Source organism: Microplitis mediator, chromosome 5, assembly GCF_029852145.1.
Source record: "Microplitis mediator isolate UGA2020A chromosome 5, iyMicMedi2.1, whole genome shotgun sequence".
NCBI lineage: Eukaryota > Metazoa > Arthropoda > Insecta > Hymenoptera > Braconidae > Microplitis > Microplitis mediator.
In genome coordinates, this window is record NC_079973.1 from 1 (window position 1) to 264,535 (window position 264,535).

At 29.7% G+C, this 264,535-nt stretch overlaps 27 protein-coding genes, 1 long non-coding RNA gene and 2 other non-coding genes across 49 annotated transcripts; 16 read left to right on the forward strand and 14 right to left on the reverse strand.

Moving 5' to 3' along the window:
• Positions 1-23: 23 nt before the first annotated feature.
• LOC130669190 (beta-galactosidase) lies at positions 24-1,566 on the forward strand (the record flags this gene model as incomplete). The annotated part of the gene is given in 5 exon segments (XM_057471959.1): positions 24-110; positions 196-367; positions 448-566; positions 661-1,071; positions 1,132-1,566. Coding segments are annotated over 5 exon segments (1,224 nt in total), but the record flags the coding sequence as incomplete, so codon positions are not given.
• Positions 1,567-1,632: 66 nt separating this feature from the next.
• Positions 1,633-6,618, reverse strand: LOC130669189 (pseudouridylate synthase 7 homolog). 4 transcript variants are annotated; one of them, XR_008990130.1, is made up of 5 exons: positions 6,367-6,618; positions 5,682-6,290; positions 4,330-5,595; positions 2,121-4,157; positions 1,633-1,691 (listed from the first exon to the last, which is right to left on the reverse strand). XR_008990130.1 is itself a non-coding variant. In XM_057471958.1 (5 exons), exons 1-4 carry the CDS (start codon positions 6,416-6,418, stop codon positions 3,874-3,876), a joined length of 2,217 nt encoding a protein of 738 aa, XP_057327941.1. In that variant the 5' UTR covers positions 6,419-6,617; the 3' UTR covers positions 1,633-1,691; positions 3,870-3,873. The 4 variants fall into 4 exon arrangements, 1 of the variants encoding a protein (XP_057327941.1); XR_008990129.1 differs by having other exon boundaries at positions 6,364-6,618; XR_008990128.1 differs by having other exon boundaries at positions 6,361-6,617.
• On the forward strand, positions 1,897-3,316 carry LOC130669192 (uncharacterized protein DDB_G0292186-like). The gene is made up of 3 exons (XM_057471960.1): positions 1,897-2,061; positions 2,129-2,281; positions 2,341-3,316. Exons 1-3 carry the CDS (start codon positions 2,049-2,051, stop codon positions 3,312-3,314), a joined length of 1,140 nt encoding a protein of 379 aa, XP_057327943.1. The 5' UTR covers positions 1,897-2,048; the 3' UTR covers positions 3,315-3,316.
• A 746-nt stretch (positions 6,619-7,364) lies between the features above and the next one.
• LOC130669188 (protein PFC0760c-like) lies at positions 7,365-13,836 on the forward strand. 2 transcript variants are annotated; one of them, XM_057471957.1, is made up of 12 exons: positions 7,365-7,521; positions 9,355-9,480; positions 10,448-10,540; positions 10,791-10,853; positions 10,925-11,248; positions 11,392-11,544; positions 11,636-11,800; positions 11,887-12,008; positions 12,073-12,141; positions 12,214-13,273; positions 13,379-13,473; positions 13,544-13,836. In XM_057471957.1, exons 1-12 carry the CDS (start codon positions 7,491-7,493, stop codon positions 13,565-13,567), a joined length of 2,325 nt encoding a protein of 774 aa, XP_057327940.1. In that variant the 5' UTR covers positions 7,365-7,490; the 3' UTR covers positions 13,568-13,836. The 2 variants fall into 2 exon arrangements, with proteins under 2 accessions (XP_057327940.1, XP_057327939.1); XM_057471956.1 differs by having other exon boundaries at positions 12,073-12,153; positions 13,544-13,834.
• A 328-nt stretch (positions 13,837-14,164) lies between these two features.
• On the forward strand, positions 14,165-16,337 carry LOC130669193 (guanine nucleotide-binding protein subunit beta-like protein). Its single transcript, XM_057471961.1, has 4 exons — positions 14,165-14,372; positions 14,537-14,745; positions 15,075-15,392; positions 15,622-16,337. Exons 1-4 carry the CDS (start codon positions 14,264-14,266, stop codon positions 15,934-15,936), a joined length of 951 nt encoding a protein of 316 aa, XP_057327944.1. The 5' UTR covers positions 14,165-14,263; the 3' UTR covers positions 15,937-16,337.
• LOC130669194 (NFU1 iron-sulfur cluster scaffold homolog, mitochondrial-like) lies at positions 15,764-17,240 on the reverse strand. Its single transcript, XM_057471962.1, has 4 exons — positions 17,054-17,240; positions 16,578-16,987; positions 16,407-16,510; positions 15,764-16,336 (listed from the first exon to the last, which is right to left on the reverse strand). Exons 1-4 carry the CDS (start codon positions 17,134-17,136, stop codon positions 16,118-16,120), a joined length of 816 nt encoding a protein of 271 aa, XP_057327945.1. The 5' UTR covers positions 17,137-17,240; the 3' UTR covers positions 15,764-16,117.
• A 570-nt stretch (positions 17,241-17,810) lies between these two features.
• LOC130669086 (rho GTPase-activating protein 20-like) lies at positions 17,811-117,998 on the forward strand. 6 transcript variants are annotated; one of them, XM_057471769.1, is made up of 12 exons: positions 17,811-18,525; positions 19,323-19,541; positions 34,693-34,882; positions 35,021-35,205; positions 40,808-40,853; positions 41,167-41,339; positions 113,243-113,491; positions 114,299-114,678; positions 114,757-114,883; positions 115,032-115,693; positions 115,765-116,063; positions 116,148-117,998. In XM_057471769.1, exons 2-12 carry the CDS (start codon positions 19,338-19,340, stop codon positions 117,350-117,352), a joined length of 3,720 nt encoding a protein of 1,239 aa, XP_057327752.1. In that variant the 5' UTR covers positions 17,811-18,525; positions 19,323-19,337; the 3' UTR covers positions 117,353-117,998. The 6 variants fall into 6 exon arrangements, with proteins under 6 accessions (XP_057327752.1, XP_057327755.1, XP_057327753.1 ...); XM_057471772.1 differs by having other exon boundaries at positions 116,151-117,998; XM_057471770.1 differs by having other exon boundaries at positions 17,811-18,038.
• Positions 110,197-112,451, forward strand: LOC130669088 (uncharacterized). The gene is made up of 2 exons (XR_008990120.1): positions 110,197-110,675; positions 111,648-112,451. It is a non-coding gene; the product is annotated as an uncharacterized LOC130669088 (long non-coding RNA).
• Positions 117,999-118,083: 85 nt separating the features above from the next.
• LOC130669087 (uncharacterized) lies at positions 118,084-120,098 on the reverse strand. The gene is made up of 3 exons (XM_057471775.1): positions 119,445-120,098; positions 118,569-119,381; positions 118,084-118,496 (listed from the first exon to the last, which is right to left on the reverse strand). Exons 1-3 carry the CDS (start codon positions 120,021-120,023, stop codon positions 118,233-118,235), a joined length of 1,656 nt encoding a protein of 551 aa, XP_057327758.1. The 5' UTR covers positions 120,024-120,098; the 3' UTR covers positions 118,084-118,232.
• A 493-nt stretch (positions 120,099-120,591) lies between these two features.
• On the forward strand, positions 120,592-129,115 carry LOC130668101 (serine/threonine-protein phosphatase 4 regulatory subunit 4-like). Of its 4 annotated transcripts, none has more exons than XM_057470178.1 (13): positions 120,592-120,685; positions 120,757-120,836; positions 122,332-122,582; positions 122,659-122,732; positions 122,817-122,923; positions 122,997-123,699; positions 123,764-123,922; positions 123,987-124,169; positions 124,223-124,684; positions 124,743-124,969; positions 125,029-125,099; positions 125,187-125,220; positions 125,372-129,115. In XM_057470178.1, the coding sequence occupies exons 1-13, from the start codon at positions 120,623-120,625 to the stop codon at positions 127,011-127,013; spliced, it is 4,056 nt and encodes a 1,351-aa protein (XP_057326161.1). In that variant the 5' UTR covers positions 120,592-120,622; the 3' UTR covers positions 127,014-129,115. The 4 variants fall into 4 exon arrangements, with proteins under 4 accessions (XP_057326161.1, XP_057326162.1, XP_057326164.1 ...); XM_057470179.1 differs by having other exon boundaries at positions 120,594-120,685; positions 124,238-124,684; XM_057470181.1 differs by having other exon boundaries at positions 120,595-120,685; positions 125,984-129,115.
• A 2,501-nt stretch (positions 129,116-131,616) lies between these two features.
• LOC130668102 (serine-rich adhesin for platelets-like) lies at positions 131,617-139,852 on the reverse strand. The gene is made up of 6 exons (XM_057470182.1): positions 139,210-139,852; positions 138,025-138,070; positions 136,817-137,047; positions 133,355-136,631; positions 133,051-133,282; positions 131,617-132,634 (listed from the first exon to the last, which is right to left on the reverse strand). Exons 1-6 carry the CDS (start codon positions 139,264-139,266, stop codon positions 132,626-132,628), a joined length of 3,852 nt encoding a protein of 1,283 aa, XP_057326165.1. The 5' UTR covers positions 139,267-139,852; the 3' UTR covers positions 131,617-132,625.
• Positions 139,853-140,531: 679 nt separating this feature from the next.
• LOC130668103 (tyrosine-protein kinase Shark) lies at positions 140,532-144,046 on the forward strand. The gene is made up of 11 exons (XM_057470183.1): positions 140,532-140,870; positions 140,933-141,070; positions 141,135-141,493; positions 141,653-141,737; positions 141,795-141,953; positions 142,018-142,223; positions 142,290-142,454; positions 142,530-142,731; positions 142,794-143,041; positions 143,121-143,525; positions 143,603-144,046. Exons 1-11 carry the CDS (start codon positions 140,795-140,797, stop codon positions 143,801-143,803), a joined length of 2,244 nt encoding a protein of 747 aa, XP_057326166.1. The 5' UTR covers positions 140,532-140,794; the 3' UTR covers positions 143,804-144,046.
• Positions 144,047-145,662: 1,616 nt separating this feature from the next.
• LOC130668105 (uncharacterized) lies at positions 145,663-155,595 on the reverse strand. The gene is made up of 2 exons (XM_057470185.1): positions 154,959-155,595; positions 145,663-147,139 (listed from the first exon to the last, which is right to left on the reverse strand). The coding sequence occupies exons 1-2, from the start codon at positions 155,000-155,002 to the stop codon at positions 146,446-146,448; spliced, it is 738 nt and encodes a 245-aa protein (XP_057326168.1). The 5' UTR covers positions 155,003-155,595; the 3' UTR covers positions 145,663-146,445.
• A 4,662-nt stretch (positions 155,596-160,257) lies between these two features.
• LOC130668099 (uncharacterized) lies at positions 160,258-181,965 on the reverse strand. 3 transcript variants are annotated; one of them, XM_057470176.1, is made up of 11 exons: positions 181,833-181,965; positions 170,046-170,169; positions 167,816-167,989; positions 167,019-167,200; positions 166,087-166,928; positions 164,357-166,018; positions 164,019-164,286; positions 163,777-163,951; positions 162,359-163,705; positions 161,958-162,297; positions 160,258-161,886 (listed from the first exon to the last, which is right to left on the reverse strand). In XM_057470176.1, exons 2-11 carry the CDS (start codon positions 170,136-170,138, stop codon positions 161,783-161,785), a joined length of 5,187 nt encoding a protein of 1,728 aa, XP_057326159.1. In that variant the 5' UTR covers positions 170,139-170,169; positions 181,833-181,965; the 3' UTR covers positions 160,258-161,782. The 3 variants fall into 3 exon arrangements, with proteins under 3 accessions (XP_057326159.1, XP_057326160.1, XP_057326158.1); XM_057470177.1 differs by lacking the exon at positions 181,833-181,965 and adding an exon at positions 174,196-174,658; XM_057470175.1 differs by lacking the exon at positions 181,833-181,965 and adding an exon at positions 173,913-174,658.
• Positions 168,180-169,849, forward strand: LOC130668104 (tubulin polyglutamylase complex subunit 2). The gene is made up of 2 exons (XM_057470184.1): positions 168,180-168,586; positions 168,659-169,849. Exons 1-2 carry the CDS (start codon positions 168,343-168,345, stop codon positions 169,189-169,191), a joined length of 777 nt encoding a protein of 258 aa, XP_057326167.1. The 5' UTR covers positions 168,180-168,342; the 3' UTR covers positions 169,192-169,849.
• Positions 179,703-179,796, forward strand: Trnay-gua (transfer RNA tyrosine (anticodon GUA)). The gene is made up of 2 exons: positions 179,703-179,739; positions 179,761-179,796. It is a non-coding gene; the product is annotated as a tRNA-Tyr (tRNA).
• Positions 181,329-181,401, reverse strand: Trnar-ucg (transfer RNA arginine (anticodon UCG)). Its single transcript has one exon. It is a non-coding gene; the product is annotated as a tRNA-Arg (tRNA).
• Positions 181,966-183,440: 1,475 nt separating the features above from the next.
• On the forward strand, positions 183,441-197,826 carry LOC130667711 (nucleoredoxin-like). Of its 2 annotated transcripts, none has more exons than XM_057469509.1 (8): positions 183,441-183,524; positions 183,602-184,990; positions 193,579-193,848; positions 194,588-194,688; positions 196,699-196,894; positions 197,041-197,131; positions 197,201-197,343; positions 197,405-197,826. In XM_057469509.1, exons 2-8 carry the CDS (start codon positions 184,451-184,453, stop codon positions 197,636-197,638), a joined length of 1,575 nt encoding a protein of 524 aa, XP_057325492.1. In that variant the 5' UTR covers positions 183,441-183,524; positions 183,602-184,450; the 3' UTR covers positions 197,639-197,826. The 2 variants fall into 2 exon arrangements, with proteins under 2 accessions (XP_057325492.1, XP_057325491.1); XM_057469508.1 differs by having other exon boundaries at positions 183,451-183,528.
• Positions 197,827-197,876: 50 nt separating this feature from the next.
• On the reverse strand, positions 197,877-200,619 carry LOC130667710 (cell division control protein 45 homolog). The gene is made up of 5 exons (XM_057469507.1): positions 200,408-200,619; positions 200,031-200,183; positions 199,655-199,864; positions 198,365-199,577; positions 197,877-198,293 (listed from the first exon to the last, which is right to left on the reverse strand). Exons 1-5 carry the CDS (start codon positions 200,456-200,458, stop codon positions 198,229-198,231), a joined length of 1,692 nt encoding a protein of 563 aa, XP_057325490.1. The 5' UTR covers positions 200,459-200,619; the 3' UTR covers positions 197,877-198,228.
• A 292-nt stretch (positions 200,620-200,911) lies between these two features.
• LOC130667712 (probable 18S rRNA (guanine-N(7))-methyltransferase) lies at positions 200,912-202,065 on the forward strand. Its single transcript, XM_057469510.1, has 4 exons — positions 200,912-201,068; positions 201,145-201,182; positions 201,245-201,423; positions 201,491-202,065. The coding sequence occupies exons 1-4, from the start codon at positions 201,030-201,032 to the stop codon at positions 202,063-202,065; spliced, it is 831 nt and encodes a 276-aa protein (XP_057325493.1). The 5' UTR covers positions 200,912-201,029.
• A 21-nt stretch (positions 202,066-202,086) lies between these two features.
• Positions 202,087-203,208, reverse strand: LOC130667713 (39S ribosomal protein L46, mitochondrial). The gene is made up of 3 exons (XM_057469511.1): positions 203,053-203,208; positions 202,511-202,980; positions 202,087-202,453 (listed from the first exon to the last, which is right to left on the reverse strand). The coding sequence occupies exons 1-3, from the start codon at positions 203,099-203,101 to the stop codon at positions 202,172-202,174; spliced, it is 801 nt and encodes a 266-aa protein (XP_057325494.1). The 5' UTR covers positions 203,102-203,208; the 3' UTR covers positions 202,087-202,171.
• Positions 203,209-204,078: 870 nt separating this feature from the next.
• LOC130668348 (PEST proteolytic signal-containing nuclear protein-like) lies at positions 204,079-205,662 on the forward strand. 2 transcript variants are annotated; one of them, XM_057470593.1, is made up of 3 exons: positions 204,079-204,275; positions 204,653-204,897; positions 204,985-205,662. In XM_057470593.1, exons 1-3 carry the CDS (start codon positions 204,239-204,241, stop codon positions 205,228-205,230), a joined length of 528 nt encoding a protein of 175 aa, XP_057326576.1. In that variant the 5' UTR covers positions 204,079-204,238; the 3' UTR covers positions 205,231-205,662. The 2 variants fall into 2 exon arrangements, with proteins under 2 accessions (XP_057326576.1, XP_057326574.1); XM_057470591.1 differs by having other exon boundaries at positions 204,080-204,275; positions 204,632-204,897; positions 204,985-205,661.
• A 68-nt stretch (positions 205,663-205,730) lies between these two features.
• On the reverse strand, positions 205,731-206,826 carry LOC130668349 (40S ribosomal protein S26). Its single transcript, XM_057470594.1, has 3 exons — positions 206,671-206,826; positions 205,915-206,223; positions 205,731-205,832 (listed from the first exon to the last, which is right to left on the reverse strand). Exons 1-3 carry the CDS (start codon positions 206,671-206,673, stop codon positions 205,797-205,799), a joined length of 348 nt encoding a protein of 115 aa, XP_057326577.1. The 5' UTR covers positions 206,674-206,826; the 3' UTR covers positions 205,731-205,796.
• A 1,508-nt stretch (positions 206,827-208,334) lies between these two features.
• On the forward strand, positions 208,335-209,067 carry LOC130668381 (protein aveugle). Its single transcript, XM_057470647.1, has 3 exons — positions 208,335-208,530; positions 208,600-208,713; positions 208,783-209,067. Exons 1-3 carry the CDS (start codon positions 208,492-208,494, stop codon positions 208,954-208,956), a joined length of 327 nt encoding a protein of 108 aa, XP_057326630.1. The 5' UTR covers positions 208,335-208,491; the 3' UTR covers positions 208,957-209,067.
• Positions 209,068-209,127: 60 nt separating this feature from the next.
• LOC130668380 (RYamide receptor) lies at positions 209,128-217,511 on the reverse strand. 3 transcript variants are annotated; one of them, XM_057470645.1, is made up of 10 exons: positions 217,004-217,511; positions 213,614-213,740; positions 212,754-212,956; positions 212,166-212,314; positions 211,797-211,918; positions 211,114-211,328; positions 210,934-211,034; positions 210,528-210,618; positions 210,324-210,454; positions 209,128-209,939 (listed from the first exon to the last, which is right to left on the reverse strand). In XM_057470645.1, the coding sequence occupies exons 2-10, from the start codon at positions 213,723-213,725 to the stop codon at positions 209,618-209,620; spliced, it is 1,446 nt and encodes a 481-aa protein (XP_057326628.1). In that variant the 5' UTR covers positions 213,726-213,740; positions 217,004-217,511; the 3' UTR covers positions 209,128-209,617. The 3 variants fall into 3 exon arrangements, with proteins under 3 accessions (XP_057326628.1, XP_057326627.1, XP_057326629.1); XM_057470644.1 differs by lacking the exon at positions 217,004-217,511 and adding an exon at positions 216,270-216,338; XM_057470646.1 differs by lacking the exon at positions 217,004-217,511 and adding an exon at positions 215,485-215,507.
• Positions 217,512-223,201: 5,690 nt separating this feature from the next.
• On the forward strand, positions 223,202-226,724 carry LOC130667905 (keratin-associated protein 19-2-like). Of its 2 annotated transcripts, none has more exons than XM_057469831.1 (4): positions 223,202-223,361; positions 224,428-224,557; positions 226,022-226,181; positions 226,272-226,724. In XM_057469831.1, the coding sequence occupies exons 1-4, from the start codon at positions 223,347-223,349 to the stop codon at positions 226,609-226,611; spliced, it is 645 nt and encodes a 214-aa protein (XP_057325814.1). In that variant the 5' UTR covers positions 223,202-223,346; the 3' UTR covers positions 226,612-226,724. The 2 variants fall into 2 exon arrangements, with proteins under 2 accessions (XP_057325814.1, XP_057325815.1); XM_057469832.1 differs by having other exon boundaries at positions 226,275-226,724.
• LOC130667904 (collagen alpha-2(IV) chain-like) lies at positions 226,307-242,285 on the reverse strand. The gene is made up of 4 exons (XM_057469830.1): positions 242,076-242,285; positions 235,388-235,523; positions 234,915-235,307; positions 226,307-234,833 (listed from the first exon to the last, which is right to left on the reverse strand). The coding sequence occupies exons 1-4, from the start codon at positions 242,106-242,108 to the stop codon at positions 227,575-227,577; spliced, it is 7,821 nt and encodes a 2,606-aa protein (XP_057325813.1). The 5' UTR covers positions 242,109-242,285; the 3' UTR covers positions 226,307-227,574.
• An 11,089-nt stretch (positions 242,286-253,374) lies between these two features.
• LOC130668050 (juvenile hormone esterase-like) lies at positions 253,375-255,902 on the reverse strand. Its single transcript, XM_057470043.1, has 7 exons — positions 255,634-255,902; positions 255,404-255,548; positions 254,981-255,317; positions 254,536-254,895; positions 254,107-254,270; positions 253,717-254,030; positions 253,375-253,637 (listed from the first exon to the last, which is right to left on the reverse strand). The coding sequence occupies exons 1-7, from the start codon at positions 255,837-255,839 to the stop codon at positions 253,463-253,465; spliced, it is 1,701 nt and encodes a 566-aa protein (XP_057326026.1). The 5' UTR covers positions 255,840-255,902; the 3' UTR covers positions 253,375-253,462.
• A 1,281-nt stretch (positions 255,903-257,183) lies between these two features.
• LOC130668052 (DNA-directed RNA polymerase subunit beta-like) lies at positions 257,184-258,132 on the reverse strand. Its single transcript, XM_057470045.1, has 3 exons — positions 257,955-258,132; positions 257,792-257,886; positions 257,184-257,604 (listed from the first exon to the last, which is right to left on the reverse strand). Exons 1-3 carry the CDS (start codon positions 257,961-257,963, stop codon positions 257,457-257,459), a joined length of 252 nt encoding a protein of 83 aa, XP_057326028.1. The 5' UTR covers positions 257,964-258,132; the 3' UTR covers positions 257,184-257,456.
• A 229-nt stretch (positions 258,133-258,361) lies between these two features.
• LOC130668051 (popeye domain-containing protein 3-like) lies at positions 258,362-260,670 on the forward strand. Its single transcript, XM_057470044.1, has 7 exons — positions 258,362-258,788; positions 258,953-259,087; positions 259,150-259,331; positions 259,398-259,637; positions 259,702-259,854; positions 259,941-260,085; positions 260,248-260,670. The coding sequence occupies exons 1-7, from the start codon at positions 258,734-258,736 to the stop codon at positions 260,421-260,423; spliced, it is 1,086 nt and encodes a 361-aa protein (XP_057326027.1). The 5' UTR covers positions 258,362-258,733; the 3' UTR covers positions 260,424-260,670.
• The last annotated feature ends 3,865 nt before the right edge of the window (positions 260,671-264,535 follow it).

Genomic DNA, 264,535 nt, shown 5'->3' on the forward strand with positions numbered 1-264,535 from the left:
ATAAATTTCTACGATGTGGTGTGGTTTCTGGTGCTTATGCAACTATTGATTTTGGTACCTCAACTAATGTAACGAGTAATTTCGAATTAATGAGAAAATATCAACCAAGTGTAGTTATCATTATTTTTAATACGATATATAAACCTATACATCTATATACGTTATTTATTAATTCATATATATTTTTATCCATAGGGACCTCTTGTTAACTCGGAATTTTATTCTGGCTGGTTAACACATTGGGAAGAATCATTTCAAACAGTACAAACTGAAATTTTTATTAAAACGTTGAAACAGATGTTATTTTTAAATGCTTCTATTAATATTTATATGTTTTATGGTGGTACAAATTTCGGATTTACTGCAGGTATCAATAGATTATAATTATATCCAGAATAAAATTTAAACAATACTTTTTCAGTTATATTGTATTTTAATTTCAATTAGGTGCCAATGGAGGTGATAAATATTGGCCTCAAATAACATCATATGATTACAACGCACCTTTAACAGAAGCCGGTGATCCAACAGATAAATATTTTGCAATACGCGATACACTTGCTCAGGTATATATATATCTATATTTCTTTTGTATATATTAAATCAAACACACAAAATTTTGAATTTTATATTACAATATTAATATTTTATTTATTCAAGTTTTTTTTAATGCCAAATTTAACGTTGCCAACGGTATCGCCAAAAGGTAATTATGGGTCAATTTTTCTAGAACCAATATTACGGCTTTTTGATAATAAAGCAAGAAATTTATTTGCATCTACTACTATTATTAATTCAATATCGCCATTGACTTTTGAAAAATTACAATTATCTCATGGATTTATTATTTATGAAACTGAATATAATACTGAAAATAAAGATCCCTCAACACTTAAAGCTGATGTTGCTGATCGTGGACTCGTTTATGTTAATAATTATCTTTCTGGTTGCTTAAGCCGTACATTAAAAATAAATAATGTTGTTTTACAAAATCCGTATGGAAAATATTTAAAAATACTGGTTGAAAATCAAGGACATCTTAATTATGGAGATATTATACAAGATTGGAAGGTACAATAAATGTATAATATATATTGTACATATAAATTATAATAAAAATGTTTATTACAGGGTATTTTTAATGTCACAATAAATAATAATCAAGTTATTAATTGGAATATAACTGGATTTTCAATGGATACTATGCCATCATTTAAAAATTTAACAAATATTAAAGTTGATACCGGAAATTTAGTAAATGGCCCTATTTTTCTTCGTTCAATATTTACAATTAAAAATAATCCACCATTAGATACTTATTTAAATACTGCTGGTTGGGGCAAAGGTATTATTTTTATAAATGGACATAATCTTGGACGATATTGGCCAAAAACTGGCCCTCAAATTACCCTCTACGTACCTGGAGTATTTTTAAATACTGGCGAAAATGAATTAATTGTCTTGGAATTAGAATATTTAGCAGATAATATGAAAATGAAATTTCAAACGACTCCCGATTTTGGATTAACTCAAAATATTAAACTTGATAATAGTTATATTCATTAATAATTGTTCATTTCATATTATACCACATATTAATAAAATTAAAATTTTTTATATTCAATTTATGTAAAAAAAAAAAAAAATTTAATTTTTTTTTTATATTTATATATATATATAATGATGAAAGCCTGTAACAAAAAAAAAGAAGTTATAATCCATTTTTATTTCAAGCATTGTATTAACAACTAAATAAATCAATTTTAAATTTTAAAAATAAACATGCATAAATTTATTCATATGGAATACAGATAAAATTGCATGCTGGCCTATATTGATTGAGATATGTCTTTAATTATTATATGAATATTAATGTATCAAGTTGAAAAAATAAAAAATTGTTATCTTTTAAACATTATAGTAACAAGTAACGTCTGCAGTTGATTTTTAGCCAGGTATCTGATACCTGTTTAATAACTAGTATAATTTGTCTGAAAAATTTTAATAATTTTAAGCATTATTAATTAATTATAATATTGTTAATAAAAATGGCGATAAAAGGTAAGTTAATTAATTGTATTAAATTTATATAAATACATAATTAATTTTTTTTTATATACCATTAAAGGTTATTTAACGGCTATCACATTAGCAGTGGTTTCAATATTCCTTGCCAGTTTTATTGATTTTAATACTATCACCGAAAATTTTAATTTTATGAAAAAAAACCCAGAAGGACCCATTACTACAAATAATGATGTTAATCAGCAGTATGAAAATGGTAAAATATTATTATTTCTTCTTTTTTTTTTATATTTTTAAACAATTATATTGTTTCAGATAAACATGTTAAATTGAATAATGATAGAGTAATATCAGTGAATAAAGAATCACCCAGTATAAAAAAAAATGAAATTTTATATAACAACGAAAACTTAAAACATGATAAGAAGAATTCCGAATCAAGTAGCAGTTCTACAGTTATTACTGATAAACATATAATCAGCGACAGTTTATCATTATCAAAGCATGATACGGATACTAAGATTGATAAACCAATTAATGCTCACAGTGGTAGCAGTAACAGCGGGAGCAGTAACAGCAGCAGCAGCAGCAGCAGTTCATTTAATATTGATAACTTATCAAATACTAATGTCCCAAAAAATTCAGACACTAACAAAAACAACAACGACAAGATGAATAATAACAATAATAAAAATGAACATAACAACGAAAACAACCACAATATCAATAATAACAATAAAATCAACCATAATAGTAACAACATTAACAATAATAACAATCTTAACAATAATGACATTGTGAAAAAAAACAACAACATAAATATCGACAATAACAACATAAAAAAAAACAACATCAATATTAACAATAATGATAACAATAACAGAAACGATAATATTAATCAAAACAACAAAAATAATGAAAATGATAAAAATAACAACATTAACATCGAAAAGAGCAAATACAACAACAATGCTAACAGAATTATTAATGACAATAAAAATTCCGCTGATAAAAATTATGAAAATAATCAAAAAAATCCTGAAAAGATCAGCAGTAGTCATTCGAGTAAGAGTTTTGAAAATTCCGATATACACATGCATAGAACAAACGAGAATTCACGTCCTCAACAGCATGCAATAAATAATAAAGTTAGTGAACCAATAAATACTAGTGGAAGTAGTAGTAGCAGCAGCAGCAGTAGCTCATCAAATATCGACAGCTCATTAAATACTCGTAGTTCAACTAACAACAATAATAATAATAATAACAACAAAAATCCTAATAATTAATCTGATCTAAATAGATTAATATTAACTTACAGATTTTCTGAATACTAATGAAATAATGATGTTTAAATTGATAATAAACTCAAATAAAATAACAGCGTAAAAGTCATTATTCAAATCATGCGATGGATACATTTGTTAGATTATTTTATTTTTTATGATAAAATTATAATTTATAAAAATTATAAATTCTTTATTGTTCATATTCCACACATATCTAAATCTATACACACATTTGAAACATCGAAATAAATATTTTTCTTACACACATATATATATATATATGTATTCTATTGTGTTTCTCTTTTTCTATCTGTCACTTTTTTTATAATATATTACTTCAAAGCTGTTTTTATGTTTAATATTTTTGAGTCATATAAATTTTTATGAATAATTTTTAAATATTTATAATACATAAAAAAAAGATTTAATGCTAAATATAAATATATATATTTCACAAATATGATCAAGATAATGGTAAAAATTTTAAATAATTATGGAGAAAAAATGAATTGAATTTAATGATTAAAATTTAAAATAAAGATTAAACTTTATTACCTATTTATGCCTCAACAACAGACTCATCAGTTTCCATTAGCTGTTTTTTTTCCAACTCAATTACATTATATTTTTTAATATCTGGAACTTGAAACTGTTCATTTTCATCAATAAGATCATTTTTTTCATTAAATTCCTGCTGGTTAATTGAAGCATCATGATAAGCAGCTGTTTGAGCTGCTTGAGTTTCAGCTGACGTATCATGTTTTAAAATTTCTCGTAAAGCCATCGTTGCATAGGTCGATGATTTTAAGGACATCTCTAATATTAAAGCTTTATATTTACCCTCTATAATAAAAATAAAAAAAACATAATAATAATATAAATAATTTTTATAATTATATTCTTTAGTGAGCTTTAAATTTAGTACCGAATAAATTTATTTAAATAAAATGATTAATAATAGATCGAAATTAATAATCAATAAATACAGAAGAAAAGAATAAAAAAAAAAAAATACCTGAAATTTGTTTAATCTTTTCTTCATTACCTCGGATTTTATCAATATCGGAAAGAATTAAATCACTATTAATATCATTGTACTGTAAAATTTTCCATGATAAATTATCTGGTACTTGAATAATATTTCTATATGCTCCACTTAACGAATATTTTTTATTCTTATTTTTTAAATCAATATTTAAATTATCTTTGTCCATAAATTCTTCATACCAAACTTTAGCATATGATGGATATATAACCTTATGTCCGGGTAGTGGTATAATAATATCAGCAAATGTATAATTTGACAAATCATTTTCATTAAGAATTTTAACTGCTGGTAATGATTTTTCATCATTTTCTAAATCAATATCAATTTTATCATCATTATCATTATCATCATCATTATCTAGTATTTCATTTAATTCTTCTTCATTTGCTTGAAATTTTTGTTGTTTTTTATCTAAATTTGGTTGAGTAGCATAAACAAGATCACCAACAATTGGTTTGCGTCCAAATTTTTCGATTCTACGTGATACTATATGATTCCAAATAAAACTTTGATATGAATGAATATACATTAATCTTGTATTTCTTGGTATATAATCTAAAGCACCTTGTGGATTAGATACACCATTTAATTCAATACCTTTTAATAATTTAGCTTCTATTTTATCTAATCTGTTGATACATTTTAATGCTTTACCTGCATCTTTAGTTTTATAATAAATTTCACGTGCATCAGCCATGTCTTTATAATCACCAGCACGTGGTTTTAGTATTAAATCAATAGCTTCATTATAATTAGCTTTTAATAAAGCTTTACCTATTTCGTGAGTTGGTATAGCTGCTACACTACCAAATCTTTGTAATCCATAATAATTTATAAATCCATAATCACGTAAATTTACAATTGCTGATTCAATTTCTTCATCAGAAGCAGTAATATTACGTAAAGCTATTGTAAAATGATTGCCTTTTAACATTCCCAATTTAAGTGAGTTTTTAGTAAATTCAAAATTACCAACATATACACCACGAATACGTTTTCCAGCTTCTAAAATTAAAGATGGATGAATTTGTTTAGCAGTAACCCACTGAGTTGTACACCCACGACGATCTTTTGTTCCTGAGTAATTTAAAAAATTTGGACGTATACGTAAATTAACAGCTAATTGATTTAACGCATCCATTGTATCAAGATTAACTTTGTGTAAAATAAATTTGCAATAAGGACCCTCACGAAGAGACCAGTTAATACGAATGTCTCGATGGAATCCATATTCTATAAAAAAAAAAATTAAATAAATAATTATAAAAATAAAATACAATTTGTATGTATATCAATTTTTTAAATTTTTTCTTTCTTACTTTTGTATATAGTATTATTTTTTTTTTTATTATTGTCGTTATTAGTTTTAGTAAGAACTAATAGTTTCTTATTGTCTCTATCAATAGTTTGACTATTTACTTGTTTTATTTTTTTGGCAATAGTATGAATATTACGTCGGTGATCTTTATCAATGTTAGTTACATCAATTTCAATTGATGTAACTGGATTGTTGACATCATCAGTCTCACTATTGATAAAGTTATCAAGTTTTTCTAATATGTCTATAGGTAAACTTTTTTTTAGTTTGTCTACGTCAATATCATCTTCCGGTTCTGGTGGAATTTCTTGTGTTGTTAATGTTGATATTTTTCCATTACAATCTATTTCATGAACATTAAAGTCACTAAAACGTTCTTTAAAAATACCAGTAAAGTGTTTATGGGTACCCATAAATTCACTTACTCCAATGTCAATCTCTTTAAGACGATTTGTTGATGACTCATATTTTGTTCTTTTTACATTGTTAAATTCATTACTTGATCTTTTTTTGTTTTTATTGTCATTATTATATTGTTTAGTTTTATATCCACTATTACCACCACCAATACCACCACGGCGACGACGATTATGCTGATGATGATATTTACCTGTTGTTATAAGACAAGGATAATTAAATAATCATTATTGTTAATATTAATATATAGTTTTAATAATTACCACCACCTCCGCGACCACGTGGACAATCATCATTATTTTTTGTATCAAAAGTAGACATTATCTTTTTTACAATAAACAAATTTTAATTCGAAAAAAAAAGGAAAAACTTAATAAATGATATAACGTTGCTTAAATTATTTTTACTCTATTATTCTGTGTTAGTGTGGCATTCGAAAATGTTTTTCCAAGTTAACCTATAATTCAAGTACTCCCACTTTCACCACTAGGTGTAGTTTTAAGATTATTAGAATATATAATAAATATATTATAATCTAATTCTACCTTTACTTTGGATTTGGAACCTTTGGAAGATTTGAAACTGCTGCTGCTGCTGCTGCTAATGTAGGTTATTATGAGTGGGTAATACAGGTATTTAAATTGAGAAAAGAAAAGAGTTAACGCTATATTATTAATTTTTATCAAGAATCAGGTGGTGTAATTACTTCAAAAACCGAAACGTGATGATTCATAATTTTTTTTGTAATTCAATATAAAATTATTCATTAGCCTGCGATATTCAATAATTGTTATAGAAAAATAATTGTTAGTATTCATTTATTAAAAAATTTATTGACATCAATGCTCCGTTTTGAGACGTTACTTAATTTTTTTTTATTCATTTTTATTTAACTTATAATAATCTCTAATATATTTATAAATAAATAATTACACAGATTCATCGACTGCCTAATTTATGATTCGGTATCACATTATCATAATTTTCTTATAACGGTATTAAAAACTTTTTCATTTTCTTTACATAATACATAAAATACTTTTTCTACTAGAATAAATAATAATAATAAATATATAATTAAAATATCAATTAGTAGAACTAAAAATTTTCGTAAAAATATATATTCTTTGTTTTTGTGTTTATTAAATATACCTATTGTGACTAAATAATAGTGAACATTAATTGGTGCTAACAATTTTTCTATTTTTCTGGTATTACTACCGAGTAACTAAAATAAATATATATAGATATATATATATATTTATTGTAGAATTGATTATTTCTAGTTGCTTAGCAACATAAAAGTCCAAGCTCCCACCACGCTTTTACGCTGTGTTCTGTGTTAATAAAAGCCGGCAGTTAGTCTACTGATTGTACAACGCAAGGTGTAAACATGGGCCTTCCTGATATAGACAATATACCCGGTAAAAAAAAAAAAAAAGAAAAAGAAAAAAAAATATAAAATAATATAAATAAATTAAAAAGTAGCACCAAACAAATTATTTATGCTCGTAATATATCTAAGCACTTTTTTTATGTTCGAAAAGCACCGCTTTTAATTAATTGTACAGACACTTTATTATTTAATTAAGATTTCATAAACAATTACCAATTTATTATAATTAAGTACAGTTTAAAATAATTATTTCTTATTTAACATATTCTTTTTCACATCTTTTTATCACAATTATTTACAAAAGTTGCTTTACACATTTTATATATACATTAATAAAAAAACATTTACAATAAATTTTATTAGCGTTATAAGCTTAACTAGACATTTATACAAATTGTTTGATAATAAATCCAATTTTAAAAATTAATTTTTTATCTTTTTAATATTTTTTACATTATAATATATTTGCTCTTCAGATTTATAGATGTGTAAACTTTTATAACTTTTGCGAGCATCGAACTTAATTTCTAGATCGATGACCTACACAATATAAACTCTCATCTCGTTTTAATACGGTTATAAAAGTTCTGAAAATATAATTGATAGTAAACAAAAAATAAAAATTTATAAGTAAAGTATACATTTGATTTTTAAGTAATTAAATATAGACAACAACTTATGTATATTTAATAAAATATTTTTTATAAGTATAAGCTGATTTTGTTAGCTATTAATTGTCCGGGTGTTAACATGCCGTCAAATTTCCAAAATAAATGCCTGATAAATTGTAAACAATAAATAAATAATGATAATAATAATACTTAAAAAAAGTAATTGAACACGGATTTAATTTATTATCTAATGGATAAATATGCCATTAAATAGACTAATATTATGTATTGTATCAGTTAGAAAGTAATGAGATAATAGAGTTATATTGATGTAGGGTTTAATTTATTATTGGCTTTGATAAGTCGAATTGATTGTAATTTTCATACAATTTTTAATATTTATTTCAAAAGTTATAATTTATATAATAATACATTTAATACTTATATGAAAGTTTATAACAATAATTAATGTAAATCAGTATTCGACCGCCAGATTCACAATCAATAATATTGTTTCTTGATATATATTATGATATTAACAATTAATAATCTATGACAAAGAATAAAAACTAATAGGCAAATTTAAGTTCTAAATAGATTTTAAACTTTGTTGAAAGCTATATTTATCAACGTTTGTAATAAATTTTGCAAGATGATATCATTAAAGTAATAGATTTCTTGATTTTTGTCAAGGTCGCGTCTTATTATAAAAATAGAAAAAAATTAAGGTCTCATAAATATTAAAAAAGCAAGTAAGAAAAAGAACAATAAACCATGGGCATAATCTTAATTTGAAATCTCATTTATAACAAAAAAATAATGTATATATTAAATTAATAATTATAGTAACTTTTTTTTATGTTTAATAAATAATTCATCATGTCTTGACTATTAAAAAAATAAATAAATAAATAAAGTGTCAGATCATAAATAAAATATGTATTACGAGCATAATTCATATGAACAATTGTCACATTATATATACTGCACAAGTGTTGGATGTTAGTATACTTTATAATCAATACAAAAAAAAAAACTACAATAAAATAAAATAAATAAATAAAGTTCCTTAGGCCAATGACATTTTAATAGAGTTAAAATTACATACAAGCTTAAACATTATTGTTTTATATCATATATAATTATTGATTTGATAATTCTTAACATTTATGTTAAAAATTTTTATTATTTATTTAATAGTAAATTTAATAATTAGATATTACATCAAAAAATTTTATAATTTTAATTAGAAACTGGAGCTGTTTTTACATTGGGTCGTAGTCGATTTGCCGATAATATTGCATCACATTTTTTCATACGAAAAGATCCAGTTGTTAGTATTACGTGTGGTGATGAGCATTCCGCTATTGTTTGTCGTAAGTAATTAATACTCAACTTTTTTAAATTTTTATCAATTAATTCTTCAGTGACCACTTAGAGTCTTACATAACTTTAGTGACAATTTTTTTTCAATGTTGACCTAATAGGTAATATTAATATAACATTATCACATGTTGTATCTAATTTATAATTTTAATTTAATCAATTACATTTACTTAGATACATTTTATTTTCTAAAATTTTATTGTTGAAACAAAAGTTCAAAGCATTAACGATAAATATAATCATTCATTTATTATTATTTTATTCAATTTTGATATTAATTAAAATAAGAAAATAAATAAAATATAGTATGAAAATTGTATTATAGTGATATTTGGTGAATAAAATAATGTAAGGATCGAAGTTTAGTACACAATACACAATAACACATTAATAATGATGATGAATAGTAACTGCAGGATGCGATGTATATTTTGTATAGCACATATTTTCTATTATAGGTAAAATGTATATATGTGCATGTATATGATGTACTGTATCTAACAATATATGTAATATAATTCTGTTCACTCTTACTCTGTATCTGTGCATAACAGAAGATAGCCAACAGTATTGTCCACTAGATCGATATTTACACGCATTTGAACAAAATATACTATATATATATCTATACGACTGGCGCTACATATTCTCTCTACTCGTCTTACTTACCCTTATATAATATTGATACTGATTATTTTATTTCGCTTGATCAATCAAGTTATTAATTTTTATAATACTAAGTATTTACCCTAAACAATTATTATTTAAGTATTTGAATTAAAATAAAATAAATATATACCTAATGATTGTCAACGAGGAAGACCCGTCAGTAAAGCACCCCTAGCGCTTTCGCGCTTGAGGTGTGCAATAATTATTTTTGTTTTACTTGACTATTTTATTTATAGATTAATACTAATAATAATATATTTCATTTTTTTTTTTTATATTTTTATAAAGAAAGTGGAAGACTTTTTGTTTTTGGGAGCAACGATTGGGGTCAGTTAGGCCTCGGCCATAAGAATCACGTCAGCAAACCTTCGTGCGTGAAAAGTTAGTAATAATCATATATAAATCAAGCACGTAATTGGTTTTTTCTTTTTTCTTTTATTTTAATATTCATCATTTAATGAGACCTTTCCATATGTTTTAGACTTAAATATAATTATAAATTTTAAAAGTAATATTAAGCTGTGAATGTTGATGGATATTATATTATTATCAATTAATAATTTTAAAACATCATGTCTAAATATATGTATTTAATAAGCTATTTATTTTCATTTTTATGACTCATCATCAGTATTAAAACCAGAAAAAGTAACACACGTGGCATGTGGAAGGGCGCATACTTTAATATGTACCGGTAATAAATCAATAATTATTTCACTTAAAAAAAAAAAATCTTAGTATAATTTTTTTTTTTTTATAATATAGGAGATGAAAAACTGTTAGCATGTGGTAGCGATCAGGAATCACAACTAGGCCGTGGACAAATTTCGACAAGTGATAGTTCAACCTTACCAGTTGTTATTTATGATAGTAAAAAAGTAGGATCTAAAATTCTTCAAATTGCTGCAGGATCTCATCATTCTCTAGCACTTACTGTTGATGGAGATGTTTTAGCATGGGGTAGTAATTTAGAAGGACAGCTTGGATTACCTGGTACTTCCGGTTTAATTAATAAACCCACTAAAGTTAGTTTACCAGAGCCAGTTAAACAAATTAGTGCTGGATATTATCATTCTGCATTTCTTACTGGTATGTTGATAGAGTATATATATATAGATATATACTTAACAAAAAAGTTGTTATTTTTTTTCTTTTCAATTATTTGTTTGACGTACATAAATTTTTGTTAATTGAAATAAAAATAAAATATTATTTATTTATTTAATTTTCAGAGAGTGGAGTCATTTATATCTGTGGTGAAGCAGAAAGTGGAAAACTTGGGATTGCCTTAGACTTTAGAACTCAAATTGCTCCTAAACAAATGCAATTACCAGTATCAGTTATATCTGTTGCCTGCGGTGGTCACCATACACTTTTACTTGCTGGTAATTAAATATTAATAATAAAAATTTTAACTAACAATTTAATTTTATTATTTAAAATAAAATAATAATAATTATTATTATTATTTTATAGAAAATGGTGATATTTATTGCACTGGTAGTAATGCAAGTGGACAATTAGGAATGGGTACTAATATAACAGAAATACAAACTCCTAAGAAACTTCCACGTGATAATCTTAAAGAAGAAATTATTAAAAAAATTGTTTGTGGAGAAAGTCATGTTGCTATTATTACAGGTATAATTACAATTAAAAAAAATAAAGCAAATAATTAAAAGGAGAAGTAAAATCTCTAATATTGTATTTATATATTTAAATTTAAGAATCTGGCAAACTTTTCATGTGTGGTGATGGTAGACATGGTAAACTAGGTCTTGAAGAAAATGAAAATAATGTACATGAATTAACATATGTTGAAAAATATGAAGAACTTATTGTAATGAATGTAAGATATATTAATTACAATTATAATTAAAAAATATTAATTATTATAAAATTGAATATTAAAGGTTGCTTGCGGTGGATGTCATACAATCCTAGTTGGACGAAAAAAAAATTTTGAAACTAATAATGAAAATGTAAAACAGACGGTAATTATATAAAATTTATATTCTTTTTCGTAATATATACATTTATTTATTTGTTTATAGAAAATAAATTCATTGCCACCGTTAAAAGTTCCAATTAATCGTATCCAAAATGATGATACTATTATAAATTTGGAAGATGAATCTAAAAATGAAATTGAAAAAAGTGAAACTGAACTGACTGAAAAATTAAATGATTCAACACAAGTATCATTAATAAATTTAAATAAAACTGATGATAATATTGAAAAACCAGAGTCACCAAAAAAAACATACCAACGTGATTCACCAACATTATTGTCAAATAAAAATCAACACTTAAAACATGATGATGATGATGATGATGATGATGATGATAATAATAATTTTGATAATGATAACAATACTAATTGTAATTATGATATGAACATTGAAAATGATGATAGTAACAATAATCATAGTAACAAAAATAACCTGATAAAAGATGAATTAGACACAAAAGCTCAAGTAAACACATCGGCTACAGAAATAAGACCAAAGTCTCACAATGATGAATTTTGTGTAAATAAAGGTATTATAGAAAATAAAGAAAAAGATTGTGATAATAATAAAGAAAAAACACAAGATAATAACAGTGTAAATAAAATAAATGATGAAAAAATAAAAATTGAAAAATCATCGGTATTGTTAACATCACCGCCTCCTAAACCACCACGACAAAAAATTGATAGTGGTGATAAAACTAATACTCCTCCATTTATTTCAAGTTTACCATCATCAAGGGAAAGCAGTTGTTCTGGTAATAAAAATGAAAAAGAAATAAAATCAATAATAAGTAATGATGCAAATAAAAATGATAATGAAATGAATTATAACAATGATGATAATGATGATGTTTTATCAATAACGTCAGATAATAAAAAAACATCAAGTATAAAAAGTAAATCATCAGCACAATCTAAAGCTGATACTGATGAAACAATTGCTATTGGTGATACTAAAATATTACAACATACTGTTTTTCAACAAAATCTTGATGATAATTTAAAAGATAAAATAGCTGATAAAGTTGATGAAAAAATAAACATAATCGCCGGTAATATAGATGATAATAATATTATTCAATCACCGCTTCCACATACAGGTTTAATGTTTTATTTTAATTTTATTTTTTAGTATTAATTTATTAATTCAAATTTTATTGTATAATAATAAATTATTATTATTATTAATTTTTAAAACATTTTAGGTAAAATAATAAAATTATTTAAGAATAAAAAACAACAAGTCAGTGAAAATCTTACAAACTCTTCATCATCTGTTGAACCAATAGCAAAAGCTAAAGTATGTGTATATGTCTGTTTGTCTTTTTAATCATCTATGTAATTTAATGTATGTTAAATATTATTTTCAGTCAAAAACATGCAGTATCTTGTAATGATCATCACCAAAGCTAATTAACTAAAATAATAATAATAATTAATTATTGAGTTATATTGATATTTTTTATATAAAATAATAATAATCATATAATCAACGTGTTACTTGACATTTTATAATAGTATATAGTTATTGAGGGACCAAAAAAGGTTACAAAAAGTAAACAAAATATATTTTAATAAAATATATGCAATAAATCAGAATAAATAATTAAATTAAACCGACATTTAATTTTTATTCTGCATTTATTAATATATAATTATCGTATCAATAATTAAACTTGATATATATACATATATATTATTGCTGTAATTATTTAATAAAGTAAATGTATACAATAGAAAATTCAAACATAAATTATTTATTATTATACTTATTTTCAACATTATATACATTTAACGAATTAAAAAAATTAATTCTTTGATTTATATTTAAATTTTTCTAGTAAAAACCCTGTTAGTCGTTAGTAGGAATTTAAATTTAAACTGTCAATGGCGCGCGATATTTCCCGCCAGGGAAAATAAAGATGTCGTTACTGTCGTACAATATGCTACATGTATTTTTTTTTTTATAACCAGGGAAATTTTTATTTCCTGTCTGTACGGTCTTTTTCAATCACTCGTCATCGCGTATAGATCGTTGGATTCTAATCCAATTGAATCCACACGTTAAACATATTTTAACAAAACGAAAGATGAGTGAAACATTGCAATTAAAAGGCATCCTTTGGGGACACAGTGGATGGGTCACCCAAATTGCCACCAATCCTAAATATCCTGATATGATATTGTCTTCTTCACGAGGTAAGTTTTTAAGGCCGCCATCGGCATTTTTCATATACCACGTTGTGACAAATATTTTTCATAAACTTTAGCTTTATACTATTTTGTTAATTAAAAGAGAAAAAAAAAAAAATAAATTTATTTTTAATTAAATGTATATAAGTATATTTTTTTTCTTTGTCTAGACAAAACTTTGATCGTATGGAAACTCACTCGTGATGAAACAAACTACGGTATTCCACAAAAACGTCTCCACGGACATTCTCATTTCATCAGTGACGTAGTTTTATCATCAGACGGTAATTACGCTCTATCTGGTTCCTGGGACAAGACCCTCCGTCTCTGGGATCTTGCTGCTGGACGTACCACTCGTCGTTTCGAAGACCATACCAAGGTGTGATTTTTCAACTTGTTCTCAACTAGTTCTACCAACGGAATGTCATCCTTTATTTATCCATTTAATAATAATAAAATAAATAATAGCACTTATTTGCTATTATCAGTCGTTGACTCTCTTCGTTTGTTAGAGAATCAGAGCTACGGCACCCGATAACTGAAGCTTTTTTTTATATATTTTTTTTTTTAAATTATCTGAAGAGGTATAATAAGTCGCCGGTGCCGTAAGTATTGGGTGTTATTTGTCCTGGATTACTTATCTTATCGTACACTATTTAAAGTTTAACGACAATTTACTAAAAAATAATTATTAAATTTTTTTCCTAGGATGTCTTAAGTGTTGCATTTTCTGTAGACAACCGTCAAATCGTCTCAGGATCCCGAGACAAAACCATTAAATTGTGGAATACTCTCGCTGAGTGTAAATATACAATTCAAGATGAAGGACACAGCGACTGGGTCAGTTGTGTTCGTTTTTCACCAAACCACACTAATCCTATCATAGTCTCAGCTGGATGGGACAAGACTGTAAAGGTTTGGAATTTAACCAACTGCCGTCTAAAGATCAATCACTACGGTCACACTGGGTACCTCAATACCGTCACCGTTTCTCCAGATGGTTCTCTCTGTGCATCTGGTGGCAAGGTAATAAATTATTCATTTATAATTTAATAAAAAATAACTTTAAATATTTAAAAAAATTAAAAAAATGCTTATGATGTATAAATTATAAATCTAACGATGCCTATGAGTGTTTTGCGGATATGGGACTGATGTGTTATCAACTAACAAATAAATTAATTATCATTATTTTTAATCAACAATTTTACTAATTCAATATTTTTTTTTTTTTTTTCTATTTACTATATTTTAGGATTGTAAAGCAATGTTATGGGATTTGAATGACGGTAAACACTTGCACACTCTTGATCACAATGACATCATTACCGCATTGTGCTTCAGTCCAAATCGTTACTGGCTCTGTGCCGCTTTTGGACCTTGGATCAAGATCTGGGATCTTGAAAGCAAAGAAATGGTCGAAGAGCTTAAAGCTGAAGTTGTGTCATCAAACAGTAAAATTGAGCCCCAGTGTCTTTCCCTCGCCTGGTCTACTGACGGTCAAACTTTATTTGCTGGTTACTCAGATAATACAATCCGTGTATGGCAAGTCTCTGTTACTAGCCGTTAAGCTTTTTTTGTAAATGGCTTAAAAACATATTAAAATTAAAGAAAAAAATAAAATAAAAAAAAACAAAAATTCATGTGAGTGTAAATAATTAACGAGCTTTTTATATATTACAATTTATTTATAATTTAATAATTTTTACGTTAAGTTTTTTAAATTTTAGAGTATGAGTTGTTTTAATTATTTATTTGTCAGTTTTTTTATTATTTATCTTAGATTCTAATTTTTCAAATTCCGCTTTTGCTACTTTTTCCGCTTCATCTTCTATTTGTTCAACGCCAAGAACTTCTGGGATATAAAATTGCATCATATTCTGTACACCATTTTTCAAAGTAACAACTGAGCTAGGACAACTTGTACATGATCCCTGCATTTTTAATTTAACGATTCCATTCTCAAAACCCTATAAATTATTAATAAACAACAAAATTTAATTTATTATTGAATAAATAATAATAATAATAATAATTTACCACAAAAACAATATCACCACCATCTTCTTGAACTGTTGGTCGGATTCTTGTGTCAAGAAGTTCTTTTATCATCTGTACAATTTCACTATCATCTTGATTTATTTCTGTAATTAATAAGAATTAAAATTTTATTGTTTTAAATAAATAATAAAGTAAATTAACAAAACGAACGTGTATCGGAAGAAGGTTGTTCTTCTGTAAGTATCGGAAGACCTGCAGTAAAAAAATCCATGATGGTAGCAAAAATTTCGGGCTTTAAAACATTCCAGTCAACGTCTTCGTCTATTTTAGTGACAGTAATAAAATCAGGGCCATAAAAAACGGACTTTACTCCATTTATACGAAACAGCATTTTCGCTAACGGAGAACAGTAGCTCTCTGCAGCATTAGGAAAATCTTTAGTTTGTCCAGCTCCCAAAATATCAACACCTGGGATAAATTTCAAGCTGTTGGGATTCGGCGTGTCTTGAGTTTGTATAAACATCCACCTTTTATCAACATCTATATATTTATTTTTTTTAATCAGTAGATTTGATGAACGGTTGTAATAACTAAGTTTACGATAGTTATTATCTGTAGCTCTGTTAAATAAAATTTATGGTATAAATTAACTACGTAGTTACTGGATATAAAAATAATAAACTTACTTGATACTTTGGTAGCTATTTAATAATCTATATGACAACGCACGTCCAGTCACCAGCGTTTTCTTTAGAAAATTATTCATCATTACTTTTCAAACTAAACTAGTTAACATTAACAATAATAAGTAAATATTTTAAATCAATCATAACAATGACAATTTGGAATTTTTGGTTATGGTTATTAAAAACATAAACATTTTCAGTCTTACCAACATATTCAAAATTTATTATTTTATGTATGTTGCAATATTTTTAAATGAAAACTAATTATTTCATTTTAAGTTTAACAATTTTATTATAATGATTCGAATTTTGAGTTTTTACTGTTTTATTTTTAAAATACAATAATAATAATAATAATATATACATTTATAATATTATGTTTTCGAATTGGTGAAAAAAAAATTTAATTCAATTGAATAATAATAATTATTATTTATACAATCTGAAAAAAAAATTACAATTATAAATTACAAGTCGATAAATAAATGTAAAAAAAAAAAAAAGTTTTACAGTAGTGTCGAATATTATTATTATTTTAAAATATTTAAATTACATTATATGATAACAAAGTAAGCGTTTGATATTTTTTTTTTATTTTTTTCATTTTGAATATTGTTGATATCAATAAAGTAGTTTTAGTCATTTATCGAGAGAGTAATATTCTTCACTATACCCAGTATAGTCAGAGTATGCAATCCTAGTTTTTCACCACTAGAGGGCTCGAGGGCTCATAATTCAATTTCAGTGTACGCGCGTCAAGCAAACAGAGCGGCAGTTATTATGTGCAATGTGTTGATCGTGTTGATGTTGTGTCTAGTTGTGTCGGCTTAATCTTTCATTATTTTAGTACCATATTTATATTTATTCATTTCGTTGCAATTTAAACAATTACCCTAAAAACAACAATTAAAAATATCCCCCATCCATTTTTATTTTATTCAATCAAACATCAGAAAATCGTTAAAATTAAACATCGAAATCACAAGTGAGTAAATCTCGGCTTGAATACCGGCGTCAGTTTCCAAGTGCATCAGACGTAAATCTTTAAGTGACGATTACCATGTGACTCATAACCACTTACATTAATTTTTTGGCTTGAAAAGTTTTTTTTTCTTAAAACACTACCACCTAAATCTTTAATTTCTTTGTTTCTTTTTATTTAAAAAATATTTTAAAAGTGTGATCATAAATTTAAAAGAAAATTTAAAAATAGTGCAGGTGAAAAATATATATTTAAAATGTAAACTCGAGGTTAAATAAAATAAAATGATGTATTTGCTAGGTGCAGTTAAAAATATATTTTGAGTAAAAAGTTTAAACCATGTCATGTTTACATCATATATACGTAATTCCGTGTGTTGTCTAGCTCGTTTACTTGGTGATGCTGCTGATGGCATCACCTCTACTCAACTATCTCCGAATGTGATTATCGTGACAAGAAGTGAGAGTAAATTCTCCGATATTTCCGCAACGTAAACACAATTAAATAATTATTTATTTATTTTAAATCATTATGAGACATGTTTATCATTTCTATACTTATGTTCCTCCAAAGATTAGATTTTAAATGCTAGCACTTAATGCTAATTCTCATATATTTATAAATATACAGATAATAATTTATTCATGAGAAATTCACAAATTAAATGATACCCAGGTTTATGAGTTACTTTTCATTTTTTTTTTTTTTAAATTTAAGCTTTAACGAAGAATCAGTTGTAAAAAATTTACTTAAAAAAAAAAAACTTGGTGTTAGAAAAGAAATAGAAATACTCGATAAAACAACTTTTATCTATGGTCTTTCTAATTTATATATATATATGTTTTTTTTTTTATGGATGTGGTTATTTGTTATTATTGTGGGGGTTAACACATGTGAACAAGTTTCTCTTCGATCCATTATTGAGTGTAGTGGTTTTGATCAAAATCCCTAAGCCGGTCTTTGGTCTCTGGTCTACACACCAGTCTGCAGAAATAAAACGAGAAACTTGACGCGAGAAAACTTTTAAAAGTAGGCCACGATCGATTTAACGACATTTTATTATTTTCAACTTGTTTTAGTTTGATAACAAAAAACAATATTATTTTATTAGTCGTAATTACTTATTGCCAACTAATTATGCTTAAATAATTACTATAATATTAAGATAAACTTGATGTTTATGATAAATAAAATTATGAGAATTAGTGCATGTGTAGTGATATTAGGATTATATGCAAGTCATTAATAAATATGACCTTTTTTTTTTTTTTTTTTTTTTTTTTTCAGATTTTGTTACATATTATGTCACTAAGAATGGAATTGGCGAGCTATCGAAGTGCGGGTTCAAGAGCTCGTGTGAGGAAACGAGCTGAATTAGGAAGACGACTTACCAGAAGGTTGTCTATGGTGGCAAAGGCACCTGCAGCTTTTCTCCAACGAGCTAATCATCCGGATCCTAGGCCTATCGAGATCATTGCTATTGCACCTGATAAATCTCAGCTAACGGTAAGTTTGTTATTATAATATATTTATTTAAATATATATCTGTGTGTGTGTGGATATTCACTTGCTTTCATTCTTTTCATCACTACGTTGTCGGGGATGGGCAACAGGTAATAGTGTATGTTTAAGTGTTTAAGTTGAAAACATGAACATCTCTCGTTCACTTTAAAGAGAATAGATTAATGTACCTTTGGCTGAACATGGATATATCTGTCCAAGTGCGAGCATAGCCATTATCTATCTGCATAACACACGTCAACGTTGAAATATTTATATGATGTATTGCTAAAACTCGATACTTTATACATATACATTATATGTATATAAATACACATCGGACATTGAAGAGTTGCTACACCAATCGGGTTTTCTTTTCATTTTCTATATTCACTAGACGTCACAAATCATTGTTATTTCCTCCAGGATATTATTATAAAATTTATCCCTGATAAAAAAATTATTAAATTATTTTCTATCTGCTATTTTATAAGAAAAAGTTTTTATATTTTTACGATTTTATGTAAAATCATATGTAATACAAGTAACATTGAGACATATGTATACTTGGCATTGTTATTGTAAGACCAAAGAAAGTATGTGATATATGTAAAAAGGTACGCACGTGCGTGTGCTAAGTGTAGAGTAGGAGCTCAAACTTTCTATAAACCGCGTGGTCATTTGGTACTCTTTATGTGCAGGTGAAATGTTTTGACTGCGGCGAATATCAATCGCAAATTGATGACTAGCTTGTTAATTATCACCTGAAAAAAATTTCTATACTTGGCTGGTACAAACAATTCAAATAATTTTTTTTTTTACATTTAAAATGTACGATTTAATACTTTTCATTTCTTATTTTATTACAATAATTATTTAATTATAGAGTTTTTAAATATCTGTTTGCTTTCTCCGCAGTTAACTTTTTTTTTGTAAAAAACAATTTTTTTCATTATAGACCAGCGTGACGATTATTTAAAAGATTAAAATTATTTATAAATTACAATACTTAATATTTGTTTAGTTAGTTGATAAATCTATCGACCTTAACATGCTTTGAATTTATTCCCGCAATGGTTCATTTACTTGTTACGCTCGATGTTATTTTTTGTTATTCATTTAAACTCGATTAAGTTGAACAAGATCACGTACGCGATCATACCGGTCTTAGGATAAACTTTAATTCTACTATTTTAACCGTTATATTGGCCCTCTCTCTTAGAAAATGCCACCTTGCTTAACTTGTTTCTTTAGTTTTATACATTTATATATTAAATGTGTATATATGTTTGTAGATAATACCAACTATCAGATATGTATAACATATTATAAAGTTTATGTTTGTTATTTGATCTAAGACATAAATATTATTATTATAATTGCCGTGGAATTAGTAACTGCAGTGTATTAGCGGAAAACCAGGTGACATTCGTGAGCATTGTTGCAGAACGAATCATATATATAAACCTCAGTATACTTAGTTAATAAAAATTATTAATTATTTAAATCATAATTCAAGTACTCTGTTACTATTTTGATGTTATGTAAAATCAAATAAATTACTTATTTCAATCATAACATTTAAAAAACTTAAAAATTATAATTAATTATTAATTAAAAAAAGAGGGATTTTCGATTCTTTTAGTGAATAGTCGGAAGTCGTGAAACTTTCGCTAATAACGCGCCCAGATAGTGTAGGTCAATGATCGTATAGCAGAAAAGGTCGATGGGCGATGATTTCCTCAGTGAAATGAGACTCACTTTCGATTTATACTGAACCAATCTATATATACATATTATTAAGAATATTTAAAAAATGTTTATTGTATTTATTAGTGTCTGCAGTAGCCTCCTAATATACATATATTTATACCTATGATTAAATCGATTAATAAGAATCGAAGCGAGACGAGGAGGATTTAAAATGGTGAAAGTCTGAATTGAGTATCGGGATGGTGATGCCGCATATTTAAGTATAAGTAAAGGGTATACAATTATATAATGTTGTGTCTTGTTGTTTAGCTACTCGTTGTACTCGCTGATTGCTATTGATCAGCTATTGATCAACTATTGATCAGCAGTGGGTCATAGAGGTATCACACGATTGCCACGTTCGGGGACTCTTATTACGCACTACCCGTCAATTACTCCGTAGTTGGTAGTACCCTATAGGTTGTTACTTATCTTTAATACTTGGTCTAGCCTATTATACATCAGTGCTACCATAACATTTCATAAATTCCATTGAGTATATGGGGTTTATTACATGCTCCACAGTCATAAAAAGTTCTTTACTCCTTATACTTGGCTAAGCAAGGCTTGGCTCGGCTTAGCTTTTTTTTTTTTTTTTTTTATTCCTTACCTACTCCGTTTATTTATAATAGTGCACAAATAATTGTTTGTTTCACCAGTCACTTGTTATTTTAATCAACAGACACCGCAGCTATACTCATTATCATGACGATGAAGAAACATAGAATCATAAATTGTCACGTCGATTCATTCTAACGTTCGTTAATTATACCTTTATTGTTTTGTGGCATTAAAATTATGTTTAATTGACTCCACGGTTTTTATTAGTAATTTTTTTTTTCGTTTTGTTGTAGTCTTTACATTTTTTCGAAAGGAAAATCTAGAGAAATATTCAAAGTAACCATTTATGTAGAACAGATTATTTTTATTACTCAGCATTGCTTAAGGTCGTTTTTATGTCAGTATAATTAATTATTATTTGAATAACTATCTAATTGTCAAATTTTGACGTTAATTAGCGGAATGATTTATTATAATTTTCAATAAATTTTGAAACCCAGAAAATACTCTTTATTATAACAACTGATTATATACATAGTTACAGTAATTTTTAATAATCGAAGGTCGTAATATGATAAAAGCTTATGAGCACTTTTATTTTTTATTCATTATTATAAATTATCTCATAAATACTTTTATGCGTTTTATTTTTCTAAAAAAAAAAAAAAAAATTTTTAATGGTTTGTTTAAAAGTGTGGATTTATTGACGTAATTATATAATATATACATACGATTGAACCCAAAAAATGCTGGATTTCTTCCTTCTGGTCAGCATTTAACAATTAAATTTTTTTTTTTAATTATATTACGTCAAATCAATCGATTTTTTTATCCACCAGGGTCAAATTTGTTCCGTCTATTTGCTTCTACAATCACCATGCTTTCGCGTTTATTATGATTTTTATTTTATAAATCCATTAAATATTTTTCTTTCCTTTACACAAATTTAAATACTCAAATAAATTTAATGTTAATGATTCGTTATAATATTCCACGGTATCGACTGCATCGTTTTGCTTGTTTTGATAATTTAAAAAAATATATGTAGACTAATAATTGTCTGATATCACGTTTGTCATAATTATTCTGTTGGTTTTCAATTGTGCAATGGCCTTCAAGCTCTATATATATATTTGCCGTCTAATATGAAAATAAATCACGCAATAGTAGACATACAATATTTATATATTTGTATAGTATAGATATTGAACATAAAAACACAAGAGCAAAAGCAAAAGCAAGAAAAAAAAAAATAATGTGTGTACAATGTCTAGGCTTTTATTATTTAAATAATGCGTATAGATGTAAATATTATTCAACCATCAGCCTTAATGTGAAAGAGAGATTGTATGACCTATGTCATAAGCATAAGTAAATGCTTGGTAAAAATGTTTGTTTAAAAAATAAACAATGATGGTAACTATTCGGAATATGTTGTATAGATATACTATGTATTTGAACCTATCGACGCATCAATATTACGTAAAAACACTTATTGCGTTTATTGTAAATGAAATTTAATTTTCAGTTCTTGTCTTGTCTTGTGTGTGTGTGTTTTTTTTCTCTTTCTTTTTTATAAATTTAAAACTTAAATGACGACAGATATGCCTGTATGCTCAATTGCTCACTGCTCGGTGGGTACGAGTTTAGCTTATAATAGTAAAGTGTAGTGTCAAGTCTAATACCATTAGTTTCAATGCTAATTCGATTCTCGTGTCGTGCAATCACGTACGCGATTGGACAAGATATAAGATGCAACTCACGCAATGCATCCCTCTGTAAAACCACGACGACAACAAAACACTTTAATCAATTCTATCTAGATTCTCTGAGAACTAACTACCGATTGTTTTCACAAAGATTTTTTTTTTTTTTTTTTACTATAATTATAATAATAAAAATTTATTTTATTGACATAATTATTTAAAGTCTTGAAAATATTCATATGATTTAAGCTTTTTAATGCTGCTACGATAAAATCTTTAGTTTGCATTTTATTAAATTAAAATTCTGAAACCTGTTTTATTATTTGTAAAAAATGATTTGAACTCCTCAATCATGAGAGCTGTTAATTGTTTAATTGTCCTGTTAAAGAAATTATCCACTTAAAATTAAGAGTCATTTTAAACCCTCTGTATCTATGTTATTATTTTTATTAAGTTTATTTACGGTTCAAAAATACCACATGGTGATAATCTGTGTGTGCGTCGTCATTGCAACGTGTGGTATCTTTTTTGTCGTTATCTAATTTCGTCAAAGACCCATCTCGTTAAGCTTGAAAGTATATACTATTACTAAAATATATATATTACTAAAGATGGTCGTAAATTTATTGAAAGAAAAGCGAGGAAAGTCATCAATAAACTTGAACTTACGCAACCTAGATCGCTTTTCGATCCTTCAAGTGTCCAACGGCAGTATGTAGACAGTAAAAATATAGCGTTTAAAACTTGTACACCGATGGGTGTAAATTAAATGTATACAGTAATATACTCTGGCAAATAGGTTGATACGAGGTATTTAAAACTTTCGGCTCTCATTGTCTTGGTGAATTGTATTTAGCTGGATTTCATGATATGAGAGTATACTACTTAACAGGAGTTATCAGATATTTTCGGCTGGGTTTTTTTCGGAAAAAAAATCTCTAAATACAAACTACAGACTGTACATTGATGCACTACTGTATAATCTAGCGAAGTGTGTTTTAATTGTTTGATAATGTTAGTTTGTTTAAGAGAAAAACTCGGCCAAAGTTTCCATTTACTGCACAAATGCAACGAAGATCTATCTAAATAGTAAAATTTTTTAGGATAAGTCAGAATATTTAGTATGCAGTTGGTATAAATTTTATCTGTTGCTTTGTCAAAATTATAAGCACCTTGTAAATAAATATAAAATTCTGTTCGATGTATTTTAAAAATTTCTACAGTATCAGTAATTTGTACAATAATTCCACACTGTCCTCAAGTTATTATGACTACAGTAATTTTTCTATAAATTTTTGATGCAGAAAATACCATAAAATTCTCTGCGTGTAGTAAATTTTACTATAATATTGTAATTTTTACTTTATTTTTTTCTCCGTGTATTATTATATTAATCAACAATCTTAATGCTATTTTACGAGCAATAGATCCAAGCGCACTTAATATATTTATTATTGATTATCAATACCAAATAATTAGTGGTCGTCGGAGTGATTTAGAAAAACATTTTTTTAAAAAATATTTGTTGAAAAAAAAAAAAAAAAAAAATGAAAATAATTGAGTGTCAGAACTGAGAGATCTCAACGTCTATCTTATAAACAATTATTTCACGTTGGCAATCTGACATTGTGGTATTCGAATCTGCCCTGCCTACTATACGTTAGCAAACATCGCATGTGAAGGAAGCTCTCATATTTTTAAATCCAAAATTAAAAATTTTTTTATATTTTTTTATAACAATATGAAGACATGTGACCTTATCCCAACATCGTAGATATTCGGTTGTCATGGCAATGGGTTGTATAAATAAGAAAAAAAAAAAATTTGCATGGTCCTGATAATTTGACTTGTTCATCGTCCTAAAAAAAAGTAAGAAAGAGAGAGAGAGAGAGAGGGAAAGAATATAATAACCCGAGAAATATGCAGTTGATGTTTGTTCTTAAGAAACGCATATTAATCAAGGACACACTGTGCGGGCTCACAGAAGCACTGGGATCTGGTCACCCATACAATAAAAACATTCTCATGTTAAAATAAAATAAAAATATTTAATAAAAGGATAAATATTTAAGCGAATAAAATAAATCTCTCTCTCTCTCTTTCTATCTCTAGTCTAGTCGTTGCTTAGAACGGAACGCAGTTGACACGGTTGGTTCGTCCAATACAACTCGTCTTGTCAATCTCTCTCCATGTTCAGACAGATAAACATAACATCAACCAAACCCATCCTACAATACAAGGACGCATTCACACTTTGAGTTATATCTTTTTTTCACGTATACTATATTCCATTATTTTAGTTTTAAACAATTAAATAAACAAGATAATTAATATAATATAATTATTTGTATGCCGAGTAATTTCATCGCTGTACAGTAATAACCGATCCAGCTCCAAATTAACATTAAATTAGCAAATCTATTGATACTAAAGTATCGTAAACTTTTCTAACGATTGCCACTTTATTAATATAAGTATTATTTACATTATAACATCAAGGATCCTGTGCTATATAATGATAACAATAATAACAAATAAATATTCACATACGTGTGAGTAAGCCAGAATTGTGATTAGAGAATATTACGATGATACCAACAGCTTTATTTTATTGCATGTTTTTACAATAAAAAATGCATATTGAATTGGTTGTTATTGTCATTATTTAAAAAATAATATATATATACGACTCATCGAATATTTATAGAACTATGTATTTATTTATATAGATAGTTATAGTTATGTAGATGTTGTTTTTATACAGACATACACACGTGAGGTGAGGTCTCACCTGTTCAAGGTCTATTATCGAGTTATGGTAGAAGAGAGGCAAGGGATCTTTATGTATCGTGCGAGCAATACAAATTTAAATGCAGATATTTCACATCGCATTGTTTTATTGTTGTACGTATATAACTTATTGTCTCTTCCGTGATAAACCATTACATTCAACTATCTCCATCTTATGTTGACCGACAAATTTTATTATGACCCACCTCCTCAACGTATCTCTATTGCTGTACTCTCTGTCTGTACAGTGTCTCTTTGTCTGTGGGTTGTTTTTTTTTTTTTTTTTTTTTTTTTTTTTTTTTTATTAAAAATAACCAATAACTTATGGACACAAGTGTTTAGCTTACTAAGTTCAATCATACTTATCAAGGTGTTTTCACGATGACACTGACAACATTATGTGCGCTTTACGATCGATGTACTAATATATTAGTAAACTAGTTAGTTAACGTGGAAAATCAATCGAGCTGTATCATTATTATTATTATTATTATTATTGTTATGTTATTAGTATTAAATAAATCGGAATTGAGATGCAAAAAGTGCACCGCGAAATGCGTCATTGGATTAATTAACGATTCATTGAATTGATCAACGCATTAATAAATTCCACTGGACATTTTTGTGGCAACCTAGTGGTTAATTGTCCCATATATATATAAATATATACACTAGGGTGATGGTAACAATTACAATATATTATGGGAATGGTTCCCATAATGCATAATAAATTTCTCTCCGTGTACATTAGTATATAATCTGGATCGAATTAGAACTTAAATTCTTTATTAAAATTGATTTTTCTCAAAATCGCCTTTAAATCGTGATCAAGTTTTCAGGAAAAGCACGGGAACAGTATAGCGGTATTCCCATGACCTTGATGGACCAAAACTCCATCATCCATCTTACGGCATTAAAAAAAATTAATTTTTTTGTACATTTGGATATAATCTAACCATAATAGTATGGTAACCATTACCACAATATTATGGGAATCATTACCATAGTTACATAGTAGCAATTACCATAATTCCATAGGAACTATTCCGACTTCATATAGGAATTAGACCGATAATTATGGGAATGATTACCATAATATATATGGTTGCCATTCCTATAATCAACATTTCAAAAAATCTGGTTACCATGCATTATGGGAACCATTACCATAATATATTGTAATTGTTACCATAAATTTCTCTCCGTGTAAAGTATCATTGATCATTATTTCTTACTGGTAGTCCGTTTCCTGTTGATGAATAATCTAACTGGAATACTTGGTACTTATACTGTGAATAAAAATTAAAGAAATATTTAATAATATATATGTAAGCCTCGACAGTCAGAAGAATTTACCTAACCGACAAAGTATTAGCAGACTTGTGCCGATATATCTGCACCGATATTTTACCTCACGTGTTTTGACTTGAAGAAATTACCGGAAAAATTAACGCTTTATTTATATATATATATATATGTTATAACTTGAGAGATTTATTGCGTTTATATCGTCGTTCGTTCCACTTTGTTGAACTCAGGTGCGGTCCTATCCTTGTCATGCTTATTCAATCTTACGATTAAATTTAAGATTAAGCGTATGTATGATCGAATCTTTTACTTTTAAATCATATTTTTTTGAATTATGTTGTGTTCTTTCAACAGAAATATACTATTATGACTTTTTATGTTTCTATTGTGGTATGCAGATCTCAGAATAAATCAACTTTACACAAACTAAAAATAAAAATATAAACTTGATACTTTTTTTATAATTTAATTATCCCCGATTTTCCATAACTCAATTTTTTTTTTAATTGCTCAATTACTCAATAATGAAATTCTAAAGGCAATAACTGTCAATAAAATATATTTATAATTATTTATCATCTACTGAAATATAGACATAAATCTTTGGATTGTGACTCTGAGAAATATTATCGATGAAAAAAAAAAAAAAAACAGTCTTAGATGCTAGTGTCTCGGTAGATCGATCGTCTGGTAAATGGTTAAAGCTATTAAATATATCACGTAACTGTTATATTAGCTGTATGCATTATGTGTATGTGAATAAGGCGTCATTACTTATTATATTGAGATTCACGTGTAGATGTTTTGCAGTACAATCTATTCTATCCGACTCAATCTTCAATAACAACTTTAATCATATTGTCCACCATTCCAATCTAAATGCTACAAACTCTTCTAACTACATTTGTATATATAAGAGAACAACAACCACCTGTAATCATATTATATACTACATATACAATTAGAATGAAAAACTCGTGAGTTTTCTTTCGTAATTGTTAATTACTGATTACAATTGAACGTTTTTATGAGATATTCATCCATGCATTACATACATACATATATATATTTTATATATAGTAAGCTCTCGTGACAATTACGCGTGTCATCAGTTGCTCACTGATCCTTCTCTACATCACATTATAATATTCATCAAGTCATCATATCAGAGCCTCAACACACTATTATTTTTAATTTTTTAATTCACATCGCAATTATACCAAATTATTATTATTTATTTTTTTTTTTTTTATCATTTCTTACATTATTGTTGTCTACAAATTTACCAAGAAAAATTTAGACGCAAATAATTGAGTGTTTGTGATTAAAATTTTTCCTTGAGCTAAATTTATTTTTATATTTTTTTCTTTAAAAAAAGTTATGAAATATGTTTAGTTAATCGGTATAACGGACACTTAAATATTTCTTACTCTTAATAGTATATATCGTAAAGTTAAATAAAGATAAAGAGCTAACGATTTTTCTTATCGCCGGGAGATCGTCCATTCATCTTGTAATTCAATGTCCGATGAATCACAAGCAATTATAACAATATAATCTTACACTTTTCCAAGATGCTCCAATGCTGGTTAACCTAGAATTTTAATAGCGTGTCTTCACTCTATTACGTCATCCTTTAAACGTTAATTTCCCTAGTAGTCTTTGTTTTACTAAATAACTATACAATAGAATATATATATATTATTAATAGACAATTATTATTATACAAAAAATTAATAAGATACTATCGACAAGAAAAAATCTTGATAATTATTTTCCATAATGAATATAAAAGCCATAATTTAATACTCGTTAAAAAAAAAGAACGGGTTTTATTAGAAACTATATATAGCTATAAAAAATATTGGGTTAACTTAATATAAATTCACCAGAATGATGCACCAGTGATAAAATTTTTTCAAAGCAATACCTATGACGTTTAGGATTTATTGTACTATAAGTCAGCGGTGATACGTGACCGATCTTTTGCCACGAAGTTTATTCACAGTAATTCCCGGAAAACCTCTGCATGCCGAGTTAGTTTAAAGAGCTTCAACAATATACCTACTTGTCTGCTGTTAAAAACTACATATGTATATATTTATAATAATAAAAATAATAATAGTAAAAGTAGTTGTTGCCTTTAGTCTATCGCTACATTATATTCTACATTATATTATATTATTAAAAGAAAACCGTAAATCTTTAATTTTCGCGTTTAAAATACATATAATTGAAAATATTGGTAGTCTATAGGAGACTTATTTTATTAGTTATCACGCCTGAGTGAATGTCGAAAATCTTTTTGTCTGGTATGACGTATTCTTAATAAACAATTGAATTATTGATTATGAGAGTTAAAAAAATTGGAGATTAATAAAAAAAAATATTGAATCAAGATTGAATTTACTAATTCCGGGTTATAATTATCTGGAATTTATATTTAAATTCCATCATGGATTTCTTTGGTGTTTGCATGCTGACCATGCACTTTTGCAAGTGACCGTTACATATACATATATATAAGCTGCGCCTGAGTTTAAAAAAATAAAAGATAATTGTGATAAACGATGAATTTGATTGAACTACGAGTCGAGTACGTAATTGTTGATGTGCCCACCGGGCGAATCACCTTCTCCGCAATTCAATCTAAGGATCTGTCTCTACCTTAACCTTAACTTCTTATTTTTACTTTTATTCTTTGTCCGCTAATTCATTAGATACACTTTATTTTTACAAATTAGATTGATCAATCATTATTATCGTTTTTCATTAATCTAAAAATTAATCTGTTACTCAACAATAAAAAAATGAACATGTAATATGTAATCATTTTTTTTTTGTTTTTGTAAATTAATTTTTGCTTGACGACTACGCCTGTGAAAAATTTTTGTTCAAGAAAAATTTTAGGATTTGTCGTTGAAATTTAATAATTCATCAAATAAAAATTGTTCATTATTTCAAAGGTTATTTGTAAAAAAAATTAATGTTTTTTTTTTTTACAGTAACATAATCCACAAGTGGCGTAAATAATAAGCTTTGTATAACGGACTCTGTTATTTTCATGCACTCTCTCGTCCATAGAAATGGCTCCGTGTCTGTAACAACTTTCATTTCGCTTAAATATTTTGATTATTAATAATATGCATTTTTTTTCTCGATATTTTATTAATTTTTTCAATTCAACAATGGCCATAAAAATAATAATAAAAAACAAAAAAAATAAATAATAATAACATAGATTTATAGCGGCATAACCGCCTCCGTCTAATGCAAAGTGCTAAATCCTGAGTGTATTACTCATAAGCGATCTGAATAAGTAGGCGGACGAGAATAAAATTATTGAAGAAGGTAGAGCGGGGCCTTTTCTGGACACAAACTAATCCAATTCCCATTTAAAGATCTCTCTGTACATTAATATTTTTCTATAACGATTTGCTGTTAATGTCTTTTCAATTTTCTTTACTCACAAATATATCATTATAATTTTATAATTAAATAACATAATAAATACTAGAACAAACGATATTACAGTGTCATTAATAATTATATGCATATATTATTATTATTATTATAATTATAATACATATATTAACCATCATATGTCAACTAATATTACTTTCACCATTATCGTAACGGTAACCTTCCGTATTATATTATATATATGTCTAAAGTTAATACACAACTTTTAGCACGTTGTCTATTCACTTTAATTACTTATTATTATCGAAATACTTATATATAATTTTTTATTATTATTTATATTAATTCAACTATTATCACGCGATACGAGTTTCCGTTTTACGACAATTATTAAATAACTATTTTTCTGCTTATATATGTATGGGTATTTTGAACTTTGACATTTATTTTTAGCCATTGAATTATTTTTATGAGCCCAACACCCGAGAGTTTGATGCAAAGATATATTCAGTAATCGATACTTATCTTGAACATCTATTGAGTTCTAAATTCGGAAATGAATCTCCATTAATATAGGACACGTTTTTATTTTTATTTAATTTACTCAAATTAAAATTTATTATTTTTCATGTTATTATTTTTGTTTTTTCATTTCATTTGAATTTTTAGATTTATCAATAGATAACCATCAGTGTATCATATTTATTGCAAACGAAACTCGAGTTTTAAATTAGTTTTACAGTTACAAATTAAATTCCTCGTCGCGGTGAAATCCGTTTAATCTTTAATAAAAATATACATCAAAATATTTGTTGGACGTTGAATTTGAATATCGTTCATTCCATTATTTTCTAGTCGAAGAATATATATATATATATATGGAATATTGTATGCCGACTGTAGTTTAAAAGAGCACCGAGCGAAACGCGATAATAAAGTAGAGCAGCGGGTGCACATAATATATTAGCGGAATGTTTTCTTTTTTTTTTTATTTATTTCTTTTGTCAACTAAATATATATATGTATATTCTGTGCAAAAGTATAGAATTTCAGGATGATAACTCAAAAATTCATTATCATCAATCGTCGTAAAATTTCACAAGATTCTGGGGCAGATATGTAAACAAATATTCATTATTAACGTTAATTAGATACGTAATTTGATTTCTCTTGCTCTCCAATTTATTGCTGATTCATCTTTTATTCGGTGTATTAATCGGTTGCGTAAACAAAAGTCAAGGTTCTGATTTTGGTTCTGATGAAAATGGTGACAGTCTAATGCCTTGGATGACTTTATACATTACTCAATACTTGTTACTTTCAAAATATATATATATATATATATAACAATTAAAATAAATAGCACGTCTTTTATCATTCAATGAATGATTCAGTAATTTAACTGCGATATGTCTGATGTGACTTTATGAAATTCCATCAACTAAAAACGTTAATTCTTTATAAAGTTAACCTTCATAGGATTAAACTACCAAAAAGTATTTTTTGTTTCATTGCTTGTTTCTTCAAAGCGTGAATTATCTTTCAAGTTCATTCGCGAGTTATAAATTACAACTATTACAACTAAACTTATACATAAAACGTACAAATATTAAGACAAAAAAAAAAAAACAAATTAAAATAAAATATAATTTTTCAATGGAATAAATAGTAGGTACCATAATTTCATCACTGGTAATTAATATAATTCGAGATTGATCGATAACGTGAGGTTCTGTTGTAAGAGTTTATCGAAAATACGCCCACTTATCAGAGAGGCGTACTCATCATTTACAAATTGTCATAACCTATATCTTTATTGACTAATAAATAAGTATGCGCGTTGAATACGGTTGTAATAATTTAAACATTGACTTGCCAATCTTATAATGTCTGTAATAATTTCAATTGTATCTTCCTACCAGCGATAATTTATTTCTGTCATTACTGGTAGTGATTGATGCTATACATCAAGTAATAGTCTAACAAGACAACTATTGTTCTACAATTAGGTAAATGCAACTCTGGCCTATATGTATATAAACTCTCATCTATACTCCAACAACATTCCATTTGATTGTAACAATTTGTAGAGCATACTTGAGTAGTATTATTTAAATATATATATATATCGCGGATCACAGATAGCAAATTACCATATAAATTCATATTTCATTGGAAAAATAATATAAAATTTATTTGCTTGTTTTTATTATTTTAAATCACAAGATGCAGTCAGGCGTTAAATTTTTATTTTTTAAATATTTGCCTGAGTCATCGTCAATTGTAAATAAAATGATTATTCAAATTGATTATTTTAAAATATACAAAATGATATTTAAATTATTTATAATAACTACTATTGTATGTATTTTAATTGCCACTTTGTTTTTGATTCACGTAACTTTTTTTTTTTTTTTTTTTTTACTACCATGTAATTGATATTTTAATAGTATCTTACCAATTACATCAATTACAAAGATGAAAAATAGATTGTCTATTGTCTCGGGGCCTCAGTTTAGAAATAATTTGTCCGATTTTAAATCATCATTTAACCAGAATACTGATTGCGATATGTTAATAAATAAAATTGGTTGACTCTCATCTAGATTACACTCTCTTCCGCTTGGTTCTGATTATATTATATATACAATATATAACAGCAATGTAGTTGTGACCGATGTAATGACGCTCATTGTCTGATAATTAGTCTAGGAGGGGCAGGATGCTCAGTTATAAATATATATATATATATATATATATATTTAGAGATCTCTTGTTAGATACCGATGTGTCAATGCGTGAGAGCAAGAATTATTTTTGCTAATACGGTACCGTGTACACAACACATTAATACGCTTTGTGGTTTCGCTTCCGCAAATTATTTTGTTAAATTAGACTATTTTGTTTTTTTATTTTAAAATTATATTATTTTATTTTTGGCAGTTATTGCTAAGAGATTAATTTTATCATTCATATGACTATTTACTAAGTTTTTATAAAAAATTGTAAAATTATTATTAATTTATTATAATACAATTGCTTATTTTTAAATTTTATTTAGTTATGTTAAAAAATAAAAAAATTAATATACAACAAAGTGTACTAATGATAAATAATTGTGTTGACGAGTTCACTGAGCAATTTGCAAGTGTATTTCAATTAATGTCATTGACATAATTATACAAATTTCACTTCATATAGATTAATCTTTTTATTTATTGCTATTTAATTTTTTTAACCGTCCCCATTATCGTGATTGTTATTGCTACAATTTATTTACAAAAAAAAGAAATTAATTTATTGCAAGACCAAGTTCTCGATAAAAATATGTGTTTCGTGGTAGGAAAGAATTAAGCAGAGAACCTGGATGAGGTCGTAAGCCAAGGAGGACGAGCTGACGTTCACTCTATACTTGTTTAATTTTAAAATCCCATTTTTTTTTCAATTCCAGGGGTCGATTTCATTCATTTGTGAATTATAGGCTACAATTTTATTTGATTCAAATCAAATACTTTAGCATCACATCTCGCCTCCGATTATGCAGTTTATAATGATAATAATAATAAATATAAAATGTCCAGAGATGATTTAAGTAAAAAAATATATTTTTAAAACAGCTTCCAGCGATATCACCGGGACCAGTGTCTGCGCTCGTGGCCCCAGTGTTGCTTAAATATCGCGTATGTAGACCGCGATTGCTCTTGGCTGGATCAAGAGCCGAGGTCGATCTTGCTGCGGATGTTGCGCTTCTTCATGGTGAAGTTTTACTTATCGAGGACGCTGCCAGACAGTACAATCTCATCGGTGGTAAATAAAAATTTATTACTAATTTATTCATCTTCTCATTTCTCTTTCATCCTCATCCACTTTCATTTTTATTTTTTATTATTTTATTTTTGACTAAAAAATAACTCGATCCAATTATCTGATTATATTTAATTGCAGATACAGACAGAAGGTATCGAGCGACAGAAAAATTACTTCATGCAGAAGATGAATTCCATGAAATTTTATCGAGCGCTAAAGAATTGTATGCACGTCCATTGGCGCGAAATTATCCACATTATCATGATGTAATTTTTAAACCGCTTGCTGACCTTGCGCGCGTCAGCGGGGATCTTTCTGATAGGGTGAGTGGAATTTTTTATTTTGTTTGAGTAATTACCATTATATATACATCGAGATTACTCTACATTACCCTACATTACCAACAGTACAAAACCAATTTATAGTATTTCAATTTACCGACTAGACTTTATTTAGTTATTACTAGATGGTAAGCGATGTTTTATTTATTTAGTTTGTTGCGACTATTACTGGTGGCGTGAGCATGCTCAATTAAGAAACTGTTAAATTATTTTTTCTCCATAATTTTATATAATTTTAAATTATCATTTAATGATTTCATGTCTTAGGGAAGTCGAAGAAATGAATAATATAGTGAAATATCGATAGGATTTGTAAATAACAATTATATTTATTATGTTATCATATCATAAACACTTTCTCTTTGTAAGTTTGATTGCAGTATTGGGTATATTTTAAGAGATATTAATCGAGCAGAAGAGGTCATGTCGGTCTTTTTACAAGGTCAATGAAAGAGTTCAATTGCACTTGATGACTTTTTAAAAATGAATCCACTTTCTCTTTAATATGTTAATGCACATTTTATATATGGGCATCATGTTTTATAGATATCAATATGTGATTACATGAATATATCTTATTGCTAATTTACAACTTACCTGCACACATATAAATTTCTTAATAAAAAATATCATATATTTGGTATGTAAAATTACTCATAGATTTAAGATTCTTTAATTGCTACTCATTTACTATACAGTAGTATGTATACACATTTTTAAAGGCTCATAAATTAATTAACTAGTGCTTATAGACAATTATTAAATAATACTTTTATTCATTAATATTATCTGTCTGAGTATCTAATATAAAATCTATACTATTAAACGAATAAGCTATAGTTTAAATCTCAAATGTCACTTGCATATTTTTATCTTGTACTGAAAATCGATAAGAAACTCGATACACTGGAATGTCTACATGATATTACAGTAGTAACTATTGATTTTATTAGTTATTATTTTATTTTTAAATATATCCATTACATTTCAATGAAAAAAGAAAAAGAAAAAGAAAAAGAAAATGATAATCAATTTAAATTCTATAAATTTGACTCAAAATCCATAAAATAGATCAAATGAATAAAAATGTGTATATTAATAGTGATATAATAGGAGATGGTGAAACGCCTACCATTGGTCGATCCTTGTATTACATTCATTTTAATAACTTTGATATATGTGTGCCTACATACATGACGACCTTACAATACAATTGCAGTCGGACAAGTGACCTCTCTCTTTTTCTCTCACTCACGATTAACATCTGTAACAAGTGTAATAATTTCCTGGTCACTATTTTAAAATTTATACTCAACAAATTTTTAAAATCAATATTAAATTTTTTTAAATAAATAAAAAAGAAAATATATAATTTATATTAATTATTATTATTATATGTTCAATAATTTATTGCCAAAGCCGTCAATCGGAGAAAAAAAAAATATCTACTCGAAATAATAATTTCTTAGTATGATAATATTTTAAATAAATCTACAATATATTTAGCACATGAAATATAAAATAAGATTGATATAATTGATGATGTGTGATCATCGGGACAATTTTTTATTTTTAAATGTAAAAATTTCAACAATGATTCGGTGTTAGATGTGAATGGTGTTAACGAGACGCGATTAATAGTGTTATTCAGACATTCAATCATTTTATTCGCTCTTCACTTTCGCCAAGCTTCTTTTTATTTTTATTTTTTATCTTCTTATCTTCTTTTTATTCTCCTTCTCTTGGTCCATAAAAAATCTATTCCAAGAAATCTATCCTAAAAATTTATCTGTATAAATTAATAAGGATCCTGTGGCGGATCCTTATACGCTAACAACACATCGCAACTCATATCGTGTCCCAAAGTCAAATACCAACGTAGTCCTAATGTCCAAAATGAATGAATAGACGGCATTATTTATGAGTAAGTTTGTGAATGATTAATTCAGACAGTTATTATCATTTATCGGTTCGTGTCCTCAGTAAATCACATCAGACTCTTTCGTTATTTTTTTATTTTTTTATTTTATCTATATTTTTCACACGTGCAATAATTTATTATAACAATAGTCAAAAATTTATTTGTCTCAATGACAAACGACTATTGTGTGTATTTTATGTATGTATTTATTTATCTATTCACATTTATATTTAGTTCATTTTCTAAGTATTATTTGTCGACATTCTACGACATGTCCTTAAAATTTTCGCAGCAGTAGTTTGGTGCTCGCCACTAGAAAGCGCCTACCACTTGTAGTGTCCCAGGTAAGAAACTTATTTCAGAAGCTTTATATTAAAAATTTGAAAGCAGCTTTGGCATAAACATCCAAACTGTAATAATATTTTTGGGTTGGAAAATAAATAAATCCGGCGAGGATTGTTAAGATAATCACTGGACACGGAAGTGGGGTTACACCTGCCATGCCAAACTGTTTAATGCAGTAGATAATAGCTCGAATATTATTTATAAACATGTGTGTTAAGTTATGGTCTAAGCCGTGGAATGAAAATCATAATGTTTCATTTAGTGTAGTGTCTCAGTATGCTCAACAGCTTAGTGCTCACATACACTGAACCTTAAAGAGTAGAGTGTGCCCGTAAAATGCAATAGGATCTTTATTTACAACTAATTTCCGTTATCGTCAATTATGGTCGGGTTGTAGCTCCACTGGTAGCATTAGTACCATTATTAACATCAGCACAACTACTATATGCAGCAGCAACGCCTGCTTGATTACCTCGTTTCTCTCTTGATTCAATTGGTTATAAGATGAACCTTGATCCATTACCATCCATCAAATGTTTTAAATTAATTTTAAATTACAAAAATTTGTTAATTATTTTATCAAATTTTTAAATAAATTCGAAATAATTTATTTCAGAATTCCTGATTCACGCTATAATAAGATATTTAGTAGATAATGTAAACGATTTTTCTATTTTTGTTTCCGATAAAATTTATAGTTTTCTCTAAAATTTTAATTAAAACCTTAAAACATTTTTAATCTATTTAAAACAAATTGGCTGCATTAATAAATAATAAAAAATTAATTACTGTTTTTATTTTGTTAATGGTAAAAAAAATAAAATACAATATCCGGACTAAATATTCGAGCGTAAGAATAATAATTTGTTTGATCGCGATGTATAATGATTTAATAATAATAAAGAGGACAATTAGGTCTCACGCCCTCGGATAAGATTACGGTCACAATGACGACAACTTGCTCATCATATTCATATAAAATATATATATAAATGTTTTTTAATGTATAACACAAAGTTTAGGGTCTCACCTTGTATTTCTTTCATTCTCTCTTCTTATCTACACTCAAGTGAGCTTTAAAAAGGTGAGTTTGTGATGATGGGCATAATAAGATGCATAAATGCATGGAGACACAATACGTGATATGTATAAAAGTGTGGTAAAATACACACTGTGTATTTCAACTGAGGTCGTTCCACCCTTGTTGTCGTTGTACTCTTGATGTACTTAACATAGATATGCGTTGAGTGATAAGCTATGAGCTATACTATTCGGTTGAGACTCCTTGGTACGTGACAATGCGCAAATATAGACGCACCCATGTCATACATATTATATACTCTTTATTACCACTAAAACTTGAATCATCTTATAATATACATAACTCACTCCCTTATTTATTATAATTAAATTTTTCTAAAAACTAAATCAACTTCAGCTATTTTATATTTTTAAATAAATTAATTAGGCGATCCCAGGATCCCTTCTTTATCAATATCAATATCTCTACGTCCTTAATTAACATTTTTTCAATTATCTGATTAAACCCGATTAACATATTAATTAGTTTTAAATAAACTGTTATATTAATAATGGGATGGGGACCAGTCATATTTAATATAAAATTTAAATTAGTATAGGAATATTATCTATTGAGTTATATAATAAATAAAAATTCACTAATATTTTGTATTCAAATTAAGTTTGCTCGAATTGTTAATATTAAGAAAACATGAAAATTGTAAGTTTATATGAACAACTACAGTAAGTTCGTATTTTCAAAAATTTTGTATTTTTTTTTTTTGCCTGAACCGGAAGTCAAGAAAGTTTATAAGAGTTTCATGACAACTCGAATTTCACTTTTCACTTGGCGTTCGTATCAAGTTAAGAGTCCTCTCAACTCATAGAAGAGAAATCTTGGACTGTATACTGGATGATCATTACGATCAATCGATCATTACGAATCAGGCATTTGTTTAATTATTTTTTCTTTTTATTTGTTGTATTCACAAATAATATATTATTAAACATTTTCTGGATGGTTTTTTTTTTAATTGTGTAAAATCGCACTGTAATGACGGAAATTATCTATCAGGTTTAATCTCGTTTATTTTTTGTATTGTCAATAAATTAAACAAAAGTCGAAAAAAAAAAAAAATTACTCATTACTACAATTTTTTATAAACACTTTTTATATGATATCAGTGATGGTGCGTAATCTGAATAGTATTTAGTTGATTAATTTATCGTATGTAGTTTAATTTGAAATGGGTTCTTGTAATTTGTCCTCGTTAAAGAGTTCTTCGATGACGATAAATATAGAATGAATAGGTTATTGACCGTGATGTGTGTTTTAAGAGACTTGACAGAAAGTTAATAAGTGTATAGATATTTAACAGATGTATGTGGTAATAATAATAACTAATTTTTTTAAATTACCAAGTGGGCGTTACGTTATTCGTCGTCGACTATAGTGAACTCACTAAGTTCTATTCCTCTTCTCAATACATCATCGTGTCGTATTGCAGGAAATGATTCTTGATTTATTATTTTTTTCTCAATTGTTTTTCACTAAATAATAAAACATTTTATTTTCTTTATCCAAAAACATTAATATAATAAGAAATTTATAAAATATTTGTTATAAGAATCAAAAGCGCCGACATTAAAATTACAGTTTAAATGTTAAATGTTAAATAGTCTTTATCATTTAGTTTACAATACAATATAATAATATAATAACTGAATTGTTGATGATAATAAAAAGATTACAATCTAATCTGTTGTTATACACGGAGTTATTATTGTTGGTTGAAATACTATGGTGTCATAATAAAGCCGGATCATGTTGACTATATACGGAAATTGGAATAAACTCTTGAAAAAAATTGCTATGCCCATAGTAAAATTGGCAATGATTATATCACAAATTACTGTAACCATAGTAATATTTTTATGTGTTTATTGGAATTTTCGTCAGACAACCGACATGGACGATATGGTCTGGCTTTACTATGACACCATGGCATTTCATACGAGAATAATTTTCTCGTGTACATTTAACAATCGAGTACACGATTTACTATTGAAACGTGTATCGATTCTATCAATTCTAATGATGTAACTAAACAGAGTTATATACTTTGTTGGTTGGATCATTCATGTCACGAGCAAGATCAATTATTTGCAATACACTTTTCATATGACAAATTAATGATTTTTTACGGTTTCAAATTTTAATTTTAATTTTAAATTATTTATTTATTTTATATAATTAAAATAGAATAATATAATAATTTTTTATAATTATTGTTGCAGCTTCGAAATGCTCTGGACAATTGGAATTCAGAAACTGCAAAATCAAGTGAGTAAAATAATTTTATCAATGCAGAGTATTTGAAAGAGGAAATATACAATCTACAATTTATCTTAAAAATTTAAATATAAAACATAAAATAACAAGATATTTATATTAAAATAAGTTATCACAATGAATGAATGATTGAAAGACACTAAGTTTATCTATGCAATCGAGTATCAATAATACTCGAGGAAAAAAAAGAAATAATAATACACATACCAGCGATTTACACTTGTCGTATCCACTCATACTCTATCCAAGCAGTTCACTATCTAAAAGATCATGATTAAGATGATACAAATGTTTTTGCCGACAGGTGAATTATTCCCCGCCTCTTTCTGGTTGTCTTACTGGGAATACTTGGAAGCCTACGTCGAGGCAAGGCGGACATTGGATGCACTTAGAGCTGTTGCTGATCCGTTACTTGATTTTTTGAGACTTAGACAAGCGGCTGCGCGACATTCACCCTCGGCTCTACTTCTTCTGCCGGTAAGTTTTTTACTATTATACTTAAAAAATATATATGTTAACATTTATAATAATTATAAAAAGGTCTTGAATAGATCTCAGTAATATATATACGTATATAAAAGCCGACAAATCTCAACAAAGACGGTCGTTGCATTGCCGGGACTGCGCACGTGCAGCGGTGAAAGTCTTATCGTTACTGTTCGTTACTGTTCGTTACTGTGATGTTGGATGGCCCAACTCGACCGCGCATCCTTGTATCGTTCGATTAACCTTTAAAGACCTCTACTCTTATCGGTAAAATGCGACTCTTAGAAAAAGTCACAATCTCGAGACTTTAATGTAAGTTCTCTTAGGCCAAATAAATTTATATATAGATAGATGTAAGATCGATTCACAAATCAGTATTACCAGTAGTCAATTGTACAACTTACATAATCAAGGAAGCGAATAACTATCGACACGTAAAACATATTTATAAGCCAAAACAATCAATTATTTATTAAATAATGTTTCATTTGTGGGTATATATAGCAAAGAGTTGCACTCTATAAGAGAGTGGAACATATTATGTATGGAATATATTCCATAATTTAATATTTTTAATTTTCCTACTTAATCCAATATCATTTTTATCTGTAGTAGTTTCATTTAATTTAATTTCTGCAATCGAAAATTTAAATTTAGTTAAAAAAAGTAATATGTAGCTTCTAACGAATAATATATATCAGACAATACAGTAGAAATGTAGAGAGTTATATAAAATATAACTGTTATTAAAAGCAATGTCATGACTCATGAGGATCTGTGGAACCGCGAGATGCAAAACGCGAAACACAGTTGATATACGCCAGCTTTACATTACTTATATTCTGTTTGTTGATACTAACAGCTATACCATCAGCTTAATCTATTCATTGTCTATATGTACTATATGATATTCTTAAAGATTTAAGATCCGTGAGTATCATTATGCTTATTAACTGTCCGTTGATGGACACATTTTTATTATTTGCGACACAATTATTTAGTGCCATAAAATTCGAATAAATAAAAAATTACAATAATGGAAAAAAAAAATAAAAAAATGAATAAATAACAAACAACAGCAAAAGTATACTATAGCAAGAAATATCGTATAAGCTGTCTCGAGTTTACGATAGCTTTTCTGTAGAACCGGCAAGTGCGGAATATATACATAGTCTCATCGTGATATGTTAGCCTGTCGTTGATCTTTCAGATAGATCTTAGGATCTGATTTCCGCTCATGGATCAGAGCGGCGCGTATCTTATTTTCTATCCAACAGTAGATCTACGATAAACCGTCTATACTTGTCGCTGCAATGCCAGTCACTGACTCTACTCGCAGTCACTACACATAACAGTCTGTAGAGTCTTGCTGGTCTTGCTCACTCTATATGTACTATACGTCTTTAACTATTATTTTTATTTTACTATTTATTATTTATCCTTCTTACTCATTCTCAACTCACCGGCATTATCCAGTATCTGCTTATTCACCACTACCACTACCACTACCTCCACCACTGTAGTCTCAAACCATTTACCTTTTACTCGCGCGTGTACTAAGCCGGGCAATAGCCAATCATAAACGACAATTATTAAGTCTATACATTTGTACAAGCAGAATTTTCGTATGCTCCAACTAAGAAAAAAAAGTTTATTAAACCAAGAGAAAATTTTATTGGGAGAAAAACTATAGATAGAGAAAAGAAGAGTCGTCGATACTTGACAACGGCAATGGGAGTAGTTTGGTGCTCGCCACTAGGTAGCGCCTACCACTTGTAGTGTCCCTGGTAAGAAACTTATTTCACAAGTTTTATATTCAAAATTTGAAAGCAGTTTTGGCACCAATATTTTTCTGTCATACGATATAATATATAATACTTTTAATAATGATATTATATTTAAAGTAATAATTATCAATCATTGTTGTAGAAATTATAATTAAATAGTTAAAGTGTTAAATTAACTTAATTTTTCTCTGAGTGCAGACCTCCAACCGATTAAAAAAATATTATTTACGAGTATAAGTCGATGAAGGCGTTAGTCATCAGACAAAATGGTCTAATCCCTTCGACTTATACATTCAAACGGTAATAATATTTTTGGGTTGGAAAATAAATAAGACACGGAAGTGGGGTTACACCTGCCATGCCAAACTGTGTAATGCAGTAAACGAGAATTGAATAAGTCAAATGAATGTGCCCAGTAAGACTAGAAGAACGAGGAAGTGCGGCGGCAGTGGCTGCTTCTTCTTCTTTTTCTTCTTGGTATATATATATATATATATTCTTATAATATTGAATCTTCTTACGTTCGTATGTTCTTACGTTCTTACGTCGTCGTTGTATAGTTATAGTTGTAGTGATAGTCTTTGCTTCTTCTTTCATTTTATTTTCATATATATCATTCTATCCTTACCCGTGTGTGTACCAGCATGTCGGCTTCCGTGCTATAGAGAAAAGAACGTTAACTGCTTTTGCTCCTGCCGTTGATGCTTGCAACAGAGACATTCGATAATGCATACAGGATTAGATCCTGAAGATCGGATTTACAGTCAGACGATAGATTTTTTTTTCTTGAGAGAATTCTTACAGCCACGTGCCGATCTTCATACCGATTTCAATCGACGTTTTATTGATGCATTTTTATTCATTATTTATATTTCCTCAAGCATTTATTTATTTTTATTTATTTCCCCGTGGATTAACTAACTTTGTTCAACGTAAATTTATTCGGTAAATAATTCATTATCCGAGATAACATATTTATATAATTATTTAAGATATTGATTTCGTGGATATGATAATTGTCGACTTAATTGTTGACTTATTATAAACTTGAACATTTATTAAATTTATTAAATTGTTATTATCTTTGGTCAGTTGTATGTATGCGAAAGTATGTATTTATGAGTACAGACATTTTACATTTATCGATAGCGAGAAGACAGCCTAGCCCATGGCAATCTCTCCTCTCAAGGGAGTCATTATATATCCAACCAAGGACGGTTGATGCTATACATACACGATTTATCAGCCGCGTTGCCAACGATCTTCTAGTTTTAATCGACATCCCAGTCGATAATATGTGTCTCATAAATTCAATTCAACCAGAAAAAAAAACAGGAGGGCGTATACGACGACACGCGATCTAAGAAACCACCCGGAGGTATTATACTATATATATATATATAACTAAGTATATGTATATGTATAGTAAGGAGACGAAAAAAGTGATCCGGTCATCTAGACATCAATCCCATCGTCGCGCCATCATCTTTGGGCAAAAAAATTTTTACGCGGCTCCAGATGAGTTATACAACAGTTGACAACACAAAGATGGCCATGTGAGGGCCAAATAAATTCACAACCATACGCTGATAATTTAATTTTTGATTTATTTTAAATTTTATCTTTTATCAATAACTTAAATTTATTGATTATTTCGGACTATATAAAAAATAGTGTAGTAATTAAGCTTATTTGTATAATGTTTATCTATAAGTCGTCAGTACATTATAAATTTTGAAATTCAGGTGGCATCAGAAATCGGGAAATCAATCTGGTGGATGGGGAATAGCAATGACTCGTAAGATTTACTGAGCCTTATTCACTTACTCGCCGGCAGCTCGAGTCAGTATTCTACCATCTCTCGTGACTTGCTCGGTCAGTCGTCCAGTCTCGCGATCTTTCTAGCAGGTGCTCGGAACGGGAAGTCGATCCGTGGCAATAAGACCTATTTAATTCTCATAAACTATGTAGCGAAAGCCATTAGTCACAGGATATAGATCGATATAGAATAAAAGCTCTCACTGTATTTATTAATATTATTATTATAAATTTCTTTAAATTATCGTGCCAGACGTGCTAATAAATCTATTAAAAAAGTTTTTATTTATAAATATGAATAATAAAAAAAAAAAAGCATAATGGTAACGATAAAGACTACCATTAATTATATGTCTATCATTAGACAATGTATGCAAAAGTGATACTTAACTGTTGTAAGGATATTTAGTATATACAGAATAAAGATGACACAATAATAAGAAAAAAGCAAGACATGGATACCGATAATCGGAATAGATAATACATAAAACGAGGTTATCGTCGTAATCTTGATCGCATTCCGGTTTTTACCTTCCATACTTCTGTTCGTATGCATACTTTACATCAGACCTGATATGAAATCAGGAGACCAACATTTAGCAGACAACACACCCTAATACTCTATATGTATGTAATATCCAACAACTACACTCTTTAAAACGTTTTTAAACAACTAACGTGAGTTAGTCGCGTGTGATGATTTCGCGACTGGAATCGCGATTATTTATAGTCAATTATTTCATCCATAATCGACACTCCTTGATACCTTTTCATGTCGATCTACATTTTTTATATATTTTACAACCAGTCCGACCCGCGGTTTCTTCGCTCTACTCACTTTCCCAGATTTATATGTAGTACCTACATATTTATATATATATATGAATATGATAAATATTTGTAGCAAATTACCTTCATTCGCTAGCAACCTTTCCACTGCAAAAAATGAAAAAAAAAAATGAGTGATCGCTTCCGCTGACAGAATTCAAACTTCCTTCAATTAAATAATTTTTTTTTTTAATATCAATAGTTTAATGGAAAAAAAAAAAATACAAAAATGATTCCACAACAATAACATAGTAATTTTGTTTATATCATAACATGCATGCCCGCTAATCCATTGTAAAGCTTGACATATTTAAGTGACGACATGTCCTCACGTTTTTACAAACACGTGCTAAAAGTCTCGACACGAATTGAATATGACAACGATAATATACATTAAAAAAAGAAACAGCAACAGCAACAACAACGATAATTCTGACTTAAACAAGTACAGCTACATTGTATATACCTACCTTAAATGATACTAAAGACCGACAAGTTAATTACCAGAGTGTAACAGTTGTCAAAAGTAGACGATTCAATTAAAGTCAATGAAATAATTCATTCAGTTAACAATGGACATCAAAAGTGCGTACAATTAATTATCTTAGTTGTTTATGAGTTTATTAATAAATTAAGGCAAGTCTGAACAGATGAGAGCTCTGATGTGCTTAACAGTAAAAGTATTATGATTAGTATTCAAAAGTACGATAATGTGAGTAAAAATTGTAAAAGATCCACCTGCTGGACTTACACCTGCATATGGAAATATATATTCACCACTTATCTCATTTATTCGCTTTACTCTCTTGCTGCGCAGGACAGTTTAACTCGTCTTCTTCTTCTTCTCATGTTAATAACCTTTTCTCTTGATTATTCTTTATTCCTTTCTTTAATAGTTTTATTCTATACCCAGTAAAACTCTGTGTGCACTATTCTATTGAACAGAGGCTAAATATTTTTGTGTAAAATACGCATAGGTGAGGCCGGATGTCACGTATCGGTTCCGTGCTACCCCGTCAGTGTGGCCATTACTTTACAATACTACATCCCAGGAATTTGTAATTAAACTATGCTCAAATTATTAAAAAATACCAACAGTTGTGAATACCCCAAACAACTATCAAGTTTTATATTTATGATTATTGTTTCAAACTCAAATTTATGGAAATTTTCGTATACACTCAGAAAATTAAATGATTGCAGTTACTATCTATTTATGGTAAAATTTTTTACCATCAACCCGATGGTAGTGACAACTATCTGGATGATTGTATAAATCATATTTATGGTAACTGTTACAATCATGTATGTTAATTAGAGATAGTTACAGTTATCATTTTAAATAGTTGTATTTACGATCTAGATGGTTACAGTTACCATCAGAAATTGTAGTAGTTACCATTAAAGATGATTAAAGTTACCATCTAAGACAATTAATGATGTTACCATTAATGATGTTCTTGTCAGCATTGGATGTCATGAACCCTTACCATACAAAATAGACGACCTTGTTCAAGACATTAAATGGACAAGTTTTCAGAATGATAGAATAACAATTAATTCAATTATAATGAAACCGTCTGACGAACCATCATTTTACCAAGTTAAAAAAATACTAAATGTCAACAATGGCCAAATTTTATTCATTACCCAGTACTTGGATGATTGTTATTTCGATGAACACACTCAATCATTCAAAGTTATTAACAGAAGCTCTCTCGCTTGGAAATTTTTATTTTATGCTGATATTGAAGACTGTACAGTAACTTATTTCAATATTTTAGACAATCAAGTGTACATAACTAAATTATGGGTTTAAATAATTGTAAAAAATAAATAATTGTCATTTTTTTGTAAAAATTTTATAAATAAAATTTAAGTATGTTTGTCATCATATTTGTAATCAAAAATTTATAATTTTGCACCAGTACTTGAAAATTATTGAATTTTTGATCAATTTTTTTTATAGCATTTAATAATTTTTTTTTTTTCTTTATCAGTGTTTTTATCAGTGATAAATTTTTATCAGTGATAAATTATCACTATCCTTGATAGGAAACATTATTATCCTGATGGTAAATATTACCATTCTGATAGTAGCTGTAATCATCTTAATGGTTACTGTTATCATCCTGATGGTAACTGTTACTATAAAAAATGGTAACTGCAATTATAACAAATTGTAGCACTAACCATCTTTACACTGAAAAATTTTTTAATCATCCTAGATGATTGCAGCTACAAATTTAGTATGATAACTCCAATCATTTATTTTTCTCCGTGTATAGGTAATAATTGTATAATTTAAAAATATTGTGCCTTTTTACTTTCTATATCAAGTTTATATATAGCTGATTATACAAAAAAAAATTTTAATTTTAATTATTCATAACTTTATTTAAAATAAAATAGATATGCTGGTGACTATATCGATTAAACCTAAGTCTGACAATTGTCAGACACCATCAGACTGTGAATGAGAGACGACCGTACAACAAATAAAAGCTGTCACTCTTAAGATGGATTTTGTATAATATCTAATATGTATGTAGTCACAAATATACAAGACGCATCGTAATTGTAATGAGTGTACCAAGGCTGGTTATTCATGAATAAAACATCATTACTCGAGAGTATCCACGTAACGCGGGACGCACGTGCTGAATTATTGAGAATATTATACCTTGTTTCGTGTTTCGTGTTTAGTTGTCTTGAGTTGTCTTGTCGCCTGATACTCGACACCTGATCGACAAACAGTTCCGCGAAACTCGAATCAACAACAAAAGCTTGCTTATATTTACTTGTCTATTATCATTCCTCTCATGTTCAAAGACACTTATTTGTTTTTACTCATTCTGCATAATTTTAGTAAACATAAATAACAAATGTTACTAAAACAAATCATATTCTACAAAGTTCGCCATTTTTATACAAAAATATTTTCACCTGCAACGTTTACCTTCGTGTGAAAACAAGTATTAATTCTTAAATTGTTTATTTCACTATTTTTTAAATCATCACGAGTGAACTTAAAAAAATAATTAAAAAAAAAAAGTTTTTAAATAATTAATTACAAAAAATTACAATAATGAAAACGTATTTCTTGTAAAATGTGAGGTTTGCTTTTCCAGATAAATTTCTGATGCAATTACTAGTATTTGATAAGTACGAAAACTTTTATCAATATACATTACAAGTGATGCTAGTTGTAAGTCGTAAGATTAATTAATTATTGGGTCTATGCCATCAAATAAATGTATAGGAATAAAACGTAATAGTTGACTATGTGTATATATATATATAGAACAAATGCGTGCACTTTCATCGGGCATTTTAACGTTTTAAAAAAAATTTAAACGGTCCAGTAGTTATTGTGTTAAATATTTAACGCATCCGAATTCCGTAAATATATATATTGTAGAGAGCTAGAATCTTAAAGTTAAGACCGGTAAGGGCATTAAACTCGCACAAGACACTTGACCCAAGCAGTTTCTGAGATCGCACTCTCAGCGTTCTCATTTATATATGTATATAGATATATATTAGATAGATATAAGGCCTTAGCTTCACAATATGTATTTTTGATAAATTCTAGAGCGAGTCGTCTAAATCGGATATATCTGTCGATATGTATCTTTGATCGTATTACATATATATATATATATATATATCAATCTCAACGCCATATTATTGACACACCCACACTTTAGGGACTCACAATAATGAATAATGGTAATAATATAAAGAAAAAAGGTTACTTCACTCTCTAAATAATAATTATAAAATTTATATCCCTATATTCACACTTATGTATAAAATAATACGTACTATATTCTCAGAGTAGGTCAGAAAGCCAACAATTAGTTGCAAAATTATTTATCATCATTTAAATACTCCATTATTTCAATAAATATTTTCATCCTCCCCTGCTTTATCTATAAAGCCTATTAAGACATTTTAAATTATTAAAAAGATACATACTTTATCTACCACAATACGAATTTCGACATCTCATTGTTTTTTTTTTCTTAATTCTTTCTATTGCTGAACTCACTACTAGCAATCTACAATTTGAATACGTTTATGTATAGATATATATATATTTAGTACAATTTTGTTTATTTGATAAATGATTAATTTGTAATTAAAATTAAAAGTTATTCGACGTAGCATAATATAAAGCGCGGATATCTTGTTAGCTTGGTACATACCGGCAAAGAAAGAGAAAGCTGAGTAGCCGGTGCGTCCCTCACGGCAAATAAGACGCCGGTAATGCTGCTGCTGCTGTATACAATATTCTGTATAAAGTACTGTACAGTATATATATATATATATAGACATATATGTATGTATATGTACTTTAGAACTAAGTATTAAACGGATATGAATATATAGGTTGATATACAATAGAGTTATAGTTACATCTTATATGAGCTAAAGCAGAAGATATTTACGGAGGAAAGCGAAAAGGGGGATGTTATTAACTCTAATTATCGTGAACAAACTCGTTGATCCGTGTTATTTGCAGGTTGAAGATACAATTAAATTATTATCCGTGCACTGGTATATCTTCGTTATAATACATACCTAATACACTTAATGCTTGACTCATTTTTCAGGAGATTATATATATATATATATAATACGAAAATAGCTGAGAACTGTACATGTAGTCCCAGCAAAAAAGAGAGCAGTGACATCCACAATAGCTAATTGCTGATTAATTTACGGTTTTCATAGCCGTGATGTCCGCCATATCGCTAAAGCTAGCGCTATTGACTAGAAATTTTAAGCTACTTTTGGAGATTTTTTTTTTGTTTTCCAAATTGATTCGCCTTTTTATGAAAATTTAGGTGTCTCATTTTTCCCCACTTTCCTATATATAAATATATATTTAGATAGATATATAGATAAATAAATATAAATTATAGTTGGTAGTGCTATTAAGTCATAAATTTACATAGGTATGGAAAGTTGGCAGCTATAAATCTTGAAAAAAAAAAAGAAAAAATTTAATAATAAATAATAGTGAAAGTTAAAACAATTACAGAGATTTAAGTAAAGGATGCCGCTTGTAAGGGTATAACTGTACGATAGGCGTAATCAGTTATCTAGTGGGCGAGAGAAGTTTGTGGAAAAACATTAAGGATTTTAAGTATTCATGGAGCGTCGAGAGAGATAGAAAAGTTGTTTATGCAGGACAGAGACGATAGAAAGAAGAGTATTTTAAACGCTGTAGTCTAGTAGCACTGAGTGAGTACCTCGGTACCTCGGTACCTGAATCCAATTTCCTGGATACCTCGAAAGAGTTTTCATATTCTTTATTTGTAGTAGCTGCAGCAACAGCAACAACACGGTTTATATATGCTGTCGAGAGGAATGGCTACCACTGGCTTCGGTTAGTGCGTAATAATACTGTCGATATGCATATAAGGTTCTGTACTATAAAAGCAACGCTTGTATTCAAGACTCTCAATGTTATCCATACGTAAAAAATTATTTATTTATTTTTTTTTTAATCCAGATTGCCCATCTTAGTAGTTTTGAGATTTAAAAACATTCCATTGCCAGCTGACTCTTGCATGTAAATATTTTTCACTTTAAATAGTTAATTTCTTGACAATTAATGATTTTTATAACTTTTAGTATATGTTGAATATTCATTTCAATTAATATATATGTATATTTTATACCTATCAAGTATATAATACTATTGACAAAGAGTTATTTATTGGCATCAGAAAATCTAAAAATAGTAACAGAAAAATCCTAATGCTTTCGGTCTAAAAATGCTGGAATGCTTTACTTATATGTAATCTTGTAGGTGATTTTTAAGTAAGTCGAGTTAAAGATCGATGCTCCATCGACCTTATAGGCACGTCGAAATTACTCAATAACAAGTTTTGTGCGCAATTATTGTTTATTGTTACATATTTATGTATTTAGATGTAACGATCTCATCAATAAATCAAATTGCAAAAATATTTGCATATAAAATAAATATTGATTAAAATAATTGACAGCACGAGTTTGAATGATTTGTTTTTATTACTTAACATTCATTAATTTATTAAAATAGTTGTATACATTTTTACCAGACAAAATTAAAGTAAAAAACTTTGTGGTTATTGAGAGAGCTCTAGCGGAATAATAATATACTCTGAGGCTTCATCAAGAAAATTATCCATCGCAAAAACGTCGTCCACTGCAATAACATATATATATATATATATATATATATATATATATACAGATTGAGAAGAGAAAATGGTTGAATTACGAGCCGAGAAAGTTGTATACTCGTTGAAACGTAGTGAGAAAAAATAGTTGATTATTGTTCAAGTGAGTTGACTATAGAGTTATAAAGAGCTATATAGCAGTGTATATAATATTAATGTTTAAATCATTATTATCATTAATATCGTATCAAATAAATTGCCTGTTTGAAGAGATTTAGTGTACCCTAGTGAAACACACAGTCATATATAGTTATTTACTATTGAGATATATACATCTGTGCTGTTACCAAATAAGCATTTAAATTGTTTTTTAAATAATTAATGATTAAACATTCCGCTAATGTTTGACTCTTTGACTCAATTGCAGCTTTTCAAGATACTATTAAATTTTTTATTACTATTATCAGATATTAACGGTGGTGACGATTCGGAGTCGATTAAGAGCCTACACGCTCTTACGCTTTTATATTTTTTTCAACATATGTAATATATTTAATTAACTTCTTATCCACTTAAAAATACAGTTAGATTATTTGAACCAAAAAATAAAATCATTATTTCATATTTCAGATCTTATGTTATCTCAAATCATAAAACATTTATTTTATTACACTAAAGTGGTAATGCTTAATATTTACAGATGATATCAAAAATTAAGAACGATATTTATGTAATATGTGTTACGTTTCTATTAAGATAAAAAAAAAATGAAACCTCACGCGATGACCTACTAAACTCATTCGCGGCCTAGATCAAAGAGGGTGCGGCGCATCCGGAAAAAATATGTCTAATCATTTAAAGCTTTACAGACGCACCCACTCTAGTTTCGTTTAAGTAAATAGTGATGCTTACCTTGCACAGAAGCTGGTAAAATATAAATATAAACAAAGAGAAAATAGATTATTTTAAAATAATCTCAATTGCCTTTGAGCGATAGGATTTTTGACAAGTTAGTAAAAAGTTATATAGTTTACGATTATAGTCGTGATCAAGACTTATCTCTTGTAGCATAAAACAGCACAATAGATTTAATATTAATAATAATGTAATAAATATGCAATGAAAAAATTTCATGTACAATTTCCCAATGAAATTATCGATAAGTTGATTCAGTTGAGCGAAAGTACAAAATATAAATTGATAAATTTACTTTGATAATAATCTAGTAAACAGAAATAATAAAATATATAGTCATAATATAAAAAGGTTTTACTGTAATTTTCTCGATAATTTTATTTCATACATTGAGAACGCAATAATAGTATCTGTGGAGAAACTTTTGTGACGAGGTAGGTGGTGCAATGCTTCCTGACAAATCTATCACTGTAATTTATATTCTTAACATATATATAGATAATAAAATAAACCCTTCTTGAGTTATTCTAGTTAAAATCTCCACGGAGGTTTACTGGCAGGTTGATAATATCTGGTACTAGCGGTATTATTATAAACTCCGTTACCAACGCCGTCAATTCTTTCGGATCCTCATATGCGATATCATCAAGATCGTTATTAACAATATCTTTAAATCTTTCTTACAATATTCTATCCTGTAAGTGTACTGATATAATTGCACAACATAAAAAAATAAGGTTTCCATTTTTACTGAAACAGTAGAGAGATGCCGGGACAACGGCAATGGGAGTAGTTCGGTGCTCGCCACTAGAAAGCGCCTACCACTTGTAGTGTCCCTGGTAAGAAACTTATTTCAGAAGCTTTATATTCAAAATTTGAAAGCAGCTTTGGCATATACATCCAAATTGTAATAATATTTTTGAGTTGGAAAATAATCAAGTCCGGCGACGATTGTTAAGATAATCACTGGACACGGAAGTGGGGTTACACCTGCCATGCCAAACTGTGTAATGCAGTAGAGAGATATACAAAAATAAAATAAAATAAAAAATTCCTTAATTATTCAGATAAAATTCTAGTGCCGGAAAAATAGTTATGAGTTTTAAATTGATAAGATCAAACAGGGTATACAAACTCATGATAAAAGATTCATTTGAACAGTGGGTATGTCGTTGATGGTATGATTATAATTAATACTTAGAAAAAAAAATAAGTAAATAAATATCATAAAAACATCGTTAAAGAAATCTAACATTTGAAAGTCCGGATGATTAAACAATCCGTTGAAATGAATCGGGATGATTAATTGTTCGCATATAGTGCCAACCAAGTTTACCAAGTCGTTATTATCGGGATTTAAAATACGATCATTACCACACCCTTTAGCCATTTTTTTAATCAGGTATAATAATAATAATTAAATAGATAATAATATCATGTAGATGATAATGTAGATTATTTTTTGGGAAATAACACAAGTCGCTGAGATAGTAGATATATATAACATGTGCTGATGGCGATGGTCATGGTGGTTAGTTAGCTAGTGGCAGTGCGATTGTGACCGTGACGCCATGAGAGAACTCTCGCGCCGATACAAGTCTTGCAGACACGGGCCATTTAACGAATCAAGATCGGAGCAATCGCGATCATTACACACGCTCGTAAAAGCCTCCCCTCTTTTATATACTACACCATGTCATCTCATCGATGAGTCCAACAACAACAGCAGCATTGACAATCTTTCTCATTTTCTCTTAATAGTTTTCTTTATATATTGTATATCAATCAAGTGCTTGATAAATAAAACAATAATAATGAACGAAAATGAAATGCAAAAGTTAAAACTAATGCAATTATTAAATAAAATTTGAATGTAAAGTTGAAATACAGAATTAAATAAATAAATTAAATAAATGGGAACGATTGGGTTTGAATCGTTAACGAATTAATGAAAAGGTCGTATCGGTAGGAACCTGTCGGAAGTATAATATTGGGGACTTATTGCATTGGTTCGCACAGTGAACACCAGTGAACAACAGTGAAAAACAGTGAGCTTTCTCTACATAAAAAAAGCTAGCCAATGACCGTTTCGCTGTTATTCCTTATCAAATATGTGTATATAATATATATATACATAAGTTGAAAGTCGCTTTTCGGAAGTGGGCTAAGACACAGGTTGCTCAGGCTCACATTCTCAATCTTCCCTACATACCTGAGTTTGTTGTTGTTATTGTATTTGTTGCTAGAGAAATTCAAGTTTTACAGAAATACCTGCAAGCAAGTGAGCATAAATAACGTCAATTGTTTCATCGCCGCTGGACAAGTCAAACCTCAAGAAACTTATGCCAACATTTAATGTATATAATAGCTACGATTTTAGCTAGATTATATTCTTGGCACGATCTTTAACTTTAAACTTTATAAACTCTTCTTTTCACCTCCTCTCCCATTTTGGCTGTTAATTTATACTATAATATTCACTTGTTAAGAAAAGAGTATGTTAAAATATTTATATTTCACACTTGTATAAATGGATAGGCTGTAGGCTGAATTTTCGCACGTGCACTGTTGCAGTTAATTAAAGCTTTTTATCGTCAACAAATACCGTAACCGTCAATAGTGAATTTCTACAAGCAAAGTAAAATATCTAAGAATAATATTTGATGATGTTAGTGCAGTCAAAATATACTGCTCGCTAAAAATTTTATTTGGGTGTGAAAATGCAATCCGTCGGGTCTTGGGGTCTTTGGCCTCTTGTGGCAAGCATTTAATTTTTTTTTTCTTTAACTCGGAAGCAATAAAAAAAAAACAAAAAAATATTAACCATCAAAAATAATATAATTCTCCAAGTTCTCGCAAGCGAATTTCACCCACATTATTTTCATATATATTACCAGAGGAACATCACTGAATCTTATCGAAAGAAAGAGTTTGTGTGCATTTATACACTCATCCAAATACAGAGATTAGAGCAACAACTTTTCGAGTTATCTCAATGCACATATTACAAACATAAATAAAAATACGAATACATGTTTAAATATAAGAAGGGAATGAGTGAGGGAATGAAAAAGTAAAAAGAATGTAAAAGAATGACAAGTTAAGGATTAGCAGAGAATAAAAGAGTATATCAGCAGCAGGAAAGAGGAGAGACGAGAAGCAAAACGAGAGACCGGTACTGGTACATGAGTTAGTTCAGAACGTCCAGAACAAGTCGACGTACCTACTGGACCTTCTTTGCGGTTACAGCCCACTTTACTTAATATATATATATGTGTGTACAAGATATACATACCAGTACGTCAAGATGTTGCAACTGATCCCTGATCGGCGAGCAAGATCGATATAACTGAGATTATGCACCGCGCCCGAGTCATCGAAAATCGACGCAAGATCGAGAGAGAAATTGATCCTCGATCTTCCTTCCAGGCATTATTGCTATTGCCTTGTGCATCTACACTTTTCTCTTCAATCTCAACTGCGTCGAATCACATAGTTCAAAAATAAAAATAAAATTATAATAATAATAATAATAATAACAACGTATTTCTAAAGAAGGAAAAATTTAAAATACAGCCTGATTTGCGTCAGAAAAAAAAAAGTGTTTCAAGTTGTCAGATATCTGACTAATCGGTTATCAAATAGTTTATTTATAAACGCGGATTTTGAATATAAATTGTTTTAATCATAAAATACGACAAATATGGTAATGTGCATGCAAGGTATCTTAGCGTTTATGGATACACGTTAATCGTTTTTTATTACTGCGGCTATACTGTATAAGCACAAAACTAAGACTTTAAAACTGAAAACTAAAGTAATGTTATGTGTGATGTGTTATATGTATTATTGTACCAAAAGTACAAAGTTGTCGACTAATAGACAAAACATCAGGCAGGCAAGTGACCATATCTGCAGATATCTGCGCACGTGGCTATAGCGCAAACAGAAAAGCCGTTATCCAACAAATAAAATACTATTAGTAGTTGAATGTTTCAAGCATTAGAGCATTACTATTTACAAGTGCCTTTTTTGTCTTAATTCTCAAGTTTAAATGTTATCATATGTATTGTGTGTTGACCAGCGTGAGTTGCTGTCATTATTTAAGTACGTGTCTTATGTATCGATATTGCTCACGAGCCATATCCAGTCATCACGCACCTTGGCATATTTATATCTAATGTATAATGACTATATATATATATACTCTTTTTTGCACTTTACCGTTTATTTATTTTACGTAATAATTTACTTAAAATCTATACTACTACTATTTTTTTAGGATAAAAATAAATATTTACATTTTTTATTTTTATATATCTCTTTTGTTCACTAGAAACAAAAAAAAAAGGTCAAGAGAAAAGAGAGAGTTTCAGTTATATTGATTGAGAAAGTGTCAAATAATAGTTTTATAATAAAATTTTGTAGTAATGATTGTTAATACCAAGTAATAAAAAATGATGAATATATTAATAATAATTATGTAAACAATATCTAGAAAATAATTAAAAAACTCTTAAAATTTATAGTTTGATTAACGGTAATTGCTATTGGATATTTAATAAATAGATAGGCATTTCTTATGGTTATATAAATATATAATATATTATTGTTGAGTACGAAGCGTGGCAAACGGCAGCTAGTAGTGAATGTACAAGCAATATAGTGAAACCGTTAAAAGTCACAACCTTCGACACTAGATGCCCGACGCGTCCATTGTTGGCGCGGGCCCCATCGTTCTCATGCGCGAATACCATCTCTCTCAGATCTAATACTTAACCATATTCTACACACTTATATTATCCTTATATTCCTGATGGTGAGGTTCATTGCTTATTATATATATATATATAAGCTATAGCTGTCTTTATTGTTAGTCCAGCCATAGTTTTTCTTACTTCAGCTGCCGTTGGTCTCTTCATGTTATTGAAGATTATATGTCCAGTAAGATAGTTAAACATTAACTGTGAGTAAAGGACGAACGGGAGAAACGTTAGGGATGACCAGCATGTACGCGGAAACCTATCCACAAGATGTGCGTAGGTCAAAGGTCCTTCGCATTATACCGAAGATATTTTACGTCTGGGGGGCATATTCCATAGAAAAAATCGTGATTCGTTTCAGATATTACACATACTTTTACTAGAGCTATAGAGCACCATATTATTTCTCATTTGTACTTGGCTTACAAATTATTTGACAATTTATTATTTAAAAAATTAAAGCTTGCACGCGATAAATCAAAAATTTAAATATACAATGCAATATTATACATAATAAATAATCGATATTTATCAAATAATACTTAAAATTAGCTGTATATAAAATATATATGTATATTGGAGTTTGTAATATTTTCACACGGATTAATTTAGTGTTTATACATGTAGCCTATGTTAAATTTCTCAGATTTCATTATTAACACCTCTTAAAGTTGCTATTAAGTTAATACACACCTGACTCGCATATTGTGAATTATGAGCATGAGCCTATTAGTTATTTTACAGGAATAATATTGTACATGAGGCAATATATATATATATATATACATTTGTCTTGATGCATTACTACTCTCACTTATTATATTTCTCCTTTTCTTAATTTATATACAATATGTTCGCTGTAGCATGTCCAAACACCGGAGGAAAATGGGTTTTTAGTCTCCGACTAAGGTCTCGTCCCCAGTTTAAAACTCACTTAATAAGACTCATTTTGCATTTAACCATTATCAAAGTAAAAGTTATAATAAATTTTTTTTTTATAATAATTCTAGCACATGATACTTATATACCCCTTCTATTTATTATGTATTTTTATGTAGATCCTAATATTTTCTTTACTTACTTCCGTCGCGAAGTTTATGTGAGTTTATGAGTGATAATCTGGGTTGGCCGGGCGCGACCATCCACTATACCATTACCACTAGTCGTTTATTTCCTGTCAAGTGAAACTCTTAGCAAGATCAAGGGATAATATTTCTCGCACTATAAGGCTCTGACAGTAATAATCGGCACGCAATATACTTTTTATTATAGTTTTTTCATTTCTCACGTACATGTGCAACATTGTATCTTATTATGGTATTGAATAGTTATACTTGACTGGTATATACACAATTTTCTTTTTGTATTGTTTATACAGACAGGAACAATTGTAAATAAATATTATAAAAGATACATGTATATTATATAAATTGTATGCATGAGTCTAATCGTCCGTGACAACGGTTTTTGTGCATTACAAAGGAAATCAACGTACGCTGATACGTGACATACTTATTATATATAGAAAAAACTTTTTTATTTATAAATTGTTGTTCATGACTGATGAAACCCACTTTCCCATTTTGCTAAAAACTTTTCTGGAATTCCATTATAATAAACGTGACAGCGGCCTTTAGTTTCACATTTTTATCGTCAAAAATTTTTTAAATTCATATATGTGTAATTTTTTTTTTAATTAAAGAAATCAAAAACAGGTGCCTGTATATAACTCAATATACTCAAAGTTTACTCGATAGAATTACATTTTTTTTTCTTTTTTTGTTTTCATTTATAGATTTTTTTATTATCCCAAACACGTGCAGACGTTTCAAGTTTCCTTGTCGCAAGTCGTGTGACGTTCATTGTCTAGTCAGACAAAAGAAATGAAATAAAAGTGAATAACGACAGATATGGAAAGACTCTCGTCATCATACTTGTCATTCTTTATATCCATTTACTCTGAGGTTTCTGCATTGCTTATAATCACATAGTACTCTGAGCAGTGATGTGCTACAAAATTGCTATTTTGTTGTTAGTCCCAAGCGCAAACAATCAGGTGTTTGGATTCAATATATTATTTCACTTTGACCCGTATTCCCTCTGTAAGTTATTATATCTTGCTCCAATTGGATAAACTCCAAACTTTTATAAACTGTTTACGAATATTGACTTTTGAAAAGCTTAAAAAAAACTAAAAGCTGAGCTTATAGGTATATCATGATATCCAATACTACTTTATTGTTATATAAAAAAATTATTAACTCGATTTAAATTAAATAATTCTTATGGTTGTTTATCTATTAACGCACATACAAAGTTCAAATCGTTAACGTACACACTTTTTTGTTTAAATTTATCAACAGTTGCGCAAGCTAACACGTAAAAATACCGTGACTGGCATAAATCATGAGCAAGTTGTGGCATACGTTGAAAAGAAACAGAAAAAAAAAAAAACATATATATATATAAATAAATAATAAACGTGTAGTAGAGAAAAGCATCAGATGCAGGAACCGGGTGTGATTTTACGCGATAGTATGAATTTATTTCTTACGCCATCACCTGTTTCGCGTTTGAAATCCAAGTCTCCCGCGGTTATGTTCACAATCTCGCGTTTTGACTTGTTTAAATTTTTATTTTTGGCGTCAACAGCGCGTATACTGAGTCGCAATGCGCACCACTTTAATATGGTGTATTTAATTTTTTTCTTTCGCTTGATTCTCTTATCTTCGTATTGATCATGCTAAAAGAAAAAAAAAAACCCGCGTTTTACACCACCTAAAGGACATTAATTTTATCTTTTTTACTCATGCACACTGTTGATATAAATAGTATTTTACTTGCAAAAAAAACTTTACTATCGTGGCTTATTTTTAACTTCCCGCTAAGAAAATTGTAGATTTTTAATAATTCGGCAAGTTATTTTAACCCCGATTTTCGAAATGATTATAAATTATTCCGCGTTTGTATACATATGTGTGTGTGTGTTGTGTGCATGTGCGTCTCGTAAAAGTGATTCCCCATTCAACCTATGTATCCTGTGTGTGTCTGTGTGTGTGTAAGTCCTGTTCATCAGTAGGTAGTACCTGAATACGCGTCTCCCGACGCCCATGGTTATTATTTTAGGAGTGGGGACGAAGTTACTATTTGGATTGTAAAAATTACTCGCCAGAACATATCTTTCACAAAGCGCGTTAAATAATATTTACTAAATACAATAGTAAAAATGATTGGTATATCATAGTTTTCATTTCGTCGTTAGTAAATTTTATCTTGAATGCAGTTATTTTTATAATGAACAGATATTATTATTCTAAATAATAATGTCAGTAATTTTTACTTTGAGTTATGTAAAAGTTTTGATTTTTTTTAACATTTTGAGATTACTTTCTTAGATTGTAATTTTTTTTTCAAATTTAGTAAAAATTATTTAATTTTTTTCTCCGTGTACCCCAAATTAAACCAATCTACCATTTATTTTTTTCAGTGAAATGTATATACTGTCGGTCTGGCCGTTTTTTGAGCTCGAAGGGATTTGATCAAAAATTTACCAATAATAATGTTTTCGAGCTCTCTGGAGCCTGAAAATAGCGGTAAATTTTTGGGCTGGCCCACAGGGTCAACCGATGTCCAGATTTATTTTAAACATAATTATTTATTTTTTCCGCTAATTATTATTAATGCGAAATATAAATTTATAAATATTTAATTAAAGTATCAAGCTATAAATTATAAGTTTAATTTAGCCTAACACGAGGATATAAATATAAATGTTAGTATCGCAAAGACAAGTAATACATGAAAATACATTGAGAGCACTGAGGGTACAGAGAGCGAGCACTCTACTCCGTGCTCTATCTATTCGAGGTTCCTTATTTTCAATCAGTAAAACATGCAGAACATGTAACGGCATTCATCGTCAAGAGTCGAGGGCGCGATAAGAGACCAACTTTTCTCTTTCTCTCTCTCTTTATGTATGTATATTTATATGAATGCTATGTCTGTATATACTATAGTCTAAAAGCTTAAGAGACGTAATGACGAACCTCACGCGCATAACAAATTCCCGTTTTCTAGCGCGTCAAACATCTAATTAATGCCGTAGTAATAACGCGATGAGCGAGTAGATGAGTAAATTACTTGTTTCTGTAGTCTTTTAATCTTCTCTCGCATATATTAAGTATAATAATATTCATCCACATACAAATTATAAATCTTATTTCTTGTCTTATGTTGGGTCTACGATCCCGAAAATCCTGTTTATAACCTCTAACATAACGCTTCAGTGCGTACGTCAATTCGAAATGTGTCTCTCTAATTTTTAATTTATTATGACCAGACTGTCACTGATGCGCAAAGTGATCGATTGTTTGAAAAAATAAATAACGTTAAAAATTAATCGTGTGAATACATCGCGTGAATACATCGCTTGCAGCAATTAAAAGAATTTTTTTAAATTTCGACATTTAACATTTTCGACATTTTTAATTTTAACGGTAAAAAAAAAAAAGACACATAATAAATCAACGTTATTCAACGTGATTGTTTTTTTTTTTTTTTTTTCATTTTTATTTATTATTTTATCCATCAGCCAAAAGTAATTATTGTTTTTTTTCTCGTGACAACTTTTCAGCGGGAAAGTATTTTTGCAGAGAAATCAGATATATATATATATATATATCCTGGTGCAGGTTATGTGTCACTACAATGTTGAGACACTTGATAAGTTTCATTATTTCTCGAGAGTACCAAGTTTATAAAGTATATAAAGTATACAAGGTGTACGACAAGTCATGATTAATTGTTGTACTAGCTCTATAATTATTAGACACTTAATTAGCATTGATTTCAGTTGAATTACCTTAAGGACAACGGGTATAATTGAGATTCGTTTTCTTGTAAAGCCTTACAAAGTAGAGTCAGCATCTATACATCTATACTTTCTGATTGACTTATATACTGCAACATATATGTCTAAGGTACATACTCTCTTTTCTCTTCTTCCTTCCATTGAAAACAATTTATCTCTCCCGTCTAATGATCCCCATCATCCTAAAGTACGCTCAGTATAATCATTCTACAATAATACCATCCTATTCTACTCTACTCTATACACTTTTACTACTCACCTTTAAAGAAATTACCGATAATTTCTCTTTCAAAACATTTAACTAGTTATATCTTTTTAAGTGACTCACTCTGATATCGCGTGAATACAAAAATTCCCAATAAATAAATCCGGTTTTCTTGAATATTCTCATATTAAATAAAATTAAAAATATATTATTGTTATTCCTTAAGATTATTCATTTCTCAGGATTTTAATGAATATCTCGCGTGCTGGGAAATCTAAAAGTTCTCTCTTTTATTATTTCTCTCATCACAATTCTCACTCTATTTTAAAAGCTAGGCCTTACAGGTCTTACACACCACGTAAAATTTCTCACGCATTTGTCAAGTCCACACTCGACAATATAGTAGTGTATAATAAACGGTAGTAGTATAGGTGTGCTGGTGTTACTTGAGTTGCCAGTAGTGAAAATAGAGAGTAAAAGAGAGGGTTCATAGATGGAGTTTTAAAAGGATGGTTGGAGAGGGAGGTGTAGCGGTCTGAGAGGGAGGGGGGGATCACTTCGAACTCCCAACGGTGTGCTTGGCCCGAGGGGTCCTATCAGTACCACAGTAAAGTCCCAATCATCCAATCGCCATGGAGACCTTACTACCTTCGTGTACTTTCGTTAATCCTCGTGGCCTTACGCAAGCGCTCGGTAAACTTCGCAGTTATTCGTAAAAGCGAGGCCAACCGGTCGGAAGCCGCCGTCACCGCGCGACCAGTTGAATTCCGTACGCAGCAAGTGATTGTCGGTGTCTCGCGTCGTCTCGTATTTACCACGAGTACGTTCTTTATATTTCCGCGTTTTATTTATTTATTTATTATTATTATTATTATTTTTTTTTTTTTAACGAATAGTTCAATATAACATTAATAAGTATAAGATGATTAAAATAAAAAAGATTATTTAAAAATAGTGTAGTGAATTGGACAGTTTTGGAGTTTTTTTTTTTTCTTTTTTTTTCTTTTCTTCAAACATGAATATCTGCACGCCTGGAGGCAAATACCTATGTGATTCGGTGGCAATGAACATTCTGACGTATATCAATTAGATTAAAAAAAAAAAGTAACTATAAACAAATAGTGAATCGAATGAGGGTGAATTGAAGCACAAAAAAAAACGTCAAGTAACAGGTGGTTGCCAGTTAACTTGATAGCTCATTCAAATTTAGTCTATATATTTTAAAAAATATATATATTTACAATCACTTGTACAATAAACGAGCAAAGAAGATTTAACGATAATCTTAGATGTAATAATTTTTTTTTGTTATCGACCTCGTTCTCACTAACTGAATTCTCAGAACAAACGAGTGTTAAGAGTAAGAGTAAGAGTTTCATTTAAAGTGTATAGTACGTACGTACATACGTATAGATATATATATATATATAATATAATACAAAAGTAGTGGAGTGAGATAGAAGAATGATTCTTGGTACAACAAGTGATGATCACCGGTGATCGTGACGAGGATGAGGATCACTGGGTCTCATCGCGCTGAGCTAACGGCAGGAGCAGGAGCAGCAGCAGAAGCAGCCGCCGCCGCCGGAGTTGGAGCAACAAAAGTTGTTGGAGTATCAGTAGAAGCAGAAGCAGGAGCAGAAGCAGAAGCTGCTGCGGTAGTGGTCAAGAAGCCTTAACTAAAACCACTACCACTACTTGCTGCAATTCCTTCGATTGAGCTTGAAAGAGTTACTAGTACCAGCGAGTAGTCGCAATCGAGCGTGCTATTGCCGATCAGTTTTGTGTACGTGTGTACGTGTGTTTTATTTTATACATATATATATATGTATATCATTATTGTGTGAAAGTGTCCATGTGTTGTTATTATTATTATTATTGTTGTTGTTGTTGTTGTTGCTGTGGTTGTTGTTTTTGTTGTTGTTATTAGTTGACGTAGTTAGTTGGTTACTGTTTAAGGTCAATGATGACCATGTTTGGCACCCTTGTACAGAGGCTTACCTCTCCGGTGACCTCACCGACAAGTTCACGTCGTAGATTTAAGTCACCGTCACGCTGGGAGGTACAGAGTGATCCGGAGGATGATTGCGGTACCGTGCCGACTATCAGAAAATCTCGAGCCAAACATTTGTTAGACAAACGCAAAAGTAAAAGTCGGGCGCGTGGTTTGAATGTCGGTGAGCCAATAATATGTACCACTGTACCAAATGTTGCTGGCTGGTGCGATTCAACCAGTGGATTTCCATTGAGAGGTACCAAAAGTTTAGGCCGACTAGATGGCTTCAAAGAGGTGAGTCTTTGTTGTTTTTTTCGTTATTGTTATTGTTGTTACTGTACTAATTGTGTAGTAGCTGTAACACTGGCCAAGGAAAAAATTCTATTAACGTTATTTAATGATTGAGATTGATGTTGCTGGAGTAACTAAAAAATTTGTCCAACACCTTATTTTTTCTTATTTCAGTTGCTCCTATTATTGTTATTATTTTTTTATTGATGCAGCAGCAACTCGAGATGATGAGACTTGGCCCGGGATCATTGTCCGCATCGACTAAAATTGCGATCCATCTGCAAAAGATATCTTTCCGCAGTTGCTCTCGCTCCAACTTGTTTGAGACTCTTGATATTTTTTGATATACTCGAGAGCAGACCGGCCTGGAGAATGAATGTTGGTAATTTGAGTGACTCTTAACCTGTAACGACCGACACGCACGTACGCGTCGTTGTTACCTGACGGATGGCAAAGATCTGACCTTTTTATTTTTTATTTCCCTTCGCTTCTTTGCTTCTTTGCTTCTTCGTACTCAAAAATAATAATGTGCATTGTAGTGCCCGAGCACCAGGTCCGAACGCTCGTTGATATTATGTTTAATACCATCACAAGGCAGGATCCCAATTTTAGGATAAAAAAGCCCTTGGTCTCGCTCGAATTTGAACCGATTCCTTTACTCATCTTTATTTTCTCTAATAAAAAAATTAAACGTATAAATTTAAGTAAATGCCTGAAAAGTATTGAATCCAGTAGCCAGTATTCGCGGATCAAATTTATTGGCGTATCTTTTTGCCTGAGGTGCCATGCCTGATCGTGGATTATATCTTACTTCATTATTATTATTATTATATCAACGTTTCTCAAGTTAAAAAGAGTTTTAAGCTATAGATCAGTGTTTGTCCTTGATAAAGGCCCAGTATCAGATACATATAAGATGTTTGGGTTTGGTGTAAACCGTTAGTTTGCTTTTAAACTCGTGCCCCGGGTGCTAACTAATAACCACGTACCCACCGGGTGGCGCTCCATTTTTGCTGAGCGTCAAAAAATAAAAATAAAATAATTGAAAAATGTGCTAACGTGGACTAATGTATCGTGAACGCAAGCGACTTTGAAAACACGTTAACTTAAACGTTTTGAGGTATCAAATAACTTTTTCTTCTTCTTCTCCTGGTTCTTTAACTTATATATTCTTATTGGTCGTTTAAAATTTTTATTATCCTTTAAGTGTTGTTGTACGGCATTGATCGAGGTCATACTCCAGAGTCACGCAACCCAATAATTGTCGATTGATCACTGCCGTATGCTATTGAGTATTTGAAAGTCGTTGGTTCGTTGGTTGTTGGATCTTGTCCGCCGAGTAAAAGACCAAAAGTCTCGACGGTCAACACACACCAACAGATTATTTTTTTTCTTATTCATCCGGAGTCAATAATTTTCTCAGCCATTTTGCCAAAGTTTAAATCATGACGACCTTCAAGGTTAGCCGGTACACCTATAAACTACAGTTAAAAAATAAATAAATAAAACGCTAAAAAGTATACCTTTTTAAGAATAAAAAAGAACAAGAAGAATGAAAAAAGTATAAAACTTAAAATATTTTAAGAGTAAATAATACTAAAGGAATTTTAAAACGAGAATATAAATTCTTCGCCGCAGGGTATTATTGTTTAGCAAATATTTTCCTTATTTTTATATTATTTATAAATCGACTATAAATGCATCTAAAACCATTTCCTAAAAAGTTACCGTCATTTTGTCAGGTTTATATATCCCAGACAAGGGTTCTAATCATGTGAAATTTTCGATTTACAATCTCTTAATGTCTATTACATTTAATTCTTGGTGAAATTTATGTAAAAAAGATATATATATGCACATTTAGATATTTACTTTAGTCATCAGCAATGTCACTCATATCGTCAACTATTATTTATTTAACTTTTTTTTTTCATTTCTTGTAAAATGACTTTATGAAAAATAAATAAATTGACTTGTTAGTAATAATCCGATAAAATATTATATCGACGAAATGATTTAGAGTATAGTGCGTGGAACAAAAAAGTTATTTCTACACACGACCTCGGCAGTAGTTCGTTCGTTTGATCATTATATATATATATATATTTTTTTTGTTTTTAATAATTATCGTTTTATTGATTCTTATCCCTATTGATGAATCATTGGTTAGTTATTTGATTGTATCGTAGTGCCTCGTTTTTTTTTCTCCTTCTAATCATTAGAAGCAACTGATTGTTACATCATAATCGAATTTAAAAGTCTAACCTTGAGTGTTTTTTTTTTTTTTTTTTTTTTTTCTTTCCATCGGTATCAGATCGTTAATAGCCAGACCAGAAATATCATCCTCATCTCAATTAAAATTAATATAATATTTCATAAGTTGATTAGTTATTTATGAGATACATATTTTAAATTAAATTTTTTATCAATTTTAATTTCGAAAATATAAAACCAATCACCATAAATAAATGATTGGATAAAAATTATTAAATTAAAATTTCCATCGCAATGTCTATTAATAAACAATTACCAAGTTAATGCGATCGTAATCGTGTGAATCTGGTTATCGAGATTTTTTCGGCTTGATTTATTAAGATATATCGCACAGAAGCATAACGGAGCAATAATTACTTTTATAAAAATATATATTGTCATCTTTGTTTAAAAATAACGCAATATCAAATATGTAATTAAATTTAAACTAAAATATCTATCTGATGTCTAATTAATTTTTAAAAATTAATTCACTGACAAATAAAGTGGATGTTTTAAATAATCTTTAATGAAATCAATAGAAGAGAATAAGAGTAGTAAGTGAATATATATATATATATATATATATATATATATATAGAGTACAGCAGCAAGCACATCCAATGATTTGTGTCGTGCTCGCTCTTAATTACCAGGTGCCGATTGGATCGCAATCCTTACCAGGCCCCCATGTATTTTCCTGTACAAACATATTCACATACAATTACTTATGTATATATTACATATTATATATATATGTATATACAAGATAATAGTTCATTCTTAATTTTATCTTGGATCCTTAAGGGCTAGAATAGTCTTTCCATCTCTATTTCAGTCTTTATCTTTCTCTCGTTTGCCTGCCTGCTCTTGGTCTATAATAACTTGCGTGTTAATATTAATCGGCGGTTTTATTACACCGTGAGCTTAGTGCTTCAGCCGGATAAGGAAGTGCCGACCCCGTGGCACTTAGTGTCTTAGAGCGTAACAACAAAGAAAATCTCACAATAACTAACTTGTTAAGTAGTTGCCCCTAAGCTTTAACTAGACGATATTACTCTATATCTACTTAACCGTGTGTACTCATGTAAATGTTGTAAACTTTTAAACCCCAGGTCTTATTATTCCCCTCAAGTTCTGACTTAACTTGGGCGCGGACTTAATTCTCAGAATACTTGCTACGGGATCCTCGAGAGTTTAACTTACTCTCAAGTACGACAGTCAAAGACATAAAGAAAAAAAAAAAAATGTACAAGGACTCTCCTGCGACGTACTCAAGTTTTCCCGCGGCGCAATACAGCTGAGAAAAGAAAAAAAAAGAAATACATATAAATTATAAACTGAAACCCTTTAACGGTTGTTGGTAAGAGCTATTCAATTATAACTTTCGCTCCGTGAAATGTATTAATAAATACTTTTTGTTATTGAAATTATTAATGACCGTAATTTTTCGGTACAAAAGATTTAATTTTATTTAAACAGTTGGTTTTAAAATAATAATAAATAGGATCCGTTATTATATCAGAAAAGAAATGCATTGATGCAATATGTGTCTGTGTCTGTGTCTGTGTTGAAAAATTCATTGGATATTATTTACAAAAATTAAATTTTTTATTCACGGGCCATAAACCGTACGGAACGATGACCTCATACCAACTTCCTCTCAGTCTCGTTCATCGGAACACAACACCTATATATATATATATATATACAATAGATTCATCAACCAGTACAAGCTATAGTAGCCTTAAAGAAACATAAAAGTAAAGACGTAACTACAGACTTGACCAGCAAGAAATATATAAATTTAGTCGCTGTAAAAATAATAATAATAGTTTAAGATAGTACAGCTGCTGCATGCCAGTTGTAATTCATCCAATGACAGAAATTAGACAGTGGTAATTTACTTTACTCAATATACAAATATCCATCAGTCTGTAGATTATAAAGCTTATAAAAGCTTATAAAATGCAGTACATATCTATATTATATATACATATGTCGTATCTAAAGAGTACCAATACTAGGACGAATAAAAATGTTAAGAGACTGTTGAATAGAAGAATAAAAGGACAACACACACCCCTGTAACCCCGCCTGCAGTTCGACGACCTTGTAACTTGCAACTTGTTACTTTGCTTTCTCTGCCAACGGTTAAATCTCTCTCTCGGCTCTTTTCCGAATAACAAGATAAATCCATAAATGTCTGGTGCAATGACAGATCAACATTACTAGTGATTTTCTCTTTTATTCCTACTTGCATTATTTTAGCATCAGTATCGGCAACAACAACAAAAATAACAGCTCACCGCGAACTATCAACACAATTCCATTTCAATTTACTATTTTATCCACCAATTAATCTGTTAATCCCAACTGAGTTAACCTGGGTCAGGTAAAAACATAATACTTTTTTTTTCTTTCTTTCTTACTTTTTTTTTTTTTTTAACTTTTACGGATCATATTTATACAAAGATCAACATGTATATGATTACACTCACATTTAATTCATAATGTACAATAGTGTGTTGTAGTGGATACCCACTTTCATTTCTTATCCATTGTCCAGTCATCAAATGTCTCTATTAACGTCAAATAGAAACGATAGTTGTATACAACTCGCCTCTAACTAACCAATGGCCACGTGTTCTCTGCTGGCAAATGGTACAAGGTCCCGTTGTTAAAAATTATTATTAACAATAAACATTATTTTTTTATTTTATCAAAATTGAATCTTAATAAAATTGTTGTTGTTGTTGTTGTTTTTGTTGAATTTATTAGTGGACTGGTGGTGTTTTGATTGTGGTTGTAATGGCTGAACAGAGAGTATGCTGGATGAACTAATTGCCACCTGACACAGAGCCCTTTGCCCCATCTGTTCTCATTAGAAACTGGCACGACTTTCGTTTGCCCCAATCTCTTACTCACATATCACTCACTACTGATCAACTATAGAGCTATAAAGCTATAAAGCTATAGAGGTATATATACTCTCCATTAATCCAGTTATCCAGTTATATTCATTCACCACCGCTATACCACAGTTTCAACACTTGGCTTCTTAAAATAGGTTACTCTTATATTCTATACATACAATTATTATTTTATCTTAAATTTAAATCACGATTCTTTATAGATTTCGCTGTTGTTAGTTTATTTCAATTTCGCTTTACAAGTTTAAAGTTTCGAGATCGTGCTCAACGGCGTCAGCAGCCAGTTCGTGTTGATGCTACTACTACTCCTTATACTATTACTGTAGTTATAAGTAAATTCAGTGACCTTGGATCACAACAACGAGGTTGATGATTTTCACTTGGCCCCAAAGCTGCGTTTGTTCATCAACGTTTACAACGTGTACAACCAACTGAACATCCGCTATTATTTGTACGTTTGTTTTTTTATTATTTTAAACATTTTTGACATTTAAAATTATTCTCATCTGTAATTTAAATCTAAAAATATCAAGTACTATTCGAAAAAAAAATTCTACTCCTCATTGCAATGGATGTGGAATCATAACAATTAATGCAATTTAAATCGCGACCGACTGTAATATGTTGAGCACTGTAGTAATCATACTGTTGGGCAATACCGGCATACCGAGATATGGATCGATGCACCTGGAGACCTGGACACTAAAAAAAGAAAGCGATTAAAAACTGCCGTGAGAAAGAAAGAGTTGGATAGGATAGTAATAATATAAAAGTTAACCAACGACGTGCGCAAAGTTAGCCTTCGTCTTAAATACATATATATATAAACGTGGTGTACGAGTGTGTACAGACTGTATAGCCATAGCTTGTCAGCTGAAATCGATAGTATTCATTGCGTAACGAGGCACTCACTGCAAATCAAATGAATAGCCAATAACCAATCGCTGTTGTTTTTTTAATACTACTGGTGCTATTGCTATTGCTGCCGTGCAGCCTCATTGATCCCGCTGCTGCATATACTTATTGCATACATTTTTATTGATCAACTCACGCGATATCAATTACCAAAGGCATTTAACTAATCTACCTAATGTATAACTAAATGTTAGAATATTATCTTAACATTTATTATTATTATTATTATTACATCTAATAATAATGAATATAAAAACAATAATGACACGACATGACGCAGTTATATTTATTATTATATATAAAACACATTTATGTCGATAGATTCTCACATTATGCATATGTAAGCGTGAATAGAAGGCGTCCTGAAGTTTTATGCTTACGAGGACAAAATAAAATAACGTCGGCACGCCGCGAATAAGGTTTTAACTCAGCTGATCTTCCTTATACTTAGCTCTGGTATCATATCGGACACCCGCGGCGATCATTTATGCTATAACTCGTGCTCTTAGCCGATACCCATGTATAAACTACATACATAACATACTGCTCTACGTATTACCAATGAAATAGAAGAAGAAGAAGAAGAAGAAGAAGAAGAAGAAGATAAAAAAAAACGATTGGAGCAGAAGAGTAGGAGTACAGATGAATAACAAGAGTTAAGTCTATCTATGTTGCTGTATAGATATAGATATAGATATATACATTAAACAAGTATTCTTGGTAAGAAAACAATGCTGCCGGGCGATTAGCCGAACACACCGAGACAACCAGCGATATCAGATTAACATCGTACTTTGATATTCATCATGAAATCGTTAAACAGCCAGATGCTTGCTGAAGATGCATTTTCTCCACGTGGAAATATTACTCTTACTGAACTCAGCTCTTTTTTAGCTGACTGCATAAGCTACAGTTTTTAAACAATAACAGCTTACAATTACAAATGTCATAAAAAAAAAAAATTTTTTTTAAATTTCAAAATAAAACAGCAATTAAACAATTAAACATTATAAATTTAAATTAAAGTACACACATACACTTCACTAAGCGGTAAAACTGAAGTTTACTGCGGGCGGTGGTACCGGCCTCTTGGGAATGCCGTTGGTCCCGGTTCTGATTCATTGTCGCGTCATTTATATCTAGACGCCGGTGCCTCCGAGAGTCTGCTGCTGCTGAAGAGCTGAAGAGCTGAAGAGCTGAAGAGCTGAGTCGCGTGGGCCGTATTGCCCTCTCATCTCTACACTGAGAGAAAAGTGCTTAGTAACCTGAACTATTCAGCGACAGATATAAAAATATAGTCTCCTTAACCAATTTTTATTGTTACTGGAACTATATACTAGTGTGAATCAGCACGAAAAAATAGTTACATTAACTAAACTTAAGAAACTATTTTTGCCTCATTATGGTCACTACAAAACTTCAATCTTTTTAAATCAAGACTTAGTAGTGAACACAATATTACCTTTATCATTGGGCTGATTAACATAATATAGATACAGTAACTATGTTAGCTTAGTGACTGTATGATAGTTGGTAAAAATAATTTTAATAGTTGACTCAACTAAGAGTTTAGTCGTCGTCTCATAGAACTGCATTTATTTAGTTTCTTTTAATACTGACAAAAGTATCAACCGTACTATTTCATCTTAGTTGTCTAAACAACCAATTTCCAGTTAATTTAATAATTATAGAATATTTCTGCTGACTAATAATCGACTGTAAAAAAAAATTCAAAGGAGAATATAGTTATGGATATCCTTAATATTTAGTTTCCCTGGCTATAAATTCCGATCCTAATGCCAAAAGTGCGTACTGCAAAATATACGCCTTATTGGGTCTGCTGAGCCAAAGAAGCGTATCAAACATTTTTTTTGCTTATCAATTCCGAATTGTTAAAAATGTGAAGATCGATTAAAAAAGTGAAAAAAAATTTTTTTTTATACCAAAAGGGCGTGTAAAAATTTTTTGTTGTCAATCAATTCGGAATTATTTATTAAAATGAAAATCAATCAAGATGATTGATATTTATCTATAAATTGTCTTATTGAGAAGGTTATTTGCATGTTTGCATGTTTAGGTTTCCACTATATAAAAATGGTATATATAAAGATGATATATATCTTTTCTCCCAATAAATTTTCCTTTTAGCTTAAACAACTTTTTTTTTTTTTTTTTTTTGGCTGAAGCATACAAAAATTCTCGCGTTAAAAAAATAGTAATTATTCTGACAAAATTTATTTTCTTCAAACTAAAAAATGCAATTGTTACTAAAAACTAACATATCTTGCTACAAAAAATATCTCCTATATTGAGAAATTAAAACTCTTTAAATAAGTAAAAATTTTTCGATTTAAGCGTGGGAATATGTTGACTTGAAAAAAAATATTTCGATTCGAGATAAAAATTCAAGATAAATTTTTACTTGTTACAGAAGTTTTTATTTCTTAATATTAGATATTTTTTTGAAGTAAGATGTATTAGTTTTTTGTAGCAATCTGCACTTTTTTGTTTAAAGAAAATAAAATTTCTCTCAATGAGTACTATTATTTAGCGGAAGAACTTTTCATGCTCCAACCAAAACAGAATAGTTGCTTAAACTAAGGGATAAATTTCTTGGGAGAAAAGATATATATGGAGGAGAGGGAAGTCATCAGAGCAAGGCAACAGCATTGGGAGTAGTTCGGTGCTCGCCACTAGATCGCGCCCACTTTTTGTAGTGTCCCTGGTAAGAAACTTATTTCAGAAGTATTATATTCCAAGCTTGAGAACAATTCTGGCATCAGTACTTCTCTGTTATTAGACAGAGTGACTAGTATTATTTTTGATTGTAATATAGGATGTGCTAAATTACATTATAACATTAATGTTTAACGTTAATGTTTCCTAAAATAATTTTTGTAATAATAGAAAAACATCAAGTATATTTAATGAAATAGAAAAAAAATTTTCTGTATTTATCACATAAATGTTGGCTATTAAAGAAAAAAGAATTCAGTAACAATAAAACAAAATTCGCACTACAGATCACTAAATAATTTTGTTTCTTGCAATACTAAATTATGGCAATGGTAACTATGAATGTTTAGTTACAATAAGTCAAATTAGTACATTCGCAGAAAGTTCGATTTTCTAGTGTGTACATCTAGACACAAATACTTATTGCTACTATTATAAATGATCTGAAGAACTAAGTGTACATTATTAACATCACAATAATCTTAATATTTATTAGACTAAGAATAAATTGCTTGCTACAATATAAGTTATAGTTACGTTAACTTTAAACTGATAGTAATAAAAACTTTCCCTAAAGTAGTTATGTTCATTATTGCTATCTTAGTATATGTAACTAAAAATAGTAAGAACGACTATGTAGTCGTAGAGCACTTTACTGTGGCGTATTAGTTACTGAAACTGACTTCAATAGCTGAGTCGTCTGTGAACTACGATTCCTTAGTTCAGAAAACCGTTTTTTTCTCTCAGTGTATACTTGTGCTTGTGATGCTCAGACCTCAGATTTACCTTTACTGCTTTTACTCTCTCTATCTCTATCTTTTTCTTCTATACTACAGATGTATTAACACTCTCGTCCTTAACATCTGCAGCAGTACCTCACCTACACGAGACGTATTTACGCGGGCATAAATTCCTGCCGCGGCAAATGATTTGTTGGATGTGGATTTAATTGATTTTGACGGAGAGGTTCTTCAATTACATTTTTACTGCCTTACCCTTTCTCTCTTCAGCTATGCTATCATATATATATACTATATACATGTACCAAACTCAGAGGAAAGTCTTATGAGTATGTATTTATGATCAATATTTTGTCCTACTAATGACAAAAGAACTCTTGGAAATACGTAAATATCACTTAATGTATTCAGATAATTCATACTCAATTTAAAAAAAAAAAATAATTAATGCGCCATATGACGTTAAAATTGATTTACGCTCTAAAAAATAATAGTAATCGTTTTCACCTCCGTATAATTAATTTTTAACAATTTTTTCAGTATCGATACCATTTTACCACTATACCAGTTATATATATATATATATATACATATTTGTCCTTATTTAATCTCCTCTGTTCATTTTCTTTTGTCTTTTGTATTCTTTGTCATACGCCTCCATGTCATAATCAACATTATAATATATATAATACCTAGATTTAGTTTCAAAAGATTTTGAATATAAAAGTCTTTGATATTTATTATATTATCTATACCTTAACTGCTTAGAGTATTTATATCGCGTTAATCTTATCTTAAATAACGAGAACGACTCTCTGGTTAGGTTATGTATTGTTGTTGTTGTTGTTGTTGTTGTTGTTGTTGTTGTTATATGTTGTGTGTTATGTTATAGTTGAACGTATAACTGAAAGACGTCTTTAATTTCTCGGCTCATTATACATTCACAGAAACATAATAATAATATTAAGTATATAAAGTAATCCTCAGATATCAAAATACAATCGTATAATTATGATAAACAGGATAATTTTTCAGGTTCTCGATAATAAAAAGGAATTTTACAGGTGCGGCATCACGCGAGTCTTCATTGCGACACTTGGTATATTCTATCTTAATCTATCTTTACTCTTCACTTGTATATATATGTATTTATTATTATTATAATACACATATACATATACATACATAAACTACTTTACCATACATTTGTATGTATATATATTTCGTATTCTCTTACATTTTCGTCTTTCATTCCTGCAGGACGACATTGCCATTGTAACGTAACTCGGCGAATAATAATAACGGTCGGGACATAACCGTTACAAGGAACCCTCGTCCCATCTTTTTCAGCTTCATTCAATCTCATGTATATATATATATATAAATATAAAAGATGCATTAAAGTTGTACGAGATACTTGCAAGAAGCATCTGTAACTTGACATTCACGCGAGTCCACCCACATTACTTGGGCCATCAATCATCCATACGACTGATCGCTCATTCTTACCTACAGTAATTTTTAACTTTTATAAATATTTTTTTCACCACGCTTCCAACATTCCTTTTACATATTAAAATTTTTTGTCCTTGTGCTGAAAGAAAAAAAAATTTTAACAGAGTTATTAATTTTTTTTTTACTGACGAAAAAATTGATTAAGTTACCGTAACATGATTACTTAATGCTTACGATCTGCAAACACGCTAATAATATTTAAAAATAAAAAAAGTAACGAGTAAAATAAATGAATGAATGAATGAATAAATGTGCGTAGTAATAATATAATAACATAGGAAATGAGAGACTAAGGAGTGAAGGTTGATGGTCGATTAATCCAGCAAGACGTGCTGGCAGTACGTGAACATATATACAAACGTCGGGTTGTAATATAGAAGATAAGGAAACGCGTTTATAATGTGCCAATGGGTATTCGTCGTGGCGAGATATCGAAAGCCATAAGGAGTTTATCCCCCAACTCGTGCCATTACTTATACATACATTCATTTTCTCTAAGCCAAAAGAGAACACACATATCTTAAATGTCTGTATAATATGAGTGATATGTAAGAAAAGGAAACGAAAGGAGCATGAGGATGCGACGAGTATACGGACAGACTCATCCTCATCGGATATACGAGGCGAAAGCAAAGGCAAAAGCAACCGTGAATATCTCTTACGAGAGGAACATATACAGCGGTATTATACCTTGTAATCTATGAGCCACAATGTCGTCTGATTACGGACTTTATAAGTCTTTGCATTTGCTCAGATTTTTCTCTTTCTCGTTCTCTCTCTAATATCTATATATATATATATATATATATATATATATTCACAAGCGTTATTCAAATATTTAAACCCGTGTTACAGTATTCTTTGACTATTCGTAAGCCTGATGAATATCATGGTTCGAATCCAGTTCAGGTTATCTAAATTTGTTTTAATTAAAAAATGTTAACTATTTTTAAAAGTTTTTAAATTCAAAACAGAGGCAATGATTTCTTTTTTCATTTCTTTTTTCTTTTTTTTTCGTTGACTGGTAAATATTTATTGCTTCTACTGATAGTTATTTATTGAGGTATAGTGAACAAGGCACATTGTAGAATCACCTCGTTATCGAAGCGTTCTCGCACATTAGTTCGTGAAACTGCTCCTTTTTCCAGTTTGCAGTAAACACCATACCGACCATACCATATATCTATGTATATATAGTATAAAATAGTAGTAAAGAGTGAGTACAAAGGTAGATAATAAGTTAACACAAGGCCTTCGCAATGTCACGCCCAAGTATTCGAGTTCTGTGAGTAAATTTACATGACAATACCAAATCAAGTATCTCTCTTACATTACCAGGAGAATAAAAAATAGCTAGTATGGAAGGAAAAGAGCGAGAGGAAACGAGTTAACCCATAAAAAAAAAAAAAATAAACTATAAGCTATCAGCGGATAAAAAAAAAGAAAAAAAGAAAAAAAATTACCTGAGACACGTGTTGCATGCGAAAAATATATATTCTCAGAAAGAAGGATCGGCTCGACGAAAACATTTCATTTATATATTCATACCACACATCTCATACCGACATATCAATTTTAATGATTAAAAAACTTAATTTATATGTATTTAAAAAATGTTACTTTCCCGCGTATTTTGGCGGTGTAAAATTTTATTTTCGCTGGCTTATAAAGTTAACGACACTATTCCAAACTTAATAATTCAAGTTTTTTTTCAAAATATTTTTTTTATTACTATCTTTTAACTTGATCCATATGGCTGTGTCTCACTTCTCTGCAGGAAAGATAATTTATTTCTGATGGCTATAAACGAAAAAAATTAAATATATATGTCGTTTAGGATAAACTCAACTAATTAAAATATAAAAGGGACATATCTAATAATTTTTTTATTTCTATTTAATATGTCCAATATTAATCGTTGATATTTATTGTATTGTACCCCAATCTTTCTCTCTCTCGTTTCTTTCATCATTACGTCATCTTCCCTACATATAAATATTATTATTTACTCATCATCGAAATATGTCCATAAGATACCGTTGCCGCAGAGTTGATATTTTTATTCGTCTATATTAATTTTCTTTTTCATCTATATTCAAGATCCAATCATTGATGTCAGAAAATGATTTTTGTCTTGAGCCGGCTGCTTTGAAAATATTTTTTATCTTCAGAAAATAAGATTGTATCGTGTTACTTTTATCAGTCACTAATACTATAAGGCATAAGGAAAAAAAACTAATGCATACATCATACATAAGATCATTTTTCTTTTTTTTTTTTTTATATAATCTTCAAAATCGTTAGGATATGTAGTATTAGTTAGGTATTTTAAAAGGTTCCATTTTCTTTTCGTATTTAATCTATAGACTGTCACATATATAAATACTGATGTATGTACAATAAAGTCTAGACAGCTGTCTGAAATTTAAAAAGAATGTCTGTCACACACATATATGTAATTTCAAGTGATTTCGATGCTCACGAATGAGGGTCTATTTTGTGATTGAACTGTGAATAAAATGTTATAAATCATTTGTGTAACAAAAAAAAAAATTTATTTGTGCTGACAAATATTTTTTTAATCAATGTCACTGTTATTTATTTTTTATATATTTGTGAAAAGATATTTTATATCAATGTCAAACAAGATGTTACTACTCTCTCTAGAGATCAGCAATAGTGTATCGGTAATACGGTCATAAGAGTAAACATTAGGTTATAACTGACTGGTATTTTCTCGTTCTCTTGCTGAGATATCTGGAGTCGCCTGTCCTCACCCTGTCCTCACCCCGAGGCAGGTGGACAAGAGAAACTTGCAGCCGGCACCTTTTCTCCTGTGTCTGTATCTTTACCTGTACCTTACCTTACCTTCGATATCTTTTATTTATTTATTTTTTTTTTTTTTCGCTCATCTTAGTATTCCTCTAAAGGAGAGAAAGAGATATTTTTAAATTCAAAAAGTTTATAGTTGCTGTTATTATAAAAGTTTGTTTTATATTATATACTGAGATATTTGAGTTGAGTTTTATTACAAAAATACGACAATTTTACATTTAAAAAAAATTTTTTTTTTTTTATATGATAGTGTTTAAATATTATAATTTATCAAACAACAGTATAATAAGCTAACAACAGTAATTAATTTTCATTGTCACGCACAAAAAATGGCATTTTTTTTTTTTTTTTAATGTCAATGTCTATAATAAAAAAGGTCTTGACTCAGGCATATAATGAACAGCATGAATTGAATTAATACTTAATACAGTAAGAAAAAAATCCAACAATGCATAATGTTCTAATTCCCTCATAATCAGACACACTCACACGCGCACACGACATATATTATTATATATGTATCTTGGGCCTTAGACTCAATGGCAAACTATAGAAATAAATATAAATAAATACAGTTGATAAACAATGAATTAGCTGTGTATGCAACTCACGATTCACTAAAGTGCATTAATTTTTACTCTGTTTTTAAACTTTAATTCAGTCAATTTGTTATTTATCTTGGTCATTAGATCTTTTAGTGTGGTGGGATTATTTTTTGCTAATCCCCCATCTTTCCAGTGATTCACAATAACGTGCAACTATAAATAAAAACAATTGGTATTAAAATAGATTAACAATAATTACTAACATGACGTACATATGTTTTTTTTTTTTTTATAAATCTTAAGTCTCACCGTACAATTTAATAACGTTGTAAATAAGCACCAAGGAACGCTGATAATTAATCATAATCATAAGTCAACTTTATCAAGGTATTTTATTTTATTTTTTTTTAACTTCTTGAATCTTGCACCATACAATAGATAAACGTTATTTTTCAATCCAAGTCATTAGAATATTTTTTTAAAAATTAAGTAATTGATAAAATAGATTAAAGATTAGAAATAATAAAAAATAATTTTCTCATCGGTACAATATGTATAGTGAGCAATAATGTCGATCGTGAGCTGCACCAGTGCTTAATCTCTCCACATATATTCATTTATAAATAAATATATGTATATGTATTGCTGAGAAATAAAGATTTTTAAATCTAGTGTATACAACAGTGAGGAATGTTTAATATATCCTTTGTTTTGTTTCCGCGATCATGATAACGTCTCCAACATTGAGCATTACTTTCCCAGATTAATATATGTACTCAGTTATTATTTTTTAATATTTATAAATTGTAATCTCAGTACAGTGCATAGAAGGATATAAGACCCTTTCAATAATTACACCGGACGTTCTACTTATTTAATGTACGTCAGTTAGTGATATGAACATTCATTTGTATAGGCCTACTTTCATTTACGTAAAATCAACCATTTCAACAAAACATAATATTTTATATTACCTACACACTTCCGCTTTTCTCTAACTCAAAGCTCACTTAATACATATATATTTTATTTAAATATTATATAAAAACGCATTAATTTAATTCTGTGTTTTACACAGATTCTACTCACTCAGATAAACTCGAAGTTGTGCTGTTTTTTTTATTATTTTTGCGGCTACTGAATTACACAACGGAACCGTCAATTCGATTACGTAAATTATTATTTTTTCCATCAGAAATTCCGTTTGGCTTATTGCATTGGTAAACCACAATATTTACGCTCTGGGTTAGCTTAAGTCTAGATAATTTTTTTTTTTTTTTTCAATCAATTTTATTTATTTTTTTTTCCTTATTCCCAACTTTCATGGAAGTTAAAAAATTTTATCTTGTAAAGAAATAGGAAATGTATAAAAAAAAAAAAAAAAGTAGGTCGTAAATTAGAGTGGGACACAAGGTCTTTGTAGGTTTCGGCGAGGTCACGCTGACCTTAAAATAAAAAGGAAAAGTTTAAATACAAAAGATCTTATGGTGCAAAGTATTAACAGCAGGTATACATAATTTATCCTGGGTAGAAAAAGTATCTGCTGGGGCAGAGATGAGACCGGAAGAAGGCTCGGGCAGGATACAAGGTTCGTCGTTTTCAGCATTGTATGCCGGGTTTACACCGGAACTGTGGGAAAATTTGTTACTCTGTCTCCTCTGTCTCCTCTGTCTCCTCTGTCTGCTAATGACCTGGCGAAGCTCATGGATTTGACAGACTTGACACATCATCTAGTCTAAAGCATATTATATTAACCTTTTAACTAACTAAAGCTACGCTTTTAGTTTACTGCCATTATTATAAACATAAGGCATTAATATAAATATAGGCAAAAATATAGATAACTAGGTTGTACATAAGAGGTGAGGTAATGAGTGAGGATAATATTGCCTGTGAAAATACGGATATTATATTATATTATATTGCGTGTTTATATGCTATTTAGAGTTAAATTAATTAGTACATACTTATGTATGTGCGTACTTATTTTTAAATAATCCCCATAATACCTTTAGATATCAAGTATCAAAACATAACATCCATAATCATTTGTTATTATCATTATTATGTTTTTCTCAAGACTTGAGTTGGTATTAATTATATAGAAATAGGGGACGTAAATGATAATGCATAGAGATTTAAACAAAATAAATAAATTAAGTGTAAATATCTGTAGGTCTTTAAAGATCTTTATGTCGATTTTACCCATGAGCAAAGATATTTTTTAAAAATTTTATTAAGGTCTCGTCAAAGTAATGTACAGTAGGACATGGACTTGTAAGACTCGATGGATATTTCGCATTTTGTTTTTATTTTATTTCCGCTCCAGATACAGACAACCAGGCCGTCCTGCCATAATCGGCCTTAGGCGTGTACATGTGCGCATGTCCATGTGCATGTGCATATGCGTATCTATCGTATAAAACCCTTTACTTGTTGTCTGGTTTTCCATTACATCCTATACGCATAATGCAACTGATATCATGCCTGTATCTATAATTCCTTGTCTCCCTGTTCCACTATCTCATTATAATTTTTACAATCATTTTTTTTTTATCAATTAATTATCATAATTAATTAACTTAAAAATAATAGAAAAATATATATGTATAAATATGTAAAAAATTTTTTGGATAGATATTTATTTAATTACTTAGTAGTAACAGCAGTTAATTATTTGTTAGTAAAAATTACGAATAAATAAAATAGCGATAAGAAAAAAGAAAGTCGGAAGTTAAACAAGTTGTGTTAATTTTAATCTGATCATCTTGCAGCAGTAGTTTATTCCGCTTGTTCAGAGATGATTGCGAAATATTGCGGACTGTAAGAAGTATTTCTTTACTCCAAGACTCATCATGTGGTTTAGCTCCACAAGTTAAGTATAATATCGTTTTGAAATGACTATATATATATATATATATATACTTGTTTGTGTATACATATATAATATGTATTGCAATAACATTATTTACATCCACACAATACAACTCATCGCATTCTATTTGCTATGTACCGCACATCTCAACAGTCCCTGTACTGGCAATGTAGTACATATATATGTACTATACTCAATATCCTCAGTAACATGAGATTGTTACGGAAATCTTGATACACCCACGAGAAAAGAGATGATGAGCCAGCCCTCATGTGCTAATTTAAATTGTCAATCGCGGTTACTTATATAACCCAATGATGATTCATTAACGCCACTCTTTTTACTATATATATATATATCAAAACGATAGAATATCGTAAAACAATCCGATGAGCTTCTTCTGTCTGCGGTAGATCGCGTGTCGTTTTCTCGTCGCAAATCCTCTACTTGGACACGTGTTCTCCTCTATCGCGATCCTTAGTATTAAACTTCCACTTGTATTATTTATTTTTATCATCACTTTTTACCCCGTATCATCATCTCATTAGAAAAAATAAATAATAAATAATTTCACATCCTGTGTAAAATATTATTTAATATTTAAATTTCTTATGCGCTCAAATCATTAGCTTATTATATCAAATAAAGTTTCAAAGTTAATATCCTACCATTGATAAATGTCTATAATCCTTAAGTCTACGGATCGAATCCTGTCCAGAGAGTGGTCAATTTCATTTTTCTTTTGATGAAAATAATTAAATTATACAAACTTGTTTAGCTATCTATTTATAAATTCTAGAATAAATGGTTTTAGTGAAAGAATTTTAAAATAAATGAGTATAAGAAAAAAAAAAAAAAAAAAAAAAAAAAGAAACTGCATTAAATTATTTAAAAACTCAGCTAATTTTCTTTGCTCAATAATTTATCATATAGTACCCTGAGAAATCTCGACACATTTCCCATTCTCACCATCCTGTCCTCTTATTCGTCTGCATTTCTATATACATATATATATATAAGTATGTAATAGTTGTATAGTTGCATTAATTCGTCCCACGGGCGTCGAGAATCCGGCGTTGTTCACCTCCACCGCAGGAGGCTCTAGCACCTGTTGCACCTTTTGTTCCCCCCCCCCCTTTTTTTTCCTATTCTTCTTTTCTTATTCTACATTCGTTTGTAAACTTCCCACCGCCCAAGTCATGGCATATATCAGCACCAGAAGTACCATGAGTACCAGATCCGACCGACGAGACCTGTCAGTTAGTTCTTCACTATTCGCCTCCATCCAATGTATTATTTACATTCATACTTATTCACTTACACACACACACACACACACACAATCATAGAACATGGGCGTGTGTGTACCGAGTATTATGTTATGGAGTACACGCTACTGTCGTGGAAAACACGCACATAGCATCAGCATCAACAGCCGTCGACGAGAAACAATTACATATGGTTAACCGGCAGCTACTCTCCAAGACTACTCACTACAACTAAAAAGTAAAAAAAAAAAGAACCTTGGCTTATGAATCTACACACATACACACACATATATATATATTGAAAGGGTTAAACTTACAAATTACTGTATTGCGTGTCTCAAGGCTTATTCTGAGATTCACCACGATGTACTACTCTAAAGTAATGTAGTGATATAGTGATGTAGTGATGCAGTGATCACTTTAACAAGTAGTACCTTTGGTTAATAATATCCACTAGTTTACTAGACTCCAGAGAGTCCAAGTAGTCCTTTCCCTTCGGTCTCCAGCAGATATTTGTATATCTATATACTCTATATATACACATGTCTCCAGTGCTCGTAAATATGCCCACATACGTGGATGATTTAAGGTTATACACAACGGGAGTCTAAAGATTCCAAAGCCATTTGTTTATTTACTACGACGACTTTTAAACTTTTTTAACTTATTGTATATTGTAATTATTATCATTATTGCTACCCAAGTTGTTTTATATTTATGTTGGAACTTTAACGATCTGTGGATCGTTATTTTCACTGCAAATGCCAGGCTATGATTTTTCAATTGATAACGTAGTATACTACTATCTCACATGTTAGTTGAGCATTTAAATTACACAAGTGTCATTCATAAGTCGTTTATCTTGTATACTTACCTTCAATTTAGTTTACAGTGAGCAAGTACATTTTTGAGACTGATTATCACCGTGACTCTGCTTCTTTAATTGGCCAGAGTCTTTTTTTTTTCTTTTTTTTTTATATTTTTTTACTAACATTAATCTTGTTAATTCGTTAAGGAATTGATCTTATTTATCATTAATGTCCTACAAAAAAGATCCCAATTTATTCTTAAAATTTATTTTGACAATAACTATATTTTAACGGTTATTTTATTTCGTGCACCGATAATTCGATACTTTGTCCAATTATATATATCTAGTCAAAAAAAAAGAAGAATAAAATTAAGTAAATTTATTGTTGTGGTGAAATGTATAGTTTATATGTAACAAATATTCTTATGTTATTATTCCATTAGATTAAATTACTTGGGTAGTTTCTTCTTTTCACCTTTATTTGTCGTGTCGTATGTATGAACAACCGTTATACCCTATACATGTTCTCATCACGTTCCTCATCTAAACAGTATTACCAGCAGCAGCAGATACTATACTTATAGCTTCTCAACACATACGAGTTTAGATTTATAAACAACAAAATATTTTCAGTTTCACACATACTCTGCTAGCTGTAATAATAATAATAATATTACAGCTTATAGGTGCACAAAAGTACTCGTGACTTGTCATAAAACCCATATACGCGAGAACTAATTTGATGCGGTACAGGAAACAGCACGAAACATGTAGCACGTACACTTGCCAACAAATTTATCACCTACCCGGTAATTTAATATTTTATTTAATGACAAAGAAATGTAACAATAATCTAAAATATTTTTAATTAATAGCCCCCTATTAACTTGATATTCTACAGTTATATAAATTTAAATTCTGTGAATATCTAACAACTACTTTCTGTATGTTATTAGATATTGTACAAATACAATAGCTAATAAAATATAAATACATAATATTAAATGGTTTTATTATTATATTAGATTCTGATGAGACTGACACACACACATACACACTTTGACCCTGTTAAAATTATATTCCAGGATATGCAATGAGAGAGTAGTCCACGTGTATCAAGTAATACGTAATTCATTGCATTCACGTAATATTATTATGATGCGTCAGTTATATATACCGTACGATACCGTGTACAGATATTATAATACAATCAAAAGAATGGATATATATATAACTTACTTATCTACCTCTTCCTATCCCCTATCAAGTTCATCCCGATGAGGTTTACCGTCAATTGAATCACGTACGTGAATTACTTCTGCAACAATATATATATATATATATGCATAACTCGGAGCTGAGCTGAGATAAGTTGAGCTGAACTAAACTAAAAACGGTTACGTGTCGGCTGGCTTATGTGTATTCAGGTTTACTCTTTGGAGAAATAATAAGTTAACAGGACTAGTCACATGCCGACAAGCAAAGCTATATGAATAATAAATTCATTTAATTAATATTAATACTAATATTCTTAGTACTCATTACATCAATTACAGTTAACAACTTTTTGTCCACAGATCATTGAAAATTTTTCAATACATAATTATATTAATTGATTGTGGAATATAAAAATAAATAATAAATATACAGGAAATAGAGAATTATGGAAAAAAAAAAATATTTCAAATTTTTTTAACAAACAACTCGTCATGTAACAAACATCCGTCATTGGAAATTTAATATTTTTTAAAATTTTAATTTATTTGTAACTTGGTTGGTTGGTTGCCATCACACACTTTGAGACTACTACTCGTTTCGATATCTCCTGTGTATACGCATACATACGCGTACATACTCGTACATACGCATATCCGGAAGTATCTAATTTTCTCTTCAGTCGTCCACTCGACGCACTTAGTAAACCTCCTCTTCTTGTTCATCTCCTGGTTGTTATTCAGCATCATCTACTTTTCTTCCTCAATTTTTTTATTATTCTTATCTCAGCTCCTCGAGGAAGATTATTCTTCTCGACTCCTTGATTTCCTCCTGTATATTTTCAGTACGTATACGCAAAGATGCAATTACACGTCACTGAATAATCATATCTAGTTATCACACAGAACCCATATAATATATAATAAATTTTTAACTGGAATCTTGTTGTATATAAATTTTAATATTCACAAACAAAGTCAACAACCACGTAAGCATACTACAGTATGTCAATTTATCAATAATTAAAACCAAAGATTTTTATTCTCTTTAACCGGAAGCTAACTTTTGGTATGTGTAATTTTTTATGTTATTGCTTTTTAAGATGGAATAACGTGATTATTACTTGTACAAACAACTCGTTTTTGTCAATTAAAAATATGTCGGTTGTCAGTAACAGCAGCAACAGAGTGACCGACCAGGTTATTCTTCAGACCGATTTGGTCGGTTACACTTTTTACTATAACCTGCAAAAGAGTTAATATAACTTCTCCACCTGATATGAGCAGAGGCTTAGTGTGCCGAATGCCACTGGCTCATGCTACCTACAGTCAATTAACGAATATATATATATCTTTTGTTAGTTATTTTTATGTCTGGTTTAACGAGATAACTGTTGTTGTCAAGGATCCTTGTTTTTTATCTTACCCTTTCTCAATCCACTTTAAAGGCTAAAGATTTAACTTTAAAATGAAAAAATAATTTCATCATTACAGCTAATTGTCAATTAACTTTAATAAATAATTACAATGATATTTAAAAAATATTTATCATGGATTTGAATAAAATTATTTTAAGTAATTTGGTATTAACGTTAAATAGCGGCAAGCGGTATTTAGTAAAGACCAGTATCAAGAACAAGTCCATGGCAATTTTTCTACTCGGTAGCTTCTCGCTGTTGCAAATAAAAGGTGCACAGTTTATACTCACATATTATTACATACTATGTATAATATACACCACCATCACTACCACCAGCAACATCAGTAGCATCAGTATCAGCATCAGCAGCAAAGCGTTAACGCACAAGATGGCCTTCGCAGCTAATAATTATGTAGAAATATTTTGTTGTTTTATTATTTTTTCTTCCAGTCCCTTCCTCAGACTCCTCATTTCTCCGCCTCGCCCTGCCCTGGTCTGCCCTGGTCTGGCCACATCTCGCTAACTCGTCCTGTCGGGCTTCTTTCTTCTACGCACATAACTTGTTCTCTCCTCTAACCGCCCGACGTCACATATCTCGAGTCTATATTATTATTATTATTTTTTTTTCCCTTATTTATATAGAAAAACATTCGGACCATGTCCTATCTCTCACACATTTTAATGCAGGACTTGTTTAAAATCTCAATTCCCCTCATCAATAAGACTTGTTGATAAATTGCCCTAGCTTTAGGAAAATTTTTTTATATTCAATGTATAAATACAAATATATCTAATTAAATTTATTTATTTAAAACCAACCGGATATCTATCGATTTACTATAAATAATTGAACATTGTAAAAACTATTATTCAATAACGAAAAACATAACATTCGTAACTGTGAATTGTATAAAAAAGTTCTAACCCCCAGGAGGGAGGAGTCAACAGATGCTTGTCTCGTCGACAGATGCGCCCTTTCCTTTAAAACATGAGTTTTATTTTATCCCGAGGCATTGGCTCTTCTGTGTACATATTATATAGATTTAATAAAGAAAACGTTCTCCCAAAAACAAAAAACTCCCACCAGTACAAGTTTCGGAATTTATTTTTATTATTATTATTTTTTTAACAGAATTTTTGGGTGTGAAACAAAAAAAAAAAAAAATAGTAAAATATCAAGTAGTCTCGGTTATTTCTTAATAATATTCTTCAGTGGCTTTGACACTTTGCATTTATCTCATTTATCACGAGAGCCGAATAGCAAGTCACTTCCAATGGATGCTTCACAATCTCTTATGTCCTTAAAATTTGTCTGTCAACTTTATTTTCAGCCCTTTTGATTTCAATGCAAAAATTTATTTCGTTTTGATTAATTCCTGTCTTAAATTATAAATTTTTTTATTTTTATTACAAGCAATTAGCTTGTTAATTGTTTTTTTATCTTTAATTTTTATTTCTATCCCGAAAACTTAAAAAACGAAAAGATAATTTTTGTAAACTAACTTTGAATAAAATTGTTACTAATTTTCATTACCTTTTAACCTAAATCAAGTTAATGACACCATAGTCAAAAAAAAAAAAAATATACAGACGGTGATATCAAATAAGAACTTGTTTCTTCATACTCGTGTCTTACAAAATGAGGTAAACATCATCAGAGTAGAGTATATAAGTATTAAATAAATCCCATAGAACGTGGTTTAAAAAAGTCTTGATACTTGATTCCCATCTTGTCCTCTATCTGATGATGATGCCGTACGGCACCGATTATGTGAGTAGTCTTAGCCGAGTGTGACTTGCTGTTGCTGTTGCTCATTCCTCTCTCGGTGACTGGACCGCTAGGTCGTTTAGGTCAATCAGGAAGGTCGAGGTCCATTTTCGTCTATAATAATACTATCTCAGATTTATTACTTATTACATGCCATGCATTGTATGTACCATACTATTACATTTCTGCAAACAATCCTTCTTGGTTACAATATAAATATATATGTAAATATAAAGAAGAAGTAGAGGTGTGCTGCGTAGATTGGAGGAATGTATGCCAGCATCAGTTGGGTCAGTTTCAGTGCCCCTTATACTTTGTCCAATCAACAAAAAGAGACTGAACAAGAATAATAATAATAATAATAATAATAAGGAGAACAAGACGAAGAAGAAGATGTAAATAAAGGTGGAAGTGGTGGGTTAAATGGAGGAGTGGTTTATTGGCTGACTTGGGTCAAGGTCATTGGTTAGCTACTAACGTAACGTCTAACGCGACTTGTGTTGTTTATTGTTATTTCTGTTGTATATAAAATAGAAAGAGTATATTGCTTGTCAATTAATCATTATCTCTCAGTCTATTTATTTCTCTGTTGATCTCTTGATCTTACGGTCTCTCACGGTCTCTCTGTTGGTCAATAACACCAGCATTAGACTTCCTACGTACGACCAAGTGTAACTGTGCATGCCCACATGGTTCATGTGCAGTGGATATTATATCAACAACTCGACGGTGTCGCGCATGCTGCTACAAACGTACCATACCTGTGTATGGTCATATATGTTTATAGGTTTATATGTGGTACTCATAACCATGGTTACTCATATCATCAGAAAGTTTGCTTGGTGCATGGTTGCTTCAGCCACGAGAAGACGAGATACCCCGGATTTACCCCGTTGGAAAATAAGACAGTTCAGCTCATCCGCTCGTTCAATATCGAGAGAGTTGACTAGTTTTATGTTATCAAACCACCTTGTTTTTATTAATATTATCTTTTTTAAAACTTTCGATATTACATATTATATTTTATGACATAATGTTGTCGATTCAAGATATACAAATAATTATTATAATTTACGTTATTATTTATTGATTGGGTTTATAACTTTTTCACTTATCTATTAAATTATTAAACTACCAAGATATTTTTTAATGTCATCTAATTATTGGTTGTTTATCTTTAGATAAAATCAATGTTTGTATTTATTTATTTTTTATACACAAAGCACATAACAGTATTCAAATTTAATTCTATAAAGTATATAGTCACTATATCACGTGGACAACTGTCCTGGCACACGTTTTCTCAGTGTCTTGAATCACGATATATAAAGTTTACTCACGAAATCAATGGATCCTGGATTGGTCTCGGACTTTGGTCACGGTTAAATCAGATCCTGGTTCCTTTCTTTTACAATTTTTTTTTACGTTTTCAAATTCATCTTTTCATTCCACCCCCTTTTTTTTTTTAAATAAAAAAAAATACCGTAAACATAATGAAATTCACTGTGTTAAAGTTGGTAGAAAATCGATAAGATAACTTATATAAATAGCTTAAAGAATGGGTGTTATTCGGTTATTCCATTGGTGTATAAATATCGATAGTATATGGAATGTTAGCTCTAATATTATTAAACAAAAATTTACCTCTTATTTTTTATACTCTTTGTCTCTGTCTGAAGACAACAGTAAATAAAACAGACTGGTGTATTACCAGTAACCAGCCAACTTTATCACAATTATATTAATTATTATTAGACTAAGGTATAAAGACCCAACATGAGACGTAAATAAAGGCAACCGTATAGTAGTAAACTAAAGTATTGGCATAATAGCAATAGTAATAGCAATAGCAATAATACTACTATCAAGAGAGTAAAGAGCAAGTGAGCTATGAGTGAGCGAATATATGCAGTAGCTATTGAGAAGCCAAGTAAAGTTAATGTAATATAATATAATATAAGTAAAGGCGATAATCGGTGTTTGCGGGCGTGCCTAAGAAGCCTAGTTTCGTTGATACAACACAACAACATTTAGTTTAGACTATAGCTGTTGGTTGTACGTCTATCTTCTAGCCCGAACCCGGAAACGCCCTGGAATTTATATTGCGTACTCTCACGATATAAGAACAGCCCATACCTACATTACATTATAAACTACACTATATAGTACATAGTCTCTAGCTGTTGCTGTGGCTGTTGTTAGTGCTGGATCAGTAGTACCAGCACTACTATAGCACTACTAGCACTACTAGCAATAGAACATCAGAGGAATGTAATTGGACGTAAGCGCGAGCGAGCAGTAAATGCTTCTCTGGTCTCTACTGGCATTACTCCGCTGTCTTGTCTATTTTTTCTTTATTTTTTTATTTCTTATTTACTTACCTTAATTTGCATGGTAAAAAGTACAACAACGAATGTTACTAGTATATCCTCGTATTGACAAATTATTATTAATATACTCAGTTATTAATTAATTTAAAACTACTGGGACAGTTGATTGTTGTACAAAAAAAAAAAACAATAAAATTGCAACTTGTGGTTTATTATGATGTACTTGTAATTAAAGAAGTAAGTATACTTGTAAATGGTAGTCAGCTCCAACCGTAGATCAATAATTTATTATTGGATTCCAATTATCTGCACTGAATAAATTTATAATATATAGTTATCAGTATTAATTCGTAGTAATATCTTTGTTGAGTTATAAATTTTTCTATAGAAGAACAACGCCTGATCGTTAGCAAAATAATTATTATCTTGGAAGCGATGTTGTTAGGTTGTAGGTTGTTTAGATTTTTTAGGTTTTGTGGTGACTTTGTAGACTCTTTAATGTTGACTTAAGAATTTCTTAGGGCCGGGACACAATCGTCCCATTAGCCAGCGATTCCACTTATGTTAAGATTCTCTTGTTTTCTTCAATCTTCTGGAGCACAAGTTACTGCTAATGCTACTGGTATATGCTACTGCTTAATATGACCAGGTGAAAAATCTTCCATTTCAACTATAATGTAATTTAAGTTTTTAGCCAACAACCCCTAGATATATACATATCTTTTTTATTTTAAGAGACAAAGAAGAAAGTCTTGGATGGATATTTTATTGCCTTTATTTTTTTATTGGCTCTGTTAAAACACATATTTTCTCGATTCCTACTACAGACTACAGTATACCAAGACCTTCCAAGGCGGCCTCAAGATCAACTCTCATTTTTTTGCCATTAAAAATAAAAATACTGTTTCCTTTTGGTTTTGATCTTGTACATATTGTACGACAGTGGCGGTTTTACAACTAGCAAAGTTGAAACCACACCTCGAATCCAGCAAAAGCTGACTCATCAGTTTCTCAGTATACTATGAGTATCCTTCCGAAGATTACATCCAATTCAAAGTTAAATTTCGTCGAAAAAAAAGTTAGATAATTATTTTTATTGACAAATATTTTTTTAAATTACTTTAAATAAATTGGTATAATATTGCATGTATTTCACAAGTTTACTTTTTAAAATTATCATTTAAGATCGAGGCCAATTATTTTTTATTTCATATTTTAAATTTTTATATACGATTGGAAAAAAATGCGTCGCCCATTAACCAACAAATTCCAAACTCACCAACACTAGAGTATCGTTTACTTAGGGATAGGCTCGAGTTTTCTTTCTGCAACACTTAGAGCGGCGCCTGATCCCAAGTATACACAGAGACCGCAGAAAATCGTGCGATTATCCTCACACTCGACAACTAACATTATCGTGCCTTTCTTCTTACTCTTGCGCTTTTTTCATCATCATCATCATCATTACCATCATTATTATCATCATCATCATCATCATCATCATTATCATCAACCAGCAAGCAAGCAAACAACCAGCTTGCCAGCCAGCAATACCACCAGTACTCAAAACTAATACTAATACTGGTACTATTACTAATACAACTGTATTATAACATCCGGATGGATGGAATAGCTATGAAGATTGATCTTCAATTCCTGGGGTGTACGAATTAATCACTTGAGGCACTGAAGCTAATCAATGTCTTATATGTCTTGTGTACGTCAGCTTACTGCTGTTATTATTGCTGGACTGCAATGACGCCTGTTTATATATATATATAGAGAGAACATGTAATATAGAGTAACTTTTCATCATTTGATAATTTTTATTATTAAATGACTGACGGGAATAAGGTGTGAGACATGACCAATGAAATAATTTTACCCTTCATGGCTACTACTACTACTACTTATACCAAGTACATTCGTCAAACTTATATAAAACTAAATTGCAATATGTACTAATGCCGCACCTTACTATGTCGTGAATCGTCTTAATGTGAATTTAACACGCGGCCTCCGGATAATCCGCTGCTGTCTTGTTGCTCTATCTTACACGCGCTTATACTTATCCGCATTCCATCTTTTATTTTATATTATTATTATTTTATTTATAATCCCTCACATCAACCTAATCGTTTCTATTATGTCAATATTTTAAAAAATGAATATTATAAATGATTAATCTTATATCACTTATTCTTATTAAATTAAATTTGTCAAATATTTATAAATACAATTAATAAATGTTTAAAGTAAGTAAAAATTAATTTACCGTCATTCACTTGTCATAAAATTCGTTATACCCTTACCACAATAATTATTTAAATAATAATTCTTCAACATCCGACATACTGACCCATATCAAATCGCCGCGGGATAACACGTCAAGTTTATAAACTCACTTACTATTTATCTCGCCCCTTGCATCAGAGACACCCGAAATACTTATTCAAAATTAAAAGTCATCATCGAAAAATAAACCATGACTCAATTATTAAAAAATAATAAATAAAATTATCTTGCTACTGTTTCCAATAAATAAAGTATATATATATATATATATATTCTCAAGTAATATCACACTAGAATTCCTTTTTTTACCTTGTATGTAGCTTACCATATATTTATTTAAATCTATATTATGGATATTTTTATGTTGTCTTAAGATGCTTTGCATACATTTCATATTTTTTTTATTATAGGATATTAGAGTTGATATATATATTAGTCATCATTGTTTGACTCATGCATATTATATTTTTGCATACTGTGTATAATCTATATGTACTTGTAGATATGTTTATATGCGTGGGTGAGCATTCCTCGTTTACTTTTGCTAAAATAAAAATTCAACTTTTAGTATATATTAAATATTCATTTAATTATTTATTACAACCTAAACCAAGAGTGCAAAAGTATATACTTATAGTTGATACACACATTAATTTTCGGTATTTTTTTATATATATAAAATAGTTATATCTGTACTTATAGCCTGTAGCAACTAACACTACACCCAAGGTATATTCCAAAGAATTTATACATATATATATATATATTTATTTATTACCGGTATTTACTGCACGAACGGTATCCATTCTATGTAGGTTAGAATGTGGGTGGACCTTCTACTCGTTACAACTCGAGTTCTCTGCATGAGGATACAACAAGTACATGCGTTTGTATGTTCTCTACTTCTCATTCCTCTCTCTTTTTTCTTCTTTTATACATAAAATAATATTTGATACTTAATACTTTACACTATATATATTAAAAAAACTAAAATTCAAAAATTCTCGTATCTCAAATAAATATGTTACTGCACAAGCAGGCATAAGGGAGTATAATTTAAAAACTGGGGATGTTTTTTTGGTAAATTAAAAATCTATTCCCCGTAGTGACGGAAAGATATTCTGGACAAAAAACGTTTCGATGAAAATAACGTCTTGGACAGTTGATAAAAGCCGCGGGTACGCGTGCGATGAACAAGCATCAGCGGGCGGTCACCTCACCGCTGGAATGCGCGGTCACCGTCTTCTTACTCCTTTGTTGTCGTCATCATCATCATCATCATTATTATTATTATCATTATCATCTTTTCTTCATCTTCGTCTTTACTTAGTTTTAGTTTCTCAATACACGCTAGAACTGAAATATTTAAAATTTTTACTATTGCTCGGCATGTATCAAACTTTGGACACCGCGTAAAATATTCATAATTTATATATCTAAATGTCACGTTACGAATGCTTTTTTCATATTTCAATCACTCTCATACTCACATTATAATTTAAGTTACCTAATTTGTTGAGAATTTATTTAAAATTTTAATTTTAAAATTATTCTCATAGTATAGAAAAATTAAGTATAGTAATTTTAAGTCATATATATACTTGAGATTCGTGTTAAAAAAATTTCCGCATACGAATAAGTCTCATAGCGGTCTCGCAAGGCTGGTCATGTGTGTATGTTGTCCTCTAGATAATATTTTATTTGACTTGTCGTTTTACACTAGCGTCATTTCTTTTCTTATATATATCATCAATTACATGATCTGATGTATATTTGCGATATTAAACTCAACCAATATTATTTTTATTTATCAAATTTAAATAATTTCTCGTGATAAACAATAAGGCATTCAAGTTTTTAAATATTATTAGTACCGCTATATAAAAAAAAAAAAAAAAAAAGTAACAAGTCTAGTAAAAGAGAAACACACAAAAAGTGAGTAAATTAATAAAAAAAAAGTGCAACAAGTGAACGTGGATTATTTTAAACAGTACAGAGGCCCATTGAGTTGAACGCACATGAATACCGTAAACTCACGTACATATGCGCGATCTACAATAAGAGTCTGTATGCTGTGGTGTCCTGGGTGTATACTTGTGAGTCGAGTACTTGTTTAATGCACTGCTCTTTCATAAGAATTGTTTTTTTTTTTAATTCTTTTTACTTATTTCTTTTTTGTTTTCCATTACTTGATTATGTCAAACGCAAATACTTACAAATGCTTGTATTTAGCATGGAAAGTTTAATCATTTTTTATAGAAAATATAAAACCAAATTTTTTGTTTAAAATTTATCCGCCTAGTTGGGTATGTTTTTTTTTTTTTTTTATCTACATAAATTAAATTTGCTGATATTAATGACAAAGTCAGAGTTGATAAAGTAGAAACTTAAATCGATTACCAATTAAACCAATCTCAATCTGTCTACATTTTATAATAAAATATAAGATAGTTTACTGTCGGAAGCGAATAAAAAAATCACAAGATAAAAGAAAAAAAAAAAATAACCGAGTCAAAGAACGATGGTATAGAGTGTAAATCCTAGTGATTTACGCTCACCCGGATGCTCTTTTCTTCCTATAACTCTACCTACCAACAACGACGATTATACACAGACAAGAGAATAACTTAATATTTATATGCATTTAAAATATCTGACATGAACATATGTAGTATTTATGCTCTCACCTATTTATGATATTATATAGCTTATGATGACCTTTTGATTTTGTATTATTCATTACTATTACTATCACTATTCTCATTACAATTTTTACGAATTTCCATATTTTAATATAAATTTATTATTGTTGGTTCTCATTATTAACCACTAAACCACGCAACCTCGTTAAATTCAAAGTATCTCAATTTCTCTATTTCGCGGTCAGTGAAATTTTCGTGGGTGTAACAATAAAATTACATCAAGTCATTCAATATTATTTATACTTTTAATTCAATTGGTATAAATCATTTAATACACTTATTTGACATTAAAGCGACTTGAGTTGAATAAACACATAATACTCTCATAATAGAAATGTGTGTACTAGTGTAGGTCTTTTAGTTTTACTGGTTGTATCTTTGATAATGACAAGCTGTCATTTGTACCCAGCAAAACATAAATTCCTCAACAAGTTTTTCATTCATGACGGAAATAACAAGCTCGCGTGATCCAAACGTTAAATTTCCTATACTTATATATACTTTATACCCATACCTATTATGCCCATTTCCCAATATGCCTATATATATATTATTGTTAAAATATCGGTGAAAACTGAAAATTCAAATTTTTTTACATTAATAATAATACATACATGTATATTAAGATTATGACAGACTGGAATATTTATTTAATTATATATATTGACATTGTACTTAATTGCAAGCCCTAATTCACGACAATTAAATATAATAATATCTGCCTTTTAGTCTTTAATTTCCGTTAGCAATTTACCTGATTATTTTTACGCAATCGCAAGTAAGTTAAGTAAACATAATTGTTAATTACGAAACCGTCAAGTCCATCCAACATATTATGTTTTGATGTAAAGATGTAAGGAAGTTTGTTATAAAAGACAGATATCAAAGTTTATCTAACTGCACATATTATTATTACAATCCACGTCCTGAAGCTAATTAACAAAAATACCCGCCTTTTCTGAGTTTAAATTAATAGCATTTATCTCTAATGTCTAATATACATACGGTTCAAAGTTTTTTAATTTTAAATCCACAATCAATTAATTTTATAAAAAATTTTTATTTCCAATAAATTTTATTTAATTATTGTAAAAAAATATTTTATTCCCATTATAAAAAAATGAGCAATAAAATTACAAGACCGCAATTATGTGGACTCGTGCAGTTACGTTTAACGATATATTTTTTTTTACACCAACATCAGTTAAGAAGAAACGAGTGTAGGGGTGTTGTGTTTCTTCATTTTTTTCTTTACAATTTTTTAATTTTATTTTTCGGCCATATGTGCTGTCAAAAGTACACATGAGCTTGAATAAAAGCATCCTAAATTTTACAGGCGACGAGAGACATACTCATTCATTTTTATATATATTCTTATTTTTTTTTTTATTAAAATTTTTGTTGGCATCTCTCCCTCCCTCTTGTTATAAAAAGGCGAGTCCCGCGGTCTTGTCTGGTTATTCGCGCAGTCACGCGTTTTATTTAAAAGCTGAGGTAACGGACGAACGAATGAGAAACTAAAAAATAATCTAAAACCGCAATATCACCATTTTAGATTATTCGACTCTGTTGTCATTGTGTACACGGTTACTTAACTTATTGTTATTGTTATCGTGGTTTTGAATTTATTATTATTCATATATATATATAATAAAATACATCGTATACATACATTATAAACAACATTTTGCACTCTGTCGTTATGTTAATGTACGCAAAGATATATTATTATATATGTTTATAAATTATACAATCTACCCAAGGGCTTCGACTTGTCTTCATCACATGCGTCTCTGTTTTTTTTTTTTTCTATCTACATTTACATATAAAATTTATAAAATTTAACTATCGTAATTGCATTTAAGCTATTTCATGTGATAAAGTAAAAACAGTTATCAGTTATCTATCACTCATGTCTATTTTTAGTTTGGTTTGATTTTTAATCCCAACTCGATATAAACTTTTTCCTATAGTTGAAAATTAAAAGTAATAAATTATTATTAGCATTAGTTGAAAGTTAAAATTTATTTAAAATACACAGAGTATAAGATGAGTCAGATGAGTCATCGAGTACTGACCATTTCAGGTCATAGTTCTTGGGATTCCAACATTTCCAACAAGAATGACGGCTTTTCCGATCTCCACAAGTGTACTACCAGTTGTACCAAGTTGTACAGCTGGCAGGTGGTGACTGAAATCCTCAGAAGGCTAGAGCTCTATGTACATTCAACTCTAAACTACAAAAGAAAAAATAATAATAATAACAGTAGTAGTAGTAGTAACACTAAAAATTTAAATCCCGAGTACAACCCGAAATTTACAAGTAACGTATCCAGCAGAAACCCTGGATAGTATAAAGTATATATATAAAGTCTAAAGCTAAATTGAATGCCATTCAGTTAAATTCGTCTCGTCTTTAGATCTCCATTTTCTCTTTATTGAACAACTGACAAATACAAAGCCATACAGATATTTCTATAGCTCAACAAGCTCAACAACTATACAACTACAACTGCTGACTTTGATAACTCTTGTGAATGGACCACTTGGAAGTTTAACTCTGCGAATATTATTGGTCATAGTATATACTGACTGTACGTTAAAGAGCTCATCGTTTTATAACTGAATATAATTGTATACAAAAATAAAAAGTTAAGTGTGTCAATGCCTTGAGGGTTTAATTAATCTTGTCATAATTTAATTCGTACAATTTGCATTACACGATAAAAAGCTTTATCAATGCTAGTTTATTAGATTAAATAAATTATATAATAGAAATTGTTTGTTAATGATTTCATGGATTAATCGAGTCTTTTTAATTTTCTGTTACAGGTAAGCTAACCGATGATACCTTATAATATATACAATATGTGAGGCGTATGATGTGAGTATGGCTATAAAATTAAGTACACATGGCATAATCGGTATTTTAAACTACAGAACCAATACTATGTATATATCTATATCTAAGTGAGTAAGTAGCAGTATGAGAGTAATAAGTGTAACAATTTAACAACTAAACGATTTGCGAGTGTGATGATAACTTGGTCATTTGGTTCGCTGACGTTAGATTCATAAATAAGAAATCATAAATACAATTAAGAGGATAGAATAAGTTTTATCTGTTGATCGAAAACTTGTTCCTATATTCTACATATAAGAAGAAGAAGAAGAAGAATAAAAAGTTTACTTGTTGTATCATCAATGTGATGCGTCGATTCACATTCACCAGGTCTAGTCTTTCTATAGAGTCTATAGTCTCTATTACGCTGATTAATGGGATACTCTGTACGATCCGTTCATAAATTTAATATGTCAAGACAACGTATACTATCGCCCAGAGGGTGACGATCTATTCATTTAAATTACTTAACTATTAATTTTGAATATCTGTCTATTTTATTCAAATTATTAATTATTACTATTAACTTTTTTTTTTTCTGAGTGTCGAACAAAAAAAAATAATTATAGTTGAGGTTATTTATTATTTAAAATTCTTTTCACACGTTATCTAGATTTTACGCTTTGATAATTCTATTTTGGCCGAAAGGAAATGAATTTTTATGTTCTCATAAAACAAACTTTAAGTAGGAAAAAGTATATTTTAATGAATTTTAAATTACTTTGCCATAAAAAAGAAAAATTATTAAAATTTATTCAAATCGCAACTTGTAAATAGTCTATGACGTGATTTAATTCTTTAAATACTGATAAAAAAGATCGTACAGTTAAAGTGATTACGCGATGCTTTTTCATTTAAGTTATTTCTGAAAAAAAATAAAATATCAAATAATATAATAAATTAAAATAAAAAAATTAAAAAATGAAAATAGTTGATAGAGATAATTTATTATTTATTTTGTCTTGCAGTATTTCAAGGAAATTAGAGAGATTTATAACTTGACACTTAATCAATTAAAATGTTTTTCTTCGTCGAGATTGTCAGTAAAATAATTATTTAATTAATAAAATATATTATAAATATGTATGTACAAAAATAGCTATTCCGATCATTAAATTAAAACTCTATTGCTACACTCGGCCTGATAACAAACTGTCGTATTTTTATTATAATCAGCGCCAGCGTCACTTTCATCTACTGCCAGTGCTCATTCTTGTGACCTTCAATATAAAAATGATAATAATAATAACAATAATATGCTATTTATACATCTTCATTATTATAATATAAAGTGAATAAAATAAAATCCATTTGTCAGATAAAATTCCATCTAGCCACGACCATTTGCAAAATATCTTTTTTATTATCACTTTAAATAAAAACAATAATTAATATCCGTTTCAAAAGTTATTAGCTATTTTAAACAATATTATTATTATTATTATTATTTAGTTGAAAAATAAAAATGAAAAATGATCATCACCTTTTAGGCTGAGGAATTTAAAAATAAATTATTAGGACTAATCCGCTTGTAGATTTGATAAAAAAAAATCAGTTGTTCTCTCGGGCTGAACCTTTTAAGAAGAGGATAGATCATTATATAAAAAAAAAAAAAAAAGAAAAAAAAAAGAATCTTGAGAGTTAAAGACGAGTCGAGAAGCCCAGTGGCTGGTGATATAAGTATTTTAATTCAACAACCGCGTATCTCAGTGGTCCGTTCATGTTTCTCAATTGCTTGCCCGTGATAAACGACTTGGCTGTAATATAATCTCGAGTCTCAATAATTTCTCAAGTGTCAGTACTAAATGTTGTATAAAACCAGCCATCTCCATCAGTCTCATCATTTTTATCAACTCTATTAAAAATAAAAATTACGTCTATGGTTAAAAAAATTTAATCAGCTCGCGTATAATTAATTAAGGTGGCTCAAATAATATAAATAAAATGATAAAACGCACCCTTTTAATAAGAGTAGAAAAGAGTAAGAAGAGTTAGTTTGGTTCTGGTTAAGACTGAGTAGATATAGAAACTAAAAGACGTGGCATGTCTATACTTGGCCTCGCCTCGTGGGCTATGGCTATATCGTTTATACAGTAGTATCTCAAAGGTCTTCGAGTGCATCGTATCGCTCCCACTTACTCCATTACAAACATTATGACCACGTTTCTTTACCACTTTACATTGTTAACATTAACATTAGCTTAATGTCAGTCAATCTATATTTACTATTTCTTAAGATTCTTAACATACATGTCGTAATTATTAATTGATAGCTCTTTATACATCTATCTATCTATATCTTTCCGATGACTAAATACACGTTAGATTCAAAATATAAAAAATAAACGTGTTAAACTCTGTCTATTCGAATGAACAACCAGAGAATCCGCGTGTCGTGGTGCGTATTGCTACCTGGAATTTACGATGTGCCTAAAAAAAAATCTGGAGTGATGTGGTTTAAATATTACAAGGGATATTATGATGTCCGCAAGTATCACGAGTCGGTGAGTTTTTATGTTATTTAACCAAAAAAAAAAAAAACTTGTTAACAAGACTATCATTAGAGTGAAAAAACAAAAAAAAATTAAATTAATTTTATTTACGGGCAAGATTAAATAATTTAAAAAAATTTTGAGTGAGTCATTTGGTGATTTTATTTTAGTTTCCACCTTTTATTTAATTTTTTAATCTATCAAGAGTTTTTGTCAACTTTTGGACTTAATCTTATTCATTTTTAGTGTCTTGGTTCTTGGATCCAAGACAAGGATAAAATGAGTGCGATCACATATCAGGTTGTTAAACTGTGAATGACGTGACACAAGACACAACGTTAAAGTGTGAGATAGCTTCTTTTTCATCTTGTTCTTAATAACTCTACTTTTAGTTCTTATTTCAATTCATCTCGTTTTTATACTTGGATCAACTCCAATCATTCGGTTATTTCGATGCACCCAACTCTTTTCTTAATTTATTTCTCTCTTTCTCTTTCCAATCGCTTGACACTGATGGCAATTTTAATTCAATCCCGTTGCCACTTGTCATTTCAAAGCTTCTATTTCGGCTGCGCTATCCAATTTCTTTATACAAAATCAAGATTAAATATTTATACATAAAGATATTTACTAAAGTCATAAAGATTTATTTTTTGTCACCAGGAAATTTGTTTAAAGCTATTATTTATTTTTTGTTTTTATAATCTCTTAGAAAAATGTGTAATTTCCAGAGCCAAATATTTTTTCAACCTTTTTTTTAAAGATAAAAAATAAATTAAATTACTGAGAACAAGTATTTTTCAATTTACGATTACCGCTCTGGCGCTAACGGTTTTTATTTCCTTACACGAAAAAATTTCAGCGTATTTATTTTTAGCATAACATTTAAACTCACGGCATCAATTTTAAAAATTTATATCCTATTTAATTATGACTATTGATTTATTTTATGTATTTAAATTTAAGCACATTAAATATTATAAATATATTGCTGGCATAATCTCTTTTATAACAATCGCCGGCCCATTGAACTCTGCCCGTTTATTTCCATAAACGCACCCGGTATTATTATATATCTTAGTCGGCAAACTTTAATCTTTTTCAGTATAATAAATCAATACATTATTACCATACAATTAAACTAATTTTTAATGACACATTACTTATAACTCACAATCATTAACACCAATAAAAATCATAGTCAGATAAAACAATCGTTAACCCCAATGAGTTTTATCAAACAACCAGACAATTAACATTATGTGTTTAGATTTTAAAACTAAATTTATATTACAAAAACACAATAGCCCCTGAAAATATTAGCAAACAATTTAAGTGAATCATGACTAAATTAATTTCTCACGAGTTTTTTTTATCCATGATAAAAAAAAAAAACCCCACCAGGCGTGATCAACATCAAAAATCTTTTATGCTCTATTATTAAAAAATCATGGGATCAGAAAAATAAAAGAAAAAAAAATAAGCATACAAATCAGGGTTACAAAGTCCCACGGTTACCAAACAATTATCCTCTCACAGCAACTGTATTACTCCCATCAAGGGGTGAGATTTTCTCTAGTCTAGTTTAGGGTTCCACCACTAGGGCTCAACCACTTAGGGTTTAGAGTTTAGACATTAATTCTGGGTTCCTTCGTTTTCAGTTATAAAAATTCCTCAGCACTGAACTCACCTTTACTAAAATTTTATTTTTTTATTTTTAAATAAATATTTTTTACTTTATGTATTTATTTTTATTTCCATCGAAAAATAAATGCATAACAAGCTGTCTGTTAAATTAAAAATTTGAGTTATAAAGTGGTCGAGTAATATTTTGGACACTATATATATATATATATATACCTAATACCTGTATCTGTTGGCTATACCTGATGGTTATTGGATCCGTTGGATTGTTGCAGACAGACGCAATGTAAATTGTAAAACTGTTGGTCCTTTGTGGCCTCGAAGGTCAGGTTCAACAAATTACTTCAGGTGAGGATAAAAAAAAAAATAAGTGTTAATAAAAAACGAAAATAAAACAAACCTTCAAGATGGGCCAAGAGGGAGAAAATAAAGCGTAGGATGCTAATAAATAATCCTGAATTCATTTTATATATGAAACTACTGTCTGCTGATCCATTCATTCCGCGAAATTTGATACAATGTACAATTTCTTTATGTAAATCTACAACCGGAGGATTTGAAAATTTATTTAAATGTGTTATACTGCAGTATCAGGAAATTCACTGCTTTTAGAGATTTATTATATATATATATATATATAGTGGTGTTTAAGCGTGGGGTTTTTGGCACGGGGTCAAGAGACAGTCTGCGAATGTCCGATAATATTTCTTGAAATTCTTGAAAATAGCGCTCAGTTTTAGTTTTAAGAATTATCCTTATTTTATTTTCCCATGCATTCTCATTAAATTTTGTGCTGTGTTAGTTTAAAGTTTGTGTTCTCTGGTGTGTATATATGAGCTCAAGGGTTATGTAGAGCACGTTTAAAGTTATTTTGAAATAACTAGATTGTTCAAGTGCACTGACCGACTGATGTACAGATCTGCAATGTAAGACATTTTGCCAAATATTCATTTCTCAGAATCCCTCCGTGAATTTAATCACTCCAGTTATTCCGCGAAATAGTATGTATACTTAATTTAGCATGCAATCGTTAAATAATTTGTTGGCAAAACGGTTTATTATTTATCTTAAATAAAATACGGAATACGATAACATGAACAAAAGTATATTAAGAATATAAACGTTGACATGTGCTTAATATGTTGATGCTACTTTTAAAATATCTGCACAATAAAATAGTTAACATGTGCGATCTCTGCGAAAATTTATTTTCACTGTGCGTGTTAGTTGCTCACAGAAATTTGAAACCTTTTAATAAAAATATCTACACAACTTTCTTTTGATATTCTCTGACTTGAAATTTTCTTCCCATCCATTTGGAAAAATATTTAAAATAAAATATTATGCCCGTTTAATATTTTTTTTTTTTTTTTTATCGATGTGAGATTTAACGATCGCACTTAACATTTACGACACTCATCCGTTTATCCAAAATTGTACTCAAGTTAAAGAAACTTATATACTACCAACGCAGCTATATATATGTATATATATAATAAACAGACAGAAGAAAATCCGTACGTATCAGCAACAGCAACAGGAACTTTAAGAGCCTTGTTTAGTCTTATTTAGTCTTGTTTGGTATCCGGTACAGTATGAACGGTCCATTTGGATGGGATTCCAAAAAAAAAAAAAAAAAAAAAAAAAAATATCTCATCGGCGTCAAAAAACGTTACTACACCCATAATACACACAAGGTCGTCGCGGGCTTAACACAATGATTCTCCAAGACATAAAATACCCGGAAGAATGTGGTTTACGATAAACTATCTCTATGGCACTTAAACGCATTTTTTCGTCTTTACTTACAATCACACGCCTACAAGTACTTTCTAAATAAAATATAACTGTACAAAAAAAATTTATAAAATTATTATACAATTTTTAAACCATTGACCCCGTCTACGAAAAATTATAGTCTATAAAAATATTTTTTATTGTTACATAAATTATTCAGTTGTCAAGACTTATAGTTATAAAATAAGTATAAGATAGTAAATTTTAATCAATTTCATTAACTGTTAATAAAATGTTAAAAAAAAAAAAAGACTGCGAGTCTAATAATGAAACGTATAATAGAGGACAAAAGATACATAACAGAGCTTATTTACTCGGTTAAAATCAGTTATAAAAGTATTTTTTTGCAACCCTATCATCAGCCGCTATAAAATTACGGTAACCCAGTGACCAGAAGTCCCGTGTCATTGCCGTGTCCATGTTACTCTGTTTCAATCTCTTGTAAAGTTTGTTATACATACAAGTGACAATACTACTACTACTGCTGTGTTATATGTATATGTAATGTCTAATGTGTAATAAACAAGTGTATATATATATAGACGAGACAAATTCCCGTTTTCCAGTGTGACCGAGTACGAGCCATTATTCTACAATAAACGTCTGAGTCACATTACATCCTATCAAATGGCGACACTAAGAATCACTGCAATGAGAAAATGAAAAAAAAAATAAATAAAATAAAAGAATATTGACAGCGTACTTTTATCTTTTATTCTCAGTAAACCAATTCTCACAATTAAAAATTCTGTATTATTAATATAATACTGTATAAATTTTATTTTTAATTTAACATCTTACACGTGGAAAATGAAAACAATGAGAGTACTCGGGCGATGAAAGTGCTAACTAAACTAAAGATAATCTATAATAATAAAGACTATCTCTTTTTATATATATATATATATATTCCAACTAACTAGTATTTATTTTAATCTTACAAATTTATTGCCAGTAAAATCGATTTTTATTAACACAATCAATGGACAATGGATAAATATAAATGAAAATAATAAAAATAAAATAAATATGTTGGTATCTTGGGTAGATCCGATTGGAAGAAAAAATGCCGGGAGTGAAATATGTTAATGCCCATGCTTGGTGTACAATTTAATTCGGTCTCTCGAAATTATTCAGGACACGCGGACTCGAATGAAAACTGGTCCTCCGAGAGGATGAGGATGAGGATGAGGATAAGGATGAGGCGAAAAAAGAGATAAAACGCTTAAAGTTTTTTTTTAATAAAAAATAACTTTGTACGCTTGATACAAACGATTTTTAAAGAGTAAGAGTGAATAAAAGGACACTGCATATATATGTAGAAAAATATTTTATTTATATATGTACTAAAAAGTTTTTGTTGAATGTTGTCAATTGTTAGATATAATTCCATAAAACTGTTATAATAAAGTTAATTTCATTACAAAGAAGTAATTAGTGAGATTGGTAAGAATTGGTTAGATTTATCACCCACCCCACTGCTTCAGACAATAAAATTCTTTTTTTTTTGTCTCACTACGACGTATATAAGTCTTGACACTGCTGCCAGAAAGTAAACATACGTGACTTTTACGCTTTTTACCATTTACAATTTACCAAGAAATCTATTTCTCTCTTAGTTACTTACTTACTTAATTACTTAAAACTTGCATATGAATGTCTCTTTCTACCACATGTTTGCAAGCCACACCAGGACCTGGTACAGCTCGATTCCTACTTTAATTACTTTATACATTATTTTTATTGTGTATCTGTATGATTATTAAGAATATATTATGTAATTGACTGGCAAGATATATCAACATCACTCTAGCATCAATCAGTTAAACAATTTTATTTATCAAACCTGGTAACTTAATTATTTCTATCCGCGGATAAATTTAAATCTATCATAAAAAATGAAAACAACGTAACTAACTGACTAACTATGTATATAACGAATATATGGCTGCAGTATATATTATATATAATGGAGTGAAATAAAAAGTCTTATGGAGAAAAATGAGTGTCTAGTAATACTTTGTCGGCAAGTTGAGAGTTTTTCCAGATTTAACTGACTATAACTACGTGCTATCGTATGTATAAGTGAAATAATAAGATGCACGAGTACATATAAGAACATAAAAATATAAAAATAATATAAGAACAACAATAAAACGGAGAAAAATAAAAAGTTGAGCCTTGAGTCTATCGGTGTTGATAATGGTGGTTATCCAGTGGTGGTAATGATCACTGATCATCATGATGCACTGGTCCAGTGGTGGTAGTAGTGGTTAACTACCGTGCATCAAGGACATCCACTTGGGTTCTCTCGGTTCTTTCGGTTCTCTCAACTCTGTCACTGGACATTATCTCTGCATATCTAGATTCTCTTCATCAGGCAGATCTTGAGCTTGAGGTGGAAGAGATGTTAAATCGAATCTAAAAAATAAAAAAACAAATGAAACTTTTAAAATTTAAGGACCCCTTTGAAGCTTTCAATAGCTTACCTTTTATTTATTTATAGTACATATTAGATATTGGATATACTCGCATCTTTATCTTTAAATATACGTTTGCCGCATGTGCTCTTTCAAACTCCCCCGAACCCGAATATCTTACCTAATTTACAATCCCATTACTCCTGTCAACAAGATGGCTTAGCCACGCAATAAGAAAATTCCAATGAGAGAGAACTACTGATTTATCATCCCATAGTTTCTTATTCTTTATATATTATATTTATTCCTCCCTTACACCTTTTTCTTTTTTTTTTCTCCTTGTTTTTTTTTACCTCTTTCTCTCTCGTCTGAGTGTAACGTTCCAATATGTTTTACAATTAATCACCGCCGAGATTATTTTCTTCGAAGAAGATGCAATGATGCATTCTAATCATTTTTTAAATTATTTAATTATTATTAATTTTATATTGCTTTTTCGTGAAAAACTTTTTATAAAGATAAATGTCTTTTTTTTTTTTTCCTTGTTTATTAACGTCTCTTAAAAAAGATAAGATGATGGATCTTGCATGTAATGTGATGTAATAAACACTCAATTTTCGCTACTAAATATTTCACTGACATTAAAATTTTATTTCAACACAACAGAGTTATTATTTAAATTAAAATTTTATGTTTTTTAAATTTTTATTTGGCGATTTAACTTATAAAACCTGAGATTGTGGGGGTGAAATTTAATAAGTCTTTTAATGTATGACATTCATGTTATTAATAATATGAGATACATGAGTATGTATAAAAAAATGTTTAAGTAAGATGAGGTGACACGATTGGCGGGAGACATTTGACGACAAAATTAATGATAGCAAAGTATCTTGATTTTAATATTAATATTAAGATTACTATAATTAAAATAAATAAAAATATGTTGAAAAATTATTCACGGCACAATAAATAAAAAAATGAAAAAAATTATACATGTTTATTAAAATGTCCTTGAGTTATTCGATTAATAAATCAACTACAGGTGGTTTTTAATCTTTATACTTAAGTCACTGAGTCTTTTGATTCTCTCAATCCTCGCGATTGCTAAGAGTATCCAAGTCTCAAGTCTTAGGAATTTACAGCAAACTTTTAACAATTCATTATTACACAATCGAATAATAAATACGAGAGCTGTCATTTAAAAATGTATTCCGAGAACAATAACCGATTGTTTTCTTTCCATTACCGCATCCAATTCTCCGCTATTCCATCTTCAGTGCAATATATTTTCAATTATTTAATTAAAAAAATATATTTTTTTATTTTTACGTCAAAAATTGGATAAAAATTTGTGCCCAATGTAACTTTCAATTTATCCACCGCAAAATGATATAAAGCAGCATATATCACATTTTATAAATTTTAAACATAACAGAAAGAGAGAAAGACCGCGTGATCGTCGTTACACAAATGTAAATTACGCTTAGCAGCAATGTGCTGTAAAGATGCTCAAATAGACATGAATCACTTCCATTAACCGAATTTCCTTATAGATTATTATTATAAAATTTATTGAGTTACGTGGATACAATACAAGTTTATTTTAGAAAGGAATTATGAAACGTTATACAATGAGTGTATAATAGTAAAAATAGTAATTGAGCCTGTACGGTTGATATGTTGATATGTTGAGATGGCGATTTGAGTTACGTCTTCGATGAGAGTTACACTCATGCAGTACTTTGCCAGTACTTTGTGGCTAGAGTTTATATGAGTCTTTACTCCTATCCAATGTCTAGAGAGTCGTCTCTTAAGATTATTTAGCCTTAGGTATGCACCTCACGCGAGACCAATCAAATTCATTGCTACATCCATCATTTATTTACCTCAACTGACGCGTGCAACAGGCACATGCGCAAGTACCTCAAGTACCTCAAGTACCTCAAGAGTCTGCATTCCATCTTAAGACTCATCGCGCCGATCGATGAATAAATCGACAAGAAAAAGGCTATTCTTATTTTATGATACTAACAACCGATAATTTTTTAAATAAATAAATAAAATAAATCTTTAGTTTTTATTATTTTTACAAAGCAATTTTGCGTTATCGTGATTCAAGTTAAATTGTATTTTGTACCTATGGTGATTTAAAAAAATGCCATTTGAATGTTAATCGAAATTATTTTGTGATGAAAACGATAACTGCATCATCAGTCATCGTCAGTCATCGTCAGCCACCTGCAGCATCGCGCGCGACCACCTACGTCTCTTTCTCAAAAGCTGTTGTTATAATATAATGTTTATACCTGCGTACCTACTCGCAACTTTCGCTGTAGTACAATATCACAATGTCACTCATCAGGAGTAGTTTACTTACTTTATTTTTTTCATTTTAATATTAAATAAAATAAAAAATAAAAAATCGTCAATAGAAATAATAAAAGCAACTGTTGGGAGTGATGGTAATAATAATTATTATTATAATGATGATGATGGTGATGATAATAATTGATGAAGAAAACGTAAGTGGTTGAGAAACAAATGGTCGATTGGAGATTGCTGATGCGGGTGAAGGTCGTTAAGGCACGTCAGAATTCAGAATGTCAATTGTTTCAGGGAGTGCGTGCAATTTGCAAATAAATACATATTTTCATATATTATCATATTTAATATTTTATTATTCAAATATTAAGTATAATAATTTTTATAAATTATATTATTATATACATATATGTAATTGATTATTTAAAAAATGGCATAGTTGAAAGTAAAAGTAACCGAGACAATTGTCCAATTTACAATTACTTGTTAAAAAAATTTAATAAAAGTATTAAAAAAAAATAATAATAATAAATATTGAATACATAAAACGAATACCTTTCATTATTGCGGCATCTTATCTTATATATATATATAATATTTATCTTACATTACAATCACAGAGCTCTATCCATCCCGATCAGGTGTTTCACATACTCGTGTAGTCGTGTACCTGTCCGCAAGTATTACACCATCCATACAGAGATCATGACGAGCGTATATGTTATACATATAACTCTTAACGCGTTCTCGCGACTTAAACTGCTCTCGCCACTATACTTAGATTACATTACATACTCAGTTGGTTTTACTGGTCTTACTGTTGTACATACGTACTGCATGATCTACCATACCATCATACCAACTCTTTGCCTCTGACGAGAGGGACAAGAGGGACGAGAGGGACCAGAGTTAAAGGCGTATTTTGTAACACTTGAGACAGGTGCGTATACATACGCTTAGCTGGTATTATTATTGCGTCACAGTGCTATGCCAGTGCTATGCCAGTGCCAGACTGCCAGCAGAGCAATTTGTCCCTTTCCCTTATAATTAGATATTAAACTCGTACCAAGTCTCTGTTTATAATAAATGCTAAAATTCATCATTATTTTTTTTTTAAACTTATTTATTTACTTAAAATATAATTTTTTTTACCGATGTAAATACCGATCAAAATGATTAATTCATGTTATTGCAATACCGCAATATTTAAAAATACATAAAAAAATTGTTATAACTGTTAAAAACATTAATTTAAATATTAAATTGACTGGAAGTGTATACATAAACACAGATGTGTTTTTTGTATATCTGTCATTAAAATAATAATAATAATAACAATAATAACAATAATGATAACAAATAACAATAAATGATGATGAGTCAAAAAAAAAAATAATACATAGGTACAAAGACTAGATTAATTGATATCGAATTTAAATATCCAATAACTATTAAATAATATTAAAATGTAAATTTTTACGGTATTAATAATTATTTTTTGTGTTATTCATCTTATGTAAATGGTAATTGGTAATAAGTCAACTTGGCATTGGATGTAGATATATACTATTGAAGATACGTTACAAATGAGATTCAACACTGTCATTTTTCTTGGCTCACAGGTGGCCTATTTACACTCGCACATTAATAATAATAATAAACTAAATACAAAAATGGATTTATTTATAATTACCAGTGACTAGTGATTCAGCAGCAGGTATCATAAAAAATATCATCCTATTATCTGTGTCCTTATAAAAGGATTTAAAAATCGGAATGTCTATAATAAAGAAGCGTTTATAATAATAAATCTCGCTATTATATTTAAACAAATCGTCGAGATTTAAAAAACGATCCAACCCTACATACATTCCACAATAAAATAATCTATTATTCAAACTACCCTTTACAGGTACAAGGATTACGGATTAAAACCCATACCGTCCTTTTTTTTTACCATCTTTAAATATTTAAAACGTCACGTGATTCAGACTACAAATGTGATTGCAACCAACAAAACTTTCAATAATTCAAAACTGGTATTTTGTTTATTATTATACATACACTCTTTTTGGTAATCTATTCAAAAAAAAAAAAAAATAAATAAATAAATATAAAAAAAAAAAACTTTCTATTTAAATTTCTAGTCTACTTGACATTTTGTCGTGGGAATTTAAAATTTTTAGCCGTCAATGGTGTTATGATTTCTTTTATTTATTTAATTGATTGATTTTGTTTTTTGTTATTTTTATTAAATTTTTTCATATGGATGTCTATTGAATTAAATTGTATACAACTGTCGTTATTCTTGATTCGAGAGACTGATTCCCGATGAATCGAATGCGTATGGTGAAAGTGTGCGAACGCCCGGCAGCGATGAATTCTCGACCCCCTACATTAAATATATATATATATAAGTATTGTAAAAGCGGTGTTGTATAAAAGCGTGCGACAATAATGACGATGGGAAAAAAGAAAAACGTATGGATGTATATAAATTTACAAGGATGAATAAAAGTGAAAGATAGCCATAGGGCAGTTTGTATTATACGAGTATATATGCGTTTGCATCTTCTTGACACGGTTGAAATTAAGAACAAATTATACGTACAATGATAAGAAATACCTTGAGGCATTGTTGCTTCATAAAGAGAAAATATTTATATACCTTGGTATTAAGTAATACTTTTACATGCATGTTTAATATTTTGTCTAACACTAATATCTCTTGTTTTTTATTTTATCTTATCTTAGATTTAAAAAAAAATTTATATAGTTAATAACTCATTTTAATTTTATTTTTATAAATTTGACAGTTTATCAGATAATTATTTATTTAAACAAAATTCAAACTTAGTACATACCTAATTTAAATCAATATTATATTATTTCTTTTTTTTATCAATGCAAATTTTTTTATTAACAACAAACTTCGATTGTAATTATGAGTAAATTAATAAATGAATCACAGTATTAAAAAAAAATATATACTTGTTACTATATCGTCTGTATTACTCTTTTAACACTCGTCCAAGTATCATATGTCTGTACAAAAACTTATCATATATTAAATCCATTAAATTCCATATTAAGTAATAAATCGTGCAAGTGATGATTAAGTAATTTCTCAGTGCAGCAACAACGTAAATAAAATTTTATATTAGTGTATAAAAATAATAAAAATTAAAAGAAAAAAAAATACATCTCAACTACAAAATGATTGATTGCCGGTAATCGAGCAGTCAACTGATCCATCCTTATACACATTCTCTTACAAACTTTACCCGGTCTTTTTACTTGGACAAATATTTGCATAACTATCAATCACGTCTGTATATAAATTTATATATGTATGTATGTAACGGTGTATATGGTTATCATAGAAATTTAGATACTACTATTGAGAACTTGTGTTGTCAAATATGTCAATATATTTTTTAAATATTTTCTAATCTCTTTATAATTTATCATAGTTAATAACTTGAGTATTATATTTTCTGATTATAGGTTCAGAGGCTCGCTGAGTACGAGCGATACTTGGGCCAAGAAGCACGTACACTAATAGAGTCTAATAGTAATAATAATAATAATAATAATAATAATCATCATCATCATCATAATAATAATAATAATAAAACGAACATAACCAGCGGCGCAGTTCTTCAACGTGCCCAACTTGAGGGTGACCTTCACCGCATCCAAGAACTATTTCCGGGCGACAACCTGCGTTTACATGAGCGAGATGTCCTCACGACGGTAAGTTGACTGATCTTTGTGCAAAAAAAAAAATTTAAATTAAAGAAAAAAATAAAAGTTGAGACAATAAAGAAGGAAAACGATTAGCCCTAATTGCCTATACGCGTAACGTCCTTTACGGATTATTTGTCGTAGCAAAAGTAAAGTCTCTATCGTTTCTAAGAACACATCTCATGTTTTTGCAATCACCACGTGTGTGCTTATTCTTCTTCATCTTCTTCTACTTGTTCTTTCTTTATCCTTCTCCTTATATTAAACGTTCTAAACCGTGGAATTTCTGCTGTAACAACAACAGAAGCAGGAGCAAAAGCAGGAACTACTGGAGCTTCTCATGCATCACGTACGAGGAAAAGGGTCTCTGCAATTTTATGCTTCCTCGGGCGTCTTACTTTACACTTTAAAACTCCATAATACCATGACCACTATGACCACCATGACCTATCCACTCGGCGGTTATATCATTATAGCTATACCATTTCCAAAAGACTTAAATTTACTTACTTACATACTAATTTACTTTTATTAAATATTATGTGATTCTTAAAATTACTCACGGGCTATTGCTTCAAAGAAAACATATATATTATTTTTTTATTTTTTGATCAAATAAAAATTATTAAACCGAATAAATAATAATTACGTGAGATTAATATGTATACATCTAGTCAAGTGTATAAACGTAATCATTTATATAATTATAGGCGGTCTTGTTATATTATAATTGTTTTTTATAACCAAAATATCATTATAAATGTACAATATGTTAAAAAATTAAAATTGATTTATTTATTTTATTTTATTAAACAGAAAATGAAGAATTTGATACGTAAGAGAAATGGACCAAATCCTGGTCGACTGACTCGCGCATTGTCGCAAAAAAATCTTCAGAATATCAGCAACTCACCAGTACCAGCGACAAAATCATCACCGCGGACATTTCTACTGGAGACACCGGTACAATTTACCACGGGTATGCAGTCCCAGGACCGGCATCTTTTTCTCTTCTCAGATCTGCTGCTGATTGCCAAGGCACGAAGTGGTGGAAATTTTAAACTCAAGCAGACAGTGAAGATGAGCGAACTTTGGCTAACCGCAGGACACATTGAAGATGTTGCTGAGTCAAACAAATCTCAAGAAACGAGCTTTGTTCTCGGTTGGCCTACGACAAATGTTGTTGCAACCTTCATGTACGTTTTTATTTTTATTCTTATCATATTCCATGTAAATTTATAATTAATAATTTATAAAATAATTATTTTAAACAGGACTGCAGCTGCCAGAGATTTGTGGTGGGGACGTTTGACAGAATTGGTACGGGAAGAAAGTCTGAAAGAACCACCAGACACCAATATCCAAGTTGTTTATCACGACAATGACACAAACACAGAATATGTAAGTATTTGCTCAAATCAATTTATTATTTGCTCATGTCAGAAATTACTGTGGTTTTTTTATTTTTCCTCCACAAAACACTTAAACTCTTTCTCTATCTTGTTAAGTTTGTCATTTTGTTGACCACTTGTTTATTTATTTATTTTAGTGCAAGACAATAATGGTGAGCTCAGAGATGACAGCGGCGACATGCGTGAGTCTAGCAACCCGACTATTGGATCTTCAAGGCCCCTTTCAGCTCTGGGCAAGAACTTGTGCTGACGAAGCCCCTTACCCTCTTATAGGCCATGAGAGGCCTTTTGCAATAAAGCTCTCTAATTTACGACACACACTGTCAACTGAAGAAGGGTTTGATCTGGAGCACTGCAACAAAAGTGGCCATGACACTTGTCATTTTATTTTGCGACCAATTCTCAAGTCACCAATAAAAAAAAATAAATCAAAAATCAGTGGATTACTTAGACGATCTTTGTCATTAAATCCAAGTATTTTTGGTGTTAATTTATCACGATTAGACGAAAATGGTTTACCTAAACCAGTACTAGTGATGCTTCAGCAATTATTTGCAAAAGGTCCTTTTACTCAAGGAATATTCCGTAAGTCAGCAAACGTTCGGATTGTTCGAGAGCTTCGAGATCAAATTGAATCAACTGGTGACTCAAGTTGTTTAGAAGATGCGCCAATCATTGCCGTTGCTGCATTACTAAAAGATTTTTTACGATCATTGCCCGATCCACTACTTACTTCTCATTTATTTCCACTTTGGATGGCCAGTTTAGAATCTAAAAATTCTGTACAGACTATCAAAAGGTATATTGATTGATTGTTTGATTGATTAATTATTTATTGATAATTATTTATATATTTTGTTTTTATTTTAGCATTCTTGATCGACTGCCAAAAGCCAATTACACTCTTTTATCTCATTTGGTGTGCGTGCTTCATCACATAGCCCGTCGTTCAAAGCATAATTTGATGTGCGCAAGTAATTTAGGCGTCTGTTGTGGACCAAGTCTTCTTTGGTCATCAAATCCAACAGTAAATCAGAGTCGTGCCATTCCAGCACTTACAGAGATGTTGATTCGTCACTGTGAAGTGTTATTTGGTGACGCTGTGACTCAGCTATTTGGCGAGGAACGCAGTGACAGCGGGGCTGAAGAGAGCACTGACAGTTTACACTGTGAGTAATATTAATCAATTAAATCATTTTTTTTTTCTTTTTTTATTTTTTTTAAATTAATATTAATAAATTTATTGGTTGTAGCAGGTGGGCTTTCGTTGGACAGTTTAGATTTAACAGAGCCTCCACGCAAGGATCACATGTCACTGTCACGTGATTCAGGACTGACATTGTCAGATTGTCAACTTTTCATACCCGAGTCACCAGTCGGCTCAGAAGACTCTGCAGTAAATGCATCAACTTCAAGTTTTGACAAGTCATCAGCAGACAAAGACAAGTGTCTCAATAAATCTTATATTCGTGTCTACACTGGCTGGGAGGATCGACTGAATGGTTATACAACAACAACAACAACAACAGCAACGACGCCGCCAACAACGACGACGACAACGACAACCCCAAGTCCAACTGCTACCAAAAATCAACAGAACAATGAACCTTTTCGCGATGACAAACTTAACTATCCAAATCCAAATTTTCAACGACAAGATTGGCTGCGTGCCCAACTTAAACGAACTCCTAGAACTAAACTAGAAGACGATCAACGCAAAGAACGTTTTGATGACAAGGATATTTTCAGTCGTGATTACTTACGTCAGGCTTCTATAAAAGAAAATGTAGAAAATTGCAAAGAAATTGTTTTTAGAACACAACAGCAGCAACAGCAACAACAACAACAACAGCAACAACAAAATGTAGATTCATGTCTTGACAGTCGTATCTCTAATCACGATTCCGAGCAGAGTTCCACTGGTGAGTCTACGATCTCATCAGAGCGTAGTCACAGTTATGATTTTAAAAAAGAACGTTTTGATTTCAAAAAAATAAAATCAGACTATTCTTCTTCTTCTGGTTGTGATCAATCACCAGTGTCGTCACAAAATGGGAGTTATCATTCAACTGGAGATTTGTATGAATTTAAAAAAGTATTGACTAAACATGAAAGTAGATTAGAAAATAATAATATTTATGGAAATCGTGAGACATTAACTGAAATTTATAGTAGTGATATTTATAAATTCAAACAAGCTGATACAATTGAGGTATTTTGTGATGAGACTGATGATGATACACGTACATGGCCTGATACTCCACCACCACTGCCACCCCGATTGAGGCATCTGCCTCCAGTGCACATGAGTCTTGAGGATCGACACAAAATCACTGGTAGGTCACGGTCTTTGCCACCTCCGCCACCTTACCGACCTCCACCCCAACCGCGAGCTCCCATTACCACAAGACATCTTGGCTATCCTCGATCGATTATTGACGATGAGAGTTATGTTTAAATTATTATAATTATTTTAAATTTATCTGCTATCTAAACTACTTGGCCAATTATTTGTTAACATTTTTAAGTTTAATATATAGTTATTATTAATAAATAAATAAAACTGTTAAAGTGTTAATGAATAAAGATAATAATAAATAATAAATTATCTCCAAGTAGTTTAGAGATATTTTTAATAAGGAGCTCAAAAGTACTCGTTGTAATAAATGAGTCTTGTAACTGAACCTAGTCCGAATTAGCCCCGATGGTCGTAGTGGACAGAATGGATTTATATATGTGTGACAATTATTATTAATTATTAGTTTATTTTATGTAAATCAAATCAGTGAGGTGAATAAAAAAAGAGACGTCTCAATTAATTTAACGACAATTACGTTTTTTGTTATTATTTTATGATTCAGGGTGCTTCCACATGCTTAATATAACTACTAATTTAAATATATTATATTAAAAATATCTTATTATTAACTTTTTTATTGATAATTATCGATAAATATATTATATTATAAGCATAAATTTATTTTATGATGATGATTATAATCAAAATAATACTTTTCTATTTGATATTTAAAATCTATTTTTATTTAAGTTTCATTTCGAAAATAATGATTTATGTAACATGACAATTACGTTATACAGATATAATAACAAAATTATTTCGTACAATAATAATAATAATTTACGATTATTTTGTTTAGTGATTATTGATTAATTTTAAGGTATTAAACAAAAATATAAAATGTATTATTATTTCTCTCTATATTCTTTGTAAATATTATAATGCCAACTTTTATATCAATAATAAATTTATCAACAAAATTATAAATTATTTTTTTTTACAATCAGTAAATCCTGCTCTAAATATTAATTATTTAAATTCAATTTAATTGATTCAAATATAAATTAATTAATACTTTATTATTATTAAGCATACTGATAATAGGAAATACTAATTCTATTTCATTAAGTTTTAGATTTATAAGACTATCGCCAATAGTAAAAGAAGTGGTAGTAATTAAATTTTTGACCCAATCTTTGAGAGTTGGATTATTACTTGCTGATATAATTTCACCGGTGTATACAGGCAGTACATGTAAATTATTTACTTGATATATTTCAGTTGAAGCAGGATATATCAATGTCTGATAAAAAAAAAATATATATATATATAAATAATATTTGTGCCAAATTATTTGAATGAATAATAATTATACCTGAAATAAGCAATCACCATATTCCATATCAGAAATGTAATATATATTTGTTTTATTTGAAAGTCGCATAACGATATTTTCATTTTTAAAAATATTGTATTTTTCATAATTATTTTTAAATTCATCTAAATTAATAACTTTTAAAGATGATGGCATGTTTGGTGATTTTGGTCCTTGAAATTGTGAACAAATAGTTATTTTAAGACATTTATAATTTTTATTCAAATATTTATAATCGACTCCATAATTTTTACGTTTAACCATTTCTTCAAATAAATTTAATTTATAATAATAATTTTTATAATCGTACTCAAGTGTAACCAATTGATTGTTATTATATTGATAGCAATCAGTATAATCAAACAAAGTTATTGGTACATTTGTAGAATGATATAAGTTACCAGTATAATTTTCTGGTTTTAATTCTTTCAAATCATCTTGATCGATAACATCACCTGGTTTTAAATTCATTTTTTTACCAATAGATTGCTGCTGATTAATTTTTGATATTTCCGGAAATTCAGGCAGTGAAAATAAATTTATTTTAATAATATTTTTTTGGTTTAAATGTTTTAAAATAATATCTTTGAGGTCATTATGTAAATGCTCAAAAGTAAAAAGAGAACGATTGACTGTGTTATAATTATTACTAAAAGTAAATACACCATTTACAAATTGTGTTATTGTTTGGTTATTATTGGAGGATATAATGCGACTTTTATATAAATTTGTTTCGAAAAAATCATTTAGATAATTTATTTGAATTTTACTTTGATCAATTTTATTGCACAATTCAGCCTTATTTACGAAAACCTACATAATTTACAAATATTAGTTTAATTATTTTAAATGAGTTTATTTTTATAGTTTTCTTACTTGTAATAAACAACCTCCTGTATTAATTAATGATACCGAATGTGTCTCATTATTTCTTTTGAATCGTAATATATCTGATGATTCATGTAAAATTTTATAATTTTTGCTTCCGTTAAAATTCGGCAAATTATTTTGTTTAATTGGATTGACATGTAGAAATTTGAATGCCATTTGTCGGCATAATTTTATAATACCATACGAATATTTATCACTTAAAAATTTTTTATCGATATTAAAAAAGTTATCATTCTTTATATCAAATTTACCAAATATTTCAGATGGATTATACTTTTCATCATCAATATAAATATCTGGATAATAATACGATTCAAATGATTCTATAGGTACACAGTTTCGTTTAATAGTCGTAATATAATTTCTATTTTCGAGTTCGTAATTGTCAATAAAATCTACCCCATCACTGTAACTGTTAAATATGCTACCACGGACGTTAACTGACGTCGAATTTAAATCATTTAAATTGAATGTATCACCAGGAAATAATTCATCGAATGGTACTATTTCACTATCTACATTTATTGCTATGAAATTTATAATTACGGATAAAATTATAAACATTTTATAAAATCCAATTAAAACAAGAAAAATATATTTTTTCAAAATAATGACAAAGTTTGTTTAAAAATATTCTGAATATATATTTAAGCTTGACGGAAAACTTTTAAACGATTATTTTTATCTATACATCAAAATGTAATAAAAATTCATTAGTGGAAAAAAACATAAAATTTATTTTTTATTATCAACTTTTTGCACGTTTTAAAACTAACAAATAAATTGTTTTTATAATATAATAATAGGTAAATTTTAAATACAAGGTTATCATTTGTTGAAAAAAATTTTTTGTATATATGTAGTTTGTTATTTTTTACAATTATTAGATCTAAATATTTTTTATAATTATAAATTATGCATCAGTAAAATAACGAAATACGTCAGGTGCATTTGAATTTAAAATTTTCTTTATTAATTGTATTAAATTGGAATTATATAAAATCGACGATACCTATAAATATATAATATGGCCAAAAGTAAGAATATGTAATGCATGACGTTAGTTATATAGATTATAGATAAATTTAATTTAATAATAATTAATTTCAGAGGTTAATTTTAAGAAATTGACAGACAGGATACGAGCTATTAAAATTAAAGAAATGGCTGATATTGAAGATTTTATTGATTTACAATTAGATCGTCCACTTTTACAAAAGTTACGTGTAAGTAAAACTTAAAAAACTCAAGAAATTATATTTTTTAAGTCCTAATTAGTTATTTATTATTATTTCAGACTAATGAACAAATAAAAAGACATACATTAGATACAAATTTAGACAAAAAGCCACTAGATCGTGCACTACATATTTTATCGTAAGTATAATTAACAATATAAAACTTAAATCCCATTAAAGTCAATAATATACATAAATTTAAATAATAATCTTAATCTATTTTTAACGATAAATTATCTATTGTAAAATAAAAGACGCGAAACATTATTTTTTTTTTATCGTCAGTATAATAAACTAAATAATACAATTAAATAAAAAATCGTGCATGCATAATTTGTCTCGATTGTTAATCCAAGGTCCCAGATTTACGTCATCTTGTGAATCATTAGTCATCGTGTGACTCATTCATACCTCTTCTACTCTCCACATAAATCGCATAAATCTAAACCCCATAAAGGTATGCGTAGAAGTAGAAGCAGGTACTTGAAATAAAACGCGCCTTTTTTTTCCTACCAATAATAAACTCCAACGAATATCTGTAAATTTGTATCGAGATGGAGAACCTTCGTCACTCCTACCAATCCTACAAATCCCACTCGTATGATGTCGTATAATTCCGGTAGACTTCTGGCACTTGTGCTAACTGCTGGCAAACCTTCGGGTATTATCGACTGTAGTCGTAAAATTTCGTCGTTATTCGGATTGTTATTATTATTATTGTTATTGTTATTATTGAGTGCATAATGGCAGTAGTATAGCGCATACCTTGTCAGACTGTTAGTTGATGTTAGTTGTCACATCCAGTTAATTTTTCTGTTTATAATTATTGTCACTGTAATCGGTTACGTTTATTAATTTATATTAATGTGCAACTAAAATACTTGATTTAATTTTAAAAACAATTTTTTTTTTCGTTGTTACTCTAATAAAAAATAATAATTTATCGTATTAGTGTTATCGTGGTAATTAATTTATAAGTGTACAATACGATGAATGAAAATAAAAATGTGGCAAGAGGGAGGCGAAGCTCCCTTTGATGAATTAATTGACTCGTGAGTTCCACTATATATGCATATTTTTATAAATATTTTTAACGTATCTGTCCTCTGCATTTTTTTTTATTTTTTTATTCGTTTTTTTTTCACTAGTTACTAGTGTAAGAGATGCAATCGATGAAAGAAAACGTCGCGTTTTACGGCACGTTCTAACCCAGCTAAAAATAACGTAAAACGTACCAACAATTTTTAGTGTCTCCAATTCCACTCTCCTTTTACTCTTTACATACTTATCTTATGTATCTACATTACTACATATTACTATAGCTCTAATAATTATACTCAACACATTTAAATTTTTTAAAAAAATCATTAATTAAAATTTTATTTATTTATATGACTAATTAAAAATATTATTAGATTTCAAAAGACCGGAAGCGAGAGATGTATATAATTATATAAAGTTGTTTTTTTTTTGTTTATTATTTAACATCCTGTTTATTTAGTTGGCTATTTAAATACTCCAATAGATAGTAAATCTTGTTCTAAAATAAATCCCGTATTACTACGACAAGTTTTAATTGAGTAAGGTCATGGTACTGAATAAAATTAACACGGAAATTAAATTTATTTATATAGAAAAGGTGATGATATACAGAAATTAAGTGTAATACAAACTTTACCAAGTCTGTTGGTTGGAGATCCCCAAACATGTATTCAAAGATTAATGCCCAAGATGCAGCAGACTCTGCCTACAGCATCAACAGAATTTCACGTCGCTGCATCCTCAACATTCAAAACAATTTTAGAACAAAGACTTGTCAGTCACTCAACATTTACACAGACATTCCTACAAAGCATTTTAAATTCACTCGACAGCAAGGATCAAGGTATCTATTATTATTATTATTATTACAACTTTAATTTTTTATTTGTTAATTTATAAGTACAATATTTTATATTTAGTTGTAGCTGATGCTTGGCTGGAGACCTTGCTTGATGTTATTGAGTTACTACCCAGTGAAGTCATCAAGCGTGAGGTAACAAAAGTAAAATTTATAACACAAACACCCATTCATTATTATTACAAATAATTTAAATGTATATATATATTTTTTTTTTAGATATTACAAGTAGCAATAAGTAAAGGACAATTATCACAACCAGTCAGTTCACGTATCATTTGCTGTAAATTACTGGGAAAAATATGTACCCGTTTTAATTCACAATTGTAAGTTTTTTAATTTATAAATAATTATTTTATTTTATTTCATTTTATTTTATTTATTTATTTATTTGTTTAGAATAAAAAAACAAGTATTACCGACAGTTCATTCACTGTGTCAAGATGTAAATAGTGATGTAAGAGCATGTATATGCTTACAATTACGTTTTGTTGCGGAAGGACTGGGTCCTGAATCAGTTAAATCGGCATTGTTGCCATCGATTGTCGAGCTCGCGAGTGACGAAGAGAGTATCGTGAGACATGCATCTGTACAGACAATAGTTTATCTACTACCTCATTTACATGCAGACGTTATCAAAAGTACCATATCACCGCTGATTAAAAAATCATGCGACAATGCATTAAAATCAGATGTAACTGTCATGTGTACAATTGCCGAGGAGTTTGGAAAACTGGCAATTGGTCTAGAAAAATCATTATCAACATCTGAAAAATCTTGGCTTATTAAATTTTTTAAACAATTAGCCCAAGTGGGAATTTTACCCAAAAAAGATAATAATAAAACAGAATTTGGAGCAACTGCTTGTTCTAATACTCCCAATAAAAATGAATTTTCTAGTGTTAACACATGTACCAGTAATCAAACTGTTATTGAACATTATGTTGAGTGTCGTAGACTCTGTGCATTCAATATTCCCGCAATGTTTCTTTTTGCGGCTTCCACTGCTGAAGATGTTGATCAACTTTTACCAACATTCACTGATCTTTCTGCTGATCCTTATTATTTGGTTAGACGAACTATTGCCTGCGGTATCCACGAGGTAATTTTTATCATTTTTATACTTTATTTTTTATTTTATTAATTATTTTATTTTATTGAAACAGGTTGCTAAAATTCTTGGACCAAAAAATCATTTAATAAGAAATGAATTAATAAAATTACTAAAAGACGATCATGAACAAGTTTTACAGGGTTTGATACCACAATTATCAACAACATTGCAACTTTTAACCCAAAGTCAAGCACTGGGAATGGAACAGCTTGTAAATATTTATATTTATTTTTTAATAATTTATTCATTTATTTATAAATTAATTTTTTTATAAGGAATCATCAGTTGTGGAGTTGGGAAAGGCATTAATGAAATGTGAAAATGAAATTTTCAATACGAATAATTGGAGACTGTCTAAATTAATATTACAACAATTAGAAATATTACCTAAATGTTTTCCAAGTGATTATATCTATACGTACTTTGTGCCTGTGGCTTTGAATCGTGCATTGAATGCGGTAGATATTCAAATTATAATATTTTATTTTATTTATAAAATATTTAATTAAAGTTTATAAAATTACAGAGACCTATGCCGGTGAGATTAGCAGCTGGACGAACATTTTTAGTGTTTATTCGGTACAATTTAAAACCAGTTCAAAGAACCGAATTGAGGAATAAATTGTACAGTGAATTTGCACGTAATAAAAGCTGCTACGTAAGAATGTTATTTATTCGAATGATGATTGAAGCAATGTCACTCTATTCCTCAATGTACTTTAAAGAACACTTTTACACGGTAGTACTGAGTCTTTCAGATGATCCAATAGCAAATATTCGGCTTAAGCTTGTAAGTTTATTGCCAACATTAAAATCATATTTACGTTTGCCATCGGACAAAAAACTTTTGTCGTCATTCGAGTCGAGTGTACGTAATTTAATGAATAATGAAAAAGATCGTGATGTTATTTCTGCATTGACAAGTGTCATACGTCAGCTAGACGAAATCGATGTACGTCACGAAGGTCAATCAGTAAGTATTTTTATTTTATTATTTTTTTCTATCATTAATTAATTCATTTATATTTTAGTCTTCGATTAAATCAAATAAACAAGACAATGAAGATTTTAAAAAATACGAAGAGGAAAATAAAATAATGGCAACTATACCAAGTAAATTGACAACTGGGCAACAAGTAATGACAGTAAAAAAATCACCGATCGCGGGAACTGGACGATTAACTACCAGTGATGGAACAACGATTCTACGTACTACTAAACAGTCTGGAATTTTGACTGACAATTTATCTAAAACAACGTACGATATTATTTTAATTATACATATATATTAATAATAATTAAAATAATTAATTGCAGTATGTCATCGCAAAAAGTTAAGCAGGCAGGTTCAATACCAATAACGGATTCAACGACATTCAAGTCGAGACGTGAGTTACTTTTCCGGTCTACTTATTAATATATACTATTTGTGAATACAAATAATAATTTACTGTATTTAAATATTTATTTAACAGAAACGACAAGGAGTTTTGATTTAGCAAAAGCCAGGTAAGTTACCAATTTGAATCCTTTACATGTTAATTCCTTTCTTCCAAAGCTTATGATTTATAAATAATAACAAATTAATGACAATCGGTAGTGGTTAGTCTAACAAGTGACTAGGAACCGTGTAAATGGACTAATTAAATAATGATTTTAGTACGTCCAGCGACGATTTAACATCAAGCTGGGCTCGTTTAACTTCAAACAGCATGTTACTAACACATTTATGGGAAAAAATAGACCGTTGTACATCTTCAACGCCCTCGCCATCGTCGTTATCTTCATCACCATCGTCGTCAATGTCGTCGATGTCGTCAATGTCATCGTCGTCAATAACAAATCCAAATTCTATAATCGGGTCTAATAATTCTGAAGAAATAGACATTTCTAATCACCATCCGTGTAATTGTTACAAAAGTTTTATTTATCCGAGTCCTCTGTCAAGTCCCGGTAATTGTGAGCCCGAGTACAAAAATAATGAGCCCACGTGCTCTTGTCGGGAGTCTTTATCATCTAAAATGAATTCTTGTCATTTATATCACCAAAAATCAAATTATTTTGACACCTCATCACTAACAAGTCCACTCTTACTAACCCGTAAAGATGAAACCAGGCATGATATTAATAATTATAATCCTTATAAATATTTAAATAATTATTTTGCACCACGTGAAAGCACGCAGAGTTATAATGATAAACTTATGCCAAATTTTGCTGCTCTCCGTGCTGTAACAAATGCTGCACAGCATAATTCATGTTGGGCTTTTAGTTCGATGCCTGAGATACCGGTGACTCTTTTGGATGACGAATTTTTGGTCGACACTGGGGTCAGAATTCCTGCACAATTGTCATCATCTCAAAGTACATCGAAAATTCCAAATCTCCAGGATATTATTTATCGTAATTCACGTATTGGTAATTACAATGGAAATAAATCACGTCGAAATATCAGCTCTGTTAGTGGAGGAAGTTGTGGTGGTAGTGGTGGAAGTGGTAGCAGTGGAATAAATTTAGAAAAAGGTAAAAGTAAAATGCACTATCCGTTGCATGAAACCTGTCTGAGAAGAACAACGAGTGTTGATAAATCAAGTATAAGTAATATAGTTGGTAATAGACTGTCGATGAGTTTTGATGACACGAGAATAGATAAAAGTCATACAATGTCGATGGAAGATGATATGAAAGCTAAAAGATATCCATCAAGAACTATTGGAAAACGACTGAGCAGCACTGGCGAGAGTCTTAGTGGAAGTAGCAAAATAATTGATGATAAAAAAAGATCATATATGGAACGTGATAAAAATCGTATGACTCCACCTACTAGAGTCCTTGACAAAAGTAAACGACACTCTGCCAGCTACAGTATTAAATTTTTTGATACCAAAAGCTACAAGGATAAATTTAAGAGACACAGTTTAGAAGTTCCAGACTACAATCCCGAGCGGGGAAGACTCAAGAGGAATTTCACCCTGGATGTCAATCATAACCAGGGAATGAGTAAAATTCCACTGAGAAATTCATTTGCGGTTGGTAGCCGCACCGCCCCGGTCACCAGAGCTTCCAGTCCAATAAGATTGAGACCACAGATTAGCTTCGATCGAGGAAAAGAGGAAAACGATGGTGGGGATGATGGGGATGAGTATCGTGACGAGAGGGTAATGACGAGATTCAGTTCTAGCGATGAACAAGTTGATAAACTTTGTATTAGATTTGCGTACGTTGATGCGTATCAGAGAGAGGAAAATCCTCGTAAAAGTATGAGTAAATTACCTGTTTGGGTACCCAGAAAAAAATCATAATTCTGTTACCCTACATTATAAATCTTTCGTTGCAATTATTTCATAATCAGTAATAATTAGAAACTTTTTAGCAATTAAAAATATATAATTTATTAGACATTGAGTTATAAATAATTCATTTACTACTTAATTAATAATGAAAATACTACAAAGCTTAATTGACTTTTAAATATATATATACGTGCACGTTCCCTATAACGTTAAAAAAAAACATTTTTAACAGGGTATATATGGAGTTTAAATTAATATAACAGTTGATTTTAGAAATATTGCTAAAAATTTAAATAATTTATTTTAAAAATTTTATTTTATCCAAATATTAAATATTTAAAATTTATATAAATTATATTTATCGTTGAATTTTTCCTATAGAATTTAAATAATAAATTCTTTATAGATAGAAAAAAATAAATATATATGTAAAATGTAAGAGTACTAGAGTTGCTTCTTACTTGAATAGTTATTGGGCAATAATTCAAAGCCATTAATAATATTAAAAAAAAAAAAGTTAAATAATTATCATTAACTGAAACAATTACAATGAATTAATAACAGCAACAACAACAACAGTATTGACTATTAGTAATTAGAGCTAGTCTTAGATTCATAACTTTAGGCATTTATTATTTTATTTAATAAATTAAAGCTAGAGCTTATTAACATTTTCTTCCTTTTTTATAATCGTTAAATTAATTTTTAAAATTAGGTATTATTTTAAATAAAATTTGTTTTATTTATTTATTTAGATTTTAATTGTATATTTTTATAACTTTAGGATTTAGATATTAATGAACAGAATTAGAGTATTTAAATATATAAAAAAAGAAAAAGAAAAAGAAAAAAACAATTGGAGATGTACAAAATAAAAGAAAAGAAAAATATTTATTTTAAATATTTGCGACGCAATTATTTTGGATAATTAAAATAACTAGCTTAAATAATTAAAATGTTTGGTATTAAAGTAAAAAAGTTATTTAGCGTGCCTCTAAATCTTAAATAATAATAATTTATTTTACTCTGATGCTTTAAAATCTCGATTGCAGAAAGTAAATTAAAGAATAAAGAATAAAGATTAAATGTGCAAGTTATCATATCGTATCGAGGATTATCATGTCGGTCCACTGAGAGACTTATTTATATAATAATAATAATAATAAATACAAGGAGAAAATATATGAATAAACGAAGAAAGACTTTTAATCGTCCGGAATGTGCTTGGAAAAATATATATTATATATTTATTTTTGTATAGATCTTTCATGTTCAAAACTGACATATGTGCCAGATATATTAATTATCAATATATGTATATATAAATAATGGATTAATAATAATTATAAAAAATGTTATTGTATAGATAATTATATCTAATTGTTAAATTCAAAATGACCCTATATAAAAAAAAAAACAAAGATATATATATATATATATATAATTTATTAATACTGTTTAATGTATATACCCTTTAAGATTCTATTATAGAATCGAAATAATTAATTAGACTATTTAAAGTTTATTTATTTAAATAGAATATCTCCTGTCCATCTTAGTACTTGTTGCAAAAAATATATCTGTGATAATTAAATCATTGTCTTGTTATTTTATTAACTAATAAAACAGCACACACTTATTTTTAATACAAGGATAAAAAGAAAAAAACGATAATTTTATATTTTTTCAAATCATTTTTTATTTATTTTTTCTACTATTTGAATAACTCAAAAAATTTCAGTCACTACATTTCCATTATTGGTGTCTATACTTATAATTATATAATAACCAAAATAATTATCCACTTGAATTTTTTTTTTATATATCAAACTACTGTTTGACGTGCATGTTTTTTAAAAATTTTAAAAATCTTATATCAGCACTGCGGGCATTAAAATACGCAGATATAAAATTTTTTAAAATCATCGCGAAAATAACGCGACTGGCAGTGATGATAATTATCAATAATTAATCAAAATAATATTTATATTTTCATGATAATTTTAGTAGTTAACATACAAATCTAATACGTTACATGTGAGCAAAGGCCAAGAAGCGATCGTGCAAATTTATATACCCAATAAATTAAAATATTTAAGTACAAAAAAAAATTATTAAAAGAAAGTATTGTTTTATAAAATTGTTCACACAATCGCTTCTTATGACACAATTTGCATTTAAATAAATACTTAAACACTATCAGGCATAAAAACAATGACATTTATTATTACTTTTACGACTGATAGTGATGATCAATCAGAATTGTTGATTAATATTATTAATGCACCTGTTATTAAATATATACAGCTATGAAAAAGTATTTTGTTGGCATCACTCCCTCGTAACGAGAAAAAAAAAATATCCTTTAAAAAATGTATGTGTACTACCACAATATTTACGACTATTTACACATATAACTACGTAAGTACATTATTATTATTATTATTATTATTATTATTAATTTTAATTTATTCACTTTGATTTATTCACTCATACGGTTTATATTTATCTTTCATAACTTTATTTATTTTAAAATCTTAGATATGGTTCGTTTGCCAGTATACAATTCATTATTATTATTATTATTATTATTATTAATATTATTATTATTTAATAAATCTGGTTTTATTATTTTTAAAACGCTTAAGATTTGTTTGTGATTATCATTTTTGATTTGTTCAGAATTTATGTTTACATTTTGCAAACGTATTTAACTGCGATTGTCGAATTAAAAATAGTTACAATCAATAAGCTAACAGTGACAAGCTGTGAATTTTATTTTCAAATATATGTAATAATTTACTGTATACCTTCAAGTGGATTTAAAATTACAATTTTACCATTTTCACATTTTCGCAATAGCGTTTTTTTTTTTTTTTCTCATCTACATTTTTGTTATTTATATGTATATTTATTTGCATTAAAAATATATCGCTACAGTACTCAATACTTGACTAGCATTCAAAAACATTAAGTCCATGATTATTATTGTATATTTTCTAGGCCGCAACATAAATATTTAAATTAAAACTGAATTAAAAAATTTTTTAAATTAATTTTCAAGAAGTAGGATTATATTAATTATAAATTTCTACTTTACTATATTTTAAATATATAAAATGCAATAATAATTAAATAGGATTTTTAGAATCCAAACAGATGGCGAGCATCCAATTCTTAAATGCTAACTTTTCTTAAATTTATGTCGTACCATGTACCTGAAATATTAACGTGGCACTTTACTGTGCTACGGCTAGTCTCCGTTACACGATTATTAATATATATATATATATATATAGAACGTATATACGGATTTAACGAGCATTTGATAATTAAAAAGGCTCTTGTGCAAGATTGCTTATAGTGTTATGCCGTATGCCGTATTTTTAAAAATAAAATAAGTGTTTACAATTTTAAATTAATCATACATATAATTATTATTTAAATATTTTATCATCATTTACACTTTTGGATTTTAAAAATTTTAGCTTTTAAAATGGCAACGGCACAGTTTTCTTTTTTTTTACTTTTTAAAAGCGTAATATTTTTTAAATTTTTATTTTATTAAAATGTATAAGTATTTTTATCAGCTTACGACTCAATCACGCCCATTACTCAGTCTTCAGGTAATACTAATTATTTTTAATACTTATTTTGTCAAAATCGGTGCATCTAAAAATAAGGAAACATTATCAAATTTTTTTTAAATTCATTACTTTTAGATATCAAGTGAAACTGTAGAAAGCAGAAGCTTCAAAGCTTTTATTTATTTTTTAAATTATTTATGACAGCAGAATTTAAATGATAAATTAAAAACATTCGATGTATTTTATTGAGTAGTTGTGATCTATTACAACTTATTGTCGCAATCGACGCTAGCCGAAAACTTAATTATTAAACAAAAGTTACAATAAGTAGTAATGAGCAAACAATAGAGTGTTTGTACGGAACTTGGGCACAATTTCAATACGACTCCTATTTTATAAACTATGTATTTATAATATATATATATATATTTATTTATATATTTAATCTACTTATTATTGCGTTTGATATTTCAATTCACTCTAGGCAGTTAAAGAAGCTACAGGAAGCGGAAAAATTTTAAAAATCCAAAAAAATATGTAAAACATTTATAAAATATATATAACTTATACCCTTTGGCATACAAAGTTTTAAAACTTTTTTTCTTTATCAACTATCTTACTTTTAAAAACATTTACATCAATAACATTTACAAAAAAGAAAAAATAATTATAATAATAATAAAACACGTAATAAATAAATTGTAATAAATAAAACACATGTAGAATTAATAATATGAAAAAAGAAAAAAAACAGAGCAAGCAATAGCTTAAAAAACAATATAGATATTTCTATAGGAATGAATTAATGCCACGGTACATTGCGGTATCAAGTTTTCGTTGCTTGAAGTTGATTAATTTATTTATTTATTTATTTATTTAAATAGGTAAGATAAGGAGTAAGATTAAGTATCGATTTAAATATTTATATAAATTTATTCCTTGCTATTACGTGATTGGGGATTATAGATCGAAGCTTGTAGCTCGTATAGCTTTTATTATAATGCGAGAACGCTGACTTTTTTTCCTTTTTTTTTTAAATTTATCAACGCATTTAATGCATTAATAAATTTGTTTTATTTTTAATTTTTAATGGCAAACCATTTAATTGATAATGTTTGTTTCAGTTAGCAATTTGCTACTTTCGTTTGTTTTAAATCACGAAAATTCATTTTCATTTTAGTGAATTTTTAATTTAAATATCACTAATCGGCTATTCCTTTTTTTTATGGACTAAAAAATTTTTTTTCAAGTACGTGAACCCTGTGAGTATAAATTATATTTATAATTTTTATCGCGTAAAAAAAACTTTCATAATTCGAAACGAGTAATTTTAAAATTAATTACCGTTTCTACAATATTTATAACGTTGGTGTTTTAAACAACCGTTTAAAAAATATTTTCCTTTTACAAAAGGACAATTATTTATTTGTCATTTTATTTAGACATTTTTTCAAAATTTGGACGAAAATATTTCAAGTGTTTTGTATAAAAACTACTGTAAAACTAATATTAACTGATAAATAAAACTGTAAAAAAATAATAAATAATTAAAAGTAAAAAGTATGTAAATACACACGTAGATTTTTTAAACTCTAGGGCAGGATTCATAACTATACAACTATATTTAAATATTGAGCGTATTTATATAAATAAGTCGTTGTAGGAAGTATTTGATTATTGACTGTATCATAACTATACGCACCCTCTAGTTTAAAAGATTTTTAGTTACAAAAATTTAATTTATTTGGGGAAGACTCGAACAAAAAGAGTCATATCTATATAATAATTACTTTACTGTGCGTGTGTATCAGTCGAATGAGATTATTTTCTTCCTTTTTCATTATAATTAAATGTAATAATTCATTTTTGTAGTCGGAATAAAGTAGTTTTAAATTACCTTGGCTTAATTGGTAGAAAATTTAACAATAGATGTTTCAATAAATATGTCAGTAATCAACAGAATATCCGCGTATAGTATAAATAGTCGTAAACACAGTAGTCGTAGCTTACTTTTCAATTTCAATTAATAATGCTTCAAGCTTCCTGCAAACATAAGAAATAAAACTATGTTACAAACTATTTTTTATTTATAATCTACTCTCGGCATATTTTACATGTCATGGAATAGAATAAAAAATAAAAAAGTTAATTTCAAAATCAAATCCACATTTACATTTTAAAATTAAAAAACTTTTTATGATATGTGACGACAGAAAGTTATCAATTTTATATTTTCAAAGCTTCTGATTTCTGTCAAATTTTTTTTTTCTTATTTGTAAAATAAAAATTTTGGTATGACCACGGTAATAAAATTATTTATCGATACCTCAGTGTCAATAAATTATTTAATTAAGGTAATTAATAAATAACTCAACACAAAATCAATAGCCGGCATACTAATTGAATTAAGTATGACTGGGGGGGGGGGGGGGGGGGGATTAATTGAATAAACAATTTACCTCGGAGAAAATAAAATGTTCCCGTGAGGGTGCCGGCTGTTCAAATGGCGAACTACTGATGTAACCCGGGGAGGGTGATTCGCTTTTCTCTAAAACTGGTGTTATGTTTGCATAACTGGATCCCGATGTTACTGAATTACGACCTTGTTCCGCTAAAATGCTTCTGTCTATTTTATAATACTCTTTGCCGCTCCGCGGACGCAGTGTTGTTGTCACAGCTCTGCCACCAAGTCTATAAATAAATAAAATTCCATCAATCAAAATAAAACAAACAAATAAATCAATAAGTAATTAAATTAAGTACCTCAGACTATCAGGAGTATCAGAAGATGAGTGTGAAGAGAGCGATAGGGTTTCAATGTAATCAGACATATCTGAAGTCCCACTACTGGTACTTCTTGAATCAATATAAGGAGTACTTGAATTTTCACCAGGACTGCTGTATCCTTTGTTACTTCCTTTGGGTCCACAAGCTGGTATGTCACCTTCCGCGGAAGATGATTTTGTTGGTATTTTAATTTTTTGAAATTGAAAGGACAATTCTCTCAATGGATCACTGGACTTTGATTTTCTTGGCAAACTTCCGTGATAACAAATTGGCGGTGGGCTTTTACGGCAAACTGAAAGAATATTTTGTTTTCTCGAGGACAAACTAACTGGAGTACAAGTGAATTCAAACTCAACAAATTCAGTATTTCGATGACTCAATGAACCAGTTGATACTCCCGAATCATTGCTACTTGATGAATCGCGATTATGTCCAGTTTTAGATGGCACTGATGAAGATCGACGTATTTTAATAGACGAAAATGCTTGTCCATTGATAGATTCATCGCACTCACGATTAACTTTTAAATCTGAACAAGCTATCATCATTGTCTGATCTTTAGTAAGATTATTATTTATTATAAGTGATTTTTCACTACTTTCGCTTGGACACTTGTGTATTGTTGACGATGAAAATCCAAGACTTGGACTAGAATCTTCTAAATAGTGAGATGACTCAGCAGAATAAGATCGCTTTCTCCACAACATCTCTAAACTACTTGTTTCACCGTGTTGTTGTTGTTGTTGTTGTTGATGTGGTTGTTGATTATACGGTAATTGTAATGGATCGATTAAACGTCGACGTAAGTATGGACTTGATAACATTGCTGATCCGGGAATACGTAATTCTGAATCAGATCGTTTTCTTCCAACTTCAATAAATGAGGAAGATAATGAAGATGAGGATGAAGCAAATAATGCTGGATTACTAGAGCTTTTAGTTCCACAAATACGAGAGATAACTTCTTTAGAACAAGCATTATGTGCAGACGGTTGCATTGGTAAATAACCAGGAAATGATTTTTTAAATTGTTTATTACTATTATCTGGATTCATTATTAAATAATTCATACTATTATTATCTTTTACATGCCCACATTTATTACATACTTTATCCTCAATAACTTGTTCCAATTTATTATTATCATCATTTTCATTCTGATCTGAATTATCTGGTTTATTATTAATAGAGTCATTAATTATTTCATCTTCATTATTAGTTGTGTCTTTAAAACCCTCAGCTATTTTAGCAATTTCCTCTTGTGAAATTCCCGTTCTAGCAATCAGATCCCGGCTATTTTCGTAATACTCAAGCGACTCGGTAAAATCGATATTTACGTAATTACGTTTTGATTCTGGCTGTGTATCAATAACAATTGGTTCAATATTTTCATAATTATTAGCTTTCTCTGATGATGTTTGTATATTATTAATACTAGTACTAGTACTAATACTAGAAATAATTGAAAAATCATCAGATTTATTATTTTTTAAACCACTTGGATAAATAGCCAATTCACCATTGGCATTGACAACTGGCATTTTACCTTCACCTGACAATTTAATTGGATGCACAGAAACTCCAGTTGGTTCAATACCAGCTCCACGTCGACAATAAGGTAAAACAAATCCAGCCCAGCTCATTACATTGTGACAAGGACAACCAATTCTTGATGATGATAAAGATGATGATGTAGATGTTGATGATGTAGATGAAGATGTTGATGTTTGTAATTTAGCAGGACATCCGCAGTGTTGTAACATAACTGCTTGTGGTGCTGAATGAGGTGTATCATAATTTGGATAATTTTTTGGTAATGCCAGACATTCTTTTATTTTACGTGGTGTATCGTAGTACTGATCTCCTTGATTTGTCGCTGGTTCTAACGACATATGGTGAGCTAAAATAGTCTTTGGAATGTCGTAGTTGTCGTAAGGACTCGATTTAGTACGTGTTGACACGCCAGATTTTTGTTTACACGTACACCGTTCATTTGGCAGTGGCATAGGAGGTTTTTTACTTTTTGCGGGTGGTTTTAGTGGTCGCGGTGGCAGACCCGTCGGGCTTGGTGATGAACATATTTTCTGAGACTCTTGTTGTGACTGATTAATTTGTTTTTCTTTAATTTGTTGAGGTTGATCAAGTTGATGAGGTTGATCAAGTTGATCGGGTGAATTTTTAACTTGCAAACAACTCGAGTCTTTTGATGGTAAACAAGGAGAATTTTTCGAAGATGATAAACAGACCGAGTCGGCATTCTGTGAACCAGAATAATCACTGTCATGGCTCGAGCTGCTGTAAGATGATAAGGATAATCTGTCGAAGGCGCGTGGCTGTTGTGAATGGCACGTGGTATTATTATTTAGATTAAGATTATTATTACCGCCAGAAGCAGGAGGACTAGAAGTTGTGTTTGTATGGTTTAATATGGTACTACTGCTGGTCGTATTTGTGATAGTAGAGGTCGTGTTATTTGTAGTATTAGTTAATGTTACAACAGAACTTTTAGATATTGCGCCTAATTTACTTATGCAGCTGGCGCATCTCTCTAAACCAGATGAATTTTGTCGTGGTAGAGAACCATTTCTCCACTCTGTCATTTGGTTACTCTGTTGTTGATTTTGTTGCTGCTGCTGATGATTATGATGATTATAATGATAATGATTATTTTGATTGTGATGATGGTGATCCGCTAGTTCCTGAGTTGATCCAACGGCATCACGGCAGCTGTTAATACTGTAATCAACGGCGTCTAATTCAACATGTCTACTTTCAGTAGAAGACCAGCAGGGTGATGTTGTTTCAGTTTTTGTGCCCTCATGATCTTTGTACGTCACAGATGATGTGTAAGAAATATTTGAGGGAAAAAAATCACTGGCACGTGTGTCTGAACGGATGAATTGACGTCGCGTCGGACTGTCTTGCAACGATAATTGTGAATTCAGAGGGCGTTTACGTGTTGCCAATTTACCCTCGGCTGCCAGTTGTAGTGTACGTACTATATCCTCACCCTGATCTGTTATTAGCACGTGCAGACCTTCACCACGGCCGCACCGTGAGCCACCCTCGAAACAGAAACGTCCCTCGACGACACCGTAACGGCGTAGATGCGCCAGTTCCCAAACGCCAACCAGCCGTGGCGGCACACCGATTGTCAAACAGAACCGACGGTCTTGAATGTGTAAGTGGGCTGGTCCGTTAGATACTTTGGCTTTTGAGGGTGCTGATGATATTATTATCAAAAATTGTTGATCTAAAATGTTTCATTTAAAACGATAATAAAATTTTTTATTTTCTTCCTAATTTACTTTCGGTAGTCATATGGAATTACTCATCATTATCTTTATTTTTAAAATAAATTATATGTTATCTTATCGTTGCCAGTTGCCACATGACTACTTAAATATATATATATATATATAAATAAAATTTGTTTACCTTCGCCCAAATTATTTGAAATCTTGACCTGCCATTGTATCAAACGCTCTCTGGTATCAAAAGCAAGCACAACTATCAAATCTTGACAAATAATTGCTATTGTATTAGACTCTTTATCAAGAGTAAATCCACTTTCTATTCCTAAAAAATGTTGTAAACTCAAGGATGCTTTTGTTTGTCCTTGCTTGTATCTGTCTTTGCTGTCTCCATAAAGTTGCAGGTGTAAACAATCTAAGCAAACAGACAAAATAATAATAATAATTATTATTTTTATATTAAATAAATTCAAGTCGCAATAAAATATACTAGCGTGATAAAGATCTATCATTAAGTCTATTGTATTAAATAAAAGGGCATATGAATAGAAATTTAATGGCTATAAAAGCTACTGTTACACAAGTTAATTTTTATGGTGAATGCAATATAAAACGAAAAGCTTTATAATATTTTATTGAACATGGCAGATGTCTTGATCCTCAGGACATTTTGTATATTTTTTTAACCATTCAAATATTACCGCAAGGCCTCTTCCTCATGCCTCACGGCTATAAGTAGTATATAGATATAAAAAAAAGAAGAAGAAGAAGTGAAGCAGATGTGTGACTAAGTCTAAAAAGATTTAGGGATTTTGTCGCACGCCGATGATAACTCATGAAGAATTTTCCTTCAGTTCGCGGTGTAGAGTCAAGTTTAAGGTTTTTTAGATTTAAAATAGACATTTTCCCTTCCTTGCCCTCCGGCCCCTTCTTAATATATCTTAGTATATCTTAGTATATCTTACTGCTAACCAGCAGTGTCCCCAGGTCCCCGGTACAATACAGCACATAATACAGCTACACTGGTGATGAACATTCGTTAGAGTTAGTTTTCAGTGGGTTCTAAATGAGGCGACGAGTAATCCCATACAATCCACATATCCTATTCTATATTTTACCCTACTACCTACTACTACTTTCAAACACTCACTCAATGAAAGTGACAGCTTTTTTTTTAACAAGACCTATGATATATTAACTACTCATATGTTTTTTATGGTTTCATTTTATTTAAATAAAAAATGGTTAAAACAAAACAAAAAAATAAAAAGATATTTATCACAGCTGCGCTTGCTGTTTTTCATTTTTTCATTTTAATTGTTTTATTTATCTGGTTATCGCTGTGCGTGTTGTTATTTTTTGGTAGGCGTTTTTAATATTTAAATTATTTACCTGCCACTGGAGACAATTTCCGCATAACGCACCATCGTGATTTCCACTGTAAAATATAAAATAATATTTTATATTTAAGTATTTAAATCAACATATCGAGTGTTTATACTCTAATTACGTTCAAGAACTTTATTTTTTTTTCTGCAAGTAAGAAAAAAAAATGAAATAAAATAAAAACAGTCATAGGAGAATAAAAAAAAGAAAAATAAACGTAATAAGAAAACGTATTTGTACGAGAAAAATGAAATATATTCATGAGTGTGAATCTTTTAGACTAGAACGAGTTTTATGACTAGAAATTTTTTGGAGCAGAAATATTTACGTTCCTAAATGTCTTCGGGCAAATTATTATGAATAATAAAATGATAAATCCGGAAATGCATTTTATTTAATAATAATAAAAGATAATTGTTTTTTAAAATAAAACATTTACCAGCTGTCATAATATATGACTGATAAAATAATATAAATTAAAAGTAATAGATTTGTTTTTAAAGAATATTTAACAGTAGCTCTAACAAGAAAAGCAATTAAAAAAGAAATCGATATTTCGAACACGCTCCAAATTGTCCGTAACACCCTATACAGTTATATACACACATATATATATGTATATACATTACATATACATGTATAAATTTATATATCTCAATCTGTATTGTATATAATAAATATATGGGAGCGTGTGCACTTGAAGGTCTCTTTATTCTTCTAAACATAAATCTTAAACATTTCAGTGGACAATAATAAAATAAAATAAAAAAAAATGTAAAAAGACGAAACATATAAGGCAGAATGACCCGACATAACAGGGCAATGCGGAAAAAAAAAAAGAGTGTCAATGAAATCAGAAGAAAGAGAGTGTAATCGCGCATCTGCCCGCGCGAACTAGCGTCGCAGCCGGCTTTACTTTTTATTATTATTATTATTATCATTTTTATTATCCCAAGAGAGAAGGATAAATAAAAAAAAGAGAAAGTAGAGTAGATGCAAGAGAGAGAAAAAAATTATAGCGATATGACTGGAATAATTATAAAGTTTAATCGGAAGGAAGAAAATGTCATTGACACGCGACACGAGTCATTATGTCATACATACATACATTTAAATTAGTTGGATTAAATAATAATTAGCAGGTGTCAGTAATTTTTGATATCTAATGAAATAAAATATAAAAGTACTCACTTTTTTTCCATCGCGAAATTTGACATTTCCCTCAATAATACAATTGTTATCCACCATTGTAGCCGTGATTTAAAAACTCACTGGCAGATGTTATTCTCATAACTTATCCACATTATTTTAATCACTAAAAACTCATGTAATACACTTTGTTTTAATAAAACAATTGTTTATGGTGACTTATTTATTGTTGACGATTATTGTTATGGCTGGATTTAAATTTTTTAATTTATTAATGTAAAGAATTACAAGTCATAGAGATCTCATAGTTTTAAAGCATCCATCTTACTACACTAATCGACTGAAAAACTCAAGACTCGAGTACTGAGCACTGAACCAGCGACTGGAACTGGAAGTCTGGAAGTCTGGACTCTGGAGGCACCAGCAGCAGCAGCAGCAACACCACCAACACCCCTAGTGGAGTTAGTAAGAGTGGGGATTTGTCTACCGTCTACATGTTTCCCCACTCATGTCTATTCCTCTACACCTTGATTCTATATTCTATATATTCTATATAAATTTATATGTGTGTGTATGAGGTTGATAACAACATGCGTGACAACTTACACTGAATTTTCTATATCTTGATGTTGGTACTCAAAAGTTAATTTTTTAATTCATGGTATTTTATATTTCAACATCATTGATAATCTTAAATTACCATCTATTTTACTACAATTAACTTTATTTACTTAAGAGTGTGGATTATGGATTTTAAAGTGATATTTAGAAAGCTACAATTTTAAAGCAAATTAAAATTTATCAATTTATAAATTTAAAAATCTCTTAAATTTACATTACCGTTATACAAAAGAGTTTCCAATTAATAAAATTATTCTTATCACTAAAGATATATGTTTAAATTTAATTTTTAAACTAATTTAAACTAATTGAAAAAAAGACTATACTTGATTGAACACGATGAAAGTTTATTTCGAAATGACAAATGTTAGATGCTTGTCAAGATATACTATTTTAATAAATAGTTTTTTTTTTTACACCGCCTATTTATTATTTTTTTATTCACATTCACAGCGTTTTCTAAAATATTATTAATTGATTGTTTTATTTTTATTACCTTATTATATTTAACTTGAATATTTTTTTGTATACAGTTACTTTTGTTGACTTTGTTGTCTCAAATAATTTTATAGCTTGGAGATATTTTAAAAAATAAATAAATAAATTATAATAAAAAAGTGTAACTTTTAAAGGTTTTAAAAATTCCCGCTTTAAATGTTATCATACATAAGCGCATGTACCTATAGTTGTTATATCAATGGTCGCTCTTTCTTTAGATTGTGAATGTCGTGAATTAAATATCCACTGAAAGCGGCCATTGTTGTTTTCAATTATCGCTGTTGGTTGTTGGTTGTCTATGTTCTAAGTCGAATTGTCGAATATCAGTGTCGACACTCGACAGTTGTGACTGGTTGTTGTGACTTTGTCATTGTTCTCTACTATCACTGATTTACTGATCACGATGTCAAGATTTAATATCCAAATAACATAAACTTTTATTTTACTTAACATTCACTTAAAAAAAAAATAATGAAAACACTGTAAATCTATTTAATATTTTTAAAAAATGAATCCTGAAGCTGACTTGTGTTGGTTCCATGGGAAATTGTCTCGAGATGACGCAGAAGGTCTTCTAAAAAATGGTAATTATTATTTATTGTTATATGAATTTATAAGTTTATTTTATAATTAAAAATAATTTTAGAATTAAATGAAGATGGAACATTTCTGGTAAGAGAAAGTAGCACATCAATTGGAGATTATGTCTTGTCAGTGCTCTGGAACCATCAGGTTCATCATTATCAGATTCGTAAACACAAAGAAGATGCATTCTTTTGTATAGGTAATTTTTTAATACTTAACGTTTTTATTTTTAACAATAAATATTAATTATTTATTTATTTTAGAGGATTCTGAACCACCATTGCATGGACTGGAGACACTGATAGAACATTATAAAAATAAAAAAGACGGTTCTGGTTTGCAAGTTAAATTAACAAAAGGTTATAAAGGAGAACCACCTCCTCCTGATACTCGAAGACATGGCAGAACAAATTTACTTCATCGTGCGACTGGTGAAGGAAACTACACAATAGTATCAGAACTTTTAAAATGTGGATACCGCAGTTTAGATGCAAAAAATGAATTAGGTCAGACTGCCGTTCATCTGGCAGCCAAAGATGGTATCGATGATATTTTAAAAAAATTAATTGAGAGTAAAGCCAGCGTTAACTGCCGCGATTCTGCTGGCTACACTCCATTACATGTAAGTATTTCAACTCGGCACTAAATCTCATAAATTTAATAAATATATTAAATACTATTATATTTTAACTATTAAGCTGCCAGGATCCAAGAGGTTGACTGTTTTTTTAATCCATAAAAATTTATTTTTATAATAAATTAAATTATTTATTTTTTTTAGTATGCATGTCAAAGTAATTTACCGAATACCGTAAGACTGCTTATACGTGGAGGTGCTAATGTTCAAGCAAGACACACATCAACTGGTAAATATAAATAATAATTACATTTAAAAAATTTTTAATAATTAAATTGTCTTATAGGAATGGTACCACTTCATGAAGCAGCAAGTGCAGGACATATTGAAGTTATTTTGGCCATGTTATCAATGAATGTTCCAGTTCATCCTCGTACGGTTGCTGATGATACTCCTGCTGATCTTGCTAGACGTAATGGTCATTACAAATGTGTTGATTTATTATGTATGTATTTATTTATTTTTTTGTTAATTTATTATTTATTTATTTAATTATTTTTATGTTAAAGGTAATTACGATACACCAGCATCAAGAGAAAGACGTTCAGATTGGTATCATGGTACACTAAGCCGTCCAGAAGCTGTAAATTTGCTTTATGAAAGTGGAAATAAAGATGGAACTTTTCTTGTGAGGTTTAGCGATCGTTCGGGGGGAACTTATGTTCTCACTGTTATGTATCACAATCAAGATTTTCATTATCAAATACAAAAGAAGGTAATTAATAATAAATTGTTAATGGAAAAATAATAGTTTGTATATTAATTATTTATTTGAATGTAGGGTAAATATTTATTTATTGATGATGGGCCGTATCTTGATTCATTGGAGCACGTTGTAGAGCATTATAGATGCATGCCCGATGGATTACGTGGTCCGCTCGTTTGTCCTATTCCTCCAAAGCCAAGACCTCCGGTGCCTGAAATGCCGCCTTCTATTTTTAATGGGGTAATTAATGCTTGATAAATTATTAACCTGCTGTAAGATAAACTTAAAAATTTAATTATTATTAATACTATTTAGAATACTTTGACAAAAAGAAAAGGATCAGTTCCACGAAGTTTGCCACTACAGCCACAGTTTGAATCACCAAGTCAGTCGTATTTTCAAAATTTATCTTTTCAAATGGATATCAAACCGGCATCTAAAGATTATACTCCTAGAGGTTCTTCTGTAGATACTAATTTAAATATAAATTATAATCCTACTGCTTCTTATGTTCATGGTAAATATTTATTTTTAAGTCATTTATTTATTTATTTATTATTTATAATTTCATATTAATAGATTTTATACCTGGTGAAAATTTAATTCTACGACAAGTTCTTGGGGAAGGTGAGTTTGGAGAAGTTTATGAAGGAGAATATAAAACTCCAGATGGCAAGACTGAATCAGTGGCTATAAAAACATTGCGAGATTCGCATAATAATGTTACTAGAGAAGAATTTCTTCGTGAGGCACGACTTATGATGAATTTAAATCATCACTGTATTGTTAAATTAATTGGATTCTCTGAAGGACCACCTATGTTGATGGTATTATCACATTGATTCACTCAATAATAATAATAATAATAATAACAATAATAATAAACTTTTATATATTTTGTCTTAGATTCAAGAACTAGTAAGATTGGGTTCAATGCTCGCTTATCTTTTAGAATTTTCTCATAAAATAAGTGCTAATTGCGAGTTAAAAATTTGGGCATCACAAATTGCTTGTGGAATGAAATATCTTGAGGACTTGAGACTAGTTCACAGGGATTTAGCTGCAAGAAATATACTTTTGGCTTCAAAGCATCAAGCCAAGATTAGTGACTTTGGTTTATCGAGAACTTTTGGATCAAATGATTATTACAGAGCAACTCAAGGTGGTAAATGGCCAATAAAGTGGTACGCACCAGAGTCTTATAACTACGGGACCTTTTCTCATGCCAGTGATGTCTGGAGCTTTGGTATTACACTCTGGGAAATGTTTACTTACGGAGAACAGCCTTATGGTGATCAAAGAGGCGTTGATGTAAATATTATTATTTTCAATAATAATTGTATTAATTAAAATATTGACTTATCATCATTATTATTATTATTTTATAGGTAATTAAATTAGTTGAAGATGGTAAACGACTTCCTAAACCCGATAATGATTGTCCAGATGAAATTTACAATGTAATGCAGAGCTGTTGGTCTTATTTACCAGAAAATCGGCCAACGTTTGGTCAACTTTTTGAATTCTTTAGCCGCGATCCTGATTACGAGAATCTGAGAGATGTCGTTGCTACGACAAATCTCAGCTGATGTCTAGATGTCATAATTTATCACTCCAATCAACTTCCAAAAAGCATTTTTTTGTAATAATAATTATTATGGCCTAAGAAATTTATCTCATTATTTAATATAAATATATATTTTTTTTAATCGTAAATTTTTTAAGATATCAATCGGCGTGTGTCATTGATTCGTGCCATTATTTTTTAGATTTATCGCTCACATGTACATATACATATATTATTGAGATAAATAAAATATATATATAAACTACTTTTTGAATACCGCGTGTAATTATTACATAATAAACATGACAATATATTGTAATGTAAATGATAAACCTTCGATTAGCGATAAAAATAATTTATTATCAAGGTTATATTTAATTATATTAGGATATTTTTAAACTACTTGAGTCATTCAGACTAAATAATTATGAGAAATATTTATACATTTTTTTTATATTTAAATGATAGTACACCGAAAAAATAGTGGATTGTGAACCAAGTGAAGAAAGTAAGTCATTCCAACCCACATGAAAATTGTCACCCGAGCCGAAGTTGAAGCTGAAAAACATGCAGGTTGAGATGACTTACTTTCTTCTCGTGGTGCACATACTTTTTTTATCATACCAGGACCAAAGTTCGTTGATGTAAAACAACATCAGAAAATTAAAATAATTTTATAATTACTTGAACTTACGAAACTTGTGCCGAAATATCAAATATTACCATAAAAACTATGTCACTATAGCTATTCAATATTTTCACTATGTATTATTTATATGAAATTACAACTTAATGAGTAACTAAAACATTTGATAAATTAAAAACATAATATTTCAAGTTAAATGATTAATATCTGAATCAATTATGTTTCTATTAACTATAAAATTTATTTTAATATTAAAACTCTGGATCGAAGTTAATGTGGATTAAAATGAATATAAAAAATATACTTACCGCAATAATAATAATAATTATTATTATGATTGATGTTCTTTAAAAAGTATTTTTTGTTTACATTAAAAGTATGTCGCGATGAGAATTGACAAACATAAAGAAAATGCTGATGCATTCTGTATAACAAACTCATATGTATACATATATATATATGAGTTAATTAATGAAGACCGTGACAAATATATAAAAGTTTAAAACTATTAAAATTTTTTATATTCCACAATTGATAGTATTTACAGAAAAACGTCATTTTATTTATTTTTATATTATCAATTTTTTTTTTCCTTTTTTTCAATAAAGTCTTGACATTGAAGTAGAAATAAATCTTAAATTTATTAATAAAAGTGGATCAGGTATGTAATTAAATAAAATAATAATATATATATTTAGTATATATATAATTTTAAAAGCTCTATTATTTTTCCATGCCAAATACAAAAATGCAATAAGTTTCAAATAAAATAATAATGTTATTTATTATCATTTACGTTATTTAATTCTATAATTAATTAATTTATTAATTACTAAATCAATTAATTAAACTAATTTAATTTTTGTTCTTTTAATAGATTTTTTTAAATTTAATTATAAATAGTATTTAATTATTATTATTTTTTTTTTCCATTTGATTTATAATATTTTCGTAATAAAAAATAAATAATAAGGGAATTCAATTCTATATACATTATCGACACCCGCATTATTACATTTTTATTTAATATTATTATTTTTTTTAAATTACGTTAAATGAGAGCGACTCTCGGTATACATATTTTCAGTAGAGTAATTACTAATTAAACTGATTTTAATTTATTTAAATTTAGTTTGTTCAAATTTATATTTAATTTTCATAACCAAATTATGTTAATTATCAAAATAAAAAAAGAAAAAAATCGTTATAAATAATAATAGCAGGTTAAACAACTATTGCCGGCGAAAATAATATATTTTTTAGCAAGCTCACACGAGATTCACAATAATATTTTATATCAACTAAACATATATCATAATCCCTTGCAAAATAGTTATTCTTAAACTCTATTGTCTTATAGTTTATCAATATTGTCAAATAATGCATCCGAAGAAAGAAAGAAATAAAAAAAAAAAAAAATTTTAATAATAGAAACATTAACTAATATACTACTTAAATTTTCAAGGCAATACTCTGTTAATAATAATTATTATTTATTGAGGAATCATGTTTAACATTCAATTAAAATTATAAATATCGCACGTATCCACTCGCATATTATTTAAACTTTTGAAATAATAAAACATTCGTTTTCACCCAGCTCACAAAAAATTAAATTATAAATTGATGTTTAGAAACAATAAACTTGTTCTACTTGTTGTTTTTTTTGTTGTTGTTGTTGATTAGCACACATGACAACTATCTACTAATAAATTACGTCTATCAACAGCACTTATAAATCTTCTCTTAATTATTTTTTTTTTAAATTTGAATCTAGTTGAGACACTTTATTCTTAATAACTATTACTGATTAATGTAATATTTATTACAATAATACGTCACAATAAATTACAAATTGTTAATAATATTTTAATAGAGTTAATTAGATTTATTAACGAGGAATGATATAAATTATCTTTATAAGGGAAGAATTTATAAGAAATTGAACAAGTTTTATTGATGAATGATTTTAGTTGTTATTATTATTATTATTAAAGAAATGTTGGGATGAGATGAAATCAAACTTGTCCACCAACATCGGCTTGATATCTCAACGATAGATACTCAGCAGCTTGGGTCATGCGCTTGATACTGCGATGAAGACCACGCAAATGACGGCGGAAGTTATCAGCAGCTTGATTAGCAAATCTGTCAGGTTGATCTTCACTTTCCAGTCCAGAGTCATTTTCCACTCCCATATCCGAATCAGAATCACTTGAGCTTATACTCGATATCACTGAAGATGCGCTTTGCATTGACGTGGTGCTGGGACACCGTGTGTGACCAAGTCTTACAGCAGCACTCTCCGCGGATGGTGTTGAATTTGCTGTTACAGTTGTTGTTGCTGTTGATGGAATAGTTGCTGGTCTTGATTTAACAACTCGACGATTATTATTATCTTCTTCTTCAGTCTCTTCGTCCTGAGCCTCAATACTGGACTTTTGTGACCACAGTAGCTCTAATTTCAGCGTATTGACAATATTGTACAGTCGATAGAGATCCGTATTGGGCATTGTATCCTTAATTGTACTCTTGCCCTTCTGGCATACTGTATCACCAGCATCGCCCACTGCAAGATCCAATAATCTCGATGGCACCAATATCGTTTCTTCCATTTCATTAACTGCTTTTACAAATTTTTCCATGCTATTTAGGATACTTGCATTACTGAATTCTGGTTCATCATTCCATGTTGTTCTCCGTATTTGTGTTCTGTAATTATAAATAATAATCATTGTTTAATTTCTCTTTAAATAATTATTTCGACAAGGTCATTATACGAGTATACAACAAATAATATGCCAACATTTATTATTTATTCAATTTGCGAAATAGTCACGTAATGGAAAATTATCTTAACAAATAATGGATTCATGTCACGTTGTGTTTTGTATTTTGTGTTTTGTCTTTAATTAATTCAATTCAATTTTATGGAACAGTTGGTATATAATATTTTTTCTTTTATTTCGGGAATTCAACAAAACATAAACAAATATTATTCAACATTTTTTTAACTAAATCATGTATTCAATATTTTAGATAATTACTAATTATTTTATTGTTAAAACAAAAATTAAAACAAGTCTGTTATTTTTTTTTTTTTTTTTTTTTTATTTAAATTTGCATTGACGTTGTTCATTTTTTTTTTTGACTAACATGGAAATTAATTTATTTATGGTAGTGGTATTTCGATGCCAGTAAAAATCTTCCAGATGAGTAATAAAAAAAACCCAAATTTAAAAAATATATATTTTTCGAGATTGGAATCCCGCCAGATTGTCAATAAAAAGTACAGAGTAAAGTAAGAATGTCGTGAAAGAAGAAAGGCAACAACTTGATGTACTCTCATGTCCAAGGGCATATACATCATCAATACATTAGCCAAATATACATATTATATATACTTAAATTTATAAGAAATTCAAGATCCTGGTTGCCTTCGAAAAAATAAAAAAAAAGAAAAAAAAGTAGCACGGCCTCGATTATAATAAAGATTTCTCGGGTTTATATATTTAAAATTATATACATGTCATCATGATAAAATAAAATACTTCCGTGGATTTCCCATGAGTAAATACTAACGAATAAAGTCATTACAATGATTTCTTAGTCATGATGCAAATGTAATTGCAAAAAAATCCAAAGTCTATTGTTTATATTTTTTATTAAGTTAATAATCCAAATGATTTATGAGTAGTTATTGAAAAAATAATAAAAACTAAACTAAACAATGTGAATAACCTTACAAGTTAATAAACAATAATTACAATTAAATTATTCAACATGACCCATAGTATTATTCTTGTCATTGTTTGTTAATTAATTCTTAAAAATTAAATTCACAAAATGATTTATTTTTTTAAGTTCAAAGAAAAGGAATTGACCTCGGCTAGACTTGGCTCAGTCTCTTCCGTGAGAACTTTGACCGTTATTACTATTACGTTATCATAGTACTTTCAATTGTCATGATCATATTTATTTACTATGTATTGACATTAAAAGAGAATTTAATTACTGTCAAATAAAAATTAAATAAATAATGCATCTGAATACTGCACTCGCGATAATTATAAATTAGTGTGAAAGTTCACACTCTTACATATTTATGAATGAAATCAAAGCCTTTAATTTTTAAATTTAAACAATCCATTATTAATATCTGTCGATAAATAATTATAATAATTTATTTATTCAAAATATATATTGACTTCAGATAAAAATTAAAGACTCAGACACAATAAAAAAATTAATTAATTAATTCAACCTACAAAATATACCCAATGTCTTTCACTTTTTCCTGTATATATTTTTTTTAAATTATTTAAACTTTTAATTGATTTAAAAAAGAATAAAAAAATTACTAAAAATAATACGCAAAAACTAAACTAATGAATTAATTATGTGTCCTCGATAAAAAAATGTCACAACAAGTGAAAATTTATTCAAGATCGTCGAAAGTGTCCTTGGAAGGTTATTTCAATTAATAGTTAAGTATGTTACATATTATATAATATACCAAAATAATTCACCAAACTCTGCTACAAGTTAATTAATGATGATAATAATAATAATAATAATAATAATGATAAATGTATGGACTATTGAATGCCGGCTGGGTATTGTGATGTGTGATGCGTGTGGCGACGTTGGGGCTGTCGGGGGCAGTTACTTGTCTATTATTTATTCACGTTTACTTTCTTTTTCTTTCTTTTGCATACTTATTATTATCATCGTGATAAATTCAAAGGGGATGTAATATGTGTGTAAAGTGGGAAAAACGGGAGGCAAGTCGAGCGTGCAGTTGGTATAATCGAACAATCACGTCGTCGAGGAGTGGTTTACTTGTATTACACACTGGCATGTACCGTGTTGTACTCGTGTCATCGACATAGCACTGAGATAACTCGAAGCTCGAAGCTCGAAACGAGATTATCATGCCGACGACCGTCTGGTGACCGAACCGGATCAAACCAAACTGCTCTGTTCAGTAATTATTTATTTATTGTTACTCGGTCTTTGTTTTTTATTCCTTTCTTGAGCTTCTTTATTCACTCTTTAATGCATCGGTTGCTGATGCCGATGCTAAATGGTACAAAGTTTATCGATTTTATCGTCGTATCGATTGGGGTCAACGATTTAAACCATTGTTATCCAACCAGAAGTCTGATAATCAATGTTCTATCTATATTTAACTCTTTATTGCTGTTGTTATTATTTTCATTTTAAATGCTGACGTTTATTATTATTTTTTTTTTCGAGTTTCATTTTCATTTGAAAATAAATTATAAAATTCATTTATTACGATTTTTAAAAATTAAACCTAATAAAGTCATCAACCACACAGTGTTTTTTTTAGTAATGCACTGGTGAGGTTTCCAACGCACTGCTGGCAGTACTCGCTGGTGCTTTTAAAACTCAATAACATTATGCAATTGCATCGCACAATTTCATTGGGATTCCATCCTCATATATTATTATTGCATCAACTTTACTTAACGTTAAAAGTTAAATTATCAAATAAATAATTCTATCAATTATCACCTTCAAAAATTTCTTTTTGTTTACTATTTTTATAAATTTCAATAAAAAATTTAAAAAATCAAATTAATCTACTGACCTAAATTTGCTAAACAATTATCAAGAGGTAGAAAAAAAAAATAATAATAACCGTAAAACTACATTTAACTTCTTTGATCGTAAAAATTTTTTTTTTAGACAAAAATGAAATATTTTTGTTAAAAAATGACCCAGTCTACCTTGAAAGGTACAAGGACCTCAAGGATGAAAGAGTTGTAAGTATTTTCTATGAAATGTAATATACAAATAAATGTATCATATATAATTAGTTACAAACCGATTCACATAATAATAATAGTGTGATTCTCCAAGGTCTTAGAAAGGTGTCATGAGTTTATTGAGCTAATTTAATTCTGACACAGTTTGGTTTGCAAAAAAAAAAAAACAAATTAAATTATTATTATATCTTCTATTCAACAAGTTAATATTATTAATAAATAATGAAGCCTGATTTATTTAAAAATCCCAAGACTTACAAGTTCATTATTTCATAATAATAAAATTTATAATTAAAGTTGTCTTGTCTATAGTTCATATGCCAGTTTTTACGTATAACATTTTAATGTATTTCTGGAACATTCTACAAACTACGAATATAAGTATTAATCCAACTTGTAAGAATTTACCACCACTATAATCAATATGAAAACAACTATTGCTGGTAATATCAATATAGTGGACACATACATATGTGTCAGTAATTACGTTATCGTTCGCGGGGAGGCGAAGGTTACGCGAGAGTTGTTCGAACTATTTGATCAGTACAGAGGACGTTCTTTACTTTCTGTCTATATGGTGATGTTGTTGTTGTTGTTGTTGTTGTTATTATTATTATCATTATTGTAACAGGTATCGCGTAATAGCAATCTCGACGAATAGTATATTATCTGATATGGTGGATTAAACGTTACCAGAACGCTTTTGATCCGACACTTTCTACTTTTACTTTTTACCGTATCCGCCTTACCTACAAAAATCTACTTACTCATCTCTTACTATTATTTTATTAATTTTAAAATCTTATTACTCCCTTTATTTCTACAACATTTTTTATTATGTAATGACCAATAGTTTTTTTTTTCTTCATTTAAAATTTATCAAAAATAATTTATGCTGAATAACTTTTATTTTTAATAAGCCTTGTCATTATAATATTACATTAAGAACGGAGGTGTTTCGTCAGATATTTACCTACGGCTAAGAATGACCACCAGAGAGCTGGGGGATAAATAAATTTAAAGAAAGAGTAAAAAACATATTATGTGTATATAATAACAAAATATGTTTAAAGTATAGTAAGTCCAAAGTTTAATGTGTCGGACTAATAAAATAAAATAAAATCTATTGGGTATTTTGATGACATAGCTTCAGTATTTAATTTAATATATAGAAGACACACGTGCTCTCTCGTAATATATTTGATGGTGTGAGACTTAGAGAAAGGTGTTTCACTGTGTCAGAATGGCATTCTCAAGGTCGCTAAACTATACGCTCGCGCAATAAAGATTATTGATAATGAAATAAATATTTAAATAAATAATTATCATTTAGTTTTTTAATAAATTTTTAAATGTTTAATATATTGGTGCCCGTTCTCGTTTCTTCGAGCCAAGTAAAAGATTTAAATAAAATTTTATCATCCTTGTTAAATATATATTGTATATATGGTAACAGGTGTACTAGTTTCATTTTTATTTTCTATTTATCAGCTGTAGCAAATTTGCTTCTACATACTTTTCAATTTATTATATTTTTTAATTTTTTATCTGGCCAATAATTTATGTTAATATTAATAACTGCGTCGTAGAAAATATATATATATAAATAAATAAATACTGTATAATTTTATAAATATGTGTATACATATAGATCACCATTTTTTGTTTAAATTCTGTATTCGTTTCTATATATATATATTTGCTTGTCGTTATTAGTTGTTAAAGAATTGAGAATTATAAGAAAAAAAGAAGCGGAAACGTATGAGGAATAGAATATATACAAGTAAAAGCATATTACGTAATTGTATAATTGAGTCGCGCGGTTTTAAGTACACATGCACCAAGTGACGAGTGTAGTGCAGTTCCAAGTAATATAATATGTAAGGATAAAAAATGACTTTTCTTCTAGTATCAAGATTATATCAATGGAATCATAAGCACACGCTTGAGTAAGAAAACCTGCATCATTTTATCTCGGTCTCATTACTCACTTTATTATATCTTAGCACTGATTCTTTCCTCTTTTTTTTATTTATTTTCCTACTTTTCCGATTCTTATCAAGTGTTAAAAATGATAACCTTATTATAACTGTCATTTATTATTTTTAATTTGATTTTTATTATCGACTAATTAATACAATTTCAGATAATAACTTTTTCTACTAAAGAGGATTTTTTTTCCCCAAGCAATCAGTATGATAAATTTTTTCCCAGCTCTAATCGTTTCAATAAAATGTAATGCAATTTTTTAATAATAATTACATGATAATTATTGTTTATATTTACTAATTTGTTATGTAAATTGATAAAGATATTAATAATTTAAACTAAATATGCAATTAATTTATTCATCACACATTCGACTCGAGCTTGTAGTTTATTTTTAAATTTTTTCGGTTTTTACCGGATCTATAATTTAATAACTTTTTATTTTTTCATTGCATAATAAACGATAAAAATTTTTTAAACTCGAATTTTTTATATAAAGAGATAAGGAAAGTCGCGTGATGTTTATATAGTTGTAGTGAGATAACTAGTTGCCTAATTTTTCTACTTTTTTTTTTTTTTTTTTTTTTTTTTTCAAGTCCAAAATTTAAAAATATTAAATTTTCAACACAACATTTATTTTTCTCAAAGTATCAATTGTACTATTGCGTCATGGAGAATTCGCATGACTGGAAAATACATACATGCATTTAAATATATACGTAATCTTTGTTTTAACGAGAATTATCTTTCCGGAAAATAAAAAAAAAAATATAAAAAATCACGAACTATGATTTCAGAAATTTAAAGTTACTACCGGGTTCGCAATGACTATCTCACATACTTGTAGTTTATTAAATTTGTAATCATTACCCCATTAAATCCCTTACTCTTTAAATATCACCCTAAACTATTATATCATAACCATAATTATAAACTACTTAAAAATAATAAATAATTTAAATTATAATGTTAGCTATCGTACAATGACCAAGTTTTTCTTGGAGAAAGTATTTCCATAATTTGAATTTAAAAAACACCACGCAAATTATCGTGAAAGTATTGCGTCAATTAAACTGTATATACATATATATATATTTTATTTATTTAAAAGTCTGTAAATTAACAGAGTTTGAGTATTTGGATGTTATTATAAACATAAATATATGTAAACAAGAATGTGCTAAATAAAATACACATTACTATTATACTGTTATTATTATATCGTTGGCCGACTTTGTCTGTTGTTACATGTCATAAACCGTTAAGTGGGACAGGGCTCCATACTTTCGAACCTTATTCCAATCTGATGATGATACAAGTGGATGATTCGAGTTATGTACTGTAATTTTTTGTCCTGTATTGTATATTGTACTCATTTTGTTACATTTCGTTAATTTACAGTATAAAAGCTCCGATAGTACGAGTGCTTGGGTAATAAACTCGCACGATTTATGATCTTGCGTTATCTCGGATCTTACGATCTCTAATGAAGATTTAAATTTATGGTACATTAGTCTGCGAGTCAAAGACCCAGTCATGGTCAAGTAAAATTATTATTATTGTTATATTCCTACTGACCTAAACCCTAGACCCCCTAGATTCTATACTTACTATAGACATAATACAAATTTTAAAAAAATAATGATAATAGACAAAATTTAACAACTCCATAAATTATTTGTAGATATTTTTAGAACTGAACTTTAGTTTAATTTATGGGACGGATTATTTCCTCAAGTCTCAATGTCATTTTTAGTTTAAAAAAATAAATAAATTATTATTTATATTTTATAAATAATAATGATACTGAATAATTTAAATATTTAAATAGGATTTTATGAGTTTGTGATGAGATTTTAAGATCCATCTGCAAATTTCAAGGCAAAAAAAAAAATAGAGACTGAGATTAATTTTAATATTAAATTACAATCCCACGTGGGCTACGCCAATCAAATTCGTTATCAAAATTATATTTTTATATTATTTAAATTTAAATTCATCGAGTATTTTTATATGTCAAGTGTTTCAGTAATCATAATAATGACTCAACGTATCCAATTATCAATATCAAATTTAATTACAAATTAATTAATTAATTTGTTGATTAGTCATCAAAGATATCACCGCCTTTGATTCATTTTTCGGAAACTATAAGATAAAAATTATTAGAGTAGGAGTAAAAATGAAAAATAAAAAATAAAAAAGCCAAAGTACTATTGCTTTGGGTACACTAAAACAACATTCCAAAGAATCTACTGCAGCGCTTTTCCAAACGGACTTGTTGTGTAACACCAAAGCGACCAAAGCTAGCCTCTTTTTTTCAATAGTTTTACTATCCCATCAATCTAAAATCTTAACTATTTTCTCTGAAAATTCCCAGCCTCGGGCGATGACAAAACTATTTCATAGAGAAACGCCCACTAAAAAATTTGTAGACGTCATTAAAGCTCTAGGCTCCATTCTTATTGATATACTTTAAATAATAAAATGAATAAATTCAAAAATGAAGCCGCGAAAATAAATAAGCTTGGGTACGCTGTCTCAATAAATCGCCGGTTAAAATAATGCTCCTACAAAAATCAATAAATAACTTATAAAACAATAAATGAATCGAGGTGGCTACTCAATCAATCCTATAAATAAATAAATTACAATAATAATGATAATAAAAATGGAGTCGAATTTGTTTTAAAAAAATGGAGAAAGTTTTTGGTGTAATTAAGTAAATAAAATATTATAAAACTAACCTGTTATTCTCAACATTCGTCGACATGTCACTATTGTAATTCATCGTGGCACTATTTTTAAATTAAATAAATAGTAATAATGAGGATTATTCTGGATTAATAACGACACTTCTTCGGTGAATGTGAATAAAACCAGATGGAAATTCACTTGGCTATCCACTGAGATTTTATTATTTTAATTAACGAGGACTGTCGTCGTATCTATTTACCAACTTTACTTTTTTAACCAATATTTTGTTTTAATAATAAACAAAATAATAATAATAATAATTAGTAAATAAATAAAAACGAATCGTTATTTAAATTTTCGCGAGGACAAACTCTCACGTACGAGACTCAAGACGAAGTGACTACTTCTGGCTCGGTTCGAAATTTTATTCTACAATAAATGAAACACGGGTTTACGGGTGTGTGCTCCGCTGTTCAGCTAATAGTTGTATGTATATGTCTATATATGTGTTGGTGTAACTAATCTACAGTGAGTATACTTTTGTAAAATGTATAGTTTGTGCTGACAACACACACAAGAGCAGACAGAGACAGTTGAAGAAGAAAAAGAAGAAGAAGAAGAAAGGCGTGAAAAAAAGGTAACAAGAGTACAGTGGGTACAGTGCTAGTGATTTAAAGCGACAGGCAGAGGAAGCGCCATTGCGGATGCTTTTATAAACCAAGGGGTAAAAATTTCTTTTGGAGTGGGGGTTTATCGAATTTTAAATACTTAATTTCCTTTAACGCTCACGTCTTGACAGAATGCATCGATTAATGTTGATAGTAATTATTATCAATTGATCTTTGTACTTAAATAAAATAACTCATTACTGATTAATAATTAAAATAATCGCGGCTCCATTTAAAATGCTTTCAAATGACGCGCCACGTGAACAAGATGGCGCTCAAGTCCCGGTTAGTTTTAAACGTGTGTGCGCGACTATTAGATATGATTGTCTGTGGCTTTAAAACACATAGACAATTTACACGTGTACACTTCTTGTATGATGACTGTGTGTGTGCACATAAACGTGCCCCACTTGGGATGTATTAATATATAAAATCGTACCACAATTCTGAGCTACGATTGGTTGAAAATGAAACACGCGAGATACGCGCGCATGCGATTGTATTCAATTTTATTGTAACTAAACGTAACGTTAACGTGTATTCCGTTACACCACTATTGTAATATATATATATATGTACAATTATTGTTAGCTCGTGGTCTTGTAATTGAACCTGAATGTTTTCAGGTGCGTCAATTGAGATTAGGACAGTTAGAAAGCAATTATGTTTTTTATTTTACTGCTGACGTTGTTGGCTGCACATGTAGATTTAGATATCTAAAAATATAACAATAATAATAATAATAATAATAATAGAAGAAAAGTTATTATCGAGTGCTATTGCACTCGGCATTAACGCGCATGATACTTTGGCTTTACTTGAGGAAAAAAAACTAATATCAGCTGATATCTGTCATCGTATCACCTGGTCGCCACTGTAACGTTTATCACAGAAACTAATTTTACTAGTATATATATTTTTTATAGCAATGAAAGATAGTTGGCATAATCGATTATTTAAAATTTAAAAAAATGATTTGTTTATTTTATAACAAATATACAAATATTGTTGAACATTGCAACTTACACAATGCTATTGTTATGTTGTAAAAGGAAAATATTTATTTGCGATTTTAAATCTGAGTCAAGTCATTGACTTTTAATTACACAATTTTTGTTATTTTATATTTTAATTAGATCTGATTATATAAATAATTTAATTGGTAAAAATGATTAATAAGATATAATAAAGTAAATATTTGGATTAGTTGTCATAATATTATAAAATAAAATAATATGTAACTAAGAAACTAAATAAGGTTTTTAAATTGTAAAAGACTTAAACTGTGAGTGATAATGCAAACAACAATTATTCCATACGGCATGACGTATGACGTTAAGACCGGAAATGTTTTTTCCACAGGATTTCAAGGAATTCCAACGTCGTATGTTAAACCTTGAGAGTTCAAAGAGTTAACTTGACAAAAATAATAAATAAATATAAAAACAAAAAGTAAAAAAATATTCATGCATGACTGGCCATGTTTATGTTCCACATACATATTGAGTTTTAAGTAAAACGTCATTGACCACTTTAATTTATTTTAAATTAGTACTATTATTTGTTATATCATTTTGTTATTTTATTCATTGTAAATTGAAAAAGAAAAAAACTTGATATCTACTGGCCATCGCAAAATTGGCCAGATTTCAATTATTTATTTTATATTTAATGGAAAAATTTATTGGATTTCATTAATTATCATTACCAATAAATATCACATTGACGTAAAATAATTATAATTTTTAATGTACAAAGTTTTTATTTGCATGTAAACGAATAAATTTTATAATATATTGTTTGTAAAAAAAATTAGTCATTTACAATTCGAGTAAAAAAATTTTAATGTCAATAATAAAAATGTGACAAATGTCAAAGACGTATAGAGGAACGATAATTAAACATTTGATTGATTTTAGAAGATTCTAGAATAAGGAAAAAAAAATTCAAATAATCAAACTAATCATATTATCTTAAATTACAGAGATTTTTTTTCCTGAGAGACAAGTGCACGTTGTGTCCGCGCATCACCAGCTGATAATGATTATTACCCGCGTGTACTTGAATACAGATATAGATATATCATGTCCAGGTTTAGATAGAAACGTCTAGTAGAAAATGAAATTGCGACTCAACTATTTTCCCACGTAGTTTAAAATTTTCCGTTCGGTTAATGAAACGTTAAATAGACATGAATCATGAACTTTGTATTATCCAGTATTTTAAAATTTTCTGATACTGAGCTAATACGCTTGTCTAAAAGATTCTTTTGTTTTAGTAAATTAATAATAATTGTTGCAATTGTAATAAATTATGAGTAAAAAAAAATTGTCTGATTGGAAAAATTTTGAAATCATTGATATATAGGAATGCTGTAAGCTATATCGATGATCACGTGGGATCAGTGTTGCCTGACATGTGACTGATAATAAGTATTTCAATTGATGTATTTTTATAATTTCTTATTTGATAAATTAACAGGTCAATTTATTTAAGGATTTGCCAAACACGTGGAGAGATTACTTTCTTTTTTTTTATTATCTTATTTTTTTGGTGATATAACAGGTTGATACTAATTACTAATTTAGATATATTTTATTTTTTTATAAGTTTGAGTATTTAAATAAAAATAAAAGCTTATTGAGAAATAATAATAATAATAATAAATTAATAGTTAATGAGCCAAGTTAGAAGTAAAAAGGAAAAAGGAAATTGAAATGTCACTTTGACAATTGTCTAATGAAAATAAACATTAGTATTCTCTCTTTATTCAAAATAATACGATTAAGTAATTAAATAGTTGAGCTTAAAGGTCAATGACGTATATGTGAATTTAAATTGATTTAGAAATCAAAACTTTTTACTTAATTAAAATATAAAAAAGTATTTGTTGTTTGCTGATTAATGAAAAAATCGATTGAGTGATCTCTTTCAGTGATTTATTTATCTCATTAAATCTCGGACTCACATCGATTGATAATTAAATAAGATAATTTTAAAATAAAGAATAAAGTCAACAAAATTTATAATTTAATGTTTAACTAATTTTTATTAGTGAAAAAGCTTTTCGTAAAACAATTAAATACATTCATTTCCAATATTACACACAACGAATACGCGTCGTAATCTCGTTCGTTTATTATTATTATTATTATTATTATTTTTTAATACTCATTTTAATAATTATTTATTACCTTTTACTTAATGATTTTCTCGTGTTTGTTAAAATCTCTCATCGTGACGTATTAAAATTTGTGGTATATATATATATATATATATATGTTTATTTTTTTTATATAAGTGTATACACAAAATTATCGCGCGTACACAGGTGTGTCAAATACGAAGAATGATAAAATATATAATAAATATAATTTCTTGTGTATCAAAGGATACTAATTGTATTGTTTATTAAAATTATAATAATAAATTTATGACACGGTTATTAATTAATTAATTAACTGTGTCCAGGCATCGGTTGATTTTTATTTTTAATATACGTATTAATATATTCAATAATAATAATTGTTTTTTTTTGCACTTGTGTGTCAAATTTTAAAACAAATAAATTTACATAAAAAGAACTTATCATTAATTAATAAATAATTATAATTTATAATGTAATAAAAATCTATCGCAGTTTTCACCTTGTATTTTTTTTCTCGTAATTAATAATCTTTATCATTCAATTTAATTAAAATTTTTTTTTATTTAATAATTGACTAAATTGTAAAGATTAACTAGAGAGACTTTTATTTTCTTTTTCTTCTATCAAATGCGAATGCGCTTATCTATTTATTTTTTTTTTACTTTAATTATCATAATTATCATTATTTTTTATATGATTTTTATTACGGCAACTTTATTTACAAAAAATGTCATTCATTAATGAGAAAATTTGTTGCAATTTAATTATTATTTTTAATTAGACTACCTAATTATAATATTGTTAATTTGAAACTACAAAAATGTCATATAATCAGTCATCCAGTTTCGATATCACCGCTCTCATATATACGAGCGCCGATTGTTCTTATATTTTTAGTCAAGGAAAACTTTTATATATTCATTATTATTATTATTATTATTAATGTTATAATTATAAATTTATTATTTTCCTTATCGTGTTTTGAACTAAATTACACATAAAACGAGTTATTTATAACAATTTCGTGTTAAACCCAAACTAAAATCTAATGGATGCCGTCTCAATAAATATTTACAGTCCAATACTTAAACAAATTCCATTCCGAGTGATATCACGTTTTATTATATAAGTATTATTATCTAAATATGGAATAGTTTAAAATTACGGACCTATTGCATTTTCATTCGATGCACTTTTAATTTTAAGTAATTTTTTTGCTTGTCACGATAAAAAAAATATAATTATAAATAAATTTATCATTTTTTCTCTAATATAAAAAATTGGTGTTACGTCTCGGGAATCCCAATCGGATTAACGTATTTTAATTCACAATCATATAATTAAAGTTGCAAAAAAATTACTTTAAATACAAATGCACTAACAATTGTCATATTTATATTGCAAATAACATTATAATCTTCTGTGTTTGGTACATAGAAGATTTGTTAAGTTTTTTATTTATTCATTATTATTAATTTTTTTTTATGAAGCGAGAATGAGAAAAAATTACTATTACATCGTTATTGTAGTAATAAATATTTTTTTTTTTTTTTTTTTTTTTTTTTTTAATTTTTTTTGTTATATCGCTACGTGCTATTTTGTACAAGTGAAATACAATTTTTAAAATAAATTATAATATTAGTAGACTAATTAATAATAACTCACTTCTTTCACACTCAATGATTTATTTATGTACTAAGAGCATTAAAATTCCGCATTCGATTATTAATATTATTATTATCATATATAATTTTCTAGTTAAAAAACAACGACGATTCTACCGTGAACGTCAAGGCATGACGCACATGGTGTAATAATAATAAAATAAGGTGTAATAAACCCGAAACTTTTGGACTCTCTCGAATATTATTAAATCGTCAGCAGTCGCGAGAGGTCATTGTCATTAAAAAAAAAAGGAAAAAAAGTCATCTGTGTTTTGGAAACAACAACAATAATAATAATAATCATAATTATTATTATTAGTGTTATTGATCTTAAAACTTAAGATGGGTCTGATTGTTAACCTTTGAGTTAGTTGTATGGGTTTTTTTTATTTATTGCCGTCGTATTGTTTCTCACTAATTCTATAAATAATTTTAATTATATTTAAAAAGTTGCTATTTTTATTTTTTCTACTAATCAACAACAATTCACATAAATTATAAAACTGAATGAAATATAAAAAATTTTACAACAATTAAAGTTAAAAAAAGCCCACACAACTTTAATTATTTTATGAGCTAAAAACAGACCACGGAATATTAGCCGTATAATTTAGATAATATTTAACAACAATAATGCGTAAATCGTTGCCGCTATTTACATAATGATATATTATATTTATTTATATATATATATATATTTTTTATTATATATTTATCGACATCTTGCATACAACACGCTCATCAGGACGTATGAAATCACGAGCTATTATTATTATTATTATTATTATTATTATTATAAATTAATTTAATATAAAAAAGAAAGGAGTGCGAGCAGGGTAGTGTAAAATAAAATTCACTCACAATCAGTCGCCATTCCTACAATATCATCAGTAACAGTAAGTCCAGTGAGTTATCAATCATTGTTAATCGTTGATTCTTAATTGTCCATTATTGATTGCTATTTATTATTATTATTATTATTATTATCGTTAATAAGAGCGCTCGTTAAAACTGTCTAAAGCGCGGAATGTTTTTTTTTTTTTTACTACGCATCGACTTTTTAATCTAGACAAAACGATGCATTTATTATTGAATACTTTATTAACCGGTAGAACACACTTCCTTCATGGTCCCTAACTCTCATTATTCATTAGTTATTACTTTGTTGTCAATATAAACCTTGAGGTCACTTGTCCTAAAACTCTACAGAGTTTTGAACCTACGACTTTTTTTTTCATTTCATGTTTCCTTCTTTTCGACTTACCCTTGGACTCGGCTTTTAACTGGAATGGACTTTAACTCTTTGCTCTTTTTTTTTTTCACTCTACACTTGATTCTTCTTATTTATTATTATTATTATTAACTTAATTAATTTAACTTAATTTTGGAGATGGTCATTCTCCACCGTTCATCTCATCGTAGTGTGAAAATTTTAAAAAGACTTGTTCTAGCGTTGTTTGGCTAAAACTGTACTCCTCTATATCCAATTCTAACTTGGCTGTAAATAAATAAATAAATAATAAAATATTAAAGTTTTTATTTATTTGTAATAACAAAATAATAAAGTACCTTTTTCTAATTGCATAAAACAATCAGCAAGTGAACAAACAGCGTGTTGAGGCACTGCAAACACCAGTCTGTCTGCGAAACTCTCCTCAAGAGTTGCGTCAGGAAATAGACCAGCGACAAATTCTTTTAGCGCGCTGATACGATCACCCGATGGCGTCGTTGGTGTGCAATCACCACCAAGTAATTTCATTTCTAACGTGTAACCAGCACCATAAAGATTTTTCAAGTGTTGAGTAGAACCGATACATCTCAGCTCACCTTTTACCATAATGCCAACTCGGGAACAAAGCGCGTCGGCTTCTTCCATCGAGTGGGTTGTTAGTATTGCACCTCTACCACCCTAAAATAATATCAATGTATTAATATTATAGTTTTTAAAATAATTAAATAAAAATACTGACCTGAAAACTGGCGAGAATGGTGTCCCAAAGGAACCTTTTGGATCTTGGATCCATTCCCGTGCTGGGTTCGTCCATCAGTACAACCTTTGGACCTCCAACCATTGCCATAGCATAACTTAACTTTCTTCTCGTTCCTCCTGAGCACTCTTGAGTTTGTTTATCCGCATGGTCGTGAATTTGAAGCCCAGTTAAATACAAATCAACGATTCTATCAATTTCACTCCATGGAACACCACGCATTGCTGCATAACATTCCAAGTGCTCTCTGACAGTTATATTTTTCCATTGAGCATCGTGCTGAGGACAATAGCCCATCTGTCTAAAAGCATCAGTCAGATGAGAATTTATATTGTACCCGGCAATTTGAACTCGTCCACGAGTTGCTGCTTCTTCAGCAATTATTATTTTCATAGTTGTAGTTTTTCCCGCTCCATTGTGACCCAAAAGTCCAAATACTTCACCGGGTTCAACGCCAAACGATAAATTACGTACGGCTATTTTTTTTAATGGTTTCTGTACCTCTTCTTCACGTTTTGTACAACAGCTACACGAGGTTGTTTCACGTTGACGGTATTCTTTTCGAAGATTTTGTACCAACACCACTGGTGGCTCTTGTACCGACGATGAATTTACAAAATTAAATATCCTTTGTCGTTCATTTTTAACATCTGTATCTTCATGATCACCAACATCTGTATTTTCCATTATTTCTTCGCCTATTGCTCCGCCATTACGCCCAAAATATTTAAAAACATCGCTCAATCTACCGCCAGTTTTTTTAATATCAAGAATCATCAGGACAAAAAACCAAATTGGTATATGTATAAGAGCACCCACAGCCATTATTATTATTTCAGAAGTCATATAGTCAGACATGGTCAGATGATGACAAGCTGCATTTATTGAGCACATCAAATGAACACGATCAACATAATAAACTGACGCGTATGGTAAATACATTGCATTTAGTAGAGAAAATACAACATGAAGAGCAAATGCTGCAGTACCTCCCAATCCCAGCATATCCAGTACCATAACCAAAATAAAAGGAATCAGGCCAAAGAATGTTACGATATTGGGCAGGAAACTTTGAGCAGAGTCCATTTTGTCAAAAATGTAACTCAAACAGGTAGAAAATAAAATAGATGATGGGCAGTACAGCATTATCAGACCACCAAGAGTCACTACTGCTGGAATCTCTTGGAGTGACGGTACATTGAATATATATATTATTCCGAGTATACACAGACATATCACGAACATAAGAGCTACTAATACTATAAAGTAACTCAAAAAGTACATAAAGAAAGATAAACCATTGACTCGTAGCTGATTTTTTGTTCTTATCTGAAAATAAATTATTTCATTTATTTATTTATTTATTTATTTAATTATTTAACTATTTTATAAAAATTTACCTCACGGTCATAGACCATATCAACGACTAGAGTGATTGGTACCAAAACTAAAATCATTCCAATAAATAAAGTTGAGCTTGCAATACCTACATTGAATTCTTGAGGCTGTGATGTTTGTTGGAATGGATGAGTTTTTATTTTTATTGGTATGGGATTTTCTTTCCCAGATAAATATCTATAATTATAAATATTTATTTAGTTATTTAATAAAATAATATTTTTTTTTTTTATTAATTTATTACCTGTAGTAAGCATTTGATAAAATATTCATGAAAATAGGTATTGAATGCTGCATTGTGTCATTATAAGTAAGTGTAAGATTTAATTGTCGTTTATTAAAATCATTTATGTTGACAACAGCCATATGTGGTGCAATTGCCAGTAAATCTGTGAAATTTCCCTCATACTCATCTAAAACAGGTGTTTCATGTCGCATTTGATTTATCAAAGGTGATATATCTCGGTCTGTATGATTTATGTAGAGCATTTTAGTTTCTTGTTTGTAAGTGGCTAAAATAAAGTATTAAATTATAATTTTTTTTATTATTATTATTATTATTGTTACTGATTATTGACTTACTGCTGTTTAATTCCAATGAGTCCATTTTAATACTGACTATTTGTATACTATTTATATACAATCCCAATACAACTAGTGCAAGTGGTGCAACGATTGTAAAATAAAGTAATTGAAGATTTCGAGTTAATCTGAGTAATCGTAATCTCAACATTGCATAGAGTGTTTGAAAAAAATTAGGCCGTATTTTAATAGGATCTAAACCAAGACCCAGAGCAGGTGGATTATTTTTTTCTGTATTGTGAGGCGGATGATGATGGTGATGATGATGATGATGATTGACACCATCAGGCAATTCATTTGTACTTTTAACTTGACCGTCACCTTGTACAGTCGCTCCTTCATTTTGTAGACTCTGGTAAGATGTACTCTTGGATTGGAGTGATAGCGATCGACTGAGTGCACGATTACGCACCATCTTTTTAGACAGATTGTCCATCGTACATTCGGTCTCTTCGTCTTTTTCCAAATGCAAAAATACCTCCTCCAGAGTTGTCATTGACACGCCGTAACTGCTAATACCCAGACGACCCGTCCGTGTTTTTATTTCATTCTCGATTGCTGAAAACAGCGGAGCAAAATTTTCAACAGAATTGTGAGGGAGAATGAAACTCAATTCACGGCCATGTCGACGAGCTTTTTCGGCCTTTGCAACGTGTGAAGTGACAAGACGTGTTATGGCATTTATACGACTGTTACCCTCTAAGACTAGAGTCAAATGATATCCGATTCCAAATTTATTTTTTAAAAATAAAGAACTACCACAGCAACGTAATTTTCCTTTGCTGATTACAGCTTTACGATCTGCAAGAATATCAGCCTCATCCATAAAATGGGTTGTAAGTAGGATAACTTTTCCATGACGACGAGACTGAAGGAATGACCACATTTGCCGTCGTGAGTAGGGATCAACACCGGCTGTAGGTTCATCCAATATAATTATTTTAGGATCACCAATGATAGCTATTCCAACAGATAATTTTCTTTTTTGTCCTCCGCTCAAATACTTGGCAAATGTATCAGCCTTTTCAGTGAGATCAATGTCTTTCAGTGTCTTTTTTACTTCCATTTCAATCATAGTTTTGGGAATACCACGAACAGCAGCAAAAAATTCCAAATGCTCACGAGGAGTAAGAAGATCAAATAAAATGTCGTGTTGAGGGCATACTCCAGTCATACTACGTATCATTTGCATGTCATTTGAATCTCTAATATCATAACCAAATATCAAAGCCGTTCCCGCAGTGGGAGCTGTCAAACCCGTGAGAATATTGAAGAGAGTTGTTTTACCAGCGCCATTGTGACCGAGTATTGCCGTAATCTGACCTTCATATATAGTCAAATTGATACCGTTTACGGCTTTCACCTCGGGTTTACGGCACTTTTGATAAGATTTATAAAGATCAACGATACGTATTGCCTCACGGCCTTTCATTTCACGGACAACTGGTTCGACATCTCGGCTAGCTTCTTCTTCCGGTATAAACGAATTTGATTCGCCGTTAGATGAGGGTATTCGTTGAACTTTTTTCTTGCACCAAAAACCCGGCGTAAAGCAAAACCAAGCTGGTCTTTTTGTTCCATATTCTGTTGGAATTACAGAGTCAAGATAGTATGCAAGTAAACCATAGAGAAAAATGTCAAAAGTTATCATTATTAAACTTCCTGAAATTCAAATAAATTCAATTTATTTATTAATAAATATAATATAAAAAAATTTTAAAAATAATTACCTCCAAATGGTATACCAGGTCCTGCCCAAAGATTGTCAAAGTTAACACCCTCGCCTTTTAAATCAAATACCAGAGCTTTGTCCATTGCCAAAGCGGCACACGCAGGGCTTAATAATGACACAACCCAAAATGATATTGAAGTTGGATCATCGATAAATACTTGAATAAAGTACATAAGACTCAATATTGTTACTGCAAAATTTCCCAATACTCCGGCTGTTCGTGATTGATCAAAAAATGGTGTTATCATAAAAGAAAACATAATAACTGAGAAGCTGTAGAGTACAACAAGTAAAAATATTGGTAGAAAGTGGGTATGTTGAAACATTTGTAGTGTAAAAAGCAATAGTACTGCAACTGCTGATAAAATAAACACAAATATTGCATATATCAGAAACCAAGACAACCAAAATATTGAATCCTTGAGACCCATTATCTTCATACCCTCCTTTATTTTATTTTCCTTCTCGCCGACAATCAGAATAAGTAAATATGTTATAAATTGGGAGAGCGCAAGTATCATGTACAATGGTATTAAAACTCTGAAGGCTAGCATCCAATCTGCTGTGTAAGCTTTCTTTGGAAACATTTGAAATTTAATATCGGGTAATGTTACATCGGTATTACCGGTATCAATACGAATTTTAGTCATATCCATTAGCATCTGCAGAGCCATGAAACCCGAATGAAAGTAATTATTTATTGGACATGATCCTCCTGTTTCTATTGACAGCATTCCTCCCACCCAATGGCTTGTGTTTTTACGACAGGTCACTGACGAAGAATAAAATTCTTTTGGTGAGGGTGTCGCGTGAAATGACGGATTCGTTCTTATTTCATATCTGTAATTTAATTTATCGTTAAATTAAAAAATAAATTTCATGGTGATAAGAGTGATTGTATTGTTGTTCTATATATATATGGCAACTCACAAGAGACTATGGCTTATCGGCTGTGGATCCTCAAAAATAACAGCCAGAGGTATGCTGTAGGGCTCACGCCAATAGGCCGCCTGCAGATCGCCAGTCGTTTCAAAGACCATGAAATTTAACGGCAGCTTACCAGGGTACTCCCACACAGATAACCACAAGTTGTTCATGGCAGTCAGGAAATTCTGTGCATCATTAAATTATTTTAATTTTAGTTTTTTTTTAAAATAAATAACGACGATAATAAAAAATTTTAACGTTTATCATAAAAATAAAAGAGAATAAAACGTATGAGTTGTATGGACATTGTAATATTTTATTATGGAGCTTAAAAGTTGAATGACGAAAGGCATTTGATATATGTGTATCGAGTTTTTGAATAAGTTGAGCCATGAAAGCCGATGTGTGTATAGATCGATATTGTGAACGACGTTGTTGGACTATTGCTATTGCTACCATTGCTACTATTGCAATAAAAAGAGGAGAAAGAGGAGAAAGAAGAGTTGCTCTTGGTATATATTTTCTGGTGAATGAAAAAAAAAAGCAAGTAAACTCGTAATAGTAGCAGCGGTGGCATCAGAACTTTGCCCAAGAGATGATTGCAAAGCCTTCTGTAGTGTCTTGATAAATCCTCAAAGTATTCACTACCTTTTACGAGACAACCCTTGAGTTATAGCCTCACGAGATGGTGCGTCATATTTTTTTTTTTTTCTTAATATTTACCGAGCGGATAATTTTTATGGTTTGATAAAAATAAAATAAAATAGTTTATTATATATAATTAAATAAAGTAAACTTACAAGAGTTTCGGTGGAGTTTGGGACAACAGCAATGGTGTTGTTCTTATAGCCATTGAAAAACTCAAATATGTTACCGTCTTGCCGTTGTGTCGTCATTGCTGGATAATTTGGATTGGGTATTAAGACTTTTAGGATGATGAGATTACCCAGGATGTAAAGGGGCAAAAATACTTCCTGTAACAAGTACAAGTTTATACATAATTAAATAAGCATTTCTTGTTGGTAAATTAAGACCAAGTTGTTAATTGTAAAATTAATTTATTCATTAAAAATTATTTTTAATTTAAATTTATAACCGGAATATCTTTTGGGATTAATAAAACAACCAACGGCATATATATTTATATTTATAGGTGGTGGATGCTCAGAGTTTAGTGGCGGTGGAGTTTATGACCCTGGGCGTTGCTATGAAAATCAACAAATTTGGTTAGTAGTAAAACCGAGGTTAAACAGCAGCATTGACGTTGGCATTAGTATTATTTATTTAAGTGCACAACAAACGTCAAAGACTGACAAACGAGTATAAAATGTCTTTTTTTGTTGACATCGTAACGGAGGATTCGTTTTACGAAAACCTAACGCTCGGAGTTGTTAAATTATTGGAAGCAAGTCCGTGTGTTAAAAATGTCAAAGTTGAAAGACGGAGTGCCTGTGAGAGAAGTGCAATTTCCAGCTGGGAGCAGAAACACTGCTGTCTATTGCCTGATGATTTAAAACGTTTCTACGCATCAACTGACGGTTTTTCACTCACTTGGAGTCTCGATATCGCTGGTATATATCTATAATTATTTTTAAAATAAATAAATAATTCATACATTTTATTTTATTATTTTTGGTGATTAGGTGAAGAATTCAGTGTTGGAAGAATGACGATAAATGAATTTGCAGCATTGAAAAGATTTATTGGAAGCAAAGAACAACAAGCTGAGGCAGAGTCTAAATCACAAGATGAAACGGACATCCCGTCGTTAGGTGGACGTTGTAAACTTTTCGAAATAGATCAATGCGGAGTGTCAAAAATTTTTTTGGTTTATCATATCAGACCGGATTGGGACGCTGAACCCGGAATTTGGTTATTTCAGGATGACAATGCTGCTGGAAACTGGTATCATCTATCAGATTCTTTTATCAAGTACTTTCGAATGATGTTGGTACACTTGGGATTACCATTGTGGCAATACTGCGCAGCTGGACTTGATCTACCTACATGGGTCGAACAAACATATTATTTAGTTGGACCTCATTTATTACCCACTACTGGAAAACCCACTGAAACCATTTCGGCGACAATGTGGAAAGATGGTCCTCTTAATACTATTGATCCTGCTATTTTTAAGAGTCGCGACAATAAACAAAGAAATTCAAGAAAAAAATAATTAATCTATTATTTTTCACAGATTAAATGACCAAAGTTTTTTATTTAAATAAAAAATAAATAAAGTAAATTTTATATTTTAGATACTTTTTAAAATGAAATTTGACCCTTGGCCTAATTGGCACGAAAAACAAGAAAAATTTCTAACAAATTGGCATTGTGTAACGCATATCTTGGCACAATATCCTGGCCACTCATCGAGTCTTTAATTTTTCCCTTCACTTGTTTTATGTATCTCGAAATCTAATCAATTGCAGAATAACGATAAAAAAAAAATTATCTGCTGCTGAAATCAGTCTGAGATTGTGATACTGCATCGAGTGAAAAATAATATTAATACAATAAATTATATTATGATGGATTATGCACAAGCCGAGTGGTGGATTCAAACAATCCTGTTCACGGTTCCGTGGATCTTGTCACGTTCATCGAATTATAATTGACACAAGCCAATATGCAAATAATCGCATGTGCGTCTTCTACTACCACTCTATTCCGCTTTTTATCGAATAGCTAGATAAAACTTACGTAAGCTTAATAAAGACATGGGAGGATTTATTCAACAGACCTGCTGACAGTATTGTTACGTGTACTTTATTTTTTAATACACGTGTTTTTTTTTATTTTTTTTTATTTCACTTTCGATTGAATCTAATAGAATTAAAGCCCAGTAAATAAATCTTAGTGATAATTTATTTATTTAATAATAATAAAATTAAATTTTAATTAAAGTTATTCAATTAAAAAATTTTTTTTTATTAAGAAATTAAAGTTTGAAAGTTTAAAAATTTTTAATTATATAAAGAAAAGGAAATAAAATAAAATAATATTAAAGATTATTTATTTTTTACTTACAGCTATAGTCTTTCGTTTCTCACGTTTCTTGAGCAGTAAATTCCTCCCGAGCATCGCTCGAAGTTGAGAAAAATATACGTTGCAAGAACCCATTCTGTCTCCTTTTTTTTTATATTATCAATATCTATAACAAAAATATTAATACATATTTTAAATATTTTCGATACTTTGAATTCCATAGTCATCATTTTAAATTGATTGGATTGTAAAACTACACAAAAGGCTTTTGTGGATTAAGTACAAAGACTAGAAAATGTAAAACGTACAAGAGGGGTTCCGACATCTAACCCAATCCAACCCCAACACAAAAGCCAAATGCATCAGATAACCAATTTATACGGATTCGTCTGCTAATTTAACTACTATACAAATATCCTTCCAAACTACTCTAATAATCAAAGATACTTTTATTTTTTGTAAAAAAAAAAGAAAAAAAATCTATTCGATATTCACGCTACATTTGTGATTAATATCAAAACATCTAATTGAATTTACAATTTACCAGCACGGTGAGGTAAAAATTGTTGGATTAAAAAAAAAAAAGGCAATCTGGTGGAAAAAATGAAATTTAAAAATGATTAAATTATCGACAGTGAGAAGCAGCTTTAAACCCTCAACGAAATCGCTATCAAAGTTATCAGGATATTAAATTTATTGTTATTATTTATTTCTTTATGCAATTGCCTGAAAGGTTAAAAAGTAATAATTTGTATAATGCTGATAAATTGATATTAAATATTTAAAAATATATATGTACGCAATGCGGAATTATGTTAGAATACGTCAATAAAATAATATCTTTCCACATGATTTACAGTAGATTATCTGTGAGAGCACTCGGGAAATACGAGGATTATGAATGTCTAATAAATCAATTTTATAAAATAATAATTTTTTTTTTCTTCATTGTTGTTGCATATTATTATATGTGATATTTATTAAACTAAGCACGATTAAACATTTATTTAGATCGATGATTACTAACAACTTGACCCTCATCGTGACACCTCAGGGTCATTGAAAAATACCACATGACAATCAATATTATGTCGTTCATATTTTCGTTGTCAACAGTAAATACTATTACCATTTATAAACTAAAAATACTAATTATAATCATAGAAGAGTAAATTTAAATCGTTAAATTTTTTTAGTTTAATTTTGAAATCATTTGTTTGAGTGTCTCAGCCTTTTTTTTTTTCACTCTTTAAACTGCACTTGACTCCAATTGACGCGTTCTTGAATTTTCAGAGCAATTAACAAACTATTGTTAATTAACTACTACTAAACATTTGTCTAATTAATTATAATTACATTCAAGAATTATTTATTATAAACTATGGTTTTAAATAATCAAAGTTTTATTTATTTATAATTATCGATCAACATAAAAAAAAAAAAAAATAATAATAATAATAATAAATATAGTGTGCTTAAGAATAAGCTACTTGAGCGTATGAGTATTATAATAAGTAATAAAAATAGTAGTATTATTTTGTTATATAAAAGGAATAAAATGAAAATAGGGTGGGTGACCCTCTGTTCCGAACATGTTTATAAATTCACCCTCTATAGTTCTACAACTATATCATCGATTTTAGTTAGTTTCATTTACTTACAACTATTATTACTCATTATCTATTAATAAATCTAAATATTTCTAAATTTAAATATTTATTGACTTGAAAAAAAAAAATTTAATTAAAATATAATAAATTTTCAGTATGGAAATAAATAATTTTATTTGTGGAAGAGGTTAAATAAAATGTAATAAAAATAAGGTCTAAGAGTATGAGGATACTTGGGGGATTTAAAACTACCGCACGAGTACAGGTTACAGTTGGCTCATGTGCAAGTCGAGTATCGACCGTACTTTTCGCGCGCGTCCATCGCTACCCCTTACAACACACCCACCCACCCACCCACCTATCCATCCATCCACCCGCTTCCAGTACCCCCTTACTTAACTATACTATAGTTTTATTATAATACAAGTTATAATATAGAGTAAATTGTATAGACCGTATTTATAAGCCGATAATTTAGCGTTTTGCCATTTGTCGAACCTGTGATACTTTTGTCTCCTACAATATACTGTACATAATACTTTTATTACTCTACTACTATACAGTCTGCATATATTTTCTCTTTCGTCTTGATAACGTTTTCGATATCTAGTGCAGTCTATATGCTATTTAACTTTTTTCACTTTCATCTTAATCACGTTCTCCGTACTCGTGACCTCAAGATGATGGGACTACGTGACACGTTGCGCTTTTTTTTACCCACTCTAATTTTTTTTTTTTTTCATTTTCCAATTGAAATTCAAAATCATAATTACTGTTTGAAATAATAATAATAATAATTGTCGAATAAGATGTTGACGTTCACAAAAATTAGAAAAATAATTAAATGAGCTCTACTTTTTAATTAACAAAACTTATTAAACTGTTTCACGGCTAATTAACAGGTTATTTAGATAATTAGCAGGGTTTAATTAAATGACATAACTTTTGTTTTTTTTATTAGAGAAAAATATATTTTTTCTTTTTTTTTACGAAAGATTAAAAAGTAGAGTGTCGATAGAGAGATAGTAGATAGTGAGTTAAAGTGGATAAAGAAGTTAAATAAAATGATTAGACGCCAAGCTGTCTGGCTAAGTCAATGGTTTCACTACTTGCTCGTTAAAGTCCACGCGGGCAGCTTTTTCCCCTTATCACAATGAATTCTCAATGAATCCAAAAGAAACATTATACATACGTGCGATACTTATTTTTAGCCTCAACATTATCTATATATATATATACAACTATTATTCAAGGAATAAACATAATATCGATTATACTTAAGATAAGATTGATATCTCAAGTGTTATAGACATGATAAACATTAAAAAATCTAAAAGATAACGATTTTAATAAAATAAATAATAAATTGAGACATTAGACCTACTCTTGTAACATCCTCAGGAATGTTATGTCACTCGAAGTTAACGTCATTTGAGAGATATGTCAAATAATATTCTGAAGCCTGATACACAATGAGAACAAGTCTCATATATCGGTTAATGTTTCACTTTAATACCACTTGTATACACTCTTTGAGTAAATATATAAGTATGCTCAATAATTAATATTTTACTTTTATTCTTTACATTGCAGTTATTTCGAATTTGTAAATATTAATTATCAAAATAATTTCCTAAATTTATTAACAAGTAAACTATTTTTAAATTAAAATTTAATGAAAAATGATTGTCAAATTATTATTGTCTCGTAAACTTTTTCAATAAATATTTATGTTACCATAAACCTAATTATTGTATATAGTGGCTATTGGTCGGAGCAATAAATATGCAAAATGATAACGAAAAATCGGCGTAGTAGCCAATTTAATAATAATAATAATAATATTATTATTTTTTAATACACGTTCCTCTCTTTAGTTTCCAAAATCGATTTGATGGCCTGCAGGCGGCGGCCGGGTGCTCACACAACAACTTGGGGAAATTCTCACCGCGGTAATGTGACCGACCGACCGACCGACCGACCGAGCTGGAATTTCCCCAGGTGAGACACTAAACTTGCTAGACGTCACCGAGAACAAAATTCAGTGCAATGAACCTTTAATAATAATTTATTTCCCGTTCCCGTTCTCATTCTCATTCGTATTCCTATTTATGGTATCACCGAAAATAACAACCGCAGGCATTCCCAGCAAAGTCAATCTACAACTCTTTACATTCATTTTTTATATAAAATTAAAAAAATTATAAATTTAACATACAGTAATACACTTAAAACAAGTTCATTTACTATTGACATTTTTGAAAAATTAAAATTTTAAAAATTATTCAATCAAACTCACATTTTTAACACTGTTTCCATTGAAATTTTGTGAAAAATAAACATTTTCACTCTAAACAATTTATTTAATCACTTTAAACTCCACTTTTCTTTTAAAATTATAATGTACTATATAATTAATAAATAATTGTTATTATTTATATTATTATTGTTGTTATTATTATTATTATGGTAATTGATAATATATCCCTGAGTCTCCATTATCATAAGATAAATAAACAAAATAATTGATAATGAAAATTAGGCTTGAATTAATTATTGAGAAATAATAAATAATTATTCACGTGCTGAAATCAACGACCCGGTACGGCACTGGAACTGCTGCAGGAAACGGCGCCATGTCCCCAGTTATTTCAATTGTCTTTACAAAGGCTTCCGGTTCTCGATTAAACCTTTAATCTCAAACTTGTCATTCACCAAATTAAATTTTAAACCTGGTATTCTATTTGCCAATAATTCAGTCCAAGAATTTAATTTAAATATAAAGTTGAATTCACTTCACTTGTAATTAAAAATTACCAATCACTGGTTTTTAGAATCAGCGATTTACTATTTTTTAAGATTTTAAATGGCACAATAGTGAGAACAGGTGTCAGGATAAAGTCAAAGTGACAATTGGAGGGTCGAGGACGAGGTCACCTTCGTGAATGTGTGTTTGTGTATGTGTGTGAGTGTATGGGTGTGTGTATTTTTTTTTTTGCCGGATGGTTCCGCTTACGTCGACCAGCGACGCCAGACTGTGAGCTGCTGGCAAGCGAGGGCTTTTGCTGTCGCGTCTGCGTCGTCGTAGCCATCGTCGTCGTCGTCGTCGTCGTCATCGTCGTCATTGTCGTCGTCGTCGGGAATTCTATATAGACACAACCTACAACCCACGGTGTTGGATCATGCATATATACATCTATATTTATTGTAACACACAGGCTATAGAACGATGGATCTAGAGAGAAAATAATCAAAGAGGAAAAGAGAAAACGAGACAGAGAATACACCCAACCCTGTCAACTACGACAATTTATATATAGAATTTACCTACAACACGTACCTACGTCGGTTCCAACATTACGCGAATGGGACATCGAACGTTGACGAGAACCAAGTCATGGGGAAAGATTTTAAAATATATGGAAACCAGATTTCGACAATTTTATTTATTTTATGGTCTATCGATATCGAAAATTTATTGCTTTTTTTCAATTTAAATTTTAGTTGAAAATTTTTTATCGCCGCCAGACAAATTTAATAAAATTTATTGATGAAACAAATTTTTTAAAATTAATAATAATAATTTTAAAGATTCGAGTTGATTGGGATAAAATGACATGACTTTTAGCTTTCATAAGTTTTTAGTTTTGATTTATTTCTTTTTTAAAAAAGAAAGTGACTACTTTAAAGAACAATGATGAAGTAGAATAGCCTCATGCTCAATTGCCACCGATTTTCCTGGAACTTGACGATAAAACGGTCTTCATAACGCATCATTAAACTTAAGCGATCACAAAATTTCGTTGTCCCTGATCATGTAACAGTGAACAATGCTTGGCTATTATTTTTATAATCATTTTTAATGTTGGTAAAAAAAAAAATGTCACTTAAAAAATATTATTATTATTATTTATAAATGAATGAATAAATATTTAAGCACGTTAATTAATAGCACGTACTAATTTCAATCACGTATAGCAGCATGTCATCAATTGAAGCACGTGCCTAAGCTTACATATACCGCAAGTATGCAAAGCATTATGCATCAACTTAACTCCTATCCACTATATACTATACCAGCAAACGTTGTTCTGCGATCTATGATTAATATTATATGCTTCTATGACTATCAACGAGTTTAAATCTGTTTATGTTACTAAATCATGCAGACTTATATAGAAATCTTTACAGTCTCACATTTGTCTTAAATATTTTCTTTATCAATAAAATTAATAATTATTATTGCCAAGACGTGCAACAATAATTATAATTGAAGGTCTTTCAATTAACCTAATCATAAAATTTATTCCACAATCTTTGAACTAAAGAAATTCGATATCTGTTTTATGTCTTCAATTAAAACCCCGAGTATATTTTAATAAATTAAAAAATTGGTTAATAATTTAAACAGTTGAATTATCACCGCAAGATCTTCTTAAGGACATTTAAATTTTCTTTCTGAATACGTGCCAAAAAATAGATTAACAGCGTACACTCTTTTTATCATTTTTTACGACAAAAAAAAAAAAAAAAAAAAAAATTCACTTGGTTTTAAGACGTTTGGAAAATTAACTGTCACTTTTTATCAATTTTATACGACTGCTCAGTGAAATATTGTCGCATTATTCAATATTAAATGTTAGTTGGTTCTATAAATATGTAGACGCACATCAATGTATGTAGATTGTGTTAATGCACTTTGAGAGCCTTATCTAATCTATTTATATATAAAAAAGTTTGTAAAATTGCTGAATAATTTTTAACAGCTACTATAAAAAAAGGTTTATATTTTTTTTCTACCGATTATATAGATTGTCGTGAATTGTATAGGTATCAAATCAGAGTATAATATCGGTATAGTGGCGTTAAAATTGATTTGCCCATGAAGAGAGATCGTTAAGGTCGTACATGCTATAATGCGGTTATTCATTTAACCTACACTATTTACTGGGTTCATGCATTAAACCAAAACTGACAAGTTTAATCCTTGTAAATGTAAATACATATGTACTCAAAGAGCAATAAACTCGAGGCATCTTTCATTTGAAAGGTGACATAATAAATTAACAACCTAAACATCACGTTCATCTCTTATTTAAAAGCTTAGTTTTTAGTTTGTTCAATCATGTATACATTTACGTCAGTATAAACTTGATATTAAAAAAAAAAAAAAACAATAGGTCACTCAGTGTAACACGGATGATGAAAGAAAAGAAAATAAAAGTACAGAGAAAAATTCATAGTGTGACGTCACGAGGATGGTGAGTATTGAGCTGGAAATTTTGCTCTATTGTATACTTAGTATGTGCATAAAGGGTTTCTTATCTATATATTTAATAATACGTAGCTCACTAAGTGACGTCATTTTGTAGAAATAATTTCAAAATCAATGAGATGCGTCACAATATTTATTATAGAGATTATAGCTGATTGAGTTTTTAGATAAAATGAAATGGAAAACAATTATTGTGTAGCGAAATTAGTGTAAGCTAAGTAAACAACTTTCATATTGTCATGAGTGATGTATAGATATAATGTTGAACCAAATGTCTACAATAATGAAATGTTTATAAGTTATTTAGTAAATTAATTTTGTAGAATTATACGACAGTTGTTTTGTTTTTCTTTTCCTTTCTTCTATTATTATTACTATTATTTGTCCTCTTAATATAAATATTTGTCTTAATAGGTTATTTGAAAAAGTAGTCCATTTTTTATTAATGAAACACGTAAATAAAAACAAACTTGAACTAGTTTTTTTTTTTAAATAAATGTATATATGTGTACAATTGTTATTATTTTATCATCTATATTTTTATTGTCAATTAAAAATAGTATTTAGTAGTTTGAAAAAAAATTTTGTTAATTTATAAAATTTATATAAATTTTGAGTATTGCATATTTAGATTTAAATTTCCCTTTTATTAAATCTTCTATATATTATTGCACGCGGCAAGTGCATCAAGATTGTCACGATTCTAAAATTAACGAGCTCCGACGAAAATAATCTCTGGGAATCGTAGAATATGTTTAAACGTTCCTAGAATATCTTGTTAATGATTTTAACATCAATTTTATCACTTTTTCTTAAACTTGATTACATTTTAAATTTTCTTTGTCTTAAAAGTATTTTTATTTATTTGAATAAAATTCATTGCAAGATTTAAACTTTGGGAAAAAGTATTCTTTTGTCAGCTGTCATAATTGTAAATAGACACAAAATGAAAAGTTGCAACATTCTGTGACCCGGCCTCTTGAGAATATCACAGTGCATAATACTGTCAACGTCTTCACAACTAAATATAATATATATAAGAATATTTGTATAATGAAAAGTTATGTTTAGATGTAACTCGTGCAACATTAGATGCAACATAGTTGATATGCTAATACCCACGAGAAATGCAGTGGTATATTGAATGAAAAATATATACATAAATATGTATATAAACTTGACAAACCATCAACTAATGTTATTTTTTTATGCAGAGCTATTTTAGTTTTAAATAAAAATAAAACCAATAATCCATTGTCAGTATTTAATATACAAGAGATTAATAAAAATAAGGCTCGCCTTAAAAGCCTTGACATGATACGAATTTTTTGATATACTAATAATGAATAAAGTTTTTTCGGATGATTGTTACTTTATATCACGCAAGAAGTCGGATATATATTGGAAGGGTGTGTTCGACCCAAAGACCAAGTGGGCATGTGTCCACACCCATGAAAAAAAAAAAAAACAAAAAAACAAAAGATCAATTTTGTTATCACTATAAAAAATAAACTGTAATGGTTATCCAAATGTAGATTTTGCATGAATAGATGTCACAGAGAAATGAAGAAAATGACCTTGGTGTGATATATCAATAGTAATTCGTGCTCTCTGATATCAATAATGTTTAAATATACAAATATTGATTTCGCGTTAGTAATGCCTTTGGTTGTTCAATGGGCATTTAATGGTTTTATTTTTTATAAAATATTATAACTAATTCGGAATAAAATATTATTTAAATTTTTAATACAATTGAATCGTTGATTCCGTTGACACCTCGTTCTATTCAGACAACTTTAAATACCTTTTGAGTGAATAACGCGCAACATTGAATGGATCTCGTTGAGCATTAGTAATAAAATGATTTATAAATGAAATACAAAAATAATAAAACAGCATGTGGAGGTAAAAGTATAAAAAGCAAAGAGGGTGGATTGAATGACAATAGACATGAGAACCGTATTATCGAGTAGGAATAAGCGTCATTTAGCATACCAAAAGCTCTGTCGTTGTCAACAGAGTGTATCAATAGAACACTGATAACGTGCCGAAGTTGAGAGTATATATACTATACATTGGGATGCACATGCTACGGTGAATAATTTCAATGTAAAAGGGAGTACATTGTCCCCGTCCTCAAATACATACATATATACATATATTTATAATATGTATATAATAATATTCTCTTTCCCTTTCAACATTAACCACGTTAATTAACTTTATTATTTCGCTACACCTCCCATTACTTGGTCAGATTAATCTAAATGTTTATAAACATATACATATATGTATATAAATCATATTAAATTTTATAACATGAAAGATACTATATAATGGCAGCAATAATAAAAGCTAAGGTTTAATTGGAAGGGAATCTCGTTTCCTGTGATATAAGCATGATATCAAACAGATTTAATGTTAACTTTTAAAAACTTTTAACATCAATAGTTGCTATAATTGTTATTACAAAAACATTCTGTTGACACATGACATACTTATTGATTGAATTTAACCAACTTAAATTTATAATAGAAATCAAAACACAGTTTGACGTGACAGTATACTGATTAACTACTACATATATATAGGTGCTACCGCAGACCACCAGCTTTGACGTATTTACAGTGGTTCTCATTTTTCGTATTTCCTCAATCCGAAATTCAATATAAATATTCATATATGTGGGAGTAAATAAAATTACTCTTTTATCAACTGATAATTGTCAAATAAATCTTTAAATTAATTATTTAAATTTTGAATGGCACGGTTAGCTTATATGTCTCATTAATTGTGAGTGAACACCATCTCCCTTCGATAGCTCAGTTGGTAGAGCGGTGGACTGTAGTTGTAATTTGATTCGAGAGTAATCCATAGGTCGCTGGTTCAAATCCGGCTCGAAGGAATTTTTTTTTTTTTTTTTTTTTTTTTTTTCCCAGTTTTTTGATTTAACAATTTTTATGGATTAATTATTTTTTTTTAATGAATTTAAAAGAAAATATATAAAAGACTACTGTGAATATGTATGTTATTAACTCAACTGTCGATCTGAGGCATTACTGCTGGTGTTGCTAAAGAAGATTTTAATTAATTGTTTCTGAGATTTTCTGTTCTTTGAAACCTAATCTTTTTATAAATATTGCCAATATTGCATTCCGTCAAATAATAAGTATAGCGTAAAAAAATCTTTTACTGTAACTAAATGGGGTTTCTGATAGGACACCCTCAGAAAACACTCCATCAGAGACATTAAAATAAATCTCATGATAAAATGTGTGGTTTATTTATAAAAAATTTGAAAAAAAGAAAGAGTGTATAACCAAGTTACAGTTTTTTGCGGATATTTATATAAATAATTGAAATGGTTAAGGGATAAGTGAATAGAAGGGCGGTTGGATGGCATTGTCTTGAGTGTGATGCGTGTGGCGCCAAAGGGGGCTAGGAAGTCTGTTCATTTATTCAATACAACGTCCCAGTCCAAGTTCAAAGTATCGAAAGTATATTATTATGTATCGTATATTAGAAAGTAAACCGCAAGCCACGTGCGTGTTGGGCTGTTGGGTATAGTCGATATTAAAAATAAAAAAAAATATAAGGAGCTGGAGGAGAATAAGGAATAAGAGGAAGAAGTTAAGGGTGCAATTGCAGAGGGGATGATGGTAAGTTTCGTAAGAATCGTATCGAATACATTAAAGCTGTTGCTAGCTGCATTATCGACTTACCCTGCGGATATCAGTATTGTAATTGTAACAACTAATATATGCATCTAATATGCATGTGTTGTTTTATATTTTTTTATGTATATATGTATTTGTAATAAAAATAATAGTATGAGTACTGTCGTCATATCGTCATGTTAACTTAACATTCAACTTGTACATGCAATGCTGAAACTTGTCTGTTGTCTGTACATACGTATTGTAAAGAAAAAAAAAGTTTAAGGGGAGTGATATGAAAAATTTTACCTGGATTATTATTGTCAGGACAAAGGTAATGGAGACCAGGTGGAACAAATTGAGAAAATTATACACAAGGGCTTTTTATTCGGAGAATTAATTTTTTTTTTCACTCATTCTCAATGGCAATATTCAAAGCTGGCACTTTTATATTACAAATAAATATATTCAGTTATAAAAATAATAATTTATGTTCTTGACTTCAGCCAGTGATATTTTTTTCTTTTTTTTTTCATAAAAAAAATAATACAGATTAAATTTGATTGTTGAGAAAAAAAAATATTAAGTGCTCACGAATTACTCAATCTTTCTTTACGTCAGCAGACACCTCATAAATCACACGGATGTATGATTGATAAAAAATAAATAATTTGTTCGTGTCAACGGTGATTGTAATTAATGAAAAAGAATTATCGACAAATTTATTAATTAATTGATAGAGACTATTGATAGAGATTAAAAAAGAAAAAAAAAAGCATGTCGACCGTGACAGGACTCGAACCTGCAATCTTCGGATCCGAAGTCCGACGCCTTATCCATTAGGCCACACGGTCTCGTATGAAGGGCGGTACTGATACTTTTCTTATAAGACTTATTTACTTCTCTATATGATAAACAACTACTAATAATTGTTCAACAATATTGTTTTTTACCACAATAATTTTAATAAACATTTATTATCTAAGTAAGTATTCAATCATAGATAAAAAAAAACACTAATAAATCTAATGATAAAACAGAAAACTGTTTGACCACTCAAATATAAAAACATACTTGAAAAATCATTGAATGTAAGATTAATTAAGTAATGTTGATAATTAAATTTAACACCATAAATTATAAATATTTTAAATAATGAATTATAGAATTATAAAAAATAATAAATAATAAATTGTAACCTTGAATGATGAAAAAAATTTCTTTCACCACATAATGTTAAGATAGAATTGAAGAGTTTAGTTAAAAATATATAAGTGGACGTTACCTTAAAGTTGAAGGTGATTTAAAATATTAAATAGCCAGTAATGAACACTGTAGTTGATAAATTAACACAACGGCAAGTAATGCGGCATTATTGGACAGTAAACAAACCCTCTCGACTATTGTTTAACTCACTCTGCAAATTATTATTATTATTAGCACTCTGGCCTGAGCAACCCTCTCACAGATGGCACCACCATCCAGTCTAATTCCACCAATCGATAGTCTGCAGAAAATGGAGAAAAAAATATTTTAAAAATACAAAAAGTTTAATTAACTAAAGGGAATTTTACTGTATAGCTATTTCAATATTTCATTTAAATTAATTAATTAATTTAAATTATTTGAGCGAATGAAATATAAAGGGTAATCGTTAATTAACATTATTAATTAATGCTCTGTTGTTTACCTATACTCGGCGTAAAATAATATTTACACTTTACTTTATTATACTAAACAAAGCTTTTAGCGCTAAATTGTCGGCATAGCTCGGCATGGGCAGTACTAGAGAGAATAAAAGGATCAATAGGATTGGTTTTCCGCAGCTTACAAGCTCTCAGGGGTCTTAACTCTCATTTAATCGACAGTACTGGGGTCAATGTAATATTCCTATACCTCTACCCCTACTTCCAGGACATCCAGGACATCAACTCTCATTATAGTTAATAGTAAACAGTAATTTACTAACTACAGAGTACAGTTTGTTGTATATATATATGCAAAACTACACACGCTGTTCTATTGTATTGTATTGAGACTGGATAGTGTTGCGTAATATGTACATATATATACAATGTACATGTAGTTTGAGAGTTGAATCTATATATAGATCTTGGAAATAGAGGCTTCTCGTGTAGTCTATTTGGCACGTAACGCCATGTGTGTTATTGAGGAGTTAGAGGGAAAGGGTCACACAATTCGATCGTCCGTTTGGTCATTAGGGGGTGATTAAACTTCCGCCCTTTGCGTATTCACTATACCGTTATATTCCTTCCAATATCGTATTTTCAGTGAGAACAAGAATTTAAATAAAAGAGAACAAGAATTATCACCAGGAAATCGATCGCTGGCTAATTTTAAATTAAAGAAAATTATTATCCGAGTTAATGGATTGAAAATAAAACTCAACTGTCTAGAATTTAATAAAAAAAAAAAAAAAGTATTATTATATGAAAAAAAAAAAATGAAAAGTTGGTAAAAGTAATAAAATTTAGTAAATACCCTCGGAAGTTTGGTTCAAGTAATTGGCCAGCTGTGACCCCCTAAGACACTTTATGGTTACGAGTGTTTTGCCGCATAGACACACAAAGTCACCATCACCCACCAATTAGATTGACATTGTCTGGTTTAGCCGTCCAATTGTCCCGAGTAAACAGCTTTCTATTTAGATATTTAAATTTATCACACAATAAACAATGGAATTGTTATTTTTATTATTTAACGATTAAAAAAATGAAAAAAATGATAGAGTTACGTAGCGCGGTGTTTTAAATTATTCATAACTACCCACTGGTGTGTGACTCACAGATATATATTTACTCAGGCGTCTGGTGTATAAAATAAAAAGAAAGAATAAAAAAAAATACATTTAGCAGGAGACCTCGCAAGAGTTCTCAACGCATCTGTCGACACCGCACGTGGACAAAGTTTAAGTATAAGTCTAAGTTACTTTTTCCAAGACATATCGTGCCAAGCCGTAAGTATGTGTACTCTGAATGTGTAATTTTATATTGAAATAACGTTTATACAGTACAGGCACTTTTATTTTTATAGAATATATATACTATCTAAATCAAAATTCAACGGCTCAATGGATATATATTTATACAAGAAACCTGACTACTGCGTAACTTATCAACATCTGCTCACTTTTTACTCTGTTTGCTGTGCATAAATTGCTCTCCAGAGATATTACAATTGACTTATCTTTTTTTTTCCTTATCGGCACATCATATCAGATGTTCAAAATTCCATTTAATTTTTTAATATGAAAAAAAAAAAAAAATCAAAAAAATGTATAAACTCGAACGAACAAAGTGACAGTAAATTTTTTATCGCGCAGGCAGCAGAACTCGGGATGAATATTTAAAAATTTAATTTTCCCAACTAGTTTAAGCTTTAACATTTATAAAAAAAAGATAACAATAACAATAATAATAAATAAAATAAAAGGAGTTATCTTGGGCTTTGGTATAAGATAAATCCGTAATGATCGTTGGTGTATGTGAGCGTGTCGAATTCACATCATCACCGTTAAAAAATCACGCTTAGTTTCCTGGGTGTGTGTATGTGAATAGCATTTCGCCCCCGCGTATTACAATCTCTTCACTCACACATCCAACAGCTCGGAGAATGTATAGAGGTGAGAGAGGTAGAAATAGGGACAGGGACTGGAACACGGGATAAGGATAAGGATAGAAATGGAAGCACAACAGTATGTACGTTTGTACGTACAAGTATCAGAGCAGACACGAGGGAGCAGACGCCGGTTTCCCCGGTGCGTCAGTGCCGTCAGTAGTCAGTAAGGCCAGTAAAGGCAGTAAAGCGCGCCGCCTCGTGCCGTCAACATCTGAATTATTAGTTTTATTAAAAATATATATCGATAGATAACAAACGCGTCCAATGGCCGCGTGTGAAACATCCCTCGTCACATCATCCTCTTCAGGTGTGATCAAAAATAAAAATTCAACCTCCGGTACTCCGAATTACAGTGGGAGTACTGGGGACAATGGAAAATCAATTACCTGGCAACAAAGACTCTTTGGTAAACAAGTACACCGTTGTAATGAAATAAATCCAGATAATAATAAATTTGATTGCATTGACGTTAGCGCATTTGTTGATGATTCTGATGGTAGTTCAATGTGTGAGATAATTGGTGTTTACTTCAGTTTTATAAATTCAAGTGCCACGTGTGATGAATTTACTAAACAATTGGCTGAATTATATGCAAATGTTAATTCAGTAACAGCTTCAAATGGTGATCATCCTGCTGATAATAATAAATTAAATTCACCATTTGGACGTAAAAAAAAATTTGAAGTTGTCCATATTGTTTTGTGGAGCAATGTCACTGATGTACTTGACTTTGATGAGAGTTTTAATAATCATGTACAAGATTTGCCGTGGCTTGTTGTGCCCAATCAAGACTACGAGAGAAAGGTAATTTATTTATTCAATTATTAAAATAAATAAATATATAAAAGCTTTTTATTCATTTTGATATCTGTATCTGTACATATCATTTTTTTTTTAATTTCCACGAACTGAATTAAATAAATAGCTTATAAAATAAATATATATCAACTCAAAGAGAATATTGAATACAAAACCAAGTGGAATAAAAGAGACAGAGGGTTGATACTGTACTCAATCATAAGTTATTCATCACTATAATTAGCGTATCTCTCAATTTTTTCTTTTCACTCCTTTTTTTATTTTATTTCATTTTTTTTTGCGATATTCTAAAGAGAAATAAAATGAAAGCGCTAATCAATTAACCGTAAATTTGTCTAAAGAATTCATTATTTGGTGTACAATAATGAAAGCTTTTTAAAAGTCTGTCAGAAAATATATAAATATATTTTTTTAATATTGAATTTCATTATTTAATTATTTACTGCCATGACTTTAGATAATTATTTTTATCGCTCAAGTGGACCTACTATTAATTAAACACTATTGATATTTCATTATAATATATATTTTATTTTAAAAAAATATTAATTACTAGCGGAGATTATTTATTGTCAATAAAAAATAATCTGAGAGCTTAATTTATTTTCCATAGATTTAAAATCCAAGCTAGCAACAGTAAAACACAACATCTATTTTTTCCCTTAATTGGTAGCCCGAGTGTTTTCAGTTTTTTTTTTCTACTTACCCTGATGTTTTTTTTTTATCCCGCGAGCATTATATATAATGGCAGCTGATGCTAACATTTTTTAATTGGACTCCAGATGACTGAGCAACCTCGAAGCGACGCCTCAATACTCTTATCGATTATTTATTAAATGTTATTGTTGAAATTAACGACCAAGAAAAATCCTGTTCATACTCGATAATAATCCAGCACGATATTTTATATGTAAGTAATGGATTGTAGGGAGATTAAGATGACAGCGTCAAAGTCTTGTCAGTGAAAGAGAATAAAATATTTATTTTAAGAAAAAAATAGCAAAAGAAAGTAATTGAAGAGAGGTGAAGATGTAAAATGAGATCAAGAAGAGACTTAAGTGTAAAAGTGAAAAGTATGGATTCAGATGATTTACACAAAGACTACTACTGGTACTGGTACTGGTACTGGGCATGGTGGTGATGCTCTGAAGGCTTTGTTATTGTACTTCAAAGTGAAGCCATCGACCTCATTGCACGTTCCGGGTTAAAAGGTTATTTCTTTTTAGTTTTATTAAAGCCAATGAACAAAAAATGTTGAGCTTCTAGATCGGTGGTATCTTTTTCGAACAACAGCAACACCCGAGAAAAATTTATCCGAGCAAATGAATTCTCAGAGTAGAAACAGGATTGACCAGAAGTCCTTGCGCGAACGCCAAGAAGCTGAATTTACGTTGATAAAAAAGATGAGTCTACAAACTGAAGAATATGGAAAAGAAGAAGAAGAAGACAAGAAAATAAAATAAATAAAAAAGTAGAGAAAGATTGTGTGAAGCGGAGCACGAGATTTTGACAATAGGAACGAACGATGAAATGCTAACGCAAAAATGTGTTGATATTGTGATTCTTTTCCGGTGATGTGTAAAATATTTAAAAAGAAATGTAAAAGTAGCTGCGACTGCGGCTGCTGGAGTGACAAGGGATGAAACTTTCTAAAGGATAAAAAGAAAAAAAAAATGGATAAAATAAAAATATTCAGAGTACAATAGAAATTGTGACGGAAGTCTTGACAAGATTTGCAAATCTATAGTGATAAAAGAATAAAAAAAAGAGGAAAAAATGCCTACTCGCACTTTTATTCATAAAAATAATATCGATCGAGTAAAAGTAATTTTTTACTTGAGTAATAATACAAATTACTTGGAGCTATTAAAATAAGCAAAGCAAATTAAACAAAGCCCTCTTGGAAATTATAGTAAAGCAGTATTAGGTAACGTAATGTGCTCGGGTTCTCGGGTCGTTGGGTCGCCGGGTTTTAGCTTAACCGCATCACAACCTTAACGTTACTGCATTTCCCTGAATAAATAAACACTACCAAACTTTCCTACAAGACTTTTACCACTGTGGAACTGTTTGTAGCACAAAAACCAAACTATTTTCCGCATTTCTTTTTGTACAAAGTATTATTTACATTTTTTAACAATCGTTAAAAATTTTGAATGAGAGCTCGGAGAATAATTTACGGCAGTTTTGTTGTTATTAGTTCTTGAAAAGATGATTTTTCTTTTCTATTTGCTCCTCATTCCCAACTCTTGATATCCGCGATTTATTTTTTGTTCCGTTCTCAACTCTTTTATGCTTCAACTTTTGTTGTTCTTAACTGAATCGTTGAAGCAATGACAGGTTGTTTTTCAGCAAATCTACTGTATCCGATACAAAATAGTTAAACATGCTATATACTTGAAAAATACATTAGCGTACTACAGTCATACATCCGAGAGTGAAAAATATAAGTAATTATCGATGCGAGGATCGGGAATTCTTCCCTATCTTCCTTGATCATCACTCGACCTACGTGCCATCATAAGTCAAAAAAATAATTTTTCTCAGGACTTTTTTGGCGTTCAACTACTAGAGTACATCATAATAAACAAAAAACGTTTGTATTGTGTTGAGTTATTCCTAACAGGAATAAAAATACGGGCCATTTTCCATAAGCTTACGTGGACTGGGATCCATCTTAATTAACTTTTGATTTTAATTGAATTATTTAATATCTTCAGTTTTAGTAAGTTTGAAATATGGATAGAACTAAAGTTTCTATATTTTTTACTGAAATATTACTATATTTAATTTAAATTGTTTTCTATTTTTTGTTTGTTATTGCAAATGATAATCATGGAAGTACGACTACTGGAAGATAAATATAGTCGTCTTCTAGATAAACATTTTTTAGCTCATCTGAATTGACGACCCACATTTTCATAAAATGCTTTTAATTCATCCAACGAATAGTACAACTCAGCAAAATGTCACAGAATAGAAGAAAAAATAAGACCAAGACGTAAAGGAAAAAGAGCATCGTAAAAAAATAAACGTTTTTTATTCAAAGGGTCTTTATCTCGACCAACGATTGCATCGCTTTTTTTCTTCCGAGAAATAGGAGAAAAATCCAATCTCACGATTTCGGTGTGCACGAAATTAAAAGTAAAATTAATGAAATTTATAAAGAAAAATAAAATTTCTATTTAAGTGTGATGGAAATAAAAAATAAAAAATGTGTCAAGTTAATCCCTTGCTAGGTGTAAAGAGCAAGAAAATGTTAATAGCAGCTTATTCGTAGAGACGGTTCGAGTTGTTCAGGATCTCAAGAGAGCAGTAGAAACTAAGGAGAAGGACGATGAAAAAAATACATAAAAAAGGACGAAAAAAAAAAATAGAAATAGAAAAAGTAGGAGTAGTTGATAGAGCTGAGAGAAGTACTGCTAGAAATGGATGAACTAGTGTGATAAGGGGATGTACAAGTGACTGCTGGAGGTTGTAGTAGAGAGTTCTGAGTAGTAAAGTCATCGTCGTCATGGTCGTCGTCGTCGCCGCCGTAGTAGTCGAGGGGGCGAAAAGGACACCAGGGAAATAATGCAGACGAGTGGAAAACTGGCAAGGACGAGAGTATCGACCGCATACTCAATCTATATACATATATATATGTGTGTGCATGTCGGAGTGAAATGTAAAAAAGGACTAACAACGAGAGTGAGAGTCAGTAAGAGTAGTCCATGACCCACGGGGTTGTTTATTTAACTCTACTTTTCCATTCTCTCTCTCTCTCTCTCTGAGATCCCCAGGGACTCGGTACGCGAGTCGTGTTTTTGTTTTTTAAATTCAGGTACGCCATTTATCACAAACTCCCGAACAGAATTTATTATAAATAATTATTTCCAACATCCATTGAAAACAAGTTCAATTCTTCATTAGAAATTTTTTAATTATTTTTAAAATGAATATTTTTTAAGGTGAAAAAAAAATAGTCGAATTTTTATTTTTATAAATGTATATTATATTGAATAAATGATAGAATATGTGTCTGCTGCGTGTGCAAAGTTGTAGTATAGTATAACACGAAGAATTATTTAATGTGAGCCATCAAGCAGGAATGTAATAGAGAGATAGGGAATATTACAGAGAAAGATGTAAAATAGGAGTGGAATAAAATGAGAAGAAAATGATTTGAGTGTGTATTGGACTGTTCATAGACAGTGTACAGGTAAAGTTTGTACATATCACATACGATTTTCTCGCACTCTGAATTAAACTACCAGGAGGCATGTTTTTGCATATAATACATTTGGAACATAGACATCACACGTGGTAGTGGTTGTTGTTGGTGGTAGTGGTGGTAGTAGACGAACAACCCCTTGTAGATACGTATATTTAACCGTAAGGCTGGCGATGCATTGCTATGGGGGTTGGTTCTGTAACAGAGCACCCTTCTGGCAGTCGGGCGTGAGAGAAAGCGTCGAGCAGAAACAGGGAAAAAGCACCAACACCAGCAGCAGCAGCCGCCTAGCAAACTCAACTCTGCTTAAGAGAATAAGAGAATAAGAGAATATAAATGTATAGACAGTAGGTTCGTGGGTTCGTGAGTTTTCTCAGCAGTAGCATGAACCGAGATTCGAGACTACACGGTGAGTTTCTATACTACTTGCTCACACAATCTTACACATCTTTTCTTATATTTGTTTGACAAGATTTACTTTTTATATCAAAGAGCATACGAAATATCCTATGGTTTCATGCGATGCCATTTTTCTTTCCAGACTTTTTATACTACGATTCTGAAAAAATATTGATACTAAAATAATAAACCCAGACTAAATAAAATTATTAAATAAATTAGATTGTTTGAGTTTTTTTTTTTTTATAATTTTCCTATGAAGCTTCGAAAGAAAAATATTATACGAAAAATACACTTGAGAGTAAGTGAACTCGACTTGTAAGCCTAGGTATTATAAGTAGACCGTAAGGATTTGTTCTCAGAGCTAGCACTTTTAGACTATTTTATAGAGTGCTGCTGTCAATGCCACTCGGACTTTTTTTTTATTTTATTTATACAAATATATGTCCAGGATATTGATCACGTCATGAAAAGTGATCTTGTGAAAATAAAAAGAGGATTTTGTATAGTTTGAGAGGTGCTTTGGGCAACGAGCTCTCCAACTACCACGTATACTTAATAAATCAAATTAAAAAAAAGGATATCCAAATGATTGATTGATGGATAAAAATAAGTGGTGTCAGCAATCTTCAATCAACTAATAAAATTTAATAGCTAGCAGTAAAAATATTTTATTGCGCTGATAGATATTAAATTTATATTTACGGTATAATTTTTTGCATAAAATAAATATTGATTTTTTTTATTATCGAATTTAGGTGAATGTTATTACGTGAAGCTCATTTCAATGTCCAATTTAATTTCCGTATCCAAGTGAGCTTGCAAGTGGTATAACAGCAACCAAGCTTGAGACTAACAAGCCCTATCTGCCAGCAAAACCTGAGTAGCACGATGGTGGTGTTTCAAACCCTCGGTAAAATCGAATAGTATCTAAAGCATCAGGGGCCAGTTACCCGAACCCCTTGAGGATAAAGTTTCACCAGACTAGTATTTCATCATCATATATATATAAACGCAATATATATGTAATCTTCTGTATACCTTATTATAGTTTACAATTTAATATTCTCATCCAAACTACTTGGCATTTTTTTTTTAAATTCTTCTCGTAATTTGAGTTACCTCTGAGTCAATGACTCGTGCTCAGTGTACTCATTTTGTTAAAGTAAAAAATTAAAAAAAATCAATCTTACAATTAGAGATAATTGTTTTGGAGCCTCATTGTCAGGAGTACGATTAAATAAATTGTAATTGCAGTAAAAAGTAACAAAACTTTTAGTGAAATTATAATATTTTTGACAGCGGAGATATTTTTGGCTATGTGGAGGTATTTCGGCAGTAGTCACGAAGGGCTGAAATGGGTGAATAGAGAATGCAGACAACAATGTTAACGGGTACGAGTGGATGAGAATAGAGAGAAGTGAGTGAGTAAGGGAGGAAAGGGAGGAAAGGGAGGAAAAGGAGGAACAACCCTAGTTGGATATGAGAGCTAGAGAATTGGTACGCGAGGACATAATGTCTGGGTCAATACACAATGCGACCGATGTCAGAGCACCAATATAATGATAAATTGGTTCCAAGTCATCACTGTATTCGGTTTTCGTGTACTTGATTTATGCAATAAGCCATTGATAAGCTCGAGATATTTTATTTATTTTATAATAAGCTAAAAAATGATTATTAAAAACAATGCACTTATGATAATTACAATGCTTGTACATCCCACTTATAAAAGTAATAAAGACATAGTTATTTAACGTCTCATACTTTATTAAAGCTGTGATGTAGGAGCCCCAAGGCCACAATTCACCACTAGGATTTTCCTTGACTGCTTGCCGGTGGTACTATTTTCATGCTTCCGTAAAATATTTTCCACCTTGGGGGACATACTTAGGATTATTCATGAAATATTGCTTGGTGCTTTTTTCCTTCCTCTTCTTCTTTATTCCTTTTCCTATTTTCCTCTTCATATAAATCATCCCTCATTTTTAAAACTTGTATAATTTATTATACATGTGTAAAACATAAAAAATATTTATTTATATTGTAAAAAATAGACATATAAATTAAAGTATAATTTAGTGAGCTTGAGGCTCGAGGCTCTAGCACTTGAGTTATCGAGTCAATTCTCGAATTGCTTTAACTTTAGTAGCATCGATAAGTTCTAGGACCGAAGAATTGGATTAACTCGAGGCGGATGAGTTTAGCCTCGCAAACTTTCGAAATACGTGAACGGTTTACGTCAACATTCGATTTGGGTTCTGGAATGGAATCAACTGTGGAATCCGTGTCCATATATATATATGGTAGTAGTCACTCTAATACAGTTATCGGTATATATACATATATATAGAGGAGAATCTCGTCAACGTTAGCGGGGTTATGTGTCCCTCAGGGGCATATCACTCTCATCCCTGAAATTCCCTTGCTTTGTCCATTACCATGCCAAACCGTTCAATATACATTCAAGTACACGTAAAACTTCGATACCCATTTTAGCCAATTTATTTTTCCATTTTTTAACATTTTATTTAAAAAAAAAAATGTTTAATTGATTTTTTACACTTTCATATTTTTTCCCAATGGTTATTGTTAAATAACGCATACAATAAAATTGCCCTGACAATATAATAGTGGGTTAGTATAAAAACCTTTTGGAATTTATATTTAATACTATTTTGGAACAATAATCGCGAACAGACAACAGGAGAATGCAATTTAAAATACATACTACGTCGTGTAGTTTTTCTCACCCCTATTATATTGTATTCATATATATATCCCTTGGTTTTATCCACTCGAATATTGTGCGACACATTTTGAATTTCTATTCCACGTAATTCTTGTTAAATATCCATATGCAGCTATTTTAAATTCATGCTCTTGAATTTTAAAATTTTAAAATAGTCAATCTACGGTTTCAATTAAAGTTAATAAAAATAGTTTTACCCGTGTTTCAATTTTAATTATTTGATTTTAAAGTGAGAATAAAAATGCTCTGGGCGTAAAAAAAATAAATTGAAAAAAATAAATAGAAAAAAAAAAAAATTGCAATCTTGATTTTTAACAACCGAGGACTCCAATCTGCTGGCACCCATCGCTCATTTTATCATCCCGTCTCTTTTTATCTTCGTTTACTTTTACTCATACCCACTAAACATCACATCCCCTTCTTTATTACTACTGTAACACATATAAATATATATGTATATCTGTATTTGTGGTGAAAAAAAGTATTTCACTGACCTTTGAATACTCTCACTAAAAAGTTGGTTGTTGATTTTTTATCATTCCTTTTTTAGCTTTCACGCGGCTTTTACCATTTTCTTTTACATTTGTCTTTATATTCTTTTTCTTATTTATATATATCTCTGAGAAACCTTTATTTTTATTCTTTCCAAGCGACGTTATCGCTAAGGTTTTCATTTGTACGCGTATACCATACGGAATAACACCTCCGGTTGTCGAGAAAAATAAAACCCAGACGAGCTGGATAAATATATAAAATAAAAAGATTAAATTTTTTATATATTTAAATTTTAAAAATTGATATTATATTGAAACCACTAATGGGTATCCATGCATCCAAGTAACATGGAACAGGCGAGTGCACTTGAGGGTTTAACTTTTTTTAATATCGTTGATACGAGGCGTCGATGCTTGGTATTGCTTGGATGAGGGTTGCCTTTGACGCTGAATCGAGATGACAAGTTGAGAGAAAGAGAAAAACACACATACTTGATAAAATATATTTTTTGTATTTATGTATATTTCTGACAGAGTGTTGTTATTTAATTGATAGTTATAAAATAGTTTGCAGTAGTTTGTAAGCAATTACTTGGAATCCCATTAAAAAGTCTAGAGTACTTGTTACTAAAATTATAAATCCTCAACTTTCTTAACTTTATTTTAAAAATTATTTATCTTTTTTCAATTAAAAAATTAAAAAAATATATTTCAGACAAGACTTACCAGAAGATACCGGATTAAATCGGGAGTACCGACGCTGATACTTTTGGAAGGAGCCAGTGGATCAGTGGTGACACGAGGTGGCGTCGAACGTGTCACTGAAGATCCAAGTGGCGTAAACTTTCCCTGGAGGCCTCCTCATCCCAAGGCAACCCTCGAGGATGGTCCACTGCTAGCTTGTGGGGCGAGAGACACCAAAGAACCGATGCTCCATGAAGAGCTCAGGCACTGCATCAAGGGTGTATACTTCAGTGCACACTGGGTAAACATATACATATATACATATATACATACTTAATTGTATTCCCTGTAATCATATGGTTAAAAAATATAAATAATAAATAATACAAAACCACAAGTTGAATCGCTGGGCAAAAGCGGATAAAATTGAGAGATGAAAAAATAAAATAGAAGGAAAAGTAGGATAAAGCGGTTGTTGGAAAGGCCAACGAAATATTTATACAACCACTCGATTTAGCGTTCACTTTACTTCTATTCCACGGTACGGGTCCTTTCCTTCCTTCCTTCCTCTCTTTGCTCTTTTTATATACATTCATGCACACACACATGTATATATATACGCACACAACTTTTATCTTTTAAACTTGACTCGATATGCAGAGGATTTACTACAGCAGCTAGCAAGGGCACCACAACTTCTCAAAGTTAAATCCTACTACTCTCATGGCAACGCCGTCAACCATCAGTACAGAGAAAGAAAGAGAGAGATAGTATTACTGCTGGAGAAAACGATTTATTATGCTCTAAAATATATATATATATGTACGCAGACTACGAGAAGGTTGTTGGAAACTCAAGGATTTATTATTAATGCCACTCCAACGTTTGAGTAGATCTGAATATAACGGGAAGCTATCAATGAGTAATGAGTTCGTTAATGCCAAAATTTATTATTATTATTTTATTGTTGTACGTTTAATTACCTGTTCTATCGACATCTATACATTTAATAATAATAATAATTATTATTATTATTGCAGTGCCCACCATGCAGAGCTTTTACACCACAACTAGTGGATACATATCAACGAATAAGAGAACGAGGACACCATTTTGAAGTTATTTTCGTCAGTTCAGATAGGTGAGATTGTAAGATTTATTTAATATATTTGTTAACTTTTTTTTTATTTGTTAATGGACTAAATATAAATATATGAGAGGTATCCAGTGATATCGTATCCTACTTTACACAATGACCCTCGTATCGAGCTTTGTCGTGTATCCTCCATTTCATTGGATAGAATCGATCCTACAAAGGGGACGAAGTAGCAGCAGAAAATGGAAAGTGAGGGCTGATGGTGGTGGCGTAGCATCGGGCACGGCGCTTTTCGACCGAAATGAGTTGAGAAGAGTAGAGAAGAGAAAAGAACATTATCCAGATAATAGCAGTAGCAGTAGAACCGAGAAGAGAAAAATACTGACTGCTGCTGAGAGGGTAAAAGCACCACCAAGAGGATAGGACCCCAACCTTCATGTATACAATCAAACCCTAGAATATCTTTAGCGAATGGCACGCGGGGAATTGCTGATTATACTGGGGGTTCATTTTTACGACCGCCAAGAAATACGTCCTTGTATTTAGGATATCAAGAAATGGAAACCTTCGTTGTGTCCTTTTTTTTTTCGTACCCTCTTGTATAAAAATGAAATAAAATAAAAAGCACTTGGAATATTAAGAAAATAAATTTTAAAAATAATTATAGATTTAGTTTGAGTTTTATTTATTTATTAAGCCAAGTGTAATTTTAAAACGGTATCAAATGAAAGTTGAATAAGCGTTATGCGAAAACCCACAAACGCCCGCCGAGAGTTTTTAACCTCCGAACTTTATCATCCTCTTGCTAGATGTTACAGCTAACATCAGACATCAGCATTGGCGCTTATACTTTACTTAGCTCTTTTTTGCCGCTCGTCGCTACTTTACTACTTTGCTATCCAGACTCATTTTATTTTTTTTTTTTAAAGCTCACATCGGATGCAATTCACGGGAGTTTATAGTAAAGAAGCCCAATCTCTGTCCATCAAGCTTTTCCAAAATAAAAAAAAACCAGCCTGATGATACGGGTTTTTGAGCGCTTATTTTTAAGCTCTTTTAAACTCTTGCAAACATTTAGATTGACGTGTTAAAAATTTTTTAAAATTATCATCAACAGCTAAAGCCTTTAACAAAATAATAATAATTAAGTATCAAGGGAGTTTGTTGGCACGGGTGGGTTTTATGTTAAATCGATCCAGTATCCGGACATAAAACTCAATGAGTAGGGTGTAGACAGTACAGTACTATACAGTCCAAGCCCAGGCAAAGGCCCAGACCTCGGCTAAGGGAAGCTGAGAAATATCAAACGCCAAGAGAAGATCGAACTAAACCTGGTGATAAAACTTACTTACTCTAGCGCCTATTCGTGGGTTATCTGCGTTATCACTGGCCACATTTTTATGCTTATACCCTGTCGTGACTTTAAATAACAATAATAAACAATGTATGAAACGTAATTTTTTCTCTATACTGGTCATAGATCTTGTTATTAATTACCCTGAGCTATTAGATCATCATCTAGATCTAAATCTAGAAAGAACCCTCGTTATAAAGTTAGCAGTCAGTAAGGGTGAGTTGTGACGTAGTCTAGTCGATAAATTGCCCGTTACTTAAAAACGCCCAATAATTTATTAGCTTATTAAAATATTTATCAATCTGAAGGGTCTAATTAGATTTTTGTTAAAGCCCTCAAGGGCTAAACTCAAACTTTTATTTAAAAATAATATTATATAATTTAAGTTTCCGTGTTATATAGTAATATTATTTAATTCACTGGAGGGAAAGTTATAAATTAGTTTGAACTTGGGTAGTTGCCTTTAGTACAACTAAAACAAAACTACTGGGTACGTGTTGGCTGGTAATAAATTATAAACTACATTGTCCATTAAATTTTATTTTTATGAAATTTAAATTTAAATAAATGGTTGGTTTAAATTCACACGTTGGTAAAGTTCTCGGGTGATAAAATTCAATAATAATAATAATAAAAATAAAAATAAAAATGGTAGTATGAATTTATTTGTACATGGAATGTATTGGATGGTTGAATTTCAGGAGTGAAGAATCTTATAACGTACATATTGAATCAATGCCGTGGTTGAGGATACCATTTACCCACGAGGAACGAAGAAAAAAGTTGGCAATAGCTCTTGACGTACAAGCTATTCCTACACTTGTCATTCTTGATCCTCGGGACAATATCATCACTCTTGAGGGTCGGGCTGAACTTCTCGAAGATCCTGAGGGCCTGGTAAATGTCTTTTTCTATAAAAAAAACTACATTCTTTACTTTTATTCCCGCCTCTCACACTCTCAATCTCTCTTTTATATTTTTTATTCATTTATTTCTTTTCATATTTATTCTATACCCGAGTAATTTTATTTATTTATTATCAGAATTTTCCATGGACCACCAGACTGGTTAATATATTGACAGAAAAATATGCTACCTCTCTACACGATGCCCCAGCAATTATTTTATTCGTCGGTAAGTTTATTTACTTAATTATTAATTTATATTTTACGTATCGTTAATAAATTATATTTATTTTTAAAGCTTCGGAGGGTGAAGATTGTGAAATACAATTTGGTGAGAGTGTACTTTTGCCTGCTGCGGAAACTTACAGAAGAGATAGACCAGACTACGACCCTAATTATGATGATCCTGACGAGACTCTACAATTTTACATCGCTCTAGACGTAAGTTTATTATAAAAATTATATATTTATTTATTTTTTTAATAATTTTTAAAATTATTAGTGTGAAACATCAGACATTTTACGGGAATTCGTTGGACTGGATGATGCGGTGCCATTGCTGACGGCTATTGATATACCACGGGGAGTTTACGCGGTAATGGAAGACGGTGCTGAGATCACAGTCGACTCCGTCCAGCAATTTGTCGACGGATTTAGAAATAACAAATTGCCGATAAATAAAATTGCCGCTTCACAAAAGTCCGTCAAGGATGAAAAAATATCATCATTATCATAAATAAAAAATCTTTTTATCAGCAAAATTTTTTAATAATATAAATTTTAAATAAATCGGCTGTATAAAACATAATTGCTTATAATATTTAAGAAATATATATGTGTATGATAGATTAGTGGAGAATTATGAATCAGTATTTAATAAATAATAACAATAATAAATCTAGATCAATCAAATGATATTTTATTTCTACACTTAATGTTTTGTGATACTGAAGAAATTAAAAAAAAAAAAAACGTTGTATCAGTACACATACATCTTAACCAAGCCTATTTACAAAAGTATTTTATTTTGTTTGATTTTATTTAAATTAGTATTACTATTTGTTTTACAGACTAATAAAATAAAGATTATGGAATTAGAGCTTCATACAATATTCGTCGAGTTATTAAAAATATGAAAAGTTAATTATTTACATTCTTAAAAAAAATACCGTTAGCTAATTTATTAATTTTATTAATCGTTGGTCGAAAATATTAAAAGCTACGTAAATTAAATTTTTATGTTTGTTGATTGTTTTAAATGGTGTTATACCATAAATTAAATATAATATTATTAAAAATACATTTATAATTGATTTGATGTAGTAGTTAGGTGAGAAGAGCAGCCAGTGCGTCAAAGAACTTGGGACGTTCTTCGATTTTCAGTCTTAATACTGAAATTATTTTTTATTTATTTTATTAATCAATAAATATTTAAATAAATAAAAATAATAAAAATACTTACTTGTTGTATCAAAATAATCCGATTCAACATGAGCATTAGTGTTTTTAGCAGCCTGTTCAAAAGCCTTACCGAACAAACTTCGTGGTTGATCCTCACAAACAGGCGGCACACCAACTAAAATACAAGTACCCTCGTCAGCATTAAAAGTTGCTGAAGCAAGAAGCGGCAAAACCCGTGTATGTCTTTTAGATGTTTCCACGTACGCTTTTAATGTAAACTGGGCAAGCATAAGCAGTGGATGTGGATGAGCAAATAATCTACTATCGAGTGTGCCCTCCGGAATAGTTACGTACAGGAATGAGCCAGCATTCATTACTTGTTTCATTTCTAATATACCTTGAGCTGTTTTAAATATATTACTCAGCATCAATTTGGCTTTCTCGATACCCCGTTGGAGTATATGCTTTTTTTTTAACGATAAACAGTCGAGTGCGTCGAGAAAACAGTGCTGGGGTGAACGATCTTTCGTCGATGACTCCAGTAACGCCAACATCGCGTACACAATATCTGATGCGCAATATTTAAATGTATAGCCAGACTGTAAAGTAAAACTAGCACCAACAATGCTGTCTACGTTGTACTTTGATGCCAGACGTTCAACCATTTGTCGAAACTCCAACCTTAGATTTAAATCCATCGCCGTGAATCGTTGTTTAGATTGATCTAAAGGTAATCCCATTTCAGCAAGCAGCCCACGTAGACGCTGATCTCCGCGTATTGACCAAAGACGTAGAGACACGGCAGTTGTCATCGAGTGCCTCAGACTTGCCTCCACTGTCCAGTGACGATAAAGCGCCAACTGTATATCTTTGTCGTAGGTTACTTTGGCTGCGCTGTGCTGCTGCTGCTCAGCATCAACACCCTGACGATGGCTCAATCGCGAAACGTGACCTTGCAAACGCCCGATTTCTAATACACTCTCACTTGATTCTATTTTGTTAAGAATAGATTGCTCGGAGGAACCAACAATAGCCCACCAAACCATATTCAGACTGTCTTTAGACATCTTCCATGCCATTTCAAATAGTATTACTGCACTAGACTTACTGTAATAGCTATACTGCATGTAATTGAATAAAACAGTGTCACGTTTTTCTTCCCACTCACGACGTGCACGACGTTTCAGAAGATCTTCTTCATTCAAACGACGACGCTTTGACTGACGTGACTCCATTTCATCACCGGAATTTTCTTCCTCTTCTTCTTCATCAGACTGAACATTTGAAATTTAAAAAAATATAAATAATTAATAAAAAAATTTAAGTAAAAAAAAATAATTATCATAGCTACCGAATCTTCACGAAATATTTCATCATATTCAGGAATCTCTTCATCATCATTTGGTTTACCAAGAATACGTATCTGTCCTTCTGAATAGACATTACACAAATCATAAGGTCGATGACTGTCAATTACAAAAAATGTTATGTCTTCTGGTGGCTCTAATATCTCAACTATATCAATTGTACCGCCACAATTAATCATAACGACATATTTAATCTGTAAAAATAAAAAAAATGACTTAATTAATTCAGTATAATAAAGTTGACCTAGTACTCTTGAAATAAATTCGATTATAAATTCATTAAGTACATATTTGTTTAACATATTTATTTAAATGATTGTAGTAATTAAAATATAGTCATTGACATAATAATTATATTACCTCTTCAGCATTATCTTCGTAAGCTTTAATCAGGTCTTGGAGTCCTTGTACTGGTGCAAGAGTGTACACGATGTTGTCATTTTTAAATAATTGTTGTAGAATTTTGCAAGCACAAATAGCATCAATGTCAAAATTAACAAGCAACAAACATCTCTGGTAGCATGAAAAAAAAAACACATTTATTACTTAATAAATAATTATTATTATATTTAAATATAGAGGATTTCAGTATGAATTATTGGTGATTAAATAATAAGTGATTAATGAATAAAAATGAAGGTCAATTAATTGACAAAAGAGTGGATGATGTTAACCTTGATTGTTGGGTTAAGTGTTGAGTTAGTTGTTAGTGTTAATAATATATTTATGCTACTCACCTTTCCTTGTACTATGCTGTAAAAATCATTTTTAAGATCTTCCACAAACATTATGCCTTTATTTACGTCATTTAAAATTATTTAACTCATACAGAGTTTGTTTAATAAATGCCGTTTAAACAATCAGAACGATGTGCATATTCCGTGTATGTCTTTCTCGTTTTCGTTTTCGTTACTTGGCTTTTCACTTTTCGGTTATACGCTAACGGTTGCCGCGAAAATGTTTACTCAAATGTCAGCCGCCTGTTGGCGCTACTCGGTAAGGGAGACCTGCTGCCGCTAAAATTCAATTTATCAGACCACTTTTTACAAATTCAATTCAAATTAACCTCTATAGTAATTATTTATCTTTACTTTATTGGTTTTAATTATTAACTTATACATTATTTAATGTTTTTCTTTTATTCTTAATTATAATATACTGAGCTAGACATGAAAAATTAATTTTCTATGTAACTTTGGCAACTGCACAAGCGCCATCTTTATTGTTCTGTACTTAATCGATACTTGTTTTATTTTTGTGATCTATAAACATTAACCTGAAATAAACACGTGTGTGCTGTATTATTGTTTTAAATCTAAATTGTTATCAATTTTTTGTTTGATAAAATAATAAACAAATATGGCAAGAAGACCTGAGCACTTGGCACCTCCAGAAGTGGTAAATTTTTAAATATTTTTTTATCAGCTCCATTATTTTAAATTATTAATTTATATTATTTTTTAAATTTAAATAGTTTTACAATGAATCTGAAGCAAGAAAATACACGTCCAAGTAAGTTTTATTATTTAATTGTATATATTTATATGTATATATTTAATAAAATAATTTTTTAGCTCACGAATGATGGAAATTCAAGAAAAAATGACTGAAAGAGCTCTTGAGTTGCTCATGTTACCCGAAGATGAAACTTGTTATCTTCTAGACATTGGTTGTGGCTCAGGACTGAGTGGTTCTGTTTTAACAGACAACGGCCATGAATGGGTTGGTGTTGATATATCATCAGCAATGTTAGGTAATTATCATAATTTTAATTATTTAAGTAATTGATTGACATTACTGATGTTTTATTATTGCATCAGATGTTGCCAGAGAACGTGAAGTAGAAGGTGATTTAATTTTGAATGACATTGGACAAGGATTGCCTTTCAAAGCTGGTACTTTTGACGGCGCTATCAGTATATCTGCGCTCCAGTGGCTCTGTAATGCTGACAAAAAGTCTCATAATCCTGTCAAGAGGCTCCTCAAATTCTTCACATCGCTCTTTGCATGTTTGTCACGATCAGCAAGAGCAGTCTTTCAATTTTATCCCGAAAACAGCCATCAAGTTGAGCTGGTGACGACACAGGCAACCAAAGCCGGTTTTTTTGGTGGTGTCGTTGTCGATTATCCCAACAGTACCAAAGCTAAAAAATTCTTTCTCGTTCTTATGACCGGAGGCAACATGCCCATGCCAAAGGCTCTTGGTGACGAGTCAGAGTCAGCACATGCTGGTAAACACGTTTCCAAACGTGAAACTATTAGGGGAAAATCTGTTAAAGGATCAGGCAACTGGATTTTAGAGAAAAAAGAACGGAGACGAAGGCAGGGTAAAGAGACGCGTGAAGATACCAAGTACACTGGAAGAAGACGTAGTGGATTTAATTGGAGAAAGTAATAATTTATTGTAAAATAAATATTTTTTTTTATATATATAATTTAATAAAAATTTATTGAAATACTAGGATCCTTATTTATTTACAGTACGTTTAAGTTTTTATTTTTTATGCTGTTTGCTCGGGAATAAGGAATTTAGAAACACTTTTATAAATTGGATTTGGTAAATTTTCTTTTAATTCATTTCTATCGAGCCATTGGTACTTTAAAGTATCAGGTAAGCTGCCGTTTATGTACTTGCCAAGATAATAAAATATTTTAGCACCTCGTGAACCATCACCACGTACTGCTTTTGGATAAAGGTATTTATAAAACCCAAAAGGTGCATTTCCATAAATCTGTACGGTCAAATTTTCTCCACACGTCTGTCGTAAAACTCTTTCAGCAGCCTACATATTTATTTAAATTAGTGTTCAAGAAAAAAATATGATGTAAAGTAAAATTACCTGTCTCATATTTTCTCCTTCTTCCCTGAGTCCCTGAGGAGGCAGCCAAAAATCATCTTTACCAATTCTTTGTTGCACACACAGAAGCAAAACCTTATCGAGTTTTCTCTCCAACGAAGTTGTTATATTTTTTAAATCTGCCTCAGTGACACGTGAAGCAAATTTAAATTCCTTTAATTCAGCGTCACCTTGATCTTCAATATCCCCAGGACGTTCGACACTCAGAGCATCGGAATCAACTTCAATTAAACCTTTTTTCAGCTGCTCGTTTAGTCTCCTGTCATGTTCTACTTTCAACTCATGATCTGATTTCATGCTGTTCTCGTGCTCAATCTCATTCAGCAAACTCTGAAAATTATCTTCTATCTCACTTTTGGGTGGTGTTATTATTGGATGTCTTTCAATACAAATAGCACTCAGTAAATCCCATTTTTCATTAGTCGCTGTGCTCATTTTATACTTGAGCAAATCTACAATTATTCAAAATTTAATTTAAAAATTACAAATACTTGATTTCCTGACTTAAATCTTACAGTACTTACTTGATAATAAAGTATTAGATTTACAAAATTTAAATGATTGCTTCAACATTTTTTAAAAATGATACCTGCTATTTATTATTATTAAATCAAAGTTGGTTAAGGAGTTGAGGTTGTGTTGTGTGTGTACACATTATTATTAGTAAAATTCAATTGTTATCAATAGATGATAAAATATTATTTTATTTCAAGTAATTGTATCTCACAGACGATAGATGGCAATTAAAAAGTTTTTTTTTCTCTAGTTTGTTATTATTTACTTAATATTTTAAATTATTACTTGAAAATATCAAATGTTATTTTTTTATGATACTGAAGTTAGCCGACGTCCAATAATTTTTGGATTTTTTTTTAGACACTAAATTATTAAAAAAAAAATATTTAAAAAAATTGCACCTATGGTTTATTAAATTTTCTACATGTGCATATTTTTATTTATTTTTTTTTTTTTAAATTAAGCCGTTGAAACAAAAATTCGAAAATTTTTAACTGTCGGCTAAATTCAGGATCATATTTTTTTATGTTACTGAAGTTAGCAGACGTCTAATAATTTTTGGATTTTTTTTTTAGACGATAAAACATTTAAAAAAAAATATTTGAAAAAATTGCACCTGTAGTTTTTTAAATTTTCTGCATGTGCATATTTTTATATTATTTTTTTGCAATTGATTTATTGAAAAACGAAAATTCGAAAATTTTTAAATGTCTGCTAACTTCAGGATCATATTTTTTTCATTAGATTCGAATTTATTTAAAATAAAAAAATTTTAAAAAATTTATAGAAAATCTGGTATTCAAAATTTTCTTTTAAATTTAGAATCTACGGTCAGTAAATAAAAAACGTCAATCGGTGTCATCGGGATGAGGGTGATTGATTATCTGTATCATCGGGATCTGGATCATCAATGCCTTTGTGTCATCGGAATTTGTGTGATAAAAATCCACCGATTTTAATTGATGGTCAATTCCCGATCATAAACTCGCGCGTAATGATGCGCGCGTCGTTCTCAACACCATCTACAACTCAGGTGAGCTCACTGCCGACAATTTATTCTCCAACATGAGACACTGATAAAATACCTCGGACTTTAAAACCATTTCAGACTTCTGAGTGATATTTAAATAATTAATAAAATATAAGTAATTGCCGTGTACAGACTTGTTTATCATCATCACCAACTAGAGAACAATGTCGAGACGGAATCAACCGGACGACTACAGAAAAGGTTTCATTTATTTTATTTATACTTATTATATTACCCAGTGACATATTTTTTTAAATTTCATTTCTTTCGTTTTAATTAAAATTTATTTTAACTTATATTTAATAACATCGTTTAATATTTGTCGGGATTATTTTATTATATCACACGTATAAATTTAATTATTTGTTTAAATTCAAATTATTTTGAGATATCGATTCATAAGCAGTATTATTATTATTATTTTTTTTTGTACACTAATATGAAATATATAAATAATAAATAAATTATTTAGGCATGTCGGTTTAAATTTTTTTTCTGGTAATAAAATCAGCGTTGTTTAACTTGATCTGAACTTTGCCAGTGTTTGAAATTATCAGGGTCAAATTCCTACAGAGGAGATCGTGGTGGTTCGGATGACAGCAGTGATGACGACGAAAGAAATTATAGAAGAAACAGAGACAGATCACCGCTGAGACGACGGCCTTCTGATGAAAGACAACAACGGGCTGAACGTGAAACCACGAGTTCCTTTGGCTCCTCACGTGAAAACACTCAGAAGCAAAAGTTAGCATTTGGTTTTAGCAAAAAACCTAGTGTTGATACCAAGAAAGGAGGAATTCAAATAAAACTGGGTCTTGCAACGGTAAATTATCATCTATTTTTTATCTAAAACCATAAATAATTCAACTTATTACTGATAATAATAATTAAAAATGTATATTGATTGCAGAAACCAACAGCTAAACCAATATCTCCAACAAAAACAACCGTCGCTTCAGTATTTAATGCCGATGATGACGAAGAACCAGAAGAAATGCCTGCGGAAGCACGAATGAGGATGCGAAATATTGGACGAGAAACACCAACATCCGCTGGTCCAAATTCATTCGGAAAAACCAAGCAAGGCTTTTGTGATTCAAAAAAAATATTTGAGAAAACTCTCAAGAAAGCTATGGACGAAGCTAATAATAAATGATTATTATATTTTATCAATTAAAATCAACTGTCACTTTCTGTAAATTCATTAATTATTATTACTAAAATTAACTGGTTAAAAAAAATCCTAAAACTTAGAGTACACTAGGGAAAATTGGATTGTAAGCTTATTTATATTTGTTATTATTATTATTGTTAATGAAACATCCATTACGTATTTACTACAATGAATTACACATCGACAGTTACCTATTTTCTATCAACATCGACTACTTCTATGTAATTAATGTTCTCTAATGCTCATATTTTTTTCCCAATGAGCGACTTTAATGTTAAAATAAACTAATCATTGTCTTGTTGACTTTTGCAAATCACAACCTGTTTCAAGTTGTAATTATATTTGTATTTATAAATCTTGATTGTATTCTATGTAGACAACATTTTTCAATTAAAAATATTCAGTTAATTATAATTGTTATTATTTTATAAATACTAGAGAAAAAAATATAAATAACTTGGATAATAAATAAAAAAACACAATTTTTAGTTTTTTTTTTAAATTTTATTATAATTTTTAGTTGTAATCAAAAATTATGTATTTCAAATTCACTTCCTGTTTTGTTGAGGTCCTTGACGCATTTCCTGCAACAGATAAAATATTAAAATTATTAACTATTGTTTTGGTTTTTAATTAAATGAGGGTAAAAGTGCTGATGATAATTACCCTTGGGAAGTTACGTTGAGGTGGAGTACGAATACGACGATCGGCTTTGGATCTGTTACGTACAACTTTAGAGTGAATTGCACACGAAACGCAGTAGTGCAATTTGGCGTAAAGTTTAGGGAGCTGATACGATTCATAAACGGAAGCATCGTTTATGTCCCGGACAGCAGCAGCCTCCACAATGTTACGGATGACAAATTTTTTAATTGCCTTGTCTTTAGGCACACAACGAGCACAATTGGTACAACGGACTGGATTAACATGACCACGTCCGTGCTTGGCACGACCTCCGTTTCGTCGTTTACAAGTCTGAAAATTCGTTAAAATTAATTAGTAATCAGTAAATCATGTAATTGAATACTCAATCAACAACTGTCTCCAATGCGTCAATCATGTTAATTTAAATTCAAAAATTTTGAGGTTAATAACGCGAATTAAACCCATAAACTGTAAATTTATAAGACGGAATTAAAAAATAATTAAAGAAAATTATGACCAACAATTAAATCAATTTGTTATTAATTTTACATCACTTATATTTATTATTTGCATTTATTGATAAAATAAAAGCCACATGGTTTGAATACACGTCATTTTAACTTTGATTTTTTACTATTATCAAAAAATTTAGTCACTTTAAAATTAATATATTTTATACACAGACTAACTATAAATTAATTGTTATTATTTATAATTTAATAAATAACAATAAAATCAATAATAATTGTTAATAAATATAATAGTTAGTTTAGTTACCATTTTGTCTCCGTGAGAAATGACCGAAAAGAAGGAGGAGGAGATTGGATTTTTATACCGGAAGTATTGAGGACAAATACTAGAGTCAAAAGTAAATTTAACTACAAATCTTTTATTTAGTTTTCATTATGATCCTGAAGTCAGTAGATAATTAAAAATTTTCGGATTTTTTTTTTAACAAATCAATCAGAAAAAAAAATTAAAAATATGCGCATGTAGAAAATTAAAAAAACTATAGGTGCAATTTTTAAAAATGTTTTTTTCGTTATAATTTATCGTTTTAAAAAAATTCAAAAAATGATAAGATGTCGGCTAATTTTAATATCATGTATTCATTAAATCTAACTATTAAATTATCAAATAAAATAGCAAATTATTAATAATAATTAATTGTCAGTAAATAAAATATATAAAAAATAAACACTAAATAGTAAAAGCAAAGCTTACCGACTGGTGATAAATTATTTAAAATATTTAGTTGATGCAGTTGGTTGGCACTGCAATCGTTATTCAAAAAAACCCTCCACAAAACCGACCAATGACAGCGCTTGCATTATTTCAAATAAACGAGCTGCAGCAATCGATATATCGAAAGTGGATCAAGTTTTATGCCGGATTTAGTGCAGTTGACATCTTCGATGAGTTTCTCTGATCAAAATTATATTTTTATGTTGATTCAATAGTTAAGATTTTTTATTTATGGTTGAAAAGTTTAATTTAGTAATAAGTAAGTGATTGTGTTGAGTTGATTCACATTATTAGTGATTAAATTTCACGGCAAGTTGGCGGTATTTTTGCTAAAGTGGGGGGCGAGAGAATCGCAAAATCGATTGCTCTGTATCAGCTGGCGGTTCAATAGCGGCAGTCAGTATCATCAACAATGGCAATAGTAGTCCAGATCCTTCTTTACGTTTGAAATGAGACACAATATCGCAGTAAAGTCGTGTAAAATTTATTTTTTATCAATTTAAATTGTGCAAAGTATCTGTGGTGTAGTTAAGTGTTCAGTGCTAGTGTTGTGTTGCGAGTTGCTGATGCTGATAACTTCCCAGTTCCTGAGCAAACTCATCATCTGGCATCGTCTGGTAGGGAAATAGCAGTTAAGTGACGTTTTTTAGCTGCAATACACTCGGAGCTATTTAATTCAAATCTCCAAGTGTATTAGGACACCCTTCTGCATATTATTTCCTCGCCAAGGTTTGTTCAAATACTTATGATACTGAAGTTAGCAGACGTCTAATAATTTTTGGATTTTTTTTTATACGATAAACTGTAAAAAAAAAAAATATTTGAAAAAATTGCACCGGTAGTTTTTAAAATTTTCTACATGTGCATATTTTAATTTTATTTTTTTGCAATTGATTCGTTGAAAAACGAAAATTCAAAAATTATTAAATGTCTGCTAACTTCAGGATCATCAAATACTTAAGTGTTTTTTTTTAATATTTTAAATATTTTTCTATCATATTCTGCCGCCATTTGATTTTTACTATATATAAATAATTATAATTTTAAGTATTTATAAATAACTAATTGATTACTGTAATAGTAATTGTTGGAAAATCGAAATTCTTTATTTTCATCAATCGTTAAAAATATATAATCGTGTGAGTCTGGGTCGCGAGCGCCATCTCTGTTTGTATTTTTTATTAGCTTACCTGACATCAGTGGTTCTGTCACGTATTTTGATAGAACTTGTTATGATTTTTAATTAACAACTAAACAAATAATTTATAATGTAAATAGCCTGGAATATTTACATGACAATCTGTGAGATTTCTAAAAGTTGAGACGAATTGAATTAAAATATTTAAATAAAAAATGGTAGAAGAGGTTGTAAGCCCGTATAATAAATCCAAGGTACGCAAAATTTTTTATATTATTAAATTAGTAATTAAAATAATTATTGATGATTGTTTTATTTTGAAGAATAAAACAGCAAGACCTAGGCCTGTTTATTTATGGAACGTACTTGATGTACAAAAATGGTTGAGACGACACTGTAGTGATTATTATCAACTTTATCATGAAAAATTTTTATACGTAAGATTTTAAATTAAAAATATTTTATTGTAATTTTATTTTGTATTTGATGATTATCAATAATTACAGCATGATATTACTGGGCGCGTGCTCTTGAGGATAAACGAAAATATTTTACTTCGGCTTGGTATCGATAATGAGGAACACCGTATGGATATTTGCCGAGAAATAATGAAACTTCATTTAAAAACAGATATATTAGAAATACGTGATATTGAGCGTCGAAATAATTATGACAACTAATTTATTATTTTATTAGTGTACAAATACATTAAAATTTATATTTTCTTAATAATATTTATTATTATTTTAAATTTAAGTGTCATTTGACATGATGCTGAAATTAGCCGACGTCTAATAATTTTTTGATTTTTTAAAAAACGATAAATTATGAAAAAAAAAAAATATTTAAAAAAATTGCACCTGTAGTTTTTTAAATTTTCTACATGTGCATATTTTTAGTTTTTTTTTTTCTTCAAATTTAATTGTTGAAAAAAAAGTCAAACAATTTTCAAGTGTCTGCTAACTTCAGGATCGTTTATTTGACACGGACAATTATAATTGGTAAACTTATAAGTAATTAAGTTATATATTTACAGTGAAAAGATATTTAGTCATTTATCTGTGTCTGTTTGACTAGAATATATATTATATGACATTTACACATATTCCTATGGCATATAAAATATATATATACACATACACTTGTGACGCAATTAGATGACGTATACAATGTAATTTTACTAAAATGATAATTATCTTGTCACTGTTTACACAAGTTTAAGTCTTTTGTTTGATAATATTATCATCATCATCATCATCATATTTACATTTAAAAACATTGCGCTAAATTATATTCACAGGATTAATTATAATAATTTAAATTTATTGAATAATTGTATCATCACAGACACAACTCTTCGAGATCACTTGAGTTATGTTGGGTTGCACGTTTATTATTGTCAACACAAACATATAAATCTGTAGTCAAAGTTTCATTATTTTCTGTAGTCGTTGTTGTTGTTGTTGTTCTTGTCGTTGTCGTAGTCATTTTATTACGGGAGTCAGTACGTTGTGTCCGATTGAAATAATTGTTATTTTTCGATTCCCTCCGAGTTTGGGTTGATTTTGTTGGCACTCTGGACGAATCACGAAGCGATACTCCTCGACAGATCGATGCATTCGCTGAATAATTGTTTCCTTGAGTTGGCTTACGCCAGTCGTACCTTCAATTAAAGTAGCAAAAAAAAAGTAGCAGAAAAACAAATAAATAAAGAAAAGAAAATAAATAAATTATTTTTTATTATAAAAGTAAAAAAAAAAAAAAAATCAAACGGTAATTGAGACGTAGATATAAAATATTATTAGCTAAAGATATATTTTATCATACATATATATGTATATAGTCTGAACTACCTTCAGTCCGATCGATGACTTGTGCAAAGAATACATTTATCTGATGTTAAATGGGTGAAAGGCGAGAGCTTATTTTAAATTTAGTTCAGACTAGGTCAAAGATAATATGCTAACTTATTATTAAATGGAAAGTTTCAACGATATTTTATTACTTTTAATATTTTTTTATTTACGATAATAAATTTAAAAAACACCTGAGGATATATTTGAATGATGTCCTGGTACTTTGGGTTTTATCCATATCGTAACTGTCCATCGGATGATTCGCTAACCATCTCTTAGATCCAAAGGGACATCTTTGTTTGAATTCTCTTTTGAATTTTTCCTAAAGTAATAAATAATAATACTTTTAATTTGTCTAATTATCATTTATAATTAAAAGGATAATATTTACTTACATTGTAGATACCGTAGATGAAAGGATTATAACAACTGTTTGACATTGCCAGCCAGTCGAAACAGAACCATATGATATTTATATACCGATATCTAAATTTATAAATTTTATCAAAATATAAATTTATACGACAAACACAATTTATTATTAATTATTACTATTATTATTTGTACTAAATTCGTTTGACACTATGTAATTATTATATTCTTGCTCAATCCGTAATATTGATTAGATTTAAATTTAAATTTAAATTAAATAAACTCGCTAACGGTAATTTAACATAAATCAAATTGATTTATTAAATTTACTATTTACTGTAAATTTGCATTCTATCTAAACTTAGTAATTCGTAATTTGCATAATTAAATTTTTTTTGTTTTTTTATTAAAATTCAATTCACAACTTACTCATTTATTTCTGGATAATTGTACTGAAGAACATTGTAGGTTTGAAGGGGTAGCCAGCAAATTGCAAAGAGAGCGACAACTATTACCAGCATTTTAATTACCTACCGAGAAAATATATTATTACTTTGAATAAAAATATATATACTTTTATAAAAATTAAACAGCTTTAGTCCAATTTACTTTTTTTTTATTTTTCATTAAATTTGCGTCTCGTGAATCCTGGGCATTACCGGGAGCTTTACTACCCCAAAGTCTTAATGCCATTCGTGTATAAACACACGATATTATTGATAATGGAGTTAAATATTGTAAAAATCCAAGTAATGCGCGATAAGTCAGCATTGAATTTTCCGATAAATTTTCATTTTGACAAAACGGCCGGTAGTGTAATCGTCCTGTTTAATAAATTATATTATTTGTGGATAAATAACAATATATATTTATGGCAATTAAAATTAATTGATTCTATTAATTAAAGCATTTAAATATTATTATTTATATAATTTACTGAAGTAAATATTTTCATATCTCCTTTGAAATTTATACTTAAATTATTTCATTTTCAATTAAATTGAAGAAATTGTTTTTTTTTTTTGTTTATTTGCTTGTTATTGATTAAATTTTATTTATAACGAGGGGTGATTGATTTATTAATGCTACTTTTCACATTTAGTTGATCAAAGATTATGAGTTTTGATATATATATATATATATATATTTATTTTCTAAATTAATTTAACAATAATGTAAGGCGGTACGGTTATTAAGGTACAACACGCTAACAATACGGTATATTTATATCTATATGTGAATCTGTTTAATGAAGATTAAACTATTTTAAACGAGTGATATTATTTTGATACCTGCAATGTGTTCGGGAATTAAAATAACTCGAAGTGCAGCAGCCATTGGTGCTGCTAAAAGTCCACTTATCACCCAAATCCCGGCAATAATCATTTTAGCTCTAAGCTTACTCGGACGTGCGCTGGAAAAATAAATGATAGTTTTTAAGTAAAGGTATATAAAATCACGTACATCTCGTTTGTCCATTATAAAATTAAGTTTAATCCTTTTGAAATGGTCACAAATGTCACTGTTTAAATTACTATATAGTTAGAGCATTCGTTGTTTACAGAATCTTTTGCAACTCTTGGTGTATATATTAAGTTGACCCATATAATCATAGATCCACTAAGTATATATATATAAACTATATAAAAAAATATAATTACCTGAGAGGTTTTAATATTGCCCGGTGTCGATCTATAGCTATTGCTGTCAGTGTAAACACTGATACATTGACACAGAGTATTTGGACAAATGGACAAAATGCACACATAAAATAGGGTAAATTCCATCGTTGAAGTAATGCTGCCTGAAACTAAAACGTAAAAATTTATTTTAAGATTAAATTTTACTTTGATTTTATTTCTTAATCTACACTAATTAAAATAACATCTCGAAGATAAATGTCCTGAGCGGGTTAAAATGTATCTTTCGAGCTTAAAACAACTCATAAATTATTATCTTGAAAAATCTGCACTCATTATAGATTCATACATTCTTTAACTTGACTTTACTGAAATTTTGAATGTTTAATTATTTTTTATTATATTATATAATATTTCTGAAACACTTAATTATCGAACGATTATTTGAATTTTAACAAAGTTATTGTTAGCTGTCATTTAAATAATTAACAAATGGGTTAAACTTTATTACTGGCAGTTATTATTAAATTTAATTAACAATTAAAACTTGTCGAAGGAAATGATCACAAATCATCATAGTTAATATTAATATATTCATATTAAACTCACTTGAAATGGAATAACGAAAAGTCCGATCACAATATCAGCAAGCGCGAGATTTGCGATAAAGCAATTAGTGACACTTTGCATTCGGCGGGAAGTTGCAATTATCCACATCACCAGAGAATTACCCACGACAGCAAGTACTGATATACTTCCGTAGCAGATACTCAATAAAAATATTACTCCCACGGGTACATCATACAAACTATCTGCAATATATAAACTTTCATAAAAATCATATTAAAAATCCTTATAAATTTACTACTCAGATTTCCACTTTCTATAAATTTTCATACTTTGATGCATTATTTTTCTTTTACCCTGGTAATTTGAAATAAAATAGGAATAAATCAAAACTTGTTATCTCAAATAATTTTAATAAAGGTTCAAATTTCTGTTGAGATAACTTGGAATACATGAATTCGTATTCCCCTATCAGTATACATTATATATATATATATATATCATTTAGCAATAGTTGTTTACCAAACTAATTCAAATTCACTTCTTAATCCTAAATTATAACTAAATTCTAACCAAATATAATTGAGTTTTGAATAATCATGTAAGTCTACATTAATGGTATAATTTGCAAGAAGTAATTAAGATTTACATATTTTTATTTCTAATTTTTAATTTGTAACGACAATGATGACAAAATTTAAGGATTTACTGTAGCATGTCTTGGAAATAACAGATTTTTTTTTAAGTTCTCTTAGAAGCTTCAACATGAGTAATTTACGATTCTATTGGTTTAGAGAGTAAAAAAAAAAGAATGAAATGAAAAGTAAAGGTTCACTATGTAATTTAAAATTCTGTAACAGTAAACGATAATGGAGTTAAGGAATTTGAATTTTATCGCATACCAATATCATCGTATATTGTTTCGTTGTCGTTAAATTCATATGTTCCATTGATATTTGTAGGGAAGAGTGGCTCGATAATTCCATCCTCTGGAAACCACGAAATGTTGGTCATCCTGGAATTGACGGCCTGTAAAGTACGCATTGCATATACTGTAAATACTGAGACTGATGTAGAAAAACGAAAATTGATTTTTTTTTCGCTCGAGACTCAAATCGCTATATTTGTTCAACTTTCTTTTTATACGTGTATAAGTATATATATACAAATTGATATATTGCTGGTAGTTTGATACTGATATTTGGAAATGAGATTTTACGGATTATTGATGATTTTAGTTTTATTTCGCGTGGAACAGTAGTTAAAGTTATTTTATCTGTTGATAATAAAATTAATTGGTTTTTTGTTGCTTCATAGATTTTATGTTTAATATCTTTATAAATATATAACCCGTTATCTAATATAATTTTATGACTTATAGAACTAATAAATATTTCAGATTTTTTTTTGTTTGATTCATTTTTTTTTTATTTTTGTAATAAATCAAATAAATATATTTGTTTATTAATTTGTGCGAATGGGATTTGTGTCTAAAAATTTTATTAACTGCTGATACTTGATTTTTTTTTTTTATAAACCTCATATCCAGATGATTAATCGTGAGGTGAAGCCGAAGAACCCTTGAAAATCTTTTATAAAGAAAAAAATAAAGGGAATGAAAAAAATAAAAGAAAAGTATGATATTCTGTGGGATTACAAATCGGGAGTTTATAAGAGTAAAAAACTCGTCACGTTTCTGTGATATTGAGACGACTAGAAAAATTTGACTTCACTGAAAGTATTATATGTGAGCACAATATGTCATAATTTTATTTTTTTTTAAAAAAAACATTATCTCAAACCACACAAGTGTTTTTAATTTGTTGTAATATTATTTATTTTCAAAAGATCGAATTGTGCTTTGAACTGAAAAATTTATTTTCCCTCCATTCAGACGTACAAAAAATATTTTTTACGTGCTTGAAAAAAGTTTAAATCTTATTATAATATTAAAAATATGATTTTCTTTTTTTTTTAAATCGGGAAATAAAAAAAAAAAAAAAAAAACAAAGCACCCTGGACAGAATTGGGTATCTCAAAATTTCGGTGAAAGAATTTTTTTTTTTGCTCAAATGGTTATAAATTGTTTTGTCAAACTGTCTATTATTTGTGGCTTGACATTTTTCTTGCGAAGATAAATTATTTTTTTTTTTTCGTTTCGATTTATTTGATTTTGCTTTTAGAAACAAATAATTGCGTAGTCAAGTAAAGAACTTTAATTTTTTTTTTCCTCAGTGGAGTTGAATAAATGGGATGATAATATTTTAGTAACACGTCGATTTAGTTGACAACTAACGAGATAATAAGCAACAGCTCATTTTCAAATTAATCTTACTGATAGACCGTAACATTAATCAACGGATAGCTGACCTTATCTTAAACAAAAGTTGATACACTTTACTTTGTAAGCCAGTCTCTTTTCCCAGTTTCTGAATTCAATGAAACAACTGTAAAGATTTTAGTACAAGTCAAAGTTTAGAAAGTAAAAGTAACATACAAAAAAAAAAGATAAGAAAAACTTTTATCGTGGAATTAAATTAAAACAAAAAATAAATGACTCGAATATGTTGACCACTACAGCTTAATTTAAATTTTTATCTATTTTAATTTTTAAACACAACAATCGCAGTGAATATTGATGAATGCAAAAATTAGTTAATGAATATTTATAAAATTAATTTAACGATTTTTAAAGATTTGTTTTACAATTATAATAAATTAAAAGTACTAATTTTCTTAAATTTATTTGCTTAATAAATATTCACCAGCTCACCTAAATCTGCTTATGCGCTGTCAGAATTCAACTACTCTATACTACAATATATTGTATATTAAAATTTCGTACGTAATTTTTTTTTTCTTTTATTTTATTAAGACATGAAAAAAAAATACTATGAGACAAATAAGCCATTTGGTTGAATATTTACACATAAGGTATCAATTTATTTCCCGTCATCTTCGATTGGTTAATAAAATCTATTAATGTATGCGTATACTTATCTATTTGGATATCAATTACACACATTTTTCTGTCACATATATCTTACTACTGGATACAATAAATAAAACTTGATATTCAATTTAAGTATAAGTTGACACAAGTGATGATAATTAAACCTAAAAAATGTGGATACTTTTTTTATTTTTATAAAACATGTTTCTACTTTTATGAAATTGTTTTAGCAGCTTAATTTTATAATATTTTATTTAAAATTTAATACCATATTATTTACATTTAAATATTTTAGTTTGTCCTGTCATTTAACACATATTTAATTATTATTTTTCAAGGTATAAATATTTTACATATTGCTAATTTTATTTCACAACAAACACGTGCATAAATAAATTGGTAACCAAATACACTAATAAATTTATAAATAGCGCTTTTCTACTAAACAAAATATAAATTTATCAATAAATATTTGGATACACTATTTTTATTAACCAATTTAAAGATTTTGATTCTATATATATATATGTTATTTTATAATTATATTTTTGACACTGCAATTAAGTCTTCTAACGTAAGACTAGTATATGTTTTAAAATAAATACCATGTAGTGTTAGATGTTAATATTAGAAACCACATCAAAGTCATTGAACAAATACAAAATCTATCAATTGGCGTGTCTATCAATTAAGTTGTTGATTGTTAATACAATCCGCCTGTAATTAATTGTATAATTATTCAGTGTCAGTCGAACAATCAAAGTCACTAAAATTTGTAGTGGTTCATCGAGTTACATACGTTGAGATTGCGCTCGAGTTGCACTTTATAAAGTGAAGTGTTAATTAACACTACACTGTGCATATCTAAACTAAAGATGATACATGATATATACCTTCAAAGATACTTATTAACGTCATTGGAAGAATTAAACTTTAAAGTTATCTTGAGCAATTTATGTTTTTAAGTGTAAGAAGAAGAGGAGGAAGAAGAAGAAAAATAAGAAAAAGTCATCAAACTTTGCTATTAAATAATTGAGTTTATGAAATCTTAAACAGAAGATAAAAGTTTGTTGAAAATAAAACTTTTTTTCGCGTTATCACGTTCATTAGGAATATTAATTTTTTATTTAATAAAAGCGATTACTTTAAATGTAATTTGAATAATTTATTTTTAAATCTATTTATTATGCATGTTATTTGAGAAATATTTATAAAATAAAATAAAAAGTCTTCAAGTGAAAACTCATTAAAATATTCTGGTCAATAAATCACTCTGCCAAAAAATAATTAAAATTTTAATTGAAACTATTAGTTGGTAAAATAAGTATAAAAATCTTACCAATCAACTTGGTGTAGACATAAAAAATTAGAAAAAAAAAATCTATCATTCCAGCACAAAAATAGAAACCAATAAATTGCACATTTGGTTTTTTTCACAAATTTTGTTTTTATAAAATTAATCTATAATTACACGATCACATTGCTATTTATAAGACTAAATAATCTTGACCTTCGATTTTGAAATTTATATAACGTAGATTTTTTTTTCCACTATATTTGAACGCATTTAGCACTGAACAAACAGTCATTTTAATATACCACTCATTAATTCACAATTTATAATCATAGTTATTTTTTATTTGATACGATAATTTGTTGAAAAAAGTAAAATAAAAATAAAATAAAATAACCTAATAAAATATTTGAAATGACGTGTGGTTAAGTTAAGTAAACATTTTTTTATATGTTTTGTTATTGCCGGTATATATAAAATTTAAGCCATCATCAACAGTAGCTTAAATTCAAACAAGACCCGTGCTAGACGAGAAGCGACGACTAAATGCGGTTGGTTTTCGCGCGGGGATGAATAAAGTTAAGAGAAACCTGCGCTTTGCGGATCGCCGCGTTGTTTTTGAGCGGGTCCTGCCAATATATTTATATGATAAACTAACATAAAACTTTATGAGATGGAATTTTTCATAGTCACATCTTTGAATCGATTTTCAACAACAATTTTCGGGCTTTTTTCATTATTTTATTTTATCTTTTCAAACAAGCTTTTAGTATATGTTACAATTGTTTTTGTTATTTTATTTTTAAAAGTTATAAATAAATACTATAAATTATTTATCAATAAAATTTAAAGCCTGGGTATTGATATTATGTGTATTTATGCGTAGTCAAAAAAAAATAAAGAAAAAAAACACGTTATCTGATGATAAAATATTCTCTTGTTAAATTCGAGTAATCCAACAAAAAATAAATAAATACATTTTAATACAATTGGATTGAGGTACAAATGTCGTGGGGTAAAACGTTTGTAGTAAGCATGTAAATGGGTCATAAAAGTTGTTTAGATAAATTGGATGTAATTTTACTCCTAAATGTGACACATAAAATCTTGTATATTGTCACCACTCTAGGTACTCGGTATTTATATATTATCCTGATTTTTTATTTTATTTATACTTTAATAAATAAGATTGCTTATTCCATTTTTTTTTTTTTCACTACATAAAGTCATATTAAAATATAAATAGTCATTTCATTATAAATTTTTACCAGAAATACCATTTATTTGTATATAAATGTAATCCTTGATACTATTGGGAAATATATAAGTATATAAGTACCGAGATGAAAATTTGTCCCCTGAGATGGGAAAAGTAGAATTATGTAACATATATATTGTATGGTTGCGGATTGGATTCAAACTCTGGCTCAAGTTTCAGGCAATAGCAAAAACCGATACGAGTCAAATAACATTTTGACAAGTCGGGCGAGTAGCGGATAGCAGCATGTGGCGATCGGTTGCTAGGTGATAAGAGCTTTATCTAGATAGATACATACTTAGACCTATCTGAATATCACTTTGGGACTTACCCGTCAATCCATTCCGATGTTAATGTCTCGCCCAGTAGATGTTTTCAAGATTTATACATACATTGTTATTTCCTTTTTCTAGGAGTTTTTTTTTTCATTTTTTATTTATATTTTTTTAAGTATAGCTAGCAAGTATCTCCAGCAAGGCTCGATGGTTATGTATGCCATATTCAACTATGTCTTTTGCATTTTTCAAAAGACCATTGTACATTTTTACGAAATAGTAGATATCACGGGTAAATCCACTAAGGGATCTACATTCTTGCTCTGTTTTCATCTACATTATATTATTATATTTATTTTACTCATTCATTCTTTCATTCTGTCCTCTTTTCTATTCAGAATTCACTTTTTAAAGAATAGTTTAGTGCCAATGGACTTGGTCTTACGATTTTTATTTTTATTTTTAATGTTAATGAGATTTATCATTGTTAACGTCCTATGAAAGTTTAATATAAAAATTTATTTACACGCTAAAGTGATGAAAAAAAACCCCTTTATATGCATTCAATTTTTTTTTTTTTCTATATTTTGATAATATTTCATAATCGCTATTTATCTTACTGTTATTTTTCTTATCATGAAGCACAAAAAACATAAAATTGAAGGTCCTCTTGATTATTTTTTGTCTTCTAAATATTTTTGTTTTCTTGTATTTTTTTTTTTGACTAACGTTCTGATTTGATGTCATATATATATTATCTGTAAGAAATTATTTGGGCACATGTATGTTATCGGTAAACAACAGTTTAGTTTTTTTATTTTTATATAGTTTGCGGGTGTTCTTTAAATGAATTAAACATGAGTCTGTGGTTTATATTTTTGAGTTTTAAAATTTTACGATGCGCTGACAATAACGATTGCAAGCTATGAAATTTACTGTTAGTCTTTAGGGCTGGCCCACAGGGTCAACCGATAGACAGATTTTTTTTTGTTCTTATCATTCCAGTAAGATAAAAATATTATTAAGCTATTTATGATAACTTTGATATTCTTAATGAAAAAAAAGATAATTTATTGACCCTTCTTCAAATTTTAGTGATAATTGTAACTAATAAATTATTTATTACGATTAGACAAAAAGAAATCAACTGATATAGTTTAAACTTTTTTGCCTTTATTGCTCCTTTAATGTAAAACTCATAATATTATTGCATTGAGAGGATAATGACTCAATGAACAGAAAAAAAAATATAATCCGAGGCAAGTTACGCAATACCTGTCAGAAGTGACGCATATTCAGTAAATATAAACCAAGGAGAATGAACTGTAGATATTAAAGGTCCTAAGCAAGCTTTACAAGAGAATCATCGTTTGCTTATTACCTGTATTATCATTGTTTTTACCCATTAAAGAAGATACTAAAAAATTATTAACCTGTAATTCAGGGATTTATTACTCGTTTAATTAAAAAAAATGACACGATGAATAATTAACATTAATTTGATTAAATGTTTTTTTTTAACGATCCGTATTCGGATATTAATAAAAGTTATTGAAAAAAAATAAATTTTTTAAATTTAAAGGAAAAAAAAAAATGAAGAATGAATCCAATATAATAAAAAAGAAAATATTAAATGATGATAGATATTTCTTTATAAATTACCATAACGCTGACAGTTATTTTTTTCATCCGAAATATACAACAGCACACATTACGAAAGTGAAAAATCGGGGCTGAGCAAATATCACAAAAAAAATAGACTACCAACAACACCCTAGTAAATAAATTTTTATCTTTTTCAATTTTTAATTCTCTTTCTTTCTATGAAAAAAAAAAAAAATTTACCATATTTGAAATTTTTAATCGATTTTTTTATGTAAACATTGCCTTGTTTTTGTCTATAATGAATAAAAAATAATCTATATAAATTTTTTTGAGCTCACATGGAGATAAGAAAATGAAAAATAGATTGAACGGCAAAAAAGTCATCTCTTGTTATCAGATTTTTTTTTTTAATTTTTGTATCTTTTCTGTATAGAGTTTTTTTTTATCGAAATATATGAGTTATTCAGTGACTAAAAGATAGACAAATTTACAATTTAAATATTCTGTCCGTAAGATAGTTCAATGCGATCAGTTTTCTATTCGGTTAAATTATTCACAGTAACAGTAACACATTATATTGAGACAACTGTTGAAACAATTATCCATTTAATGAGTCGTTAGTGCTCTACTTAACTACTTGGAAAAGCTATTAAAATACTGGTTGCAATTGTACTCTGTTAATTTAACCCTCTAAGATAATGTTTCGTTGTGATTCTATTCTATCTATTAACAATTCAATAAATCACTATTTGATTTGCTTCTAATGAAAACAAAAATTGCTAATTAAATTTATAATAAGATTTTCTTTGCAGATAAAGAAAAGCTACACTCTTATTTATTTTTATTTTCTCTTCATTGAACTGAAAAACTAACAAGTCTCAAACTATTTTCTCCTTTGAGATAAAAACACCAAGTCATCTTATCTCATTTTTTCGTTAGATAATTAAATCAAATTGTTAATTATCAATAATTTACACAAAGAAATCAAGTTATTTGTAAAATAAACTTATCGATAATTGAATCAAAATAGTAACATCAATTATTTGATTAAATAAAATTTAATATAATAAATTGAATTTGCGTTATTTGATATCATTTGGTTTGAATCAAACGAAATTTGTACCCTTGAATGATACATGTGTGCAGTATAAAATAATCTGATAGATTCGTACGATATTTAAAAAGTTATTTACTATAATTTGACTTAAAAGTAAATTTAAAATCGTTTTATATATTTTGATAAAAAAAAAGTTGCCCACGAGTTTTATATTAAGATGAAAATATAAAAAGCTTAACTTTATATCATGAAGATGTATCGTAAAGTATATATATTAAACTGCACTTTTAAACCCATAAAGTCACATGGAAAGAGATTAGAGTATTTTTTTTTTATTTACTTGCTTTGAAGTGAAATATCTAAAGAAGTTTAACGTAATTTCGTATATATAACTATTATTAATTCATTCTTATAATATCTTATTATCATTATAAATTTATTTTTTTAACTAATTAAAATCATTATCATACAAAATTTATTGAATATTTTTTTTTTGTACTCTAACAAAGAGACACTAGATTATTTTTTGAAACATTTCATGTCATTCTATTTTATTAGATTGTATTACGTAAAACTAATCGATACCTATCGAACCGAATTTCTTTTGTCAATATTATCAATTGGATTCAAATTAACTACTTATAGGATATCGAGATAACGTTAAAAGTAATTAAAAAATCTGTTTTATCAACAGTAATTATAAATTTTCAATATGACAAAGTAAGTTTATTTAATTGCATGTTTATATAATACTAAGATCTATTATTTTTTATCAAGTTAAAGGACTAAAAAATAAATATTAATTATCCAGTTGATAATAAAAGACAAGTCATATATATAAATTAGTACATTATTTATGCATATTATATATGACAGTAACTTATTTTCATGAGTAAGGTCTTATGTGTAAATTGATTTATCCTTACTCTTATATTTTTATTATTATAATATTATTTTTTATGAAAAAAATTACCATTCGAATTGTCCTTCCTGTAATTACGCAATTATTGTCATTGAGATCATATTACAATATTGATCAATTAAATTAAGATTATGACTCATTTCTTAGACCATAAAATTGTTAATTCAATAATATAAACATCATTTATTCACCGTGATTAATTAACTTTTTTTTTTTTAATTATAATATATATCGAGTAATGAAAAAAAAAAAATTCAATTGGCAATGAAAAATTTATTGTTGATTTTAAAAAATGATTCGTAATTACAATAATATTATAATTAGGTGTGTGTTGATTTGATGATATCCTTTCATCTTAAGATACTGAAATAATGTTCTTTAGCTTAATTATTAATAATTTATATTCATAAATCTGATTTTAAAATGAAACTTTGTAAAGTATGTCCATTACGCAGCACATATTGTGGATAATTGTCACTTGCGTGTGAAAATTCTCGTGGTCAGTTGCTCTTGAGCTACTTTGATTCATAAATATATTTTATTATTATTTTCTTTTTATTTAAAATCGTAATTAATGACCTTGTCGTCCACTCTTGAGCTGTGTCACCGTCAAAATTTAATAAGCAAATAGATGAAAAAAATTTAATTGTAAATAAAGTACAATATTGAATGTTTTATGGTCTTGAACTACTTTGAATTACACGACAAGTTTCATAATAAAAGGATTTCGACTATCTTTCCTTTCGAAATACTCTTTTCGTTAGTTTCTGGGTTTTTTATTTATTTTTTTGTATCTGTCTGTTTATTATTATTTCGTATCTTTATTTCGTGTGTTTGACAAGAACTAGAGATAATGGAATGTTTACTTGAAGAGATCACCGGATGCAAAAGTAAATTTTGCGTTGGGTGACGAGTCAATTCACTCATCGGTTGTTGTTGAGATAAATCAGTGGGTGTGTCGCTGTGTATTATGTCGTGAAAAGCTTCGAGTTAACTTTAACGGCCTTGTCAAATGTCCCATAGCCAAGCCTCTTGCTCTACCGTGGAATCATCGACTGTGGTGTAAAAAAAAAAGAGAAAAAAAATACAAATACATTTATATAGCATAGGTATCTAGGTATAAGTATGTATGTAATATTTATGATAGCCAGGTGGGGATGTTAAAATATATATAGATGTGGAAAATAAAAAGACGCATGCATATAATCTCAGTGTATTCCTTGTTCAAGTTCTTAACAAGTTTGTTTGGGAAATAATACATTTTTCTCATCATGAAGAGTATTCTCGTAAGTTATTTATTATTATTATTTCAAATAGATTTATTAATTATTAACACTAAAAGTATTATTTATTTTCTATTTATTACATTTTTTTTTCATACAATAAGTAATAAATAACTTTAGTAAAATATTAAAATCAAACAAAAGAAAAAATTTGGATTTCTCAAACGTAATTACAAAGCTATCTTGTTGACATTAATAGCTTATGATGATGAGAATCTAATAACTCATCAACGTCATAAATTAACATTTTTTCGAATATAGGGGAGGGTGGGGCAGAGCGGCCCCCCTAAGCCAATTATTATTTTTTGTGGCTTTCAACCATAGGATCACTTTACTTTTGTCCTATTTCGAACAAATTTATGGACATTTTGCCAAAATTCTGAAAAATTTTTTTTTTTTTGTGGGGCAGAGTGGCCCCCCTTTAAAAAGTGATAAAAAAAATTTTTTTTTTCGTTTTTTTTTTTTTTAAATTGTTTTCATCATTAAGAATGTATTTCTTTCTCTTGACAACTATTTTTGGTTTTATATTACTCGAAAAAAATTTTTTAAAGCCTAAAAAATCGTTCACTCTCGATTACCTTAATTTCTAATTGTTATTTAATAAAAAAAAAAATCAATTCTATAATTTTACTTTATTTCAAAAATTTATCAACTAAAAAAAAAAATTTAATTTTTATAAATTTTTAGTGACCAAATTTGCCTCTTACATAGAGAAACGGCCGAAAAATATTAAAAAATAATTTTTTCGGAAGTTTCGGCTGGTCCATTTTGCCCCAGGTGTTATGCGTAGGGCTAGAAATGTGGAATTATAATAATTTTTTTTTAATTTGACGATAAAAATATGAAAAAATCACTTTTTCAAAATTTTGGGCTTGTCCATTTTGCCCCAAATGTCATGCGCAGGGGTAAAAATGCGCAAACATATCGGATTTATAGTAATTAGTCGAAAAAAAAAAAATTTTGTTTTTGGTCAAAATTTCAGGGGGGGCCGCTCTGCTCCACCCTCCCCTACACACAATACAATATTAACTTTGACAATAAATGAATAATTTAAATAATTAATTTACAGATAGCAATATTTCTTTGCGCAATATCACTATGCAGTGCTATAGAAACTCCAGAATTGTCAAAACTAGCTGCCGACACCAGCAAACCCTCTGAAGCAACAAAAGATCTTGAGACATCTGCCAGTGACAGATGTAAATATTATTCATATTAATATTTATATATTTATTGCTTGTCATTTTTTAGTTTCCATTTTTATTATCTCGCCATAGAAAATTTTATAATAAATGTGTTGATAAAATAAGAGATAGCTTAATTTTACGCTATATATCATTTTAGTTGTTTTCTTGGTTTTCAGCAATTCTTTAAACATTAATATGTATGAGCATTATCAGCATACTATTAATATAATAACAATAATAATGACTATTAAACATATAGCGCGTGTGTAAACAATCAGGCTACTTCAAGATCGTGTGAACATGAATGACATACTTGCCGTTGTATTCAATGAAAAATTATGTTAGATAACAATTACAATAGCTTGATAATAATTTCAACGATACTTTAACAACAATTGTTGTAAATAGTAAAATTAATCGTTTAATACAAGACAGGAATTAGTTTTGCAGAATGTTTGCAGCATGTAATGAGAGCGATATTTAACCTGAATGGTTGCTCGTAAACTATTTTCTAGACCTGCTCGAGTCTGTCAAAACAAACCGCGCTGGTTGTAGAACTACTTGAGTCTCGTTATAAGTCACGTGCTTACACTACACAGCTATGTACATAACATATTATATACATATCATAATTTGGCCCACATCTACAAGTATATAATTATTTATCTCAACGTCTCGTTCTCTCTAGGTAGATGACTCATGAACAGCTCTGACAGATATAAGACAAGATGTATGATGTCATTTCCTTTTCCCTGGAAACGTAATCATAATACACTTGCGTGTACTACTAACTGTTGTGTCTATATTTACATGTTTTACATACATATATATGTTTTGTTGTTCTTGTCAAATGTCTTTCAATCAACAGACTAGCCTGGCAAATTAACTGAGATTTTGCTAATCGTCATTATTTATTATTAAGTCATCACTAAGATTTTTTCTTTTTGTGTTCGATTATTACGCAATAATTTTAATTAATTAAATTACAGTAAAACTAATTTTCCTATTCAAGAATTATTTATTTGATTAACTACTGCTACCGACATCGGATCTAAAATTGTTCATAATATTGGATAACTTTCAATTTGTTATTTTGATTTAAAAAGATCACTAACATAACACCTTGTAAAATGGTTCAAATTATTGAACTCACTGAAACTGAGTGTTTCAAATTTCATTGCGAAAACCATTAAACGCCAACGGAAACTTTATTTGCTTCATGTATAGATATATATCTATGTAATCATAAACGTTGTATCTGGTATGAACTTTATTATAAACTTGTACACTAAAACTTGTCTTAACTTCTCTCACAGAAATACTCGAAACCATAAAAGCATCTGTTGCTCATTAACATCAAACGTGAACTGCATTTGATATTACAGTTACCGCATCTGAATTGTAGCATTACTATAAATTGAAATATCGCAATGTTAAATTAACAAAATAAAACTAAATAATTAATTTGATTAATAGTTTTCTTGGGTGCGAAAGACTACACCTACGGAAGTGGTTACAATTACGGAAATTATCTAGGATCATCACCATATTACAGCAACAATAATGGTTATTACCCATCATCAAATTCGGTTTATCGTGGTTATCAATCTGGTTTAAGTGGAATTCTTGGACCCAGGTAAAACAAATACAAATACAAATGGTTAAAATTTATATTAATTTTGTCCATCAGTACTTTCACTTGACAAGTATGTTAAATATATTCTAGCAGATATAACGGATATGGATATGGAGCTGGATATGGTTCTGGGTACGGTCTTGGAGGGTCAGGATCTTATGGATACGGAAGCACATATGGAAACGGCGTTGGCGGCTATGGTTATGGCGTAGGTGGGATTGGATACGACGATAGCCTCTACGGACGTGGCTACAATCGTTGGAATTCTCTTGACGGCAATTACGGTAGCTATTACAGTGCTGGCTACGTTAATCGCCCGGGTTTGCATGATTACTCAGGACTTGGCTCAGGATACGGCAATTATCCTTACCGTGGCATCGGTTCTTATTCTTACAATGGTTACCCTTCAGGCTACCGAGGATACTCCTAATTTTACTTTAATTTCAATCAAATTATACTCATTTTAATTTTTTACTCTGATGTATAATTGAAAAAACATACAAATTTATATACTTTTTACAAATATATTATTATTCGTTAAAATTATCGTATAATTTTATTTTTACTTTTTTCCATACACTCGAAGTAAGAAATACTTTTAAAAAATTTATTATTATTAAGTACATGATTAATATATACAAATAAGTAGCTTTTTTTTTTCTTAAATAAAAAGCTTTAATTAATCAATTAATTATTATAATACGTAACATTATGTTTATAAACGCAATCTTATAATTAGTAATCTCAAGTATGGAAAATATGGTAACTAAAACTAGGTTTATTCTAAGCCAGAATGTATATTATTATTTTTTTCTTTATTTATACGATCTGGCTTGATTCGATATTTTGAAATCATAAGGACATAGTTACATTGAAATTAATATTAAATTTAGTATATTTATCAAAACTAGAATAAAGTATTATTATTATTATTGTTAAATCAACGTCCTTGTGATAACAAAATATAAACATGGTAGAACATGAGTTGAGTAGCAGATAATTTTGTATTAAGATATCGATTATATCAATACTTCCAATCCTCATTCATTGGCGTCTGAAACTATAAAGTTACAAGTCCTCCGGAGAATAACAGTACCTTAACTGACACATAATAGTGTGTCAAGAGTTTTAGAATATATGTCAAAGGAACATCAGAGAGACGAAGAGAGTAATTGGAGTGAAAGCTTCAACTCATGCTCTCGGTATTGTTTGATGGGTCTGATGGAATTCAAGTGTCAGTCAGACAATTAATTTAACCAAGTTTACTTGTTAACCGTTTTAGCGGTCTACAAATCATGTGGGTGCATCCATTTAGATTTAGACAGTTACCTGGTGTTGTTAATTAGATTTTATCCATTTATTGTTGTCCACGTATTTTGTGTATGCGGTTGATTTAATTGATGTCAGAGTTTTTTTTTTGTTTAGTGTGTCGTCGAGAGTAACGATCGCTAATAGTATTGACAGGAATGTTTAATAAGCCGAAATTCGCTTCACTGATGACGTGTTTGATGGCTTTGATGTTACTTAGTTGACTTAGGTCTAGAATTTTCCCACCGATGAATCCGGACTCCTTGCCACTGCAAATACTACAGGGGTAGGGAACTGGAGTTGCCGAGGGGAACATGGCTTTTGTCATACTTTCTGTCTTGCTCTCATCGCCTGGACAGTAAGGCACGAATATAACTGGAATAAATCCGAGTTGTCCATAAATTGGAGTGTCATTTGATGGATCGAAAACTGGTGCTGGTGTAGTTGTTGTCAAATCTGTTGAATTTTTTGATTCAACTATATAACAAGGACACATTTCGGGATTTGGACCAACAGGTAGTGAAATTGGCTTAATACGAACTGGTCCGGGCGACTCTATGCTATTTTCAGTTTGTTTTGCTCTCGACTCTTGTTCCACATTACTCGATGGATATGATTGTTTATTCTTAATTATTTTTTCCAATTCAACTGCTGGTCCATTTTCATTTGGAAGTTCTAAATCCGCATTGTTTTCATCTTGAGATTGTTTTGATAATTTTTGAAATTTTTCATTGTACTTTGATACATGGTAGGCAAATTCGGAGTCTGGATTGTATGATTCTCGATCTTCAGATGATAACTCACTGCGTCCTGATTTTTTAAAATTTTTAGTAATTTTACGTTCGAGTGGTTGTTGTTGTTCCTGTTGATTGATTAGTGGTAAGTCATCAGCTGTTATGTCTGATGGCATTGAGCGTTCAAGTGACTCGAATTGGCTATTTTCGTTTTGTTTTTCGATGTATTTGTTGTTAGAGTCATCTAGTGGATAAGGTGAATTTTCGGATAAAGAAAATGGAGCAGGTTGAAGATGATCGTTAAAAGAATGCTTAGGTTTTTCATAGTTGTAACCTTGATCATCAAGCTTTTGTTTCAAAGAGGAAAATTCTAAAGATTTTTCGTAAAGTTCTGGTTCAGAGTCTATTGAAGATTCTTCATCAGAGTATGTATTTTGATAGTTTTGGTTCGTTCTTGGTTGCTTACCATATGCTGGATCTCCTGGCCATGGACCATCAGGTCCTGGATCTCCTGTAGGCCAAGGGCCATCAGGACCAGCTGGTCCAGTACCTCCCACTCCACCGACTCCACCAATACCTCCTACTCCTCCTACTGGCCCTGTTCCACCAATCGGACCACCTGGACCTCCTGGCCCTCCTGGTCCTTCTGGGCCATTAGGTGCACCGGGGAAAGTACCTGTTGGTCCAGTAGGTCCGACAGGACCTGTTGGTGCCGGAGGAAAGCCAGGGTAATTAGGATCATCAGGATCTGGATATCCAGGGTATGATGGAACTCCGTTGCCAGGTTGTTGTGAATTCGTTGGATAACCAGAATTGGAATCTGTTCCTGGATAACCTGAACCTGAACTTCCTGGATAGTTTGAAGTACCAGGATATCCTGATGAAGGAAGAGTCGGTCTAGTTGGATATATTGGGACTTGGCCACCTTGTCCAAAATTATCAGTATTCGGAGACGATGGATGGCCAGTAGAGGGTGGATGCGATGGCTTAGAAGGTTTTGACGTTGTTGGGCGTCCTGGCATTAATACTGGTACAGACGGCTTACCAGGTTTTGAGGTGGACGGAACATGTCCTGGTCGTACATTATGTGGAGGCTTAGTAGATGGTAGTGATCCACTTTGGGGAGGAGCATGAGTTGGACTTTGGGGTTTTAATGGCTTTTGAGGTGGATGTGATGGTCTCTGTGCATGCGGTGGCTTTCCATGGCCATGAGTAGGTTTATGATGTGGATGGTGCGGTTTCGACGTTGAGGGGTGAGATCCAACTCCAGGATGTCCATTATTATCTCCTGATGGTATTGAGCCAGTTTGAGACGTGCCAGGTTTCTGGTACGGTGGTTGAGGCTTTGAGGGATATGATCCACCTCCGTGCTGTCCTTGGTTGGAAGGATATCCACTTCCCGAAGGATGCTGTGGTTGAGACGGATATGATCCACCTCCATGCTGGCCTTGATTGGAAGGATATCCACTTCCTGGACCCGAAGGATATTGTGGTTGGGACGGATATGATCCACCTCCATGCTGGCCTTGATTAGAGGGATATCCACTTCCCGAACCCGAAGGAAATTGTGGTTGAGAAGGATATGAGGGTCCACCCGAGGGTACTAATCCACTTGAAGGTGGTGCTTGACTCGAGCCGCCAGGTTTTATTGGCTTAGGATATTCTGGCGACGATGGATAAGATGGGACTTGTTCATGCCCCGGTTTATTATGCTCGTGTGCTGGAATCTCATGTTCTGAAGGAAACTGTTGTTGCCCCGGTTGTGGTGGATATGGCTTATTTCCTGCACCGGATGGATATTGTGGTTGGGTTGGATAAGAAGGTCCCACAGATGGTATTGATCCAGCTTGTGATGTGCCGGGTTTCTGGTAGGGAGGTTGCGGCTGTGAAGGATACGATCCACCTCCATGCTGGCCTTGATTAGAGGGATGTCCACTTCCCGAAGGATGCTGTGGTTGAGATGGATATGAGGGTCCACTTGATGGTATTGACCCAGTTTGTGATGTGCCGGGTTTCTGATAGGGAGGTTGCGGCTGTGAAGGATATGATCCACCTCCATGCTGACCTTGATTGGATGGATATCCACTTCCCGAAGGATGCTGTGGTGGAGTTGGATATGAGGGTCCACTTGATGGTATTGACCCAGTTTGTGATGTGCCGGGTTTCTGATAGGGAGGTTGCGGCTGTGAAGGATATGATCCACCTCCATGCTGACCTTGATTGGATGGATATCCACTTCCCGAAGGATGCTGTGGTGGAGTTGGATATGAGGGTCCACTTGATGGTATTGACCCAGTTTGCGATGTGCCAGGTTTCTGATATGGAGGTTGAGGCTGTGAAGGATACGATCCACCTCCATGCTGGCCTTGATTAGAAGGATGTCCACTTCCCGAAGGATGCTGTGGTTGAGACGGATATGAGGGCCCACTTGATGGTTTTGATCCAGTTTGAGGCGTGCCAGGTTTCTGATATGGAGGTTGAGGCTGTGAAGGATACGATCCACCTCCATGCTGGCCTTGATTAGAGGGATGTCCACTTCCCGAAGGATGCTGTGATTGAGATGGATATGAGGGTCCACTTGATGGTATTGACCCAGTTTGTGATGTGCCGGGTTTCTGATAGGGAGGTTGCGGCTGTGAAGGATATGATCCACCTCCATGCTGACCTTGATTGGATGGATATCCACTTCCCGAAGGATACTGTGGTGGAGTTGGATATGAGGGTCCACTTGATGGTATTGACCCAGTTTGCGATGTGCCGGGTTTCTGGTAGGGAGGGTGCGGCTGTGAAGGATACGATCCACCTCCATGCTGGCCTTGATTGGATGGATATCCATTTCCTGGTCCCGTCGGTGATTGCGGTTGAGATGGATACGAGGATCCACTCGACGGTTTCGATCCAGTTTGAGGCGTGCCAGGTTTCTGGTAGGGAGGTTGAGGCTTTGAAGGATATAATCCACTTCCAGGCTGTTCTTGGTTAGAAGGATATCCACTTCCCGGACCCGAAGGAAATTGTGGCTGAGAAGGATATGAGGGTCCATCTGAGGGTACTAATCCACTTGAAGGTGGTGCTTGACTCGAGCCTCCAGGTTTTATTGGCTTGGGATATTCTGGTGACGACGGATAAGATGGTACTTCTTCGTGTCCCGGTTTATTATGCTCGTGTGCTGGAATCTCATGTTCTGAAGGAAACTGTTGTTGCCCTGGTTGTGATGGATATGGCTTATTTCCTGGACCTGATGGATATTGTGTTTGAGTTGGATATAAAGGATTTCCAGATGTTGGAGATCCAGTTTGACTCGGTTGTTGAGGTGGCGCTTCAGGTTTTATTGGTGTTGGAAACACAGGCGCCGAGGGGTATTGTGGTTGCGATGGATACGATGGTTGATCTGTTGTGGGATATCCAGGTTTACCCGGGGTACCATGTCCATGTGGTGGTTTTCCATGCCCTGGTTTATGCCCATGTGACGGTTTTTCATGGATTGGCTTCTCTTGTCCATATGGAGGCTTCTTATTGTCGTTAGATGGTTTTTCTTGACCACCCACTGGTTTGTTAGGTTTACCAGGTTTTCCAGGTTTCGAATGTGGTGGCCTTTCAGGTTTCGTTGCTCCTGGTTTATTATGTGGTGGACGATGTGACGTTCCAGGTTTTTCAGGAATCGGATTTGTCGTCGAAGGATTTTCGTTCCCATCGGGTTTTTGTCCAGGATAATTTGGTTGGTTTGGATAGCCTGGTTGGCTTGGATAACCTGGTCGATTGGGATATCCTGGTTTAGCAGAAGACCCTGGCTTACCAGGAGATCCTGGTTTACCGGGAGATCCCGGTTGACCTGGATAACCTGGTTGACTGGGATAGCTCGGTTGACCTGGAGATCCTGGTTGGCCGGGAGATCCCGGTTGACCTGGAGATCCTGGTTGGCCGGGAGATCCCGGTTGGCCTGGAGATCCTGGTTGACCGGGAGGTCCCGGTTGACTTGGATAACCTGGTTGACTGGGATAGCCTGGTTGACCTGGATACCCTGGTTGACTGGGATAGCCTGATTGACCTGGATACCCTGGTTGATCTGGATATCCTGGTTGACTGGGATAGCTCGGTTGACCTGGAGATCCTGGTTGGCCGGGAGATCCCGGTTGACCTGGAGATCCTGGTTGGCCGGGAGATCCCGGTTGGCCTGGAGATCCTGGTTGACCGGGAGGTCCCGGTTGACTGGGATAGCCTGGTTGACCTGGATACCCTGGTTGACTGGGATAGCCTGATTGACCTGGATACCCTGGTTGACTAGGGTAACCTGGTTGATCTGGATATCCTGGATTACCGGGAGATCCTGAATGACCTGGAGATCCTGGTTGGCCGGGAGATCCCGGTTGACCTGGATAACCTGGTTGACTGGGATAACTCGGTTGACCTGGAGACCCTGGCTTACCAGGAGATCCTGGTTGGCCGGGAGATCCCGGTTGACCTGGAGATCCTGGTTGACCGGGAGATCCCGGTTGACTTGGATAACCTGGTTGACTGGGATAGCCTGGTTGACCTGGATACCCTGGTTGACTAGGGTAGCCTGGTTTTCCGGGAGACCCTGGCTTACCAGGAGATCCTGGTTGGCCGGGAGATCCCGGTTGACCTGGAGATCCTGGTTGACCGGGAGATCCCGGTTGACTTGGATAACCTGGTTGACTGGGATAGCCTGGTTGACCTGGATACCCTGGTTGACTAGGGTAGCCTGGTTTTCCGGGGGACCCTGGCTTACCAGGAGATCCTGGTTTACCGGGGGATCCTGATTGACCTGGAGATCCTGGTTGGCTGGGAGATCCCGGTTGACCTGGATAACCTGGTTGACTAGGATAACTCGGTTGACCTGGAGATCCTGGTTGGCCGGGAGATCCCGGTTGACCTGGAGATCCTGGTTGACCGGGAGATCCTGGTTGACTAGGGTAGCCTGATTGACCTGGAGATCCTGGTTGGCCAGGAGATCCCGGTTGACCTGGATAACCTGGTTGACTGGGATAGCCTGGTTGACCTGGATACCCTGGTTGACTAGGGTAGCCTGGTTGATCTGGATATCCTGGTTTTCCGGGAGACCCTGGCTTACCAGGAGATCCTGGTTTACCGGGAGATCCTGGTTGGCCAGGGGATCCCGGTTGACCTGGATAACCTGGTTGACTGGGATAGCCTGGTTGACTAGGGTAGCCTGATTGACCTGGAGATCCTGGTTGGCCAGGAGATCCCGGTTGACCTGGATAACCTGGTTGACTGGGATAGCCTGGTTGATCTGGATACCCTGGTTGACTAGGGTAGCCTGGTTGATCTGGATATCCTGGTTTTCCGGGAGACACTGGCTTACCAGGAGATCCTGGTTTACCGGGAGATCCTGATTGTCCTGGAGATCCTGGTTGGCCAGGAGATCCCGGTTGACCTGGATAACCTGGTTGACTGGGATAGCCTGGTTTTCCGGAAGACCCTGGCTTACCAGGAGATCCTGGTTTACCGGGGGATCCTGATTGACCTGGAGATCCTGGTTGGCCAGGAGATCCCGGTTGACCTGGATAACCTGGTTGACTGGGATAACCTGGTTGACTGGGATAGCCCGGTTGACCTGGATAACCTGGTTGACTGGGATAGCCTGGTTGTCCGGAAGACCCTGGCTTACCAGCAGATCCTGGTTTACCGGGAGATCCTGGTTTACCGGGAGATCCTGGTTTACCGGGAGATCCTGATTGACCTGGAGATCCTGGTTTACCGGGAGATCCTGATTGACCTGGATATCCTGGTTTACCGGGCGATCCTGGTTGACTGGGATAGCCCGGTTGACCTGGATAACCTGGTTGACTGGGATAGCCTGGTTGACCTGGATACCCTGGTTGACTAGGGTAGCCTGGTTGATCTGGATATCCTGGTTTTCCGGGAGACCCTGGCTTACCAGGAGATCCTGGTTTACCGGGGGATCCTGGTTTACCAGGGGATCCTGATTGACCTGGAGATCCTGGTTGGCCAGGAGATCCCGGTTGACCTGGATAACCTGGTTGACTGGGATAGCCTGGTTTTCCGGGAGACCCTGGCTTACCAGGAAATCCTGGTTTACCGGGGGATCCTGCTTGACCTGGAGATCCTGGTTGGCCAGGAGATCCCGGTTGACCTGGATAACTTGGTTGATTGGGATAGCCTGGTTGACCTGGATACCCTGGTTGATTAGGGTAGCCTGGTTGATCTGGATATCCTGGTTTACCGGGAGATCCTGATTGTCCTGGAGATCCTGGTTGGCCAGGAGATCCCGGTTGACTTGGATAACCTGGTTGACTGGGATAGCCTGGTTGACCTGGATATCCTGGTTTACCGGGAGATCCTGGTTTACCGGGAGATCCTGATTGACCTGGATATCCTGGTTTACCGGGCGATCCTGGTTGGCCTGGATAACCTGGTTGACTGGGATAGTTTGGTCCAGATGGATAATTTTCACTGTCAGGTTTGGAGTTTGAACCTCCTCCAGTTTGGTCTGGGTATTGTCCGTTAGGATATTCGGGTCCTGATGGTACTCCACCAGGTTGCCCAGGATATGAAGATCCTGGAATATTATTTGTCTCAGATGGTATTCCATTATCTGGTACTCCAGGAACTGTAATGATAGTTATCAAAAATTAGTTATTTATTAACCATGACTGTAATTAGAATCATATTAAATAATGATAAATGTTACCTGGTTTAGATGGAATCGATGGTCGTGTCGGTCGTATGACACCGATGTTTTCAAATTGACGACAATCTTTTGGGAATTTCAAATTTCTCCAAGGGGTGATAATTCCATGATGTTCGTGGTGATCACTTTCACTGTGGTTATCGTCGTGATCGTGATCGTGACCGTTAGAATCTGAATTGCCATGATGATGTTCATGTTCATGTAGGAATAATTCAATATCCTCTCCTGGGCGCACAACCCTATAACCCCATCCATCGCTTATATAAAAAGTCGCTTTGAGTTCTCCAAACGGATCCACGTATCCATAACATCCATATGTTACTCCATCTTCACCGTGTATTTCATGATGAAACTGGCCATCTGGTCCAATTTCATAACCATAATTATAAGCGTCTAAAAATAATTATCAAAACATTTTGATTATCTTAAAAGTAAATAAAAAGATAATGCTACGATAAAACAAAAAAACTAACTCGTTTCAAAATCTTGATTCAAATATTGTGTTTTAGAGTCATCAGAAATACTTAAAATGAGTTCTTTTCCTTCTCTGAAATCTGTAGTGGTAGCATCTTGCGCCGACGTAATCTGCAGCACAGCTCCTGCAACCACCTGATAACAAAAACACACAAAACAATAAACACTGTAATCAAATTGTTTTATCGTTTGATACTTAATTATTTTAGTAAATGTATTATAATTGAATGATGATATCAATTGTTAAAAAACTATCAAGATAATAAAAGTACACAAAGGACTTGCAGAGCTGCATTAAATTAAATTATTCCTTCCAGTGAAACTGACGATAAATCTGTTTAAGTTGTTTGCGTGCACAGACATCCGGTATAAAATTGGCTTTCACGTGTAGTATCACATATGATGAAGGCTAGAGGTAATTAGTAATTATTACTCCACCGAGGTCCAGATCTTCTTTACGAAATTGGTGAGTTAAGTCGTGTAGCGGATCGCATTGGCCTCGTTAAGATCAACGATACCCACGTAATGCTTTTTTATTATTTCTTAGTACTGATTTTTTATTTTTATTATTTATTCTCTTTTTTTTGTAACTGCTACTTCGTCGTCTTGTTCAATTACCCATCTCTCAATCATTATGACATTTATTACGTACTCATTATCAAATTCCATTGCAACATCTCGGAATCACGAGGACCGTTTACACTTTTTTTTTTTTTTATTTAGGACACCGATTTTAATCGTACGCATTTGATTATATTTTTTTGTGAATTCGGTTACTTTTATTATACTGCGTGACACTATTTATTTTTATCAACGGTACGATATCACTAATAGTTATGACAGCAATCATAGCGATATTTGAACATACTCAAATTGTATATAGGAAATATAAATAAATAATTAGTCAAAAGAATTTATGTAAATTAACTAAGTAAAAAAATTACATGGGATCGAGCTAGGTAAGTTTAGAGATAGTGAAAGTAATTGCGACATCTTTTTTGGATTATGAAAAAAAACTAAACTAAACGGACTTAGGTCAGTTACACCGCAGTAGCACTAATCATTTGATCATTAGGTCATGTTTTTTTTTTCTTTTATTATACTATTAGTGATAAAGGATATCTTCTATTAATTGACTTCAGTAATGGAATATATTTAACTTGAATTTTTTTTCTTTTTATAATTTTGTGGCCAGAGCGGAATTGATAGAGGAGAAAACATGAAAGAGAAAACTGGATAGATTGAGGATTGATCAAGGTAAATTATCACGTAAAAATGTAAATGGTGCGAACCAAGATGAGACTGTACTATGTTATCATGGATTTTAAAAACCAAGTGTGCGTGTCACATACTCAAAACTTTCTTTTTATTTTAAACCTTACGCAATTCACATCAAGACTTTTGGGAAATTTCAATTCTCTTTCATCATAATAATTATTATCGCCAGCATCACCGCCGCCGCCACCGTCATCCTCACGGTTTAACGAGTCAAAATATTTATAATATAAATTTATTAAGATGTTTGATGATGTTGTTATTTTGATAAAACAACTTGATTAAGGTTTTTCTTATATTGATCAATAGAGATTAAATTATATCATTTGAATATATAAATTTTGAATAGCTTAGAAAATTAAAATGTTTATTTTGTATTTTTTGTCGTGTAGAAATAATAGTAAATTAAAGATGATTTAAATTGTTTGTAGTTTAAATGGTTATAAATGATGTCACTATCGAAACTGGTTGGATAGTAAAGGAGTAATGCCTCGTGATCTACGTCATGTTATTTCGCCTACGCGGCAGAATGGAAAGCGATACTCTTATGGTTTTTTAAGATTGCAAAGACACGGTGATATTTATCTTAAGTTTAATGTTTCTCGTAGGAGGTCTTCTTCACATTTGATTATTATTTTTTTCCTTTCTTCACATGTTCTTTTTATTTTTCGTAAAGATACCCGGGTTTGTCGTTGACATTCAAAGTAATCTGTGCAATTGATTTTATTTTTGACAGCTATTATTTCACTGGAGAAATTTAAATTTCAAATGTTTCATTGTACTATTTTAAAAATATTAAATAATTAAATAGCATAAAAAGTTTAAAATCCTTGTCATCGACATAACCAGCCGTTAATCATATGCTATTTAATTTAATAAATTTCTTGCAATAAAATAAATCATACAAATAATATTTTTTATTGTCAATTAATAAAAAATTAATGGCTTAAATAATTGTAAGCTTCGAAAAAAGTTTATATTTATTTAAATACGTTTTATGTAAAATATAGACATTAAAAAATTTTTTGTCTACCACATGACTAATTTAATTTACATTGAAATGTGAATAAGTGAACTGACTGGTTTATTTATTTATTTTTTTTTCTAGATTCCAAACACCATTTAAGAAAGATTATAAATTGCCTTATGTGTAGTTAAGGTCAAGGAATTGCGGGCAAAACTCCCAACTAATTCTAATTTATGTTCTTTTTTTTTCGTCTGTTAAAAATTTATATTTTATAATAACAATCATAATGGACTTTTTTAATAATTTCATTACAATAAGCAGCGAAATGAACTTCCGGTAATGAGAAATGTTATAAATAGATTGATGAAAACCCAGATGAATTAAAACAAAGGCTCTTTAAATCAACGAAAAAAAAAGTAAATTCTACAAACCAAATTAAAATAAAATAAAACAATCAACTCACAACACATAGACATTACACTCAGCGTGGTAAGAATGTATGTCACAATTTTAAAAAACAGGACGAGTTGAACAGAACATCAACGTTGAGTGATTGATAAGCTATTTAATAAATTTTTTAAATACATCAGAAACTCTATGATGTGAAGTAACAAGATAATTTAGTTTTAAAATTTTCCACATTGCGCATTTAGCTTCGACAAAAAAATAAATGTCGCTAAAATTATATGAAAATAATAATGATAATAATAATTTGATTGCCTATAATTGATAGCTGTGAGTCTTAAAATAAAGTTGATACAGGATACTGTATACTGGATACTGTATCACTGTAATTTAAAATATAAGTAATAGCTGACAATTGGAGGTAACGAGTTTGCAAATCCTTTGGACGTTTAAAGTATAATATTATTATATATAATATATTAGACCGATAAGACACGCTCAGCAGACATTCACCTTGCGCATGAACGTGATGAACATGCCAAGGCCACAATCAATTTGTGGTTGCTACTTCAACTACTTATACGTGATCGCTCGTCTGTATATTTACTTTTTATTTATTATTATTTTATTTTCAAGTGTCCGAGTGTTTGACTTTTTTATGTCTACGTACATGCATTTTTATGCATATATTATGTATATCGCATGTCATACTCCGTGTATAAATACCATGTTTGATCAATATCAATCATTAATTATTCATTAATATGTGTATGACACCTGCATATGGTGACAGATTGTACACCATCACGTCTCACATCACTTAAAAATTAATTTTATTCACTTTGGATTTCCTTCAAAGGCCGTTCACTTTGTCGGCTCCCAATTTTTTTTAAACAATTTTATTATTATTATCATTATTATTTTCATTTCAAAATAAAATATATGAATCATTGGATCAATGAACATATTTATGAATCAATGACCGACATTAATTTGTCATGAGAACAAATTATTGCAAAAGTAGCTCATGTCTCGTATATATTTATATTAATCGAGGTAAGCATGTTATGTTGGTGAAAAAGGTATTTTTTTTTATATTATATATTATATATGTTGGTTGATGCATCATCATCATCATCGTCATTATTATCATCAGCATCATCTCTCTTGTAGAGTGAAAGTTAAGTAAAGTCAGCTTCACCGACGGCAGTAAGTTGCTGTTGTTATATATGTATTGCGCAATACTGACAACCTGCGAGCCAATAAATAGTATTCGGAGGCCGAGACCCGAGTAACGCATCTTACATTTAAACTGACCGATTTGTCCACCATTCGAGGTCCACTACTTTATATATAAATATACTCCGTCTCCCTTGAGTATTGCATGTGTTCGGCTTTTATTGAAAAAAAAACAAAATAATAATAAAACGATGAGACACTGAGATGCACTTGGTCGAGGATATATGTGACACAGTTTTGGATTACGGTTGTGCGATTTGTACGTGGGAAGAATTCGGATCAATTGAAAGTTTGTTGAGTTGGACTTGAGGAATTTTTAAAAGATGTCATCTAAAAGGATGTACCTTTAGAAATTTTACTCTCGACAAAGTTATCAAACACGGTAATAAACTGAATAAAAGTTTTATTATAGAAAAAATTTTAAACTTTTTTTTTTTATTTCAACTATAAAGAAAAGATTTTTAAGAATGTTTTTCAGCAACAAGAAAAAAGTATACAGACTCCCGTGTATCGTAACAGTGATGGGTCATTAGATTTTGCAATGTCTCAATTTTTCTTTCGTTTGTTTAAAAAATAGTCACATTGAGTGGCAGTTGATTAACTTGACACCAAGATAATTGCCCAGCACGACGCAAAGTCAGTCTCTCAAACACGATTTAATTATATTATATAAAACACAGCAATAATTATACTAACCAGATCTTATTACCCACCGCCCCATTCAATGTAACAAAAAAATAATGAAAGAATGGAAGGAATGAAAATTCGTCAATAATTACAATTGGCAAGTTGCACTACCACACCAGTTCCGTGAGAATCTTTATAAAATTACTCCACTCTACTCGAAAAGTTCGTTTCACTTTACTTGCCGGTCTAACTAAACACGCCAACTTTTCAAGTCACATTATTTATAAACATTAATTTTTCATCTGTTCATTAAAACTTTAATTCATACATAAATATATAACTAAGAAAATATACAAGATATTTTTTTTTTTTTTATAAGTTGAATACTCAAATAACTACTGTGCGTAACAAATTAGTTGAACTTGATATATATATTCAAATAACCGTGACATCAGCGCGTTATATATAAATTTTTCTCGTCGTATCTTAACTTATTATAATTAATATTACCTAGCTAAGTACTGGTATTTAATAAGTAAGGAAAAAATATTTAAAGAACGAGAACAAGTTTGAGAAAAGAAAAAAAAAAAAAAAGAGATGAGGAAAATAAAAATAAGAAAATATGAAAACAAGGAGAGTTAATATAAAGGAGATTACATTTTGCTGATAATAAATAAGTACACACAAAATAGAAATAAAATTAAATAAAAAATATAAAACAGAAAAGAAGAAAAAGAAGAAGGAGGTGAGATTTGTGAAAGATAATAATATAATGTATAAAAGAGTTTAAAAGTCTTTACGAGGTAATTCTTCATGATGAGTAGGATGCCCCTGCGGGGCCGGTAGTTGTCAATCTCTTTCGCCAAACAGATTTTCGATATAATACTACTTGCTAGTACTTACAGTAATAAAGAATATATGTATGTTTGTTTGTTTCCCTGGCTATTCATATAATGCTGGCTACGAAATTTTTAGACGAGTAATCGGGAACTCACGCAGTGCAAAACAACTGATTAATTCTATCTTACAGTCTTTTTTTTTTATTTTTTTATTATTTTGTTCTTGTTGTTTTTATTATCTCTATTCTATTACCTATTTCTGAAATGTATGTGTATGAGTGTGTAATATGTGTGTGTGAGTAAGGGGATTTTCTTTGTCTGACGGGCTCCAACGAATCCGAAATTTACGCACAACATTATTTTAACGAGCCCTCGTATCATCGTATCGGCACGGTCTGCTGTTAGTATAGTGTATTATATTGCAATGATATGCAATCGAGTCATTGTTTATTTTAGATGATATTCCTCTTGTTGTCTTTTAACTCACGCCGTCAGCCGGATAATACTCTAGGATAATACTTAATGTTGTGCATAATATTATTTAAACTCATTTTATATAATGAAACCGTTTTTTGTTTCGTTTTTAAATTAAATGCCGTAATTTTATTTACTTGAGAATCTTACTATTATTGTTGTTGTTATTTTATTTTTTTTTTCACTTAAAATTTTATGAGTTAAATATGAATGAGTAAGATAATAAAATTCAATTCATAAGTAAATAAAATATGACATGGAAGTGGCAACGCTTCAAGTATTATGTGAATTACCTTCACTTTGTGCTAACACAGACATTGTATCCTTCTTGGCTACTTTTTTTTTTTCTTATCTTTTTATCGTATTATGACATAATATAAAATCTTAACTGAGAGTAAAAGGATGAGGAGTTTCTTTGACTATTCGTGTGAGGGGTTTCTCCGTATAATTCATCGCAACTGTTACTTAATCTTGCTCTATTTTTAATTACTCGATTCTATTTTTTTTTCTTTTATCTTTTTTAATTATCTAGTATTTTTAAGTGCATATGTATCATAAAACTAAATAATTATAATTGAAAAAAAAATAAATAAATAATGATAATAGTAATTATTTTCACGTGAAAAAAAAAGTTATAGTCACCGACTGAAGATTAGCATTAAAAATATCATCACATTTAATATCAAAGTTACTCAAAATTGTTTCTATAAAAAGTGAGTATGAGTTCGATAAGCCACATAATCACCTTAATGATACAATTTTTATTACAAATGATAGGAAAAAATTACAATACAATAAGACGAGAAAAAAAAATAATAAAAGTTTATTAACAATAAGCACTGTTAATTTATCAAAACGTACCAGGGTAAAAGCTGCCCACACTTGTCCATACATCCTTAGGATGAAATGGTGATGAAACTTGTATGGATAAGTAGTTCCAATACTGTTTGATGTTGTTGTTCTAATAACAAACTATCATGGTAGTTGTTAAAGCCCGATAGTGATTTTAGTTTATTTGATGTAACTCGATGGTTGTTAAGTGTTGTAATGATCATAAAACGATTCACAGTGTGGCCGAACAACTCAAGAAGACTGAACTGATGCCGGTCCGAAGGAGGCTTTTATACAGGGTGGGAGTCAACGACGAATCCAAAGAGACCTACCAACAACAGCAAAAGCAGCACCAGCAAAAGCAGAAGCAACACCAACCAACGTGGTATCCATCGGCTCATCTTTTCTTGTAGTTGTTGTTGTTGTTGTTACTGTATATTATTCACTCTACTCTACTCTCTTGATGTGAGATCCCCCTTTGGCGCCTCAACATTCGTTCTCCCTCCCTCTTATTTTTATTTCGCTCGGTCCCCAAAGAATGAACGAAGACACAATAATCAACACATTCAACCTTTTCACTTCCATATATACACACTAATATATATACAGCCTGCTGCCAATATATGTGAGAAAAAAAAACAAAATTATTCTCTTACCTGCAAGTTCATTTTGCTCATACACTCGTTTTTTTATTTTCTTGTCAAGTGTGGTGAGTCGGTCGGTTTATTTTGGGAATCGAAAATTTTAGCAAGCCCTTAATGGTCATGACGTCAGGAATGCAGCATCACTTGATGATGATATTGGATACTTAAACCTGAAGAAAAAAAAACCTGATGTTGAGGAAGCCCTTTTGTACATACATTCAAACAAAATAATAATAGTAATAATAAAATTAACGGGGAATTTATTTGGACACTCATGATTAATTCATACCGCGATAATATGAGAGAAATTTAATGTTGAATTGTCGAATTACCGATGATGTGAAGAGTACTTATGGGTGAACGATATTTGTGAATGTTGATAATGCTGATGAAGATACAAATGCGAACTGATATTTATTATTCCTTTTAGTAGAGCTCTCAGAAGTTATGGTTCTTTTTTTTTCCATTTTTTTTTACTTTAATAAAATTTAGGATTTTAAAGCTCTACAAATAAAAAATAAAAACATTTACTGTGGGTGTAAGTGTGATATTTTTATTTAATATATAATAGGATGTTTTTGATATATGAGACTTACAAAAGGTATAAAATGGTAAAAAGGATTGCCTGGAACGTGGCTGAGATTAGCGAACATTAAGGGAGATAAATGATGATTGAGAGTAAAAAAAAAATTTTTTAATTTTTCATCTATAATTTATAAATTTTTTCATTTACCCATTATAGAAAATTTATTTTGAAAAATTATATTTATTAAGTCTTTATAACCTGAAGAAAATTTAATTCGAGTTATTTATCATTTTTATTAGATAATTCCATTAGTATTATCGTAATACTGAATTCTTTTCTTCCGTCTCACCTCTTTTTTCTCAAATCGTCCATAAAATTCCGTATTTGCGTACTTTTTGGCCTTTTTTTATATTTAAATATTTATGTATACATATTATTTGCAGCAGCCATACGAGTGGGTTAATGCAACCCTCCCTCCTCATATTGGGCTTGGCATTGAGAGTCTACTGAAGAGTGCTCGTGGACAGAGGTCCGTGGCAAAAATCTCAGTTGCTCTTTTACTATGTGCTCGTTACCATTCCGGTGAGGTGAACGAGCCCAAGAGAGATGCTTTCGCATGCTGAACAGGCTCAATCGACTTGCAGGTTTTAAGTCTCCGCTTGTAACCACAACGACGACAATAACGACCACCACACGAATTAATTTATTTCTGTCATTTCAGATATACTAACTATAAATAACATTCATTAAGATATTTTATCATTTTATTCTAATTAAATTTATTTACCCACATTTATGCTTCTTACGCAGAATAAAAAAAAATACACATGAGAAATAAAAAGGTTTTAAGGTAATTTATTTAGTCGGAAAATTTTTGTATACTTATTTTATTTTTTGCATAAATGATGTCAGACGTATATTTAGTGTAAACGTATTTTCATGTTGGTTATTTAAAACCGTTAGGGTGTTTCTGATGTGGAATTCGATGTTACGAAAATTGAATTGAGATTAATTTGGTATAAGAGCTCGTGACATTGGAAATACAGTAAATGGTTGGTTGGTGGATGGATGGATGTAACGCTTCTCATCGCGGGATATATTTATGCCCGATCAAGGTTTGCTGTAACCACTTTCTCTCCCGGATCTTTGATTTATCACCCAGCAAACATGCGGACTAGTGTAACAGCATCAGTCGTGATCAGACGCAATCAGACGCATTCCATTTGTTTTTAAAATTCCTTAGAAATAATAAGCAAGATCCTTCGATCAGTTTCACTATTTTAAATTTATTTTTCCCTTTTTGTTCTGTAGTCGTCTGCGTCACCGTGACACAGCCGTATCAACCTACTTTTTTATACTTTAAATCCTTTTAAAATGTTTAGTCACAATAATGAATCCTTGGTAATTATCATAATTTTTTTATCAACAATATAATTATATGCTTTGATTTTGGAATAGAAAAAATATTTGATTCTATTAAGATATCATTTTGACATCTTAAAAGGTATCCGAGGTTCAGTCGGTTATTTTAAAAAAAGAATTTTTAAAATATTAAGCCGCCGGTTCTTTTGTAACTTTTGTTCGCCAATTTTTTATTCGGATTTTATTTAAAATGACTTTTTACATTTTTATTGCACTTTGTAACTGTTTTATTTTTTTTTTTGCTTTTATTGAGCTGAAAAAGAATTTTCGGGTCTTGTATTATCAATAAATAATTTGTTTACAATTTAAAGTTATAAAAAAAAATAATTAGAGTTAATAAATTATTTAAAAAGTTGGTTAATTTATAAAAGCACTTTATTATAGGGATTTTAGTTTTTTTCTCGAAAAATTTGCATTTTTTTAACATAACATCGTATAGTATTTCATTTTCTTACATATTTATTTAGTTTGTCATTGTTGAAATTATGGAAAATATATATCTCTATATATATTACAGTTTTTTTTCCTCAAGTATAAAACAAATAAAATACTTAGATTCCGTAAAAGCCAAGTATATAAAGGATAAAAAAAGAGACAAAGCAGAAGTATAAATTTTATCCATATAATTCGAAAAGATGTAAGATAATATTAAAACGTAGGAATTCCAACGCTATCCAGACAACGCTGTTATAACATAATATACATTTGCGGAGAATTCTTTTATATTTTTTTTGAAATAATATATATATGTATATATTTATATGTGGGTGGTCATGATCGTTTTCACGTACAATCGATTAGTGTCGTCGGAGGTGCCAGAAAACACTAGATACATATCCGTGAGTAACGTACAAAAAAATACTTTCACCGTTAGAAGCGTGTATGACCTTTGAAGGATAACCATTCAACTCTATAACGTATTAAAACGTATTTGTGATAAAAATAAACAGTCTAAAATTATTTTTCGCTTCCTTTGATTTATTGACAGCATTTAATATTTTGACGTCTACTCAAATTTTTCATACCTTTTTATAATTAAGTGTATAATTAGCTAATTAATTATTAGCTTTAATTTTTTGTAATGACTCTGGATTATAATTTCAAAAATAATTAACTGATGCAAATAAAACAGTGATGAGAATGTACTTTAAATGCAAATAATAAACATTTATTTAATTAGCGTCATTTATTTATATTTATTATAATATAGAGTATGAAAAGAGAATTAAAATTTAGGTGTTACACGTTAATCGTCGGTCTAGTCATACACTGTAAAAAATCACCGGGGTAAGTCCAAACGGTGTAGGTGTTAAAATTATCGGTGTTAAATTTACCCCCGAAAGCGGTGTGAAAATAACGCCGCCACCGGTGTAAATATTCTGTACCGGTGTTAAAATAACGCCGCCGCCGGTGTAGATATTCTTTACTGGTGTTGAAATATTTTATTTTGTGAATATTTTTACTTACTCGATCACTATACTTGTTAATAAATGATATTCTTTATTAATTTTCATAAAGAACTGACATTTTTTGTGTTTTATAATCTTTAAAGTTAATACTCCAAGCGGACTCTATTTACCCCGCTTTTACACCGGTATTACTCTGCTTTTACTCCGGTTACCCCGCTTTAACACCGGTATTTTTAACACCGGTGTAATTTCATTTTTACACCGGGCGGAGTTAAAACGAGTCCATTTTTAACACCGCTCTTTTTACAGTGTATAAATGGAATGAAATTGAATATAATAGTAGTAAAAAATTAATAAGAATAATAAGAATAGTCGAGTATGAAAGATATGAATTTTTCAATTATTCATTGAACGGAAGATTTCGGAGATAACGATTGTCGCGGTCTTAACTTACGATGCGTGACACGTTTGACCCTCGATGCCTACTTGCGAATTTTTAAAAATTTCAACCAGTAAAACTGACTGAAAGAGGCGGGAGGGAAGGGAGGAGAGGAAGAAAGAGGAATTCCCGTCGAAGAGGAGCACAAACAAGGACACTGACCTGTTATATACTACCTTATTCGTTTTAGTTTTATTTATATTTCTTTTGCTCTTTCAACTCACCATTCAGACTCATTATTTCTCTACGTTTGTTCTTTTATTTACACAATTATTTATATTTTTTTACGAGTCCATTACTGAATCGACAAACCAATATGTCTATGAATATTTTTAAACTTTGGCGCAAAATAAATACAAAACCCATTCAAAGCAACGTACAAATTTTCATTTTAGGTAATAAATTTTTTTATTGTCGCGTTTTTTAAATTTATGGTGTAACCGTTACATGAACTTTTAGAGTTGTTCAGTTGTAAAATAAAAAATATTAAAATTAAATAGTAAAACGGTCAAATAAAATTTGCAAATAGTAACAAGTATTTTTAGCATCAATAGAACACAGTCATAAAAACAAAATTTAATAATAATTTTTTTCGAATTTACAATTTGAATTTTAAAAAAAAACCTGATATATTGGGGTGTTAACTGGTATTAATCTTATAAAGAATTTTTTTTATTATTTCTTTTTTTTTGTATATTAAATTCCAATGCGATAATAAAAATAAGAAAGAAATAATTTAATAAATGCCGAGTAATTAAATTTCTCGTAAATCCGGGTGCTTATAGACTTATTACATGATTTATATAAATAATAATTTTGCTATTATGAATTATAGAATAAAATTTCATTTAAAAAATTAATAAATTACAGATTTATATTAAATATATTTTAAGTATTACGTCAAAATATTTTTTAACGCGATTAAATTATTATTGTGTGACGGTACAACGCTCTGTACTCTCTATAGTGAGATTTATCATTTTAATTAAAAACGGAAATCTTTAAAGATTGGATACAAAAAATAATAAAAGTAATTTTGTAATCGCCTGTTAATATATAAAACAGGTACTATAGGTTATTATACTAACATTTGCATTTATTATTTTCCAAATCAAAATTCCTACCACAGGCTAGTTTTATTGTTATAATTTTTACTATCATTATTATTATTATTAATATACCATATTCATACGCGGATGATGAGAAAGTTGAGAGTTGTATAGCAAGTCATTAACATTTTAAATTTTATTTTCTTTTCAACTTGATCATAAACATCAACATAATTATTATTTTATAATTCTTATCATAACATTATATAAGAACTTTTTTTTTTTCAATCAATAACATAGTAATGAAATTCAATGACAATAGTCAATTATTAAAGTTAATTATCATTAAAATTTTTTTACATAATAATCTAAAAAAAAAATCTGCAGGTTTTATATTTCATTTAATGAATAAACTTCCTTATATAAATAAAACTGGTGTCATGCCTCCGTGTTCATTATCCCTTGTGTCTTTTTATAACCATCGACTTGTACATCAGCAATACGGCGGAGATGCTACATTAGTACTGAGAGTACACTCGAAATTGCAGCAGGTCGATTGTTACGATAACACTTGGGGTACACTGAGGATTGCACAATAAAAACCGGTTAAAAGTTGCATATTTTCGCGTGCCGGGAATTTTTCACTGTTTCACTGATGGAACTTTTACTGTACATATGCACACGCACAATCATATACATACATACATCTATCCATATCTCCTTCTCCACCCGATTGACCCCCACCTACTCATCCTCCGTTGATCCATCTTCAAGCGTTCGCTATTGTGCTGCGAGCTTGGTTATATTATGCATTTAGGTTGTCTTAATTATCAACATTATTACATAGTAGTATCTTTTTGAACGGAAAACAAGATACAGTAGGTTAACTTATACCAGTAGTAGAAGAAATTTATAATAGTCTTTAATTTATTTGAATAAAACAAATACAGCAGCAACAACAATAATAATAATAGAAAAAAAAATACTGTTACAACTAAACTTCAAAATGAGAAATTGAATAAAATATAAAATAAAATAGAGATCGGTCGTAACTCTTACATCATAGCTTATCCAAAGATCAAGAGCACAATACACCCTTGACATTGATACACTACTACATTGCTACATATTATACGAATGCAAATAAATATCTGATATAGCTTCTGTTAAACTGATAACCAACTAACAAACAAATAAATTTTTAATCTTATTCATTGATAACAAAGTTTTATTTATATATTATGATAGTAATATTTTTCACTATTAATTCAATAGGGAAACTTTTTCGAGAACCATAAATAAAATTTAGTTTTCACAGCATGCAGAGCAGTGAGATTAAAATCTCATGGGTTAGGTGTACTGCTTGTACTTGAGATGCTATAGAGCTGCAATAAATGTTCTATTTAAATGTAAATATTACTGCAGATAAATATATATATATATATATGATACCCAGCAGCAGGTACATGATGAATCACGGTGGATTATCTACCACTTCGAGTACTTACTCTTCTTCCTTACGCAATAACTTTTTGAAAGCTCTTTCGCTTGTGATTTACCCTCCGAAATATCTTTATCAAAAATTTTATTAATAATAATTTCAAGAGTTTTATTAAATTTTTTTTTTTAAATTTATAAAAAAAAAAATAGTTGAAGATCCGGCGCTTTCTCCGTTTCAATCGCAACGATTTCATCTTCGGTAATTTTTATATTTTTTGTGTCAAACAATATTGTAACGTTTCGCCACTTCCTTTTTAATATATAAATATATATATATGTATAAGAAGATACAAGAACTCGAGGAATAGTACGCGCGCGTGATTGCTTACAGCGACGCGTGATGTCGAGAGCTGAGAATAAGAAAAGAAAAGATAAATAAAAGAATGAGAAAGGTTAAAAAGAATAACAAAATAAAAATAAAATAAAATAGAATCGACCATTGTATAGCAGCCAAACGCGATAAAACCAGTTTTGTTTCAGGAAGTCTCTTCTCTAGATTCCGATATGGTCCCGGCATCAGATTTTTTACTCTCGTTATTTTCCCAAGCATATTTGTATCGTGTCCTTTGTCCGTTTCTATCATCCTTTAGCCCTCATTTTATACATTATAATAACATTTTTTTTAATATACATATACACATAACAGATAATATATTTCTACAAGATATAGAATTTACTAGACCGGTTATTATTAAACTATTTGGCAAACCTTGAACTCTATACCACTAAAATGTTCCGTTAGTTTGTAACACTTGACTGTTAATTTTTATGTGGCGCCGTTGACCTTATTAAGACAAATATTCAAATCTGTTGAATCTTCTGAAAAAAAAAAAAAATTATCATTTACATATTACATAAAATACCAGATTTAACCAAATTCTTTGTAATATTTTTTTTTTTGCTGATTAAAAGAAAAAAAATGACATTAAAATTATCATGTTAATTAGGAGAAATTTAATAGATTAATAATCGACTCAAATTCTTACGTCAAAAGTAACTATAAGATAACGTAGAAAATTGATGACAATTTTTTTTGTGTATATAAATATTTAAATAATTAAGAAAAAATTTCATTGTTAGTTTTTTTTAATCTGCTAGATCATAGCACTTATTTAAATTAACAAGCGTGACGAGTCTAAATGAGTTTCATAACATATAATTATATGTGTATAAATAAAGTAAATATGAGTTTATAATGAAAATTAGTAATACAGTGATAATTCAACGTGTTGTATATTTGTTGGGACGATATAACGGACAATCGCTCCAAACTAGGAAAGATAAAATCGTTAGTTAGTAACTGGAAACTGCCCACGATACGAGAACAACCACAAGAACGAACAAGAAGACCGTATTATTTGTATCCATAGCGCGATAAACATGCAAATCCTGAAATTCCCAAAAATATACCCGGATATATTAAATTTCTTGTTTCACAAAATACTTGTTTTAAACTAAAATCAATTCATCTTCTAAACTTATAAATTTACTCTAAAAATAACTTTACTATCATTATACAATAACACCAAATACATTTATTATTTCCATCATTCTATCACTTTTTTTTTTTTACCATCAATGCTTTATATGTTTTATTTATATCTATTTATATCAGCGCAGTATTATTATATTAATAATCTTATGAATTTTTTGTTTAATGAATACTAAATGACTTTATCATTTGTATTCACGGTACATAAAAATTTTATTTAAATACTTGGAGGAAAAAAAAAAAATATTTTACTATGTTAAAATAATTTCAATATTTAACTGTATACAAAAAATTAAATATATATTAGTAATTTAAAATGAATAAAAGTAAAATAGTATTTGTATTAAAATAGTTGGAATAACCCATTGATTAAATTATAATGTTTTGTTGTTGGTAATTTAGAGTCGACCGGAAAGTTTATCTCGTAGTATATCTTGAAGTGACAAAGAAAATAAATAAAAATTCATCTTGGTGAACATGGAACAATTTAGTATGCGTTTATCAAGTTGTTGAGCTCGTAAGTCATGGTGTGTTTCGCCGCGTCCTGAATAACCGAACAGAGTATTAAACTCTGCCGGAAAATGTTGGTAATAAACTTGCTGCATCCACTACAGTAACAAAGTAGTTTCAACTTTTATATATATACATAAGACATATGAATATAAGTAAATTGTTCTCAGGAATCAAAGAAACTCTTTTTTTCTTTTCATTCTACTTAATCTTCTTTCTTGTATTTATTGTCATGTTGCGTCCAACAATAAATTAACCTTGACATATGACTAGTGCATACGCCCTCACTTAAAAATAAGAGTAAGCTTAAAATTCAGAATTTCCACTTTAGTCCTCTTCCTTTCACCATACTTTTATCATATCCCTTTACCACCCTCTTTATTCAGCTCCAACAACTTATGTTACTTTTTTCCTTTGAGAGTTGGTTTGTGCGGCATTTTAAATTTACCCAAGGTTGTCCTTGTTAGAGGGAAAATGCAATGAAGCAACGCGCACGAACCGCGAATTGTGAATCACGAACGTGCTGGTACTGCGATATGCAAATGTAAAAGATACTGTATAAATGTATGTGAGTAAGCATTTGGCATGCGTCTCGTCTCGATTTACCATCCGGTATTACTGCCTTCGTTTTTTTTTTATCATTTAATATTAAAAAAATTTTATTACTTTTTTTTTGTATCTCATTTCAGTTTTATTACTCCAAAAAATTTTAATTATCATTCATGCTCATTTTATTTTATAAATTAATTTTTTTTGGTTTTTCTCTAGTCAAATATTTTTTCCTGCGTAAATATATTCTTAGATTTTGTTTTTTAAACTCTATACTCGTGCTTATTTATTTCCGTATGAATATATTTGATTTTTGTCTAGGAATGTTTTACAGGAAAAACTTGTGTCAGTTATACATCGACAAAAAAAGGATGAAATAAAGTTACAGCAGTTAAAACAAGAAAATTTACCCAGGCAAATAACTCACCGCGTCTTGTAATAATTTCTCATTCACCTTGTATTTATTCTTCTTATCTTGGTGGTGGCTGTAATACGAAGAATTTATTCTAAGCGTTATATAGTACCCGTCAAAAATAAGAATTGGATTTGGTTGATGCTTTTTATTTGAATCAAATCGATCGTAAGATCCGTACTTTTACTGAGAACAAAATTTATATTTTAATTCACCTTTTTTTTATTTCATTTTATTTATTTATTTTTTTTTAAGGCAGATAAATTATTACGAAGATGTTTGGTATTAATTTATGGTTCATTTATGTAACGTAATCGAATAATAAATGAAATCAGCGGCAAATTTTATTTAATGCCGTACTTGTGTGGGTGTATTTGAAATATTTATTTGAGGATCGGTAAGATAATTATTCACATTTATAGTTCGTGGAATTGTTATTTTATTAAATAATAATCTTCAATTCAATCTAATATTATTTTTTTTATAAATATTTATAATGACTGTTTAATTTTTAAAATATAAAAGAAACTTATGGAATTTTATTTATGAGATTTTTAATATACTTTTTTTTTTTTTTTCATTATGCGAAATATATTAACCATTACGTCAATGACGCAACTTTAATTTGAATTACCATCAATAATAATTAATTTAAAGTTTTAAAACGTCGGATTAATGAAACAATACAAGCGATGAAAGTTTATTAAATGATAAACAATTGAATAGTGGTCAACAATCTTCGAGCAACTTTTTAATTTCCCACTAAGAAAATTTAGAAATTAATGATTGGAAATTGCGAAGAAATAATCGTAGGCGATCAAAAAGCTAATTATCTGTAGATAACTTCTGGTATTTTTAACTTTATTGATTGGAATAAAACTTTCTTTCGAGCTTGAACGACTTTTATCTTGTTTTAAATCCTGCTCAGCAGTATTTAAACAGAATTTTTTCTTTAAGGTTTTCTAGATTTTTTAAATTTTTATTCTTATCCTTCATTTTATAATTACCCAATACAATTGATAACCGCATTTAACAAATAAACAAGTTTATTGAAAATTTGCTGAGCATTCAGAAGAAGAAAGTTTCGTAAAATTAAATTAAATCTCCTGTTCATATTATTATTCATACCCGGTTGTTGTCTATTTTAAAACTCAGTGAGTGGAGACAAAGCCCCAATAGATGATGGTAATAGAAAACAAATTTTAGGTTTAAAAGTTTGCCTAAAAAAGGGAATTCGAATTATTAAATCTATAAACTTTCTTGACGTAATTTGAGTCTCACATAACTTTTGTTTCTGTTATTCCCAACTTATCCTCATCTTAATATATTTATAAATTTGATTATCGTGAACCCCAAATTGACTTTTATACACATGTGTGATATTTTATCAAAAAATCTCATGACTCATTATTTATTATTAATATAACAATTTTATAGCATTTGTTAATTTTATAAATTTAATTTATCACCAAAATAACATTTTCAAAATTTGCATTGCCCAAAAATGCATACGGTCATCCAAAAAACTGTGGCTTTTTAATAAAACCGGTTGATTTTCGGATCCTATTTGTAAATGGAAGTAATTATCTGAATAAGGCTTCCAAAAATTTGGATCTTCATTAAAAGTTGTCGTTGGTTCTCTGTGAGTAATTAAAAAAATATTATAGCAAGCACTTGAGCACTCAATTTAAACTATTGTTGATAAAAATAATTGAATACCCATAAATAGCAAAATTAGTCCACAAATCAACGAGAATGTCAATCATTTTTTCGTCATTCTCATTCATTTCTAGATCCGGTAGTCCAAAATAATCTGGCGTAAAGGGGTATAAATATATAAGTTCATCTGCATGAATAACTCCCACATTGTCATTATTTTTTAAAATTGTCGAGGTTTTACTAAAAGTTCCACGATATTCAAAAGTATAAAAATACGACGGCTGTTTCATTCTCTTGCTCACTAATTGTAATTGTAACATTTGTGGAAACAAAAATGAAATATCACCAATTAAATCTGTCAGCTTCATAATAACCTTAAAATAAACTCATTGTTATTTTATAAATTTTATTTTAACACAAGAATATTTGATAACTTTTATTTAAAATTACCTGAGTTTTATTAACAAGATCAATATCACCGAAATAAAAACTTTGTAAATTATCCGCCAGTCGACCTGAATCACCGTCAGTAACATACGATGCAGTCATAAAGTGTAAAAATTGATTAACGTCACCCACATAATCATTATAGAGCGTTTCGTTGGCATATAAAACTGAAATAGATGTTTATTATTAAATTTTGACAAATAATGAGTTTATTTTTTCTTTTTTTTTTTTTTTTTTTTTTTTATAAAAGACCCTTTTAGGAGACATGTACGATATAATTATTACAACCCATTTAATGACAACATATATATGCATCTGTTAGACTAGCGTAGGATATTATGTGTCCATTAAGATAATAAATCTGCATTACTGCAATATTATAATTAATGTTCCAGTTGCAGTAACGAATTTAATATAAAGAGAAATGAAAACCTGATGAAAGAATAAGTCCTTCATTTTTAACAGCACCGCTGATATTTGGAAGATCTTGGATTTTATCATTCAAAATAATTTTTAAAGGATGCTCAGTGATAAGTGCATCTTCAATGTCTGGCTCAATACAGGGTACCCAAGTAACTAATGAAAGTTTCTGCATACCACCAAATATATCATTCGTAAATAAACTATAGTAAGGAACTTGTCTTAAACATTCAATTAATTCTTGGGAAGTTTTGTTGGGGCACTCGAATGTATTTCCGAGGCTATAAGCGTAACTTTGGTAAGTAGTTGAGTTTGCGAAAGACCATGGACACAGTGAACTACCACTTTGTGCAATGTATCGATGAAATAATCCTTAAAATATTTAAACGTTAATTTTTATAGTTGGTTATAATTTTAAAATTTAATGAAAAATTTAATACAAATAAAAAAACAAAACCTTTTGTTATTTTAGAGAGCACTTGGTAATTGACACTAACACTACCAGCACTCTGTCCAAATAGTGTAACACTTGCAGGATCACCACCAAAGTTATCTATATTACTTTGTACCCACTTCAACGCTAAAGTTTGATCCTTTAATCCAAAATTTCCGGGTGCTGTTGCATCACCTGTACTCAGAAATCCAGTAACACCCAGACGGTACTGAATTGTTACTAGTACTATATCTTTATCAAGTAAATAATTTGGCCCAAGGGATGTTGGTTTGGCGTCGCCTCTTTGAAATGCACCCCCATGAATATAAACCATCGTTGGCAGTAATTTATCCGGATCTAACTAAAGTGTTTAAATTTATGATCACTTGCAGAAGTAAATCTGACAATTAAATTTATTTACAATTATTAATATTAATTTATAATTACTTTAGGTGTATAGACATTTAAATACAAACAATCTTCTTGACCAAAAAGAATATTTGTATATTCGTCTCGTTGTCCACAAACCGGCACATCGTTAGTGGCCATTAACGTTCCAATCCATGGTTTAACTGGTTCTGGATTTTTAAATCTGTTATGATAACAAGAATAAATTAAAAAAAAAATTCATTATTTTTTTAAGAATTTTTTATTTTATTTGTTTTTTTAATAAATACCTCAGAGGTCCAATTGGTGGCTGAGCATATGGAATTCCCAAAAATGCATTTATATTTCTGCCGCGCCTTGAGACCATTTGGGTTCCAATTATTTTTCCAAGAGGCGTCGTGACCTTTGGTTCTGTTGTAAGGCCGATACACTCATGATTGTAACACTGATTAATTAAATAAATTGATACTAAACTGATGATCCAACGACTGGCCATTATAGTTACCTGTTAGTTACTACTTATTTCTTTATTGTTATAGTGACGTTAGTTGATATTTTTTAAAGTTAATTGCTGCCGATAACACACACCGATAATTGCACTACTGCGCTATACGATATGACAGAATGATAATTTTTCCTTTAAAAAATTATGCTATATATTTTTCAATAATTATTAACACTCATTTTAATGCGACTATTTTTTATTTTTGGTCAGTAATAATTGTGTTTAATTTCTCCGAACTCGAAATAAAACAATTTATTTTATTTAAACAATTAAAATTAAGGACTATTGTACGTAAAATAATGACAGTGTGACAAAATGGAATAAAGTTGAGGATTACCCTCCAGGAAATTCTCTAAATTATCTAAAACGATTAAGCAATTACGAAAGTTTAATAGTTACCAGTGGTTGTAAATTAACAAAACATTTTAGTTTTAGTCTTTCAGTTGTTACTCACCATGAAAGGGGGTGCCTACGTTAACGATTTTTTCGTCCCATTAATTTTACATTCTACCTTAAACACCCCTACTGTGTATGGATAGATTTTAATCCATGTTTCTCTTCGAAAAAAAAAGAAACAAGAAAAAAAAAAGTTTTCAGGACTAATGGTACTGACAACCAATAAACTAGGTCGAACAAAATGGAATTTTTTCGCTGATTGAAAATAAATAAAAAAACCATTCCAAGTATTATTTCTTATTTTTCACGTATAAAATTATTACAAACTAAATATAAATTGAACGTTGGATAAAAATAAATTTTTTAAATTCTGACAGTTTGTTTTACGAGTTTAAAGCTATTTTTTATCATGTCATATTATATTTATTGAAGGCATCTAAAATTTCCTTACAAGCAATACAGAGTTAAAACTTTTCATAAAGTGAATCACCGACTTTAGAATTCGAAATTACGTATTACAATCTGCTTTAAGTAACAAGATATGTCAGTGGCTTTAAAACTTTTCCGGTTTATTTTTTATCATCTTCTTTGCCGTCATCTCTTTTTTTTTATTCTATTTCTACGCTTGATCCTTGATCCTTAAAATAAGATGGGACGTGAATAAGATTATGCCGCTGATACTCACCGCCTCTTCCAGGAACAATATTTTACACTCTTGTTAATGAACTTTATATACATATATATCCTTTTCATTTTTTTTCCTTTTCATTCTTCGTACTTTAATATCTGTTATTGTTTTATTTTTCTTTTCAATAAAATATAAATTAGTGTTAATTAATTGACGAGCTAGATGATCCAGATAAAAAGTTGATTAATAACTATTTGATAATTTTAAATTTTAAATAATAAATCTAATAGATTGAATGATTAAAGAGGATTATTAAATTAAGTAGAAAAGTTATTCTGTGGTTTTTTATTTTCAGTAATTTTTTTAACTCTCTGTTAATTAATAAGAGTCACTTGACATATTTTATAAATGGCCGGTATTTTATTAACGTACCGTTTTATTATCGTGATTCATAAGGATTGAAAAAAAAACATTTTTTTTTTAAAAATATATACAATCATTGTCGTAAAATATTTTTAATGACGAAATATACGTAATCTTAAATATCAATACCAATAATAATTTTAAAAATATAAAAATTTTAATTACACTTGATTCTCATTTAAATATCGACAAAATATACTTCCATTTGAATCCATAATCATTTCACCACCAATTTGACTTTCTGCATCATTATCGTTATAATTATATTCATACTCATTATTATAATTATCATTGCGTTTATGTCCGTATCTGAAAAATTTAATTTGTATCAACTTATAGCAAAATAAATTACATTACACTTATTATTATTATTTAACTAAACATAAAATTATAATATTTAAATTATTTAGTAGTTAATGAAAAGTATCAAGTTATTTGCATTTTATAATTTATAAGATTGAGGTTTAAATATATAATAGTAATATAATAATAATACTTGAAATAATTGAACAGGTCAAAACTCCGTTTGTGATTTTTATTATTCACTGGCACTGCCATCACTGCCGCACTCACGATTAATAATAATAAAATCTAATAAAATTAAAAATTAAATTGCAAGAAAACAATAAAATTATTATTTAAGACAAGTAAAATCTCACCAATTTCATATTTATCGAGTAACTACGACAAAAATTTTTAAATGACTATTTAATTCTCTGAGCTATCAGTTTCATTTATACTATTTGCTATCAGTTGATCATACATCGGCGAATAAGTCACTAATAGCCTAACATAATATATTTTATTATCAATGTCTTTTGTGTTCAAAAGCAGAATTATATCTATTGATTTATGATATCAATTGACGACGTTAATTTTATCATAATAATTTTTATTTTTTCGATTAATTCCTAAGAAATTAGTACATCAGCGTTAAATACAAATTCTTTGTAGAGATATGAATCGGTATTTTAATTAAAATACTTTCGACAACTCTTGAGAATTTTAAATATGACGTCAATAGATAAAAAAAAACATAATGAATTTTACCGTTGGATAATAACGTTTTTTTGTCATGAAAAGAAATTGATGAAAAATTTCCGGCCAAGGATATATATTTGAATTATAAAATATGATGTATATTATCTTTGAACGGTACTTGATCTCATTATCCTGCAGTATCTTCCTCAAAGGATAAAGGCAAAGTTTAACTGTATAACCATCAACAACAAGGGGTGGCATTGATCCCCTATTTGAAGGCATGCGCAGTATTATTTATATTCTTATAAAAATTAACACCCAAGCATCGCAATCAAAACAAACCAGTCGAGTTAAAGATGCAGTAGGAAGAGGATTTAAATAAAATTTTTTATTTTTTACACAAACTTAATTAATTAGTTTATTTATAGATATATATTTAAAATTTGATAATTCGACGATGACTCCTGGATTGGGTCATGATCCTTTGTCCAGTTACAATATAACGGCTCTCGGTGAGTAAGCATTTACATGTCCTGCTAAAATAAATATTTTATTCGTTGGTTGGTTGGTTGGACTCTTACCAGATAATCTTTATATTTGCGTGCTATACCAACCTCGAAATCTTTATTTTATATCCATATATATATATGTGCATATCGTTAAATTGTTATTCAAGGTAATACAGCTTTATGTCTGTGGCAACAACCACAACACATCCTCTTTCAATTGGCTAATTTCTGCTTTGTATTATCCTACTCGGCACCATCATCAAAAAAGGGAATACTTTTTATGCATACTGTTCTCATTGTTGGTGAGTTTATTTTCATTTTTTTTTAAATATTTAATCTCGATAATAATAATAATAATGCTTAGGTTTTATGCTGTTATCTGGATGGGCATGGCACGTAATCTGTGCACCAGATATATTTTCCTGGAATTTTGCCTTTCTAGTATTAAATATTGGCCAACTAGTTTACATTGTTTATCAAATGAGACCAGTACACTTTGATCCAGAGCTCGAAGAAGTTTATCATACGTTATTTTATCCATTCAAGGTGATTAATCCTCTTGAAACGTTTTTCATTTTTATTTATATTTTATCAAGGTAATTTTATTATCAGGTCTCTCGGATGCAATTCAAGAGATTAGTGTCACCAGAATTTGCAACAATAATGTCACTTCACGCAGGTGAAGCTTATGCAATGCAAAATCTAACGAGAACAGACAGACTGGGACTATTATTAAGTGGAAAAGTTAATGTTCTCAGTGATTCAAATTATCTTCATCCAATTCTTCCCTGTGAATTTTTGGATTCGCCTGAATTTGAAAGCTCTCGTGCTTCTGTTGACGATAAATTTAAAGTAACGATAAAACAAATAAACAAATGATTGATTAATTGATTGATTGGTATTTTTCTTTCAACAGGTTTCTATTGTTGCAGCAAGCTCATGTAGATATTTGTACTGGCAAAGATCAGCATTAGAATATTTATTAGTAAAGGAAGCATACTTAGCAACCGTTTTAACGACTTTAGTGGCGAGAGATATTGCTACTAAACTCTATGCTATGAATAATAAGGTACATATATTTATTTTATTCCACAAAATATACCAGCAAAAATATTGTTTATAAAAAAAAATATGTTTATTTTTATAACTTGTTAGATAGTTACAGATAAAGGCTCCCATTTAGATATAAGACTGCCTACAATAAGTGCCGGTTTAAATATGACTGGGGAATACCGAAGTCCACGTGCATCTCGACAAGCTTTAATGCGTCGTAAAGAAGGCAAACCAACCACCAATAATGGTAATCCACATAAATAACAACAATAATAATGGAAAAAATAAAATCGCCTGTTAAAAAAAAAACTAGGAATTGCATGTTAATCGAATATCGAACGGTTTAAAGTTAGCTCGTATTTAACTTTTCGAGACAGCTATTTTTATAAGTAATTAATTATTTTCGCAGTGGGTGGTGCTAAACCGAAAGAAAGGCCGGCTAATAACCTGACGAAACTTGGCGCGCCTAACATGGAACCGCTACCAGAGATCCCGTCTTGTGATGATTTAGCTTCCAGTGGGGTTGAGAGCTGGCTCGAATCCTCCAGCAAATATCACAGCTGTGAGATTGTCGATGAAGAGTAGCTTTTAATTTTTCATTATTATCATTTAACATAAACTATTTATTTATTCATTGATTTATGCATGCGCATCATTACGAAAAAAAAAAAATCCAAAAATTGTAATAATTAACGGTCTTCCTTATTTATTTTTTATGTCACTTCTTAATTTTATGAATATATATAAACAGCATTTATAAATGATACTGAAGTTAGCAGACGTTTAATAATTTTGGGATTTTTTTTTAGACGATAAACCATAAAAAATAAAATATTTGAAAATATTGCACCTGTAGTTTTTTTAATTTTCTACATGTGCATATTTTTAGTTTTTTTTTTTGTAATTGATTTGTTGAGAAAGAAAAATTCAAAAATTTTTAAATGTCTGCTAACTTCAGGATCATATTTATAATTGATTTATTTTTCATTGTTTATTAAATTTTTTTATATTGTATATACTTTTAGGTATTTAAATTTATTTAAAAAAAAAATATTTGTAAAAAAAATAATATATATATAAAGTTTATTAATTGTTGTAAAATATAATAGTAATTATAATTAAATATTGATATTAAATTGTATCGTCGAGCGTTAAATATATTTTTTTTCTCATATTACAACCCAACAAGATAATAAAAAATAATTAATTGCGTTTTACGTCACTGAAATAGGTCATACTGGTGAGCTTATGAAACTAAAAATAATAATTAAATTAATTATTTGTAGGATTGCGTGTTTGATTATGTAAAATAACAATCAGGTAAAAACATTGTAGTGTGTTCACCCTTTTAAATAGACGTCCCTATAACTCATCCCCCGTTTATTTCGGACGCTGCTTTTCGTTTATAACTTCAATAACTTTCATTCAAAACCTTGGGTTGAAGGGTTATTTTTCATTGTTATATAAACGCGCGTTTTCAATTTCTTGCAACTATTAATTTTATTTATCGATATTATTCTTGTGTACAAGTCCTTCTACTCACCCCTACTGGGTTTATTATTCATAGCCATCATCAACAGAAGTAATACACATTTCAGAGGGTCATTTAATAAATACACTTATGCTTATATATAGTGTTGACTCAAAAATTAATTCATAGCAAATGAATTTCATTTATGGGACATATTTATTGTAACAATTAAATATTCACGGCTTTATTATTTATTTATTCTATCATATATTTAGTTGAGATAAAAAAAATATATATCACTGTTTGTTTATATCAAATAATGTAATTATTTTTATAGACATTGCTGTGGTTGAAGGTCATAAAATTATATAAATTTTTTCGAATAAACAGTAAATGATTGTGTAAATTCAGTAACCAGTTCAGTAGTTGGGTTTAGGATTTTACGTATGTATAGCAATTATGGCAAACGTCCAAGTTACTTTGACTAAATTCCCTCGGTATGTACGTTTTGTTTAAATTTTTTTATTGTTACACTCGAATGCCTTGTATGTAGAAAAAAAAAATTAAACGTTTAGTTATGTTTGCTACGAATAAAATTTCTGTTTGCTTATCTCTGATGGCTATTTTTCGTAAAGATTTATTTTCGTATGAAAAAGACAAATATAAAAATGGAATGACTCTAAGAAAAATGATGATAGCCTGAGCTGCGGTGATTATCTTCGTTTGGCAGTAAACATATATGAGCAATTTTTCGTAAATTTTTTACAAGTTAAAAAACTGGACAATACCTACTACATGAACGATTCGTGATAACTAGTAATGGATTAAATCACCCGTTGGATGGCTAGCTGGCTCGCTTACTGGCTAAGAACCAAAGCGTTTTATAGACCCAGTGAAAAATAATTTATATGAAGAAAATGACATGAGAATAATTGGGGATTACTTTTGATGATAAATATTTTTAGCTATTTGTAACTCCAGTAGGTTGACTTTGAAATTAATTAAACTTTTAACAAAATAAATTGTAGTGACGGATAATAACTGAAAAACTATTGTACCAAAAATATAAAAAAAAAACTATTAATTTTATTTCAGTAGTTGTTGGTAAAATATTTTAATTTATTCTTTAGAGACTGGTAAAATTTAAATAATTATAGCACAAAGTAATTGTAAAGAAGGAGAGTAACAAAAAAAGATAAAATAAAGCGTGTGTGTACAAGTCTTTTCTTTACACTAATATATGCTTTTAAAATTAATGTCTAGATGGAATACCCGTTCTGGTAGTATACCATGCAATTATCGTCCGGACAAAACAACACTGATAAAAAAAAAAAAATCAATTGTGTCAATTGTTTGGTTTACTTACATGTCAGTAGCACAAACAAGCGTCACGTAAAAGCATAAAAAATAAACCTGACAAGCAACGTGTCGAGTAACGAGGGTAACAATAAGTCCTTGGTGTTTAAAAAGTTGCTCCATCACTCTTTTTTAATCTAGATATTATCTTTGAGGAATTCCTATTCGTAACGATTCCTCCATTAACAATGTAAATCTTGCTTAATCAAAAATTTATTATCATAATAAAATAATAGCACATTATTTTTTTTATTTTTATCGCAATTAAGTTACTTCCTTTGATTTTTATAAAACCAACATTAACAATAACAAAATTTATCAACTTGATGAATAATTGCATTAAAAATATTAAAAGATAAAATATCTGTTTTGTAATTTTATAAATAAATTTTAATAACAGCCGTAACAAAGTAATCGGTAATTAAATAAAGGTGAATGAGGCATTAAAGATAAAAAAAAAAATTAATAATTAATTTTGATTAAGATAGTTTAAAGCAGCGCGTTAAATTTAGTTATTACTGAATTGTAATTCTAATTGTAATTAGATTTAAAACGAGGTGAATACTATCATGAAATTTGATCGATGTTTAAAATAGTTTAAAGATAATATGTAAAGTGAGACCTCGTTCAATACGCGTGAATAAATTCCATTAAACTACATTTACATTCATGTATTTGTGGTATATGTGTATAGCATTACTATACCTAGGGGATTATTTTTTGTTTGAATGATGCTTATAGCTGGTTAAAATGGGTGCGGTATGCTATATTATATAGATAAAAACAAAAAGAGATAGATAGATTTAAAGATTTATCAAAATAGTGAATATTCAAAGGTCAAAAGCAGTAGATCTGCAATTGTAATCAGAGTTGATTTTGACCTAAACTCTATATATTATCATTCTATGTTATTTTCGGGTTGTTAGATAAATGGATTTACCGTTTAAATCTAACCATCTTATCGTGTCTCACTCAAATTTACACAACATTCCACTGAAAATTACCATCTATGCATCTAATCAATAATTTTTATTTTAAAACCGGCTACTGGGGTTAAAATAATAATCGATTGTTTGATTAACAACCTTGATAAAATTATTATTTTATAACTTTTTGTCAAATATTTTTTTAAAACAAACTTTTAACCGAGTTTAATACGTTTCCAATAAAAACAAAAAGTTTAATTACTAGATTTCTTAATTAAGCTATCGGTTTTAAACTTTAATGAAGATAAAAGAAAAACAAAAAAATTATATATTTTATCTGAAATTTTCACAATTGTCATTTTTTCAATGAATTTTTTTCCTACTGATGATTTAAGTTTTTTGAAAAAGTTTTATACTTAATATTATTTATTTGTTTGAATGAGATTTAATGTGGAGATATCGATAAAATAAAAGTTTTGGTAACAATAGAGACGTAAGATATAGACAATCTGTCTGGTCTGTCTATTTTAGAGAGTGACGTTAAATTGTAGCAAGATAAGGGCAGCAACAGGGTCAACGTCTGAGTAACTATTAGAAAAAAACCTCAGACGGGGTCTATGTACTCTATTCGCAGGCAGACGACACGCGGTTATATCGATTTACAAATCAATTACTTAAGAGTTTACACCAATAACCTTTCAAAATAGTTATTATTATATTTATCTACACCCACTCGGATCAATTCGTCTATACAACTTTATAACATTTACCATCATCGCAGACTTGCTGTAGATTAAGTTATACTCCAAGATATTTCATTTCAAAATATTGATTGGATTTTTGATAATTTCTTTAATATTCCAATACTATTTTAATATTTACATATATTTTATCGTTGAAATGACTCCAATTCAAAGGAAATTTAGACCCTAAAGAGAGTCTTT

What these genes read in the sequence shown, in the direction of transcription:
- LOC130668099 (XM_057470176.1), bottom strand. Translation starts at nt 170,138, where the DNA reads ATGGGTTCTTGCAACGTATATTTTTCTCAACTTCGAGCGATGCTCGGG. An exon ending in CCGATAAGCCATAGTCTCTT is followed by an intron (nt 166,929 to 167,018) that starts GTGAGTTGCCAT and finishes ATTAAATTACAG; the next exon opens with ATATGAAATAAGAACGAATC. An exon ending in CTCATTGGAATTAAACAGCA is followed by an intron (nt 164,287 to 164,356) that starts GTAAGTCAATAA and finishes ACTTTATTTTAG; the next exon opens with CCACTTACAAACAAGAAACT.
- LOC130668348 (XM_057470591.1), top strand. Translation starts at nt 204,239, where the DNA reads ATGTCGAGACGGAATCAACCGGACGACTACAGAAAAG. An exon ending in ACCGGACGACTACAGAAAAG is followed by an intron (nt 204,276 to 204,631) that starts GTTTCATTTATT and finishes TGAAATTATCAG; the next exon opens with GGTCAAATTCCTACAGAGGA. An exon ending in TAAAACTGGGTCTTGCAACG is followed by an intron (nt 204,898 to 204,984) that starts GTAAATTATCAT and finishes TATTGATTGCAG; the next exon opens with AAACCAACAGCTAAACCAAT.
- LOC130669188 (XM_057471956.1), top strand. Translation starts at nt 7,491, where the DNA reads ATGGGCCTTCCTGATATAGACAATATACCCG. An exon ending in GCATTCCGCTATTGTTTGTC is followed by an intron (nt 9,481 to 10,447) that starts GTAAGTAATTAA and finishes ATTTTTATAAAG; the next exon opens with AAAGTGGAAGACTTTTTGTT. An exon ending in CAAACCTTCGTGCGTGAAAA is followed by an intron (nt 10,541 to 10,790) that starts GTTAGTAATAAT and finishes ACTCATCATCAG; the next exon opens with TATTAAAACCAGAAAAAGTA.
- LOC130668102 (XM_057470182.1), bottom strand. Translation starts at nt 139,266, where the DNA reads ATGGTGGATAACAATTGTATTATTGAGGGAAATGTCAAATTTCGCGAT. An exon ending in TTCAAATAATTTGGGCGAAG is followed by an intron (nt 136,632 to 136,816) that starts GTAAACAAATTT and finishes GAAACATTTTAG; the next exon opens with ATCAACAATTTTTGATAATA. An exon ending in GATACTCCTGATAGTCTGAG is followed by an intron (nt 133,283 to 133,354) that starts GTACTTAATTTA and finishes ATTTATTTATAG; the next exon opens with ACTTGGTGGCAGAGCTGTGA.
- LOC130668381 (XM_057470647.1), top strand. Translation starts at nt 208,492, where the DNA reads ATGGTAGAAGAGGTTGTAAGCCCGTATAATAAATCCAAG. An exon ending in GCCCGTATAATAAATCCAAG is followed by an intron (nt 208,531 to 208,599) that starts GTACGCAAAATT and finishes TTTATTTTGAAG; the next exon opens with AATAAAACAGCAAGACCTAG. An exon ending in ATCATGAAAAATTTTTATAC is followed by an intron (nt 208,714 to 208,782) that starts GTAAGATTTTAA and finishes CAATAATTACAG; the next exon opens with CATGATATTACTGGGCGCGT.
- LOC130667712 (XM_057469510.1), top strand. Translation starts at nt 201,030, where the DNA reads ATGGCAAGAAGACCTGAGCACTTGGCACCTCCAGAAGTG. An exon ending in GCAAGAAAATACACGTCCAA is followed by an intron (nt 201,183 to 201,244) that starts GTAAGTTTTATT and finishes ATAATTTTTTAG; the next exon opens with CTCACGAATGATGGAAATTC. An exon ending in TATATCATCAGCAATGTTAG is followed by an intron (nt 201,424 to 201,490) that starts GTAATTATCATA and finishes TTATTGCATCAG; the next exon opens with ATGTTGCCAGAGAACGTGAA.
- LOC130667710 (XM_057469507.1), bottom strand. Translation starts at nt 200,458, where the DNA reads ATGTTTGTGGAAGATCTTAAAAATGATTTTTACAGCATAGTACAAGGA. An exon ending in ACAGCATAGTACAAGGAAAG is followed by an intron (nt 200,184 to 200,407) that starts GTGAGTAGCATA and finishes TCATGCTACCAG; the next exon opens with AGATGTTTGTTGCTTGTTAA. An exon ending in ACGAAGATAATGCTGAAGAG is followed by an intron (nt 199,865 to 200,030) that starts GTAATATAATTA and finishes TTATTTTTACAG; the next exon opens with ATTAAATATGTCGTTATGAT.
- LOC130668104 (XM_057470184.1), top strand. Translation starts at nt 168,343, where the DNA reads ATGTCTTTTTTTGTTGACATCGTAACGGAGGATTCGTTTTACGAAAAC. An exon ending in TTGGAGTCTCGATATCGCTG is followed by an intron (nt 168,587 to 168,658) that starts GTATATATCTAT and finishes TTTGGTGATTAG; the next exon opens with GTGAAGAATTCAGTGTTGGA.
- LOC130668349 (XM_057470594.1), bottom strand. An exon ending in CTCAACGTAACTTCCCAAGG is followed by an intron (nt 205,833 to 205,914) that starts GTAATTATCATC and finishes TATCTGTTGCAG; the next exon opens with GAAATGCGTCAAGGACCTCA.
- LOC130669189 (XM_057471958.1), bottom strand. Translation starts at nt 6,418, where the DNA reads ATGTCTACTTTTGATACAAAAAATAATGATGATTGTCCACGTGGTCGC. An exon ending in ACGTGGTCGCGGAGGTGGTG is followed by an intron (nt 6,291 to 6,360) that starts GTAATTATTAAA and finishes TTATAACAACAG; the next exon opens with GTAAATATCATCATCAGCAT. An exon ending in AAAGATTAAACAAATTTCAG is followed by an intron (nt 4,158 to 4,329) that starts GTATTTTTTTTT and finishes TTTTTATTATAG; the next exon opens with AGGGTAAATATAAAGCTTTA.
- LOC130669087 (XM_057471775.1), bottom strand. Translation starts at nt 120,023, where the DNA reads ATGTTTATAATTTTATCCGTAATTATAAATTTCATAGCAATAAATGTA. An exon ending in CAGGAGGTTGTTTATTACAA is followed by an intron (nt 119,382 to 119,444) that starts GTAAGAAAACTA and finishes TAAATTATGTAG; the next exon opens with GTTTTCGTAAATAAGGCTGA. An exon ending in ATGGTGATTGCTTATTTCAG is followed by an intron (nt 118,497 to 118,568) that starts GTATAATTATTA and finishes TTTTTTTATCAG; the next exon opens with ACATTGATATATCCTGCTTC.
- LOC130669086 (XM_057471769.1), top strand. Translation starts at nt 19,338, where the DNA reads ATGTCACTAAGAATGGAATTGGCGAGCTATCGAAGTGCGGGTTCAAGA. An exon ending in ACAGTACAATCTCATCGGTG is followed by an intron (nt 34,883 to 35,020) that starts GTAAATAAAAAT and finishes ATTTAATTGCAG; the next exon opens with ATACAGACAGAAGGTATCGA. An exon ending in CGGCTCTACTTCTTCTGCCG is followed by an intron (nt 41,340 to 113,242) that starts GTAAGTTTTTTA and finishes TTCTGATTATAG; the next exon opens with GTTCAGAGGCTCGCTGAGTA.
- LOC130669193 (XM_057471961.1), top strand. Translation starts at nt 14,264, where the DNA reads ATGAGTGAAACATTGCAATTAAAAGGCATCCTTTGGGGACACAGTGGA. An exon ending in GTTTCGAAGACCATACCAAG is followed by an intron (nt 14,746 to 15,074) that starts GTGTGATTTTTC and finishes TTTTTTTCCTAG; the next exon opens with GATGTCTTAAGTGTTGCATT. An exon ending in TCTGTGCATCTGGTGGCAAG is followed by an intron (nt 15,393 to 15,621) that starts GTAATAAATTAT and finishes ACTATATTTTAG; the next exon opens with GATTGTAAAGCAATGTTATG.
- LOC130668050 (XM_057470043.1), bottom strand. Translation starts at nt 255,839, where the DNA reads ATGGCCAGTCGTTGGATCATCAGTTTAGTATCAATTTATTTAATTAAT. An exon ending in CCACCAATTGGACCTCTGAG is followed by an intron (nt 255,549 to 255,633) that starts GTATTTATTAAA and finishes TTATCATAACAG; the next exon opens with ATTTAAAAATCCAGAACCAG. An exon ending in ACTAATTTTGCTATTTATGG is followed by an intron (nt 253,638 to 253,716) that starts GTATTCAATTAT and finishes AATTACTCACAG; the next exon opens with AGAACCAACGACAACTTTTA.
- LOC130668052 (XM_057470045.1), bottom strand. An exon ending in GACCTGTTCAATTATTTCAA is followed by an intron (nt 257,605 to 257,791) that starts GTATTATTATTA and finishes TAAATTTTTCAG; the next exon opens with ATACGGACATAAACGCAATG.
- LOC130667711 (XM_057469509.1), top strand. Translation starts at nt 184,451, where the DNA reads ATGGCCGCGTGTGAAACATCCCTCGTCACATCATCCTCTTCAGGTGTG. An exon ending in TATACTTCAGTGCACACTGG is followed by an intron (nt 193,849 to 194,587) that starts GTAAACATATAC and finishes TTATTATTGCAG; the next exon opens with TGCCCACCATGCAGAGCTTT. An exon ending in TCGAAGATCCTGAGGGCCTG is followed by an intron (nt 196,895 to 197,040) that starts GTAAATGTCTTT and finishes ATTTATTATCAG; the next exon opens with AATTTTCCATGGACCACCAG.
- LOC130668101 (XM_057470178.1), top strand. Translation starts at nt 120,623, where the DNA reads ATGGCTGATATTGAAGATTTTATTGATTTACAATTAGATCGTCCACTT. An exon ending in TTGCCTGCGGTATCCACGAG is followed by an intron (nt 123,700 to 123,763) that starts GTAATTTTTATC and finishes TTATTGAAACAG; the next exon opens with GTTGCTAAAATTCTTGGACC. An exon ending in TTTGATTTAGCAAAAGCCAG is followed by an intron (nt 125,221 to 125,371) that starts GTAAGTTACCAA and finishes TAATGATTTTAG; the next exon opens with TACGTCCAGCGACGATTTAA.
- LOC130669194 (XM_057471962.1), bottom strand. Translation starts at nt 17,136, where the DNA reads ATGATGAATAATTTTCTAAAGAAAACGCTGGTGACTGGACGTGCGTTG. An exon ending in AATAGCTACCAAAGTATCAA is followed by an intron (nt 16,988 to 17,053) that starts GTAAGTTTATTA and finishes TTTATTTAACAG; the next exon opens with AGCTACAGATAATAACTATC. An exon ending in ACAACCTTCTTCCGATACAC is followed by an intron (nt 16,511 to 16,577) that starts GTTCGTTTTGTT and finishes TATTAATTACAG; the next exon opens with AAATAAATCAAGATGATAGT.
- LOC130668105 (XM_057470185.1), bottom strand. Translation starts at nt 155,002, where the DNA reads ATGAATTACAATAGTGACATGTCGACGAATGTTGAGAATAACAG. An exon ending in ACGAATGTTGAGAATAACAG is followed by an intron (nt 147,140 to 154,958) that starts GTTAGTTTTATA and finishes TTATAATTACAG; the next exon opens with AACACAAATACGGAGAACAA.
- LOC130667905 (XM_057469831.1), top strand. An exon ending in GACATCTGCCAGTGACAGAT is followed by an intron (nt 224,558 to 226,021) that starts GTAAATATTATT and finishes TTTGATTAATAG; the next exon opens with TTTTCTTGGGTGCGAAAGAC. An exon ending in AGTGGAATTCTTGGACCCAG is followed by an intron (nt 226,182 to 226,271) that starts GTAAAACAAATA and finishes AATATATTCTAG; the next exon opens with CAGATATAACGGATATGGAT.
- LOC130668103 (XM_057470183.1), top strand. Translation starts at nt 140,795, where the DNA reads ATGAATCCTGAAGCTGACTTGTGTTGGTTCCATGGGAAATTGTCTCGA. An exon ending in CAAATGTGTTGATTTATTAT is followed by an intron (nt 141,954 to 142,017) that starts GTATGTATTTAT and finishes TTTATGTTAAAG; the next exon opens with GTAATTACGATACACCAGCA. An exon ending in GTGATCAAAGAGGCGTTGAT is followed by an intron (nt 143,526 to 143,602) that starts GTAAATATTATT and finishes ATTATTTTATAG; the next exon opens with GTAATTAAATTAGTTGAAGA.
- LOC130667904 (XM_057469830.1), bottom strand. Translation starts at nt 242,108, where the DNA reads ATGTATGGACAAGTGTGGGCAGCTTTTACCCTG. An exon ending in TGTGGGCAGCTTTTACCCTG is followed by an intron (nt 235,524 to 242,075) that starts GTACGTTTTGAT and finishes TTTTGTTATCAG; the next exon opens with GTGGTTGCAGGAGCTGTGCT. An exon ending in ATCGATTCCATCTAAACCAG is followed by an intron (nt 234,834 to 234,914) that starts GTAACATTTATC and finishes CTATCATTACAG; the next exon opens with TTCCTGGAGTACCAGATAAT.
- LOC130668051 (XM_057470044.1), top strand. Translation starts at nt 258,734, where the DNA reads ATGACTCCTGGATTGGGTCATGATCCTTTGTCCAGTTACAATATAACG. An exon ending in TTACAATATAACGGCTCTCG is followed by an intron (nt 258,789 to 258,952) that starts GTGAGTAAGCAT and finishes TTGTTATTCAAG; the next exon opens with GTAATACAGCTTTATGTCTG. An exon ending in CGTTATTTTATCCATTCAAG is followed by an intron (nt 259,332 to 259,397) that starts GTGATTAATCCT and finishes TTTTATTATCAG; the next exon opens with GTCTCTCGGATGCAATTCAA.
- LOC130669192 (XM_057471960.1), top strand. An exon ending in TAATCAGCAGTATGAAAATG is followed by an intron (nt 2,282 to 2,340) that starts GTAAAATATTAT and finishes ATATTGTTTCAG; the next exon opens with ATAAACATGTTAAATTGAAT.
- LOC130667713 (XM_057469511.1), bottom strand. Translation starts at nt 203,101, where the DNA reads ATGTTGAAGCAATCATTTAAATTTTGTAAATCTAATACTTTATTATCA. An exon ending in ATCTAATACTTTATTATCAA is followed by an intron (nt 202,981 to 203,052) that starts GTAAGTACTGTA and finishes GAATAATTGTAG; the next exon opens with ATTTGCTCAAGTATAAAATG. An exon ending in AAGGAGAAAATATGAGACAG is followed by an intron (nt 202,454 to 202,510) that starts GTAATTTTACTT and finishes ATAAATATGTAG; the next exon opens with GCTGCTGAAAGAGTTTTACG.
- LOC130668380 (XM_057470644.1), bottom strand. An exon ending in TAATGAAAAATAAAAAAAAA is followed by an intron (nt 211,035 to 211,113) that starts GTAAATTGGACT and finishes TTTTCTCGGTAG; the next exon opens with GTAATTAAAATGCTGGTAAT. An exon ending in AATTATCCAGAAATAAATGA is followed by an intron (nt 210,619 to 210,933) that starts GTAAGTTGTGAA and finishes TTATAAATTTAG; the next exon opens with ATATCGGTATATAAATATCA.